Raw genomic sequence first — 288,358 nt, forward strand, 5'->3', positions numbered from 1 at the left:
CTAAATGGAATCGGATGTTAATTTGGCGTTTTATTAGCTTCATGGGTATTCAAAATTTCGACACTTTGTGGGGGAGGTACCAGAAGGAGTGTGCCGATACATTCCATTTTCGCACCAGACCTTGGACTTAAAAAATGATTGAGATGTGTGAAATTTAAAGACTATCGGACTCTTACTTCACATTTTATAAGAGTTTTAATTATTCAAAATTTTGACCCTTTGTGGGGGAGGTCCCTGATGGAGTGAACCGATATTGTCCATTTTCGCACATGACCTAACACTGATGAAAATATTAGGATTCGCAAAGTTCCAGCAAAATCGGATTATCCTTTCTCTTTTTGTGCAAAAAATATTTTTTGAAAAGTTCGACCTTTTGTGGGGGAGGTACAAGATGGAGTGGGCCGATACATTCAATTTTCGCACCAGACCTTGGACTAATAAAGTTATTGGGATGTGTGAAAATTGAAGACTATCGGACTCTTACATCACATTTTATAAGAGCTTTAATTATTCAAAATTTTGACCCTTTGTGGGGGAGGTCCCTGATGGAGTGGACCGATATTGTTCATTTTCGCACATGACCTAGCACTGATGCAAATATTAGGATTTGCAAAGTTGGAGCAAAATTGGATTATCGTTTCTCTTTCTGTGCAACAAATGAATTTTTTGAAAATTTCGACCTTTTGTGGGGGAGGTACCAGAAGGAGTGGACCGATATTGCCCATCTCCGAACTCGATCTAAGTTTGACAAAAATATCACGATGTACCAAGTTTGAACCAAATCGGACACTTCCTTCGAGAGTTATCGTGCGCACCAGCCAGCCAGACAGACAGACAGAGGGACGGACGGACATCGCTAGATCGACTCCAAATGTTCTGAAATGGATTTGGTCCAAAGAGACCTAGGGTCTAAAACCGTTATTTCGACGTTTTGACCGTATCGAATTGTATATACCCTCTGTAGCCATATGGCTGAGGGTATAATGACAAGGAAGAAGTCTAACATTTTGGATGACCAAGGGATTATATTTAGCGCATAAAATGGACCACAACTTTTATGTGAATTTTTTGTATAACAATCAGCACGCCAGAAAGGTAATATTGTGCAGAACTGTATGGCATGGACCCAAGCAGGTTTTTCAATATATATGTTGAGTTTTCGGCGTTTTTAGCTATTATTTGTGATCACTTTTCTAAGCATTAATTATTAAATATTTTAAAATGGACATAACTCCTTAAATATTGAGTTTTCGGCCTTCTTAGCTATTATTTGTGATCACTTTTTTAAGCATGAATTATTAAATATTTAAAATGGCCATAACTCCTTAAATATTGAGTTTGCGGCGTTTTTAGCTATTATTTGTGATCACAAACCTACGTCCGAATTATTAAATATTTAAAATGGCCATAACTCCTTAAATATTGAGTTTTCGGCGTTTTTAGCTATTATTTGTGATCACTAATCTATAAAATATTTATTATTTATAATTTAAAATGGCCATAACTCCTTAAATATTGAGTTTTCGGCGTTTTTAGCTATTATTTGTGATCACTAATCTACGTACGAATTATTAAATATTTTAAAATGGCCATAACTCCTTAAATATTGAGTTTTCGGCGCTTTTGGCTATTATTTGTGATCACTTTTTTAAGCATCAATTATTAAATGATTTTATGGCCATAACTTCTTGAATATTGAGTTTTCGGCGTTTTAGCTATTACTTGTGATCACTTTTTTAAACATGAATTATTAAATATTTTAAAATGGCCATAACTCCTTAAATATTGCGTTTTCGGCGTTTTTAGCTATTATTTGTGATCACTAATCTACGTATGAATTATTAAATATTTTAAAATGGCCATAACTCCTTAAATATTGAGTTTTCGCGCTCTTAGCTATTATTTGTGATCACTAATCTACGTACGAATTATTAAATATTTTAAAATGGCCATAACTCCTTAAATATTGAGTTTTCGCGCTCTTAGCTATTATTTGTGATCACTAATCTACGTACGAATTATTAAATATTTTAAAATGGCCATAATTCCTTACATATTGAGTTTTCGGCATTTTTAGCTATTATTTGTGATCACTAATCTACGTACGAATTATTAAATATTTTAAAATGGCCATAACTCTACGTACGAATTATTAAATATAATTTAAAATGGCCATAACTCCTTAAATATTGAGTTTTCGGCGTTTTTAGCTATTATTTGTGATCACTAATCTACGTATGAATTATTAAATATTTTAAAATGGCCATAACTCCTTAAATATTGAGTTTTCGCGCTCTTAGCTATTATTTGTGATCACTAATCTACGTACGAATTATTAAATATTTTAAAATGGCCATAACTCCTTAAATATTGAGTTTTCGCGCTCTTAGCTATTATTTGTGATCACTAATCTACGTACGAATTATTAAATATTTTAAAATGGCCATAATTCCTTACATATTGAGTTTTCGGCATTTTTAGCTATTATTTGTGATCACTAATCTACGTACGAATTATTAAATATTTTAAAATGGCCATAACTCTACGTACGAATTATTAAATATAATTTAAAATGGCCATAACTCCTTAAATATTGAGTTTTCGGCGTTTTTAGCTATTATTTGTGATCACTAATCTACGTATGAATTATTAAATATTTTAAAATGGCCATAACTCCTTAAATATTGAGTTTTCGCGCTCTTAGCTATTATTTGTGATCACTAATCTACGTACGAATTATTAAATATTTTAAAATGGCCATAACTCCTTAAATATTGAGTTTTCGCGCTCTTAGCTATTATTTGTGATCACTAATCTACGTACGAATTATTAAATATTTTAAAATGGCCATAATTCCTTACATATTGAGTTTTCGGCATTTTTAGCTATTATTTGTGATCACTAATCTACGTACGAATTATTAAATATTTTAAAATGGCCATAACTCTACGTACGAATTATTAAATATAATTTAAAATGGCCATAACTCCTTAAATATTGAGTTTTCGGCGTTTTTAGCTATTATTTGTGATCACTAATCTACGTATGAATTATTAAATATTTTAAAATGGCCATAACTCCTTAAATATTGAGTTTTCGGCGATTTTAGCTATTATTTGTGATCACTAATCTACGTACGAATTATTAAATATTTTAAAATGGCCATAACTCCTTAAATATTAAGTTTTCGGCATTTTTAGCTATTATTTGTCATCACTTCTTTAAGCATGAATTATTAAATATTTTAAAATGGCCATAACTCCTTAAATATTGAGTTTTCGGCGTTTTTAGCTATTATTTGTCATCACTTTTTTAAGCATGAATTATTAAATATTTTAAAATGGCCATAACTCCTTAAATATTGAGTTTTCGGCGTTTTTAGCTGTTATTTGTGATTACTTTTTTAAACATGAATTATTAAATATTTTAAAATGGCCATAACTCCTTAAATATTGAGTTTTCGGCGTTTTTAGCTATTATTTGTGATCACTAATCTACGTATGAATTATTAAATATTTTAAAATGGTCATAACTCCTTAAATATTGAGTTTTCGCGCTCTTAGCTATTATTTGTGATCACTTTTTTAAACATGAATTATTAAATATTTTAAAATGGCCATAACTCCTTAAATATTGCGTTTTCGCGTTTTTAGCTATTATTTGTGATCACTAATCTACGTATGAATTATTAAATATTTTAAAATGGCCATAATTCTTTAAATATTCAGTTTTCACTTTTTTAAGCATGAATTATTAAATATTTAAAAATGGCCATAACTCCTTAAATATTCAGTTTTCGGTATTTTTAGCTATTATTTGTGATCACTAATCTACGTACGAATTATTAAATATTTTAAAATGGCCATAACTCCTTAAATATTGAGTTTTCGGCGTATTTAGCTATTATTTGTAATCATTATTTTAAGCATGAATTATTAAATGTTTTAAAATGGCCATAACTCCTTAAATATCGAGTTTTCGGCGTTTTTAGCTATTATTTGTGATCACTAATCTACGTATGAATTATTAAATATTTTAAAATGGCCATAACTCCTTAAATATTGACTTTTCGCACTCTTAGCTATTATTTGTGATCACTTTTTTAAGCATGAATTGTTAAATATTTTAAAATTCCAGGCCGTAACTCCTTAAATATTGAGTTTTCGGCATTTTTAGCTATTATTTGTGATCACTAATCTACGTACGAATTATTAAATATTTTAAAATGGCCATAACTCCTTAAATATTGAGTTTTCGGCGTTTTTAGCTATTATTTGTGATCACTAATCGACGTACGAATTATTAAATATTTTAAAATAGCCATAACTCCTTAAACATTGAGTTTTCGGCGTTTTTAGCTATTATTTGTGATCACTAATCGACGTACGAATTATTAAATATTTTAAAATGGCCATAACTCCTTAAATATAGAGTTTTCGCGCTCTTAGCTATTATTTGTGATCACTTTTTTAAACATGAATTATTAAATATTTTAAAATGGCCATATCTCATTAAATATTGAGTTTTCGTCGTTTTTAGCTATTATTTGTGATCACTTTTTTAAACATGAATTATTAAATATTTAAAAATGGCCATAACTCCTTAAATATTGAGTTTTCGGCGTTTTTAGCTATTATTTGTGATCACTTTTTTAAACATGAATTATTAAATATTTTAAAATGGCCATAACTCCTTAAATATTGAGTTTTCGCGCATTTAGCTTTTATTTGTGATCACTTGTTTAAGCATGAATTATTAAATATTTTAAAATGGCCATAACTTCTTAAATATTGAGTTTTCGGCATTTTTAGCTATTATTTGTGATCACTAATCTACGTACGAATCTATATCTATAAAAGAGGAAAATGTTTGTACGTTTGTTTGTTTGTTTGTTTGTAATTTATGGACTCGAAAACTGCTGAATAGATTTTTCTGAAAATTTCCATATATACTGCAACATCGCCTGAAAGTAACATAGGCTATATACATTTTTGAATTTCCACTTGGAACTGGAGATATAGCATCAGAATCGGAGGTACCTCGCAAAAATTTAGATTTTATATGCACATATCTATTGATCGGTTAAAGATACAGTCTCCAAATTTGGAATGTGTAACGGAATTTGGAACAAAAATAAGTTTGCTAAATTATATTGTAATCGGTTCAGATTTGGATATAGCTCCCATATATATTTTCGACCGATTTCGTTCATTTGATGCCTCAAACACAATATGAATGTTCGATTCCAATGAAATTTGGAATATGTGACGGGATTTGATCCGAAAATAAATTTGTCAAATTATATTGAAATCGGTTCAGATTTGGATATAGCTCCCATATATATTTTCGGCCGATTTCAAGCATTTGATGCACCAAACACGCTATGTATCCCCAATTTCAATGAAATTTGAAACGTGTGATAGATTTTATCTAAAAAAATTTATTTCCCAAATTATATTGAAATCGGTTCAGATTTGGATATAGCTCCCATATATATTTTCGACCGATTTCATGTACTTGATGCACCAAACACGCTATGTATCTCTAATTTCAATGAAATTTGGAATCTGTAGGGGAAATTAAAACGAATATACATTTGTCAAATTATAGTAAAATCGGTTCAGATTTGGATATAGCTCTCATATATATTTCGACCGATTTCATGTATTTTATGCACCATGCACGATATGTATGTTCGATTCCAAAGAAATTTGGAATATGTAACGGGATTTTGATTAGAAAATAAATTAGTCAAATTATATTAAAATCGGTTCAGATTTGGATATAGCTCCCATATATATTTTCCGCCGATTTCACATATTTGATGCACAAAACACGATACGTATTTCCGATTCCAATGAAATTCGGCATGAGTGGCTAAATTTGGTACAAAAATAAATTTGATAAATTATATTCAAATACGCTCAGATTTAATTATAGCTCCCATATATATACTCAGCCGATTTCACATATTTGATGCACCCAAAGCGAGAAAGACGAAATCTGGCACCAGAAAAAATTACCAAATTTTATTGAAATCAGTTGAGGTTTGGGTATAGCTAACATATGTGTGGTTACAATAATAAATGTGACAAATTAATTGGAAAATAGTTAAGATTTGGATATAGCTCCCATATATATATTCTCGGCCGATTTCACGTATTTGACGCACCAATTTCAATGAAATATGAAAGGTGTGGCGGAATTTGGTGTAAAAGTAATTTTTTTAAAATTATATTTAAATCGGATCAGATTGGGATATGATTTTAATAAGAACCATTGACCCACAACGCCTTAGGCTAACACTGAAAAACAACACAACAATTAATTTGAAATACGCTTATTACGGCGAAGAATGTTGCTATCTCGAATTCATTAATTGCAACAGAAATGCCACTCAACTTCAAAAGATTGCAGTTTACTGCACGCTTGGTATTTGCTATGAAATAAATAAATCCGAAGGACAAACCCTTCGTGTATATATGTCATGTTACTGTTTTTCTAATGGTTTTGTATATTTACGCATTAAAGTAGTGCAATAATTTTTTTTTTTAATTATAAAATTTGTTTTTTTTTTTAACCAACATGTATTCGTAAATAAAATTTTGAATGCATATAAAATCAAAAGGGGTAGCGAAGCGCACCGGGTTCAGCTAGTTATTAAATATTTTAAAATGGCCATAACTTCTTAAATATTGAGTTTTCGGCATTTTTAGCTATTATTTGTGATCACTAATCTACGTACGAATTATTAAATATTTTAAAATAGCCATAACTCCTTAAACATTGAGTTTTCGGCGTTTTTAGCTATTATTTGTGATCACTAATCGACGTACGAATTATTAAATATTTTAAAATGGCCATAACTCCTTAAATATAGAGTTTTCGCGCTCTTAGCTATTATTTGTGATCACTTTTTTAAACATGAATTATTAAATATTTTAAAATGGCCATATCTCATTAAATATTGAGTTTTCGGCATTTTTAGCTATTATTTGTCATCACTAATCTACGTACGAATTATTAAATATTTTAAAATGGCCATAACTCCTTAAATATTGAGTTTTCGGCGTTTTTAGCTATTATTTGTGATCACTAGTCTATGTACGAATTATTAAATATTTTAAAATAGCCATAACTTCTTAAATATTGAGTTTTCGGCATTTTTAGCTATTATTTGTGATCACTTTTTATACCCTCCACCATACTATGGAGGGTATATTAATTTTGTCATTCCGTTTGTAACTCCTCGAAATATTCATGTCAGACCCAACAAAGTATATATATTCTTGATCAGCGTAAAATTCTAAGACGATTTAGCCATGTCCGTCTGTCTGTCTGTGTGTCTGTCTGTCCGTCTGTCTGTCTGTCTGTCTGTCTGTCTGTTGTAATCACGCTATCTTTCGAACAAATTGAGATAGAAGGCTAAAATTTTGCACACATGTATTTTTTCCCAGTAGGCAGGTTAAGTTCGTAAATGGGCCATGTAGGTCCAAGTTATCATATAGCCCCCATATAACGGTACCTCCCGATATTCGGTATTTTGATGATTTTAGCGACATTATTCACCGGAATTATTTCAAATTTGGCATTTGAAGTTTGTAATGGATGCTACAGCCTAAGACAGAAAATTATGTGTGCAGGTCCACGTCTTCCTGTAGCCCCCATATAACGGTACCCCCCGATATTCGGTTTTTTGATGATTTTAGCGACATTGTTTACCGGAATCGTTTCAAATTTGGTATTTGAAGTTCGTAATGGATACTTCATCCAAAGTCAAAGAATGAGCCATGTAGGTCCACGTCTTCATATAGCCCCCATATAACGGTACCCCCCGATATTCGGTATTTTAATGATTTTAGCGACGTTATTTACAGGGATTGTTTCAAATTTCGTATGTGAAGTTCGTAATGGATACTTCAGCCCATGCCAGAAAATTGTCTGCGCAGGTCCACGTCTTCGTATAGCCCCCATATAACGGTACCCCCCATATTCGGTATTTTGACGATTTTAGCTACATTATAAACAGATTTTTCTTCAAGTTTCGCAATTAAATATTGTAATAATTTATGACAAAAGTTGCCTATGCAGGCCCACGTCGTCGTATAAGCATTCGGTATTTTTAAGATTTTAACAGAATTTTTAACGGGTTTTATTTTTTGGAAATTGCCAAATTTGTACCAAATGGTGGAGGGTATTAAAAGTTCGGCCCGGCCGAACTTACAGCTTTTTTACTTGTTTAAACATGAATTATTAAATATTTTAAAATGGCCATAACTCCTTAAATATTGAGTTTTCGGCGTTTTTAGCTATTATTTGTGATCACTTGTTTAAGCATGAATTATTAAATACTAGCTGGCCCGGTCCGCGTTGCCGGCCCGTACTTTTTGTCTATTATGCATATTTGTCAAAGCATAATTATTCAAAGATATGAATGATATAAGTGTTCGCGTACTGGTCGATTAAAAGGCTTTTTAAATACCTGTACCCATATTTAAGCCGTGGGCTTCAATATTTAAACCGTGGACTTCAAAGGTGTGGATGTGCTATACAAATCTATTAAAATGTATATCAATCTTATCCCCATGTAAGGGATCAAATTAATTTTTAGTATGGTAAAAATCGTAGCATAATTTTCCATTGAAATGAGCAGTAATTTGGAATTTACTGTATTTTGTACACCTCTTAATTGAGGGTTGAATGAATTAAGAATAGCCAAAGTAAATTACTTTTTTAAAGCCATTAGCACCTCAGATTGTCCATTAGAGTTCTTATAAGTCCCTCTAACCTTGTCGGTCTGTTTGTCCGCCAAAAAGTGGACTTGAGGGGGTACTATTATAGGGAAAAAATTCTAAAATTTGTAGATATGTTCAAATTTTTGTGTAAGATTTTCACCCCCAAATACACATTTTTAGCCAAATCCTTTGAAATATGGTAAAATCAGGAGGTACTTTTATATGGGCATTACTCCGAGACATCGACCTATATTGAAAACATTCTTCTAGCCCTTATAATCCAATATGACAAATAGAGACCAAATCAAAAATATAGCAGAACAACAACAACTGAAAAAAAATTTCGCGTGATTTAAATGAGTAAAAATAGTTTTATCCACCATATTTTTCATCATAGTATAATTCAATGACGATTCAACAAATATTCGGTCCCGTGCTAATTTCATATATTTGTAATTTGTTCATGTTTCCACAATTTATTTCATATAGATGTATATTCCAAATATACGTTTCCAACCAATATTGTCTTGGGGGTTACAAATCCAATAGAATACAAAATTTTCTTTTCTGACCACACATTAGATGTGAAAGTGGACTTGGGGATACTCCAATGTGGGGACTTTACTTAAATAAATTCCTATGTGGCAATTATCTGTATGATGGTTCCCTACCCCAGGGTGGCATAAATAAAATTTTTTAGCCAAATCAATTGATGAATGTGTGTCAATACCAATATGGGCCCTACTCTGAAAATTTCAAATTTTATGCGAAGAGGTTATCTACCCCCTTAGAAACAAAAATGTCAAATAAGGGCCAAAAAATGAAAAAAGTGGCCGGCCAAGACCCCAAAAATAACTTAAATCATAGATGGTTATATAAATATGAAATCGGGTTGTTCCCTTATCCGTGAGTTATGATCGATATAAAGACCTGCAAAAGTGATTTTAGGTATTTTGAATGTTTGGGAAGAATTTCTGGAAGGATATAAAACCTTTTCTTACTAAAAGTCCCATTCGCTCTACTATTTTGCACCTTTTATTTCAATATTGGTATATTACTTATTATAGATTATGCAAAGAATTTTGCATTTTGAGCTCTCATTGGACGGATCATTGTCACGCTTTGAAATGAGCCCCATTAAGCTTTTTCGGTCATTTTTGTTTGTTTAAATGTGTTCGCATCTTCCAGCTAACCCACGATGTAGGCCCTGGAGTTGAAAGGTAGATGTCAGTTAACATCCTATTTCGCACTTATTTAATTTTTTAGTGAAAAATTTTTCTTTATTTTGTTCACAAAAAATCCACTGAATTCAATATGATAATACAAATTGAAAAAAAAAATTGACAAAAAAAAAATAATAACAAATTGAAAAAGTCTTCAACTTTTTCGCTGATTTTTTACAGCAAATGTTTTAAGATCCTTCCTTACAAAGTTTGTCAATAGAATGTACTATTACTTTAAAATTCGATTCCATTGAAAATGGTTTTTTGATTTTTGCAATGAGATCTCTTTTTCATGATTTTTCGGCGATTTAGAAAAAGTAATTATCTTTTAACTTTGGTGTGACCGCGTTAAATTATTTCGATATCATCTATTCCGTTTCGCCACCACATAATTCGCTACTACACTTCCATGTAACCCGCCATCAATTTCAGTTCTCAAGAAATCAAGTCAATTAAATAAATTGGTATAAATATTCGAATTCAAAAATAAAATATAAAAAAACCCAATAAATGTACATTAGAAAAAAGTAAGTCAAAATGGAAAAAAATCATGCAAAATGAAACATTACTATTGTACATTTGAAAAGTCAAAATGAAAATGTTAATATATCACATTTTTACGCGATTTTTTTGGATATTATCCTTTTCGGAGAGTAGACAACTCCGAATTTGTGTGAATCGTTAAAATTAATCCAGCGGTTCTTAAGTTATAAGCGTAGTAACTAACACAACTTACATTTATATATATATATATATATATATATATATATATATATATATATATATAAGTTATAAGCGTAGTAACTAACACAACTTACATTTATATATATATATATATATATATATATATATATATATATATATATATATATATATATATATATATATATATATATATATATATATATATATATATAGATAGATAGATATATAGATTTTAAAATGGCCATAACTCCTTAAATATTGAGTTTTCGGCGTTTTTAGCTATTATTTGTGATCACTAATCGACGTACGAATTATTAAATATTTTAAAATGGCCATAACTCCTTAAATATTGAGTTTTCGGCGTTTTTAGCTATTATTTCTGATCACTTTATTAAGCATCAATTATTAAATATTTTAAAATGGCCATAACTCCTTAAACATTGACTTTTCGACGTTTCTAGCTATTATTTGTGATCACTAATCTACGTAAGAATTATTAAATATTTTAAAATGTGATCACTTTTTTAAGCATCAATTATTAAATATTTTAAAATTTTATTTGTGATCACTTGTTTAAGCATGAATTATTAAATATTTTAAAATGGCCATAACTCCTTAAATATTGAGTTTTAAGCGCTTTTGGCTATTATTTATGATCACTTGTTTAAGCATGAATTATTAAATATTTTAAAATGGCCATAACTCCTTAAATATTGAGTTTTCGGCGTTTTTAGCTATTATTTGTGATCACTTTTTAAGCATCAATTATTAAATATTTTAAAATGGCCATAACTCCTTAAATATTGAGTTTTCGGCGTTTTTAGCTATTATTTTGTGATCACTTGTTTAAGCATGAACTATTAAATATTTTAAAATGGCCATAACTTCTTAAATATTGAGTTTTCGGCGTTTTTAGCTATTATTTGTGATCACTAATCTACGTACGAATTATTAAATATTTTAAAATGGCCATAACTCCTTAAATATTGAGTTTTCGCACTCTTAGCTATTATTTTGTGATCACTTGTTTAAGCATGAATTATTAAATATTTTAAAATGGCCATAACTTCTTAAATATTGAGTTTCGGCGTTTTTAGCTATTATTTGTGATCACTAATCTACGTATGAATTATTAAATATTTTAAAATGGCCATAACTACTTAAATATTGAGTTTTCGGTGTTTTTAGCTATTATTTGTGATCACTAATCTACTTACGAATTATTAAATATTTTAAAATGGCCATAACTCCTTAAATATTGAGTTTTCGGCGTTTTTAGCTATTATTTGTGATCATTTTTTTAAGCATGAATTATTAAATATTTTAAAATGGCCATAACTCCTTAAATATTGAATTTTCGGCGTTTTTAGCTATTATTTGTGATCACTAATCTACGTACGAATTATTAAATGTTTTAAAATGGCCATAACTCCTTAAATATTGAGTTTTCGGCGTTTTTAGCTATTATTTGTGATCACTAATCTACGTACGAATTATTAAATATTTTAAAATGGCCATAACTGCTTAAATATTGAGTTTTCGGCATTTTTAGCTATTATTTGTGATCACTAATCTACGTAAATATTGAGTTTTCGGCGTTGTTTAGCTATTATTTGTGGTCCATATTCTATGCACCAATTATTAAATATTTTAAAATGACCATGACTCCTTAAATATTGTTCAACATTTCTGATTTCTGGAGCAATAAACAGACTCACAGAGCCATGAATACAATTCAAACCCTACCAAAAATCTTTTGGTTAACATGAGATGGCAATAAAACCTTTTTATCGGGCAATGGTATACAATATTAATTCTTTACCGAATATTTTAAACCCCAATCCTATTCAGAGCTTAAACAGTTTAAGTTTAAGAAAACGACGCTAGAGCTTTAAACTTCACCTTTTTAAATTAATTACAAACATTATAGTTTCATTAAAAATATTTATATGATTTGTTGCCCATTTTATTAAAAAAACTAAGAACTAACTTAAAATTTAAAAATAAAACATTTTTAGAAAAACAATTTATTAAATATTTATCATTATATAGTTTATTGAATAATTACAGGCAAGGGAAATATACAAAAAAAACAAAGACTTGTATATAAATATTATTGTGTATTGAAAAGTACGCATCATCTACTAATTTGCATATACAAATATTTTTGAGATTACATCAAAATTTTATTTTTTCAAGATTCGTTTCAACTTGTAGTTATGTTCTTCCCTGAACTATGTAGTACGTGTTTACATTTTGTAAGAAAACCACACAAACACACGCAAGTACAAAAATGCTTTTCTTATAAAATTTGGTGGATAATTGGTTTACATAAAATTAACGTTGCTACAAAAAGTGGCATATATAAATAATGGAATACTTCTATATTTGACATTGATTGTGCAAAACTCTAGATAAATCTACAATATACAAATATATGTATTAAGGCTTGCAAATGTCGATTTACATTATTTGTTTATTTTTTGTAAAGAAAACAGGATATCGATGACACTTTTTTCCGTTACGTTAGCACATTGTTCGCTGTTGATGGCGTCGTCATCTAATTTATTAAATCTCTCAATTTACGGAACATACATATTCGATCATTTATTGTTTGTTTTTGCTAGAGTTTAGTTTTTATCACTACATTTCAGATAGTTTCTTATATTTATTGATTTGTTTGTTACATAACTTTACTGCTACTCTGTGCATCCATTAACGATGATATGGGTGTTAAACCGAATAGACTTCCTGTTACGGACAGTAGGACCGAATAGTTGAAGTACCAGAAGAGGATGAAGAGAATTGCAAAAATGATGTCTGCAAGATGTAGTTTTAGATCCGGAAAAGAAAGAAATTTTATTATTTAAGATTTATTTTTAAAAAGGTATATTTAGTAAGGTGCAGATAAATGTATATTGATAATAACAAATATGTCGACATAAGAATATCATGTTTAGAGCTGAGTTAACCTTCAAGATTTTCAAATATAATCCGAATTATAAACTCCTATTCGCACAGTCGATCTACGTTATGTCTGCAGATAACATGTGGTTTCAGATTAAGTACAGTGACTTCTACGATTAACCGGACAGTGGCAACATTTAGTTTGCTTAATTCATACCTTTGTTTTGCAGCCTTAACAGATTTGGTAAATTCGCTTGTACGGCTTAATTAAAATAATACGCAAGGTCCATATTTTCAAGCCAATCAAATAAAAGCAAGGGCATTTTTTAAAAATATTAAATTCTTCCAAACGTCGGCTTTCCATTCCCAAACGTTCACATTTTTTTTTTTTCTTTCTTTCGATTCCTTTAGCATACAAAAACACAAAATGATGAATTGTTCATCTTTGAAATATGTGCGTTCGTCGTATTTCGGTATCATTCATTTACTGAAAAAGAGTCATAACTCTAAATAGTTTTCTAAGAATCTTACTTAATTTTTCTATAAATTTTTCTTGTTTATATTTGCGGAACTCATTCAGTTAAAAACTTTTTACTTGTAGTTTTAGCGTTCATCGGGTATAAACTAGACTTATTATAAAATTCCATTGGGTTTCTCAAAACTATTTAATTTAGAAAAGTTTCGTATTGGACGGAATTAATGGGAATGTGCATAACACTGTCCATTTTGCTATACAGAACCACAACCTATGCTGCATCTTAACTATTACACTGCCAAACCTACCAAAATCACTTCCAAGTATCTTTGGCTAAAGGCTATTAAAGTTGTGAAATTTTTAAAACTGATGTTAGAAGAAATACTGATTAGCATAATTTATTTACAAAATAACGACATAGATCGGAAGTACCCTTACTGCCTAATCTTAGTTACTTTTGTTCAAATATCTTAGAATATATGTAGCAGTAATCAAATAAACCATCCCATTGGAATTTTATTAAATTTCCGTTTTTTATACCCTCCACCATGGTATAGAGGGTATATTAAGTTTGTCCTTCCGTTTGTAACACGCCGAAATATACATTTCAGACCCCACAAAGTATATATATATATTTTCTTGATCAGCATAAAATTCTATGTTGATTTAGCGATCACTCTGTCCGTCCGTGGAAATCTCTCTAGCTTCAGAACGAAATGAAGTAGCTTGACAAAATTTTACTCAAATGTTTATTATGTCTGCAGGATTTTTGGTATTGAAAATGGGTAATGTAGGTCCACGTTTTGGTATAGCCCTCATATAATGGTACCTCCCTTTTTTCGGTATTTTAGTGATTTAAGCGACATTATTCACCTAAAATATTTTAAAATTGGTATTTGAAGTTCGTAGTGGGTACTACAGCCTATGACAGAAACAGAATTTTTAACGGATTTTGCTTTTTTTGAAAATTGCCAAAATCGTTCCAAATGGAGGAGGGTATTCAAAAATCGGCCCGCTAAAACTTACAGCTTTTTTATTTGTTTTTTTTTTATATTACCGAAACGAATTTTATTAAATATGTCCAGTTCTTCGTGTGAGTCACTGTATATCGATACACTTAAGTATTTTGTCCAAAGACATATTTAAAATTACGTTTCTAACTACGTAATATCGATAAGAACAGGTGTTTGTTTAATAATACAAAAATATTAGCTTATCAAATTCCTTTTAAACGTATTAAACAGCACTTATAATTTTAAAAATAACGTTTTAAATAAAGTATACAAACCGCTGGATACGAAGGAAAACTAATTAAATCAAATTTTAATTGCAATAGATTACTATATGTACGCATAATAAAACTGAAAATACCACATATTTCAGATAAGGTATGTTGTTTAGAAACAATGGAGCAATAAAGTGATGAACCAAAGGTCTGTCTGGTAACACAAAAAATTTTAACAATTGTTGCGTGTGTTACTTATGACCTAAAAAAAAAAGAGAATAATTCAAGAGAGAAATTCTAGCAGTTCTTTTACAGAGAGTTTGCATGTTCTTCCCGGTAAAATTTCGTCTTACAATCAATAGCAACTCTTCTTTATCCGGTGTTTTATTTTTGTGCAAAGAAATGGTTTGTTTTGTTCTTGAAAAAGAGAATAAATTTACCACACACATTCAAAAGAAGTTGCTGGACAAGTCTTGCTGGAAAAGTAACCAGACATACCTTATGTCAAGTACCCAGAATAATAAATCCAGTAAAAGGGAGCGAGAAATTTTGGCAACTGGATTACTGAGAGTTTGAAAAATCTTGCTGAAAAAATTTACTCAGTTAGAATTATCCAATAACCTCCGCTCACGAAACAACTCGCGGACGAGGCCAAAATGTATACAAATTTCAGGCAACAACTTAATTATTTTTCAGATAATAAACATTGAACGTTGTATTACACCATTAAAAAACCAATTTTGCACTGGTATCGTACATACCTTAGTTCTTACACTATTGATCTGTTGCAGATCCTGCAAGAATGAAAAAATGTTACTATGATAACAGATTTTCCTTTATCATATCGAAACAAAATTGCAAAACTAGCTAGTAGATACTTGTAGGTACTGGAACAGAGCATACATATATTTGCCTACATAGCAATTTTGAAATGAAAACGCGGTTTCTCCATAGTTAGTGAAATGACTTTTCAAAAGAATCCTAGCAGAACCCTTGTATAAGCCATAATGTGGTGCCGAATCAACTGTTTATTTGGCAACAAATATGCAGCGTAGGTACTTGACAATATTTGAAAAATACCAATATGAAGATTACCTACAATCGCACGACCAACGTATTACTGTTGCCCACACAAAAAGGCAATTTTAAATCGAAATGAAATTTTGATAGCGCAGTCTTTGTCAAATAATGCACATCAAAGAAATCCACTCATAATTAAACAATAAAAAATGAAAGGAATTCTTGCGAAACATTTAAATGTTTCACAAGATCACAGAACTAGCACAACCTTTATACAGCTAATTTACTTTCCAGGCACGAAACGTATCGGAAATGATGTCTCTTCCATGACCAAAATACGATGGGGAGCAAGTTGAGTTTAGGGGCTATGCTCGGATCATTTTGAAATTTTTACCGCAGGTAGGTATTTGTAACCTGATTACGGCAATGTCATTTTTTTGTGGGGGAAATACCCGGTTACCCGGTTATTCGACCCAAAAGTTCGAATACAACATCCGGTTTGTATCCGGTTCTACGTAACCGATATCAATAAAATCATTTGAAAGCTTATGAAAATACCTATCCAACAAGTGGTCATATGACGGGGTTGCTGGAACCGGTTTCGGAGAAATTTAGAAAAATTTGCATTTTTGTATGAGTACTTTTTGAAAAACCCATAAAAACTCGAAAATGGACCCATTATAGGGTCTTAAAATCTATACACTATATTATAGCTAACACTATTGCCTTTCCAAAATGGTGTCATATGTGTTGATATCTTTTGTGGTTCCGAAGATATAAGAGATAGAATTCATTAAATTATATTTTTCTCCAGTCTAGATGCATTTGACTTTGACCTTTATAGCTTTTTTAAGCAACCGGCCTTTGGCTTAAGATTTTCTCCTCTAGGGTATGTCCAACACCGGCTACGCGATCAATAGTTTCCTAAAAACTGTAGTTTTCGAAAGTAGCCGGCCTTCGGCCGGGGCTTAAGATTTTCTCCTCTGGGGTATGTCCAACACCGGCTACGCGATCCATAGTTTTTCTAAAAATTGTAATTTTTGTAAGTAGCCGGCCTTCGGCCGCGGCTTAAGATTTTCTCCTCTGGGATATGTCCAACACCGACTACGCGATCCATAATATTCTAACAACACCAAATTAAAAACAAAGCAGATTAACAAGAACGTTAAACCCGACACAAAACTTGGCTTCACTCAAACTGCTTTCATAAGTAACGAATTTAAAAGTCAATATCTTCGGAACTACAAAAGATATCAACACATATGACACCATTTTGGAAAGGCAATAGTGTTAGCTATAATATAGTGTATAGATTTTAAGACCCTATAATGGGTCCATTTTCGAGTTTTTATGGGTTTTTCAAAAATTACTCATACAAAAATGCACATTTATATCGGTTACGTAGAACCGGATATAAACCGGATGTTGTATCCGAACTTTTGGGTCGAATAACCGGGTAACCGGGTATTTCCCCCACAAAAAAATTATATTGCCGTAATCAGGTTACAAATACCTACCTGCGGTAAAAATTTCAGGTCAATCCAAGCATAGCCCCTAAACTCAACTTATGCCTACGATGGAAATCAAAATAGGCACACCCACCCACACTTAAGCTTTTAAGATGTATATATTCAAGACATAATTTAAATACTTACGTATCGTGACCCTTTCCCATTTCTCGACCATGTACAGCTCCGTAACCATCAAATAACGAAACCACCAATAATTGCAGAAATCGATTATATTTTGCAGCATTTTTATGTACGGCTTTTTGGGTCTTCCCCTTCCTCTCTATGGTATTTATTGACAAAGATTTATTGCCTGTCACTTCAATGGGTTTGTCAGCAATGTTTTCACGAATTTGGCAGGTATTGTTTTAAATCGCTATCTGTCTGTCGTAGCCAACGAACGCCACTTAGGTAGGCTTATCAATTAATTGCTAACTTTAAGTTTGATAAGAAATGTACAATAATTTAATGAATAATCGCAATCAAATGTACTCCAGATAAATGTAAAGGTGTTAATAGCAGAGTCCAAAGTTGAACGTAAATTATCAGCGGCGTTATTTTATGCCCATTTGTACTTTTATCGGAATATTTAATAGGGCTGTTTGTACAAGTTGCCGTTTATTGTTCAATGAGTGATACATAAAATAGCTCTCTTCATTTACGTGCAGGAATCTTCAACTTTAGCAACGTTTTGGATGAAACGTATTCCTTTACACATATATCAATTTTACTACTTTTGCAAGTTTAGCTAGTTTTATCAATTTGGAAAGAAAGGAGCAAAAAAAATGTTTGATTTTTTGACCAAAATGAATAAAGCTCAAAACTTAAGCACAGCTTGACTGTTGCTTTGTGTGACATGTTCAAGCCGTAACACATATCTACGTCCAACTTTGTTGTCATTTTTGCCCTATTGATGTAACGCAACACAAAAACCAGGATCTTCTTTTTTCTTTTGTCAATGATGACAAACCGATTTTTCCTTGGTGATATCGAAACAATTTTCATCGTTCTCCGAACATCGTTCTTATAAACAAATGTTGTTTTTATAAAAACAACAACAAAGGGATAAAGCCTGACCATTTTGCAACAACAAAATACTACGGTATCCTGAACAAACAAGCCAACAATTTTCAATTTCAAAAATAGTAGATTCTTGCAGGTTCTGAGACAAAGCATACGCTTGCATTTTACTGGATTAAGAATTTCATTTCTGTCCTCCAAAGGGCATGCTTAAACGACCACATATGCTCTGTTTCAGAAACTGCAAGAACCTACTATTTTTGCAATTTTTTTCGATATCATAAAGGGAAAATCGGTTATCATAGTAAAAACTTTTAAATTCTTGCAGTTCTGGAACACGGCACTAGTGGATTAATCTTCAGTACGGGCTGTTCTTCCATGGCATATCTATGGTAAAATTAAGAAGGTAAAGTCATTTCAAATAAGCATACCCATCTCTGCATTTTCTGTAACTTACCTTGTCAAATTTCACTGTATTTGTGCGTACACAATGGTTTAGTAAATACATATTTTGACAATGAGATGTTGTCAAATGAATAATTTTTAAAAAATTTTAAACATATGATGGCATGACCTTACCTTCTTAATTTTAGTAAAATTGTATAGATTCTTGCAGATCTGGAAAAGACCAATTGTGTAAAAAGTTGTTTTCAACTGAAATCATGTTAGTTTTTCCAGAACCTGCAAGAATCTACTATAAGGGGATAATTGGTTATCTTAGTAACAATTTTCACATTCTTGTAGTTTCGGGACCCATCAATACTTGCGGTTCTGAAACAGAGTGAGAGTTTGTTGACACATTGAATGTTCGACAATTGTTTCACTGGGTAATTCTCATGGCAGAAGAATACAGGTAGATGCATCAACGCTTGGGAGCATTCATGGTAGAAGTAATAGGTAGACGCATCGACACAGCTGTTGGGACAATGAACTGTCAAACCAATTTTGGAATTGAAAATATTGAATGAAAATTTATTTAAATTTGTAAAAGTTGTTGAAAAACGCGAATTATAATAGCCTCCGAATGACGTAGTATATGAAAACATATGAAGATCTACTTATATTTGAAAAAACATTTAAATTTTTTTGACATATCAATGCTCCCAAGCGTTGATGCATCTACCTGTATTCTTCTGCCATGGGAGCATTGATATGTCAAAAAATTTTAAATGTTTTTTTTTTCAAATATGAGTAGATTTTTAAATGTTTTCTTATACGACGTCATTATAATTCGAGTTTTTTTTAACAATTTTTGCAAATTTAAATAATTTTTTATTCAACATTTTCAATTCGAAAATTGGTTTGACAGTTCATTGTCCCAGCAGCTGTGTCGATGCAATATTCTTCTACCATGGTAATTCTGATGGCGAACATTTTTTTCATAAAATTGCCGTGTAAACTACCCATAACTGTTATCGAAAAAATCGATATTTCAGCAATCAAATCTTATTCTTATTGAATAATCGAGTTTATAATCGAATTTTTATAAATCCTATTCAGTCCAGTCTGGTTCCCAAGTTTTGCCCATCTGTTACTAATATTTGGAAATACAATGAGCGGCGAGCAAGTAAAGGATTCCAAAATGAACGAAAAGATTATTGCTGAGTTCCAACAACTCCGCAATGAACAGAGGAACTTGGTAAACAATCTAAACACACTGGAAATGGATCTTAAAGAGCACAAGTAAGTTGTTGTAAACATAACCTCAATTCTTTTTTTTAATGAATCCTTCCGACATTACTCACATTAGGACTGTGATAGATACCCTCAAAACAGTGGATCCAGATCGCAAATGTTTCCGTCTCATCGGCGGCGTTTTGTGTGAGAGAACTGTCAAAGAAGTTCTACCTCAACTTGTAGAAAACAAAGATTTCATTGAAAAAACCATAACATTAGTCACCGATGATTTGACCAAGAAGGGACAGCAAATCAATAAATTTAAGGAAGAACACAACATCAGAATACGTGGCGAACAAATGGCCGGTGAAGCACAAAAGTCACAATCAGAAGAAAACAAATCGGAGAACCGTAACGTCTTGGTATCCAACTGAAGATCCCACTCATTGTGTGTGCGCTTGGTTGATATTACAATTCTAATACAATTGAAGACAAAAGAAGGCCTGGATGTCTTCGTCCTTTCTTGAGTAACACTTAATAGCTTGTGTTGTATATTGCATCTGTCTATATATGGGTATCATAGCTGTAGGTTTAACCAAATTCGTTAAACATTCAATTCTGCTAGCTAACTAAAAATGCAGAATATAGAGTATACATCGGTTTTACCTATATATAGTATTGCAATTTGAGCAAAAATATTAAGACACTAACACTATTATAATTTCATTTGTAATATTTCCCTTCTGGCCTTTTGACAGTCTACATAAATATATAAATATGAACAAACTAATGTGTTAACGTATTATTAGTGGAAATAAAAACCAAAAACATCCTCATGTCTCACCAGTAATATAAAACTATACACAATATTCTTTTGTTCGTCGTATTTCTAGTGATTTAAGTTTTGCCAATTTAAAGGCTTTATTTAATAAAGAAATAAATCTGTAAATTGAAATGATTAAAAATCAATATATTAGAATGCAATGCAACGCCATTGGACATTTTCAGCTAAATAAAAAAACTAAAATTTTAGGGGATATGGTTAAAAACAACACTATTAATAATATACAACATAAAGTAACCATTTTATATCAGTGAACCTCAGTGCTTTGATCGATTTTGTCAAAACAATTACTGTTTTCAGATACCGAAAGCGTCTTTTACTCACTGTAATGCTTTTTTAGAATCATACTTGAATTTAATTAATAAAAAAGTGTTGTGCTCTTAAAACTTCAACCTCTGGTTTGGAACCTATGGGCTATTTCGAATCATACTGAGAGACCAAGAAAAAACATTGTTAATACCCACTTGCCGAGAATTTCTCACGTTCAATAATAGTTAATGTAAAATAAAGTAAGCGATTTGAAGAGAGACGATTTTAAATGGTAGAAATAAAAATGTAGGCAAGTTTTTTTTACGATTTTCCATTTTTATATCATTCACCATATTATGGAGGGTATATTAACTTTGTTATTCCCTTTCTAACTCCTCGAAATACTCATGCCAGACCCAACAAAAATAATTCGTAAAATTCTAAGTCGATTTTGCAATGTCCGTCTGTGTAATCACGCTCTCTTTCGAACAAATTGAGAAATAAATAGGTCATGTAGGTCCACGTTTTCATATAGCCCCCATATAACGGTACCTCCCAATATTCGGTATTTTGATTATTTTAGCGACATTATTAACCTAAATTGTTTCAAATTACGTATTTAGAGCTCGTAATGGGTACTAAAGCCTATGATAAAAAATTACTTATTGTGGAACTCGTCTTCGTATAGCCCCCTATAAGGGCTATCATCTGAGAGTACTTTTTCTACGGATTTTTTTTTTTTTTGAAAATTGGCGGAGGGTATTAAAAGTTCAACCCGGCAGAACTTAGTTGCTTTTTTACTTGTTTAAGTTAATTTGAATTGTGTTAGTTACGTGCAAAATGACCAGGTTCTTCTATTTTTCTCAGCTCTGATCTCAATTTAAACCTTAAACAATTTTGTGTCCCGGTGCGGCATATATATTAAAGACCAGCTATTGTACTATTGCAGGGAGAATATTTTATTTACAAAATATTTAATATTTTGCAAAGAAGTTTTTATATGTTATTAGATTTTTTATTTTAAAGAAAAATATCATTGACCTTTAAAAGGTTTTTATTGCCGCAATGTCAACAATTTTAAAGATAATTATAAAAACCAAGAAATCTTGGCAGTGTGTATAACTATAGCTACCATATATATTCCAATCTACACACAGATATTTCTTTCTATCTAATATTTACAAATTATTCAATTACAATCGTTGAAAATCACCCCTTTGACCGCCAGATTTCGAAACCAAATGTATGTCCTTTATTATCATGTCATGGGTAACAGCTTTGCACATATCGTAGACAGTAAGGGCAGCTACTGAGACCGCAGTTAAAGCTTCCATTTCCACGCCTGTTTGACCGGTACAACGTACACTGGCTTCCAGTGTTACCATTTCATTATCTAAATCTAAGACAGCATTAACTTTTACGGATGAAATTGTGATATTGTGGCACAAAGGAATTAGATCTGATGTTTTCTTAGCCGCCATTATTCCGGCCAATTGAGACACACTAAGGACATCGCCCTTCTTTAAATTATTAGAATGTATCAGTTGAGCTACTTCAGATCCAACGTATATATTTGCTCTGGCAATAGCCGTTCGTGTTGTGTTGGGTTTTTCCGAAACATCTACCATCGATGCTTTACCGGTTTTATCGATATGGGTCAATTGTTTGCCATTTGAACTATAGAAACGAATTTGTTGAGGTTTTGCAAAATATCTGCTTAAAACATATGCAGGTGTAATAAAATTGTTCAATTTTTGGAATTTGAATATATCTGTTGGTGGTTTGTTAAAAATTTGATGACGACCTAATCAATGAGAAAGAAAATATATACATTTTTTATGAGAGCAAAATAACTTTGTTTAGTACCCACCTTTTGGGAAGGGCTATCCGCCAATCAAAATCATTGGACGATTTTCCATTTGTGATAAATTCAACATGCCTACAATGTCAGTAATAATAATCATTTCAATGCATTATACAAATTCCAAAATCTTCCAATGAATGATTGTGATAATTACTTTTTAGAATAACACGATGCTACAAAATTTAACAATTGACAGCGAAAGTTATTAACTCTTGTAGGACCAATTTATGTAACATAATTATGAAACAAATTTGTAAAATTGTTAATTTTTATATTGACTAGGATACCGAAATGTATTAACAATGAAATGTTGTGGTTCTATAAACAAATAAATTCGAAAATTGCCAATACAATTTCACCAGTATTTACCAATCATATTCTTTGCCCAAAAAACGGTAAATTTTAATCAAAATATTGGAAACGAAATCGGTGAAATGTGTTTTAAAAAATTCCTTTTATTTCGAAATTCTCACGGCTCAAATATTCCATGGGATTTTTACGAGAACGATAAAAACTATAGCACGAAAGCTCTCCTAGACTATATCTGGACCAAGTTGCAAAATCGCAGGTGACTTAAAATGAAAAAGGATCACAGATAGACTGCAATGACATTTAATTAATTGCTCGTAATTAAGGTAAATAGAACTCGTATTATTTTTTCAATTTTTTAATTGCCGATCGTGGAAAAGGTTCGGTTTCATTATTGAAAAAAAAAAAAATTGTAGCACCGTGTTTTATGTGATGGCTTTAAAAATCCATATAGTGCTTACCTGCATGTTGTTTCTTCTTCCTCTTTACAGCTGCCGAAATTAGGGCCACCAAATCATCTTCGGAACATTTACTTCTTAAAGCATCGCGCAGGGAAATTTCTTTGTTACCAAACAGGCATACTTTTAAATTGCCATCGGCTGTCAAACGCAAACGATTGCATGATCCACAAAAATGTTCTGTCATTGATGTTATAAAGCCAACTTGCCCCTTATAACCTGGAACTTTGTAGGCTTTCGACGTGTCGTTCGGTCCATTTGGTAAAGCTTCAAACTCGGGCCATTTTTCACGAATTATTTTCAGTGTTTCATTAAACGATAATAATTTATCCGTTTGCCATTTATTACCCATAAATGGCATATACTCTATAAAACGAACGTCCACATTTCGATCTCGAGTGAATTCAATAAAATCACAAATTTCATCTTCATTGAAATTCTTCATGAGAACACAATTGACTTTGGGTTTATAACCCAGTTGTATGGCCAAATCTATGCCAGCAATAACTCTTTCCCAACCTTTACGACGTGTTATTTCTTCAAAACGTTGCGGTCTTAATGTGTCCAAGCTGATGTTGAGGGCATCCAAACCAGCTCTTTGTAATGGAACTAGTAGTCGTGTCAATACCAAGCCATTTGTTGTAATTCCAACATTTTCCAATTTTGGTAACTCCTTTAGTTTTGCTGCAAATGGTATAGATAGGTAGGTATGTTACTTCTTTTTGTAGGAGGTTATTTATTAACTTACCTATGATGTCAACAATATCTCTGCGTACCGTAGGTTCGCCTCCTGTTAGACGTATTTTTCTGACACCTTGTTCTACGAAAATACGTGCCAGATAGTAAATCTCATCATTTGTCAATAGGTTGTTTTTGGGCTGCAGGGTAACACCCTCGGCGGGCATACAGTATTTGCCTATAACATATACAGATATTGAGATTAATAACATTTTTGTTTCGCTTTCGAAAAAATTATTATTGATTTGATTAAGAAATGCAATGGGAGCTTTGCCACGAAGTGATCTTTAAGAACCCGATTTTTTTATAAATATAAATTGTTAATCGAATATTTTTTCTCTTTTAACTTATTTCCTTTACGTGTTAAGATTTCATTATACCCTACAACACTATGTGTTGGGGGTATTATAAGTTTGATTGGGCCAGAATTTATGTAACACCTCGAAATATTGGTTTCCCACATAGGAAAGTATATATGGATCTTCCTAGCTCGCCGAGCTGAGTCGATCTAGCTATGTATGTCCGTCCGTCCGTCTGTCCGTCTGTCCATGTTAATTTGTAATCACTCTACAGGTCGCAATTATGGCCCGATCTTCACGAAATTTAGAATGGAGGTGGGGCTTAGGTCAGAATAGAACCCTATTTCTTTTGGAGATGATCGCATAATATTTAGGGGTTCAAATGGACCAAATACTGAAAAAATGTCGGATTTTGCAGTAGCTATACAGGTCGCAATTATAGACCAATCGACGCGGAGTTTCGCATGTAGCTAGAGTTTAGGGCGGGGAAGAAGCCTACCAATTTGGGTGGTCATCGGATAATATTTAGCGGGTAAAATAGACCATATCTTTTGTGTTGAAAAAATTCAAAATTTTTCATTAAACCGCCAATATTTTAAATACCAGCGAAATCACAAAGCCATGACAAGGTTACTTCTGACCTTTAAATTGATGTTAACATCCAACAAATCGGATATATAGCGAAATATGTGCGATATATATGTCTATCAAAGAAGATATGCTTGAAAGATCTATTATATGTCGAGAACGGCTGAACTGATTTCGACAGTTCTCATTAATTCAGAATGGCCTCTTGGCAGGAAACATAAAACGTCTAAAAAAATCGCATAAAAATACCTCTCTAAAGATGAAAATATTGATTTTGTAAAATTTTCCCATATTTTTTCAATTTTGTCATATTTTCATTTTGAATTAAACATTTGGTAATATTTCTACAGCTAACAAAACTAAGTAGTTAGGATATCAGGATATCATATACAGATCGCATTTATGGCCCGATCCTTACGAAATTTTGCATGGGGATCAGATGAGGGTCAGAATAGAAGCCTACTCTTTTTGGAGATGATCGCCGTATATTTAGGGGTTGAAATGGACCAAAAAACTGTAAAATTGTCAGCAGGTCGTAATTATCAACCGATCCTCATGCACATTTGAATGGGGGTTACCGGACATTGTAAAAGCCAGTTTTGGATGGCCATCCAAAATTATTCAATGTGGGAAATAGTTTGCCAACTTTTGTAGACAAAATACGAAAATGTCTATTCCAGTGACTTTTTGGAGAATTCACAAATACAGGAAAGACGCACTCCTGACTATTTCGTTAACGCTGATTTCGTTGAAGAATATAGTCAAATGTCTGTATCTCATATAGATGCGTTTCAGTCAAAAACCAATAATAAATGTTAATCATTTGCCACTTCTAAGAGACTATGGGTCTTTGGGAAATATTGGTTCCAGATCTAGGAAGACCATTTAAATTAGTTTAAGTTGCTATTATTCGAAAATTAGAGAACGAAACCTGATGGTTTCCTTTATTATTTGTCACAATATCTTGTGGAATTCTTTCGAGTATCTCGCCTATATAAACTGTATCGTTTATTATAGTGTTGTAGGGTATTCAACGGTCGGCCCCGCTCGACTGTAGCCTTTGCTTACTTGTTTCTAAAATAATTTTAAAGTTTCGAACTGTTTAATTATCGTTTTAATAATGTCAATGGAAATTTTTAAATTTTTTTACGGTTTTGCGATTAGTAGATTAGATACAGGTCTAAGTTTAAGAAAATCTTTGCAACCGGTTTTTGGAAATCTACAGTAAAGCACAAAATTATTAAAAATAATGTCTCACAAATAATTATATAAAATCTCAAAAAAAAATTTAAAAAAAAAAAATAGAACACATTTTTATAGTGCATACTTACATCTCAAATTACAACGTTCGCTTAGGGAAATACGTAAATATGTGTGATATCGCCCAAATGTATCTGTCAGGGCTGAGGCAGGAGAAACATTGGCCGCTATCTAAAGTATGCGTTAGCTTTACTAATGAATTTCACAAAATAAGCTTTAATTAAATATACAATTACCTGTTGTTGTTTTCTATTGTTTCCAGTGGAATCTGTAGATGTTTCGAAAGCAGGAACAGGTTGGGCACTTGTTGTTGATTTATAACGTACAAATATATTTTCCGATTTTACAATATGAGTTAAGGCATTGCATTTACCGGCTGTAATGGTGGCTGTTTGAAGAGCCTTCTGTAGTAGGGAAGACATCCTATTTATTGTGTGTTTGTTCAGTTTGATGGTCAGTGCCTCTCTGAACGCTATCTAAATAAAAATACAATCAAATTTCAATTTTTTGCAATAAATAAATGTCATCCACTTACACGTTGACAGAAACACACACAGAAAATATACCATTAACTGATATTTAGATATGAAAAAAATCCTACACGCAATTTGTTACTTCATAAGCTATCTACCGTCTAATCATCTTCAAAATACATGCCGATTTTTTTTGTTTTGATGATAAGATGTCGTTATTGTTGTTTTGTTGATTTACGTTTTATTATTTGCCTCTATATTGTGGGGGGTGTCTTTATTGTATGTGACATGCCCGCCGTCTATTTACTGTTTGACGACTGCTCCCGAAAGAGCTTAGTTTGTAGACTGAGAACAAAACTTGTTGGAGCACAGTAAGTTATGCCCCCAAAACATATGATTGTCTAATGTGAACGAATTGCTGTCAGAGGCCGTGAATGCTGAAAGTGGTATAAGTCATTTGTTATAAAAAATGAATACTTATGGTTAGTTTTGATTTTTTTAATGCAAGAAAAGAAAAAATAGTTTGTTTCTTCTCTGACTGTTTAGCTTTAGGTCATTATAAAGGTTTGTTGATTTGGACCAGGTGAATTAGGGTATACTGTCTTACTAAGCCAAATGTAATGTAATAGGTAGTAGTAATAGCGCAGTTAACCAAACATGAGCTGTCAAAATATGGTCTTGTCATTCAAAACAAAATCAATGGTTTTCAAAACATCTCATTATAAAAATGCATTTTCATATGTTCATAAATAAAGATGGGAACCGGTTTTCAAAAGTTAAATGCATGTTTTTCAAAGAACGTCAATTAAATACGAATTCAGTATTAAAACATAAAGTTGAAAATTTTCAACTTTTAGTGGTTGTTTGAAAAAAAGTATCCAATTTAGAAACTAACAAGTAAGCAAAGGCTATAGTCGTGCGGGGCCGATTATGTGATACCCTACAATACTGCAACATGTTGGAAGGTCCCTTATGTTAAAATACATTTGAAAGATTTCGTTGTTAAAATGATGCGATAGAGCCCTGCCCAGATTTTCCCAATGTTGTTCGCCATTCAACATGTTAGCATTCAAATAATAGGATTTAGTTCTGACCCTGGCCCTACCTCCATACACATTTTTTCGTGAGGATCGGACGATAAATGCGACCTGTATACAATACTCGCAAAACTATGTGTTGGTGTAGAAAAACTCTAGAAAATGTACAATTCAAAATTGTAAGTTTAATTGAAACAAGTAAGCAAATGTTACAGTCGTGCGGGCCGACCATATCATACCCTACAACACTGTAATATATTGGAAGCCCCCTTAGGTCCAAATATTTTGTCAAATTTCGTTTTGGTAATAATGCCTTTCAGCCCCACACAAAAGTTACGTTTGTTTTTTGACCAGAGGAACTTTCCCTATATATACGTGCAAGATCAGGAAATTTTAATTTTTTGGTCCATTTTAACCCTACCCTGTGCAAAATTTTGTGGGGATCGGACGATAATTGCGACCTGTACATAATACTCTCAACACATAGTGTTGGAGAGTGTAAAAAAATAACTTTACAAAATGTACAATTCAAAATTGTAAGTCAAATTAAAAAATTGCATGCCATAAAATATATGAAAAAAATTGAAAAAATATAAAAAATATTAACTTTTTTCTTGGAATATTTTTCGGTGATTTTCTTAAATTTTATATTTTTCTGGCACGATGTCATTTTGTTTTGGTGAGAATTGTCAACATCAGCCCAGCGGCTCTTGAATTATAAGCGAAATAACTAAGATCAAATTCTTTTACATATATGGGGTGAGATAAAAAAACTGCAACAAAGTCAAACGCCATAAATTTTAAATTTTTTTAAATATTATTGAATGAAATCAAAAAATGTCGGAATAGCATTAACTTTTAGAATAAATTTAGATTTGTTTGAATTGGTCAGCTTTGGCACGAGATATGGCTTTTAAACGGCCAATGAAACCGTCACGCACTGCACGAATGTTGCACTGCGGTATTTTGGCCCATTCCCGGCGAAGCACTTGCTGAGGTGATCGACACTTTGGTATTTTTTAGTGCCAATCTTGCTTTCCAAGATACTCCAGACACAATAGTCCAACGAATTGGTATCCGGAGATTTTGGTGGCCATTGTGCAGTGGAAATGAAGCGAGGAACCTCATTTTGTACCCATTCTTGGGTGGCGCGTACTGAGTCCTGTTTAAATGTCCAAGGTCTGCGGCCAAAATGTTTGCGTGCCTAAGGCTTTAATACACCCTCCAGAATATTCGGCATTTATTCTGATAGCACGGTCGATTAATACGAGCGGAGAGCGACGATCGGCTGTTATGGCGGCCCACACCATTACCATGGCCGGCGCTTGTGGCCAACCGAAGGTGCACATTTTCAACTGACCTTTTTGGCAAGTAAACACGATCATTTTGTTTGTTTACAAACTGCTGGACAGTTCACACTTTCGGCCAAGCGAAGCAACTCTTTAGCTATTTTGAGTCTATTTTCTTTCTATTGCGGTGTAAGTTCTTGCACTATTCTGACTCTAGCCCCACCTCCATTTTAAATTTCGTGAAGATCGGACCATAATTGCGACCTGTAGAGTGATTACAAATTAACATGGACAGACGGACAGACGGACGGACGGACATACATAGCTATATCGACTAAGCTCGGCGAGATAGGAAGATCCATATATACTTTCCTATGTGGGAAATCAATATTTCGTGGTGTTACATAATTTTTGGGCCAATCAAACTTATAATACCCCCAACACATGGTGTTGTAGGGTATAAAAATAACAAAATTTGTGCTAAGTCAGATTTATCCTTGGAAAAACCTGCTTAAATCTGAAGACAAAAAGACTACACATTTTCATGAAAAAGGAATAATAAACAAGTTAAAAAGCAGTAAGTTCGGCCGGGCCGAACTTTGAATACCCTCCACCATTTGGAACGAACTTGGAAATTTTCAAAAAATCAAATTCTTAAAAAATGCTGTTAAAATTTTAAAAATACCGAATATAGCCGTTATATTGGGGTCTATACGACGTGGACCTACATAGGCATTGTTTGTCATAAGCCATTACCATATTCAAATTCGAAACTTGAAATAAACAGTGAATAATATAGCTAAAATCATCATAATATCGTATATAGGGAGGTACCGTTATATCGGAGCTGTACGAAGACCTGGACCTGCATAGACAATTTTCTGTCACAGACTGTAGTTTTCATAACGAACTCCAAATACGTAATTTGAAACAATTCTGGTCAATAATGACGCTAAAATCAGCAAAATACCGAATATCGGGAGGTACCGTTATATGGGGGCTATACGAAGACGTGGACTTGAACAGACAATTTTCCGTCTCAGGCTGTAGTATCCATTTCGAACTTCAAATGCCAAATTTGAAACAATTCCGGTGAATAATGTCGCTAAAATCAGTAAAATACCGAATATCGGGAGGTACCGTTATATGGGGGCTATATGAAAACGTGGACCTGCATGGCCCATTTACGAACTTAACCTGCCTACTGGAAAAATAAACATGTGTGCAAAATTTTAGCCTTCTATCTCATTTCGTTCGAAAGCGTGATTACAACAGACAGACAGACGGACATGGCTAAATCGTCTTAGAATTTTACGCTGATCAAGAATATATATACTTTGTTGGGTCTAAGATCATTATTTCGAACTTAATGACAAAATGAATGATGATTATTTCGAACTTAATGACAAAACTTAATGACAAAATGAATATACCCTCCATAGTTTGGTGGAGAGTATAAAAATCATTATATTATCATATTTTTTTGTATTTCCTATTAATAATAGGATAAAAACGCGTTTAAAAAGAACAGCAAAAATAAAACAAGTAAAAAAGCAGTAAGTTCGGCCGGGTCGAACTTTGAATACCCTCCACCATTTGAAACGAATTAGAAAATATTCAAAAAAATAAAATCCATTGAAAATTCTGTTAAAATCTTTAAAATACCTAATATCGGAAGGTGCCGATATATGGGGGATATACGCTATTGTGGATCTATATAGTCAAATCTATGTCTGGGGGTAAAGTACTCACAAGGAACTCCTTGTGTGGATTTTTAGATAATTCCATTGGGAATTGTGGCTAAAATCATCAAAATCCCGAATATCGGGGGTACCGTTATATGGGGGATATACGATATTGTGGACCTATATAGACAAATACCTTTTAGGGGTTAAAGTGCTCACAAAGAAATCCTTGTGTGGATTTTCAGAGAATACCATTGGAATATATAGCTAAAATCATCAAAATACCGAATAACGGGGGTACCGTTATTTGGGGGCTATACGATATGGTTAACCTATATAGAGAACTCTATGTCAGGGGGTAAAGTGCTCACAAAGAACCCCTTGTCTGGAATTTCAGACAATTCCGTTGAAAAATGTGGCTGAAATCATCAAAATACCGAATATCAGAGCGTACCGTTATATGGGGGATATACGATATCGTGGACCTATGCAGACAACTCTCTTTCAGGGAGTAAAGTACTCACAAAGAACTCCATGTGTGGATTATCAGACAATTCTGTTGAAAAATGTGGGTAAAATCATCAAAATACCGAATATAGGGGAGTACCCTTATATGGGGGATATACGATATCGTGGACCTATATAGACAATTCTTTTTGAGGGGGTAAAATGCCCACAAGGGACTCCTTTTTCAGACAATCCTATTGAAAAATGTGGATAAAATAATCAAAATACCAAATATCGGAGGTACCGTTATATGGGGGCTATACGATATCGTGGACCTATATAGATAATTCTCTGCCGAGGTATAAAGTACCCACAAGGAACTCCTTTTGTGGATTTTCAGACAATTCCGATAAAAAATGTGGGTAAAATCATGAAAATACCGAATATCGGGGGTACCGTTATATGGGGGCTATACGATATCGTGGACCTATATAGATAATTCTCTGCCGAGGTATAAAGTACCCACAAGGAACTGCTTGTGTAGATTTTCAGACAATTCCCTTGAAAAATGTGGGTAAAATCATCAAAATACCGAATCTCGGGGGGTACCGTTATATGGGGGATATACGATATCGTGGACCTGTATAGACAATTCTCTCTCAGGGGGTAAAGTACTCATAAGGAACTACTTGTGTGGATTTTAAGACAATTCCGTTGAAAAATGTGGCTAACATTATCAAATTACCGAATATCGGGGGGTACAGTTATATGGGGGATATACGATATCGTGGACCTATATAGACAATTCTTTTTGAGGGGGTAAAATGCCCAGAAGGGACTCCTTTTATGGAATTTCAGACAATTCCATTAAAAAATGTGGATAAAATCATCAAAATACCAAATATCGGGGGTACCGTTATATGGGGGCTATACGATATCGTGGACCTATATACCCCATCTTCGAACTTGACCTGCCTGCAGACAAAAGAGAGATCTGTGCAAAATTTTAGCTTCCTATCTTAATTCGTTTAGACTGTAGCGTGATTACAACAGACGGACAGACGGACGGACAGGGCTAAATCGTCTTAGAATTTTACGCTGATCAAGAATATATATACTTTGTTGGGTCTAAAATGATTATTTCGATGAGTTACAAACGGAATGACGAACTTTATATACCCTCCATACTTTTTTTGGTGGAGGGTATAAAAACAAACTAAACAGAACTAGATCAAAGTACATTCGCCGCAAAATCAGTTCACAATCTTCACCATTTTTCAAATTAAACAAAAACGGCACTGACTTTTTTGTTGATTATGAAAGATGACTAAAATACAAAAATAAAATTTTAGGACCTTCTCGATATTAATTATTTAAACTCCATATAATTTTCAAATATGGTGATATTTTGAATTAATTTTTAAAACATTTTTCATCACTTTTTTTAATCTTCTTAATTCTAAAACAGTGATAACTGCTAGTTTTCTATGTTTGAACTTTAAAATTACCATCTTTGATTTGGCCGGGCCGAACTTTGTATACCCTCCACCATTTGGAACGAATTTGAAAATAAAGTCCCCAAAAAATTCTGTTGAAATTTTAAAAATACCGAATATAGTCGTTATATTGGGGTCTATACGACGTGGACCTACAAAGGCATTGTTTGTCATAAGCCATTACCATATTCAAATTCGATAACTTGTAATAGGGTAAGTGTACCAGTAGTCGGCACTTTTAGGATTTTCGCGTTTGTAATCGCTCACCATTCTGAGTGGAACTTTTCAATCATTACAAAGTTAATTTATTCAGATTTGAAATTTTGTATAGTTTTTGCAATAATAAATAAAGTTTTAATAACCTTTTATTAAATTTCATAAATTTGTAGTTTTATTAAAACAATGCTTTTTTGCCAGTAGTCGGCACCACTTGCCAATTGTCTGTATGGCATGTTGCAACAGTCGGCATACCAATTTTTTTGTAAGAATAATTAATGATAATAATAAATTAATTCATAAAAATATAATATTTTTGTTTAGTTAAACTGATTCGACGTCTTTACTGTACTTCTCTTAAGAATATGGATTGTTGAGGACTTTCACATACAGAAATTTAATTTTTATTAGAATAAATCATCTTTTCTTAGCGAAATTGTACACAAAGATAGCTGACAATATATTTGAAGTAAACAAAATATATTTAGTTATAAAAGTTTCATTTATTTGGGCTTAAAAATAAAAAGTGCCGACTACTGGGACATGCCGAACTTAGGCACACTTACCCTATACGGTGAATAATTTAGCTAAAATGGCTATATTCGGTATTTTTAAAATTTAAACAGAATTTTTTAAGGATTTTATTTTTTGAAAATTTCCAAATTCATTCCAAATGGTGGAGGGTATTCAAAGTTCGGCCCGGCCGAACTTACTGTTTTTTAACTTGTTATACCCTCCGTCTTGGAATGGCCCCATATTGAATGAAAGCAAAAAATGTCGGAAATAGCATCAAATTTTAGAATAAGTTTAAATTTGTTACAATTGGTCACCTTTGGCACGAATTATGTCCTTTAAACGGTCAATGAAACCGTCACACGCTGCCGAATGTTGTTCTGCGGTATTTTGGCCCGTTCCCGGTGAAGCGCTTGCTTGAGGTGATCGAAACTTTTGTATTTTTTAGTGCCAACCTTGCTTTCCAAAATACTCCAGATACAATAGTCCAACGGATTGCTATCCGGAGAGGAACCTCATTTTGTGACCAATCTGGGGTGGTGCGTGCTGAGTCCTGTTGGAATGTCCAAGGTCTGCGGCCAAAGTGTTTGCGTTCCTAAGGCTTTAATACACCCTCCAGAATATTTTCGCGATAATATTCGGCATTTATTCTGATGTCACGGTCGATTAATACGAGCGGAGAGCGACCATCGGTTGTTATGGCGGCCATCAGCATGGCCGGCGCTTGAGTTCTGGTGGCCAACCGAAGGTGCACATTTTCAGCTGACCTCTTTGGCAAGTGAACACGATAATTTTGTTTGTTTACAAATTGCTGGACAACGAATGTTTTCTCATCGGAAAAACCAAATTCGGTAGTTCGCCACTTTCGGCCAAGCGAAGTAACTCTTTAACTCTTTTGAGTCTATTTTCTTTCTATAGCGGTGTAATATTTTGCACTTTTTGGAATTTCAATGCCTTTACCCCGAGCTCATTTTTCAATATTTGCCGAATGGTTCAGCTCACAAGCCATTTTTTAGCCACAGCGACGCGGGTTTCGATCAAGTCGCTTCTTTACTTTTCGAATCATTTCTGCTGAAGTTGTTGTTTTTTTCGTCCACTTCCTTGACGTCGGGCTACGCTGCCAGTATCACGGTAACAAGCGATGGTACGAGACACAAAAGATTTATTCATATTTAAATGCTGGAGTGTTCTAACGATAGGCACTTGTGTTTTTCCGGCCAAATATAAAGAAATCACACTATCACGCTTGTATTCGATCACGAATAGCCGTTTTTCTGGAAAATTCTCTCCAAAATGCTTTTGTACGCTTGTAAACAATATAATGAGCTTTCACTGGAATAATTTTAACATCTGTCGGACGAGTGGCTTAGAAATGACAGCAGCCTAAAGTTGGTTGCAGTTTTTTATCTCACCCTGTATATGTAATATAAGTCCAAATTTAATAGATTTTTTCATATTCAACCGACTTCTTCATATAAATTCGAAATATAATTTTTATACCCTACAACACTATGTGTTGGGGGTATTACAAGTTTGATTGGGCCAAAAATTATGTAACACCACGAAATATTGGTTTCCCACATAGGAAAGTATATATGGATCTTCCTAGCTCGCCGAGCTGAGTCGATCTAGCTATGTATGTCCGTCCGTCCGTCTGTCCGTCTGTCCATGTTAATTTGTAATCACTCTACAGGTCGCAATTATGGTCCGATCTTCACGAAATTTAGTATGGAGGTGGGGTTAATGTCAGAATAGAACCCTATTTCTTTTGGAGATGATCGCCAAATGTTTAGGGGTTGAAATGGACCAAATACTGAAAAAATGTCGGATTTTGCAGTAGCTATACAGGTCGCATTTATAGACCAATCGACGCGGAATTTCGCATGTAGCTAGAGTTTAGGGCGGGGAAGAAGCTTACCAATTTGGGTGGTCATCGGATAATATTTAGCGGGTAAAATAGACCATATCTTTTGTGTTGAAAAAATTCAAAATTTTTCATTAAACCGCGAATATTTTAAATCCCGGCGAAATAACAAAGCCATGACAAGGTTTCTTCTGATCTTTACATTGATGTTAACATCCAACAAAACGGATATATAGCAAAATATGTGCGATATATATGTTTATCAAAGATGATATGCTTGAGAAATCTCTTATATGTCGAGAACAGCTGAACTGATTTCGACAGTTCTCATTAATTCAGAATGGCCTCTTGGCAGGAAAGAAAAAACGTCTAAAAAAATCGCATAAAAATATCTCTCTAAGGATGAAAATATTGATTTTGTAATATTTTCTCATATTTTTTCAATTTTGTTATATTTTTGACATATTTTCATTTTGAATTAAACATTTGGTAATATTTCTACAGCTAACAAAACTAAGTAGTTAGGATATCAGGATATCGTATACAGATCGCATTTATGGCCCGATCCTTACGAAATTTTGCATGGGGATAAGATGAGGGTCAGAATAGAAGCCTACTCTTTTTGGAGATGATCGCCATATATTTAGGGGTTGAAATGGACCAAAAAACTGCAAAATTTGTCAGCAGGTCTTAATTATTGCCCGATCCTCACGCACATTTGAATGTGGGTTACCGGACATTGCAAAAGCCAAGCAGTTTTGGATGGCCATCCAAAAATATTCAATGTGCGAAATAGTTTGCCAACTTTTGTAGACAAAATACGAAAATCTCCATTCCAGTGACTTTATGGAGAATTCACAAATACAGGAAAGACGCACTTCTGACTATTTCGTTAACGCTGATTTCGTGGAAGAATATAGTCAAATGTCTGTATCTCAAAAAAATATAATGCCAATAATAAATGTTAATCTTTTGCCACTTCTAAGAGACTATGGGTCTTTGGGAAATATTGGTTCCAGATCTAGGAAGACCATTTACCGATAAATTGGGAATGAGAAAATTAGTTTAAGTTGCTATTATTCGAAAATTAGAGAACGAAACCTGATGGTTTTCTTTTATTATTTGTCACAATATCTTGTGGAATTCTTTCGAGTATCTCGCCTATATGAACTGTATCGTTTATTATAGTGTTGTAGGGTATTCAACGGTCGGCCCCGCTCGACCGTAGCCTTTGCTTACTTGTTTTGTTGTTATGTGAGCTCTACTAAGTACGCATAGTGGTGTAGAGTATCATATAGTCGGCCCCGCCCGACTTTTGACTTTTCCTTACTGGTTATTACTTTTCGTGCCGTTCTAGTGCGAATTTCCAAAAAAAAAAATAGCCTTATCTGATACCTTCGGGCCAAGAGTGACCCTCATCCAAAATTCCAAGATTCTAACTTCAATGACTTCCTGTCAAGTATGTAAATGTGCCTATTTTAAATTTTCACTTGACTTATTAACCTACCTCGTATTTCCACCAAGATATTGTTCTACGAATTATCTTTGAAAGGCCTTAGAGCTACTATCTTTGATTGATTTCTATGTGTTTCCAGCATTTTCTTGTCCTTTCCGGTCTTATCTCTTATTTAATTGTTTTGCGGACAATAGCAACAGTTCACGATATACCTGCATACATACATACATACGCACAGCTTAGCCATGTCCAAGATAAAAAATAAAGAGTACTTGTGTGTGCGTTTTGTAAAGGGATAAACAAACAAGTGCAAATTGTTTTGTATTTGCCTGTGGAAATGTTCGAATACATTCAAATCCACAAAAGAACCGAAACGATAGATGCCGACGACCGCCAGGCCAGTATCGGCATGATTTGTGTAATCGTGCATTGTGGGCGGTATCGCAGTGAAATTGCGGCAACCATAGACTTTTTGTTTATTTAGTTCTTTGTATGTATGCAAGATCGTCTGTCTGGTTTCTATGCAGACTTCTCCCATGGACACATTGAGATGAATTGTTTAGTTCTATATTGACTCTAGTCGCATTCACATTCAGTTGAACTTTCTCGGATACAGAGAACATTCCATAAACAAGCGAATTGAATCAAATTCCAAAACATTTCTCCGGTTTAAAAAAAAACGCAATGAAACGTCATCGTTTGAACATCAAGAATATTTCAGTGGCCGTTGTAATACTTCTGGCCATATATTTGGTATTTTCAAGTGGTTATCACGACTACAAATCGGATGGCATTATCAAAAATACCAGACCGGAAGATGTTTGGAATTATGTGGCCGATTTCAGTAAAATGAGACTTTTGAATCCATCCATGTATGTATTTGCCAAGTGTGAACAAACAGTACAACAAAAAAAAAATAATCATAAAACACAAGTGACCAGCATCAAAGCTGCAAGTTAATGGATTCTGAAATGAGTTTTCTTGTATTTTTTTGTTTTTTTCATGTTTCACTACATCCGCTCTCTGTCGACTGCTGACTGACATGTGTGCCTAGTTTGAATTTCAAAATATTATCGGATGGCGGCAATACACATGATTTTCGTTATACCGTTGAGTACACTGAACGTCTGAACCACTGGCCATATTGGCTGAATACTGCAAGAGCCAATTTCAAAGTTGTGAAATCGATGCCGAATATTGAACCACAAATTTATTCGATTGAATCTCAACACGAGACGTGTTTTTTCAAAGGCCTTTATTGCCGTAAGTATCTATCATAAGTAATTACAACAAGTAAAAAACAGCTAAGTACCAACCACCATTTGAAAGAAACTTGAAAAATTTAAAATAAACTCCGTCGGAAAATAGCGCTCAAATGAAAACCGTTGTATGCGAAGACGTGGTCCTACATAAGTAATTTGTGTCATAGGCTGTAGTAACTGTTCCGAACTTTATATACGAAATTTGAAACAATTCCAGTGAATGATGTCGCAAAAATCATGAAAATGCCGAATATATGGGGGTACCGTTATATGGGCGCTATACTAAAACTATTTAGATAATTCTCTTCTAGGGAGTAAAGTACTCAGAAGGGACCGCTTGTGTGGATTTTAAGATAATTTAATTGAAAAACTTGGCTGAAATCATCAAAATACCGAATATATGATATCGTGGACCTATATTGACAATTCTCTTCCAGGGGGTAATGTACTCACAAGGAACTTCTTTTGAGATAATTCCATTGAAAAATTTGGCTGAAATCACCAAAATACCGAATATCGGGGGGTACCGTTATATGGGTTCCGTTGAAAAATGTGGCTAAAATCACCAAAATACCGAATATCAGGGGTACCGTTATATGGGGATATACGACATCGTGGACCTATATAGACAATTCTCTTTCAGGGGGTGAAGTACTCACAAAGAACTCCTTGTGTAGTATTTCAGACAATTACAATAAAAATGTGGCTAAAATCATCAAAATTCCGAATATAGGGAGGCTATACAATATCGTGGACCGATATAGTCCATATGACCTGCCTGCAGACAAAAGACAGATCATGATTTTAACTACATCAATCACCGATTTTTTCAAGTTTCGCATTTGAATATTGTAATGGCTTTTGACAAAAATTGCCTATGCAGGTCCACGTCTTCTTATAGCCCCCATATAACGTATCTACCGATATTCGGTATTTTGACGATTTTAGAGACATGATTCACCCGAATTGTTTCAAATTTCGCACCCGATGTTATGACTAAAAATTTTGTATACAGGTCCACGTCTTCGTATAGACCTCATATAACGGTACCTCCCGATATTCGGTATTTTGATTAGTTTAGCGGCATTGTTCGATTATTTTAGCAGCAACTTCGTATTTGAAGATCTTAACTACAGTCTATAACAAAAAACTACTTATGCAGGTCAACGTCATCATATAGCCCCGGATTTTTTTTTTTAATTTTTCAAGTTCCTTTCAAATGGTGAGGGTAGTAAAAATTCGGCCCGGCCGAACTTGGCTTCTTTTTTACCTCTTTTTTTTTTTTGAAAAAGTTAAACTTTTTTCTGTGGCTACTAGAAGCGGTGAGCGATAGAACAGCCATTTCATATTCCCTGCAACATTATGTGTTGGGAGTATTATAAGTTTGATTGGGCCAAAAAGTTTGTAACACCTCAAAATATTGGTGTTAGATTCGATGTTTCTATCACGCCGGGCTGAGTCGAGATGATCGCAAAATATTAAGGGTATGACGAAAATATAATGCTTTGAAAAGTATTTTAATTTTAAACTAAGGGAACCCTTCGCCAGAGCCAATTACGGTGATGCATCTACTTCGTGAAATACCGATTCTCAATTTTTGTAGTTTTTTAGAGGTCGTAGGTGTTTAAATAAACTTTACCGTAAATTGTAGTGTTGTAGGGTATCACGCGCTCGACTGTAGCCTTTGCTTACATATTTTCATGCAGTACGGATAAAAATAAGTTTAAAGAAAATCGATCACAATTTTATGCTAATAATTGCCATTAAACATTTTAACCTTGTGTGGGGGTGGTATCAGAAAGAGTGGACCGACATATCCCCTATTTACGTTAGATCTATGGTTGATAGAAATGCTGAGATACACGATGTTTGAAGAAAATCGCTGCCTTTTTCACGTGAATAATGGTTGTAATTACTTAAAATCCTGATCACTTGTGGTGGAGGCATCAGCAGGAGTAGGCTTATGAATTCCATATTTAAATTAAAATTCTGGTTAATAAAGATATATGAAATTTGAAGACAATATCGAATACTAGAAAGTTAAAATTATTCAAAATGTTGACCCTTTGTGAGGGTGGTACATAAAGGAGTGGCCCGAAACATACCATCTCCAAACTAGATCATGTGTTGGTAAAAATCTTAGGATGTTCCTATTTTGAAAAGAATGGTATGCTCATTTCGAATTTTATTATCAACAATTTGATCCCTTGTGGGGGAGGTACCTGAAGGAATGGTCCGTTCTATCCGGTGTAGAGTTAATAGAAATATTGGGATGTGCGAAATTAAAAGACAATGGGTCTATTATTTTACATTTTATAAGAGTTATGATTATTCAAAATTGTAACCCTTGTGGGGTAGTTACTAGACGGAGTAGGTCGATATTGTCAATTTTCCCACAAATATTAGGATTTGAAAAAATTTGACAAAATCGAATAATACTTTCTCTTTCTATAAGGTAAATTGTTTTCTTTGAAAAAGGGACCGATATTGACCGAAATCAATCTGAGTTTCATAATAACGTTACGAAGTACCAAATTGGACGATATCGGACATTCCGAGAGTTATCGTGGTCAAACATAAGTGAACAGGAAATAGGTTTCCATCTCTGGTTTATGGGAATAGGTTCCCATCTCACCATGCAACAGAGAAACCGACCAGGGCCGTAGGTCAAACGCAGAATATATGATTTAAAAGTCGAGGACACCACCGAAGAAGATGATAGATAATTTCTATCTCATTCTCCCAGAGACTACTCTATTAAATATCTGTGTTATCGAGAGTGTCTTTCCTGACTAGAATAAATTTTTTAGAAACCAAAAAAGAAATTGCCCTTTTACATCAAACTACCTGCAAACTTGGTTTTTGGTTTTAAAAAATAAGCCATGTAAGAATTGCCACAAATACATGTGTAAAAAGTTGTATTGAGTTACTTTACAAAATAATAAATAAGTAAAAAAGAACTTTGAATACCCTACACCAATTGGAAGAAATTTGCAAATTTTCCAAAAAAAAAATCCATTGAAAAATACTGTTAAAATCGTAAAAATACCGAATATGAGGATTAACCGTTACATAGGGTGTGATAGCCATTTAGACCTTCAAATAATAAATTTTAAACAATTCCGGCGAATAATGTGGCAAAATACCGAATAAATTGAGGTACCGTTATATATGGGCTATATGAAGACTTGAACTTGCATAGAATATTTTCTGTCATAGGTTGTACTACACATTACGAACTTCAAATACGAAATTTGAAACAATTTCGGTGAATAATGTCGCTAAAATCATCAAAATGCCGAATATAGAAAGTTACCGTTATATGGGGGCTATTCGATGTGAATGTGAATTTTACGCTGATCCAGAATATATATACTTTGTAGGGTCTAACATGATTATTTCGAAGAGTTACAAACGGAATGACAAAGTAAATATACCTTCCATAGAATGTTGGAGGGTATAAAAATAGGTAGGTCGCTGATGATGTCCGTCTGTATGGTCATAGTACCATGGTCAAACATATGTTGCTATCATGCAAATGTAGTCTACACAGATAGAAGCGTATAAATAGTCACACGTAATCCAACAAAGTCAACAATTTCTTAGAATTCTAGATAAATCAAACATAACTAAATATAGCCAATAAAGAAAGTCTGATACCCTACACCACTTTGCATATTTAGTAGAGCTTCACATAAAAAATAAAAGTTTTTATGGGGAATTTGTGAGAATTAAATTATACCAACTATGACTATAGTTATAATTTAAAATCCAAAGGACTAAATTTGCCAAGGCATTTGTGTCTTTTCAATTCGGACTTGCATTACCTATTTGGTGCACAATTAACTTGAAATCAGATAAATATATATACAGGATGAGATGAAAAACTGCAACCATCTTCAGACTGCTGTCATTTCTAAGCCACTCGTCCGACAGCTGTTAAAATTATCCCAGTGACAAGCGTACAAAAAAGCATTTTGGTGAGAAGTTTCCAGAAAACAAGTTATTCGTGTTGGAATTCTCGAGTGATAGTGTGATTTCTTTATATTTGGCTGGAAAACCACAAGTGGCTATCGTTAGAGCACTCCAGCATTTAGATGTGAATAAATCTTTTGTGGCTTGTACCATCGCTCGTTACCGTGATGCTGGTAGCGTAGCCCGACATCATGGAAGTGGACGGAAGAAAACAGCAACATCAGCAGAAATGGTTTCAAATGTAAAGAAGCAACTTGATCGAAACCCGCGTTGCAGTGGCCGAAAATTGGCTCTTGAGCTGATCATATCACAATATTCCATTCGGCAAATATTGAAAAGCCATTGAAATAGATAGATAGAAAATAGACTCAAAAGAGCTAAAGAGTTGCTTCGCTTGGCCGAAAGTGGTGAACTGCCGAATTTAGTTTTATCCGATGAGAAAACATTCGTAGTCCAGCACTTTGCAAACAAACAAAATGATCGTATTTACTTGCCAAAGAGGTCAGCTGAAAATGTGCATCATCGGTTGGCCACCAGAACTCAAGCGCCGGCCATGGTGATGGTGTGGGCCGCCATAACAGCCAATGGTCGTTCTCCGCTTGTATTAATCGACCGTGGCATCAGAATAAATGCCGAATATTATCGCGAAAATATTCTTGAGGGTGTAAAAAAAGTAACTATGGGTCTATCTCATTTCTTTTTGCCTGTTACAAACAAATGCACAAAGACATAATACCCTGACCACCTTGTGCTGTAGGGTATAAAACGCGTTTTTGGTGGTCGATGAAATTTGCTGATACGTATCCAACACCACCATGATTTCCAAAATATGAAATTACTTCATCCTCATATTCATTAATGTTTCGTTCATTCACAATCTGCAAGTATCTGGAGTAGCCTGTATGAGAAAATTCAAAGAGCTAAAAATGTTGCATATTTTTAGGCGTTCCTATTAAAATATATAACTTTGAGAAAATATAACAGAATAGAGTCCATGCAAAATTGTCATACACATTGTCAGAAACTTAGGAATATATGTGAAATTTCAATTTTCTTTTTCATTCAGGACAACAACAATTAATGTCACATGGGTTAAGAATCATGTTCTGGTTTCAAATGTGTTCGCGTTCACAAAATTGGATGCTTATACTTGTATAAAGAATTTGAGTACTCGATATTTCATAAATTGTTGCCAGCATCTCTCATCTATCAAAAAAAAAGTCTCACACTGTATATGTGAGTTAAAAAAAACTGCAACAAAGTCAAAAGCCATAATTTTTACATTTTTATACCCATGTGTTCGGGGTATTGAAAGTTTGATTGGGCCAAAAATTATGTAACTCCTCGAAATATTGGTTTCCCACATAGGAAAGTATATATGGATCTTCCTATCTCGCCGAGCCGAGTCGATCAAGCTATGTATGTATGTCCGTCCGACCGTTTGTCCATGTTAATTTGTAATCAAGCAACAGGTCGCAATTATGGCCCGATCCTCACGAAATTGAAAATGAAGTTGGGGTTAGTGTCAGGATAGAACCCTATCCTTTATTTGCAGTTGCTCTATAAGCCACAATTATGAACCAATCGAAGCGGAAATTTACATGGAGTTAGAGTTTACGACTGGCCAGAAGCTTTTCAATTTGGAATCAGAAAATTTCCACTAAACCGTGAATATTTTTAATCCGATCCAAATCACAAATACATTCAAAAGTCACTTCTGACCATTAAGTGATGCTGATAAGCAAGAAATCAGATATATAGCAAAATAGGTACAATATATATGTAAAAGAATATATCGTATTTTTTTCTGCTGGACCGATTTTCACAATTCCCATCAATTCGGAATAGTATCTTGCCAGAAACGGATAACATCTAAGAAAATCACGGAAAATATACCAATAAAAAATTAAATATCTTTTGTTCCAATTTTTGCCATTTTTGTCATATTTTTTATCGCATGGGTTTGGACATATGGGGACTTCGACCAAATTGTACGACTATAGCCTCTGCTTACTTGTTTTTTTTTTTTTCAAATGTTATTGAATGAAGCAAAAAAATGTCGGAAATAGCATCAAATTTTAGAAAAGGTTTAGATTTGTTCCAATCGGTCACCTTTGGCACGAATTATGGCCTTCAAACGGTCAATGCAACAGTCATACGCTGCCCGAATGTTGATCAGCTGTATTTTGGTCCATTCCCTGCGAGGCGCTTGCTCGAGGTGATCGACACTTTGGTATTTTTTAGTGCCAACCTTGCTTTCCAAAATACTCCAGACACAATAGTCCGACGGATTGGTATCCGGAGATTTTGGTGGGCATTGTGCGCTGGCAATGAAGCGAGGAAGCACATTTTGTAACCATACTTGGGTGGCGCGTGCTGAGTGCAATGGTGCTGAGTACTGTTGGAATGTCCAAGGTCTGCGGCCAAAATGATTGCGTGCCCGCCCAAGGCTTAAATACAACCTCCAGAATATTTTCGCGATTATTCTGATGCCACGGTTGATTAATACGAGCGGAGAGCGACCATCGGCTCTTATGGCGGCCCATACACACAAATGCTGGAGTGCTCTAACGATAACCACTTGTGGTTTTCCAGCCAAATATAAAGAAGTCACACTATCACACACACGCTTGAATTCCATCACGAATAACTTTTTTTCTGGAAAATTCTTATCAAAATGCTTTAGTACATTGGTAAACAATATAATAAGCTGTCACTGGAATAATTTTAACAGCTGTCGGACGAGTGGCTTAGAAATGACAGCAGTCTGTAGTTGTTTGCAGTTTTCTCATCACACCCTGTATTTAGCTTTAAAATGGACCACAACTTTCGTGTGAAATAGTTTTGAATACCTAACAACAAGACGAAATGCCCCCGATCAAAAACCTATGGCTAATATCTGGGCAGTGCTCTATGACATTATTTCAAAAACAAAATCTTCCAAAATGTATTTGGACAAAAGAGGGCTTCCAACATATTGTAGTGTTGTAGGGTATCACATGGCCGGCCCCGCACGACTATAGCCTTTGCTTACTTGTTTTTCTTGTCGCCTTGTCCTCTTGGTTGCCGAAAAATGCATATCATAAGGCCAATCTTCATAATTTTATATTCATATTTTTCTTGACGTTGTCTAGATTTCGTACCATATTTTAATATATTTTTGGAGGTGGATATAAGAGCCACAATACTTTTGGAAGTTATATCATGGCACGATACAACCCCATGCATGTGGTGTAATATTTTTTTTTTTTTTTTTTTTTTGTTTGAACTTGTTTTAATATATAAACCTCATCTCATTAATTGCCTTTATAAATAATTATAACCCCCTTTTCTTTCACAGTTCATGCGGATAGTGAAGCCAGTTTCGTGGCACGTGATAACGATACTTACTGCACGGAAAAAATACGTTACGAATGTCCGCCTTTCTTAGGAGCAGCCTGCAAACGAGAACTGGAATTTCAACGGAAGGCAGTTATTCATAATTTGACAGTTATATTCAACCGAAAACATTAAAGTCGCTTGGTATTTTTTTTTTTTTTTTGATATTTTTATAGATTTATTTAAATTCAACCAAATAGTAACTCTAAAACATTCTAAAAACTAGGTTTGTTGTATTAATTTCAAAAGTGAACGAACTTAATAGTTAGATATGTATTAGAATAGAATTATATACTACAATATAGTATTAAAAGAAAGAAAAAAAGAATAAAAACAGCGACATATATAACAACATTTTGCTTTTGGAAATGTAGTCACATTGTGTTTGTTTAAATTATATACTTAATATGTAATAATAAAATTTGTATATGTTTTGTTAATAAATTTATGAAATTTGTGTTTTCTTTTTAACTCTAATAAAATGAAAGAACGAAAAAGTAATGCGAAGACATGTGTGATTGTTTTAATAAAATGCAAATTTTGCTAAAAACAATTAATTTAAGAATAAAAACAAATTGCTAAAAATATAATTAATTTATTTTAAAGCATTCCAATTGAGCAAATTATTTGCTTTTCAAAATATATTTAACTTTTTATACATTCAACAATTTGTGGACTATTTTACAATTTATTTATTTTTATTTCAAATTTTTGTATGTTTCAAACACGTTCTTTTCGACTTATATTACAAATACAGTAGAATATCTCTGATCTGAACAAAACCCTAAAGAAATGTATATTCTGAAATATATATCCTTTGGTCTGTTCCAGAACTGCAAGAATGTTAACGTTTTTACTATGATTTTCCGATTTTTCCTTTTTGATATCGAAGAAAATTGCAAAACTAGTAAATTCTTGCATGTTCTGGAACAAAGCACTTTCCAGCTGCTCAATTCTCGTTCTATAAAGATGTGAAATGAAATCTTGTATTAAGAAAAGAAATGTCAAATGAACAATTTTATAAAGGAAATAATTTTCATTTCTTTTGTTTATAGAGCAAGAATCCAGAAACCGGAACACATTTAAATTAATAGTTACCCATATTTTTATGTGAACATTTTATTGGATTGCTTGAATCCGTAATAATTCACGCATCATTGCCTATATTCATTTAATAACAAAAAATTCAGCCCCAGACTTTACAACGTTCCACAAATCAAGTTAAACATTTCTACTGTTCGTTCAATACGATTTTTTTCAAAAAAATACGGAGTTAAAAACGAAAAATAACATTCATACAGTAATGATGTAAAACAGGAATTTGATGCAATACAAATAAAAATTTAATTAAAATCTTTAAAATCACTTCTATCCATTTTAATATGAATGGTACTTGATTCGATGTAAATAATTGCGTTGAAGTTCATAAAGTTCTCTTGGTATAGAATTTGTAATAAAACACTTTTATAGGACATAGGCCTTAGTCGGTCCCTTCGAATTCATGACAATATATAGGAGTTAGGAGTTTGGTGTATTAATAATTCAAATTTTCCTACTCTGTTTTAGGAATATTTATAGCCGAAAACTAGAAGAGAACAAACGTGGGAGGAACCAGTGCGAAATGACACTTCATGTCGGTCTAATATATCAGTGATGTGTATGCTTTAGGTAAATTGCCAAATGGAAACCCTTTTGGAAATATTTGATTATCAATGCAGGATGCAGTCATTGTCATTGAGTTATTTGTCATCTTCAAATAATCAAATGATTCTGATTGATGCTATGCTAAAAAATGGCAAATATTAATAGTGTTCCTTGTATACTTTTTCTGAAAGTATTAAAACAAACTTAAATCTCTGCAATAAATATTTAATATTTTCCGACCTCACAGACTCATCCATTTGAAGATTTCCAAAAAATATTTTTTTATCGATATTAATTTTAATTGTATTTTTCCCAAATTGTTTTTTGAAGTATACTCCATTTATTTAATTTATTGTTAAATTTCGTAATTGTATTTATTTATCCATGTTGGAATTTGTACTTGAATTCATTTTGGTGTTTTTTTTTTTTTTTTTTTTTTTTGATTGGTTATGAAGAAATGAAATTAAAAGAAAGATGTAAATGATTTGCATTTAATTTGTACTAGGATTGAATTCTCTCTCAAATATATATGATTTCTAGAGCTAAAATTAAAAGACTGATAAAGCATTTAATTGAATTAAAATAACTAAAATGCATTACTTTCGAAAAAGTAATAGAAACACATATATTAAAAAAATTAATAATTATAATTGCTTCTCAGTCACTGTCATTTGTTACCTGGGTCAAGTCTAAACGACGTCTTCTTTTACTCGATTGCTTTGTAACTGCGGACGAAGTTAGACTTTTAGAAACCTGCGTTTGTATTTCTCTGTCTTGATTGGCATTTGTGGTAAACCATTTCGTTAATTTTGTTGCTTGGGTCGTGGTGGGACATCTTTGCTTGGGTGATTTCTTTAAATTCGCATATTGTGTGTTGGTCAATTGTTGTGCATTGGGTTGTTGTTGTTGTTGGGGTTTTTTACTCGGAGTACCAGCCTCTGAGTTATTGCCACTATCCTCCTGAGAACTTGTAACATTTTGTGTTAGACCTCCCTGAAAATATTTGGTGATTTTATTATGCTGGGGTTGTGGTTTTTGTGTGTGATGCACTGGCGAGATTTCTCCATTTGAATGTAGACGCAAAACACTACCGAATGTACCATTGTTTGTTATTTCAAATATCTCATCTTCATTTACAGAAGATGGCGCCAGGGAACGTATACGCTTTTCCTGTTGGGCCTTGGCTTCGGCAATAGCTTCTATCGGATGATGCGGTACTATGGGCACTTGTACTCTTGTTTTTTGTGCGTTATTTCTCAATGGCTGTGTATTGCTACTCTTTGCAGTCTTGGCCGTGGCAGACAAATCGCCGGCTTCCTTATCGCTGACTTTTGTTTTTTGCTTTTTATTCGGAGGCTCAAACATATTTTCCAAGATGTCCAAACAACTTCGATCTCTCTGTGACTTCTTCCCCTTGCTGGCATTTTGTGTCTTTGATGTAGCATAATGTTGTTGTAACTGCTTGACTTCAGACCCAAAGATTTTGAAACCTTCGAAGGGTGCGCTAGGCTCTTCATTAATATTGGCATTTTGGGAACATGGCATTGGAGTCAAATCTGAACAATTACTAAAGAGATCAGGAGATTTGGCACTTGCACGTGTGTTTTGTTGTCCCAATAGTTGTGAAAATGTGGGCACTTGACTAGCCACCTCCTCGGGTTTATTTCGTGTTTTCCTTGGCTTGAGGGCTCTTGTGCGACGACTGGTAGCAGTTGATTGCAGCGAAGAGAGCTGTTCGTTTTCTTCGGATTCCGACAGAACAATAACGTCGCTCTTATTGGCCTTGGTTGTACTTGATGTTGAAGTTGGTGGAACAAATACAACCTCTGAATCGCCAAAGAAACTATTAATTGATGAAGGAATTAGAGAATTTCTTGCAGGAACTGGCGGTACAAGAAAAGATGTAGATGTGGATTTCCTTTGGCTATTACTTTCTGAAGCACCAACACTACTTAGACGCTGAGCACATTGCAAAGGATCAAAGTCTTGTGAGCACGTCATCGAAATAATGGGCGCTTGTGTATCGACAATATCATTTTCATTGGACTTGGTGCTCTTCGCCTGGGCATTTGATTTTTGCCCATTAGTCTTATTTTCCTGCTTATCGTGGGATGTCTTTTTAGCTTTGGGTTTTTCATTGTGAAACAATGCATTTTTTGCAGAAAGTCTGCTGGGACAACCAGCCGACCTTGTTGAACGTTTTGCACTGCGTGTATCTCTGGTGTAGATAACGACCCGATCAATATCAAGTTCTCTTTTTATACGTTCCAAAGTTGCTGTCATCTCCTTTGTTGTCGGTCGTTTTATAGACGACGTCGATGATGTTGTTTTTGGTGGATTATCTTCTGGTTCAGTTTTAATAACGACATTGGGATCAATTGTGGTGGATTTTTTAGTTGATTCAGTAGAACTACTGTTTCGCGTGGTGAGACTTTTCTTGGCTTTGTTCGTGGCAGGAGAGGTTGCTGTTTCTGATGTAAGATCAATTTTTCTTATCGATCTGGATGTGCGTGGTGTCAAATCATTCGATTTTTTATTACTTTCAGACGAATTGTCAGGACATTTATCCTTATCATTTGTTCCGCGCTCTATCGAAGAAGTTTCATTTCTTTTGTTTTCTTTATCTGTGCTTGTCTTTGAAGAACTGTCTCTTTTCTTTTCATTTGACGTATCTCTTGGTGATGATTTTTTGTTTGTTTCACTAGAACTTCTAGACCCTTGTTTGGGAGTAGTCACCTCCTCCACTTCATTTTTACGCCTTCTACTACTATTTATGCAACGATTATCATCGGCATGACGAGTCCTCCGCTTCGGTGTAGTTTCGTTTTGAAATTTCAGATTTGTTGCAACATCTGCTTTCAATCTGTCGATTTCATTGCGCACACATTTATACTTTCTTGTCGTTTTATTTGATGTTTTATCACTCGATGTCTTTTCTTTTTCGTTGTTCTCGTTACTTGCGTTAGACGTTTCATTATTTTTCCCGTTTTCATCGTCGTCTGTGGATAGGTCAACAATATTCGCTTCATCGCCAGGATCATTGCAAATTTCTGGAACATCTTCAGTATCCTCAGAGTCAGAGACCAGCAGCAAAGGTGACATCAAAACTGCCTCATCAGAATTTTCTCTTGTTGTAGGTGGTTTATCGTGCACTACAGGCGGTGGAGGTGAGTAATTAATGAAAGCCACTTCGTCATCAACATCACAAACTGATTCCAATTCCTTTTCTTTCAGCTGATTTTGTTGTTCTTGCAATTTTGCTTGCTCTTTCTTTTTTTGCTCTAATTTTTGCTTTTGAATTTCCTGTTGTTTTCGCCTCTGTCGACAATACTCCTCGAATAATTCCTGGGTATCCCGTACTCTATCATCTTGACGATTTTGAGACGATATCTCTACACTACTGTTTTCAGAATTCGTGGCAGTTTGTTTTTCACGAAATACATCCAAATTAATTTTATAACGATCCGGTGTGACCAAAGGCAAATGTTGCTCATATTGGTGGCAGTAGCGGCGTAGACGAAAGTTTCTAAAATAAAATACAATTAAAAACGTGTCATGAGAAGAAAAATATTCATAGAAAATACTGTGGACTTTTAATTTATATTAAATTAAAAACAAAACTAATATATTACATGCATATATTTTGCCTCATATCTTGACATACTTGCAATAATCAGCTAAACGTTCTCTCTTAAGGAAATATTCTTCAAGATCCACTTTTTTGTATGTTAGCTCCTTCGCATCGGGAAGTTTGAATTTGTCTTCGAATTGTTTAAAATTTGCATAACGTGGTTCCAAACGTCCACCAAGTTTGAGAATATTATGGAGAAGTTTAAGATCGCTCTAAAAAAGATGAACAAGAACTTAAAGGTTTATATGCGTAGGTCATTTATTAGTCATTACTTACTGTTATATCTACACTTGAGATCAATATATTGATTTTCCGTTCATAGTGTTTTAACAGCATTGACATGCAGAAAGTGTTGTTTAGCATTTGCCCTCGATTGTCCAAAATAATGTAGTCAAAGTCGAATTTACTCAAATCGTCGATTGTCCTCAGCGTACTCCATTTGGCCAGATATATGTTATGTGGGGAGTCCGTAGTATCTTAAATTAAAGCAAACAAAACAGATGTGTGAGTATTATATCTTAATAAGTAAAAAGCGTCAAGTTATCGATAAAATATTAATAGTGTGATTCAAGGAAATTATATTTAAAACTTTAATTGCTAGAAAAATGTTTTCTATAGCTACCAAAAGATTACAATTTTTTCTGAGTGTACCGAGCTTCTGCAAAATTTGCGATTGTGTGTATTGTTTCGAAAAAAAAATACAAAACAAAAAATTTCAAAATCAATGATTAAAAGAAATTCACATTGTGGGCGCGCATTAAATATTTAAAAAGTTTCGCCAGGGAATCGCGTCTAATAGCTTCTGTGCTGCATCACAGTAGTTATTCACACCTGCTTTACCTCCCGGTTCTTTACATAAAATTCTTCCAGACCCAAAGAATAACAAGTAAAAAAGCTGTAAGTTTGGCCGGGCTTCGAATACGACTTTGAATACCCACCACCATATGGAACAAATTTGGCAATTTTCAAAAAAAAAAAAAAAATAAATAAATAAAAAAATAAAATCCATTTAAATTTCGGTAAAAATCTTAAAAATACCGAATGTGGCCGTTATATTAGGGTCTATTCGACGACGGGGACCTGCATAAGCAACTTTTGTCATAAGCCATTACAATATTCAAAACTTGAATAATTATTCGGTGAATAATGTAGCTAAAATCCTCAAAATACCGAATATAGAAAGGTACTATTGTATGGTGGCTATACCAAAACCTGGACCTGCACAGATAATTTTCTGTCATAGGCTGTAGTATCCATTAGGAATTTCAAACAGCAAATATGAAACAATGGCGTTGAATAATGTCGCTAAAATCATCAAAATAACGAATATAGGGAGGAACCGTTATATGGGGGCTATACGAAGACATGGACCCACATGGCCCATTTTCAATACCAAAAGTCCTGCAGACATAATATAGTTTTGAGTAAAATTTCATCAATCTACTTCATTTCATTCGGAAGCTAAAGTGATTTCCACAGACGGAAAGACGGACGGACATCGCTAAATCGACATAGAATTCTATGCTGATCAAGAATGTACTTTGTGGGGTCTAAAATGTATATTTTGAGGTGTTACAAATTGAATGACAAACTTGGAGGGTATGAAAACGAAAACTGGACACAACATGCAAATGATATGTGACACTCGCTTTTGTCGAAAATGGACCAATCGACCCATTACCCATAATTACCGAAGCAAAAGTCGTATCTTACACTGACGATGTGGTACTGCTGATTGCGGGAAAATACCTGCAATCTATCTCATATCTAATGTAAGTAGCTCTTGGCAAACTATTAAGGTGGGCAAAGATGGAGAGTGGAACGATGCGGAGGACTTCTGCACGAAATCCTAAAGTTACGAAAGTTAAGTTAATGATTAAGCAGATGAATTGGCAAAACGTAGACTGTAACACAAGGGCCGTGACTTCTAAGTGGAGTAACAACGACTCTGAGTATTGCAGGCTTTGTCAAGACGAGTAAGAAACTAAACTACTTTGTTACTGTCCAACTCTTTTCGGTGTTAGACATGGGCTCATAGGGAAGAAAATTCTTCACGATTTGTTTTCATACTCCAAAACTGACCCAGAAGTTATTCTTCATTTCATTCGTGGATTTGAAATTATTTCGTTATATTTTCTATTGAATTTTAGGTTGAACACAATGGACCAGCAGCCTCCGAGTGGAATGGTTGTTATAAGGCAACCGCGCATCCTTTAATCTAAACTATTACCATGTTTAACAGTTTAATTATAATATGAAACTGCTCGAAAGTTATGCGAAATGTTATGCGAAAGCTGTTTCCTTATCTTGAGTAAGATTTTGGTATCCGTTCTGCTCTAAAAAATACTATCAAGTAAAACCATCTTAAAACAACAGTGGGTCGTTAGAACAACTACCACAATTCACAAACAAATCAACTTTTTAAAAAATAAACAATGAATAAAGTTGTTACAAAGTTACAGAATAGTACTACTGAAATCGGACGGTGCTTACTTCTCATTATATGCACACCCATATATACATATATAATATACAAGAATACTAACGCCAATATCCAATTGACCAATTTCGTTGAAAAATGAGGTCAAAACCTGGGAAATATCTAAAACAAGGCGGTCACACTATATGGCGTTATAACAAAAGCAGAGACCGATGATTTTTTCATTTAAATGTGACATGTTCGACACTCCTGTTGGAAATTTTCTCAAAAAAATAATTTTGGTTTGAGGTTTTCACATATATGTTTGGGAACTTCTGTTTAATCTCTGATTGTGAATTGCAAACCACACATTCATTTTAGAGCAAAAAAGCCATACGATAAGACCTAAATATGTATTTAAATATTTATAGTGTTTATATTAATGGCTATCTACACTTTATACTTTGTAATTTAGTTTTTTTTTTTATGATTAAGCAGAGGGTTTTCCATACGTTTTCCACAATCTACGAATTCCAATTGGATATAATAGTTATTCTAATAAGATTCAAAATTGTTTACAGTACTAATTAATGCCTATACCTAACTAAGTATTACAATTTATAGTTGTTTATTTTTTCATTCAGATGAATCAACACAAACGTTCATGAATACGAACATTTTGTTTGAATTTCACAACAACTACCTAATATTAAAATAAAAGCCACACTTTCATTTATGTAAATCTGAATAGCGTTTGACAATGAATAATACATGTATATTATTATGGTGGTAGAATGTGAAATAAATTACGAAACTATACACTACTACAAAAAAAAAATCAAACGTTTTTTATACTCTTACCCTTGTTGTCCTTAATGACTGTAACACTGCAATTGGTCAAAACGCTGAAATGGAACTCCCATCCATGAATATAAAGATCATCATTTTGCACGACTATCAGTGATTTCTTATTGCCACAAGCAGAATCCAACAGCACAGCTACCGCGGCTTGTTTACCCAATCCACTTTCGTCGTTGTAAACACAAAATTCTCCCTTTGCCAGAAAATTATGCATGAATTGGATGGCATCGACCTGGAACTGCTTAAGATATTGCCGTACATGCCCCAGAATTTGGGCGCGGAATGATAAGCGCACCGGAACCGGCGGATGATCGGCCACAAAATGAAACATTTTGTTATTTCTACCTCCCGGGGTTGTGAGCTAGTTGCAGGTTGTGCGTATGGGGTCAATTCCTTTGCTATTCCTGTTGCTGCTATTGTATGTAGTGTAGCGAGAGATAAATGGCCACCAATATGTAAAGTAATTTTAAATAGAAAAATATCACAAACATGGAAAAAGAACCGATAAGCAAGGACGAAGGAGTGTCTAAATTTTCCTGATTAATTCGATAGGTCGTAAAAAACGGCATATGTAATTTTATTTCTTGTTTCTTCGAGGTCGTCGATGTTCCACAAGTTTCTATTTTTCTATCTTTTTGCAATTTGTCTCTTTTTGCGTTTTCTTTTTGTAATCGTATTTACAAAATTTAGTTGCTTCGGAATTTCAGTTTTTCTTGCTCACAAAATTTCGGAAGTTTTAAGCACAAGTTTTAATTTGCCGTTGATTTGCTTAATTATTATTTCGATAAAGTTTATTTAGGTCAGTCATTTGAAGCGGAGAGAAATTGAAAAATGAAAAATTAAACGTAGACGTAGCTCTTCTTTGTTACGTGTGGGTTGTTTTTGTTTTGTAGCGCTGCGTCTTTTCTCTGCTGGCGTCGCTGCTTTATTTTCTTGGTGTGACTGTTTGATTTTCTTTTTGTTCTTTTGTTGTTGTAACCGTATTTTTGGAGCTATGGTTGGTTTTTTATATTACAACGTGATAGCACATAGTTGTTGTTGTTTTTCTTTGTGGGTAGGTAGGAGGTTTCCCGCCATTTTTATTTTCTCACTGCACCCACAGTGAAATAATTACTTCACTTCTATTTCGATGCTCTTTTCAATGAATTTTGAAGGCCGTAAATTACAACAATAAATTGAATTTGCTTAATAAAATTTATTTTAATTCATTAATTTCTATATTTAATAAATAATTTAATAAAATAATATATTTTCTTAAGGCACAAAGGAGAAAAACAAAATATCAACTTTCTTCTTCTAGGGATAAAGGAGTATAAAGTCGAGACGGCTGGAATAACGGCGTTAACTACAAAAGACAATGTCTGCGCCAAGTCATCTACATGGCAGCTGTGAAAATAAATTGTGACATTTCCTACAATAGCTCTATTCCTGTACTGCAAAGGGGGCTACTGTAAAAACAATTTTGACAGTATGAACGATGGTATATTAAGGAGGTAGAACAGCTTCGTAAAACTACAGAAATACAGCCTTGAGGCTATGTCCGCTTCCTGTCAAATTTGCATGCAACAAGTAATTTTCATTTATTCAATATTTTTCCTCATTTTTAAAATCAGCTAAACAATATAAAAAATCAATGAAACGCCTTTGGAAAGTAAATGAAAAAGGCAATTTCGAAATTGTTTGGTTCAATGACATGATAGGAAACTGTTTATGATTTTGATAATGAGAAGTTGTCAAATGCATGGTAAAATTAAGAAGGAAAAATCATTTCAAAGAAAGCATATCCATTTCTGCATTTTCTGTAATTTACCTTGTCAAATTTTCCTGCATAGGAAATAGGTTCGCATAATTGATTTCTATATATACAATAGATTTGTAAATAAAAATATTGATTATGAGATGTTGTCAAATGAATAATTGTAAAAAAAAATTGTAAACATATGATTACATGGCTTTACTCATGGTACAATGAAGAGAAGGTAGGTCAACTTTGAAAAAATTGCAAGTATAGAAGTCTAACTGTTTGGCTTGTAATGTCAGAAATAGTATCAAAACAATAACAAAATCAAACAACTTGTTGCATTTATTTTGAATAAATAATTGAAAACCGCGAAAACTGAATGAAAGGTCAACACTTCTTTTCAAAACCAGGTTCTATATATCTCTAAAGGATTATTTCTCTACAAAAACTATAGATTTTGTCGATGCATACGATGAAATAAACATTTTGAAAACATCCGAATTTGAATGTTTTCTGAACAATTTTTTTTTGTTACTGAAAAGAAAACACATACATAAACAAATAAAGATGACATATTAAGCCAAGAAAATAAAAAAATTGAAATCATATGGTATCATAGCCCTACCTTGATATCATTGTACCATGGCTTTCCTTTCTTAATTTTACCAAGGGTATAGTTTAAAAAAAATTAAGCATATGGTTGCACAAGTTTACTTTGTTAATCTACCATTGCTATTATACATCATGGCATGGCACAATTTCAGAAGGTGGAACCGAGCTACAATATACATTTTTTATTTGGTACCCTTATTCTGTCAACACATATAAACATTTTGAAATTATTTATTAATTAAAAAAATAAGCATATGGTTGCACAAGTTTACCTTGTTAATCTACCATTGCTATTATACATCATGGCATGGCACAATTACAGAAGGTGGAACCAAGCTACAATATACATTTTTTATTTGGTACCCTTATTCTGTCAACACATATAAACATTTTGAAATTATTTCAAATTTGGTTGCAAAATAAATTGACACTTTCAATTTACAATTTTGGGATAAATCTGTATTTTTGATTTTAGATCTTTTATCTTTTAGATCTTGTGGAATAACTAACGTGACCATACGTCCCGCTTTGAGGTTATCTGTCCCGCTGTCCCCAGCGAGAGCAAAAATGTCCCGCTTTCGAAAATACTGGATATTAATATTGATGAAAAATACATGAGTTTTTTTTTCCCGTGAACATATAATTTATTTGCATAGTTTTTTTCAAGCAACATTAACATTAAAATTAACTCGAAAGATTTTGTAATGTGGCGTTTCCACTGCACTTGATTCGCTCTCTATTCGTTGTTTGACCCTTAACTATGAAAAAACTACCTAAACATTTTGAAATTATTTCAAATTTGGTTGCAAAATAAATTGACACTTTCAATTTACAATTTTGGGATAAATCTGTATTTTTGATTTTAGATCTTTTATCTTTTAGATCTTGTGGAATAACTAACGTGACCATACGTCCCGCTTTGAGGTTATCTGTCCCGCTGTCCCCAGCGAGAGCAAAAATGTCCCGCTTTCGAAAATACTGGATATTGATATTGATGAAAAATACATGAGTTTTTTTTTCCCGTGAACATATAATTTATTTGCATAGTTTTTTTCAAGCAACATTAACATTAAAATTAACTCGAAAGATTTTGTAATGTGGCGTTTCCACTGCACTTGATTCGCTCTCTATTCGTTGTTTGACCCTTAACTATGAAAAAACTAACTAATTCTTCACACAAAATTTCCTGAGCGAACACTCATATTTGTACGTTGTTCAAATCAAATCACTCTCAGAACAACGAAAAAATATGTCCCATCCCTAACAAATGAGAGCATTTATCGAAAAAATAAATTATGACATTTAAAAATTAAAAATAGAAAAATTTGATGAAATTTTAAAAATTTTTGGGAAGACTGAAAATTATGAATGAAAACTACAATGTTGAATGGCGTATATACATTCAAACGAAAGTAAATTTTGTTTTCTCTCTCAATCGAGGTACGCATTTTGTCCACGAGTTAAAATTTCCACAGAAAACGCAAACAAAAGAGGCAACATTTTCAAAATGTTTCTATCGGCAGAAAAAATGTTTGACAAGTGTCTCTCCAGCAGAATTTAAAAATGGAAAAACACAAAAATGTGTTCAAAATGTCAACATTTACACAAAAAGTTGAAATCGTGAATGAAAATTGTAAAATTAATGATATAATAAATCTTTGGGAGGAAAACAATAATTTCTTCTATTCATATTAGTGAGAATTTCATGTATTTTCGTATAAATTAAACAAACAAAATTTTTGAAAAAAAGGAATTATTTTACTATGAATTACGAATCGTGCCGTATGAACGGGTTAATTCGTGTACCTAATTCTGAGAGCGAACAACGTTGTTCGGTTTCCAATGGAAACATGCTATAATGCTAATGCTGGAGTTAATGTCGACGTCGTCGACGGCGTCAAATGTCAAAAAAATTGAATCGTATGAAATTTTATGAGAGCAGTTAATCTTAACGCCGTAAGCAATTCGACGCCGAAAAAGTTCAATCTGTTTAAACTTTTTCGGCGTCGTCGACGGCGTTGACATTAACTCCAGCATAACAAGGGAAATCACCAAATTAAAAATGCTTATAAAAACAGAAATAGTTTCTGTCACTCTGTCAGTACCCTAAGCATAGACGCTCTAAATTGTTCTGGTATCTTTTCATCGCGGAGTCGGAGAAGGCGAGCAAAGTCAAACAATTTATTTTCAATGTTAGTGATTGTAACATTACAATAATGCCTAAACGCAAGTGTACTTTTAACATTTCTTTGCAAAATAAGTATCCATTTATAAAACAAAGAAGTGGCGAATCAGACGTTACGTGTGAAAAATGTCGTACTGATTTTAGTGTTGGACATGGTGGTGCCAGTGATATTGAAAAGCATTTAAAATCGGAAAAACACAAGCTTTCTGATCAAGCTGCTGCTTCAAGCTCGTCAATGCTTTCTTTTTTTAAAAGAACAAATTTGGCGACTTCCAAAGACTTGGATATAGCTGCAGCGGAGGGTGCGTGGGCGTACCACACTGTGGAAGAAAACCATAGTTTTCGTTCGAATGACTGTGCTTCAAATCTAATACAAACATGTTTTGAGCAAAAATTTAGATGTGCCCGTACAAAATCACAAGCTATAGTTGTAAATGTGCTGGCACCTATGGCGATGGACGAATTGAAAGAACACCTTCACGAAGCCCACTGCATATCTTTATTAACCGATGCTTCCAATCATAGCTCAATAAAATTATTCCCTGTTTTAGTTCGCTATTTTGTACCATACGAAGGCGTGAGAGTCAGGATTTTAGAGTTTCAAAAGCAGCCAGGCGAATCATCTGATATAATTGTGGATTATTTGAAAGAAGTATTATCTTGCAATGATTTGAATAAGAAAATTGTGGCATTTTGTGCAGACAATACAAACTGCAATTTCGGAGGAAAGAATAGAAAAGGGATAAATAATGTTTACGCGAAATTGAACCTATCCGTCGGAAGGCAGCTCATTGGGATTGGGTGTGGAGCCCATATAATTCATAATGCTATCAAAACAGCCGCGGATTGTCTCCCTGTTGACTTCGAATGCATCATTGCGAAAATTTATTCATTCTTCTACATCTACAGCATTCGGGTAGAAGTTCTGAAAGAGTTCTGTGATTCCACCGACACAGAGTATCAGAAACTGCTGGGCTACAGTAAAACAAGGTGGCTTGCTTAATGCCTGCGCTTGAGAGAATTTTAAAAATGTTTCAGCCTTTGAAAACCTATTTTCTGAGCATAGATAAATGCCCTACTATTTTAAAAACGTTTTTCGAAAATCCCAGCTCTGAATTGTGGTTATATTTTTTTCACGCACAGACAGCGATTTTTCATCAAGCCGTGTTGAAAATCGAGGGACAAAACGTGTCCGCAATAGAGTCTGCGAATGAAATTAATCGTCTCCGAGATAGATTAGAACTTAAAGAGAATTCGATTTTCCTTCCTCATTCCGTCCGCAATCTACTGGTAAAATTACAAAAAACTGACGTTGCTGTTGATGAGCAGAATGTGAAAACTGCGGCAGCGGATTTTTATAAGACAAGTAAAGAATACTTGGAACAGTGGTGCCAGTTCAATGCACAACTAGCAGTATTTGAATGGTCAAATTTGCGAAAAGTCCCTACTTGGGAAGACGTACAGAATGTGACGGATTTGCTGATCACACAAAGATTTCTTAGCAGTACCAAGATACGGAGGTGTTCGATGAGTTTTCGCTTATTTCCAGTTACGTCACAGTTGAAAAAATCAAAAGCTGGAACGATGAGAATGTTGCTACTGAAGACCGTTGGGTGGAGCTGTTTAAACACTTCCGTGCTAATAATCTCAACTGCACAAACTTTCGCACAATTATTGAGTATGTTTTATGTATGCCTGGAAGTAACGCACCTGTCGAAAGATTTTTTTCCCTAATGAATAAAATATGGACAAGTGAAAAAACGCAGTTAAGTGTGACAGTTTTAAAAGCTATTTTAATTACTAAGACTAACATCAACAAACAATGTAATCAGCTCCATTTCTACTTGAAAACTAGACCCGATATTTTAAAACTAATTTGCTCTGCTGACAAATATAAAACAAATACTTAGACATAAGATTAATTTCATAAATTAGATTTATACGTATTCTCTCCGTTTTTGAATAAAATTTGTTTTTAAATGCATAATTTTTTTTTTACAAAATTCCGCATGCGTCCCGCTCTGACGAAAAATATAAATGGTCACATTAGGAATAACCACAAAATTCCATCCTAGTTTCGCGGGTTCTCCCCAATATAAGAATTAAAAAAAATAAAAATAAACAAAACCAACTGTTGCATATTTAAAAGACTATTTGACACTATAAGACTACGTTACAGAGTTGCATTTTTATAGTTTCTTTGAAGTTGAGCAACCCTTCTAATTGAACCCTGGGCGTACCCATGCAATGAAGATAGGGTATGCCATGGTACAATGAAGAGAAGGTAGGTCAACTTTGAAAAGATTGCAAGTATAGAGGTCTACCTGTTTGGCTTGTAATGTCAAAATTAGTATCAAAACAATAAAAAATCAAACAACTTGTTGCATTTATTTTAAATAAATAATTGAAAACCGCGATAACTGAATGAAAGGTCAACACTTATTTTCAAAATCATGTACTATATATCTCTAAAGGATTATTTCGCTACAAAAACTCTAGATTTTGTCGATGCATACGTTGAAATAAACATTTTGAAAACATCCGAATTTGAATATTTTCTGAACAATTTTTTTGTTATTGAAAAGAAAACGCATACATAAACAAATAAAGATGACACATTAAGCCAAGAAAATAAAAAATTTGAAATCATATGGTATCATAGCCCTACCTTGATATCATTGTACCATGGGGTAGGCTAACTTTGAAAAAAATGCAAGTATAGAGGTCTGTCTGTTTGGCTTGTAATGTCAGAATTACTATCAAAACCATGGTACAATGATATAAAGGTAGGGCTATGATACCATATGATTTCATTTTTTTTATTTTCTTGGCTTAATATGTCATCTATATTTGTTTATGTATGTGTTTTCTTTTCAATAACAAAAAATTGTTCAGAAAACATTCATATGCATCGACAAAATCTAGAGTTTTTGTAGCGAAATAATCCTTTAGAGATATGTAGTACATGATTTTGAAAAGAAGTGTTGACCTTTCATTCAGTTATCGCGGTTTTCAATTATTTATTCAAAATAAATGCAACAAGTTGTTTGATTGTTTTATTGTTTTGATACTAATTCTGACATTACAAGCCAAACAGGTAGACCTCTATACTTGCAATTTTTTCAAAGTTGACCTACCTTCTCTTCATTGTACCATGATCAAAACTATCAAAAAACCAAACAACTTGCTGCATCGAATTTGAATAAATAATTAAAAAGCATTTTGAAAACACCTGAATTTTATTATTTATTATAAAATCATATGGTATCATAGCCCTACCTGGATTTTATTGTAACATGGGCGTACCGGCAATTGCAAAAACAATTTAAAATGGATAAAAAATCCAATTTTCGTTTCATGTCAATAATGTTCAATTGTTGTTCTTCTGCATTTGTCAGATGTGTCAAAAATTGTCAAATTAGCATTCACTGTTCGTGAAATATACCTGGTAGTGACAAAAATAATCAAGGTAGTGTAAATGTGGTAATAAAATACAACTCTGTTTACCTTTCCTATAAACTAAAAATTGCCGCAAGTAAATGTGTATGTTGTAGATGTTAGAACATAATGTGATTACTCTATACAAGTAACCACGTTCTAGATCCCTTAAATGTCATTTTTAAAATGCAGCAGTTGATTATTTCAAAGGGCCAAGGCATCAGCACAATACAAACTAATGCAGATTGAAAGGAAGCGTTCATTCTAAACTTCAATAAAATTAGATTTTTTCTTATTATACTTTATGTGTAATCTCCAATAATACAATGTATACGCCAATTAAAAGACAATGCAGCAATGCCATTAATGAAATGGCTTCACCGAGAACTCCAGAAACTCCTTTGAGTTTTAGCCGCGAACTGCGACAGGTGTTGCAAGAACGTAATCTACTGACAGCAAAGACCAGGAACAAAGGTATGCTCGTCATGACATGTGTACTCTATGCCAAAAAAGCTAAATTTCTTTATTTTAAGTTTGCTCAATGTTGGCCGGAGGATCGGGACGTTCACCCATTAATTCGCCCAATACGGAAATGGACAAAAGAAAAACATTTCGTTTGCAGGCCATACATGAAATAGTAACATCCGAGAAAACATACTTACAACAACTACAATTACTTATGGACTATTTTGTAAAGCCTCTAAAGGAGCGAAAGATCATCGACGAAGCCAGCCACACCACTCTGTTCGGCCAAATAGAAATGATACACAATTTAAATGGAGAATTTCTTAGGGAACTCGAATCAGATATGGATAATGTGGCCAAAGCCTTTCTCAAAATGGCACCATTTTTCAAACTGTATTCCGTGTATGCTTTCGATTATCGTCACGCCTTACTTGTACTGCAGGAGCTAACATCGAAAAATGCGGCATTTCGTAAGTTCCTGGAAACCACAGAATTCTGCCCAGAAGTCCAACGAAAACTAAATTCATTAATGATTGCCCCAATACAGAGAGTTCCGAGGTATAAACTGCTCTTGGAGCAGGTGCTACTCTACACAAGTCCTGCAGATGCCGATTTTAAGCTACTTAAAGAATCGGTAAAGCAAATTGAAAATACCGTTTCGCATATTAATACCTGTGTGGAGGACCAAGAGGTGACCCAAATGCTAATCAATATACAAAATTCTTTGGTCAATCGAACACCAAATATTGTCAAACCATCACGCAAAGTAATTAAAGAAGGAATTCTGAACAAAGTTACACGGAATGGAAACGAAATTAAGCGTTACTGTGTCCTAACATCAGACATCTTTATGTATTGTAAAATTCTCAAGGAGCGTGCCCCAAACACTGTTGTTGAGAATTCCCTAGAATGCTGTTGCATATTTCCGCTGAAGAAATGCAAGGTCTATGAGTTGTTGCCAGGATCTTTTAAAATAACATGCCAAAGTGACGGCATTATATTTTCTTCGAATGACTTGCAACTAAGTCGAATTTGGGTAGGTTTTATACGTGATGCCATTGATTTGCACATACAATGCCGGAAGACATTGAGAAAGGAGAGTAGTAAGCGAACTCCCTTGCGAAAGAAGGATGTGAAAAGTTTTGGCGAAGATTATATGCTGAGTCCGAAACAAAAGAAATCGGTATGCATTTGTCACAAATAATTCTTAATTTAAGTTATTTATTGCAATAATTTCGTTTTCAGGAATTCGATACCATTTTTAGGAACAAAAATCTTGACTCTGAAGATGAAATGGAAAATTCGTTTACAGCTACCAATTGCTTTGGTGGCAGCAATAAACGTAAAACTGAATCGTCACATAGCTCTAAGGAGACCTCAAATTTGCCTAACAACCAATCATCCGTGGCAAAAGCAACAAAACGCAAATCATCCGAGGATCCTGACGAAGAAAATAATTCGATATTGCGAAATAAGAATGAGCATCTAATACACGCTACGAGTCCGGAAAAGAGATTATCAAAATTATATAAATTTATATCAAACGATAAAATGCGTGCCACGACGCGTGGTATATTAAAGAAAACACAATCGCGTACAGCCATTGCTCATTCTAACAACGAAACATCGTCAGGACTTAACACCCAGGAGCAGCAAGGAAATCGCCTTTCCGATAATGACCCTACCTATGGCTTTGCCAGTCGCTATTCAGATTCAAAGTCATATTTTAAAGCCCACAATGTTGATACCACTATACCAAATGCAATGGTAAAACGTGAAGATCTTCTCGGTGACGAAATTCCTATTGAGGGCGGAGGAAATTTTCGCGATATTCTTTTTCCGCTAAGAGCTAGTAATGGCAGCAATAAAAGCCATTGTGGATCACCAACAAATCTTAGAAACAATTTTACAAATATTCAAATTTCATCACCACCTCAGAAGAAACGTGTCAAATTTGATGATTCTTTGGATGCTTTATACGAACAACCAACGTTCGAATTTCAAAGGGATATGGCCCAGGGAAATTGTAAGACATCAACTTCACTTCGTGAAAAAATTTATGATTTTTTTGCTAATTTATTCTAAAAGAAAGATGATGAGGAGAGATTAATTTTATTCTTAAGAATCTCGTTTACCATTAGCTATTATTTTGTATGCAGTACTTAAATAGGGGTACACATTTTTATTAAACTGCTTATTATGTTTGCATCATATTTACAACTTAAGTATTCAAACCTTGGACATTAAGAGGATACAAATAAAAGAATTATACATGATATAAAAATAAATAATTATAAGAGAGAAAAATACGGAAATGTTTTGTGGCAACATTGGATTCGTTTATTATGAAGCACAATTAAACACTTTCTTAAAGCAGTATTAAGGGGCTATCATTGCACAATTGGGGCATATTAAAATAACTCCGGATATCTAATCTGGATAATAACTCCGATGTATGTGTGTATAATAACCCACAAACAATTATTTTTTTGTTTATTTCTATTCAGAAAATATTTTTGCGATGGAAATTGAAAAAAAAATGCATAAGAATAAAAGTAAGTTTATATGCTCAATGTTTTTCATACATGGTTTATTTATTTCATTATCTTAAATCACATGTTCACAATAAAATAAAATTCTCAATAAAGATTAAACGTGTGCAACGATTATTGTTTCAATTCTAAAACTTTTGACATAAATGCTTCTATCGTTTTCTCACAAAGATCATTTGACCATAGTCCATGCCTTTTGAAATGTGAACCTATAATAGCGGCATTAATATACTCAAAGTAATCGTTGATATTATTGACAGTCACACCAGAGCCCACTAATAGGGGAACATTAACTTTTCCTTGCAGATCTTTGAAATCTTGGGGCTTGGCTGCATCTCCGGTAGAATTGCCTAAAGGTAAAAATGCAACTGTTAGAATTAGGGAAAAAAATAATTGTATTGTTACAACACACCTGTTATTACAATTCCATCGGTTAAAAAGAATTCAGCAGCTTTGGCGGTTTCCAATAGCGTAACATCTTGAGTTATTGCATGCGAACTGTGCTTTTTCTTTAGATCAGTGAATATCAGTACATTCTCAGCGTCAATATGTTTCCTGTATCTTAAGATTTCTCCGGCACAAGCATCTGTATATCCTTCGTCTGCGACATGACCAAAAACGTAACCTTCAGCGCGTATATATTGAAGATCACATGCCTTGGCTATTGCTAATGCCTGTTTATTGCCACAGGCTAAAACCTGAACACCAAGAGGAATTTTTGATTTGTGCGAAATAACATTTCGAACTTCTTGGCATACTCTTGTCATACATGATGTTGTCTCTGGCCCAAGCTGCTGATGTTGGACATAGGGAATATCATGCATGTTTTCTATTAAAATGGAATCCTAGAAATAAAACCATTTATCAGACACACATTATATCTAAAAAGATTTCTTTCGAAACTAACAGCTAACCCAGCTAACATAGCCTGGGGGTTTCAAGCATTGGACACAAAAGAATGTATAGCATATTAGGAAATATTTGCTGTTACTACCATTTTATATTTTTGATAAATATAGGCTTCATGCTTAGCTTTGTCAATAATCTCCGACCAGTTGCCTTTGTACAGTGGAGTTCCTAAAGCAATACATGAGGGTAAATATATTATTAAAATGAATTTATTTATATTATTCACTACCGATACCTGGCAGTGGATCCACATGTATCATTCCAATTATGTTACATTTGGGGTTCTTAAATATCCGTGCGAATCGCATTGTTTTGGAGCTTGGGTGGGAAACCAAAATGAAAGACGTCCACAACGAAACGAATATAAAGGCTAAACTGGAATACCTGATAAAAAATAAGTACAAAGCAAAATCCCGCAGTATTCTGTTGTTTACGAATGAGACATAAGGAAAACGCAGTCACACTGAACACATTTTTTAAATGAGCTGCGGGACTGCTTATAGAATACAATCCACGCCGAAATGAAATGATGACTCGATTTTTAAACTAATTGTAAAGTATTACCAAAATGCCCAGGTCCATACCTAAAATTCTACCAAATGAACCTATGTTATTTATTTTAACCGTATAAGCTTTATAGTAGTTGAGAAACCACTACGAAAGCCATGCTGATGTCAGTAAGGATTGAATTTTGCGGGAAATTATCGTAGTAATTAATTATACCCTACACCATGTTACAATGATATCAAGGTAGGGCTATGATACCATATGATTTCAATTTTTTTATTTTCTTGGCTTAATATCCCAACATACCAAAAATACAATACAGCTTGAGAACAATATTATAAAAATATAATTTTCAACAATGCTTGAGAAACACTTATGTTCCACAAACATTTCTCAAGCCTGTCCCTTGTTGACAAATTAGTTTTGATTTTTTGTGAAAATTGTCAGCAAGAAATTATTTTCTTTGGCAAAAAACAAAATCACGCGAATTTAGGACCCATTTGTGGACCGAACCCTTAAGGTATGGATGAATAATAAATCCGGGAATCTTTCACATAAATTATTCCAATCCCATTTCAGATTGGAAGCATCAAAAAAGTTGCAGGAATTCAATAAATGTGTAGTCTTAGTGGAAGAGATGCAGAAGTTCAAATAAGGGAGAAGAAAGCGTCAGGGTATCAAGGCCACATGCGGCAGTGACTACTGGGATGTCCATCAAGAAAAAACGTTAAAAATGATTAAAAACTAAAAAAAAATAATATTTTATACTATTACAAAAATAAGCTTATTATAATATTATTTTTGTAAGCTTGTTCTACAATTTCAAGTATAAGCTTATAAATAAGGGTTCCGTTTCGATTATTCTATACTTGTTATACAAACATTTTTCAATGTTTTCTCAAGATTTTCTCAAGCTTAAGGCTTATGTTCATAAGCTTATTGTAATATTATTCTCAAGCCATTTTGGTATGTTGGGATGTCATCTTTATTTGTTTATGTATGTGTTTACTTTTCAATAACAAAAAAATTGTTCAGAAAATATTCAAATTCGGATGTTTTCAAAATGTTTATTTCAACGTATGCATCGACAAAATCTAGAGTTTTTGTAGCGAAATAATCCTTTAGAGATATATAGTACATAATTTTAGAAAGAAGTGTTGACCTTTCATTCAATTATTTATTCAAAATAAATGCAACAAGTTGTGTAATTTTTTATGTTTTGATACTAATTTTGACATTACAAGCCAAACAGGTAGACCTCTATACTTGCAATTTTTTCAAAGTTGACCTACCTTCTCTTCATTGTACCATGGGTATACCCTTTTTTGATATAAAATTTCACTGCAGGGCAATTTGAACATATTTTTTGCCTAATAATAGAAAAAAATTGCCGCTGTACTTAACAAAACGCCAAGGGCAATGGTTTGGAAACTTTTTTTTGCGGTTAAGGAACAGCGACACCATCTTACATAATATATTCGTATATTTCATGTTTCCTAAAATTGCAAAATGTAGTATAATTTATGTATGTATGCTGTTTGGTTTCAACTTGAAAGGGATGTTGCCTTTTTCAAGATTTTCTATAGATTGCTTGAAGTTTTGAAAGATTAGGACCAACAACTAACAACTATACATTCAGGGGAATGATGTGAAAGCATTAAAATTAAATATTCTAAGAACTATTCTTCTGCATTTTGAATTTAAAAATCAAAATTCCAAAAATGTATATTTTTTAAATTAAAATAATTTATTGAAAAATTATTATTTTGTTTACATCTATGGACATATAACTCTGATACTTGTATTATGTACAAAAAAAGTTTGTATGTGGTTGTTTTTACGATTGTTGTACAACAGCACTTGCTGTTACCTGTATTATTCTACCATGATCGTCTGATAGCAGATTTACTTTAACTGAGTAAAATTTACAAGAAATGTATAAAGACATACCTATTATTTCCCACCGGGTGACGCCGATAACACGGCTCGGCTGTGAGCTCCCGATTTTTTCTTTTTATTCTTCTCTTTCATGAACACCGGCTCTTTGTTTTCTCCCCGTATTCGTAAACAAAACCAACCGGCAAAAATATACAAAAACACAGAAAATATTTAATAATTTTTCAAATATTTTCGGTATTTGATAAAAAATGTCTTCTTTAAAATGTCCAGGTGAGTTTTTGTTTCCATTCACTTTTAGAATTGTAAGAGTGGCTTTAGAATTGAATTATATTATCAGATCAATTCTTGTAAATCGTGATGAATTATATTGATGGCGGCAATTTATTTTAATTCATCATTTAATTCATTCCATTCTGCTATTCTGTTTTTCGGCGATTTTTAACCAAAATGATTTATCCTTCATAACATTCCTATCACTTGTAGGAATGCTTTGAAGGATAAATCATTTTGGTTAAAAAATCGCCGCAAAACAACTGAAATACAACCCCCTTCCTGTCAGAACTATTCATTATTTTTTTTTTTCGAAAAAAAAGTGTCAAAAAGTTTTCAAGAATTATCTTCAGTGATACATTTTAAAAGAAAATAGTGCCGGAAAACCGAAATATTGTCACATATTTCAGCAAATGTTCTTTTCCTTTTGTAAATTCTCTGACATTTATTGTTTCAAATTAAGTTTTTTTATTTTTTATCAAATTTGTTGAACACTGCCTTTTCAATATACCTTGGATCATAGTTTTAAAAGAAAATCTAGGCCTGAGAAATAAATGAAAACAACTTGTTGCTTCTAATTTTAAATAATTCTGATAAGAAACAGTTGTAGACTAAGGTCTGTATTTCAGTTATTTTTCGAAACTGTTTTACCTCCTCCTAGTTACATGGATGCAACAAGGGAAGGTTGTTTTTCTTTCGAGTTCGCTTTCGAATCTTTATAAAAAAACAGTCTATTAATCTCATGGTTGCTATCTTTGTACCCTCCACCATAGTATGGAGGGTCAATTAAGTTTGTCATTCCGTTTGTAACACCTCGAAATATACATTTTAGACCCCACAAAGTATATATATTCTTGATCAGCATAAAATTCTCTGTCGATTTAGCGATGCCAGTTCGTCTATCCGTCTGTGGAAATCACTCTAGCTTCCGAACGAAATGAAGTAGGTTGATAAAATTTTACTCAAATGTATATTACGTCTTCAGGACTTTTGGTATTGAAAGTGTGCCATATAGGTCCACGTTTTGGTATAGCCCCCATATACGGGTACCTCCCAATATTCGGTATTTTGATGATTTTAGCTACATTATTCACCGATTTTTTTAAGTTTCGCATTTGACAATGACAAAAATAACCTATTCAGGTCCATGTCGTCTTATTGACCCTAATATAACAGCTACATTCGGCATTTTAAGGATTTTAACAGAATTTTTGACGGATTTTATTGTTTTTGAGAATTGCCAACTTCGTTCCAAATGGTGGAGGGTACTCAAAGCTCGGCCCGGCCGAACTTACACTTAGGAAAGATTTTTTGGAAGTCACAAGTTTGAGTAGGTATTTATTTTCTTTAATTTGCAGATGAAGTTATTCATTTTCCCAATCATATGAGCATTGAAATTTCATATGCCAATGCATTATCGTATTCCAAGTGCAAAAGCTATGATGCAAAACTTATGAGCCAAGGCTTTGTTTGGCATCAAATCGTTGTCCAGCACAATTCCAGATCGTTGAGCATGGAGGATAAAAATGAACTGTTAAAAGCCTTATATGAAGCAGTTGAGGGTGAAGAATTTTACCCAGTGGTTTACAGAGTGAGATCTCATAACATATCACAAAGACTAACAATTTCCCTACAAATATTTGCATTTTGTTAAATAGCGTTGCCAATATGAAGATCGTTTCCTGGTGCGTCAATGTCAACCGGCATTGGATAAGCTTTTCGAAAAAAACCTACGACTTTTAATGCCAAATGGAGACACGGTGCAACTACAAGTACAGCTCAATGTTGCCGAATTTAAATATGGACAAATATCACCCATCAATCAAATCACAAAGACTTTAAACAAACTGTACGATCACATGGATAGTTTGGATGGGGAAAAGGGAATATTGGATTTAACTCGTTTCGGACAGAATAGTGAACTATTCGATGTCATTGTGAATTTGGGCAATAGAAGTGTGCTGGAACGCATTTTCGATTTGATATATCGCAACGATGAACGTTTTCGTAATGTGACGGGTATAATATTACGTGACAATGGCATTACAACAATGTCTCCGGTTAAATTATTTGCTGGTATTGAATTTAGCGTTTTGGACTTAAGAGATAATCTGGTGAGTTATTTTTGTCAGATAATCGAGAGATACTACCTAGTTTTATGAAACTTTTAAACACTTGATTTTTACAGATTGAGTCATATATTCGTCTAAATCGTGATTTGGAAAAGATAAAAGCCAATGAAATAAAGTTAATGGGAAATCCATTGACCCAATCGCCAAATTACCCAGAATGTTTAAGGCCAATTTTGAAGAATTTTAAAATTCTTGTAAGTGATACAAGCGGTTTGCTGGTGTTGTAATATTTAATATAATAATTCGCATCTCTCTGTAGGATGGTATTCCCACGGAAAATCTCTCAAAAGATTACAGACCCATCAATACAAATGTGGATGGCCAGGCAGAAGGTTATCGCATTGATTGGTCCAACAAATCGGATGTAAACCAATTTGAAAATAGTTCTGATTGGCATGCAATAATGGTAAGAGAATCGGCGGAAAAATGAAATTTGAAATTTAAAACCATTTTATTGCAGATACCCGATCCCGAACAAACCTACACCAAAGAAGAAATATTGGATTATTTCTTTTTAACCATCTCAACTGAGTTAAGTGATATATATCCATGCTATTATAAGGTATATGTTGTTATACATCAAGTTATATAGCATTAGAACTGTTCAGAGTCTAGATAATCCCATTCTAATTCCATTCCATATGACCTATAAAAATTCGCTTAGTTGATTCTTCTGTCACTGGAGAAGTTTGTATATCAGGACTATAACTATAATAAGTCCAATTACCAAGCCAGTACGATGTGTGGAATTCTGTTTTGATAACCAAACCCTTTCAATATCATTATTCGAATTGCTTCGAATAATGGTATCTTGCGGGCAATGGTTAAGGCACTCTCCAAATCTTGATAGAATGGCTAACATATATAATGACGTTAGTTTTGAATCATATTGGCGGTCACACGTGGGTGTCAAGTTTAACCTTACACAGTCTACTTTTCATCCGGAAGTAAGGGGTCTCCAATTAAAGAAATACACAAAAATAATTTGCATCACCACGAACCGAAAAATTGTCAATCAGAAAAAGCTTTCAAATTTAAGACCAACAAGTAATATAGTATCATCAGTCGCTTTTGCCGACAGATGTATACCCCAGCCTTGAGTTATGATTATACAAATTGTTGACCCTTTATGGGGGAGGTTCCGAAGCAATTGGACAATATTGACCAATTCGTATCTGACCTTTGACTGAAAAAAATATTACAACGTGCCAGATTTGGACTATACCGACTACTTCCTATACTTTATATGAGATATGTGCAAAGTTTTGGAAAATATGCGTGAGGTAACAGATATAGCGGACCGAAGCATTTCATTTTCATAATTCATCCAATACAGTTAAAAATATATTGATATGTGGAAAATCGGACACATAAATCCAATTTTATCAGAAATCATAAATTGCTTTAAACCACACATTCTTATCAGATTTCTGGTTAAGAGAAATGTTTAAATAAAGCAAGTTGTAAAGAATCGCCGACTTGTTTCGCAAATTATTACAGATATAAGTATTGGAAATTGTGACCCTTTGTGGGTGAGGTACCAGAAGGAGTTGGCAGATATATATCATCTTCACATCTGATCTTGCGTTATCAAAAATATTTGGATGTGTGAAATTTGAAGAGAGTTGGATGCTTATTTCGCATTCGTTGAGGGTTTTGATTTTCAAAAATCTTGAACCCTATGTGGGGGAGGTACGAGAAGAAATGGTCCGATCAGTACCATTTTTATAACAGATCTTGAGTTGATGGGAATATGGAGATGTACCAAGACAGAGATGAATGGAATCGGATGTTAAGTTTGAGTTTTATGAGCTTCATGGATACTCAAAATGTTGACCAGGTACCAGAAGGAGTGGACAGATATATCCCATTTTCACACTAAACCTTGGGTTAAAAAAAATATTGAGACGCATGTAATTTTAACAAAACCAGCTTATTTCGGATCCGTTTTGGTCATTCAAAACTTCTACCTTTTGTGGGCGAGGTAACAGAAGGAATGGTCCGATCTCTACCATCTTTACAACAGAGTTTGTGTTTATAGAAATATTGAGATGTGCCAAGTCTGAAGGGAATCGGATATAAATTTCGTGTTTTATGAGCTTCATGGATATTCAAAATTTTGACCCTTTTGAGGGGGAGGTATCAGAAGGAGTGGAACGATATATTCCATCTTCACACTAGACCTTGGGTTAATAAAAAACATTGTTATGTGTCTAATTTGAAGATAATCGGACGCTTACATCACCTTTTGTAAGAGTTATAATTAATCAAAATTTTTACCCTTTGTGGGGGAGGTACTTGATGGAGTAGACTGATATTGTTCACCTGACCTAGTACTGATGCAAATATTAGGATTCGCAAAGTTGGGGCACAATCGAATTATCCTTTCTCTTTCTGTGCAGTAAATTATTTTCTTTGAAAATATTGACATTTTGTGTGGGAGGTACCAGAGGGAGTGGACCGATATTGCCCATCTATGAACTCGATCTAAGTTTGACAACAATATTACGATGGCCAAGTTTTGATCAACTCAGATACTCCCTTCCAAAATTATCGTGCGCACCAGCCAACCAGCCAGACAGACAGCCGGACGGACGGACATCGCTAGATCGACTCCAAATGTTCTGAAACATCTAAAACCGTTATTTCGATGAGGCGCGTTTTGGCCGTATTAAATGATATATACCCTCTCTAGCCATGTGGATGAGGGTCGATTAACTAAAGTCAAACGCCATAATTTTTACATTTTTTAAATTTTATTGAATGAAATGAAATTTCAGAAATAGCATCAAATTTTAGAATAAGTTTAGATTTGTTCGAATTGGTCACCTTTGGCACTAATTACGGTCTTCAAACCGCCAATGAAACCGTCATACGCTGCCCGGATGTTTCTCTGCGGTATTTTGGCTCATTCCCGGCGAAGCGCTTGCTTGAGGTGATCGAAAATGTGGTATTTTTTAGAGCCAACGAATTGGTATCCGGAGATTTTGGTGGTCATTGTGCGCTGGGAATGAAGCGAGGGACCTCATTTTGTAACCATTTTTGGGTCGCGCGTGCTGAGTCCTGTTGGTATGTCAAAACGCCAAAATGTTTGTGTGCCCAAGGCTTTAATACACCCTCCAGAATATGTTCGCGATAATATTCGGCATTTATTCTGATGCCACGGTCGATTAATACGAGTGGAAAGCGGCTATCGATCACAATGGCCGTTGCTTGAGTTCTTGTGGCCAACCGAAAGCGCACATTTTCAGCAAGTAAACACGATCATTTTGTTTGTTTACAAACCGCTGGACAACGAATGTTTTCTCATCGGAGAAAACCAAATTCGGTATTTCACCACTTTCGGCCAAGGGAGGCAACTGTTTAGCTCCTTTGAGTCTATTTTCTTTCTGTAGCGGCGTAAGTTCTTGCACATTTTAGAATTTCAATGGTTTTACCCCGAGCTCATTTTTCAATATTTGCCGAATGGAATATTGCGATATGTTCAGTTCACTAGCCATTTTTTTCGGCCACTGCGACGCGGGTTTCGATCAAGTCGCTTTTTTACTTTTCGAACCATTTCAGCTATTGTTTCAGTTTTCTTCCGTCTACTTCCTTGATGTCGGGCTACGCTACAGTATCACGGAAACGAGCGATGATACGAGACACAAAAGATTCATTCACATTTAAATGCTGGAGTGCTCTAACTATAGCCACCTGGTTTTCCAGCCAAATATAAAGAAATCACATTATCACGCTTGAATTCCATCACGAATAACTTTTTTTCTGTAAAATTCTCAACAAAATGCTTTTGTACACTTGTAAGCAATATAATGAGCTGTCAATGGAATAATTTTAACAACTGTCGGATAAGTGGCTTTGAAATGACAGCAGTCTGAAGTTGGTTGTAATTTTTTCAGCTCACCCTTTCAGACTTGTTTGACTCCCTGATCACTAAATGTAATGCCTTACATGTCGCAGATCTTGTACCCCGTGTCTTTTCACTAAATTTAACTTTCCAAATATGTAAAAGCACAGAGCATATATACTCTTTGATGAGCTGGTGTTTAAGATAATGCTATACTAGAACAATGAGCTGTTCAAAATACCGAATTTCTATTTTGGCTAGGACGTTTGCCTCTTAAATACAATTTTTGCCTCTGTTAAATACAATTTTAGAGCAAAGTTTACAAATCTTTTTGGATAATAATTAACATTTATCCTTTTACACTGATCGTTTAGTACACAGCAGGCGAGCATCAGTTTCTGGTACGTCAGTGCTTCGATCAAATCAAATATTTGGTAGAAAACTGTAATCTTGAAATAAAAATACCACGTTTTGTGGCGCCACCACCTCCAACCGAATCCACTACAGATTACTCGCCGCAATTGGTTATGGACACAACGATTGTCTATTATGTACGCATGAATATAAGTCCATTCCGTAAGGGGCAAATCGAACCAATGGAGTGCATCGAAAAGGCTCTTAATCGTTGTTTTAGTGCCATGGATAAAATGTTAAATTTGAATAATTTTCAAAACACAGAAGGTTAGAATCCCCAATTTGTTATTTATTTTAAAATAATGTAATATTTGCTTTCAATTTTTGTACAAGGTTTGGAAAATATCGTGATAAATTTAAGCTCCACAAAGATTTTATCGCGCGTATTGATGCAAGCATCGCGGAAATTCCTATCCGCATGCCATGAAATACGTTTGGCCCACAACAAAATCGTCAACATGAATTTTCCTAAAATTCTTGCACTGATGGGTAATTTAAAGGCCCTGGATTTGGGCAATAATTGGATACATTCTTTGGATGATGTCAAGGGACTTGCTGTATTGGGAATAACGTCATTGCGTTTGGATGGAAATCCCTTGTGTAACGAATATTCTTTCGCTGGTGAATATATAAAGGCTGTTAAGAAACATTTTACTGATCTGACAAAGTTGGTAAGTCCCTAAAGTGCTTAGGAATGATCATCTGACAACAATTTCCATAATTTAGGATGGCATTGGCATAACTGGCAAAGACAATTTAACATCTCCGAAAAATTTCTTATGTGATGTGGCTGGCTATGATTTTGTTGAAGAATTCGTAACACGTTACTTTAGCACATTTGAAAGTGACAGAGCTGGACTCCAAGGTCTGTGCGCAGAAATTTACTTTAAAAGTTAAAAGTTAAAATTTACATATTTTCTGTTTTCAGATTTATATCATAGAAAGGCAATATTATCATTATCGTGTAATTTTAATTTACCAAAAGCTACTCCCCAAACTGTGAAACGGATTTCCCAGTATACTCAATTTTCTCGAAATCTCTCAGTCCGTGTCGAGACGGATCAAATATGTTCCTCGACTTATGTGGGCCCCAAAGAAATAATCCGAGTATTTATGAATCTACCTCTCGTTACCTACGATATGCTGAGTTTTTGTACGGACTGTACGGTGTTTGAGGTATGTAACCAACATTCATTTTTATACCCATACCCACACCATAGTATGTAGGGTATATTAAGTTTGTCATTCCGTTTGTAACAACTCGAAATATACATTTTAGAACCAACAAGGTGTATATATACTTGATCAGCATAAAATTCTATGTTAATTTAACGATGACCGTTTGTCAGTCCATCTGTGGAAACAACTAGATTCCAAACGAATTGATGTAAATTGATAAAATTTTACTCAAATGTGTATCAGGTCTGGTATAAAAAATGGGCTATATAGGTCCACGTTTAGGTATAGCTCCCATATAACTGTACCTCCCGATATTCGGTATTTTGATGATTTTAGCGACATTATTGAATTGTTTCAAATTTGGTATTTGAAGTTCGTAATGGACAAAAAATTGTCTGTGAAGATGAAAAATTGTCTGTGCAGATGCACGTACAGTCCCATATAATAGTACCTCCCTATATGCGGTATTTTGAAGATTTTGATGATGCAGGTCGACGTCGTCGTATAGACCCTACTATAAAGGCTACATTCGATATTTTAAAGATTCTAACAGAATTTTTAACGGATTTAATTTTTTTGAATGTTGCCAAATACGTTCCAAGTGGTGGAGGGTATATAGCGTTTTTAATTTTTCGTTTATAAAGTGTCCTTTCTGCTTCTTTATAAAGACTCCGTTCTGTCTGCCTTTAAACACTGCAAACAACTCATTATACAATGTCAGACCCACCATTGAATGATAATTTAATAGAAAAAGGAAAACTAGTAAATTAACGAACAACTAAGAAGCCGAGTCTTGGAGGGGCCGACTATATGGTACCCTACACCACAATGCATATTTAATAGAAGTAGATCATACCACCTATCAACAGTTGGCTTTAGAGCAGTTATAGTTGGGTTTCAGAGGCAATTAATATATGGGAGGCATATCCAATTCTGAATCGATTTTCACTAAATTTGACAGAGACATTTTAATCTTTAATACCAAATAACATTGCTATAGAGTGCATGATATCACTTCGAGAAGGTTTATATATAAAAATATGTATCGTAGCCGAGTTCTAACAAATGGAAACGTACCTCCCGAAATTCACTCCATTTGGGCTGACATTTGCCATTATTTGCACAATAAACCTGAATATTTCAGAGCTGTATCTGATATCTGGTACCAAAGATCATTATTGTGGAATGCATATTACGCGTGTGAGGGACTTTAAACTCTAAATCAGATAAAACATATATATGGGAGCTATAGATATATCTAAACCGATTTACACCAAAGTACTGGTTTCTAGGATGAATTCAGTAATAATTGCCAAAATTCAGTCCATTTGGGGTGATATTAGCCATTTGGTGCACAATAAGTCTGATATCGGATAAAGATATATATGGGAGCTATATCCAAATCTGAAGCGATATCGATAGACTTTGACGGAGGTATTTTCAAGCAGTATCTGATGTCCAGTACTAAATATGATTCTTGTGGAGTGCATATTACGCATGAGAGGGACTTAAAACCCGAAATCGGATTAAACATATATTTGGGAGTTATAGCTTAATCTGAACAATTAACCCGAAATCGGTTGAAGATATATGGGAGCTATAACTAAATCTGATCCGATTATCACCAATTTTAATAGGGTTCGCCCTTGGGCCAAACAAGTATTGTTTGGAAAAATTTATCTCAATATAACAATAAATGCGACCTGCATTTTGTCCACAAGAATACATGAACAGACGGACGGACATAAAGTGTTTCTATGAAGATCCTCAAAAGTAACTATGTGTTTATCTCCCTTCCTTCTCCCTGTTATAAACAAATGCACAAAGACATAATACCCTTACCACCATAAATTCTAATTAATAACCAAATACATTAATTTAAACTTCTTCTTTAACATCCTGCGGCTGATAATATCACGTAAGAATCAGTGATCCCAGCTGATACCGACCAGTTCTCAAGTAGAATATGTCTTCACCAAAATATACTTAATGGCCGCTTTATTTGTTCTTTAATGGCCGCTTATATTTTGTATATTAATGTATATGTACATTAATTTAAAACTTTCTGCTCGTCAACAAATACCTCCTTTTGCCCGCCTATAAAAACTCTACCTTTTTCTAGATTTTTTTTTTATGAAGAGTACGTGTTTTTGTCGTGACCTTTTGTGGTCCAATGTTACCGAAGTTAATAAATTATTATTTGACGACATGAATGCGTGCAGTACATGATCGTTTTATTTTTGTACAGATTTTATGAAATTAAACACATTTTTTTGCTCCTTAGGAAAAAAGGGTTGTAATAACAATCAGCGGGGTATTTTTGGATCAGGCCCCTAGCATTGTGGAAACAGATATTTTAATGGCGTTTTCAAGGACATTTGTTTTAAAGCCGACAAAACGCAAAACAGTAAGTATATTCAATTAAACAGTAAGCCCTCTAAGAAAATTGTTTTTTTTACCACTTTAGGGATCTCTTAAATGTGCCACCTTATACAAGATTATCAATGATATATATAGTATAACAAATCCAACACCAAATCAAACGAAAATCGCGTTTAAATATTTTAAAAATATTCAATCGGCAAAAAAAGATGAGATAACCGTTGCCGATAAAGAAGCCCTTTTGGTAATGTTTCAAGAGGCCACTGCTCTTAAGTCCATATGGTGTACAAGGTAATCAAAACACAATTGATAATGATTACAACAATTGCCTTCACTGTCAATTACTGATAGTTAATATCGTGTTTTTATAACCTTGGTATATATATTTTTATGTTTTATCTATCTTTACTCTACAGATGTTTGGAAGAAGCTAATTGGAACTTTACCCAAGCCTTGGAGGTATTTGTTAAATTATGTGAAAAGAAAGAAGTACCAGATGCTGCATTTAAGTAAATTTACGGTTACAAAACCAAAATAATGCCGATAGAGTTGTTAAAAACAATAAAATTTGTTATAAAACGCCGAAGTAATTTTCAGATATTTTCTACATTTTACAATAAAATAACATCTTTCTAAAACAAGGAGAAACGCATAAAATTGTACTTCTTTATAGTGCAGTAACTTTGAAAACTAACACAAAATGTGCGATAACTTGATACAAACATCACATTGTTTTTCCTAATAACGTCATAATTAGTTGAATTATCTGGAATATTGCCTTATCTTTTTATACCCTCCACCATACTAAGGAGGGTATATTAATTTTGTCATTCCGTTTGTAACTCCTCGAAATACTCATGTCAGACCCAACAAAGTATATATATTCTTGATCAGCGTAAAATTCTAAGACGATTTAGCCATGTCCGTCTGTCTGTCTGTGTGTCTGTCTGTCTGTCTGTCTGTCCGTCTGTCTGTCTGTCTGTTGTAATCACGCTATCTTTCGAACAAATTGAGATAGAAGGCTAAAATTTTGCACACATGTATATTTTGCCTGTAGGCAGGTTAAGTTCGTAAATGGGCCATGTAGGTCCAAGTTATCATATAGCCCCCATATAACTGTACCTCCCGATATTCAGTATTTTTATGATTTTAGCGACATTATTCGCCGGAATTGTTTCAAATTTGGCATTTGAAGTTCGTAATGAATACTACAGCCTAAAACAGAAAATTATCTGTGCAGGTCCATGTCTTCGTGTAGCCCCCATATAACGGTACCCCCCGATATTCGGTATTTTTATGATTTTTGCGACATTGTTTACCGGAATCGTTTCAAATTTGGTATTTGAACTTCGTAATGGATACTACATCCTAAGTCAAAAAATGAGCCATGTAGGTCCACTTCTTCATATAGCCCCCATATACCGTACCCCCCGATGTTCGGTATTTTGATGATTTTAGCGACATTATTTACCGGGATTGTTTCAAATTTCGCATGTGAATTTCGGAATAGATACTTCAGCCCATGCCAGAAAATTGTCTGTGCAGGTCCATGTCTTCGTATAGCCCCCATATAACGGTACCCCCCATATTGCGTATTTTAATGATATTAGCTAGATTATAAACAGATTTTTCTTCAAGTTTCGCATTTAAATAGTGTAATAACTTATGACAAAAGTTGCCTATGCTGGCCCACGTCGTCGTATAAGCATTCGGTATTCTTAAGATTTTAACAGAATTTTTAACGGATTTTATTTATTCGAAAATGCCAAATTTGTACCAAATGGTGGAGGGTATTAAAAGTTCGGCCCGGCCGAACTTACAGCTTTTTTACTTGTTTTGTCATATTATTTTAAAAGTGACAGTTCCAGGAATTTGTTTTGATTAAGTTAAATACAAAGAGATTGCCCCGAACTGATTGAATGTCAATTCAGTACTATCTTAACTGATTGAAGTCTCAATAAATCATTTCCACCAGTTTTACTTTTTGGTGTCGACTTGTGTTCCTTGATCGACGACATTTTCAATTAATTATGTAATGAGTAAAGACAGACAGAAGTATAAAAGACAGGGTTGTGTGTTGTTATGAAATCATAACAACATACATGCCATTGTTAAGGGATTTTGACAGTAAATTCAATATTCAGTTAATAAATGAAATGGATTGAATATTTTACTATTAATACTGCCCTCCACCATAGTACGCAGGGTATATTAAGATTGTCAAAATTCGAAATATCCATTTTGGACCATACAAAGAATATATATATCAGCAGCATAAAATTCTATTTCGATTTACCTATGTCTGAATTTGGAATTCACTATAACTTCTGAGCAAAATGAAGTATGCGAATAACATTTTGCTCAAATGTATATTAGGTCCGTTGATTTTTCATGTTGGAAATATGATATTTTTCCATAATTTTCTCTCTTCTTTACTCTTTTAAAATATTGGCCTCTTGAGGGTCCGTCTATGGCAATAGACACTCAGTCCAATTCTAGTGACTTGGGTGTTAATAAAATCAGGGGATATGAGGCTGAAGGTGCACATTTTCAGCTGACCTCTTTGGCAAGTGAACACGATCATTTTGTTTCTTTACAAACTGCTGGTCAACGAATGTTTTCTCATCGGAGAAAACCAAATTCGGCAGTTCACCACTTTCGGCCAAGCGAAGCGACTCTTTAGCTCTTTTGAGTCTATTTTCTTTCTGTTGCGGTGTAAGTTCTTGCACATTTTGGAATTTCAATGGTTTTACCCTCAGCTCATATTTCAATATTTGTCGAATGGAATATTGCGATATGTTCTGCTCACGAGCCATTTTTCGGCCACTGCGACGCGGGTTTCGATCAAGTCGCTTTTTTACTTTTCGAACCATTTCTGCTGATGTTGCTATTTTCTTCCGTCCACTTCCTTGACGTCAGGCTACGCTACCAGTATCACGGCAACGAGCGATGGTATGAGACACAAAAGATTTATTCACATTTAATGCTGGAGTGCTTTAACGATAGCCACTTGTGGTTTTCCAGCCAAATATAAAGAAATCACACTACCACGCTTGAATTCCATGACGAATAACTTTTTTTATGGAACATTCTCACCAAAATGCTTTTGTACGCTTGTAAACAAGCTGTGGCTGGAATAATTTTAATATCCGCCGGCGGAGTGGCTTGGAAATGACAGCAGTCTAAAGTTGGTTGCAGTTTTTTCATCTCACCCTGTATGTCTTTGTCCGATTTGCATTTATTGTGTATCAATATGTTAGTCCGAATTGGTACATACGACCAAATTGAACCTAGTATCCTCCACAGCTTGGCTCGCTTGAGGATTAAAATATTCCTCGTACTTTTATCTGCAATATTACCGAATATACTTTATACCTAAAATGCACCGGTTTCGAGGAATCTTAATTCGAAATTTCCAAAAGTGTAGAAAAGAGGGAAATTTTAGGGAATCCTGGACAACCCACCCGATTACAAGCGTCATCAAGCGTCATCGTTAAAGGTGTCACGTGGCATGTCAGGAGAAAACAAAAGTTTAATTTATCGTTGAATGGAGATTGGATAATGTGAAAATGACGAGAGCCCCACAAACTGCGATTTGAGAGCAAATGTCGCATTGGTTATTCCATCGGTAAACCTGCTAGTGCCAACACCATCCTCCCATTCAAGTGAAGAAGAGCAATGTAAGCAAATATTTCTACGCTTAACAGCTCAGCGATACCTTTTTTCCGAATACTTAGTACTTAGATGGATAACAGTGCAGAAACAACGAACAAAGGAAGCATAACTAAATAGGCTCTTCAATGAAGCTTGTAACATCCCCAAAGATGTTGTCCAATAAAGCAGCAACGATTTTCCAGCAATTTTCCGCTAAAGGGAACCGCCCGTATTAAAAACTACTTAAACGCGCTTTATTTGTAAAAGTGAGCCATGTTCATTTACGGCAAGTATCAGACCATAGTCCTCAGCAACTTATAAATAAATGGAGTTGACTGGGCTCAAATTGAAGGATAAGATAGTTCAAATAATCGCAGAAGTACTCCACAATGTGTTCGATGAATTGTAACTCTGGCGATCCAACGAGGTAATTGTAGTCCTTCTGCGATTATTTGAACTTTCTTAACCTTCAATTTGTGCCCAGTCAACTCCATTTTTTTATTCGTTGCTGAGGACGATGGACTGACGTTGTAGTTCGACTGCAACAATGTTCGAAGATCCCGAAAATTACAAAAGCATGCCCAAACTATTGTGCCATATGGAGATTTTTTTGGAAGTCATAAAAATGTTAAAAAGTAATAAAATTAATAAATAAATAAAAAATAAGAAAATAAATAAATAACAAGTAAAAAAGCAGCAAAAGCAGTCGGGCCGAACTTTGAATACCCTCCACCACGTGGAACGAATTAGGAAATTTTCAAAAAAAAAAACGAAATACAATCCATTAAAAATTCTGTTAAAATTATAAATATACCGAATATCGGAAGGTGCCGATATATAGGGAATATACGATATTGTAGACCTATATAGACAAATTTATTTCTGAGGGTAAAGTACTCACAAAAAACTACTTGTGCAGAATTTCAGACAATTCCGTTGAAAAATACCGAATATCGGAAGGTGCCGTTATATGGAGGATATACGATATTGTGGACCTATATAGACAATTCTCATTCAGGGGGTAAAGTGCTCACAAAGAAATCCTTGTGTAGAATTTCAGACAATTCCGTTGAAAAATGTGACTAAAATCATGAAAATAATGAATATCGGAGGTACCGTTATAGGGGAGCTATACGATATCGTGGACCTATATTGACAATTCTCTTGCAGGGGGAACTCCTTGGGAGGAATTTCAGACAATTCCTTTGAAAAATGTGGCTAAAATCATCAAAATACCGAATAATGGGAGGAGGGTACCGTTATATGGGGGCTATACGATATCGTGGACCGATATAGCCCATCTTCGAACTTGACCTGCCTGCAGACAAAAGACAGATCTGTGCAAAATTTTAGATTCCTATCTTAATTTGTTTTGACTGTAGCGTGATTTCAATGAGTTACAAACGGAATGACGAACTTAATTTACCCTCCATACTATGTATGGTGGAGGGTATACAAATAAATTAATAGCTCAAAAAAATCTGTAAATGCATGAACTCTTTATTTGCTGTTTTAACATTATCCCATGCAAATGTTGACCGCGACTATGTCTCAAATAGTCCACAATTTAAAGCCAGATCGTCTGTATAAACATGAGCTTTTATATAGCCCTGCAAAAAAATAGGACAAAGGCGTTAAATCGGACGATCTAAACAGCCAATTACCGAACTTGCCTCTATATAGCTCCATTGTACAGGCCACATTATTTGACGAAGAGCGTCAAAATTTAGCAGAATAATTTGAATTGTGTCTAGGATGGTTGGTATTGAAAATGAGATATATCGGTCCACGTTTTGGTATAAACCCCATATGACGGTACCTCCCGATATTCGGATTTTAATTATTTTTGCCACATTTTATCATGGATTTGTCTAAAAATTGGTATTTGTTGATCATAGTGGGTTCTAGCTCCGGTGGCGAAACATTGCATGTATAGGTCCACGTTTTGGTGTAGCCCCTATATAGCGGTACCTTCCGATATTCGGTATTTTGATGATTTTTGACACATTTTCCCACGAATATGTCTAAAATTTGGTAGTAGTGGGTCAAATTGGTTCTAATGTTTCCATTACCCTTAGGTGGAGGGTATTTAAAGTTCGGCCCAACCAAACTTAATCACCCCGATTCTTAATGACAATTCCCTGGGAATTTTTTCCCTATTCCCTGTTCCCCTATTCTAAATAAAATCTCCCGGGGAATTTTTTCCCTTTTCCCTTCTCCCTTATTCTAAATGAACTTCGAAAATGGGAAACTCTTCCCCGGGAAAAATGTAGGTATTATGAATGTCAATAAAAGGGCGAATGTGATAACGAATTTTGGGAATAATTCCGCCAAAAAATTGCAAGCGAGTTGTGCCAAAAAATGTAAGTATTTAAAATTTTTCATGAAAAATGAAAAAAAAAACATTTATTTTTACTTTCAGGTCAAAAACAACAAACAAAAAGCAGTTAGACATTCTGCTTACCTCTATGCAATTACATAGCGATATTGCGCGAGGTTGGTTTAAGGGAGGAAAAGAGGAGCTAAACCGGGTATGGCGCAATTTGGAGGCGGAATTAAATGCTGCCGGGCCACCATCAAAAAGTGTTGCCGAGTGGAAGAAGGTATGTACCACAAAATTTGATTTGTACAATGCACAAATGACAAAAATGCAAAACCTTTTTCAGGTATGGGCCGATCAAAAAAAGTATGTACGGCAGAAGGCGGCACAAAACCTCAAATACTCCAGAGGAACTGGTGGAGGCCCCAACATGGAGCAGAAGTTTTCTGCAAACGAAGAGGCCATATACGATTTGGTTGGCATGAAGGAGTCAGTGGAAGGTGTGGCCATCAAGTATGGGTTAGGATCTTCCACTTCTACAATACAGAACCCAGAACGCCTTCCAAATGAAATTCTGGAGTTGCTAGAGCCAGACGGAGAGGAGGCTGAATGTCCTGCGGTGCACAGCAATGAAGACACTCCGCAAAAGCCGCCGGCGAAAAAAATTAAAATAAGTGGCCAGCATTTCAATACACAGGCATCCGCTCGCGACGTTCTATCAGAAGAGATAGACATTCAGAAACGTATGTTGGATGCAATGATTGAGCAGCAACAAATTTCAAAAAAGGTGTATCGTTCTATTGACCGCCTTTATGAAGTCAAAAAGGAAGAACTAAAAGAGCAGAAAAGGCACAATTTAATTATGGAAAAATTGCGGCTAAGAGAAGTGGAGGATAAAATTGAAAAGAACCGCCGACTCTTAGAACTGGAAGAACTGAAAAATAATCTAGAAAGTACCTGAATATATATATATACACATACACACAGACTGAAAACGTGCATATGAACGTACCTGTAAATAGTATTAGTTTTGTTTTTAGTTTTAGAATATGAATTTATGTGTTTTCTTTTTGTTTGTTTTTGAACATGAATTTTATTGAGTTTTTTTTTGGTTGTTTTTGAATTGTTTTTTAGTTTGTTTAAAATAAAATGTGATGCTATTCCTATGTGATAACTAATCCTATGTTTTATTATTTTAATTTACAAATATACATTAGGCTGTCGCAATATATATAAGTGATTGATTGCCGTTTATTAGTGTCTGAGTCTAAATTTAGGGGAATATCTACTACAGATTATGTCCAATATTATTTCTAATATTTTGGGCAACCGACAAATACTGCTGCGTGGCCAAGGATACTACATCACTATCACTATATTGTATGCTAATACTATCAACATGTTCAACATCGTTGACGTCAGTATTGCATTTGAAATGAATGCATATATTATGCAAGGCACAGCAAACATTTGTGATTTTTGCGGCTTTTTCAGGAGAATAGTGCAACTCCCTAGCACCAAGAATGCACCTCCATCTATTTTTCAAAACGCCATTGGTGCGTTCAACTACATTGCGGCACTTTGAATGGATTTCATTGAATTTAATTTCAACTGATTCATCCTGTGGACATCTATGAGGGGTCAAAAGCCACGGTTCTAGAGAATACCCTGCATCTCCTAGTAAAAAATAAAATATTAATTTGTGAATACTTTCTGTTGTCATTCAAAACCTTACCAAGGAGCCAATATTTACTACCGCCTGTTCGATAGACTTCCTCAAGGTGGGCTCGCAACTCGCTGGTATTCCAAATGAATGAATCGTGGCACGCCCCAGGATGCGATGCATCCACGTACTGAATCCTCAACTCATGATCACACACCTGTAATTTTTGTTGTTGTTAAAAATCAATTATTGATCATTCCGATGAATATCTTGAACACAAACAATCAGCGAAACTACTTACCAGCATAACATTCAAACTATAGTAGCCCTTCCTGTTGTAATATAAGTGCTTATTGGCGGAGGGAGCAATAATGCGGACATGTGTTCCGTCAACGCATCCTATAACGCTCGGAATGCCATGCTTTATATAAAGCGCTAAAGCAATTTTACGTTTCTCCTCTTCCGTTCTGCAGAACCTTATCCATTTTGGGCAGAGATGTTTCTCAAATATATTTATGACTTCCGTGAGAACTTTGCTAAGACTACACTGGGCCACAGACACGTCGCAATCTTTTCCTATGCCTGTTTGGTACCCGCCTTCCGCAAAGAAGCGTAGAGCCGCACTTAGTTTCACAACAGGAGAAACTGCAAATGACTTACGTTTAGGTTGAATGTTGGAAGTTAACACGCCCAACAGATACTTGAATGCCGGTTTGTTTACCCTATAATATTTTTCAAATCTTTGAAAAGTAAGATTCTTGTTAATAAATAAAATTTAATAATAGTTTATTCATGTATGTACTTACAAAGATTGAGGCAACTCAAGTGGGTTGATGGCATCGCGTAACCTTCTCCTTTCTATCCTTTGCATATTTTTCTCCTGCTGCTGCACTTCAGCGTTTTCTGCATCAGCTAGCATCACAAACGCAACACTAAACATTTTTAAATTGTTTTTTTATAGTTCTTTTTTTATTTTTAATCACTTTATGCTTTTGAAGTCATAAAAATATTTGCAAATTGTTAGCCAAACAAAACAGCTGACGCAAAACAGCTGACTTCGAATAATCGAAATTCTCTCTCCCTTATTACCATTCTCCCCGTTTGTTTAGAATAGGAGGATTTTATTCCCGGGAAAAATAATCTCCCCGGGAATAATCTCCCGGGGAGTATTCAGAATCGGGCTGAATGTTTTTTATTTGTTGCGTTTATTCTGATGCCTGAAACCCGGAACAGTTGGCGAAGGATCTGTGTATAAATTTCTTACTCAGAAATTGATCATTGGTTCAGTAGTTCATCTGCAGCTCTGAATGATTACCTAAATGATCTCAGATGCCTGTATATTCACTGAAAAGAAATTGAATCTTCAACAAACATTGATCGGAGCAACTAGTGTTGTGAAAGAAAAACCGAAAACATGCAGGTCATACACAACTTTAGCCGTAATCAGGACAACCAGCCACTAAATTTCCATATCCTGCAAAAAAAAATCAATATATAACTAACTTGTGCGTTTGACGATACTATGTAATATACATATAAACAAGTAAAAAAGTATCGGTCGGTTTTGCCGACAGATGTATACCTTCAGCCCTCTTGACCCTCTGTGGGGTGGGTTTTTAAAGAATGGGTCAATATTGTCCATTTCGTATCGGACCAAAATAATTAGACTTAGATATAGCAAGTTGTAAAGAATAGCTGAGTTGTTTCACAGTTTATGACAGATAAAAGTATTGAAAATTGTGTCCCTTTGTGGTGAGGTACCAGAAGGGGTTTCGCAGATATATAGCATCTTCACAACAGATCATGTGTTAACAAAAATGTTTGTGTATGTGAAATTTGAAGAGAGTTGGATGCTTATCTCACTTTTTTTAGCGTTATGTTATGAGCAGGCAGCAAAATAAATGGTCCTATCTCCACTATCTTTATAACAGATTTTGTGTTGAAGGAAATATTGAGATGTACCATGTCTGGAATGGAATCGGATGTTGATTTCGTTTTTTATGAACTTCATGGACATTTAAAATTTTGAGAGGCACTTGACGGAGTGGAGCAAAATCGGATTATTCTTTCTGTGGAAAAAATATTTTTATTTGACAGGAGTTTGAGAAGGAGTGGACCGATATTGTCCATCTTAACACCAAACCTTGGGTTGATATAAATATTGGGATGTGTGAAATTTGAAGACAATCAGACTCCTACATCACATTTTATGAGAGTGTAATTATTCAAAATTTTGACCATTAGTGGGGGAGGTACTTGATGGAGTGGACCGACAGGTCTATTTTTACACCTGACCTAGTACTGATGCAAATATTAGGATTTGCAAAGTTGGAGCAAAATCGGATTATCCTTTCTCTTTCTGTGCAAAAAATATATTTTTTGAAAATTTCGATCTTTTGTGGGGGAGGTACCAGAAGGAGTGGACCGATATTGCCCATCTCTGAACTCGAACTAAGTTTGACAAAAATATTACGATGCTCCAAGTTTGGACCAAATCGGATACTCCCTTCGAGAGTTATCGTGCGCACCAGCCAGACAGACAGACGGATGGACGGACATCGCTAGGTCGACTCCAAATGTTCTGAAACGGATTTGGTCCAAATACACCTAGGGTCTAAAACCGTTATTTCGACTAGGCACGTTTTGACAGTATCAAATGATATATATACGATATATAAAATCTTTACATCAGATCGTGCGTTGGATGAATCTTGATGCTGATATGAGCTGCTCGAAGCTTGAAGACAATCGGTCCCTTATTTCGCATTTTATAAGAGTTATAATAATTATTCAAAATTTCGATCCTTTGTGTGGGAGGTACATGATGCAGTAGCTCCATGCCATTTTCGCACCTGACATAGCACATATACAAATATTGGGATTTGCAAAGTTTGCACAAAGTTGGATGATCTTTCTGTGTTCTATAAGGTTAATTATTTCTTGTGAAAATTTTGACTTTTTGTGGGGGATGTACCTGAAAGAGTGGACCAATATTGCCCATCTCCGAACTCTATCTAACTTTGACAATAATATTACGATGTATCAAGTTTGGACCAAATAGAGATACTCCCTTCGAGAGTTATCGTGCATCAGCTAGCCAGTCCGACCCCTAGATCGATTCGATCTATGTCCTGAAACGGACTTCGCCCAAAGAGTCCTAGGTTCTAAAACCGTTATTTCGATAAAGCACGTTTTATCGTATTAAAAGAAATTTACCCTCTGTAACCATATGGCTGAGGGTATAATAATGTTGCACTGTGTAGCCATGATCAATAGAAAATGCTGGTAAAGAGAATTGAAAACCCCATTAAAATGCTTGGAAATTCTGTTTCGATGAAGCAGGTAGTTTTTCCTTTGTCCACCTTTCATCTGTAGTCTTTTCATGTATGCATGAGAGTGCGTGAGTTAGGATTCCGTTTACAGTGCACACTATTAAGTCTAAAGCAAACTGCTTTAGATAATTAGCTAGGCTAGCTATTAGCTATCTCGCACAAAAACACACACGAATACGCACGCTAGAGAGTGAGAGTATCTCATAGATACTTACGAGAACCATGAAAAACTCATCTAATGTTTGCTTGATGTTGGCTCGGTCAGTCAGCCAGTCAGTGTAGTGGCTAGCGTATTGGCCCCAACAAAACAGTTTGCATTTAAACGTCAGAGCCAACGGTTCGTTGATTTTTTGAATCGGTGAAACGCGCGGTTGAATTTGAACAAAAGAAATAAAGTGGAAAAATAAAAAAGAAGAGTAAAAACACAAATAGTTTTTGTTTGTTTCAATATTTGCATAGCCAAATATTAACAATAAACTAATATTAAAATTGTTTTCAAATAACAAAGTAGGTGTTAAAATTTTTGAAATATTTTATTCTTCCTAACTTGTTTTATTTTTTTTATATAAATTTAAATACATAATGTGTGAGATTTTGTTATGGAAATATTCTCAAGTTGTGAGATGTTGTTTTGGCATAAAAGTGTTAAGCAGTGGTAGATAAACTTTTGTTGTTGAAACTGTTGGTTATAAGTGTCGTGAATATCTCATCAAATTTCACGGTTTGATTAATAAATTATTAAAATGAGTTTTTTGTTATATTTCTTAAAAAACACTTTCAAGCGAATCGGTACCGTGGTATAAATGGAAAACACAATTTAGTTGAAATAATTTTCAGTTTTACATGAAACTAAAATATCAGGTTTTACGCCTATGAGCGAAAAAAAACAGCAAGTTCGACCGGGCCGAACTTTAAATACCCTTTACCATTTGGAAACTTTCAAAAAACTTAAAAAAAATCGTTAAAAAAATACAGCTAAAATCGTAAAATACCGAATATAGGGTGTACCGTTATATAGCGGCTACACGAATACGTGGACCTGAATATGCAATTTTCTGTAACAGATGGTGGTACCAATTAGGAACTTCAAGTATCAATACACCGAGTATGGAGGTACAGTTATATGGGCTATACCAAAAACAAATCCAAATTCGGCAGACCGAATACACATCTGAGTAAAATTTTATCAACCTACGTAATTTCCACCGACGGACAGTATAAAATTCTATATCGATTTAGCGACGATATAGAATTTTATGCTGATCAGGAACATATATACTTTATGGGATCTAAAATGTATATTTCGAGGTTTTACAAACGGCATGACAAACTTAATATAACCTCCATATTATGGAGGTTTGGCCCATCTTGGCCCATTTGGCGCATCCTCCACCATGAGGAAAAAAAATCATCGAGAAATATGTCCTAAATTTTTTTGCAAGACATTAAACAATATTTATAACTTATCTTTAAGTTCTAAGAATATCTAATATCTAGTGCTACCGTATTATGATGACTATATCGGAACATGGACCTGTATCCAACCCATTGTGCTACAATTTAAAAAATATCTATTAACAACTTTAAGTGCAAATTGCAAGTAAAAATGGTTTAAAATAAGGCGATACCCTTAGAAATACGTAAAAATTATACAATATCTAAGACCGGGCCGAAAATAATGGGGGCTGTATCAAAACGTAAATTTATTTAGATTTGTATACCCTCAGCCAGCATAAGGCTACTGAGGGTATATATCTTTTGATACGGCCAAAACGTGCCTAGTCGAAATAAGACCCTATGACCAAATCCGTTTCAGGCCATTTGGAGTCGATCTAGAGATGTCCGTCCGTTCGTCTATCTGTCTGGCTGGCTGGTTGGTGCGCACGATAACTCTCGAAGGAAGTATCCGATTTGATCCAAACTTGTGTACATCGTAATATTATTGTCAAACTTAGATCGAGTTCTGAGGTGGGCAATATCGGTCCACTCCTTCCGGTACCTCCCCCACAAAATGTCAACATTTTCAAAGAAAATAATTTACTGCACAGAAAAAGAAAGAATAATCCGATTTTCGTACCTCTCCCACAAAGGGTCAAAATTTTAAATAATTATAACTCCTATAAAATGTGATGTAAGTATCGAATTGCCTTCAGCTTGCACACAACACAATATTTTTAATAACCCAAGGTCTGGTGTGAAGATGGAATATATCGGTCCACTCCTTCTGGTACCTCCTTCACAAAATTTTGAATATTCATGAAGCGCATCAAAAGCGGAATTAACATCCGATTCCATTCAGACTTGGTACATCTCAATATTTCCATTAACACAATATCTGTTATAAAGATGGTCGAGATCCCCACAAATGTTTCATAATTTTGAAAAACAAAACGCGAAATAAGCCTCTAATCCATAGCAAATCGGAAATCTCTATAGACAATTTTATACTTCCAGGATTGTCATCTACCAAATTTTCTTAAATATCAAATTTGAAACAATTTCGTCGGTAAATGTGACTAGGATTATCAAAATACCAAATATCGGTAGATATCGTTATATGTGCGCAATAGGAAAACGTTGACCTAAATATTTAATGTTCTGTTGGACAAAACCATGGAACAATATTATAAAAATCATTAAAATACTGAATATACGGAGGTATCATCATGTGGGGGCAATACAAAAACGTGGACCTATATATACTATGTTCCGCCACCGGAGCTAGAATCCATTGCGATCCACAAATACCAATTTTTAGACAAATCCGTGGAAAATCCGTGGAAATCAAAATACAGAATTTCAGCTGATACCGTTATATCGCGGCTATACCAAAACATGGACTGATATATCTCATTTTCCATACCAACCATCCTAGACACAATACAAATTGTTCTGCAAAATTTTGAAGTTCTACGTCAAATAATGTGGGATGTATCGTGATTTCAACAGAGAGAGACAGACGGACATCGTTAAATCGACTTGATCATGAATATATATACTTTATGGGTCCTACGCCGACCCGGAATGATAATGCTAATATACCCTCCTTTTCAAGGTGGAGGGTATAAAAATCCTGTATCCAAACACTGTGCGCATCACCAACAACATCATCGTCTTATTGTGTATTCTTTCATTCTGTCATGAATTATTCTTTCGAACTGACAAATTTTCATCTATTTCGGATGCCAACACGCAGAACTATGATTACAAATGACTTTTCATCTCGAATGGCATGGTTTTTGACTTGACTGGTGGCAGGCAACTTATTTTGCATTTAAGTTTTTGAAATTTTGTATACGTATATTTAAAGTATCATTTGTTTACACGGCGAGAACGGCAGCGAAGTGAAAGTACTCAGTCGAAAATGTTTGCAAATTAAACAAAATTATTATTATTGTTTCAATATTTTGTTTTGGTGGTGAGAAAGAGAAAAACAAAACTTGATAATAGATTAGAAGAAAATTTTGTTTTAATTATTATTTTTTTTAAATAATTACGAAGGGGATAATGACGGTTGCAATTGAATTACTTCTCCAATTGGTAAGAAGATGCAAAATTCACTTCGAGTTTTAACAATTATATTTTTATTTTCTTAAAATGGCAAAGTGAGAAGCTAATCTCTGTTTTTTTGTTGACTAATTATGGCAAATTTGACGTATTTTTAACAGAGCACAGATTTACTCATTTTCACACGGGTGTGGAACTTGATCGAAGTTTTATTCGGAATTTATTCTTACTCTTTTGTTTAAAGCGGGAGCGCTCCCGAGTCACTAATGTTTGAAAAAATGAGGGTAGAAGTCGAATCGCTCGAAATAGAGTGAGTGTGTACTCTAAGAGTGAAATTGTGTGTACATGCTTGTATAAAATCAAACCGGTTTTGATGTAGCTGTGCTTTGGGAGAGGAGTGACAGTGTATAGAATCAAAAAAAAAAAAAAAAAAAAAAAAAAAAAACAAGTAAAAAGCTGTAATTACGGCCGGGTCGAACTTTGAATACACTCCACCATTTGAAACAAATTTGGTAATTTTCAAAAAAATAAATCCGTTAAAAATTCTGTTAAAATCTTAAAAATACTGAATGTAGCATATTAGGGTCTATTCGAGGACGTTGACCTTCATAGGCAACTTTTGTCATAAGCTATTACAATATTCAAATGCGAAACTTTAAAAAAATATGTTTATAATGTCGCTAAAATCATCAAAATACCGAATATCGGGAGGTACCGTTATATGGGGGCTATACGAAGACGTGGACCTGCACAGACAATTTTCTGTGATAGGATGTAGTATCCATTACGAACTTCATATGCGAAATTTAAAACATTCCGGTAAATAATGTCGCTAAAATCATCAAAATACCGAATATCGGGAGGTACCGCTATATGGGGGCTATACGAAGACGTGAACCTACATGGCCCATTTTCTGTCTTAGGATGTAGCATCGATTACGAATTTCAAATACCAAATTTGAAACAATTCCGGTAATGTCGCTAAAATCATCAAAATACCGAATATCGGGAGGTACCGTTATATGGGGGCTATACCAAAAACCTGGACCTACATGGCTCATTTTCAATACCAAAAGTCCTGCAGATATAATACACATTTGAGTAAATTTTCTTCAACTTACTTCATTTTGTTCGGAAGCTAGAGTGAATTTCCGCAGACGGACGGACATCGCTAAATCGCCATAGAATTTTATGCTGATCAAGAATATATATACTTTGTGGGGTCTAAAATGTATATTTTGTGGTGTTACAAACGAAATGACAAACTTAATATACCCTCCAAACTATGGTGGAGGGTATAAAAATGGCAAAGTGAGAAGCTAATCTAATATTTTTATTGACTAATTATACAAAGGTGACCTGCCTGCAGACAAAAGAAAGATCTGTGAAATTTTTTTGCTTCCTATCCTAATTTGTTTTGACTGTAGCGTGATTACAACAGACGGGCAGAAGGACGGTCAGGGCTAAATCGTATTAGAATTTTACGCTGATTAAGAATATATATTCTTAGTTGGGTCTAAAATGATTATTTCGATGAGTTACAAACGGAATGACGAACTTAATATACCCTCCATACTATGTATGGTGGAGGGTATAAAAACAAAACAGCAGAAGGAAGATTTTGTGTACTAAAGCAACAAAAACAACAAGACGTCATATTTTTTGTTGGTACAGATTGGTGACAATGCCCTTCCCTCTCAAATTCGAGTGAGTTGCACTCTTTACTCAAGTTTGAGCGAGTTGTTCGGAAGTCTGCAAGCAAATACAATTTTAATTTTTTATACCCTACACCACACTCCACACTGGTCAGGGTATTATGTCTTTGTGCATTTGTTTGTAACATTGAGAAGGAAGCGAGTTAGAATCATAGTTCCTTTTGATGGTTGCATAGAATTACATTCTGAGTCGATTTATGCATGTTCGTCCGTCCGACCATGTATTTCTGTAAACAAAGTACAGGTCGCATTTATTTTTCGATACAGATGAAATTTTGCACAAGTCATTTGTTTGACCTAAGGACAAACCCTATTGCAATTAGAGAAAATCGGTTAAAATTTAGATGTAGCTCTCATATATATCTTCATCCGATTTGCCATTTATTGTGCAACCAATGCAAAACGTAGGTCCAAATAGGAAGAATGTTGGCACATATAACCAAATTGAGCCTAGAAACAAGTGTGTTAAATTTGGTGGAGATCAGTTCAGATATACCTAAAGCTCCCATATATATTCTTGGTCGGATTTGTTATGTTTCTCCTCCACAGCCGTAATATGCACTCCGTAACAACGATATTCAGATAAATATATATGATACAGCTCAGAAATACATTTGCCAAATTTTATCGAGATCGTCTCCGATTTGGATATAGCTTCCATATAGGGTGAGATAAAAAAACTGCGACAAAGTCAATCGCCATTATTTTTACATTTTTTTTAATTTTATTGAATAAAAGCAAAAAATGTCGAAAATATCATCAAATTTTAGAATAGTTTAGATTTGTTCGAATTTGTCACCTTTGGTACGAATTATGGGCTTCAAACGGCCAATGAAACAGTCACACGCTGCCCGAATGTTGCTCTGCGGCCATCAGCATGACCTGTGCTTGAGTTCTGGTGGCCAATCGAAGGTGCACATTTCCAGCTGACCTCTTTGGCAAGTAAACACGATCATTTTGTTTGTTTACAAACTGCTGGACAACGAATGTTTTCTCATCGGAGAAAACCAAATTCGGCAGTTCACCACTTTTGGTCAAGCTAAGCAACTCTTTAGATCTTTTGAGTCTATTTTCTTTCTGTTGCGGCGTAAGTTCTTGCACTTTTGGAATATCAATGGCTTTACCCCGAGCTCATTTTTCAATATTTGCCGAATGGAATATTGCGATATGTTCTGCTCACGAGCCATTTTTCGGCCACTGCGAGTCGCTTCTTAACTTTTTCAACCATTTCTGCTGATTTTGCTGTAGCCAAATATAAATAAATCACATTATGACGCTTGAATTCCATCACGAATAACTTTTTTTCTGGAAAATTCTCAACAAAATGCTTTTATGCGCTTGTAAACAATATAATGAGCTGTCACTGGAATAATTTTAACAGCTGTCGGACGATTGGCTTAGAAATGACAGCAGTCTGAAGTTAGTTGCAGTTTTTTCATCTCACCCTGTATTCTCCTAGTCATCGACGTTGAGATAAATGTATTCGAATAAGAAGATACAATTAATACTCAACACACACACACGAATATTCTCCCAGCCCAGCTAATAAATAATTGTTAAAATTATTAATAAAATACACACAGCGATCGTGACAGTGAATAGCCAATTTATTATTTAATAGTACGGCAAATGATTACAACAAAACTGAAAAACAAAAAAAATATTGACAAGATAATCTTATGTAACATACCTACACCGACTCATAGTAACTGACATCAGCTGAAAAACAAAAAACAACTGGAATTTCGAAGACAATATCAATTTAATGAAATCATCCCATTCCTTGCGTTTTGTTTATAAACAAAATAAACCGGTTTTCAACAACTCATCATTAGAACAGAATTGTTTTTTTTGCTTGGAATTCCAAAACTATTCTACTCAAGTTGCGACCCACTATTTATTCGGTCTCCGCTCTGTCTCCGGAGCAACATGTGCAGAAAGCCAATTAAAAGCACCTTTGAAATATTTTTGCTTTCCTCGCCACAGCCACAGCGATAATTACTACGAAACGCTGAAACATGACCAAATAAACAAATAAATATTAAACCGATAACAAATGTTTTGAGTTGTGTTTTGTATTTGGTTTGTTCGTCGCTGAGGTAGCACTGGGATTACAGGTTGTTTTTTTTTTTGCACACTGGCATGCCGGTAAATTATGGAAGCTATAAATAAAACTCTGGTGGGGTGTAATCTATAATTGTTGAAGATTAACAATTTCGAGCTATAAGAATGAGGTCCAATGATATTTCAAAAGGAGATAAAAAGATCAATATTAACAAGACGAAAAGTCGTTAAGTTCTTCTGCGCAGAAATGTTGTTTTAAATTTGGAACAAATTTGGCAGTTTTCAAAAAAATATAAAAAATAAACAAATAATAAATAAATAAATATAAAATCCGTTAAAATTTTAAAAATACCGAATGTAGCCGTTATATTAGGGTCTATACGAGATGTGGACCTGCATATGCAACTTTTGTCATAATCCATTACAATATTCAAATGCGAAACTTGGAACAAATTCTCTGAATAATGTAGCTAAAATCATAAAAATACCGAATATAGGGAGGTACTATTATATGGGGCTATACCAAAACGTGGCCCTGCACAGACAATTTTCTGTCATAGGTTGTAGCATCCATTACGAATCACTACGAATACCAAAGTTGAAACTATTCCGGTGAATAATGTCGCTAAAATCATCAAAATACCGAATATCGGGGAGCACCGTTATATGGGGGCTATACGAGCACGTGAACCTGCCATTGGCGGTAGTATTCATTACGAACTTCGAATACCAAATTTGATACAATTCCGGTGAATAATGCCGTTAAAATTATCAAAATACCGAATACTCGGCATAGATTTTTATTCTGATCAAAAATACACAGGGTGAGTTAAAAAAACTGCAACAAAGTCAAACGCCATAATTTTAACTTTTTTTAAAATTTTATTGAATGAAAGCAAAAAATGTCGGCAATAGCATTAAATTTTAGAATAAGTTTAGATTTGTTCGAATTGGTCACCTTTGGCACGAATTATGGCCTTCAAACGGCCAATGAAACCATCACCGTCACACGCTGGCCGAATGTTGCTCTGCGGCCTTTTGGCTCATTCCCGGCGAAGCGCTTGCTTAAGGTGATCGACACTTTGGTATTTTTTTAAGGGCCAACCTTGCTTTCCAAAATATTCCAGACACATTAGTCCAACGGACTGGTATCCGGAGACTTTGGTGGCAATTGTGCACTGGAAATGAAACGAGGAACCTAATTTTGTAACCATTCTTGGGTGGCGCGTGCTGAGTGCGATGATATTGAGTCCTGTTGGAATGTCCAAGGTCAAAATGTTTGCTTGTCCAAGGCTTTAATACACCCTCCAGAATATTTTCGCCATAATATTCGGCATTTATTCTGATGCCACGGTCGATTAATACGAGCAGAGAGCAAGCATCGGCTGTTATGGCGGCCCACACCATCACCATGACCGGCGCTTGAGTTCTTGTGGCCAACCGAAGGTGCACATTTTCAGCTGACCTCTTTGGCAAGTAAACACGATCATTTTGTTTGTTTAAAAACTGCTGGACAACAAAATGTTTTCTCATCAGAGAAAACCAAATTCGGCAGTTCACCACTTTCGGCCAAGTGAAGTAACTCTTTAGCTCTTTTAAGTCTATTTTCTTTCTGGTGCGGTGTAAGTTCTTGCACTTTTTGGAATTTCAATGGCTTTACCCCGAGCTCATTTTTCAATATTTGCCGAATGGAATATCGCGATATGTTCAGCTCACGAGCCATTTTCGACCACTGCGACGCAGATTTCGATTAAATCGCTTCTTTACTTTTCGAACCATTTCTGCTGATGTAGCTGTTGCCTTCCGTCCACTTCCTTGACGTCGGGCTATGCTACCAGTATCACGGTAACGAGCGATGACACGAGACACAGATGATTTATTCACATATAAATGCTGAAGTGCTCTAACGATAGGCACTTGTGGTTTTCCAGCCAAATATAAATAAATCACACTATCACGCTTGAATTCCATCAGGAATAACTTTTTTTCAGGACAATGCCCTTCAAAATGCGTTTGTACGCTTGTAAACAATATAATGAGCTGTCACTGGAATAATTTTAACAGCTGTCGGACGAGTGCCTTAGAAATGACAGCACTCTGAAGTTGGTTACAGTTTTTTCATCTCACCCTGTACTTCAAATAAATTCTTTTTTTTTCTTACGGGAGCTTTTGACTTTTCCTTACTGATTTAATATAAAAATTCATTTGAATTTGTCTGAACCTTTTGCGAACCACAGTGCAGTTTCGGAAAAATGGGTGTCAGGTTAATGAACGACAACCAAACATAACATTGTCCAGTTGCCCATAAAAAGAGAAATTCAAATGCTGTTTGTCTTGAGGCTACATCGAAACTGGAATGCATTGCCCATTGAAATCGAGCAGAAAACACAAACAAACAAAAAATAGTTTCGCATGAATGACGGTGACCAAGAACATGGTATTTTTAGAGTTTGCGTTTATTTTTTCAAGTCTTGTTTAATGGGTGTCATTTGCCATATGTGGACCTTGTAAATTATGTACGTAAAATTGTATATACAAACAAATGTCTATGTCTTCGAGGGCTCCAATGACAAGGAAATTATAAAGAATTCTATGTATTTACCCTATGGAGACTCAAACAATTCGTGTGAGGCCCCTATATACCGGGGTTATTACGGAACCGGGTTCCTTAAATTGGTACATATTTTGATATTCTGAGTACGACAATGTATAAAACAAATTTGAGAGCGAATCCCGTTATTTAAATTACAATGAGAACATAGTATTACTGAGAGTACTTCACATGGTTGAAGAATACATGTGGTCGCATGGACACAGCTGCTGGTACAATAAACTGTCAAATCAATTTTGGAAATAAACATTTTTAAAGAAAAATTATTGAAATTTGTGAAAAATTTTGAAAACTTCGTATCACAACAACCTCAGATTGGTAAAACAGTATCAGTCGGTTTTGCCGACAGATGTATACCCCCAGACTTGAGTTATGATTATTCAAACTGTTGACCCTTCCGAAGCAGTTGGCCAATATTGACCAATTCGTATCTGACCTAAGACTGATATAAAAATTACAACGTGCCAGATTTGGACTATATCGACTACTTCCTATACTTTATGTGAAAAATGTGCCATTTTTTGGAAAATCTGGAAATATGTGTAAGGTAACAGATTTAGCGGACCGAAGTATTCATTATTTGTATGTAAATATTTTGAAGGAAATCGAACATTTTTATCAATCATAAATTTCGATAAATTGCATATTCATATCAGATTTCTGGTTGAGAGAAATATTTCGATATAGTAAGTTGTAAAGAATCGCTGACTGGTTTTGCAAGTTATGACAGATATAAATATTGGAAATTGTGATCCTTTATGGGTGAGGTACCAGAAGGGGTTCGCAGTTAGATATCGCCTTCACAACAGATCTTGTGTTAGGAAAAATGTTTACATGTGTGAAATTTGAAGAGAGTTGGATGCTTATTTCACTTTCTTTAAGCGTTTTGTTTTCAAAATCTTGAACCCTATTAGGGCAGGTACCAGAAGAAATGGTCCGATCTCTACCATTTTTATAACAGATCTTGTTTTGATAGAAATATTGAGATGTGCCAAGTCTGAATGGAATCGGATGTTAATTTTGAGTTATATAAGCTTTATAGATATTCAAAATTTTGGCTCTTTGTGGGGGAGGTATCAGAAAGAGTGCCCCGATATATTCTATCTTCACAGCAGATCTTGTGTTAGTAGAAATAATGGTATGTGTGGAATATGAAGAGAGCCGAATGCTTATTTCGGATTTTATAATAGTTTAGGTTTTTCGAAACTTTAACCCTTTGTGGGGGAGGTACAAGAAGGAATGGTCCGATCTCTACCATCTTTATAACAGATCTTGTGTTGATGGAAATATTGAGATGTGCCAAGGCTTCATGGATATTCAAAAATGGAGCCCTATGTGGGGGAGGTACCGGAAAGATTGAGCCGATATATTATATCTTCACACTAGACCTCGGGTTAATAAAAGTATTGCGATGTGTGTAATTTGAAGACAATCTGACTCTTACATCACATTTTAGAAGAGTCGTAATTATTAAACATTTTGACCCTTTGTGGGGGAGATATTTCATGGAATAGACCGATATTGCCCATTTTCACACCTGACCTAACACTGATGCAAATATTGGGATTTGCAAAGTTGGAGCATAATCGAATGATCCTTTCTCTTTCTGTGCAGTAAAATATTTTTTTTTTTTTGAAAATGTCGAACCTTTGTGGGGGAGGTACCAGAAGGTGTGGGCCGATATTGCCCATTTCCGCGGTCGATGTAAGTTTTATAATAATATTACGATGTATCAAGTCTGGACTAAATCGGATACTCCCTTCGAGAGTTATCGTGCGCACCAGCCAGCAGACAGACAAACAGACGGACGGACATCGCTTGATGTCCTGAAACGGATTTGGTCCAAAGAGACCTAGGGTCTAAAAGTTTAATTTCGATGAGGCACGTTTTCGCCGTATCAAATGATATATACCCTCTGTAGCCATATGGCTGACGGTACAAAATATTGAATTAAAATTTTTTGAAATGTTTAAAATTTTTGAAAATTGCATACCATAACAATCTCCAATTAGCATCGTATTAGAAAACATATTAAACTCGTATTAAAAACAAAATAATAAAAAATTTGGCATATCAATGTTCCGAAGCATTGATGCATCTACCTGTATTCTTCTACCCTGGTAGTTCTGAAACCTTTTGCAATGTTTGTACGTGGGAGAAAAAATGCTCTCAGTACAAGTTACTTACAATTCTTAACTCGCAAAGTTATCCTACGAACCTAATTAAAAACTCATTTGTTGATTATATCATGTTCACAGAACTCAACCAAATACGTTTTATACATTTGCGACACTTTGTTACATTACACATCATTGCGGAACAAATAAAACTGAATAAATTATTTCAATAATTTACATGCATCGATACTCGCTTCTGCAATCAATTTTCTTGGGAGGGAACTAAACGTTTTGTCACTGATGTGACAGACACCTCGCACACAACAAAAATATTAAACACATTAATTTTACATTTTTATCGTAACTACTACACATGTTCGTATTATTTTCCATGACAATTCAGAGGCTCAACAATTAATTATTTACGTCGAAATGAATTTTTCTTCCATTTGGCAAACAATAGATTTTGCCACGTTTGTGAACTGGGCTCGACGTATGAGTGACAAACTGCGTGGACTTGCCATTCATTCTTTTGTTAGTTTGGTGTTGCTGTTGCTCTTGTGTTCTGTGGCAAGTGGGAGGTTAATAGACTTTAAATGGGCCGTGGGGGTTAACAAATGAGCAATTCCATCACGTGTTTAATTTTAGGAGAGAAATTTTAATGTTTTTCGTTTTTTTACTTCAGTCTTAGAATGTTAACTGTGGTGCAAACATTTTCGCAGAACAAAACTCCACAAAGTAAGGTTCAGTGACATGACATGATAATCGCCATAACAACTAGATTATTTGATAAATGCTTTGCTCGTGGGAAAACAAAAAAAAAAAGTACAATTTGACATTTGCAAATTTTGGGAAGATTTCCTACAGTGGAACAATGTTAGATGAAGAGCTTTCAAACGCATTGAATAAATGATGGCAGGCGCATTAGGAGAAAAAGTCCACTTATGAATGGCAATTCTGTGCAATATTTCCTATTTTTCCTTTTTTTCTGCTACCAGAAATCAAAATTCATGCCGGAAAATAATTCCGAAAAAGAAACCAGTAAGGAAAAGTCCACAGGGCGGGGTCCGGGTACGACGGTATGATACCCTATACATATTTAGTAGAGCTCCGTAACAAAAGGATTGATTTAAAGTAGATCATACCACCTATCACCTATTTGGCTTTAGAGCAGTTATAGTTTGGTTTCACAGGGAACTAATATATGGAAGGCATATCCAATTCTGAAACGATTTTCACTAAATTTGACGGAGACATTTTAATCTTTTATACCAAATAACATTGGTATAGAGTGCATGATATCACTTCGAGAAGAATTATATTAAAACCAGTAAAGAAAGTCCTAAAGTCTAATTGCTAATTTAGTAGAGCTCCACGTAACAATTAAAAGTTTTTATGGGAGAATTCAACCATACATGCTATGATTATGATTATAATTTAAAGTTCAAAGTTCAAATCTTTTAAATTCGGACTTGTATTGCCCATTTGGTGCAAAATTAATTTGAAATCTGATAAAGATGTATATGTGAGCTATATCCAAATCTGAACCGATTTGGCAAAAATATTTCTGAGCTGTATTTGATATATTTCCCTAAATATCGTTGTTATGGAGTGCATATTCCGGCTGTGGGTAACAAATACTAGAAAACGGATGAACAATATACATGTGAGCTATAGCTATATCTGAACCGATCTTCACCAAATTTGGCATACCAACTTCTGGACTCAATTTGGTCCAAAGTGCCAAATTTCATCCCATTTGGGCAAATATTAGACGTTTGGTGCACAATAAAAGGTAAATCGGACGAAGTTATATATGGGAGATATATCCAAATCTGAACCGATCTCGATAAAATTTAGCAACGGTATTTCTGAGCTGCATTTGATATATTTGCCCAAATATTGTTGTTACAGAGTGCATATTACGGCTGGGGAGGACAAAAATAAATAAATCGGAGGAAACATATATATGGGAGCTATAGCTATACCTGAACCGATTTCGATCAAATTTGGCATACTTATTTTCAGGCCCAATTTGGTTGTATGTGCAAAATTCCGTACTATTCGGGCTGATATTACACGTTTGGTGCGCAATAAAAGGCAAATCGGACGAAGATATATATGGGAGCTATATCTTAATTATGACCGATCTTTTCCAATTTCGATAGGGTTCGTCCTTGGGCCAAACAAATGATTTGTGAAAAATTTCAACTCGTTCGGGCAGTAAATGCGAACTGTACTTTGTTTACAAAAATACATGGACAGACGGACGGACATGCATAAATCGACTCAGAATGTGATTCTATGCAGATCATCGAAAGGAACTATTAGTCTATCTCGTTTACTTTTGCCTGTTACAAACAAATGCACAAAGACATAATACCCTAACAAATGGAAACAAGTTCTAACAAATGGAAACATACGTCCCGAAATTCACTCCATTTGGGCTGATATTAGCCATTATTTGCACAATAAACCTGAAATCGGATTAAGAATATATATATGGGAGCTATATTTATATCTGAACCGATTTTGATGTACTTGCTTCTAGACTGAATTCGGTTGGATGGACTTGTATTGGCCATTTGGTGCACAATTAACCCGAAATCGATTGATGGTGTATAGGAGCTATATCTAAATCTGATCCGATTATCACCAATTTCAGTAGGGTTCGTCCTTGGGTCAAACAAATATTGTTGGAAAATTTCATCTCAATCGACCTGCATTTTTATCACAAAACTACATAGACAGACGGACGGACAAACAGACGAACTGACTATCTCGCTTCAAACAAATACACATCTTTCAAACAAATACACAAAGATATAATACCCTTACCACTATGTAGTGTAGGGTATAAAAATTAGGCATCACCAAGGAACAACCAGAAAGGTACTTTGTCTTCGAAGGAAAAAAGTATTGAATAGACTTTTAAAGTATGTAACAGTTGTGTTTTTATACCATCCACCAATTTCTGGAGGGTATATTAGATTTGTCATTCCGTTTGTAACTCCTTGACTCCTCTCATGATAGACCCTACAAAATATATATTTTCTGGATCAGCGTAAAATTCTAAGACGATTTAGCCATGTCGGTCCACGTCTTCGTATATCCCCCATATAACGGTACCCCTACCGATATTCGGTATTTCGATGATTTTGACGGCATTATTTACCGGAATTGTTTCGTATTTGAAGATGTTAATAGGTACTATAGCCTGTGATAAAAAATTACTTATGAAGGTCCGCGTCTTCGTATAGAACCCGTATAAAGCTTATCATTTAAACAGTATTTTTTTTTCAAAATTTGTTGAAATTTTTCAAGTTCTTTCCAAATGGTGTAGGGTATTAAAAGTTCGGATCGGCCGAACATAGCTGCTTTTTTATTTTTTTTTTTATTTTACACTCAGCCCAATCATAAATAACAATTCTGTGCGGAATTTTACTCTTTTCCATTTTTTAAATAAAATTCGAAAAATAGTTGCGAAAAAAATTAGTATCACGACTGCTCTCAGCCATTTCATTCAACTGGAAAATTTGCTAATTTGGTACTTCTCTTCTTCTGAAATCTGTACGCCTACACACAACCATATTCTTTCAGCGGAAGGATAACAGAAATTATATTTCAACTCAGACCTGAGCTACGTGTTACGATTCACAAAATCAGCACTGGTTGAAAAAAAACGTATGATTTCGAACCCTATGTAAAAAGTAAAGAAAAAAACATTGAGTTTGGTCGGGTCGAACTTTAAATACCCTCCACCACCAGCTAAAGAGAACATTTTTATATCCATTTTTATTAAAATCCATTCTATTTAAACTTATATTACGCTTTTTAGGCAGAATAAAACTGATATCCGATGAAGATATATATGGGACCTATATCCAAATCTGAATAGATCTCTATAGAATATAGCAGAAGCATTTTACACTGTATCTGATACCAATCTGAATCGATTTTCACCAAATTCGACACACTTTCTTCCATTTCTGTTGAATTCGGTCGTATGTGCCGAAATTCATTCAACTCGGACCTATACAAACCATTTGGTGCACAATAATCTTGAATTCGGATAAAGATATATTTATATGGGAGCTATATCCAAATCTGAACCCATCTAGATGAAATTTCGCAATGGTTTGATATATTTCCCCGGAAATGGTTGTTACGAAGTGCATATTACGGCTGTGGAAGACAAAAATAAAAAATCAGATGGACAATATATATGGGAGCTATAACTATATCTCAACCGATTTTCACCAAATTTTCCTACTTGTTTCTAGGGTCAATTTGATCGTATGTGTATTTGACATCGATGGACGATGATATAAATAGGAGCTATATCTTATTTTTGACTGATTATCTCCGAGTTCAATAGGGTTCTTCCTCAGGTAAAACAAATGATTTGTGAAAAATTTCATCTCGTTCGGGCAATAAATGCGACCTGTACTTTGTTTACAAAAATACATGGACAGACGGACGGACGGACATGCATTAATTGTTTCACAATTTGATTCTGTACAGATTATCAAAAGGAACTGTGGGTTTATTTCGCTTCCTACTCTATGTTACAAACAAATGCACAAAGACATAATACCCTGACCTCATGTGGTGTAGGGTATAAAAATCAATAAAATGGGTGGAGCTGGAAACCTATAAAGACAATTTTATACTGCAAGGATTTTTATCTATTGCATAAAAATCAGGGTACACAAGGTACGAAAGTGGCTTATTAGCGTTCTTGCATTCATAGAACACTATTTATTAACCGTTCCTGCCTCTTCTCACTACAATAAAAGAGGTTACGCTCTAATCACGAACACTCTGTGCCACGTAATTGACATTAATTTTTAATTAAGAAAATCAACTACTCCATAACGACCCACATTGCATTGAATTGGTTCATTTAATTGTGCGTGGAGATACAAATCGAATACCGAGACGATAATTGATTCTAAATGGATTTCTAGAAATGGTGTCTGAGTCCATTACTGACATAAAAGTAACAAATAAATATTTGAAAAAATCCCAACAAAAAGCTAAGGGTTATTGACACAAACAAGTGTATCACAAAAACAAAAAAGCGAACACAACATTACCTGCAACTGAAACTGTCATCCTTAGCGATGGCAATGTCAATGTCATTTACATTCACAACAACAATATGAATTGTCAATAGATTTCATGTTGATGTGAGTCTTTCCGTGCGTGTCATCACCTGCATTCCATGTTAATTTATGTGACATTCCCATTCTGATGGTGTTCTCCTACGTCATTGTGGAGAAGATAGTGTTACAAATCTTAACCATTGTTGTTTGGCTTTTTCTATTTTTGGTTATAGGAATTCCAATGATTTTTTTTGCTCAAGATATTCTCTTTAACTATATTAAGGTATTAAGATTCACCCACGTGCAGTGACATTAATATTACGTGACGTTAACGTGTTTAGAATTTTAAATTCATAATGAAATCTCTGGTGAGAATCTGTGATATTCCAATTCTATTTGGAATGAAAGAGCATCTGAACAGACATTTCAAACATTTGAACTACAGACAGTGCGTTCCCCATAAATGAAATTTATTAAAAAGGTGAGAACACAAAAGACGTTTTTTTGACTGGCTTAAGTCATAGGCTGACTTGTTCGTAGAGGAACATAGGAGTTTTAGGTTGACTTTGTTCGATTTTGGACCACCGCTCTTTTGTTCTTTTTCGAAGAAGCCAGCCCATGCCTTAAGGCAGTCAAAGTATCGTTTTATGTATACTCAACTACAGTTTTTTCTAAGAGAATGTCTAACCCTGCATATACAGAAGACAAGACAACTAGGAACCAAAACTTGAACGTCCACAGAAAATTTTATACTTCAAGAATTGTCATCTACTAAATCTTAAATACCAATTGTGAAACAATTTCGTGTGACTAGGATTATCAAAATAACGAATATCGGTGGGTATCGTTATATACGCGCTATAGAAAAACGCGGACCAAAATTTTCATTGTTCTGCCGCCGTAGCTAGAACCCATTATGAACCAAATACCAATTTTCAGACAAATCCGTAGAAAAATGTGGCGAAAATCATTAAAATACCGAATATCGAATATTTTTTTCAATACCCAGCATCCTAGACACAATACAAATTGTTCTGCCAAATTTTGAAGTTCTACGTCAAATAATGTGGGCTAAATCGTGATTTCAACAGACAGACGGGCATCGTTAAATCAACAATATGGGACGATGGATATTTAGAGATGTTAGAAACGAAATGACAAATTTAGTATACCCTCCTTTCCACGATGTAGGGTATAATAATAAAACATCAGGACCTCAAACTCGGAAAACACTTTTGTTTGATTTAACTAAAAAATCTCAATCATTTAACTAAATTGCATTTATTCGGAATCACCTGTTGATATTATTCTTGTAATACAAATACATTTGCAGGATGCCACAAACGATGGGTCTTTGTAGGTGGTCGGCAAATAAATTATTTAAAATACTAACCACCCCCTTGCTGGGTGTGGTAAATTGGAAACAGCTATCGACTGTGTTCGGAATGCCAATGGAACGCAAATAGAGCACTTCCTTTTAAAACGACAATAGAAAAAATGATCAATTTATATTAAAAAGCCCAGAATTATGGAGGAAGGTTCTGTCAATCCAATGCTACGTATTCTAAGAAAAATATACTTAAACCAAAGATTTCAGGACAATTGCGAAAAATGAGAGTGATAGGTAGATCACCTTTAGAGCACCAAGAAACGTGATGCTACTCTACACATACAGGGTGAGATGAAAAAACTGCAACCAACTTCAGACTGCTGTCATTTCTAAGCCACTTGTCCGACAGCTGTTAAAATTATTCCAGTGACAGCTCATTATATTGTTTAGAATCGTACGAAAGCTTTATGTGAGAATTTTCCAGAAAAAAAAAAAGTTATTCGTGATGGAATTCAAGCGTGATAGTGTGATTTCTTTATTTTTGGCTGGAAAATCACAAGTGGCCATTGTTAGAGCACTCCAGCATTTAAATGTGAATAAATCATTTGTGTCTCGTACCATCGCTCGTTACCGTGGTACTGGTAGCGTAGCCTGACGTCAAGGAAGTGAACGAAAAACAACAGCAACATCAGCAGAAATTGTTCGAAAAGTAAAGAAGCAACTTGATCGAAACCCGCGTCGCAGTAGCCGAAAATGGCTCGTGAGCTGAACATATCGCAATATTCCATTCGGGAAATATTGAAAAATGAGCTCGGGGTATAGCCATTGAAATTCCAAAAAGTGCAAGAACTTACACCGCAACAGAAAGAAAATAGACTAAAAAAAGCTAAAGTGTTGCTTAGCTCGGCCGAAAGTTGTGAACTGCCGAATTTGGTTTTCTCCGACGAGAAAACATTCGTTGTCCAGCAGTTTGTAAACAAACAAAATGAAAATGTGTACCTTCGGTTGGCCACCAAAACACAAGCGCCGGCCATGGTGATGGTGTGGGCCGCCATAGCAGCCGATGGTTGCTCTCCGCTCGTATTAATCGCCATCAACATAAATGCCGAATATTATTGCGAAAATGTTCTGGAGGGTATATTAAAGCCTTGGGCACGCAAACATTTTGGCCACAGACCTTGGATATTCCAACAGGACTCAGCACCATCGCACTCAGCATGCGCCACCCAAAAATTGTTACAAAATGAGGTTCCTCGCTTCATTTCCAGCGCACAATGGCCATCATAATCTCCGGATATCAATCCGTTGGACTATTGTGTCTGGAGTATTTTAGAAAGCAAGGTTGGCACTGAATAATACCAAAGTGTCGATCACCTCAGTCAAGCGCTTCGTCGGGAATGGTCCAAAATTCCGCAGAGCAACATTTGGGCAGCGTGTGACGGTTTCATTGGCCGTTTGAAGGCCATAATTCGTGTCAAAGGTGTCCAATTGGAACAAATCTAAACTTATTCTAAAATTTGATGCTATTTCCGAATTTTTTTTTATTCAATAAAATTAAAAAAAAAAAAAAAAATTAAAAATTATGACGTTTGACTTTGTTGCAGTTTTTTTTAATCCCACCCTGTATACAAGATCCCGCTCCAGATCACAATACAATTTAAAACCTTCCACTTTCTTCTATCAAAATATTTAACTAAATCGTGATTCTTAAACCCTATTCGAATACCATTCTAATCTGGGATCAAAATGCGTGACACTTAACATTACAGCAATAAGACACACATAGTCTTTAGAAAATTTATGAATATAACATTAATAATTAAATAATTCAGGAGAAAACATTATCTTAAAATCTCCACTATGTGAGACTTATCTTTAATTATGGGCAGCCATAAAGAAACATCTTTGTGGTTTGGGTGAATATTACGTTTTTTTTTTAAAGTTCTCAAATCACGCAATAGCGTAATTTGTATAGATTTTGAAGATGGGTTTGAAGGACATTCCGTCATTATGATGGCTAAACAAACAAAGAACCCAGATAGGCTAACAAGCTCACCGGGTGATAACTCAAACCCTCGATATTCAAACAAATAACTTATTTTAAGTTGATTACAACATACGTTGGGTTACGTTTCCAAAATCTCCTTATGAAAAACAGGCCGGCTAGCGTGTTGAAGTCGCATAACATTTAAATAGAAATTAAAATGTGCAAATAGTCGGCGTGACAGTAGTTTCTGATATATTTTAAAAATATGAATGATGTTGGTCAACTGACCAACCCACTGGAGATTCCTGGTGTGGGTGATGGGTGATGGCGCCCAATGTGGTGAATCAGTGGCAAGGCAACGAACATGACAATAATATTTCGTACTTAAGTTAATTGTCATTGTTTTCCAGTACTCCTGGGTAACATGTCACGATTTTATTTAAACCAAAAACAAAAGGAACAACGATCTGCTGGCTGTCTATTTGTGTGTCGGAGTGTCACACGCATCGTAAACAGTGTTTAATCAAACAAACACACATGTATTGTGTTGTATGTACATACTGTTCATGTTGTCTATGTTTAAAGATGAATGAAAAAATTTGTAATTGAGTCCTTGGTGGTGGTCTTTAAGCAGTCTGCTTAAACATATGCCACTTTGCCGTAAGACGATGGTAAAGTTCCAGACTCCTCTGCTACTTTCCGCATTTAAATTGTTTGTGATTTCTGTACGAAATTTCCATATTCGAGCTCACTTTGTTGTCCACAACCAAAGGAATGCATTTCTTTAGACTTAACTTGGTTTTCTGTGTTCAGGAGATCTGATCTCCTTCGTCGCAATCGAGGAAGTGGAAGAAATGTTCGGATTATTTATCCATTGGCAGTGTGTTTGTATTAATACCTCTCAACCCAGCTTACAATTTTTATCGAGTGTTCTGAAATTCGATTTTTATACTCGCAGCCATATGGCTACAAAGGGTATATATAATGTGACCATTTATATTTTTCGTCAGAGCGGGTCGCCTGCGGAATTTTGTAAAAAAAAATATGCATTTAAAAACAAATTTTATTCAAAAACGGAGAGAATACGTATAAATCTAATTTATGAAATTAATCTTATGTCTAAGTATTTGTTTTATATTTGTCAGCAGAGCAAATTAGTTTTTCGGGTCTAGTTTTCAAGATGTTAGTCTTAGTAATTAAAATAGCTTTTAAAACTGTCACACTTAACTGCGTTTTTTCACTTGTCCATATTTTATTCATTAGGGAAAAAACTCTTTCGACAGGTGCGTTACTTCCAGGCATACATAAAACATACTCAATAATTGTGCGAAAGTTTGTGCAGTTGAGATTATTAGCACGGAAGTGTCTAAACAGCTCCACCCAACGGTCTTCAGTAGCAACATTCTCATCGTTCCAGCTTTTAATTTTTTCAACTGTGACGTAACTGGAAATAAGCGAAAACTCATCGAACACCTCCGTATCTTGGCTACTGCTAAGAAATCTTTGTGTGATCAGCAAATCCGTCACATTCTGTACGTCTTCCCAAGTAGGGACTTTTCTCAAATTTGACCATTCAAATACTGCTAGTTGTGCATTGAACTGGCACCACTGTTCCAAGTATTCTTTACTTGTCTTATAAAAATCCGCTGCCGCAGTTTTCACATTCTGCTCATCAACAGCAACGTCAGTTTTTTGTAATTTTACCAGTAGATTGCGGACGGAATGAGGAAGGAAAATCGAATTCTCTTTAAGTTCTAAGTTATCTCGGAGACGATTAATTTCATTCGCACAGATAACCTCAAAGCGGGACTGTCCCGCCCAAAGCGGGACGTATGGTCACGTTAGGTATATATCATTGGATACGGCCACAAACGTGCCTCATCGAAATAACGGTTTCCGACCCTAGGTTTCTTTAGACCAAGTCCGTTTTAGGACATTTGGAGACGATCTATTGGTGTCCGCAGTCAGCAACGGTCGGACGGATGTCCGTCTGGATGGTGCGCACAATAACTCTCGAAAGTAGTATTCGATTTGGAAACGTGCCTCATCGAAATAACGGTTTCAGACCCTAGGTTTCTTTAGACCGTTTTAGGACATTTGGAGGCGATTTATCGATGTCCGCAGCCGGACGGATGTCCGTCTGGCTGTTGCGCACAATAACTCTTGAAGGGAGTATTCGATTTGGACCATATTTTGTACATTGTAATATCGGTCCACTCCTTCTGGTATCTCCCCAACAAACGGTCAAAATTTTCACAAAAAATAAATTACCTCATAGTACAAGAATAAATCGTCCAATTTTGTTTAAACGTAGCAAATCCTAATATATGTGTCTGTTCTAAGTCAGGTGCGCAAATGGATAATACAGACCCACTCCTTCTAGTACTTGCCTCACAAAGGGTCAAAATTTTGAATAATCTTAACGCTTATGAAATGTAAAAAAAGAGACGAATTGCCTTAACATTTACGATATCCCAATATTTTTAACAACTATAGGTCTGGTATGAAGATGGAATAGGTCGGACCACTCATTTTGGTACCTCCCCGACATTTTGAAAAGTCGTGGGGCTCATAAAACGAAAAACGAAAGAAATGAGCATCTGATTTGTTTCGAACTCGGCACGCCCCAATAATCCTATCAACACAAGATGATGTAATATATCCGACCACTCCTTCTGGCACCTTCCCCACATTGGATAAACATTTTGAATACTTACTTATCTCATAAAACGCGAAATAATTCTCCGATTCTCTTCAAATTTCACATATCGCAATATTTTTATTTGCCAACCACTTTTGGTACCTCACCCACAAAGGCTCACAATTTCCAATATGTATATCAGTCATAACTTGCAAAATAAGTCGGCGATTCTATACAAATTGATATACCTTAATATTTCTCTTTACCAAAATTATGAACCCTTTGTGGGGAGGTACCAGAAGGAGTGAACCAATACATCCCGTCTTCACAGCAGATCTTGTGTTAGTAAGAATATGTGTAAAATTTGAAGTGAACAGGATCCTTATTTAGGATATTATGATCGTTTTGGTTTTTCAAAATTTTGACCCTTTGTGGGTGAAGTAACAGAAGAAATTGTCCAATCTCTATCATCTTTAGATGTACCAAGTCTGAATGGAATCGGATGTTAATTTCGCGTATTATGAGCTTCAATGATTTTCAAAGTTTTGACTCCTTGTTGGGGGAGGTACCAGTAGGAGGGGACCGATATATCCCATATTCACACCAGGTCCTGATTTAAAAAAATATTGTGATGTATGTAATTTGAGGAGAATCGGATGTTTATTTCGAATTTTATTATCGTTTTGGTTATCCAAAAATTTGACCCTTTATGGGGGAGGTACCAGGTAACAGATGTTGCGTTGATGGAAATATTGAGATGTACACAGTCTGAATGGAATCGGATGTTAATTTCGTATTTTATGAGCTTCATGAATATTCAAACTTTTGACCCTTTGTTATGGAGGTACCAGAAGGAGTGGACCGATATATTCGATCTCCCCACCAGAACTTGGATTAATAAAAATAATCTGATGTGTATAATTTGAAAATAATCGGACTCTCACATTACATTTTATACGTGTTATAAATATTCAAAATTTTGACCTTTTATCTGGGAGGTACTTGATGTGAATGTGAGTGAACCAATATTGTCCATTTTCGCACCTGACACTGATGCAAATATTTGGATTTGTAAAGTTGGAGCAAAATCGGATTATCTTTTCTCTTTCTGTGCAGTAAAATATTTCTTTTTGAAAATTTTAACGTTTTGTGGGGGAGGTACAAAGGAGTGGACATATATTTCCCATCTCCGAACTCGATCCAAGTTTGATAATAATACTACGATGTACCAAGTTTAAATCGAATCGGATACGCCCTTCGAGAGTTATCGTGCGCACTAGCTAGCCACACAGACAGACGGACGGACATCCCTAGATCGACTCTAAATGTCCTGAAGCGGATTTGGTGTAAAGAGACTCTAAGGTCCGTATCAAATTATATATACCCTCTCTAGCCATATGGCTGAGGGCATTCAAATAAAATTGGAAATAAATCTTCTACTCTCTTTAAATTTTGCACATACCAATATCTGTAACAGTATTAGATGAATTTAAATAATTCGGTCCACTTTATCCGGTTCCTCACTCAAATATTCATATTTTCCAAAAATTATGAGATATCTCATATAAAGAGAAGGAAGTAGTTAATATAGTCCAAATCTAAATCAATATAGTCCAATTAGAGTTATGCCAGACACGTAATGGATAACATTGACCAACTCCTTCGGAACCTCCCCCATAAAAGGTCAACGGTTGGCAAAATAATAATGTAAGTGATATAAAAAAACTGCAACAAAGCAAACGCCATAATTTTAACATTTTTTTTTTAATTTTATTGAATGAAAGCAAAAAATGTCGGAAATAGAATTAAATTTTAGAATAAGTTTAGATTTGTTCGAATTGGTCAACTTTGGCAGGAATATGACCTTCAAATTGCCAATGAAATGTCAGTATTGCAATGCTCACAACATATGCATTGATAGTGTTAAGAGACTCTCTCGCCACGATAAATGAATGGTAAATGGAAATCAAGAGGGAATACGTGTGCTTTGTTTATACTTTTTTGTTCGTGGCGGCTCATGTCTGCTCTCAACCTGACATAGGCTAAGAGTATACAACTGTCGGAAAAACCATCTGATACTTTTTAACTCGTTTTACGAGGATTCATAATTTTCTACATCGATTTCTAAAAAAAATTTTAGAAATTCGAAATATTTTCTACAGGTTTCATTTTAAAGAATTAATACACATTTTCCAGTGCTTTTACCCAAGAACTTGCACAAAATCTGAAAAATATCCCAAACATTGCTGTCATCTGATATACTGTTTTCAAATCCGGTATTAGAATCGGAAACCCATGCAAACTCGAGTTTCAAAAATACTGATAAATATGTTTGTTGAGTACATATACCGACGTATCCACATTTTAGAAGAAGAAACCTGACGACCGCTGGATAACGACGGAGAGTGATTCACTGATAGATTAACTAACCAGAGACCATTAAAATATTACATTAATTACTTTTTCATATTTTCATAACTCATTTGTCTGGAATATTCCTCCAGAATTTAGACATTCACTTACTATTTCAAATGTTTTTTTTTAATATTTTTATTGAAGAATGAATCAAAACCCATTGCATTAATAATGCATTTTGATTAGCAGTAAAACTCCCGACTTCCCGGCGATTGTCAACGGAAAACAAAAGAAGACACATTTTTACAAAAAAAAAAATCCCAACTAAATTTAGAAGACACCATGGCTAGAGTCAAAATTAAATATTTTAAGGCACTCTTAAAAACAACAACAACTGGAAGTCGAGGATAAATGTGCCTGGAATTGCCGATGAGCTGCAGTTTGGGGAACCATAGCATTTACAGAGCATGGTCATAAAATTTACCCACCATCATCCAGCGAAAGGGTGAACACATCTTGTGTGTCGTCTGCCAGCCACTTGTTTGTTTGCTGTCTGTTAGGGTGTCTGTTCACATCGACAGCATTTTGAAGGCCTTCATGTAAACTTCTGGGTATATTTAGTTTTTAAATAAAAAAAAAAAAAAAAACAGAAAAACAATAAACAAAACGATGACTATTCGGTAGCCAATAATAATGACGGCATTGTTTAGACAAATTAAGATTCGAGTGAAGAACATATATTTATCTTCCATGCCGTTGTGGTTCGTTGGACAGATAAATGGACAACCTTTACTGCTGTCGTCCGACCATAAATAAGAAAATAAATTTTCCCATGTATTTTTTTCTGTTTGCGTTTTTTCTATTTTTTTTTGTTTTTTTTTTTTTTTTTTGAAAACATGTAAAGACATTCTACAAAATTTGGACTATTTTAAAAAGAATCTAATAAATAACCTTCATGTCTGACTATGTCTAATGGTTTTTTTGTGTGATTATGTATTTAGGTCAATGCCACCATATAGGCTTCCAGATGCTGTGTAGGAAAATTATAAATTTCGATAGTTTCCGAAAATGTTGGACACGTTTTTATATCTTTGTCATACCAGGGATTCTATGCCAAAACAAAAGTCGGAATTTCGATTTTTTGCCTTCAATAAAAAATTCGAATTTTTTAACATTCGATTTTGTTCAAACTTTTGAAACCAAAATCGATTGCTTGATTTATTGGAGGGCTACTACAAAAATGTAGAAATAAAAAAATCTTCTTAATCGTTGTATATTGTTTAACTCGTATGAAAACTAATTAAAAAGTCTCAGCCGGTTTTGCCAACAGATGTATACCCTCAGCCAATGTTTGATTATTTAAATATATTTTGACTTCTGTTATGATTTTTCAAATTGTTGACCCTGTATGGAGTAGGCTCCGAGGGAATGGGCCAATATTGTCCATTTCGTATAGGATCTACATAAATAATATATAAATATTGCGAAGAGCCAGGTTTGGACTATATTGGTTACTTCTTTCACTTTACAGGGTGACATAAAAAACTGCAACAAAGTCAAATTATATAATTTTAAATTTTATTGAATGAAATCAAAAAATGTCGGAAATAGCATCAAATTTTAGATTTGTTCAAATTTGTCAGCTTTGGCACGAATTATGGCCTTCAAACGGCCAATGAAACCGTCACACGCTGCCCGAATGTTGTTCTGTGGAATTTTGGCCCATTCCCGGCGAAGCGCTTGCTTGAGGTCATCGACACTTTGGTATTTTTTAGTGCCAACCTTGCTTTCCAAAATACCCCAGACACAATAGTCCAACGGATTGGTATCCGGAGATTTTGGTGACCATTTTGCGCTGGAAATGAAGCGAGGGACCTCATTTTGTAACCATTCTTGGGTGGCACGTGCTGAGTCCGATGGTGCTGAGTCCTGTTGGAATGTCCAAGGTCTGCGGCCAAAATGTTTGCGTGTTCAAGGCTTGTATACACCCTCCAGCATATTTTCGCGATAATATTCGGCATTGATTCTGATTCCACCGTCGATTAATACGAGCAAAGTGCGACCACCGGCTGTTGTGGCTGCCCACGCCATCACCATGGGCGGCGCTTGAGTTCTGGTGGCCAACTGAAGGTGCACATTTTCAGCTGACCTCTTTGGCAAGTAAACTCGATCATTTTGTTTGTTTACAAACGGCTGGGCAACGAATGTTTTCTCATCGAAAAAAACCAAATTCGGCAGTTCACCACTTTCGGCCAAGTGAAGCAACTCTTTATCTCTTTTGAGTCTATTTATACCTTACACCACAAGGTGGTCAGGGTATTATGTCTTTGTGCATTTGTTTGTAACAGGCAGAAGGAAACGAGATAGATCCATAGTTCCTTTTGATGATCTGCATAGAATCACATTCTGAGTCGATTTATGCATGTCCGTCTGTCCGTCTGTCCATGTATTTTTGTAAACAAAGTACAGATCGCATTTATTGCCCGATCCAGATGAAATTTTGCAAAGATCTTTTGTTTGTCCCAAGGACGAACCCTATTGAAATTGGAGATAATCGGTCAAAATATAGCTCCCATATATATCTTCGTCCGATTTGCCTTTTATTGTGCACCAAACGTGTAATATCAGCCCGACTTGTATGGAATTTTGCATATACACCCAAATTAGGCCTGAAAATATGTATGCCAAATTTGATCGAAATCGGTTTAGATATAGCTATAGCTCCCATATATATTGTTCATCCGATTTGTTATTTTTGTCCACCGCCGCCGTAGTATGCACGATACAACAACAATATTTGGGGAAATATATCAAATACAGCTCAGAAATACATTTGCTAAATTTTATCGAGATCGGTTCAGATTTGGATATAGCTCCCATATATAACTTCGTCCGATTTACCTTTTATTGTGCACCAAACGTCTAATATTTGTCCAAATGAGATGGAATTTGGCACTTACGACCGAATTGAGTCTAGAAGCTAGTATGTCAAATTTGGTGAAGATTGGTTCAGATATAGCTATAGCTTCCATATATATTATTCATCCGATTTGTTATATTTGTTACCCACAACCGTAATGTGCACTCCGTAACAACGATATTCAGGGAAATATATCAAATACAACTCAGAAATATCTTTGCGAAATTTTATGGAGATCGGTTCCGATTTGGATATATCTCCCATATATATCTTTATCCGATTTCAAATTAATTGTTCACCAAATGGGCAATACAAGTCCGAATTTAAAAGATACAAATGCTTTGGCATATTTAGTCCTTTGAACTTTAAATTATAATCATAGTGTGTTTGATTGAATTCTCCCATAAAATCTTTTAATTTTTATGCGGAGCTCTACTAAATTAGCAAAGTGGTGTAGGGTATCATAAAGTCGGCCCCGCCCGACTTTAAGATTTTCTTTACTGGTTTCTTTCTGTTGCCGTGTAAGTTCTTGCAATTTTTGGAATTTCAATGGTTTTACCCCGAGCTCAGTTTTCAATATTTGCCGAATGGAATATTGCGATATGTTCAGCTCACGAGCCATTTTTCGGCCACTGCGACGTGGGTTTCGATCAAGTCGCTTCTTTACTTTTTCAACCATTTCTGCTGATGTTGCTGTTTTCTTCCGTCCACTTCCTTGACGTCGGGCTATGCTACCAGTATCACGGTAACGAGCGAAAGATTTATTCACATTTAAATGCTGGAGTGCTCTAACGATAGCCACTTGTGGTTTTTCAGCCAAATATGAAGAAATCACACTATCACGCTTGAATTCCATCACGAATAACTTTTTTTTCTGGAAAATTCTCAGCAAAATGCTTTTGTACGCTTGTAAACAATATAATGAGCTGTGACTGGAATAATTTTAACAGCTGTCGGACAAGTGGCTTAGAAATGGCAGCAGTCTGAAATTGGTTGCGGTTTTTTTTTATCTCACCCTGTATATTAATTACAATTTTATTGCGGGCAATTGCTTGAGACATGTAAACAACTGCACAACATTTTCTCTGAAGCCATATTTTTCAGAGGAATAAAAACATATTTTTCGCATTTTCAGATGAAAAAGATCGGTTGAATGAAAAAAAATAATAATTGTTTGTTCTTTTTTCAATTCAAGGTTAAGGTTAATGTTTTCTCCAATATCCTTAAATATAATTTTCATAATTATTTTCTACTTATTTTTTATTTTATTTTTTTATTTGTTGAAATAACAAAAATATAATCTCTCAAACAAATATAAACAATGAATGCCGTTCTTAGTTTAAATCTAGAAAATATCAAAATCGATTTTAGTGATTTATTGGATTTCCCTGCCAAAAAATTTTACTTGAAATTGTCTAAACATTTGAGATTTTTTAAATAAACATTGAATATTAATAAGACGTCTTCACTCAATGGGTTGCCAGCCACTCTGTTTGGCGTGTTCTTCTTGTTCGCAAAATGAGAATAGTTTGGACCTTCTTTCTGCCGAAGCACACAAGCTCTAAAAATATAATTTGCAATGAGAACATTTTTTTTATGGTCGGTGAACAGCAAATAAAAAACAAATTTCGATTGTTTTTTTTCGAAAAGATTTTCAATTTTCATTATGAATGTTAAGGTTAAGTGGTGGCCAGGAAACGAACGTAAGGGAAACATATGATAGCCATTTAGAGGTTGAATTTGTTTTTGGCAAACAAATGAAAAGTGTTTTTCCTTTGAAGAATTAATAGATTGAGGAACTAAATGTTTGGTGGATCATTTAAAGATGATTTGAAATATTGTACATCTCAAAACGGATACGGGGCATTCCATGGCAAGTTGAAATAAATATCAATGCGCCTCTTTGTAGGATACTAGGGTCGGTTATTACATCTTGTCTATAGATAAAAAATAGATGGACATTTTCACTTCCGACTCTTTTTGCAAAAGTAATTGCAGATTTAATGAAATTAATTACATTTTTTATAAATTAAATTAAAACAATTTTTTTTAAATAAAATGAAGATGCCATTGGGAAAAAATGCAGTGACTACCAGTTACAATTACAAAAAGTAATCATTTTATTGCCATATCTCTTAAAAAAATGCATTTTTGTTTTCCTAAAGTAAGGATAACAAAACTGTATTATTAAAACAAGTAAAAAAACTGTAAGTTCGACCGGGCCGAACTTTGAATACTCTCCACCATTTGGAAAGAATTTGGCAATTTTCAAAAAAAAAATCCGTTAAAAAAAATCTGTTAAAATCTTAAAAATACCGAATGCAGCCGTATATTAGGGTCTATACGACGACATAGACCTGCATAGGCAACTTTTGTCACAAGCTATTACAATATTCAAATGCGAAACTTGAAAAAATCTATTTATAATTTAGCTATAATCATCAAAATACCGAATATAGGGAAGTACCATGGAGGTTATAAAACGTGGACTTGCACAAATAATTTTCTGGCATAGGCTGTAGTATCCATTATGAACTTCAAATACGAAACAATTCCGGTAAATAATTTCGCTAAAATCATCAAAATACCGCATATCGGGAGGTACCGTTATATGGAGGCTATACGAAGACGTGGACCTACATGGTCCATTTTCGGTCTTAGGCTGTAGTATCTATTACGAACTTCAAATACCAAATTTGAAACAATTACGATAAATAATGTCGCTAAAATTATAAAAATACCGAATATCGGGAGGTACCGTTATATGGGGGCTATACGAAGACATGTACCTGCACAGACAATTTTCTGGCAGAGGCTGTAGTATTCATTACGAACTTCAAATACGAAATTTGAAACAATTCCGGTAAATAATGTCGATAAAATCATCAAAATACCGAATAATGGAGGGTACCGTAAATGTGGACCTACATGGCCCATTTTCAATACTAAAGGTCCTGCAGACACAATACACATTTGAGTATATTTTTATCAACTTACTTAATTACGTTCGGAAGCTAGAGTGATTCCCGCAGACTGATAGACGGACGGACATCGCTAAATAGACATAGAATTTTATGCTGATCAGTAAAATATATACTTTGTGGGGTCTAAAATGTATGCTTCGAGGTGTTACTGTTCTCCTCTGAGACAAGAGATTGTCCTCTCGCTCGGCGTGGGAAAATTTGAAAAACGTCGATAACACTTCTTTTTTTGTACAAATCTATAGGGAATGACTCGTATGCGCACAATTCCAAGGCAAACAAAAGCCATTAACCTCAGCGATATCAAACACTTGTAAAATTTAGAAAAAATAATTTAATAATTTATGTTTTCTTCCAAATACTAGAAAATATTTTTAAATAATATATAATAAACTGTTTCTGTTTTTATTTCATTTTCAGATATTCAACTCTTTGTAGATTGGAGAATTTCAAATTGCATGTAAGTAGAAAACTATAGAAGATATGATTGTATTGAGAACAAAAATCAATAGAAAAGAAGATACAACTATTGTGAGAATGCCACAAAATCTTATGGTCGAATGGAGGGTACATCAAGTTTGTCATTCCGTTTGTAACACCTCGAAATATACATTCTAGACCCCACAAAGTATCAGCATAAAATTCTATGTCGATTTAGCTATGTCCGTCCGTCTGTGGAAATCACTATTTCACAAGAACGAAATGAAGTAGGTTGATAAAATTGTACTTAAATGTATATTATGCCTACAGGACTTTTGGTATTGAAAATGGGCAATGTAGGTCCATGTTTTGGTATAGCCCCCATATAATGGTACCTTCCTCTTTTTGGTATTTTGGTGATTTAAGCGACATTATTCACCGGAAATGCTTCAAATTTGGTATTTGAAGTTTGTGATGGGTACTACAGACTATGGCAGAAAATTGTCCGTGCAGGTCCACGCCTTCGTATAGCCCCCATGTAACGGCAGCTCCCGAAATTTGGTATTTTGATGATTTTAGCGATATTTTTCACCGGAATTGTTTCAAATTTGGTATTTGAAGTTCGTAATGGGTACTACAGCCTAGGACAGAAAATTATCTGTGCAGGTCCACGTCTTCGTATGGCCCCCATATAACGATACCTCCCTATTTTTGGTATTTTGGTGATTTAAGCGACATTTCTCCCTGGAAATGCTTCAAATTTGGCATTTGAAGATCGTAATGGATACTACAGTTTATGACAGAAAATTGTCTGTGCAGGTCCACATTTTGATATAGCCCTACATAACGGTACCTCCCTATATTCGGTATTTTGATGATTTTAGCTACATTATTCATCCTTTCTTTTAAGTTTCGCCTTTGAATATTGTAATGGCTTATGTCAAAAGTTGTCTATATAAGATTTTAACAGTTGTTTTTTTTTTTTTTTGAAAATTGCCAAATTCGTTCCAAATGGTGGAGGGTGTTCAAAGTTAACAAGTTTCTTGTTAAGAGAAATATTTAGATAAGGCAAGTTGTGAAGAATCGTCGACTTGTTGCGCAAGTTATGACAGATATAAGTATTCGAAATTGTGACCCTTTATGTGTAAGGTACCAAAAGGGGTTGACAGCTATATATCATCTTCAAAACAGATCTTGCGTTAGCAAAATATTTGGATGTGTGAAATTTGAAGAGAGGTGGATGCTTATTTCCCGTTCTTTGAGCGTTTTGTTTTACAAAAATCTTGAACCCTATGTGGGGGAGGTACCGGAAGAAATAGTCCGATCTCTACCATCTTTATAACAGATCTTGTATTTATAGAAATATTGAGATGTGCCAAGTCTGAATAGAATCGAATGTTATTTTCGTGTTTTGTGAGCTTCATGAATATTCAAAATGTTCACCCCATGTGAGGGAGGAACCAGAAGTATTGGACTAATATATTCCATCTTCACACTAGACCTTGGGTTAATAAAAATCTTGTTATGCGTGTAATTTAAAAAAAAAAATTGGACACTTATATCACATTTTATAAGAGTTACAATTATTCAAAATTTTGACCCTTTGTGGGGGAGGTACTAAATGGAGTGGACCGACATTTTCCATTTTCTCACCTGACCCAGCACTGATGCAAATATTAGGATTTGCAAAGTTTGAGGAAAAATCGGGTTATCCTTTCTCTTTCTGTGCAGTAAATTATTTTCTTTGAAAATATTGACATTTTGTGGGGGAGGTACCGATACTGCCCATCTCCAAACTCGATCTAAGTTTGACAATAATATTATGATGTACAGAGTTTGGATCAAATCGGATACTCCCTTCGATAGTTATCGTGTACACCAGCCAGACGGACGGGCGGACGGACGGACATCGCTAGATCGACTCCAAATGTCCTGAAACGGATTTGGTGCAAAGAGACCTAGGGTCTAAAACCCTTATGATATATACGCTCTCTAGCCATATGGCTGAGGGTATAAAATGCGTGCCCTGTTAACAAAGTTTATCACCCGCTTCTTCCATTTTATTTTCGGTTCATTTCTTTTGCAGAATTTTCAATTTTAAAGTGAAGATCAACCAGTCCATACATGTATGCATGGATTTTTATTGTCCATCCCTCATTTATATCTACCTCATTGGCAACGGAAATTATGGCACACGCATAATTTCAGTGACCCAACATAATCGCCAGCAACATTGTCATCGTCTCATCACAAATTCAATGATAAATTTACGCCATCAAAGATTGACTGCCTGACCGACTGGCTGGGTGGTTCGTTGGCTAGCTGGCTGGAAAATGGACAGACAAGTTTGATTGCGTGAGGGCGAGTGTGTGTGTGTGGGCCACTGAAGTGACTAAACTATTCATAGAATTGACATTAATTTTGTTGACCCCTCAAGTCCAATCATTTATATCAACTTGTCGCAGATGGGTTATTTTTGCATCATTTGTTTTTAGATTTTTGTCTCAATTTACGGAAAGGAGGGGATCGGAAGAGTAGTGTTGATATGTTACTGAAAATCATTGATAAAATATGCTATGACACTCAAATTATATTGATAAATGAAATTGTTTTAAAATACTTAAAAATGCTCTATACTTTGCAAAATTTAAGATTTTTCTTTAAATAGTCTCACATAACGGTATCACCCACGTCGAATCGTATTAGATTAATATGGTGCTGAGAGGTACTATTATTTGGGACTACACAATAAAAATTTGCAGGAGAATTCAAAGCCTATATACATAATTACCCAATACCTCCATTTTGAATTTCTCATCTCTCCAGGTACTATTGATTAGGTACGTGGACCTGGGAGGTACCGTTATATGGCGACTACACCATTATATATACCCATGTAGAAATGTTTCTGTAAGATAATTTTCTATTCCCAAAGTAGCCTAAAAACAAATTTTTAGCCAAATCGAAATCGGTAAATTTAGGAGGTTATATGGGCACTTCTCTAAATCATTCTGCGAGGAGGTTTTATACCCTCTTAGAAACCAAGATGCAAAATAAGGGACAAATCAATTAAAAAATGTGTCCAAGACCACAGAAATAGCTGAATTCAGGGGATATCTTCACGTTTTTGTACGTGGACCGAAATTGATATTTTTTGTCGGAAGGATGAGTTTTTCTTACTAAGAACTCAAATTACCAAAATTTACCGAAAATAGTATAAACAAGTTCAAAAGTATCTGTCGGTTTTGCCGGCAGATGTATACCCTCAGCCAATGTTCGATTATTTAAATATATTTTGACTTCTGTTATGATTATTCAAATGTTTAACCCGTTATGGAGTAGGTTCCGAAGGAATGGACCAGTATTGGCCATTTCGTATCGGACCTAAATAAATATGACATAAATATTGCGAAGTGCCAGATTCCGACTATATTGGTTACTTCCTTCAGTTTATATGAGGTTTTGCCGACAGATGTATACCCTCAGCCTATGTTCGATTACTTAAATATACAGGGTGAGATGAAAAAACTGCAACAAAGTCCAACGCCATAATTTATACATATTTTTAAATGTTATTGAGTGAAAGAAAAAGAATGTCGGAAATAGCATCAAATTTTAGAATAAGTTTAGATTTGTTCGAATTGGTCACCTTTGGCACGAATTAAGGCCTTCAAACAGTCAATGAAACCGTCACACGCTGCCCGAATGTTGCTCTGCAGTATTTTGGCCCATTACCGGCGAAGCGCTAGCCTTAGGTGATCGATGCATTGGTATTTTTTAGTGCCAACCTGGCTTTCCAAAATACTCCAGACACAATAGTCCAACGGATTGATATCCGGAGTTTTTGGTGGCCATTGTGAAAATGAAGCGAGGAACCTCATTTTGTGACCATTCTTGGGTGTTTCGCGTGCTGAGTGCGATGGTGCTGAGTCCTGTTGGAATGTCCAAGGTCTGCGGCCAAAATGTTTGCGTGCCCAAGGCTTTAATACACCCTCCAGAATATTTTCGCGATAATATTCAGCATATATATACCATATCAATATATACCTCTCCAATAATAAACAAACGTTGTTTTTATAAAAACAATAATGAAGGGATTAAGCCTGACTATTTTGCAACAACAAAATTCGGCATTTATTCTGATGCCACGGTCGATTAATACGAACGGAGAGCGAGCATCGGCTGTTATGGCGGCCCACACCATCACCTTGGCCGGCGCTTGGGTTCTGGTGGCCAACCGAAGGTGCACATTTTCAGCTGACCTCTTTGGCAAGTAAACACGATCATTTTGTTTGTTTACAAACTGCTGGACAACTAATAATTTCTCATCGGAGAAAACCAAATTCGGCAGTTCACCATTTTCGGCCAAGCGAAGCAACTCTTTTACTCTTCTAAGTCTATTTTCTTTCTGTTGCGGTGTAAGTTATTGCACTTTTTGGAATTTCAATGGCTTTACCCCGAGCTCATTTTTCAATATTTGCCGAATGGAATATTGCGATATGTTCAGCTCATTTCGAGCCACTGCGACACGGGTTTCGATCAAGTCGCTTCTTTACTTTTCGAACCATTTCTGCTGATGTTGCTGTTTTCTCCCTTCCACTTCCTTGACGTAGGGCTACGCTACCAGTACCACGGTAACGAGCGATGGTACGAGACACAAAAGATTTATTCACATTTAAATGCTGGAGGGCTCTAATAATGGCCACTTGTGATTTTCCAGCCAAATATAAAGAAATCACACTATCACGCTTGAATTCCATCACAAATAACTTTTTATCTGGAAAATTCTCACCAAAATGCTTTTGTACGCTTGTAAACAATATAATGAGCTGTGACTGGAATAATTTTAACAGCTGTCGGACAAGTGGCTTAGAAATGACAGCAGTCTGAAGTTGGTTGCAGTTTTTTCATCTTACCCTGTATATTATAGTCGCGATATTATAAAGGTAGATTCTTGCAGTTCTGGAGAGCAACTACAAATTATTGGGTTATCGTACACATCTTCTGAGTGGCACATTGATTTTTAGGGTAGTCTCGGAATTTGTAGTCTTTAAATTCTATTTTTTTGGGAAAGCTAAAATGTATATATGTATAGAACGAAAATTTTCAAGACTGTTTGACAAATAATATATTGATATTGGATTGTCCAAATTTTGGGTTCGAAACAAAGGTCTCGCCATAACCAATCCTTCTTCGATTTGATTTCTTCCCCCTCTCTTTTCGGATGAATCAATTACCACCGAACAATGCGATCATTTATTCTAATAATATATTAAAAATAGCGCCCTCTTCCATTTAATATTGCAACAATTTATTCGGCTAGTGTGTCGAAACACCAGGCCAAAATAAATTTGAAAAAAAAATTCTTCCGTCAACGAAATGAACAATTTAATTCGTGCAGAAATTTTGGTCAATTCCTATGTTCCGCACAGCAAATCTCGAATAGACTTTTAAGTAAAGATGCCGTTTATTTTTTGCTATTCCTCAAACGGTCATTCAGATGATGACGTTCATTGTGGTCTTCGTGGGGTTGATGGCGACCTAGAACTATCAAAAATAGTTTTTCAGAACGCTTTTTTTGGTATGCTGTTGTTGTTGTTTTTGTTGCGGATTTTGCCAATGTAAGAAAAACACACAACATTTGTTGGCAATTATTTTTATGATTTCATATTTCGTCATTTTCATTTCGATCGATTCGAATGTGAAAATACAATGATTTTTTTTTCTCTCTCATGGAAATCGAAATGGCAAGTTGAAGAGGGGAGGGGCGGGCAGCACGGGCGAACGACACTAAACGATTGATTGAGATTTTGCAAGAAATAATGGAATTTTAATTTGTTGCATGAAACGATCAGTTGTGTGCAGCGGTACTGGATGACTGCGTGGAAGTTAGGTACGTCATTTTAATTTGATTTGTTGGTTTAGATGTTTAACTTATTCGGGGATGGCTCGCTGACCTCATCTTTATTTTCTCGTTTTGTTAATTTTTCTTAAAAAAATAGTTTCCGCTTAAAACTTGTGTGGAGGAAATTTTATTTGTCGATTTTTTTTTTTTGGAAAACAAAGTTACAAATTAGGAAATTCTTCCTATTTTATATCCCCCACCATAGTATGGAGGGTATATTTAGTTTGTCATTCCGATTGTAACACCTCGAAATATAAATTTATACCCCACAAAGTATATATATTCTTGATCAGCATAAAATTCTATGTCGATTTAACGATGTCCGTCTATACGTCTGTCCGTCTGTGGAAATTACTCTAGCTTCCGAACAAATTGAAGTAGATTGATAAAATTTTACTGAAATGTATATTATGTCTGCAGGACTTTTGGTATTGAAAATGGACTGTAGACCCCCGTTTTGGTATATCCCCCCATATAAAGGTACCTCCCGATATTCGGTATGTTGATGATTTTAGCGACATTATTCACCGGAATTGTTTCAAATTTGGTATTTGAAGTTCGCAATGGATACTACAGCCTATGACAGAAAATTGTCTGTTCAGCTCCACGTCTTCGTATAGCACCCATATAACGGTACCTCCCGATATTCGGTATTTTGATGATTTTAGCGACTTTATTCACCGGAATTTTTTCAAATTTGGTATTTGAAGTTCGCAATGGATACTATAGCCTATGAGAGAAAGTTGTCTATGCAGGTCCAGGTCTTCGTATAGGCCCTATATATCAGTACCTTCCTATAATCGGTATAAAATTGTCTATAGAGGTTCCCGTTCTGGTATGGCCCCAAATATAAGGTCCTCACCAACTTTATAGTTTTTTGAAAAGTTTAACAGCATTATCCAAACGAGTCTACTGGCATCTGTAGTTTAAAGTGGAACACGCTTGAATTCAGATACTTTTATATAAAATGTTTTCTTTACCTAATGGTGGAGGGTATTAAGAGTTCGGTCCGGCAGAACTTAATGTTTTTTTAATTGTTTTAATTTTAAACTAAACAAATATTTTCAAATTCCTTCAAGGTCTTACCGGCCCCAAAAAAATGTGCTATTTATATTTGGTTAGCTTTAACAAATCACGAATAATCAATTGATTCAAAAAATGCGATTAGAACATAAACAAACAATAAATTGCAATAATTTCCCAAACTACGTTTGCATTTCCAATCCCAATTGAGGATTACTAACTAAATGTCGATATGTTTCCTATTTCATGACAACTTTAATAAAATGGCCATTAAATAACAATTGACAAAACACACAGGTTGCTATCATTTTCACATCCATTATTCAAATCAAATGGGCAAAATTGCTTTGCATTGATTGTTTGGAAATAATTTAACGAATAAGGCCTCGTCTTCCACACGCCAATCAATTAATAGATAGGCGGGTGACAGAAAATGGCTCAATTTGACGCTATTAACAATTCATAAATTGTTTACTCCATTTTGAGCCTTAATTCATTTGAAATAGGTAATGTAAACAATAACAAAATGTATGTCGGCTTTAGTGACATTAACAACAAATAATGATAGCTTCATTGCATAAATTGAATTACGGTTATGATTGATTAATCAAAGAGTTGGGGGGAAAAAGGAGAATGTTGCTCCCTATAAAGGGTGAGATAAAAAAAACTGCAACAAAGTCAAATGCCATAATTTTTAAATTTTTATACCCTACCAGCGAACGAAAACAAACGAAACGAATAACGTACTGCTCACACGAAGTCACAAACTTTAAAATTATTTTCAATCGTTTTGTACTTCAAACAAAACAATACCACAAACATTTCAATGCCCGAAGTACACAAACAATACGATTGCCTTAATGTACTTCGGCTTTGGTTTGCCGAGGTGTATCGTTTGCGAACCAATCGCCGGGAAACGTTTTCAAACGTTTGCTTTGCGAAATGATGACTGCTACATTTTGAGTAATCATTCTGTTCCCATTGTATATTGGACGTAATAAACAAATAAAAAGGCATGAATTTAAATTAATATTAGTTTTTAATATATTTGTAATGAGTTAATATACAGAGAAACGTTTGCAAACGTTTGCAATGAGTTTTGTACTGTTTCGTTTCCAATGTTGCGTCATTCAGCAGAGAACATTTCAGTTTTGTTTTTGTTTCCACTCATCTACGCAAACAGTACAAAATACAAAGCAAGTCCCGTTACCTTAATATCGGTTTTGTTTCGTTTCGTACTTCAAGAAAATACGGAACAAAACGATTGCAAACGTTTGGTAAAGTTTATTTTCTTTCGCTGTACCTTACACCACAAGGTGGTCAGGGTATTATGTCTTTGAGCATTTGTTTGTAACAGGCAAAAGGAAACGAGTTAGTCGATTTATACATGCCCGTCCGTCCGTCCGTCTGTCCATGTATTTTTGTAAACAAAGTACAGTTCGCATTTATTGCCCTATCCAGATGAAATTTTGCACAGATCATTTGTTTGGCCCAAGGACGAACACTATTGAAATTGGAGAAAATCGGTCAAAATTTAGATATGAAAATGAAAATAAGTATACCAAATTTTATCGAAATCGATTCAGATTTGGGTATATATATATATATATATATATATATATATATATATATATATATATATATATATATATATATATCTTTATCCGACTTCAAATTAATTGTGCACCAAATGGGCAATACAATTCCGAATTTAAAAGATACAAATGCTTCGGCATATATAGTCCTTTGAACTTTAAATTATAATTAAAATTATAGCGTGTATTTTGAATTCTCCCATTAACACATTTAATTGTTATGCGAAGCTCTACTAAATTAGCAAAGTGGTGTAGGGTATCATAAAGTCGGCCCCGCCCGACTTAAAGACTTTCTTTACTGTTATTTTTGCATTTTATTGATTGAAAGCAAAAAATGTCGGAAATTTAGAATAAGTTCAGATTTGTTTAAATTGGTCACCTTTGGCACGAATTATGGTCTTCAAACGGATAATGAAACCGTCACACGATGCCCGAATGTTGCTCTGCGGTATTTTGGTCCATTCCCGGCGAAGCGTTTGCTTGAGGTGATCGACACTTTGGTATTTTTTAGTGCCAACCTTGATTTCCAAAATACTCGAGACACAATAGCCCAACGGATTGGTATCAGGAGATTCTGGTGGCCATTGTGCGCTAGAAATGAAGCGGGGAACCTCATTTTGTAACCATTAGTGGGTGTTTCGCGTGATGGGTCCTGTTGAAATGTTCAAGGTCTGTGGCTAAAATGTTTGCGTGCCCAAGGCTTTAATGCACCCTCCGGAATATTTTCGCGATAATATTCGGCATTTATTCTGATGCCACGGTCGATTAATACGAGCGGAGAGCAACCATCGGCTGTTAGGCCTGCCCACACCATCACCATGACCGGCGCTTGAGTTCTGGTGGTCAACCGAACGTAAACATTTTCAGCTGACCTCTTTGGCAAGTAAACTCGATCATTTTGTTTGTTTAAAAACTGCTGGACAACGAATGCTTTCTCATTGGAGAAAACCGAATTCGGCAGTTCACCACTTTCGGCCATTCGGCAAATATAGACAAATGAGCTCGGGGTAAATCCATTGATATTCCAAAAAGTGCAAGAACCTACACCGCAACAAAAAGAAAAAAAGAGCTAAAGAGAAAAGAGCTCGTTTGAGTCTAAATTCTTTCTGTTACGGTGTAAGTTATTGCACTTTTTGGAATTTCAATGGATTTACCCCGAGCTCATTTTTCAATATTTGCCGAATGGAATATTGCGATATGTTTAGCTCATTTCGAGCCATTTCCATTTTTCGGCCATTGCGACGCGGGTTTCGATCATGTTGCTTCTTAACTTTTCGAACCATTTCTGCTGATGTCCACTTCCTTGACGTTGGGCTACACTACCAGTATCACGGTAACGAGCGATGGTACGAGACACAAAAGAATTATTCACATTTAAATGCTGGAGTGCTCTAACGATAGCCACTTGTGGTTTTCCAGCCAAATATTAAGAAAACACCGCTATCACGCTGGAATTCCATTACGAATAATTTTTTTCTGGAAAATTCTCACCAAAATGCTTTTGTACGCTTGTAAACAGTATAATGAGCTGTCAGTGGAATAATTTTAACAGCTGTCGGACGAATGGCTTGGAAATGACAGCTGTCTGAGACTGGTTGCAGTTTTTTCATCTCACCCTGTATATAAATTAAATTCCAGGTTATGTTTCTTATTTTTAATTTTTGACACACACATCCCTTTATTGAGGCCCAATTAGTTCTTCATATTAGTGCACGAGAAAAGTTATAGCTTATGGGCAGGGAAGCTTTTACTCACTACGAGTACACTCATCATTTAACCACCACGAGTCAAGTACATCAGTGGCATTCTAATATCTTTCCTCGAAATCTTTCCCATGCCTTACTTGCTTGAATGTCATCTAACAGATAAGCATTTCGATGCTCAGCCATTGGCATAAAATACTCACAAATATGACCCAATATCTCTGCATCAATAAGTTTTCGTTTGTTTCTTATGAATGAAGGCCATTGTTTGTTTGCAATCGAATATCAGCCAGCCATTTCCATAATGTGGATATTAATTAAAGAGGTCTATTAAGTAATGCGCAATATTAGAAATATTTCCACTTAATATTATATTCATATGTACATATTGCTATTTAATCAAATGTGTTGTCGGACCGAAGGGTCGGATAAAAGTCTGAAGTTTTAGCCGTCTTTCGAATCGAAGTCGGACCGAATATCTATGGGAAGGGGAATTAGAGCTGTTGGAGCGATTTCGCACAGAACTTGCCGACTTTTGAAAAGTTTTCGGTCCGAATCCGGAAGAAAGGTCTTATGAAATTCTGTGGTACATAGAAAAATTAATATTTTTGCCACCGTCAACTTTCAACGATCTTTGAAAACTAATTTTAAAAAGAGTTTTTTCCACAATGTATAAGCACAAAAAACCTCTCAAAGAGCAAGAGATAGTGCGGGAGAAACGCACTTCAACTCAACAACAAGAAAAACCAGTAAGGAAAACTCAAAAGTCGGGCGGGGCCTACTATATGATAACCTACACCACTATGCATGTTTAGTAGAGTGGAAATCGGATTAAGGATATATATGGAAGCTAAATTCAAATCTTAGCCGAACTCGATTAAATTTGGCAAAGGTATTTCTGAGCTCTTTAGGATATCTGGTACCGAATATCATTGTTGTCAAATCCATATTACAAGTGTGAGCGACTGAAACACCAAATCGGATGAAACATAGATATATCCGATATAACCGATTTTTTCCAAATTTGGTGTACTTGCTTCTAGACTGAATTCGGTTGGATGTACCAAAATAAAGGTAATTTGGACTAATATTGTCCGTTTGGCGAACAATTAACCCGAAATCGGTCGATCTTGATGCAATTTGGCAGAAGTATTTCTGGGCTGTATCTGATATCTGATACCAAACATCATTCTTTTGGAGTGCATATTACGAATGTGGGGGATGGATGAAACGATATATGGGATGAATTGGATGAAACCTATATATGGGCTATATCTGAACCGATTTCTTCCGAATTCTATGTACTGCCTCTAGACTGAATTCAGTCGGATGTGCCAAGACTCAGGTCATTTGGGCTGATATTAGCCATTTGGTGCACAATTAACCCGAAATCGGACGAAGGTATTTATTGGAGCTATATCAAAATTTGAACCGATTCTCACCAATTTCAATAGGGTTAATCCTTGCAAAACAACCATCGTTTGGAAAATTTAATGTCAATCGGATAATAAACGAACAGACAGATGGACTGACATGCATTAATCGACTCAAAAAGTGATTCTATGAAGATCCTCAAAAGTAGCTATGACTCTATCTCGGTTCCTTCTCCATGTTACAAACAAATGCACAAAGACATGTTACCACTATGTGGTGTAGGGTATAAAAACTTCAGACAAATTGCTCTGAATTCGGACCTACGCCGTTTAGACGCGTCGAGGAAAAACTGCAGACTTTAAGCGGACGTCCGACATTTGGCTCACCAGATATCAGGATGTTTAATCAAACTTGGTATGAATTATGGGTCCAAATTGAACTAAGACAACCTAAAATGTGTTTGTTCTTTTACGAAGTAGCCAGCCGATGACTACGCCAGTCAAAAAAGCCTTCTATGTATTCTCATCTGAAATGCTAAAATATACTGTTCTGTCGAAAAAAACTGAATAACTGACTCAAAACCAAGTCGAGAGGAAACGACTGAAGCTAGAATCTTGAAATTTAGTCAAGGTGACAATATAGCAACCCTGTGAAGATACCTTTGTGGTTATGGTATCATAACATTGAAACCGCTTAAGCAATATGCAAATTTTTGTAAAGATCTATGGAATAGAATTTTGAAACCACATTTTTGGATTTTTCAAACTTTTATTTGTCATATTAACACTTTTCATCTTTCTCCACTTGTTATGCTTTCGTTCAACCTGAACGAAGTAGCATAACAATGTAAGTTGGTTTTGTCTGTTACAACAAAAAACCCTCCGTCGACCGTGCCTTGTCTATAAATAGAACAGTGTGGCTTGTTTGTTCGGGATACCGTAGTATTTTGTTGTTGCAAAATGGTCAGGCTTATCCCTTTATTGTTGTTTTTATAAAAACAACTTTTGTTTATGAGTGGAGAACGATGGTAATGTTTACCAGGGGGTAAAGGCAGGGAATACCTAGGTTTCGGAAAGAGCCACCAATCCTCATCAGTTCCCTTGTTTTTTGTCTGGGATATTCTCCCCAGAAGTTATTTTATAAGTGCGGTTGTAAGATTTAGAAGACTTTCCAAAAGAATTTTAGTTTTATTTAATTCTTTGGTTCCTCTTCTATTGAGCTTACGATCTCGTCACTTGGGTAAAAAAATGTTTTTTGTCATAGAAGTTATTTTTAATTTTTTATTTTTTTTATCCGTGACGTCATTTTGACTGGTTGCCCCCTAAACGTGCCAAAATTAAATCTAATTTTATAATTTTCCAAAGAAAATATAATTCCAAAATTTCACCCCAAAAATATGACCTCACTTGTCAAATAATTGTAAATTATGGTTATTTTTTTATTAGATAAATAATTAAGAAAATGCCTATATTTTTATGATAAAAAAGAAAACAAATCGAAAGATGTATTTTTAATACCAAAAACAAGGTATATTAACAAGGCGAATTTATGACGTGATATGCCTTGAGTGCAAACATGTAAACACAAGTAAAAAAATTTAATTGATGATGTGTCAAATTTTAGACATTTTTTACAAAATTTTTTTAATTTTCAATTTCGTTTCAAACCTCTACAATTTTTCAATAAATAAAAAAATAATAAATGAATTGTGTTTTTACATCTGTCGGAAACACATTATAAATATATTTTATATTGTCTAATTTTAATTTTTTTTTGTTTACAAACAAACGTTTTGTTTTTTTTTTTTTTTTGGTATTTAGATAATGTTTATTTGTTAATTGGCAGTCAGTCTTCTTTTATTTTGGCATCACTTTTACTTTTCACATCATCGACTCGTCAGTCAGTCCATCAAAATTCGATTCATTAGAATTCGCTTTTATTGGTCTCCTTTTTCTTCATCTTCTTTGTTATGTTATTTGTTTATATCTTTGTTTAAAAATACATTTTACAACAGGTTTCCTTATTTTCTTTTGTATCATTGGGTCAAATGCATTTCGTTTTGAGACGAAGACAGATGTTTTGAATATACAACATTAGGGTGGAAATTTTATTTCAATTATTTTACTTAAAGTAGATGATCGCAATATTTACGATATAAATGTAAAAACCAGTAAGGAAAAGTCAAAAGTAGGGCGGGCCGACTATATGATACCCTACACCACTATGTATATCTAGTAGAGCTCCCGTAACAAAATAATTTATTTGAAATAGATCATACCACCTATCAATATTTGGCTTTAGAGCAGTTACAGTTTGGTTTAAGAGGGAACTAATATATGACAGACATATCCAATTCTGAATCGGGTTTCCCTAAATTTGACGGAGAAATTTTAATCTTTTATACGAAATAACATGATATGACTTCGAGAAGCTTTGTATTAAAAATATATATGTCGGAGCCGAGTTGCACAAAATGGAAACGTACATCCCGAAATTCACTCTATTTGGGCTAGTATTAGCCATTATTTGCACAATGAACCTGAAATCGGATTAAGGATATATATGGGAGCTACATGCAAATCTTAGCCATAGTCGATAAAATTTGGCAAAGGTATTTTCGAGCTCTATAAGATATCTGTACCAAGAAGAAGTTTAGATTTATTCGAATTGATCACCTTTGCCACGAATTACGGCCTTAAAACGGCCAATGAAACCGCCACACGCTGCCCGAATGTTGCTCTGTGGTATTTTGGCCCATTCATGGCGAAGCGTTTGCTTGAGGTGATCGACGCATTGGTATTTTTTAATGCCCACCTTGCTTTCCAAAATACTCTAGACACAATAGTCCAACGAATTGGTATCCGGAGATTTTGGTGGCCATTGTGAGCTGGAAATGAAGCGTGTGTGGCGCGATGGTGCTTAGTCCTGTTGGAAATTTTCGCGATAATATTCGGCATTTATTCTGATGCCACGATCGATTAATACGAGCGGAGAGCGACCATCGGCTGTTATGGGGACCCACACCATCACCATAGCCGGCGCTTGAGTTCTGGTGGCCAAACGAAGGTGCACATTTTCAGCTGACCTCTTTGGCAAGTAAACACGATCATTTTGTTTGTTTACAAACTGCTGGACAACGACAGTTCACCATTTTCGGCCAAGCAAAGCAACTCTTTAGCTCTTTTGAGTCTATTTTCTTTCTGTTGCGGTGTAAGTTCTTGCACTTTTTGAAATGTCAATGGCTTTACTCCGAGCTCATTGTTCAATATTTGCCGATATGTTCAGCTCACGAGCGACGCGGGTTTCGATCTAGTCGCTTCTATACTTTTCGAACCATCGATAGCCACTTGTGATTTTAGAGCCAAATATAAAGAAATCACACTATCACGCTTGAATTCCATCACGAATAACTTTTTTTGTGGACGCTTGTAAACAATATAATGAGCTGTCACTGGAATAATTTTAACAGCTGTCGGACGAGTGGCTAAGAAATGACAGCGGTCTGAATTTGGTTGCAGTTTTTTCATCTCATCCTGTATATATGGAAGCTAAAGCTATCTGAACCGATTTTCACCAAATTTGATCTAGTTGCTCTTGACTGAATTCGGGATGTGCCAAAATTCAGGTCATTCGAACTGATATTGGCCATTTGGTGCACAATTAACCCAAAATTGATTGAAGATATATATGGGAGCTATATCTAAATTTGAACTGATTCTCACCAGTTTCAATAGGGTTCGTCCTTGGGCCAAACAAATATAGTTTGGAAAATTTCATCTCAATCGGATTATAAATGCTGCCTGCATTTTGTTCACAGAAATGCATGGATGGACGGACGGACTGACATGCTGAGAAAGTGATTCTATGAAGATCCTCAAAAGTAACTATGAATCCTTCTCCATGTTACAAACAAATGCCCAAAGACATAATACCCTTACCATTATATGGTGTAGGGTGTAATGACACCATTTGATTTGTTAGTGTAAAAGAGGGTCTGTTGATAATCGTCGATCTATTTGCAGGCCTCATTTATAATCCGTTCTCGTTTTAGTTAATTCCACCCTATTGTAGAAAAGAATTTCTCGCTGCACTCCCTTTCAATAGCATTCAAACATGATTATTCAAAGGCACATATGGTCGCTTACATATTTCATGTTCATAGTCTTCTACATTGTCCGATGATGACGATGATCTACGATATGTTATATTTGTTTGCAAAACACAACAAAAAAATGATAAACGTTTTATTTGCTTAGAAGCTAATAAATTTCTATTTCCAATTATTGGTATTTATGTAATTTTAAATGATTGCCCCTACAGCATTGTTGAGCACGAGAGTACAGGGTGGTTCACATGGTGGTACTCTTAGTGAACGTTATTTGTTTCATTATACCTTCATAATATTCTACCAAACTTAGATCGTGTTCGTAGATGGAAGATATCGACATTTACAAAGCAAATAGAAATAAAATTTTAAACTGAGAGGGTACGAAAATTATTAAAATATACAAAAACTTAAATACTTTGTATTGGACAAACGGAATGAGCTAGAATTTGGAATGAGAGTCACTGATGGGGTGCAGTATAGATTTAGCAAAGGTTTTTTTGGAAATTGGAACTTAAAGGTTAAGAAAAGTTCTATAATGGTACTAAACTTCTAAAATGGTACTAAATTTGGAACTCTTTGGTTTAGGGTGAACGGATGAAGCTGGAATTTTGATATTTTGTGTTGGGGTCCCTGTTGGTGGCAGGTTTGCGATAAGTATTACAAGTGCACGAAAAGTACTAAATAGTACTACTATATTTGGTACAATTTGGTTTTGGTATCATAAATAGTACTAAACTTCTAAAATAGTTCCATTTGATATTATGTAAACGGATAAAGCTAAAGACTTGAAATTTGGTATGGGAATCACGATTGGAAAGTATGTTTGATGGTTTTGGAAATATGTACTAATTGTGCGAACTGAACAAAATAGTACTAAATTTGGAACTCTTTGGTTTACGGTGAACGTATGAAGCTGGAATTTTGAAATTTTGTATTGGGATCCCTATTGGTGGCAGGTTTGCGATAAAGTGGCCTTGACATAAGCGTCGCGACTTCTGGCAATTTTGGGTATGTATTTATTGTTTTGAAAAATAATAACAAAATATTTTCGAGCTTTACGTTTGTGTCTGTGTCTATGATATGGAGGTAGTTTTGGAAATGTGTACTATAATTGTTCAAAAAGTACTAAGTGGACCAAAATTTGGAATAGTGTGGTTTGGGGTGAAGTGATGAAGCTGGAATTTTGAAATTTTTTATTGGGTGGTTGTTTTGAGAATATGTACTATAATTGTACGAAAAGTACTATATTTGGTACAATTGGTATTGAGCGAATAGATACTGCTTGAAATCTAAAATTTGCTACTAGAGTTGCTATTCAAGTCCGGCTTGCACATATGGAGTTGGTTTCGGAAATGTGTTCTATTATTTTACGAAAAGTATTGAAAGGTACTATATTTGGTATTGGGTGAAAGAAAAGAGATTAAATTTTTTGAAATGTGATATTTAGATTACTGATGGTGTTTGTGTTTGGGATTTGGCGGAGGTTTGAAACTGTACGGTACTATGTTTGTTCTTCGTTAAAGGTATGTAGATAAAAGTCTGCAATATTGATATTCAGATAACTGTTTGTATCTGAGGTTGAAATTTGGAGGTGGGTTTGGAAATGCGTCCTACATTTGTACGAAAAGTACTAAATGGTACTAAATTTGATATTGGGTGAAGCGATAAGGCTGAAATCATAAAATTCATACTGAGGTCTCCGTTGGTATTTGGAATTGAGATATGGAGGTAGTTTTGGAAATGTGTACTTTAATTGTACGAAAAATATTAAATAGTACTAAATTTGGTATTGGGTGAAGGACTAGAGCTGATATCCTGAAATTTGATATGGATGACACTGTTGGTAAATGAGGTTGATATATGGAGCTGGTTTTGGATATGCGTACTATAATTGCACAAAATTGTAACGGGGGAATTAAAAGAGCTGAAATCCTGAAATTTAATATTAAGGTCATTATTGGTATCAGAGCCTAAGAGATCTGGAGATTGTTTTGAAAATGTGTGCTAAATTCGAAGATTACTAAATTTGATACTGAGTGAATGTAAAGAGTGGGAATCACGAAAATTGATGTTGAGGTTTCTGTTGCTACCTGATGGTGCGTATGAAAATGCGTACAATAATTGTTCGAAAAATTCTAAATGGTATTAGTTTGGGATCACTGTTGGTGTCTAGGTTAGAAAGATGCAGATTGTTTTGGATATATTTACTAAATGTTACCAGATTTGATATTGGTTGAAAGTATAGAGCTAGTACTGAGAGTCACTGTTGGTATGGTGACGTTCAAATAGGAACATTTTAAAAGGGAAAATAACCATCAATCGAGTAGCAGCATTTAGTATGGAGCCTTGAAAATTTATGGAGATCTTTGAATTATTTCATTTTGAGTTGTTATTTGCACAAATACATATAACCTTTTATTATGATACTTCCTGATTTTTGTGATTTCTAGGATCCTGGTAATATTTTCCAAATAATTTGCCTGAAAATGTGGATTTTGTTTTTTTTTTTTTTTTGGGATTGATTACTTACGGCCGTCGTTATCTACCCACTTAGAAAAGTTTAAAACTTTTCAAAAAAAAAAAAAAAAAAAAAAAACTAGCTCCTCGTCATATTTATGTCAGCCTTAAGTCAGGTTCGAAAATGGACTAAATTGTCCCATCGCTTCGGTACCTCCCACATAAAGGATAGACATTTTGAAGAATCGTAACTCAACTCAGAATATGTTTGAATAAACGGACATGGGCTGGGGGTATACATCTGCCCATAAAATGCATAATATCTGACCAAATCGAGTCGACCCCGCCAGTCTTTTATTATTTCCATATTTTCATAGATATGGATGGGTCAACTTAAGATTTTTTAAGAATCTGTTGTAGTATCCAGGAATTTCCTTCGTTATTTATTAAAACCTCGAAAAATCATATCGTTAATATTTAATCTTAATAACCTTGAACTAAAAATGAGCAAAAAAACATAAATAATTTAAGACGAAAATTATGGCCTCGATTCCACACCTTTAATGGTTTATAGAATTTTAATTACTTTGTATGGCCTATGCCTACTACCCATCGCCAATCAAAAGCCAGGCTAACAAGGAAATAAATTCCCATAGCTAACAAAGAATATCGGATAGACATAAAGCACGTGTTGGCAATCACCCTCCATTTGATTAACTCTTTAAAGGCGTTCGTGTTCTATTTTCCTATCAGAATGTACAAGACCAGGTGGGTGTATGGATGGAGTGTTTTTTTTTTTTTTTTGAATCTGAAGGGAGTGCCATCTAGTCACCAGGGAATTGGAAATTGTCTTTGACTTGAATATTTTCCACATGCAAACTATGTTGGAAATTGCCTGTGATGGGTGCTCAATACACACATGCACGTGGAAATAAAATCGTTAAGGATTTTCGAAACTGGGAGCAGCACTTCGTCAATCAAATGGAGAATGTGTTAATCACACATTTTTGCTGGGCCATCGAATCCATTTAAATCACACAGCAATTTGGGGAAAACAAACGAAAGATTTACACCCACAAAACGAGGAAAATGGGACAGAGAGAAAGGGAGAAGACAAAAAAAAAGACATTAGGAAGCTATTTATTCAAATAACAAAAAGAAAAACTATGAACGATGATTGGCCGACATTATAACCTAACATTGGGCTAATGAGATTTTTGACCTCTTTGCAGAGAATGTAAAGCTATTTATTTGTTAGGAATATTAAATAATTTGATTTGGTTTATTTATGCTTCCACTTCTTCTATCTTCCCTTTTAGCCATGAAATCCCCACTCATCACCGCCTGCCTTTTGGCCTTGGCCATTGTACAAATCGGTGCTCAGGATGACTATTGCTTCGGCAAGGATAACTCGAGACCGCAGACACGCCATTTCACCTCAAAGACTGCCTATCAAATTGCCAAGAGCTCAAATATTGAGAAACAATATTTGGTACCCGGTTGCACGGCCCAGAAAATGTGGATCTTCCACAGACACGGAACTAGACTACCCTCGAAGAGTACCATCCAGAAGGCTCCACGTTTGGAACAGTTGCGCGATTTAATTGCTGGCAACTATGGCAAAAGATCGGATCTGCCCGCAAATACGAGTACCTTGTGCATGGAAGATTTGATTGCTCTGAAAATGTGGAAATGGAATACCAGTATTACCGATGACATGGAAAACTATTTGACCAGTCAAGTGAGTATGGATGGGGGGAACACTTTCTTTTCGTAAAATTTCAAGGGCAACAAAAAAATTTGGGGATTTGGAATAAATATTTCTAGGATATGTGCATTATATATTATATATCTGTTGATTCTACAGGGAACATTTAGAAGGTCTCAAGAGCTGTAATCGAGGATTCTATAGGAATGTTTTTGATGCAATCTTTAGAATCGTGGGTTCTACAGGAAAAGCTTTGAAGGTCCATAGAATTGAAATCGTGGATTTTATATGAAGGAGCTTTGAAGGATTCTAGAGTTGAAAACTTGGAATCTATGGGCAAAGCTTTAAAGGCCATTAGAGTCGTAACCAGGGATTCTTCACGAAAGGCTTTAAATACCAATTGAGTTGTAATCATGGATACTATTGGAATTCATATAACTATATTCGTAGATTCTATAGAAAAAGCGTTGGGACCTCATAGAGTGGAAATAAAAAAAAAGTTGGGAAAATTTGGAAAAGCTTTGGTACTCCATAGAGTAAAATACTATATAGTTGTAATCGCTGATTCTATGAGAGGGGTTCCGATGGATTGTAAAGTTGAATGGGAAAGCATTAAGGCCCATAGACTTGAAATCGTGGATTCTGTAGGAAAAGCTTTGAAGGCCAACAAAGTTGTAATGGTGGATTCTCTAAGAGAAGTCTATGAGGTTCTAAAGATTTAAGCCCGGATTCTATGAGAGGAAGTTTGGAACGATTCTAAATCGGTATTCATGAAATTTTTAGAAAGGACTAAAATTATGTTACCGGAAATTTATGTAGGATTTTAAATATGGACCTGAATATTTAATTAGAGACAGTTCCCATTATATTTTGGAAGGACTTTTAGAGTAAAGTTCTAATTTTGTAGAGATATTTTAAAAGGACTCTATATGTTTTTAAGAACTCTTATCACTCTAATTCTGTAGAACTCTTGATTTAATTGTGTTATTTTTAGAAAAAGCTCCGACGGAGTCTAGAGGTTTAATAGGGGAATCTTTAGGAACAGCTTTGTTGGATCCTAGAACTTTAATAATGAAATCGCTATAAATAGCTTTACAGGACTCAAGATCTGTAACTGTATACTCTTTTGGAATAGCTTTGGAAGACTATCGAGTATTAATAGTGGAATCTTTATTTGTGGTGTCTTTAGGAAAAGCTTGGAAGGACTCCAGAGCTTTAATTTTGAAATCTTTAGTAATTGCTTTGTGGGATCCCAGAGCTTTAGTTGTGGAATATTTAGAACAAATTTTTCATTTAATTTTTAGAAATAGCTTTGTAGGACCCTTTAATTGTGATAATTTTAGGAAAAGCTTCGAAGGGCTCTAGAGCTTTAACCATGGAATCTTTAGAAATTGGAATTTTAATTGTGGAATTTTTAGGAATAGCTTCAAGAAACTCTAGAGCTTTTATTTGGAAATTTTAAGAAACATTTTGAAGGTCTCTAGAGCTATAATCGAGGGATAGTGATGCCATCGTGGATTCATTAGGTATAGTTTTAAGATACTCCAGAGCTTTAATTTTGGAATCTTTAGAAATAGCTTTGTAGGATCCTGAATGTTAATTGTGAAATTTTCAGGAAAAAATCGAAGGAATCTAGAGCTTTTATCATGGAATCTTTAGAAATAGCTTTATAGGACCTTGGAATTTTAATTGTGAATTCTTTTGGAATAGCTTGGAGAAACTCCAGAGCTTTTATTTTGAAATCTTAAGAAACATTTTGAAGGTCTCTAGAGCTTAAATCGAGACGCAGTACTGCCATCGTGGATTCATTAGGTATAGTTTTAAGAAACTCTGGAGCTTTAATTGCGGAATCTTTAGGAATAGCTTTGAAGGATCCTAGAGCTTTAACTTTTAGGAAAAACTTCGAAGGACTCTAGAGCTATAATCGTGAATTTTGTTTGAAAAGACTTCGAAGGACTCTGGGGCTTTAATCGTGGATTTTGAATATAGCCATTATATGGGAACTTCAAATTCGAAATGTTGATGAATGTTGTCCCCAAAATCGTCAAAATACCGAATATAGGGAGGTACCGAAATATGGGCATATACGAAGACCTGAACCCGCATAGACAATTTTCTGTCACGGTCTGTTGGATAGGACTAAATCGTTTTGGAAATATATACACTTTGTTGGATCTAAAATTATTATTTCGATGAGTTACAAACAGAATGATGAACTCAGTATACCCTCCATACTATGCATGGTGGAGGGTATAAAAAAAATAAACAACTCTCATCACATTTTGTGTAACTTAATATTGCTGCTGATTTCATACAAATTGCGATATATCGGCCCACTCCTATCGAACCATATGCTGGGGGTATTTATCTGTCGCTAAGCCGACTGATACGATCTAAATAGTTTTCTATATTTTTTACAAGAGATTTACTATTCAAGTTGTTGATTCACGTGGTATTTGAATGTTCCTGATAAAAAGGTCTATCAACTCGCGTAATTATTTCGAAATTCTATAGACGTATCACTTGTTGACATGTGAAGTATAACGTTGACATAAACAACTTTTGAAGAGTTCTTAATTTAATGGTCATTAAAGGGGGGTTCCTTCTAAGAGCTCCAAAAGTAGTGATAGACAAGTATTTGATTATTTATTTTGAAGAGATAAGATTTTAGTCACCGCAAATGATATGATAAAATACAATGTGAATCTAATAAATATTGGCAAAACAAATTACTTTCAACAAAATCTAATCACAAAGGACAATAATAAATAATTTCCGGTATACTCCAGAACTCGCAAGAATGAACTAGATTTTTTTCGTTAAATTTGGCTGAGATTGACTCAGAGGTGGTTAAAGTTCCCCTTAAATTTTTTATGCGCCTGCAAAGTGCTCTGTACCAATAAAGCACAGTTCTTAGGTTTACATAGGTTATATGTCATTTGTTAGGACCAAAAGGGCGACTTCTCCGAATAACGACTTTAGACCTTAGGTCTCTGTGAACGAAATCCGTTTCAGGAGATTTGAAGTTGATCTAGCGATGTCCGTCAGTCCGTCTGTCTCTCTTTATATTTGGCTGGAAACCCACAAGTGGCTATCGTTAGAGCACTCCAGCATTTAAATGTGAATAAATCTTTTGTGTGTCGTACGCTCGTTGCCGTGATACTGGTAACGTAGTCCGACGTTAAAAAAGACGTCAGCTGAAATGGTTCGAAAAGTCAAGAAGCGACTTGATCGAAACCCGCGTCGCAGTGGCCGAAAAATGGCTCGTGAGCTGAGCTATTGCAATATTCCATTCGGCAAATATTGAAAAATGAGCTCGGGGTAAAGCCATTGGAATTCAAAAAAGTGCAAGAACTTACACCGCAACGGAAAGAAAATAGACTCAAAAGAGCTAAAGAGTTGCTTCGTTAGGCTGAAAGTGGTGAACTGCCGAATTTGGTTTTCTCCGATAAAAGAATTCGTTGTCCAGCAGGACTTTTGGCATTGAAAATGGGCCTACCTATTTTCGGTATTCTGGTGATTTAAGCGACATTATTCACCGGAACTGTTTCAAATTTGGTATTTGAAGTTCGTAACGGATACTACAGCCTATGACAGAAAATTGTCTGTGCGGGTCCACGTTTTGGTATAGTCCCCATATAATAGTACCTCCCTATATTAGGTATTTGATGATTTTAGCTACATTATTCACCGAATTTTTTTCAAGTTTCGCATTTGAATATGTAATGGCTTATGACATAAGTTGCCTATGCAGGTCCACATCGTCGTATAGACCCTAATATAACGGCTACATTCGGTATTTTTAAGATTTTAACAGAATTTTTAACGGATTTTATTTTTTTTGGAAAATTGCCAAATTCGCCAAATGGTGGAGGGTATTCAAAGTTTGGCCTGGTCGAATTCACGGCTTTTTTTACTTGTTATTAACTTTTTAACCGCTTTCATGATCGCAAAGATCTCTGCTGTAGAAGTACGTCATTTCCAGTTACTCACAGAAGAGTCTAGCTCCCGTGACATTATCAATCTTTGATCCGCTAATATATATATATAGGAAGATCGATTAGAGGTAGGTTGGATCTGTTCCATTCATCCCTGCTTGGAATCAGTATATCAATGCTGTTAAACCTCATGGTTATGTAATCGATGTTCCGTCTACGAGGGTTGAAGATTACTTCAGCCCTTAAAAAGTCCAACAAGCTGAGCCTGCCGTGTAGTATGCAGAAAATTCTGCTCTGATAGCCTTTTTATACACTCAGTAATATGGCTACAGAGGGTATATACAATTTGATACGGCAAAAGCGTGCCTCATCGAAATAACTGTTTTGGGCCCTAGGTCCCGTTTCAGGACATTTGAAGTCCATCTAGCGATGTTCGTCCGTCTGAGTGTCTGGCTGGCTGGTGTGCACGATAGCTCTCGAAGGGAGTATCCAAAATGATCCAAACATGGTATATCACAATATTATTGTCAAACTTAGATCAAGTTCGCAAATGGGCAATATCGCTCCACTCCTTCTGGTACCTCCCCCAAAAAAGGTCAAAATTTTCACAGAAAATAATTTAATTTATAATTTAATTTAATAATATTACACGAAGGGATCATAAAATTTTGTGCAAACTACGCAAATCCCAATATTTGTATCAGTGCTATGTTTGGGCCGAAAATGGACAATATAGGTTACATGTCCCTCCCACACTAAGGGTCAAAATTTGGAATAATTATAACTCTTATAAAATGCGAAATAATCATCCGATTCTTTTCAAATTCCGCAGATTCCAACATTTTTATCAAACCAAGATCTGATGTGAAGATGGGATATATCGGTCCATTCCTTCTTGTACCTCCGCCACAAAGGGATCAAGATTTTGAATAACAAAATGATCATAAAATGCGAAATGAACATCCGATTCTTTTCAAATTTTACACATATCAATTTCATTTCCTTTAACGCAGGATATGGTGTGAGGAGATAAAAGATATCGCAGGCAGATTATACGTAGTTTGGCTCAGTTCCATTTATCCTCGCTTGGAATCTGCATATCAAGCACGTCCACGTTTTCGTATAGCGTCCACGTTTTCGTATGTAACGGTACCTCCAAAATTCGCTATTTTTATGGCATTAGAGATATTTTAGTCCGGAATTGTTTCAAAATTAGATTTATAGTTCGTAATGGGGACTACAACATATGACTAAAAATTGCAAATGCAGACCCACGTCTTCATATAGCCACCATATAACGATACCTCCCGATATTCGGTATTTTGATGATTTTAACTACATTATTCACCGGAATTGTTTCAAATTTGGTATTTGAAGTTCGTAATGGAGATTACAACATATGACTAAAAATTGCAAATGCAGGACCACGTATTCATATAGCCACCATATAATGAGTCCCTCCGATATTCGGCATTTTTATGATTTTAGCGACGTTATTCACCGGAATTGTTCCATATTTCGTATCTGAAGTTCATAATGGATACTTTAACTTATGACAGAAAATTACCTATGCTGGTCTACATCTTCGTATACCCCACATATAACGGTACCTCTTTTTTTGTCGGTATTTTGATGATATTAGCTACATTATTCGACCGACGAATCTCGTATTTGAAGGTCTGTGGCCATTCCATTTAAATTCCAATTAAACCGCAGTTTTCGACGAAATGTTTTTAACGTTTTTAAATTCCTTCTAAATGGAAGTGGAGGGTATTAAAATTTTGGCCTGGCCGAACTTATGTGCTTTATACTTGTTACACTTTAAATATTCAAACTTGCTTTTTATATTTTTTTAGGGCTATGAAGATTTGCGTGGCACAGCCAAAACATATCAGAAATATTTCCCCGAAGTTTTGATCAAGGAATATGACCACGAACATTTTATGGTAAGTTGACAAGTGCCATACTTTGGACTGCCACTAAAGTACGTATTTTTATCCACCTTTGCCTCCAGTTCCGACACACCGACACCCAACGCACAACGGAAAGTTTCAAGGCTTTCACCGAAGGTTTGTTTGGTGCCAATAGCGGAGCAGTTGCCGAAGATATTCCTGAAAAAGATTTGTTGTTGCGCCCCTATGACTATTGCACATCGTGGAGTTCTCAGAATTATAAAAATGCAGGTTCCGAATCGGATAAGTTCCGCAACATGGCTCTGTGGAATAAAACATTGGCTGATGTATCAGCACGTTTGGGGTACGTTGGAGAATGCTAATTTTTATTTATTTTTTTTTAATTTAATATTGAACGTTTACAGCTTCAAATACACTTTGGATGCTTCCGATATTGAACTGATGTACGACATGTGCCGTTATGAACAGGCCTGGCAGGTGGATCGTACCAGTGTTTGGTGTGCTGTAAGTATTATTTATTAGAAGCATTTATGGCTACAGAAGGTATATATCATTTGAAACGGCCAAAACGTGTCTCATCGAAATAACGGATTTAGATCCTAGGTATATATGGGCCAAATCCGTTTCAGGACATTTGGAGTCAATCTAGAGGTGTCCGTCCGTTCGTCCGTCGGTCTGCCTGGCTGGGCACATCGAAATATTTTTGTCGAACTTCGAAAATCCCAATATTTTTATAAGTGTTTGGTCAGATGCGAAAATGGGTAATATCGGCCCACTCTATCATGTACCTCCCCAAAAAGGGGTCAAAATTTTGAATAATTATAATTTTTATAATATGCGAAATAATCATCCGATTCTCTTTAAATTTCACTCATCTCAATATTTCTACCAACACAAGATCTCGTATGGAGAACGGATAGAACGGTGCACTATTTCTGGTACTTTCCCCACAAAGGATCCAAATTTTGAAAAAAAAAAAAAACATGAAGCTCGTATATCGCGAAATGAGCGTCAGGTTCCTTTCAAACTCGGCACATTCCAATATTTCTATCAACACAAGATTTGGTGTTAAGATGGGATATATCGGTTCACTCGTTCTAGTACCTCCCCCACACAAGGCCCAACATTTTTATTAACAAATATTCGCATAAAATTGGAAATAAATGCTGGACCTTCATTAAATTTTGCATCAAATATTTTTATACCCTCAGCCATATGGCTAGAGAGGGTATATATCGAAATAACAGTTTTAGACCCTAGGTTTGGAGCCGATCTAGCGATATCCGTCTGTCCGTCTTTCTGTCTGGCAGGTGCGCACGATAACTCTCGAAAGGAGTATCCGATTTGATCCAAACTCTGTACATCATAATATTATTGTCAAACTTAGATCGAGTCCGGAGATGGGCACTATCGGTGTACTCCTTCTGGTACCTCCCACACAAATTTTCAATATTTTCAAAGAAGATAATTTACTGCACAGAAAGAGAAAGGATAATCCGATTGTGCTCCAACTTTGCGAATCTTAATATTTGCATCAGTTCTAGGTCAGGTGTGAAAATGGACAATATCGGTCCACTCTATCAAGTATCTCCCCCACAAAGGGTCAGAATTTTGAATAGCTAAAACTTTTATAAAATGTAATGTAAATGTCCGATTGTCTTCAAATTACATTATTAACCCAAGATCTGATGTAAAGATGGAATATATCGGCCCACTCCTTCCGGTACTTCCCCCACAAAGGGTCCACATTTTGAATGTTCATGAAACTCATAAAACGCGAAATCAACATCCGATTCCATTCAGACGTGGTCCATCTCAATATTCCCATCAACACAAGATCTGTTATATAAATGGTAAAGATCGGACCATTTTTTCTGGTACCTCCCCCGCATAGGGCTCGAGATTTTTGAAAAACAAAACACCCAAAGAAAGCGAAATAAGCATCTAACTCTCTTCAAATTTCACACATTCAAATATTTTTGTGGCTAACTCAAGATCTGTTGTAAAGATGATATATATCTGCCGACCCCTTCTGGTACCTAACCCACAAAAGGTCACAATTTCCAAAACTTATATCTGCATTTTGTATTTTTTTCTCCCACAGGCCTTCCTCCCAGAACAGGTGACCGTTTTCGAATATGAAGACGATTTAAGATATTTCTACAAATCTGGTTATGGCAATGCCGCCAATTCCCGCCTCAACTGCCGTGCCGCCCAAGATATGCTCAAACACTTGAGCAGCAAAACGGCTCCCAATGTTGTCAGCTACTTTGGACATTCCACCGGTGTACAAACTCTGATTAATGCCCTTGGCATTAACAAGGATGAAGTGCCACTTTTGGCCAGTAACTATGACCAGCAAGGCAATCGTAAATGGGCCACCTCTAAAATTGATCCCTTCGCCGCCAACTTTGTGGCTGTCAAATATGAATGTGAAGCCGATACTGAAAACAAGGAAAAGGCCATATTCTTCCTGAATCAAGATGCTGTTGATTTGAGTTGGTGCAAGGTCGGACTCTGCAACTGGAACGAGGTGCTGGATCGTTATAGCCATCTCTTGAATGCCGATTGTGAGAGCTACTACTGTGGAGACGGTGCTAATGCCATTGGCATTTCGTTGGGCGCTCTCCTGATGACTGCCGTTGTTTACTTAATTAATTTAATGTAGAGTTACCCCTTTTCTATCTGAAGCGACAAGCCTTACACCCTCTAAGTTTGCCTCTCTCTTTGTTAATTTCGTTAGTTCCATGCTAAAGTAACGAAGTCTCTTAACAACAATTAATGATTGTCTTTAGTATAATTTAATTTAAATTATGAATCACAATTCTATGTAAAAGTGTACAAATATTTAATTATTTTTCTTTGATTTCTTTTCTCTTTCGCTTCTAATTTCTTTTGAATTATTTCGACTCTGTAATTAATTTTATTTTCAAATGTTTTTTTTTTCGTTTTAAATCAATGTTTTGTTTTTTCCTTATTTCTGTTCGTTTTCTTTTAACTTTATATTGCGTAGTATTTTTTAACGAAACTATGAAACAAAAGCTTTATTATTTTAATAAAAGAATCATTAAAAACGGCTATTTTCTTTATGGGGCAAAATAAAGACCAAACGGGGGGAAGGGGCATAAGAACTTTTTTCATCATTAGCAGGTTATGCGCGTCCAACTAAAAAAACAATTGAAAAACCGTAAGTTCGACCAGGCCGAACTTTTAATATTTGGATTCACTATTTGGAAGAAATTTGGAAATTAAAAAAAAATAAAAAGCAAGTAAGCAAAGGCTATAGTCGTGCGGGGCCGACCATGTGATACCCTACAACACTACAATATGTTCGAAGTCCCCTTATATCCATGTCAAAGGGGGTTACCCCCCGCCCAGGGGTTACCCTTAGTTTTTTTTGGCCCGGAGAATTTGGCCAATATTTACACAGTCCGTAGTTTTGTAATTATTCAAAACAATTTCAAACGAAAGTTGTAGTCCATTTTACTCTCTTCCGATGCGAAATTCCATGTCGATTAGTTTTCAATTGTGGCCTATAGAGCGACTACCAAATTAGCACCTCAAAATGTACATCTTAAGAACAATAGGCTTTAATTCTGAAATTAACCCTACCCCCATGCAAAATTTCGTGAGGATAGGACGATTGTTGCGACATGCATATAATATCCTCAAAACGTAGTGTTGAAGGGTGTACAAATTTAGAAAATTTACGATTCAAAATTGTGAGTCAAATTGAAAAAATCGCATGCGATAAAAAATATGACAAAAATTGAAAAAATTCGACAAAAGATATTCACTTTTTTATTGGTATATTTTTTCGCGATTTTCTTAGATATTATCATTTTCTGGCAAGAGGCCATTCCGAATTGATGGGGATTGTGAAAATCGGCCCAGCGGTTCTTGATTTATAAGCAGAATAAATAAGATCAATTCTTTTACATATATATTGTTCCTATTTTGCTATACATTCGATTTCTTGGCTATTAGCATCTCTGTAATGGTCAGAAGAGATCTTTTAAAGTATTTGTCACTTGGCTGGGATTGAAAATATTCGCGGTTTAGTGGACATTTTCCTATTTTCTTATATAAAAGTTAGGGTCTTTTTTACCCGCTAATTATTGTCCGATGGCCGCCCAAATTGGTAGGTTTCTGCCCACTCCCAAACTCTAACTCCATGTAAAATTTTGCGTCGATTTGTCCATAATTTACCTGTAGAGCAACTGCAAAATCAGGAAATTTTTCAGTTTTTGGTCCATTTCGACACCTAGATATTATGCGATCACCTCCAAAAGAAATAGGGTTCTATTCTGGCATTAACCCTACCTCCATTCTAAATTTCGTGAAGATCGGGCCATAATTGCGACCTGTAGAGTGATTACAAATTAACATGGACAGACGGACAGACGGACGGACGGACATACATGGCTAGATCGACTCAGCTCGGCGAAATAGGAAGATCCATATATACTTTCTTATGTGGGAAATCAATATTTCGAGGTGTTACATAATTTTTGGCCCAATCAAACTTATAATACCCCCAACACATAGTGTTGTAGGGTATAATAAAACTGTAAGCAAAAGTCGGGCAGTGCCGACTATATGATCCCTTTGGCTTTAGAACAGTTACAATTTGGTTCCAGAGGGAACGAATATATGGGAGGCATATCCAATTCTGAATCGACTTTCACTAAATTAGACGGGGACTTTTTAATATTTTGTACCAAATAATATTGTTATAGAGTGCATTATATCACTTCGAGAAGGATTATATTGAAACCAGTAAAGAAAGTCCTAAAGTCGGGCGGGACCGACTTTAAGATACCCTACACCACTTTGATAACTTAGTAAAGCTCCACATAACAATTAAAAGTTTTTATGGGAGAATTCAATCATACACGCTATGATTATAATTATAATTTAAAGTTCAAAGGACTAAATATGCCGAAGCATTTGTATTCTGTACTACCCATTTGGTGCAAAATTAATTTGAAATCAGGTAAATATATATATGGGAGCTATATCCAAATCTGAACCGATCTCGATAAAATATGGCAAATATATTTCTGAGCTATATTTCATATATTTCCCTGAATATCGTTGTTACGGAGTGCATATTACGGCTGTGGGTAACAAATACAACAAATCGGATGAACAATATATATGGGAGCTAAAGCTACATCTGAACCGATCTTCACCAAATTTGACATACTAGCTTCTAGACTCGATTCCATCCCATTTAGGCAAATATTAGACGTTTGGTGCACAATAAAAAGCAAATCGGATGAAGTTATATATGGGAGCTATATCCAAATCTGAACCGATCTCGATAAAATTTAGTAAAGGTATTTCTGAGCTGTATTTGATATATTTCCCCAATTATTGTTGTTACAGAATGCATATTACGGCTGCGGAGGACAAAAATAACAAATCGGATGAACAATATATATGGGAGCTATAGCTATATCTGAACCGATTTCGATCAAATTTGGCATACTTATTTTCAGGCCTTTTTTTGGTTGTATGTGCAAAATTCCATACTATTCGGACTGATATTACATGTTGGTGCATAATAATAGGCAAATCGGACGAAGATATATATGGAAGCTATATCTAAATTTTAATCGATTATCCCCAATTTCAATAGAGTTCGTCCTTGAGCCATACAAATGATTTGTGCAGAATTTCATCTGGATAGGGCAGTAAATGCGAACTGTACTTTGTTTACAAAAATACATGGACAGACGGACAGACGGACGGACATGTATAAATCGACTCAGAAAGTGATCCTATGCAGATCACTAAGAGGAACTATGGGTCTATCGCGTTTCCTTTTGCCTGTTACAAACAAATGCACAAAGACATAATACCCTGACCACCTTGAGGTGTAGGGTATAAAAAGCCAGAAGTTCGCCTTTTGTGTATTTTGGTCTTTTTTCACACAAAAAGAGTTGTCCATTCTACCCGCTATTCTAAACTTTTACTTCATGCGTGATTTCGTGTCTTTCGCTTTTTGTTTGTGAGTTTTATAACGGCTGTAAGATCAGGAGCATTTTTAGTTGTTGGTCCATTTCAACCCCTAAATATATTGCAGACATTTTTCTAAACAATAGGCCTAGCCCTTCTGAACCTAACCCTACCCTTGTAAAAAATTTCGTGAGGATCGGACGATATATTTACCATCGGCATCTACGTAACGGTCAGAATTGACCTGTTCATCTATTAGCGGTTTAATGGAAAATTTGACTTTTCTTTAACACAAATGTTATGTTCTATTTCACCCACTAAATATTACCCGATGGCCATAAAAATTGGAAGGCTTCTGAAAAGCCCTAAGCTCTAGCGTCATGCTAACTTCCGCGTCGATTGGTCTATAATTGCGGCCTGTAGAGCAACAGCAAAATCAGGAAATTTTTTTAGTTTTTCGTCCATTTCAACCCCTAAATATTATGCGATCATTTCGAAAAACAATAGGGTTCTATTCGTATCCTAACCCCACGCCCGTTTCCAATTTCGTGAGGATCTGACCATATAGAGTAATTGCGACCTGTAGAGTGATTACAAATTAACATGGTCAGACGGACGGACGGACATACTTAGCTAGATCGACTCAGCTCGGCGAGATGGGAAGATCCATATATACTTTCCTATGTGGGAAACCAATATTTCGAGGTGTTACATAATTTTTGGCCCAATCGAACTTATAATACCCCCAACACATAGTGTAAGCAAACGTTGGGCAGTGCCGACTATATGATCCCGTAACAAATGAATTTATTTCAAGCAGATCATACCTCCTATTAACCGTTGGCTTTAGGGCAGTTACAATTTGGTTTCAGAAAAAATTATTCGTGATGGAATTCGAGCGTGATAGCGTGATTTCTTTATATTTGACTGGAAAACCACAAGTGGCTATCGTTAGAGCACTCCAATATTTAAATGTGAATAGATCTTTTGTGTCTCGTACCATCGCTCGTTACGGTTATACTGGTAGTGTAGCCCGACGTCAAGGAAGTGGACAGAAGAAAACAGCAACATCAGCAGAAATAGTTCGAAAAGTAAAGAAGCGACTTGATCGAAACCCGCGTCGCAGTGGCCGAAAAATGGCTCGTGAGCTGAACATATCGCAATATTCCATTCGGAAAATATTGAAAAATGATCTCGGGGTAAAGCCAGACCTTGGACATTCCAACAGGACTCAGCACCATCACCCTCGGCACGCGCCACCCAAGAATGGTTAAAAATGAGGTTCCTCGCTTCATTTCCAATGCACAATGGCCACCAAAAATTACCGGATACCAATCCGTTGGACTATTGTGTCTGGAGTATTGTGGAAAGAAAGGTTGGCACTAAAAAATACCAAATTGTCGATCACATCAAGCAAGCGCTACGCCGGGAATGGGCCAAAATACTGCAGAGCAACATTCGGGCGTGTGGCCGTTTGAAGGCCATAATTCGTGCCAAAGGTGACCAATTCGAACAAATCTAAACTTATTCTAAAATGTTATGCTATTTCCGACATTTTCTGCTTTCATTCAAAAAAAAAAAATGATAAAAAATGTAAAAATTATGGCGTTTGGCTTTGTTGCGGCTTTTTTTTATCTCACGCTGTATATGTGAGGGACTTAAACACCAAATCGGTTGAAACATATATATGGGAGCTATTGCGATACTTGAGACAATTTTTCCAAATTTGATGTGCTTGCTTCTAGACTGAATTCGGTCGGATATACCGAAATTCAGAACTTTAGGACTGATATTGCCCATTTGGTGAACAATTAACCCGAAATCGGTTGAAGATATATATGGGATCTATATCCAAATCTGAACCGATCTTGATAAAATTTGTCAGAGGTATATCTAGCCTGTATCTCATATCAGGTACCAAATATCATTGTTGTAGCCTGTATCTCATATCAGGTACCAAATATCATGCATATTACGAATTTGAGGGACTTAAACACCAAATCGGATGAAATATACACTGGTGGCCAAAACTAAAGCAACTAAAATCGCAAAGACAATAAATGTCCTTTAACTTTTACAAAAAGAAACAAAACGTAATTATTTTTCCAGTTTTAAATGAGGTATTTAATTCACTTTTAAGGAACTAAAAATAAAAATACAAAAATAATTTTGAACGAAAAATAATATATGGAAAACTAAAAAGACCTAATTTTTGCTTGGTCAATACTAAAGCAACTTTTTAATTTTTTATTTTAAAATAATTAAATTTTGCCTAGTAGTCGATAGCATCCATTATTTTTGATAGCAGCTGCGACACATTGAATCTATAACACGCTCAATTTGATCCTTGGGTATGCTTTCCCAGGCACCCCGAATTCTTTGGAAAATGTTGTGCTAATTTGTTTCCGAATCTCGCTTGATCTTCCTGTCTACGATAATCCATAGGTTTTCTATGGAGTTTAGGTCAGGTGATTGTGCCGGCCATGACAAAACATCGATTTTTGACTCCCACAACCAATATTTGACAAGTTTTGGTGCAAGTTTGGGATCATTGTCATGCTGAAACACCCAAACGAGCCGAATATTTTACTCAGCATAAGGGAACAACGTGGTGTCCAACACATCTTTGTAAACAAACCGATCCATAACTTCCTTTATTTCATGGATAGGCCCCAGTCCATAGAAAGAAAAACAGCGCCACCCTATTTTTGACCCTCCCTCATGCTTCACTGTACTTTTGCAACACTGCGGCTTGAGTCTTTAATTTTTTTGTCTTCTCACCGTAACATTTTTCACGTCTGAGCTTTTAATATTAAACGTAGACTCATCCCAGAAATAATGTTTTTTTTCCATTGAGCTGGATTCGACTTAATATTATCGTTTCCGAAAGCCTTTCAGATTTTTTCAGATATAAATGGCTTTTTGATGGCTTACGGGCATGCAGACCAGCTACCACTAATAGTCTACGCACTGATCTCGAGCTTATATACAATGCCTGCTCTCTCACCAATCCAGTTGAACTCTTAAATCGTTGTTTTTTTATTTCTCTCACAATTTGTTGATCAGTACGGGCTGAAGTTTTCCACGGCCTTCATCCGTTATAGACTGTTACTACTGATCCAGTTTCATAAAACCGACTTAGAATACAGAAATATTTATGAAATATTTCTCGGAAATCATTTTCTGTGATATGTTGTTTTGATAGTCACTGATAATTTGCTGTTTTATTCAGGTACTGTATTTGCATTTAGCCATTTTTAAATTTTTTTTGGGCAGTACTTAAAAAACGAAAAGAAAAACACATACTGTTGTAAAAAACTTCTCAAAAAGGATTTATGACAAGCGAAATTGTCGAAGGAAGCAAAAAGCGATAAATATCACAGTAAAAACAACTGAAATTGCAGCGGTTAAATGAATGTACAACAGAGTTGCTTTTGTTTTGTCCAAGCCAAAATCGGGTTAATTGACTTTACCAAACATTATTTTTTATATAAAAATGAACTTTGGATTTTTGTTTTAGGTTTTTAAAAAGTGAATAAAATACCTAATTTAAAACAAGAAAAACTTTCTCATTTTCTTAATTTTTAAAAAAGTTACAGGGCATTCATTCTTCTTGTAATTTCAGTTGCTTTAGTTTTGGCCACCAGTGTATATATGGGAGCTATAGCTATATATGAACCGATTTGAATGTACTTTCTTCTAGACTGATTTCGATCGGATGTGCCGAAATTCAGTCCATTTGGGCCGATATTAGCCATTTGGTGCACAATTAACCCGAAATCGGTTAAGGTAATATATGAACCGATCTTGATCAAAATTTGATAAATTTATTTTAGAGCTGCATTTGATATCTGGTACCAAAGATCATTGGTATGGAATGCATATTACGCATGTGGGGGACTTACAATCCCAAATCGGATGAAACATATATATGGGAGCTATAGCTATATCTGAACCGATTTTCTCCAAATTTGATTAACTTGCTGCTAGAATGAATTCGGTGGGATGTACCGAAATTCAGGTCATTTGGACTTATATTGGCCATTTGGTGCGGAATTAACCCGAATTCGTTGAAGATATGTGCGAGCTATATTATCGTCAATTTCAATGGGGTTCGTCCTTAAGCCAAACAAATATTGTTTGCAAAATTTCGTCTCAGTCGGAAAATAAATGCGACCTGCATTCTGTAAATTCACTAAGACGTAATACCCTCATCACTATGTGGTGTAGTGTATGAAAACCGTTGAAAAATACTGCTAAATCATAGGGAGCAAACGTTATATTAGGGCAAGAAAATTGCGTAGGCAATTTTCTGTCACAGACGTTAGTACCCATTTGGAACTTCAAATACGAAATTTGTTCGGAAGCTAGAGTGATTTCTACAGGCGCACAGCTTTTTGAGTTGACGAGTGAAAGTAACGTAAAATTTCGTTCTAGTCAGAAAATGTCTGAAGAAAAAATATTCTATACACCATATACCAAGGTACAAAGGTTTTAAATATGTGTCCCATGTTAAAATTAAGAAGGTAAAGTCATATCAAATAAGTGTTCCCATATTTGCATTTTCTGTAATTTACCTTGTCATATTTCACTGCATAGAAAGCAAGTTTCCATCTGATTTGTGTATGTACAATGGATTTATACATGGTAGAAAAATACAGGTAACAGCAAGTGTTGTTGTACAACAATCGTAACAACAACCTCAAACAAATTTGTTGCTGTAAGTAATACAAGTCTCAGAGTTATGTGTCCAAAAATTTAAACAAAATAATTAAGTTTCAATAAATTATTTTAATTTCAAAACTATAAATTTTTGGAATTCGGATTATTAAATTGAAAATGCAAAAGAATACTTCTTAAAATATTTAATTTTTATGCTCTCACATAATTCGCTTAAATGTATAGTTGTTAGACGTTGGTCCTAATATCTCCTAATCACTAGAAAATCGCGGAAAAGGCAACATCTATTTCAAGTTGAAACCAAATAGTATACATACATAAAGTATTGTATATTTTGCAATTTTAGGAATCATGAAATATACGAATATATTATCTAACGTGGTGTCGCTGTTCCCTAACCGCAAAAAAGTTTCCGAGCCATCGCCTTTAACGTTTTGTTAAGTACAACGGCGATTTTTTTTATTATTAGGCAAAAAATATGTTCACATTGCGCTGCACTGAAATTTTATACCAAACAAGTAAAAAAGCTGTAAGTTCGGCCGGGGTGACTTTGAATACCCTCCACCATTTGGTACAAATTTTTTAATTTTCAAAACAATAAAATCCGTTAAAAATGCTGTTAAAATCTTAGAAATACCGAATGTAGCCGTATATATGGGTCTGTACGACGTCGTGGACCTGCATAGGCAACTTTTGTCATAAGCTATTGTAATATTCAAATGTTACACTTGAAAAATATTTGTTATAATGTAACAAAAATCATCAGAATACCGAATAAAGGGAGGTACCATGGGGGTTATGAAACGTGGACCCGCATAGACAATTTTTTGGCATAGGCTGTAGTATCCACTACAAACATCAAATACCAAATTTGAAAGAATTCCAGTAAATAATGTCGCTAAAATCATCAAAATACCGCATATCGGGAGGTGCCGTTATATGGGGGCTAAACGAAGACGTGAACCTGCACAGTATTCATTACGAACTACAAATACGAAATTTGAAATAGTTCCGGTAAATAATGTCTCTACAATCATCAAAATACCGAATATCGGGAGATACCGTTATATGGGTGCTAACGAAGACGTGGTCCTGCACAGACAATCTTCTGTAATAGGTTGTAGTGTTCATTACGAACTTCAAATGTCAAATTTGAAACAATCCCGGTGAATAATGTCGCTAAAATCATCAAAATACCGAATATCGGGAGGTACCGTTCGATGGGGGCTATATGAAGACGTGGACCTGCACAGACAATCTCCTGTAATATGTCCTGTCCTGTCGTAGTATCCATTACAAACTTCAAATACCAAATATGAAACACCTCCGGTGAATAATGTCTCTAAAATCATCATGGGGGCTATACGAAGACGTGGATCTACATGGCTCATTTTCTGTCTGAGGCTGTAGTATACATTACGAACTTCAAAACTAAATTTGAAACATTTTCGGCAAATAATGTCGCAAAATCATCAAAATACCGAACATCGGGGGTACAGTTATATGGGGGCTATACGAAGACGTGGATAGCCCATTTTCAATACCAAAAGTCCTGCAGACATAATACACATTTGAGTAAATTTTTATCAACTTACTTCATTTCGTTCGGAAGCTAGAGTGATTTCCACAGACGAACGGACATTGATAAATCGATATAGAATTTTATGCTGATCAAGAATATATATACTTTGTGGGGTATAAATTTATATTTCGAGGTGTTACAAACGGAATGACACACTTAATACACCCTCCATACTATGGTGGAGGGTATAAAAAGGGTATACCTATTGCATATCAAGAAATAGAATTAAATCACAAAACGTCATATCGAGTTTGACACTAGTATTACTATAGAGTCAAATTGGCTGGGACTTGCTGTTACCTGTAATAATTATACCATGGGATTGATAAATAAATATTTTGACAATGAGATGTTGTCAAATGAATAATTTTGAAAAAAAAAAAAAACTGAAACATTTGATTGCATGACTTTACCTTCTTAATTCTACCATGATGTATCCGTTCGGATTCAACATCTTCCTTTATACTTATTTTTTTGGGGAAACTGTCAAAGTTAGTATTATTTTAGATCAAATTTCATTGTGAGTCTTTAAGAAAAAGTTCTATACTTAATAAGTACCGTAAAAAGATAGCATACAATTTTGCACTTTCCTACAAGTCGCTGCAAATTTTCTTATAATTTCACTGTATAGTACTAGTTTTTAGATCAGGGTTCTTAAACCAAATGTTGTTAAGGCCCTTATATAGTTTTCAAAAGGACCCCCATAGTTATACCCTCAGCCATATATTATTTGATACGACAAAAACGTGACTTATTGAAATAACGATTTTAGACCCTAGATCTCTCTGAAACAAATCCGTTTCAGGACATTTGAAGTCGATCTAGCGATGCCAGGCCTGTTACAAACAAATGCACAAAGACATAATACCCTGACCACCTTGTGGTGTAGGGTATAATTACAGGAAGAGAGAGGATAATCAAATTTTGCTCTAACTTTGCAAATCCTAATATTTGCAGCAGTGCTAGGTCAAGTGCGAAAATGGACAATATCGGTCCCCTCCATCAAGTACCTCCCCCACAAAGGTTCAACTTTTTGAATAATTATATCTCTTATAAAATCGAATAGTCCGATTGTCTTCAAATTACACACACGAAGTATGGAAACGGAATACTTCGCTCGACTAAAAATCTCTACTAAAAAGTTTAAAAATGATCACATCTTCTACGTTGGTTTGTACTGCTGAACAGATTTTTATGAAAATTTCCGAATATACTACAGCATAGCCTAAAAGTAACATTGATACAAAAATAAATTTTACAAATTTTCTTGAAATCGGTTGAGGTTTGGATATATATTTTTGATGCATTAAATACGCTACGTATCTCCAATTTCGATAAAATATGGAAGGTGTAACGGAATTGGGTCCAAAAATGATTTTTTTCAAATTATATTGAAATCGGTTCATACTGGTTTACGGTTTTATTAAGAAGCATTGAGGATACGATTATTACGGGAAAGTGTGTTGCTACCTCGAATTATCTAATAGCAAAAGAAATGCCACTCAACTTCAAAAAATTTCAATTTCCCGCACGCTTGGCATTTGCTATGAAATTAATAAATCCGAAGGACAAACCCTTCGTGTATTCATTGCATATTCCTACTTTTCTCATGGTCACCTGTTCCTGTCATGTTCATGCATTGGTAGACCTTGAAATATACATTTTAGTCCCCTAAAGGTATATATATATATTGTCTTGATCATCATAAAATTCTATGTCGATTTATCGATGTCCGTCCGTCTGTCCGTCTGTGGAAATCACTCTAACTTCCGAACGAAATGAAGTAGATTGATAAAATTTTACTCAAATGTATATTATGTCTGCAGGATTTTTGGTATTGAAAATTGGCCACGTAGGTCCACGTTTTTCGGTATTTTGGTGATTCAAACAAATTATTCACCGGAAATGTTTCAAATTTGGTATTTAAAGTTCGCAATAGATACTACAGCATACGACAGAAAATTGTCTGTGCAGGTCCACGCCTTCGTATATCCCCCATATAACGGTACCTCTCTATATTTGTTTCGTAAAAAATGGTTACTATCATGTATTTCAATTTATTTAATGGACTTGTTTTGATTTCTAATAAATCATTAGCCCGTTACCAATCAAATAATTCACACAAATTTATTTTGAAATTCTTAAGAAATAGTTATCTGATCAAAACCTACCCTTGGCATTGCGTCACTGCCAGGTAGTGTCAAAAAATGGTGATAAATTTGACAGTTCAGGAACATAAATTGATAAACAAAAATCTGCTTAGGAGAAGTCTCCAAGAATTAGTAATATTAAATAGTGGGACCTTAACATGTTATGATTTCATTTTCTTTTTTCATAAATTACAAATATTTTGGGGACTTTACACTCATCTTAATCTATATTTAATGTTGTTTTGAAAAAAAAAAAACACACGCCTAGTTTCGAATGAGTACATGCGATCAAAAATCTGATAATAAAAACACTTATAGACACTTCAAAATGGATTAAATCCAGTTGAGTTATTTATTTCACTTTTGGGGGCTCCAAACAACAATTATCTGGCCAAGTATTGCGACGTATCAAATGAAACATGTGGGCCAGTGATTTTGAATATATCTGGTCGAAAAATACGAGCAAGCAACGATTGTGAGCAGGTGTATTAGTTTAGTGCTCGGCATAGCTCACAAAATGGTTTTCGGATTTAAGTCCGTCAATAAGGTCGGGCATAATTTGTTTGGGAAACTTATTACATTTATGCGATAGCTACGGTTTAAATTTAGCTATAGATTTTAAGCCATTTGACTTTTAAGCTGTACATTCTGCGGATTCCAATGATATTTGGTACGATCCATGTACACATCCTGAAATAAGTTATCAATGCCAAAGTCTGGCGGTCCCGGACTTGTGATATCCTTCACCATTATATTCTAAGGTTAAGCATTTCTGTATCTGAAACCGTTTTGTTTGGGATACAAAATTCGATTATTTTAAAAAATCTTTCCAAACATCAGGTTCCATAATTTTCGATTGAAAGGAGTTATAATTAATATATTAATTTCCAATATATAGAGAGAGTATTGTTAGATCTGGAACTGGGATTTTCCAGAAACCTTCGTTCGTTTTTTAATAATGGCCCATTTTATAAATACAGCGTGAGATTAAAAAGAAACTGCAACAAAGTCAAACGCCATAATTTTAACTTGCCAAAGAGTCAGCTGAAAATGTGCACCTTCGGTTGGCCACCATAACTCAAGCGCCGGCCATGGTGATGGTGTGGGCCGCCATAACAGCCGATGGTCGCTCTCCACTCGTATTAATCGACCGTGGCATCAGATTAAATCCGAATATTATCGCGAAAATATTCTGGAGGGTGTATTAAAGTCTTGGCCACGCAAACATTTTGGACATTCCAGCAGGACTCAGCACGCGTCACACATGAATGATTACAAAATGAGGTTCCTCGAGGTTCATTTGCAGAGCACAATGGCCACTCCGTTACCAATCCGTTGGACTATTGTGTCTGGAGTATTTTGGAAAGCAAGGTTGGCACTAAAAAAATTGAAAATATTGAAAAAAAAATTAAAAAAAAAATATGTCGTTTGTTTGTTGCAGTTTTTTATCTCCATCCGTATTCCATCTTCACACAAGATATTTCTTTAAGCAGAAATATAGTGATGTGTGAGATTTGAGGAGAATTTGATACTCAATTCGCATTTTATGATCGTTTTGGTTATTCAAAATGTTGACCATTTGTGTGGGAGGTGCATGAAGGAGTCGGAGTCCAATATTTTAATGAAGCACATTTTGGCCTTATCAAATGATGTATGGCTGCAGAGCATATGACTGAGAGTATAAAAACACAAAAAAATTTCCCTATTTTTTCGATAAATTATTCTTCGGATTTTTTTTGGAGATTATGATTGAAAAAATATAAAATTTCATTTAAGACGAAATGTGTCAAAAGAAGAAATATTCTACAAAACATTTCACCGTAAATTTCATAGTATATTATTCATCCAGAGACAATAGTTTTTATGAAAATTACATATACTCCTAATATATCCAGTCCGAGTCAAAATCTCCCTTTTGGATTTTCTCGCATGGTGTAATGTTAGAGTAGAAAATATTCCAACCACCTTCATTTATATTTAAAATCCCGAACTCATCTATGTTCTTAGCGATCGATAACAATGTTGTACCAACTCTCCACATAAAGAGTGTGCCTCATAAAAAAAGTTGAATGTTCTACCTCATATCTATAGCTCAACTGTCCGTTTGTAACACCTCGAAATATACATTTTAGACCCCACAAAGTATATATATTCTTGATCAACATAAAATTCTATGTCGATTTAGCGATATCCGTCCGTCAGTGCAAATCATTTTAGCTTCCTAACGAACTGATTGACTGATAGATTGATAAAATTTTACTCAAATATATATTATGTCTGCTGGACTTTTGGTGTTGAAAATGGGCCATGTAGGTCCACGTTTTGGTATAGCCCCCATATAACGGTTCCTCGCGATATTCGGTATTTTTATTTTTTTTTCGACATTATTCACCGGAATTGTTTCAAATTTGGTATTTGAAGTTCGTAACGGATGCTACAGGCTATAACAGAAAATTGTCTGTGCAGGTCCACGTCTTCGTATAGCCCCCATATAACGGTACCTCCCGATATTCGGTACTTTGTTGATTTTAGCGACATTATTCACCGGAATTGTTTCAAAATTGGTATTTGAAGTTCGTAACGGATGCTACAGGCTATAACAGAAAATTGTCTGTGCAAGTCCACGTTTAGGTATAGCCAACACATAATGGTATTTCCCTGTATTCTGCAGTTTGATTATAACTACATTATTCACCGATTTTTTTTTTCAAGTTTCGCATTTGAATATTGTAATGCCTTATGACAAAAGTTACCTATGCAGGTACATGTCGTCATATAGACTCTAATATATCAGCCACATTTGGTATATTTAAGATTTTAACAGAATTTTTAACCAAATGGTGGAGGGTATACAAAGTTCGACCCGTCCGAATTTACAGCTTTTTTACTTGTTTGGACTCATGTGCTAACTCACGGTTTTGAGCAGTGCTGGTCTAAATGTCTCATCATAAATACAATCAACGCTTGGGAACATTGATATGTCAAAATTTTTTAAATGTTCTTTCAAATATAAGTAGATTTTTATATATTTTCGTATACAATGTCATTCGGAGGTTATTATAATTCGCGTTTTTCAACAATTTTTACAAATTTAAATAATTTTTCATTCAACATTTTCAATTCCAAAATTGATTTGATAGTTCATTGTCCCAGCAGTTGTGTCGATGCGACTACCTGTATTCTTCTACCATGATAAATACCATTAATCAATGTACTCTGACAGAAAAGGAGAAGCAGCTGGCCTCGCTGTGACACCTTGTTAACACATTAATGTTGAAATTCGCCTTTAAAGTTCAATTTCACCATTAATTTTATTCCACCATACTATCGTTAACATCGAATTAGCCTCAATGTTCTATCGTGGTTTAGGGCTTAGCTATATTAAACGATTCATACACACACACAAGGAGGTGTAACTACACCATTTCCACTTTGGACAAATTAGTTAATATTTTATGTTCAATAATACTAACTTTTTATCAACTACACCTGTTTAAAAACTTATTTTTATGGACAAATCGACTGTCCTCAAAATTCAAAAGTGTGGAAGTGGGACTACAGGTATTTTGAATATTTTCGGGAGAAGTTGCACCTCCAAAAATATTTTTGGTATAACCACCACGCAGCGGTACATCCAAATTTTTGGAATTTTTAGGCTTTCGAATTCATATGTAATCAAATCTGCTGTTATTTGGTGTTCCAGATTTTCAGTGGATAGTTCTTCCTATCCCATGAAAACCTGTAACGCCAAATAACAGCAGATTTGATTACATTTGAATTCGAAAGCTTTAGAATTCCAAAACTTTAAAATACATCTGATTTTGAAAGCTTCTAAATTCCGAAAATCAGGATGTACCGTTGCATGGTAGTTATACCGAAAATTGGACCTAAATTAAATATTTTTGGAGGTGTAAAACTTCCCACTAAGAATTCGAAAATTACTGAAAGTTCGATTAGATTGGGGCGGATTTTCAACTTTTGTAAAAATGTTTACAAAAATTCTGCATTATTAATAAGCGAATGTGAAAAATATCTTTTCTATTGGCTGAACTTATATAAATAGAATACAAAATTTTGTTATTACTTTCAGCGCCGAAGTGCATTGTATTAGAGTCCAAAACGTTTTATTATACGTTGATGCGGCCAAAAAGTGCCTAATCGAAATAACGGTTTCAGGCCCTATGTCTCTTTGGATCAAATCCGTTTCCGAGCATTTGAGTTCAATCTAGCGATGTCCGTCCAAACGTCCTCTTGGTGCTCGCGATAACTCTCGAAGGGAGTATCGGATTTGGTCCAAGCTTGGTACATCGTAATATTATTATCAAACTTAGATGGAGTTCGGAGATGGGCAATATCGGTCCACTCCTTCTGGTACCTCCCTCACAAAAGGTCAACATTTTCAAAGAAAATATTTCGCTTCACAGAAAGAGAAAGGATAATTCGATTTTGCTTCACCTTTCAAATCCTAATATTTGCATCAGTGCTAGGTCAGGAGCGAAAATGGACAATATCGGTCCACTCCATCAAGTGCCTCCCCCAAAAAGCGTCGAAATTTTGAATTAACTTTTATAAAATGTAATGTAAGAGTCCGATTGTCTTCAGATTACACATATAGCAATATATTTTTTTAACCCAAGATCTGGTGTGAAGATAATTAAGCTCATAAAACGCGAAATTAACATGCGATCCCACATAGACTTGATACATTTCAATATTTCCATCAACAGTTGTTGTTTTTGCTATTAGCGCCATCTGTGGTAAGGAAAAGGAAATGGTTTGGCGTTATTTAATAACCGCAATTCTGGCCTACAACCAATTTAAGAATAACGTTTTTCGTTTAGATGGCGCTGTTAATAACGATGGAATACAAAGCTAATATAAATCATAGATGTCTCTCTAAATCTATGAAAAGTTAATAGTCTAATAGGAACATTCAAATAAGATTTAAGCATTTTTGTGTTTGCAATTTTCATACCAGTAGCACAATATATAATATTTTTTTGATGTTTCTTATCTATTTTGATGAATTACACTCACTCAGAAATACTCTTGACTATGGCTTGAATTCGGCCCATGTGCGACAAGTGTAACTGTTTTACTCCTTTGAAATGTTAAAATTTCTTCTGAAGCGATTAATATCTCGCCTTTGTTTATCTTTTTGCAGCGCAATTGTAAACATCCCTGTAGGAAACGTCAATGGCGAATAACTACAGACTTGCCTTATATAATCATATAATCACTTTCTTACTTTTGCTTTTGCTCTTCTTACTTCACTTTTTGCTGTGAATATTTATTTCTATTTAGAAATTATTATGGAGTCATTACTTATAATAAAAATTGTGTCACTTACATAGGTCAGATCTGCGATTTATTACACCCAGAGAAAAAATGACAACATCCGTGTATGAAATGACCACATCCGTGTATGATAGTGTATCAACCACGTTTGGTGTCAAAATGAGCACGCTGTTGTCATTTTGACACCGAGATTTTGGCAACGATTTCAACAACAGATGTGCATGAAATGAGCACATACGTGGTCATTTCGAGCACGCCCCGTTGTCAGATTGTCAACGCTTCGTTGTCAGATCGTCAACGCTTCGTTGTCAGATTGTCAACGCTCCGTTGTCGGATTGTCAACGCCCGTTGTCAGATTGAAATCAATGGTGGTCATTTTTTGATATCCGTTCCTTTTCCATTTTATACCCTTAGTAGAAGAAACGACATTTTTTGAAAAGTATTTTATTGAACGAAACCAATTACATAAATTCAATATAAATACATATTTGATTTAACAAAACAATTCGAATTACATATATTCAATGTATAGAAACAAATTAAATTAACTTAAATCTGAAATAAACTTTTCCATTATTCATAGGATATAAGTGAAATGGGTAAGTAATAAAATCTAAAATTGGTATTAAAAAAATTGTATCCTCATTCAGAGAACCAACTTCATACGATTGTAAATGGTAATCAAAGTTTTTAACTTTTACTTGGTTACATAAAATGTAAACATTTTCATTTTCAATTATTAAATGTTTAATTTTGAAAAGTTCAATTGCGGCATTATTTGTTGCTAAATAATAGTTTTTTTTATACCTAGTTCCCTTAAAAAAAATGTCATCAGACACTTTGCAATTTTGGTAATTTAAAACTGGCTTACTTTTTTTGTAACAATATTCCTCTTTTGCCAAATCTTCGATGGTATGCGTATTAATGATAACATTTGGTTCTAAGTTATCTTCGTGTTTTAATAAAAAATTGGAAAATTTCAATCCAGACTTAATAGATAATGAACGACAGGGATTTACTCTTGATGTAGTATTTCCTAAATAGGCTTTTGCTTCCTTGTGTTTAGCTTCGAATCTCATGCTCCAGAGATATTTAAGGGGACCACATTTTCGGATAGCTGTGGGATAGTGGACAAGAAAGTGGTGTTTCGGTTTTAACGAACCGTATAATGTTATATAAAGTGAATGGTGATCTCTAATTAATTCTTCCAATTTTATTAAATCGTCTTCTATATAACTTGGTCTTAAAAGTAAATCGATTATTTGTAATAATATTATAAAAACTTTCCAGTGATCGTTGGAGAAAGGAATTAAATCGCCTACCATTAAAGGTAAAAAATTAGTAAAACACATAGTTTCACTAGCTGTCATTTTTAAGTTATAGTTTTTCAATCTACATAAATCTAGTGGTCCAGATTTATTTCCCACTTCAATTTCTCCAAATTGGAATAAAGATTTTCTGCTGTTAATACAATCTAACGTAACAATATTTTCTTGAATCAGCCCGAGAATTACATTAGACATATCGTAGACACATATGCCCTCGAAAATGTCATGCATAATATCAAAACAAAAATTTTCAGTGACGTTAAAATTTGGTAAAGATTCGAAGATACACTTGTTTTTAATACCTGTTTCTTGAAAATTATTTTCCAATACATTTGAGTTGTAATTCTCTTGGTTTCTTAAACTATCTAAATGCTGAATTGCGTCGAATTGCATTTGGGACTTTTTTCTTCTACATACCCGGCAAAATCTTTTAGAGTTAAATGATTGCACGTAGCCTAAAATACTATTAACTGCTAAATTATCTCCAATAATTACACCTAAAATAAAATGCACCTTCTGAACACTTTGTTGAACACAAATTTCAACCCCTTCTTCTAGAATTTTTAACTCTTCTACAAGATTGTGAAATGAAACTTCATTTCCACGTTCTTTTAAATCCTTTGATGGTATAAACGCAGCAGTTAATATATAATCAAGTTTTGACAACAAGTGCTGTGGCATTGAAGGAAAGCTAATATAACAACCACATATGGAAAATGTATGGGTTCCAAGAGGATTATTAATTTGAAAATCATCCATGTAAAGGACATAGGGAATAACTAAATTGTACTGATATTTTAATAATTTAGTTTTATATAACTCACCGTTTGTAAAATTTTGTAAAACAGGTGAATTTAGGAATTTTTTGGAGTTTTCTAATGTCAAATCTAAGAGATTTGGAATTTTAAAAAGGGCACTTATCATGAATTTCAGTGGCATTATATAAATATTGGATAACTTTGGACCTAAACTGGGATTTCCGCTGATAACAATTTCCGAGACTTGATTGCTAATTACATAAACCTTTGGATCATCATAAAAGTTTAGTTCTTTTAAAATTTTTAAAAGTCTATATTCCGTTCTAGTTTCTTCGAAAGGATTTTTACAAAAGTTTAGTAAGTACCTTAAGTCTTCATAATTTGGATGATCAGTTATATATTTTTCAATTGTACATGAAATGGATGAAAGCAGAATTGAAACAGAATGTTGTATTTCTATAACATGATTTCTAGGCATATAGCTTTGACCATGTAATTGTAAAGACAGATATAAGGTTTTCTTTTTCAAAACATTTAAATCCTTTTCTATTGTATTGTTGTTAATAACAGTTTCACTGTTTGTATAATCATTTTCTTTTGATGATGACATTTCAACTGGCACATTAATGGCTTTAACCATTGGTGGAGCTTTTGTGTGATTCTTGTGAAGTTTTTCTAAATGAATTCTGAATGACGTAAATTTTGTAAATGTTTGCTTACAGTTGTCCTGAACGCATTGTACTTTTAAAAATTTAGTGGACATTAAATGGTCTGTTTTCAAATGAGCTATTAAAAGATTTGCCTTATCAAAATGCTTACGGCAACGAAAGCAAATATACATTTTGAATTGTACTTTAATTATTGTTGCAGAAATTAATAAGTGAAGTCAAATTAACTGATTTTATATCATATACAGTATTAATTTCATAAAAATATTTTTGGATAAAAATCCATGGAATTTGGCAGGCATTTGGATATTTTAAAGAAAGTGCATGAAAAATTTTAAAACATGTATCTAAACATTCGAGGAACGATTGAAATTTTAACAAATTGTGGTTAAAAAAAACATAAAAACCTTTTATATTGAAATCGGACAAACCCTCCACAATTATAAATGGCTGTATAGTTAATCCAGCATTGTAATACTTTTCAGTGACTGTATCAATTTGCCTTTTATAATCGTTAATTGTCGGTAGTCGCAGTACGAAACTTTCCTGCGAATCAGCTATTGTTACTTTTTTTCGTAATTTACCGTTTCCACATTTAAACCTAGCAGGTGATGGTAAAACTGAATTCAACAGTATTGCGTATATATAATCTTGAGCATCTGCAACCGAAATATAAAATAAATATTACTTTTAATGTTTATGATAAATCAGGAATTAAAATTTACCTATGCTGCTTGCCGTCAAAACATTTGCGAAGAGTTGTTTGCAATGTTCGTTATGAATATTTTTCCCATAATAATTGTAAATTTTTTTCTTAAATTGGTCCCATTTAGAAAGTAGAAGATTGCCTTTCTGTGGATACATAATATCGAAATCAATGTTGACCTAAAACGAAACATTAGTATCCATATACAAATAAATAGCTCATGGCTACTTACCAATTCTGAAGCTCTTGCATCGGACAACTTCGTCCATTCAAGGAGAAATGTATGGCTACTTAAATTTTTTATATCTCTTTGCCGTATGTTAAAAGATCTTTTCCATTTTTCGCAGATCGATCCCCAATCATTACATTCTCTTAGTAAGGAAGCTTTCAATGAATTTTCAACTGATTCATCAATTTCGGGAACATCTTTGTTACAAAAATTAGGAGATGTGTGAGTTGCTGCTTTGCTTGTGCTAGGCTCGGAAATCAAAAGCTTTATTCTTTTGGACTTCTTGTTTCTATACTTGGCATAAAGTTTTCCGCTTGCGTTGTTCTTTCCTTTTCTTGAAATGTAATAATAATCCTAAAAATAAAGACATATTATAAGTTAAGAAACTACATAATCAGATACGTTGTTTATATTGTTAATCTTACCCTCATTTCGTTTTCAAGAGGAAAAACGGAACAAATTTCATCCAATATGCGCATATAGTCTTGAGTGTAAAGAGTAACATTGTTGGTTAAAATATCTTCAATAATTATATTAATTATATCATCTCTTTGCTCGTCACTTAATTTCTTATTAACGCTACTACATTCAAGCGCTAGTTTCCCCTTCGAGGTATGTGTTAACAATTCCGTTAGATCCTATATTAAATAAAAAAACTACATTAACTATGCTTACACAAATATTACTCTTACCTTACCTCTGACAAAATTCCTTTGGCTTTTGAGCAGTTCGAACCTGTAGTGTCGGGAGTACCAGGAGTACTTGCAGGTGTCTCGTTGCGTTTCCACCATTCACCTATTTTAGATGGAACTGACATAGTTTCGTCATCAATCCCGAGCTATTGTTATGACAATATTAATACTGAGTTCAACTCTGTAAAACAAATAATACGTACCTTTCGTTTTTTCCAAGCAAAGAGCTTTTCTCTGAATTCAACACGCAGTCCCAATGGTGGCACTGCTTCCTTTAAATCTTCTTTTTTCAAGTACTGCAAGCTGCGAAATGTTACATGTGATGCTAAAAGAACAAAAAAGAAAATTCTTTGTTAATTACACTGATTAACTGAAAAATTCATTTTTATTTACTTACCTTTTAATTGTTCAAAAAGCGACTCCATATTTATTCCTTTTAAGAACTCCCTTAACATATAATCGTCCTCATTGTTTTCCGCATCTTGACTGCTGCAATGGTTTGTATCGCGAACCACAACAATATTGCCATCGATTTCTAACAACTCACCAATGATATTTTGAGGATCTTGCGAATTATTATTCATTTTCAATAAATTTTTTGCACAATGCGTCCTTTCTCTTTCAATAACACGGAAAAAATGGTAAATATGCAGCCGATTGCACACGAGTAAAAAAAATGACAACGGTGGTGCATGATTCATACACGGTAGTTGCTAAAATGGCAACGATCGTGTACGATTCATGCACGTCGGTGTACAAAGTAACAACGGTGGTGCATCATTATGCAGGTGGTGGTGCATAATTCATACACGACCGGTGTCATATTGACAACGACCGTGTGTGAATCATGCACCACCGTTGTCATTTTTTACTCGTGTGTAATCGGCTGCAATTACCAATATTACAAATGGACAAATTAAGCACGGCTGTTGTTGGTACCGAAAGTTGACCACGTCTCGGTGTCAATTTGAGCACGTTCGTGCACAATTCACCAACAGCCGTTGTTGAAAAATATAACAACGGGTCGTTGCGAAAATGACAACATACGTGCTTGATTTCGCAACGGGATTTTTCCCTCAGTGTACGCTTTAAAAAATATGCACTAAAGACTAACTGTACGGGCCGGCAACGGGGACCGACCAGCTAGTTTCAAATATATAAGTCGAGCAAAAATACAATAAATTCTTATTTATATTTTAAATAATCTAACCAAAAAAGTCCGATAAAACTTGTAAAAAATAATTAAGATAGGTCCAAACTATGATGAAGAATAATTTTGTGCTTGACGGCTTAAACCCTAAAATATGTTTTTAATATATAAGATTTACATTTATGATGTCATATGTAAAAAAGCGACTGACCCGAACTTTTAATACCCCCCACCATTTGGAAGGAACTTGAAAATTTTCAAAAAAAAAAAACTTCCGGAAAGTATCACTTAAATAAGTAGTAGTACCCATTACGAACTTCAAATATCAAATTTGAAATAATTCCGCTGAAAAATGTCGCTAAAATCATGAAATTACCGAATATCGGGATGTACCGTTATATGGGGGATATACGAGAACCTACATACGACTTTCTATTTGTCATAGGGTGTAGTACCCATTACGAACTTTAAATACGAAATTTGTTACAATTCCGGTGAATAATGTCGCATAAGTCATAAGAATGCCGAGTATTGGGAGCTATATGAAGACGTGGACCTGCATATAAAATTTTTTGTCATAGGCTGTCACTGAAATCATGAAAATACCGAATATCGGGAGGTACAGTTATATGGGGGCCATATAAAGACCTGCATACAAAAATTTTTGTCATGGGCTGTAGTACCCATTACGAACTTTAAATATGCAATTTGAGATAATTCCGGTAAATACTGTCGCTAAAATCATGAAAATACCGAATATCGGAAAGTACCGTTATATGGGTGCTATACTAAAACGTGGACCGACATAACCCATTTACGAACTTAGCCCGCCTACTGGTAAACTATGCATATATGCAAAATTTTAGCCTTCTATCTCATTTCGTTCAAAAGATAGCGTTATTACAACAGACAGACGGACGGACATCGCTAGATCGCCTTAGAATTTTACGCTAATCCAGAATATATATATATACTTTGTAGTGTCTATTATAAATATTTCGAGGAGTTACAAACGGAATGACAAAGTTAGCAAAGCAAATAATAAAATATTTACCTTGAGCGATGAGATGTATGTTATGAAAAGGATTTGGGAAAAGTATGTTGCCCTTAGACAATAAGAAATATACTGCATACGTCGAATTACAATGGAAGAAGAGCTAATCGAGAAGTTAGATTGCCATTTGCCAAGGAGCACATATCAAAATATTTTCATACCCTACACCACAAGGTGGTCAGGGTATTATGTCTTTGTGCATTTGTTTGTAACAGAGAAAAGGAAACGAGATAGACCCATAGTTCCTTTTGATGATCTGCATAGAATCACATTCTGAGTCGATTTATGCCTGTCCGTCCGTCCGCCGGCTGTCCAGTATTTTTGTAAACAAAGTACAGGTCGCATTTATTTCCCGATCCAGATGAAATTTTCCACAAATCATTTGTTTGGCCCAAGGACGAACCCTATTGAAATTGCTAAGCGGTCAAAATTTAGATATAGCTCCCATAAATATCTCCGTCCGATTTGTCTTTAATTGTGCACCAAACATGTAATATCAGCCCAAATAGTATGACATTTTACACAGTCGACCAAATTAGGCTTGAAAATAAGTATGCTCTATTTGATTTGATCGAAATCGGTTCAGATATGGCTACAGCCATGTTCATCCGATTTTTTGTTTTTGTCCTCCGCAGTGGTAATATGCACTCTGTAACAACAATATTTAAAATACTTTTGCAAAATATATCGAGATCGGTTCAGATTTGGACAAAGTTCCCATATATAACTTTGTCCGATTTGCCTTTTATTGTGCACCAAACGTGTAATATTTGTCCAAATGGGATAAAATTTGGTACTTACGACCGAATTGAAGTCTAGAAGCTAGTATGTTAAATTTGGTGAAGATCAGTTCAGATTTAGCTATCGCTGCCATATATATTGTTATATTTGTTCCCCACAGCCGTAAAATGCACTCCGTAAGAACAATATTCACGGAAATGTAAATACAGCTCACAAATATCTTTGCCAAATTTTATCGAGATTGGTTCAAATTTTGGGTATAGCTCCCATATATATCTTTATCCGATTTCAAGTTAATTGCTCACCAAATGGGCAATACAAGCCCGAATTGAAAATATAGAAATGCATCTTGAACTTTAAATTATAATTATAATCATAGCTTGTATGATTTAATTCTCCCATAAAAACTTTTAACTGTTATGTGAAGCTCTACTAAATATGTAAAGTGGTGTAGTGTATCATAAAGTCAGAACCGCCCGACTTTAAGACTTTATTTACTGGTTCACGGTCGAGAGCAAATTTAACCTTTTTGGTACAGATGATAGACCATATGTATGGAGAAAGGCCAATATGAAGCCACTGTGAAGAACGCTGATGTGTCAGTAATGGTGTGGGGTCCATTTTCAGCCTCTTGACCTGGTATTTTGCATTTTATTGAGGATATTATGGATCAGACTATGTTCCTTAAAATTTTGAAAGAGAGTTTGCCACTCTGCAAGGAAAAGATCGGCCTTGGCAAAGATTATTTTTTTATCAAGTGCCGTCATGGCTGCTATATATAATTCTCCCTACGTCATGGATACACCAGCCCAGAGTCCAAACATAAACCCCATGGAGAATCTATGAAGCTACATCGATGGAAAAATCCGCCAGCATACTATATCCTGCAAAGAAGATGTGAAGAAAGCTTTGTGGGAAGAATGGCAAAAAATTGAGCCTTAAATTGAGAAATACTTTAAATTATGCGAAGTGTACGAGTTTGGCTTTGGCATTGAAATATGATCTCTTTCAATATTTATTTATTTTTATACCCTCTACCATAGTACGGAGGGTATATTAAGTTTGTCATTCCGTTTGTAACACCTCGAAATATACATTTAAGACCCCACAAAGTAAAGTGTGCGTCTATCAGTCTGTCCGTCTATGGAAATCACTCTAGCTTCCGAACAAAATGAAGAAGGTTGATAAAATTTTACTTAAGTGTACATTATTTCTGCAAGACTTTTGGTATTGAAAATGGGCCATGAAAGTCAACGTTTTGGTATAGCCCCCATATAATGGTACCTCCCGATATTCGATATTTTGATGATTTTAGCGACATTATTCACCGGAATTGTTTCAAATTTGGTATTTAAAGTTCGTAATGGAACTACAGCCTATGACAGAAAATTGTCTGCAGGTCCACGTCTTCGTATAGCCCCCCTATAACGGTACCTCCCCATGTTCGGTATTTTGATGATTTTAGCGACATTATTCGACGGAATTGTTTCAAATTACGTATTTAGAGTTCGCAATGGGAACTACAGTCTGTGTCATAAAATTGTTTATGCAGGTGCAGGTCTTCGTATAGGCCCCATATATCAGTACCTTCCACATATTCGGTATTTTGACGATTTTAGGTACAATACGCACCGAAATTGTTTGAGATGTCGTATTTGAAGTTCGTAATGGATGCTACAGCCTGTGACAGAAAATTGTCTATGCTGGTCCAGGTCTTCGTATAGCTCTGATATAACGTTATCTCCCGATATTCGGTATTTTGATGATTTTAGCTACATTATTCACCGAATTTTATTTTTTTGAGTTTCGCATTTGAATATTGTAATGGCTTATGACAAAAGTCTATGTCTATGCAGGTCTACGTCGTCGTATAAACCCTAATATAACGGTTATATTCGGTATTTTTGAGATTTTTACAGCATTTTTAACGGATTTTATTTTATTGCAAGTTGCTAAATTCGTCGCAAATGTTGGAGATTATTCAAAGTTCGGCCCGGTCGAACTTACAGATTTTTTATTTGTTTTAAATCACTGACATAGTGTACTAACAAAATGTAAAAGAAAAACATTTTTTTGTAAATTTTGATTTTTGGAAGTTTTAAGAAAAACTTAGCTTGGAGCTACTGTGGGTCCAAGTGCTGATATTGTCCTGATTCAAGATCTTTTGAAAATTCCTTGCCATTCTTGCGCACCAATTTGACTGAAATTGACATTTGCTGTTTTCCAAATCTTCTTGAAATCAATATGTTCTATATATTGGTATTGCCTGATTTAAGGTCATTAAGCCACACCCAAAAATATACCACATCAAATTTCAAACACAATTTACCACAAATTATCCAAATACCTTAATAATGTCGACGTCACACAACAACCGGATACGAATATAACAAGATTCGTTAACCCTTAAAACTTTAAATTTACGAAGAAAAAAAAAACTGGAACAAATTAAAATAAGCAACTTATTATTCAACGGCTTATAATTAAAACGGCGATTTAATATTTTAATATTTATAATCATTGCTATTAAAAATATCATAACTTATTTCAACTCCATTAGGCGAAAAACCAAAAACCAATGATCTGTCGCTGGGTTAGACGATTGATTCCGATTAAATCATATTGAAATGAGGAAAAATGCAAATAAATATTGGCATGTTGTTTTTTTCTCTCTCCTCTGCCCCTTGCCTTGCGACTTTTACTCGATTTCACACCATCTGCAGCATGTATGTCACCCCAAATGACTACTGCTTTTATGCCACCTCAAAATGTTTGAAAAAAAAAAACGCTGCATAACTTTGAAGTTCAGATACATATTGAGCAAGAAACTGCGCATGATTTTTGGAATTTAGTGGGTTAATCGAATAGTTTAGTTAAGACGAGAAAAAAAGTTAAAAAATAAATAAATAAATGTTAATTTAACTTAAAGCGTTTTTTGTGGTCTCGTAAAATTATTTACGGAGACCAACCCAAAACGGAGACACCACGAAACCACCTAATAAAACTGGTAGGTGAAACGTAACACAAGTATACAAGTAGGGGCCACCGAGGCGACGAATGAAGGAGGGAGAGTGGGGCAAAGAAAATGCCGCCGAAAGACAAATACCGTTTTAATTAAGTAATTAACATAAAATTGCAGTATTTTTCATACCTATAACATAAACATCAATTAGCTATTCATTTATTGGAACGTTTATTGGAATGATCTACAATCCACAGTGGGCGCAGTGGTGAGTGAGAGAACAGGCTCTGATTGGAGGAAATACATAAACTACGATTACTCCTCCAGTACCGTTAATAGAAAAAAGTTACGCTCCCGTTGCCAAATTTTGTCATAACGTCGAAGGTATGAGGCATTCAGCATCAAATATAGTACGATGGTGGGCTTATTGTCGGGTTTAAGGGTCATAAGGTCGTTGGCATTTAAATAATCTGAAGGAGTTTGGCCCTTTTAATAGTTGGTAGTACAACTAATTGGCCATTATCTGTTTGCTTCGTTTTGCTTAAAAGCCGCTGAATTCGTTTTGTTTCCATTCCCTTGTTTTAAGACCATTCTGAACGACGAGAAAAGACATTAGTTTTTGTGACATATAAAACAGGTCCTTGGATCCTATATTGGCATAAAAGAGTTGGTAATTTACGTAGTTGAAGCTTGTTACTATGTCAGTCCAAGGTTCATTTTATACCCTCAGCCATATGGCTAGAGGTTAGGGTGAGAAAAAAAAACTGCAACAAAGTCAAACGCCATAATTTTTACATTTTTTTTTTAAATTTTATTGAAAGCAAGAAATGTCGGAAATAGCAGCAAATTTTAGAAAGAGTTCGAATTGGTCACCTTTGGCTCGAATTATGGCCTTCAAACGGCCAGTGAAACCGTCACACGCCCCAATGTTGCTCTGCGGTATTTTGGCATATTCCCGGCGAAGCGCTTGCTTGAGGTAATCGACACTTTGGTATTTTTATACCCTACACCAAAGTATGCATGGTATATTAAGTTTATCATTCCGTTTGTAACAGCACGAAATATGACAGGAGATTGTCAGTGCAGGTCCAAGTCTTCGTATAGCTCCCATATAACGGTACCTCCCGATAATCGGTATTTTGATGATTTTAGCGACATTATTCACCGGAATTGTTTCAAATTTGGTATTTGATGTTCGCAATGAGGAAGAATTGTCTGTGCAGGTCCACGTCTTCGTATAGCCCCCATATAAAGGTACTTCCCGATATTCGGTATTTTGACGACTATAGCGACATTATTCACCGATTTTTTTCTAAGTTTCGCATTTGAATATTGTAATGGCTTATGACAAAAGTTACCTATGCAGGTCCATGTCGTCGTATTGACCCTAATATAACAGCTACATTCGTTATTTCTAAGATTCTAACAGAATTTTTAACGAATTTTATTGTTTTTGAGAATTGCCACATACGTTCCAAAATGGTGGAGGGTATTCAAAGTTCCAGGCCGAACTTACAGTTTTTTTACTCCAGACACAATGGTCCAACGGATTGGTATCCGGAAATTTTGGTGGCTATTGTGCGCTGGAAATGAAGCGAAGAACCTAATTTTGTAACCATTCTTGGGTAGCGCGTGCTGAGTGCGATGGTGCTGAGTCCTGTTGGAATGTTCAAGGTATGCGGCCAAAATGTTTGCGTGCCCAAGGCTTTAATACACCCTCCAGAATATTTTCGCGATAATATTCGGCATTCTGATTGTCACGGTCGATTAATACGAGCGGATAGCGACCATCAGCTGTTATGGCGGCCCACACCATCACTATGGCTGGCGCTTGAGTTCTGGTGGCCAAGCGAAGGTGCACATTTTCAGCTGACCTCTTTGGCAAGTACACACGATCATTTTGTTTGTTTACAAACTGCTGGACAACGAATGTTTTCCCCTCGAAGAAAACCAAATTCGGCAGTTCACCACTTTCGGCCAAGCGAAGCAACTCTTTAGCTCTTTTGAGTCTATTTTCTTTCTGTTGCGGTGCAAGTTCGTGCACTTTTTGGAATTTCAATGGCTTTACCCCGAGCTTATTTTTCAATATTTGCCGAATGGAATATTGCGATATGATCAGATCACGAGCCATTTTTCGGCCACTGCGACGCGTGTTCTCGACCAAGTCGGTTCGTTACTTTTCGAACCCTTTCTGTTGATGTTGCTGTTTTCTTCCGTCCACTTCCTTAAGGTCGTGCTACGCTACCAGTATCACGGTAACGGGCGATGGTACGAGACTCAAAATATTTATTCACATTTAAATGCTGGAGTGCTTTAACGATAGCCACTTGTGGGTTTCCAGCCAATTATTAAGAAATCACACTATCACGCTTGAATTCCATCACGAATAATTTTTTTCTGGAAAATTCTCACCAAACAGCCATTGTACGCCTGTAAAAAGTATAATGAGCTGTGACTGGAATAATTTTAACAGCTTTCGGACGAGTAGCTTAGAAATGACAGCAGTCTGAAGTTGGTTGCAGTTTTTGCATCTCACTCTGTATAAGACTGACTTAGGTCAGATGTGTGACACTTTTTCATCTGTTTTGGTGCAATTATTTTAACGACTATGCCCACTGTGCGATTTTTGTTTTTGTCAACAGATCAGTGTATCGACATATTGCTTGTTGATTATCAGATTTTTATCACCATAATCAACAACTTCTGTTTGATGTTTTTTCTCACATTTCGTTACGAGACAAGGCAATGAAAGGAAAAAACCGGCAGCAGCAGCAACGCAAATCAAGCCAAAACAAGACAAAAACTGATCAACACCATGTGCCAGTAATCTTCAAAAGGTGATTTTGCCGATCGCTGAAATTAACACTCAACTTATGGCCGAAGGGCCATAGATATGCTAATGATGCAGCCAACATAACAGCATTTGTTGTTGTTGTTGTCAGTTGGTGCTTATTTTCGTGGCTAGTCGGATAATCGATACTTGGCCGCTTTCGGCTGATATTCATAATTTTTGGTATTGCCACCGCTCTTTTCTGTGACGTCCAAAAATACTTTATTGTCCATCTGTCCATTTCTAATTTAATCAGTATCTAGTTCATGAGATCGCCTCCGTTTCACCACCTCAACACCTAGCCAATAATCGAATACGCGTCAAACTAATAATCATAAAATACGCATTTGTTAAAAATTCGTTTTGATATTTTTTTCTGATTTGAATATAATTTTGTATCTCAGCTAATCGAAACAACAACAAATGCAGTACTCCAGATGGCAAAATGATGTAGGAAATTCTTGTTTCTTAATTACAAAGCGAGAGCTAAAATTTGAAAATAGGTTTTCTGTTTGTGACGCAAAATCAAAATTTGCATACAACTTAACGGTGGAAAGGAGATATTTTTGGAATATGTTCGAATCAAAAGCTTTATGAGGTTGTTGAATTGTCATCAAAAATTTGGTAGCTACATGAGCCATTATCCGCAATGCAAATAATGAAAACATAATGTTGTCTACATTACCAGTAGGACAAAGAAGAGAAATAAAACAAGTTAAATAGTATCAGTCGATATTGCCGACAGATGTATACCCTCAGCCAATGTTCGATTATTTAAATATATTTTCACTTCTGTTAGGATTATTCAAATTGTCGATCCTCTATGGAGTATGTTTCGAAGGAATGGGTCAATAATGACCATTTCATATCGGACCTAAATAAATATGATATAAATATTACGATATGCCAGGTTTGGACTATACTGGTTACTTCTTTAATTTTATATCAGATATGTGATAATTTGTAGAAAATGTTAACATTTGCGTGAGGTACCAGATATAGTCGGCCGAAGTATTTAATTTTCAAAAAAAAAAAATAAATAAATAAATAAATAAAATAAAAAATGAAAATAGACAAAAATATTGGTATTGGAAAAATTACAAGAAAATCGAAATCATAAATTCAATATCCATCTCAGGTTGCTGGTGGAGAGAAATATTGGGATAAAGCAAGTTGTAAAAATCGCTGACTTGTTTCGCAAGCTATGGCAGATAAAAGTATTGCAAATTGTGACCCTTTGTGGGTGAGGTACCAGAAGGGGTGCGCAGATATATATCATCTTCACAACAGATCTTGTGTTAGTAAAAAATTTTTTGTGTGTGAAATTTGAAGAGAATTGGGTGCTTATTTCGCTCTTTTTGATCGTTTTGTTTTTCCAAATCTTGAACCCTAGTTGGGGGAGGTATCAAAAGAAAAGGTTCCATATCTAGCATCTTATAACTGATCTTGTATTGATGGAAATATTGAGATGTACCATATCTGAAAGGAATCGGATGTTAATTTCGCGTCTTATGAGCTTCATGGATTTTTAAAATTTTGACTCTTTGTGGGCGAGGTACCAGAAAGAGTGGACCGATATATACCATCTTAACACCAGATCTAGGCATTATAAAAATATTGTGATATGCGAAATTTTAAGAAAATCAGATTCCTACATCACATTTTGTAAAAGTTATAATTATTCAAAAAATTTCCCTTTGTGGGGGAGGCACTCGCTGGAGTGGACTGATATTATCCATCCACCTGGTCTAGAATTGACGCAGATATTATATTAATTTCGACCTTTTGTGGGGGAGGTACCAGAAGGAGCTCACCGATTTATACCACTTTAACACCAAATCTTGGGTTTATAAAATTATTGGGAAATGTAAAATTTGAAGACAATCGGATTTTTACATCACATTTTATTAGAGTTGTTATTATTCAAAGTTTTGACCCTTTGTGTGGTAGGTACTTTATGGAGTGGACCGATATTGTCCATTTTCGCACCTGACGTAGTGCTGATTTGCAAAGTTGGAGGAAAATCGAATTATCTTTTCTCATTCTTTGCAGAAAATATATTTTTTGAAAATTTCGACTTTTTGTGGGGGAGGTGCCTAAAGGAGTGGACCGATATTGCTCATCTCCGAACTCGATCTAAGTTTGACAAAAAGATTACGATGTACCAAGTTTGGATCCTGAAATTTGATATCGGACGGACGAACATCGCTAGATCGAATCCAAATGTCCTGAAACGGATTTGGTCCAAAGAGACCTAGGGTATAAAAACCGTTATTTCGACTAGGAACGTTTTGACCGTATCAAATGATATATACCCTAGCCATATGGCTGAGGGTATAAAAATCAGCTAAGTTCAACCGACGGACTTTTAATATCCTACATCATTTGGAAGAAACTTGCAAATTTAAAAAAAAAACCGTCGAAAATGAGAACCTTTAGTTAATCAATTATCGTCCAATGCTGTAGTACTCAATTTGAAACAATTCCGGTGAATAGTGTAGCTAAAATCAGCAAAGTGCCAAAAACCGTTATAAGTGAGCTATATGAAGACGAGGACCTGCATAGACAATTTTCCGACATAGTTTGTAGTACCCATTACGAAATTTTAAACAATCCCGGTGATTAATGTCGCTAAAAGCATTAAAATACCGAATATCGGTAGGTACCTTTACATGGGGGCTATACGAAAACGTGAACCGACATGCCACATTTACGAAATGTAGTAGGTTGATAAAGTTTCACTCAGATGTGTGTTTGTTTGGCATTACTTTTGTTATTGAATATGGGCTAGGTATAGTCAATTCTCTGCCATAGGAGGTAGTACCCACTACGAACTCCAAATACTAAACACAATCATAAAATCACCGAATAATGGGAGGTACAGTTATAAATAGGTGGTTTAGAAACAGGTACTACAAGTGCACGAAAAGTACTAAATAGTACTATATTTGGTACAATTTGTTATTGGTGAACATATATCGCTTGAAAGCTGGCATTTTTACTTAGAGTCGCTGTTCATGTGTAGTCTGGAAAAATGGAGGTGGTCTCGGTATTGTGTACTATAATTGTACGAAAAATACTGAATGGTGCTATTATATTTGATATTGAGTGATGGGATAGAGATAAAATTCTGAAATTTGATATTTAGTTTACTGATGGTATCTGTGTTTGAGATTTGGTAGTTCTCTGTTAGTATTTGAGGTTGATATATGCAGATTGTTATGAAAGTACTTACTTTAAACTAAATGCTACTAAGTTGAGAATTGGTTGAAAGGATTGTTATTGATGTCACTGTTGGTGTCTAGGGTTTACATACGAGGACGTTGAAAGAGTTTGGAAAAGAAAAATTGGATGTGGGTCCATGTGCAATTTTTATACTTAAATTCTCCCCGGTAAAATTCAAAATCAAAGATTTTGAAGACTTTTTGGTGTTAAAGGCAAATATTTTCTAATTTTTATTTCCGGAAAAAAGAAAATATTTGAATAATATAAAAAACCTTGAAAGTCTGAAAGTTTAGATCGATGCATGAAGTTTTGACTTTTGCCTTTACCTTACTTGTTGTTGAAGTTGCAATGAAGGTCACGTTCGAAGAATTGGCACCTTAATCAAAAAACTCAATTAGAGATAGGAAAGTGTGGGCGAGTTCTTTTATTTTTAGAAATCTCATCTATTCGAGACCAGACCCAACTAATTTTCAATTTAAACGTCTTTCGCTTCCGTTGTCAAATAGAAACTCCTAAATTTTATTAATTTTTAATTAACTGCCACTAATGAATGGGGAATAGTTAATGGCCATAGATTCCAATATCTTCAAAATTGTATGGCGACTTTTCCATTTGATTCACCTATGACAACAACGTCCTACACATTTCTCCTTCCGCTATGCTAATCATTGTAAAATGATGTTGCATTTCTGCCGGACTCAGCAGCATCGGCGGTGGCGACTGTTGTTGCTTTTTTTTGGGGGTTACTGTTTTTTCTTAATTGAAAATTGGTTTTCGTTTCATTTCATTTCATTTCGTTTTTTTTTTTTGGAAATCATATCAAAAATACTAAAATGCTCAAATCATGGCGCCACCGAAAAAGATTCCACGCCACCAAAACTGACTCAAGCGACCGGACGATCGACCGCACACCAAGATTCGAAAGCGTAAAGATTTTTATGGTCTTATCACACAATGAGCGCCGTAGAGCAGCCAAAAAGCCGATGAAGTAGTCATCGGAGCAAAGTGGAATGGAATTGGTGCACCGCATGCAACCTTCCAGCATTCGCTGGTGATGGTGGTTGTTGCTGCTGTTGCCAGCTAATATTCGAACATGTTATTTCTACACCTTGGCCAGAGCCAAGACTTGGAGTTGGAAAAAAGTGGAATTTATTCAAATAGAAGAACCTTCAGTTCGAAATGCATTTCCTCTTATCAATGAAAAGCGACAAATGTGTCTCCCTGCGGCTGTGTAATCTTTAAAAGGCGGTCGAGCTGGGGGAATGGTGGGGGATATACAATTTCTTGGTGGCTTTCGATATTTGTCGCTGCTACTTGGCTTAGAGAATTTGCCCTCACAACTCAATCTTAATTTATTTCACTGGTTGGCTAGCCGGTGTTGTTGTTGTTAGTGTTGCTGCTATACAGAGGCTGTAAAGAGACACTAATGAAACTGAGGACAAAAAATCGAAAACGTCAACCAGCCACCACCGCCGCCGCCGCCAATGGGCGGCAAAGTTAAAAGTCTTCTAAAAGCCGTCAAACTGCTGTTCATAATGGATGTCTTATCACCAGAAATTGTTTTAACTACTGGACTTTGTTAAGACGGCTTAAAAGCCAAAATACCGCTTTTGTTATTTTTCACTTTGGCTCTAAACGGTCTTGGCCTGTAACGAGAACTCTCTCGCTCCTCTCACCCCTCTGGACTAACGTCCTCTAGAGTACGCATGCGCTGCCTTCCTTCTTTTTGCTTTCGTGAATAGAATCGTAACAAACCTCTGTCTAAGCTAAATGTTAAAATTTGGCCATAGTTAACTCGTCTTTTGTCTATGGCAGTGCCGAGGAGACAATTTTGTGCAAATGGCTTTTAATCGCTTCCATTGTTGTAATCTATGGAACCACTGGAATTTTGGTTCTATTCAGGCTGATGTTTAACGCCTCATTCCAAACACATTGTGTCGAAGACATAATCACACATGAATAGGTTTGAGGTTTTGTTGAATGTCGTCCATGTAACAAACATGGCTGAGAGATACACTCAAAGAAAAATGTATGATGAAACTTTGATTTACCTGCATTTTATCTTTATTTCGTTGCAAGTTTTAGAGTTAGCTGCACAAAAAGCGTTAATCGGCAAAAAGTAAAAACTAGTCTTGCTGCAAATGGAAAAAGATGCGGAATAACATCATATGGAAAGGCGGAGGTCAAACATGTTGGTACGGCTTTTCAGAAACCTTTCAACCCAAAAGCGAAGTGGGATCATCAAACTACTCAAAGGATGGCAGCGAAGGATCTAAGAATAATAGTCATTAATCAGGTTGACACCCATGGATCAATGGCTGACTCTTCAGCATACGGGTAACCGTGGGAAGATTCGCTACATGAACCTGTCGGATGAGTTAGGTCATAGTACCTGGTGGATTTGCGGAGCTGCTATCTTACAACATGCGACTATAAGGAATCCGTAATTGCCGCAGTTAATGACCTTGAATCTCTTTGGGAAGGCAGCAAAGTTACAGCACTGTCTCAAATGTCCCATGCCGAATGCTGCCTTCAGTGTGGATTCCACCTCCTAAAATTTAGTTAAAAGAGATCCTGAAGTTCGTTGCAAAGCATAACGTCTATTTTAGTACTGGAAACTAGCTCACCCTGAATTTCTTCTATAAAAAAACGGCATGGTTTCAAAAGTAGCTACTGATAAGGTCGGGGATATCTTTCTAAGAAGTCGGATAGCGCAATTCATCGCTGTTTTCTTTTGGACACTAAATGATATGAAACTTGCAAGTGTTAACTACTTCGTCAGCAAAAAGTCCACATTAATATTATAGATTCGTTTTAACTTATTAACTGATTGGCATGGTACAATAAGGAGCGCCGTACAGCATACAAAATACAGCCCTGGGGCTATGCCCGCTTTTTGTCAGACTAATTTCAAATTATATGCAAAAATTTGTTTTTATATTTTTCCTCATTTTTAAATGAGTTAAGTTGAGTTGAGACACAATTGACCAACGGATTGGTATCCGGAGATTTTGGTGACCATTGTGCGATGGAAATTAAGCGAGGAAACTCATTTCGTAACCATTCTTGGGTGGGGCGTGCTGATTGCGATGGTGCTGAGTCCTGTTGGAATGTCCAAGGTCTGCGACCAAAATGTTTGGGTGCCCAAGGCTTTAATACACCCCCTGCATTTATTCTGATGCCACGGTCGATGCCATCGGCTGTTATGGCGACCCACACCACCAAAAACCACCTCCATCTCTCAACCACAGATACCAACAGAGACATCAAATTTCGGGATTCCAGCTCTATCCCTTCACCCAAAACCAAATTTAGTACTATTTAGTACTTTTTGTCCAATTATAGCACACAATTCCAAACCGCATCTACATTTCAGTCCCAGATACCACCAGAGATCTCAATATCAAATTTCGGAATTCCAGCTCTATAAATTCACTCAATACCAAATTTAGTAACGTTTAGTACTTTTCGTATAATTTTAGTACTCATTTGCAAAATCGTTCAATGTTTCAATACTAGACACCAACAGTTATCGCATCATAAAAATCCACGGTTTCAGCCCTATTCCTTCCCAAAATACCCAAATTAGTTCAATTTAGGACTTTTCTAACAACTATAATACACATTTCCAAAAATCATATCCATATCTCTAACCCCAACAAAGACCTCAATATCGCGATTCCAGTTCTATACCTTCACCCAATACAAATTTGGTACTTTTCATACGATTACGGTACACATTTCCACAACAAATTACATATCTCAATTCTAGATACCAACAGAGACGTCAATATCAAATTTGAGGATTCTTCACTAATACCAAGTTTAGTAACATTTAGTACTTTTCGTACGAATTTTCCCATTTTCATTTCCATTTGCATTTACAAACCACTGCCAAATCTCAAACACAGATACCATCAGTAAACTAAATATCATATTTCAGAATTTTATATCCCAATACCATACATTCAGTACTTTTTGTACAATTATAGTACACATTTCCGAAACCACCTCCATATGTCCAGACTACACATGAACAGCGACCCTAAGACTAAATTTCAAATTTCAAGCGCTATCTGTTCACCCAATACCAAATTGTACCAAAAATAGTACTTTTCGTGCACTTTATGTAAACATTTCCCAAAGCACCTCCTTATCACAAACCTACACATCAACAGGGACCCTAATACAAAATTTCAAAATTCCATCTTCATCCGTTCACCCTTAACCAAACTCATTCAAATGTAGTACCATTTGGTACAGTTCGTACATTTCCAAAAGCACCTTCACGTATCATATTCCTTTCAAATCTTGGTTTTCATACCAAATATCAAGTTTCCGTTCACATATTACTAAATGGTACGATTTTAGAAGATTAGTACCATTTTGGAACTTTTCGTAACCATAAAGTTCGAATTTCGAATTTAAGTCTCATTCCAAATTTCCGACTCATTCTTGTTTAGCTCATTCCGTTTAACCGAAACAATGTTTTAATTTTAGTATATTTTAGTATGTTTAGTACGAAGTTCCAAAACTTAGCCTTATCACATGACAAGACTGACTCTCGTGTGAATTTCAAGATTCTAACTTCAAACGGTTCTTCATCTCAATAAGTCAGACAGCAGTTTCACTGAAATTCTAAGTCGATTTAGCAAGGCCCTTTTGAACGAATTGAGTTAGAATGCACACATGCGTATTTTACCGGTAGGCAGGTAAAGTTAGTAAATGGCCCATGTCGGTCCACGTTTTCGTTTAGCCCCCAAATATAACTGTACCTCCCAATATTCGGTATTTAGATGATTTTAGAGACATTATTAACCGGAATTGTTTTAAATTTCGTATTTAAATTTGGTGGTGGGTATTAAACGCCCGGCAGAACATGCTTCTTTTGCTTGTTCTTTGCATTTGGCTCTCCAAATTTTTCATTTTTTCTAGCAAGTCAATTTTAGAGTCGAAAAAATGCTGCCGAGAATCATCGGCAAACTCCATAATACTTTCTATGTGCTCCACAAAATTAGAATCTCGACTACCTCCCATGATTTTTATTTTCATTAGGGTTGTCGCGAAATAGAAATAAACCTAGTTGATTCTATTAATCTTTTCCCCACTAAGAAATTACAGCTTTTCTCCAATGTGAGTTATTATTTTTCATCGAGTGTACCCTGAACACCTTTCCTTCATTCCGTATGTATTAAGGTTTATGATAGAAAAACCACCAAAACACACACACACACACACACACAGCAACCAAACAGCCAACTAGCCGCAATAGATGGATGGATGGGTGGCAATGGCAGTAGCCGTGTGGTGTCTAATGAATTGTCAAAACCGATACCAATTTGCATATGAAAGCCTTTGTTGTCTGTTCAGCACCTTAGATTCCTTAACTTTATCACCAAATTTTATAGTTTATATTAAACAGTAGAAGAAGACGAAGAAGAAACGAATGTCAAATGATTATTATATAAAATATCACATCTTTTTATCATTGCCGCACGTATTATTTCGTAAGTTTGTTTGATTGTTTATTTGTTTGTTTGTTTGTATGAAATGTGGAAATTTGGACCAGTTCTGTTCTCACCTAAGTTTTATGGAAATATTAATGGTATGCTTGACCAGATCAATACAGTGGACTACTGATGAGGTTATTAAACTCGTTAAATATAAATGGAACATTAAAAAAGGTACGGTGCCCGGTCTTAAAATGTAGACGTAGAATTTTTACGACCTGGCCTAACAGTGTCACCAAAAATATTATTTGAATATTATTGAAATTTCTTAAGGCTTAACACCTTTCGATACAACTGTTAAAAAAGCTGTAAGTTCGTCCAGGCCGAACTTTGAATACCTTCCACCATTTGGTACATATTTGGCAATTTTCAAAAAATTAAAATCCATTAAAAATTCTGTTAAAATCTTAAAAATCCGAAGACGTGGACCTACATACGCAACTTTTGTCATAAGCCTGCATAGACAATTTCTGGCATAGGCTGTAGAATCCATTACGAACTTCAAATACAAAATTTGAAATAATTCCGATAAATAATGTCGCTAAAATCATCAAAATACCGAATATCAGGGGATACCGTTATATGGGGGCTATACGAAGACGTGGACCTGCACAGACATTTTTCTGTCATAGGCTGTAGAATTCATTACGAACTTCGAATACAAAATTTGAAATAGTTTAAGTAAATAATGTCGCTAAAATCATCAAAATACAGAATATCGGGGGGGTACCATAATATGGGGGCTACACGAAGACGTGGACCTGCAGAGACAATTATCAGCCATAGAATACTGTCAATGAATACTACAGCATTCATTAATAACTTCAAATACTAAATTTTAAATAATTCCGGTAAATAATGTCGCTAAAATCACCAAAATACCAAATATCGGGAAGTACTGTTATATGGGGGCTATACGAAGACGCGGACCTACGTGGCCTATTTTCCGTCACAGGCTATAGTATCCATTACGAACTTCAAACACTAAATTTGAAACAATTCCGGTAAATAATGTCGCTAAAATCATCAAAATACCGAATATCGGGAGGTACCGTTAGAAGACGTGGACCTACATGGCCCATTTTCAATACAAAAAGTCCTGCAAATATAAAACACATTTGAGTAAATTTCTATCAACTTACTTCATTTCGTTCGGAAGCTAGAGTGATGTCCACAGACGGTCAGACGGATAGATGGACAGACGGACGGACATTGATAAATCGACATAGAATTTTATGCTGATCAATAATATATATACTTTGTGGGGTCTAAAATGCATATTTCGAGGTGTTACAAACGGAATGACAAACTTAATATACCCTCCATACTATGGTGGAGGGTATAACAAGTGAAAAAGCAGTAAGTTCCACCATTTGAAAGGAATTGGCAAAAAACGTTAAAAAATACTGAAAATAGGGATTTACCGTTATATTGGGCCTATACGAAGGCGTGAGCATGTACAGGCAATTTTCTGCCACATCTGCAGAACCCATTAAAAATACGTAATTTGAAACAATTCCGAACATCGGTAGGTATCGTTATATGGGCGCTATATTTCCCGCCATAGGATGTAGTACCGATAAGGAGCTTCAAATTCAAAATTTGAAACATTTCCGTAGAAAAGTGTGACAAAAATCATCAAAATATCGAATATCTGGAGGTACAGTTATATTGAGGCATTACCAAAACGTAGACCTATATTGACAGTTCTATACAAGGATGTTTCTTCCAGAATGGCAGCACATGCCGTCAATTTAGAGCAAAGCCTATATCTGGCGGTACAGGTATAATGGGGCTATACCCAAGCGCCCATTTTGAATACAAAAAGTCCTTCAGACAGAAAATACAACTGAGTAAAATTTGATCAACCTACTTCATTCCGTTCGGAAGCTAGAGTGATTTCCACAGACGGGCGGACATCGCTAAATCGACATAGATTTTTGTGGGGTCAAAAATTTATATTTCGAATCGTTTTAAAGGAATGACAAACTATTATAACTATGGTGAAGGGTATAAAAATACGAGTATTTCCATGAAACCGATAATATTTTTATTTCCAGCGAAAACACAAACACCCGAAAAGGTCACTTCTGACCGTGACATTGATATCTTGGATATCAGCCAAGATATCTCATATATAGCAAAATATATGTACAATATTAGAGGGTGAGATGAAAAAACTGCAACCAACTTCAGACTGCTGTCATTTCTAAGCCACTCGTCCGACAGCGGTTAAAATTATTCCAGTGACAGCTCATTATATTGCTTACAGCGTACAAAGGCATTTTGGTAAGAATTTTCCAGAAAAAAAGTTATTCGTGATGGAATTCAAGCGTGACAGTGTCATTTCTTTAAATTTGGCTGGAAAACCACAAGTGGCTATCGTTAGAGCACTCCAGCATTTAAATGTGAATAAATCTTTTGTGTCTCGTACCATCGCTCGTTACCGTGATACAGGTACTGGTAGCGTAGCAAGACGTCAAGGAAGTGGACGGAAGAAAACAACAACATCAGCAGAAATGGTTCGTAAAGTAAAGGTGCAACTTGATCGAAACCCGCGTCGCAGTGGCCGAAAAATGGCTCGCGAGCTGAACATATCGCAATATTCCATTCGGTAAATATTGAAAAATGAGCTCGGGGTAAAACGATTATAATTCCAAAAAGTGCAAGAACTTACACCGCAACAGTAGGAAAATAGACTCAAAAGAGCTAAATAGTTGCTTCGCTTGGCCGAAAGTGTTGAACTGCCGAATTTGGTTTTCTCAGATGACAAAACATTCGTTGTCCTGCAGTTTGTAAACAAACAAAATAATTGTGTTTACTTGCCAAAGAGGTCAGCTGAAAATGTGCACCTTCGGTTTGCCACCAGAACAGAACTCAAGCGCCGGCCATAGTGATGGTGTGGGCCGCCATAACAGCCGATGGTCGCTCTCCGCTCGTATTAATCGACCGTGGCATCAGAATAAATACAGAATATTAGTCTGGGGGTGTATTTAAGCCTTGGGCACGCAAACATTTTGGCCGCAGACCTTGGACATTCCAACAGGACTCAGCACCTCGCACTCAGCACGCGCCACCCAAGAATCCTCACTGAGGTTTCTAGCTTCTTTTCCAGCGCACAATAGCCACCAAAATCCCCGGATACCAATCCGTTGGACTATTGTGTCTGGAGTATTTTGGAAAGCAAGGTTGGCACAAAAAATACTAAAGGTTTCGATCACCTCAAGCAAGTGCTTTGCCGGGAATGGGCAAAAATACCGCAGAGCAGCATTCGGACAGCGTGTGACGGTTCCATTGGCCGTTTGAATGCCATAATTCGTGCCAAAGGTGGCTAATTCGAACAAATCTAAATTTATTCTAAAATTTGATGCTATTTTCGATATTTTTAGCTTTCATGAAATAAAATAAAAAAAAATGTAAAAATTATGGCGTTTGACTTTGTTGCAGTTTTTTTATCTCACCCTGTATAAGCTCCCGTTTTGGTATGGCCTCATATAACGGTTCCAGCCAGTATATAGTTTTTTGAAAACTCTAACTGCATTCTCCTACCGCTCTTACGGGAGTTGGCAATTTAAAGTGGAACACGTTTGAATCCAGATACTTTTCTATAAAATTGCTTTCTTTACCTAATGGTGGAGGACATTAGAAGTTCGAACTGGCTGAACTTAATTTTGGTTATGTGGCGTTTCCACTGCACTTGATTCGCTCTCTATTCGTTGTTTGACCCTTAACTATGAAAAAACTACTTAATTCTTCACACAAAATTTCCTGAGCGAACACTCATATTTTTACATAGTTCAAATCAAATCACTCTCAGAACAACGAAAAAATGTGTCCCATCCCTAACAAATGAGAGCATTTATCGAAAAAATAAATTATGACATTTAAAAATTGAAAATAGAAAAATTTAATGAAATTTTGATAATTTTTTGGGAAGACTGAAAATTATGAATTAAAACTACAATGTTGAATAGCGTATGTACATTCAAACGAAAGTAAATTTTGTTTTCTCTCTCATCCGAGGTACGCATTTTGTCCACGAGTTGAAATTTCCACAGAAAACTGGAAACAAAAGAGGCAATATTTTCAAAATGATTGTATCGGCAGAAAAAAATGTTTGACAAGTGTCTCTCCAGCAGAATTAAAAAGCAGAAAAATACAAAAATATGTTAAAAATGTCAACATTTATACAAAAAGTTGAAAACATGAATGAAAATTATAAAATAATTGGTATAATAAATCTTTGGGAGAAAAACAATAATTTCTTCTACTCATATTAGTGAGAATTTAACGTATTTTAGTATAAATTCCCATTAAAATCAACAAACAAAATTTTTGAAAAAATGAATTATTTTACTATGAATTATGAATTACGTGTGAACGGGTTAATTCGTGTACCTAATTCTGAGAGCGAACAACGTTGTTCGGTTTTCAATGGAAACATGCTATTACTTGTTCCTTTATGATATCGAAGAAAATTGGAAAAATAGTAGATTCCTGCAGGTTGTGGAATAGAGCATATATGAAATAAATGAAAACGATTTGTATATATATTTCGAATATTTCTGACATATGGCATAACCTCATGCCTGTATTTCTGTAGTTTTACGAACCTGCTCTACCTACCCATTGTACCATGAATATACGTGTCACATATTTATGTCCACATTGTAATCGAAAAAATGCTTTCCCCAAAATCGAGTAAGTTTTGCCAATTCCACATAAATTGCTCGGCTCCAACTCTGACATCGCAAGGGTTACAACCCCAATAATAAAATATCCCAATAAAATTAATATCCCACTTGGATACCAATGCTCTCTCACTGTGGAGGGGTTTTACACCCTCCGACCGTAATTTCATTCATTCATTCAATTTAATTGTTTTTATTCTTTATTTATTTATAATTATTTCTTTCTTAAAACTAAAAGGTTTACAAAAAGTCTTAATAAAATAAAAATCTTAAAACTAAATTAACAACATTTGTTCTCTACTGCTTAACAATTTTAATTCGCTTAAAGGTAAATATTCACGACAAGGGTTCAGGGGTAGAGGAGGGGGAGTAAAGATGCACAGCATTACCACAGAACAGAATTGAATTCAAATCTCAAAACAAAAGAGGCAAAAGTTTTTATTTGACCTTAAAATGCCAAAATAGCCGAAATGCTGAAATTGTTTCTCTTCTGTGCGGTTGAGTTTGATTGAGTGGCGGGAGGTGTGGGAGATGTTGTTGAAGTCGATTCTGTACTTGCGTTGTCCGATGCTGGAGGAGAATTTACGGTTGCAGGCAATGCAATGTGTGGCTGTGGAGGATCTCTTAGCAAGGTTTGCAAAGGATGTTGCATTAGCGAGGTGGCTGCCATTAAATGTTGTTGTGGATGATAGAATGAGGAGGTGGGTGAGGAAGAGTAGGCCAAATGATGGGCATAATGTTGTTGGTGTTGTTGCTGACGGTGATGTTGTGTTGCATAGTCCTCAAATCGTGGCGATATGGAGCGTGAAGAACGTGATGAACTGTAGCCAGATTCTTCATCGGAATTTTCCGAGGGCCTTAAACGTTTCTGCTGTGGTGACTCATAGCTGGTGGTGCTGGAACGATCATCATCGGCCTTGGAGAGGCAATCATCACTTTCTTCGCCATGTGTTGACGACGACGAAGAGGAAGAGGAAGAGGACATTAGTTTCCTTTTGCATTTAGATTGTCCCGTTTCACGAAAGCCTTTGGCAAAGGGATTGTTGTCAATCTTGAGTTTGGTGATGCGATCATTCTAAAAATAGAAAGAAAAAAACGAATTCATTAATAGATTATTTAAAAATAAGGATATTTTTTTAAAGTGTCTCTTCTGGGCTCTTGGGTATGTCGTGAGGGGTGTCACAAAACACTTGAAATTGTCAAAATTGCCGCCAGTAATTAGCCAAGTTGTTAATGTTATGTCCTCACTACTGCTAGTGCGCCCTTAAGTGGTTGCTGACGCGTCATACTAAGTGGCCTGTCACTGCTTTGGCTCTTTGTCTGAGTGTATAAAAATGTCATTAGAACAACCCTGCTGTGGGCGACCTTCAAGGCCTTTGAAAAGGCGTGAAATTTTTATTTAAATAATTGTCCTCAACCTAAAAATGTGAATGGTAAATTCGGTATCACTTTACAGAGCGGGAGAGTGAGAGACCACTGTGGCGTCATTGTCAGCTAAATAGAGTCAGAGTCTAGACACTTAAAGTACTTGTCGTGGGAGAGTTTCATTAGACTACTAACCTGATAGGCTGTTACAGCTATGAATTCAGTTTCCGGGAACACGAAATTTTGTTGGGGAGACCAGGGTAATTGGGTCAAATCGGATGTCTTGATAATGTGCAGACGAGGTTGGTATTTGTGCATGCTGGCCAATACGATCTGTAAAGAGAACGAGAAAGGGTTCTAATTAGTAAATTATAAAAAAGACAGTAAAGTTAGGTTATCCTACCTGGCCACTGTTATCCAGGGTATTGTTGGTCAATTTAACCTTGTTGAAGAGTATGGCCTGGGACTGCCAGTGGGAACCATTGGCAGGGCTGTCGGGATGCAAAAACATTCTCTGGGGTGATTGTGGCTCAGCACCGCCAGCTGGAACCCATTGTGAGCCGGAAAACTTGTAACGACAATCTCCAATGGGTACCATTTCCAAGAGCACACAATATTGGGTGTCTTCCTCAAGGCCCGTCACAGATACACGCATGGAGGGGAACATACGTCTAAAGAGAAAAAGGAAGAAAAAAAAATAAAAATATTAATAAAAAACAATCATTATCATCATCTTCGCTATCTTCATTATCATCATAAATCATGTTCTACAAATAAAATGGGTGTTAACCTGGTATTGATTTGTGGCTTTGCATTCAAAACAAACAAACAAACAAAGAAATTCTCTATTCCTTGGCCAAAGCAAACAAGTGAAATGACTTGGCAGTATATAATTATCAAGATCAGCATCATGATGTTGATGATGATGATGGAGATGATGATGATGGTGATCTTGATCAAGGGAGGGTGTTTTATTATAACAGCAGGAGTTATTGAAGAAAAGAAGAGTACTGGCGCCTTTTGACAGATTTGTGTATTCTTAACCAGCCAGCCAGCCGGCTAGCCAGACAGACAAATCTCAATCCAAATCCCAAGCCACGTTAGCCTAAACAAGTTAACAACACATTTCGAAATGTGGGTAGTACCTGTGGAATTTGGCTTGTGGTTTTCAAGGAGTTAAAACGATACAAATCTTGTTAAGAACATGATTAATTATGTTGTGCCGGAAAGAAAGGGAAGGGAAGAGCAGTGAAATAAAATTGGAATTTGGCAAATTTCCATATTCAGGGTGGCATACTTTTAGGGGAACATCATATGGTATTTATACCCTACACCACATCGTGGTAAGGGCATCATGTCTTTGTGCATTTTGTTGTGCAAACAACAATTGTTTGGCCCAAGGACAAACCCTATTGAAATTGGTGAGAATCGGTTCAAATTTAGATATAGCTCCCATATATATCTTTAACCGATTTCAGGTTAATTGTGCGCCAAATGGTCAATATCAGTCTATCAAGTACATCAAATTTGGTGAAAATCGGTTCAGATGTAGCAATAGTTCTCATATATAGGTGTCACCCGATTTGGGTGTTTAAGTCCCTCACATGCGTAATATGCAATTGATATGATATGAACAATGATATTTGATACCGGTCATTAGATACAGCTCGAAAATACCTCTGCCAAATTCTGTGGAAATCGACTCAGATTTGGAGATATAGTGTTATAGTATCAACTACTAATTCCCCTCAACGATAGTGTCTCCCGTTATTCCCTTAATGAGAATCGTTCCACATTTTATTATTCCAAAGAATTGTTTACCAAAATATTAATATGCAAATCCAGCATTTTTATAAAATAAATTTCCAAAGAATAAATATTCATTAATACTTTATTTGTAAGAATTGTTTATTAAAATATTGATATGCAATTCAACATTTTATTCCAGACAAATTTCCAAAGAATTGTTTACTTAAATATTAATATTAGCCTAAAACTGTATTTTCTTTTCTGCTGCATTTCCGACAACGAAAATGCAGCAATAAACAGAATTTTAGTATATAAGCCAGTGAAAAATAAAGAAAGCAAGTTATAATTCCAAACCACACCAAACGTCTTTTTTTTTAGTCAAAGTTTTTTCCGCAAATAAAAGTGGCGCAGTCGGTAGGATACCGCAAAGTCCTATCCAACGTATAAAAATAATAAAACAGATTTTATTGTGCGCGATAGAACTAGGATTTTAATCCTTAGTGCGGTATTCGAAATATCCTTTATAAGATTAAAGGATACACAAATTTTATGAAGGAAAAAAAATAAAAAGGATATTAAGAAATATCCCTGTGACTAAAAAAATATTAGTGGAACCAGAAAGGATATAAAGATCTATCCTTTTGGTGAACATCCTTGTGTCAGAAGGAAACCTAGTGAAAAAAAAAAAAAAAAAAAGGATATTAAGAAATATCCCTGTGACTAAAAAAATATTAGTGGAACCAGAAAGGATATAAAGATCTATCCTTTTGGTGAACATCCTTGTGTCAGAAGGAAACCTAGTGAAAAAAAAAAAAAAAGGGATATTCCTTCAGTGGATTATAAACTTCAAAAAAAACAACAACCATAATATAAAGACTGATTAAAACTATATTAAACAAAAAACAAGAAAAAATAACCAATACAACAACAAAACAAAATAAAATTTAAAATACGGGTCTAATACAAGCAAACAACAACAAGGAGAAGTAATAAAACAACAGCAACTATTGGAGCAATATTGTAAAGAAATAACATTACCAACAAACCAATAAGGAACAGTTCATGCCGAGAACTGCACCGTGGAAGACCCTACTACTAAGAAGAAAGTAAACCTGCAATCCTTAGCACCAACAACCAAATTACAAAGTAAGACTATCTCTAGAAATCTATAATTAAGAATAACTTGTATATTTTATAAGAAAATATTTAACATACCTTTGTGAAAAATCGTGTAGGAAAATAATTCCCTACAAGCAATTGTTGAAAATTTTTTTTTTCTCCTCTCCTCCCTCTTTCCCATTTCAATGAGCGATAGTGACTCATTATCAGAGTACCCATCAGACTTTGAATACATACCAAGAAACTCTAATAACGGGTCGACAGCATTAGAACTTGACTCAGGGATTGAATCGAATGATGGATACCTGACTGACGAAAGAACAGAACATTACATTCGTGACATAAGAAGTAGCAGAAACAGACGCATTTTTAGAAAGAAACTCAGACAATATTTTAGACGTAGATAAACAAAAAAAAAAAAAAAGAAAAAAACTAAACAAGACTATAACCCAAAATATAAAGGAAAATAAATAACTAAAATGGCAGAACAGGCCGAAAATCAGATTAATAGACTAATCATAGACCCGCTAAAATACTTAAACAACTTACCGGAGTTCTATGGGGATTCACAAAACTTACAGACTTTTACTACCCTCGTTGACCGAATTTACCCACACTTACGCACATACGACGAATTGTCCCAATTACTTTTCTCCGACATTATAAAGTCCAAACTCAAAGGAAAAGCTAGGCAGGCAATTGAGATAAACTGCCACGCGATTTCATGGACTGACATAAAAAACATGTTGCAAAACAATTTTGGGGACAGACGTTCTAGTGAAGAACTTTTCGACGAACTAAGGAGTGTGACTTTCAGGACGAACACACTAGACTTCTATAATGACGTAAAGGACAAATTGCACAGACTAAACAACAAACTGGTAGTTATACTAGGAGAAGGTGAAGCAACTAGGCAAAGTGCGATTAATAATAAACGCACCGCTTTAAACATTTTTAAAAGCAAAATTCCAGAGCCTATGAAATCCATCCTGCTCTGTAGGAACCCAGGAGACTTGGAACAGGCCATGGACATATTATTTCAAGCCGGCTACGCATACACCGGAAACAATGAAAATAGAGCACAGACCAATGCACAATCTAGTAAACGAAGAAATTACCAACAACCATTCGTAAACCAAGGAAGAAATTACCAACAACCATTCCCAAACCAAGGAAGAAATTACCAACAACCATTCCCAAACCAAGGAAGAAATCACCAACCACCATTCGCAAATCAAGGAAGAAATCACCAACCACAATTCATAAACCAAGGAAGAAATTACCAACAACCATTCCCAAACCACGAAGGAAATTTCCAAAACCCTTTCCATGCAAACAGACAAAACACTAGAAATCAGCCTGAACCCATGGAAATAGGCACAGCCGAAAATTTTCGGGACAGAGCCTCGACAGGCAATTACCATATATAATGGTAAAAACCAAGTTAGGTCATTTGAGACTGATAGTGGATACTGGAGCCACTAATTCAATTATTAATCCAGGAATTTGTCATCCGAAATGGATACACCAAATAAAACCTCTTGTTATTAAAACTCTCCAACACCAAGTTACCATAACAGAAAAGGCAGTAATTCCAGCATTTCAAGAATTTAATATAACTAATAATGCGTTAGAGTTTTATGTTTTAAAATTTCACAATCACTATGATGGATTACTAGGCAACGATATACTTAAAACATACAATACTTGCATAAATTATAAAAACAATTCCATACAAATAAACGGACAGGACATGCCAATACTTTTTGACAATAAAAATAGCGAAAATAGAGAAGAAACAAATGACAAACCAATATTTTTTGAAGAACAATATAACAAAAATTTAAGTAAAATCATGCCCACGCAGAAGGTAGGCGATGATACCAAGGATATGAAGCAATATCATAGCTTGGAACAACAAATTAGGACACAACACCTTAATTCTGAAGAGAAAAGATGTCTCTTACAGCTAATAAAAAAATACTCTTCAATCTTCTTCCAAGAAAATACTCGATTGAGTTTTACCAACGTTATAAAGCATAAAATTCGGACAACAAACAATGTTCCAATAATTAGTAAATCCTATAGATATCCTTACATACATAAAAGAGAAGTCGAAGGACAGATACAAGAAATGTTGCAAAATAATATAATAAGGCATAGCAATTCGCCTTATTCTGCCCCTATTTGGATTGTGCCAAAAAAGGCCGATGCAAGTGGGAAGAACAAATGGAGACTTGTCATTGATTACCGTAAATTAAATGAAGTTACAATCGATGATAAGTACCCCATACCTAACATTGACGAAATACTCGACAAACTGGGAAGATGCCAGTATTTTACAACACTTGACCTCGCAAAAGGATTTCATCAGATTGAAATCGAAGAGGAGGACATCCATAAAACTGCCTTCAGTGTAGAAGGAGGCCATTACGAGTTTTTACGAATGCCGTTTGGGCTAAAGACAGCCCCAGCGACATTCCAAAGGTTGATGAACTACGTCCTTAGAGACTATATCAACAAAATCTGTCTGGTTTATCTAGACGATGTGATAATATTTTCCACCTCACTGCAGGAACACATAAATTCATTAAAACTTGTTTTTAACCGTTTGCAAGAAGCCAACCTCAAGGTCCAATTGGACAAGTCGGAATTTTTAAAAAAGGAAACTGAATTCCTTGGCCATGTCGTGACATTAGAAGGTATAAAACCTAACCCAAAAAAAATCGAGTGCATAGTTAACTTCCCCATCCCCAAATCGCCCAAACAAATTAAACAGTTCCTAGGGTTAACTGGTTATTATCGAAAATTCATAAAAGATTATTCGCTAATAGCTAAACCCATGACAAAGTGTCTTAAAAAGGATGCCAAAATAAACATATCCAATCCAGAATATCAGGAAAGCTTTAATACGCTAAGAAACTTACTAATACACGACCCAATCCTCGCTTACCCCGACTTTACTAAGAAATTCACCCTAACAACAGACGCTAGTAATTTTGCCCTTGGAGCGATACTATCTCAAGATAACCACCCGATTTGCTATGCTAGTCGTACCCTAAATGATCACGAGATCAATTACAGTACGATAGAAAAAGAACTTCTAGCAATTATTTGGGCCACAAAATACTTTCGCCCATACCTTTTCGGACGCAAGTTCATAATCGAGACAGATCACAAACCGCTAACATGGCTCTTTTCGATTAAAGAACCCAACTCAAAACTAGTCAGATGGAGGCTCAGGTTGTCAGAATTCGATTATGAGATTAAATACAAAAAGGGAACAAAAAACAGTAATGCAGATGCATTATCAAGGATCGAAAATAAAATTGTTGAGATCAATTCATTAGAAAACATCCAACCCATTCTTAAAGAGAGCGATTCACCTATAAATTTATTTAAAAACCAACTCATCGTAAAAAAAAATTCATTCCGGATCAGCAAGGATAAAAACCGAAAACATCTTTCAGAATATTAGAAAAACTGTAACAATAAAAGAACTAGATAAAGAGTATGCAATTATGATTTTAAAAACCCACTGTCACCCAACACAAATAAATGCAGTTCTGATAGACAATGAATTTTACGACACTTTCAGAGACACTTGTAGGGAATTCTTTTCAAATAATAACGGATTCAAATTAATCAGGACTTTTAAGAAACTAGACGATATAGAAGACGAACTCCAACTAACAAACATAATTGAGGAAGAACATCTAAGCAAAAATCACAGAGGAATTCAGGTAGTGTTCGAGGAACTAAAAACAAAAATTTATAACCCCAAACTTAAATTAAGGATAACCCAGTTCATTAACAATTGCGAAATATGCACATTGGAAAAGTATGACAGAAGACCACCTAGACTACCTTACAAACTAACGGAAACACCCACAAAACCCAGGGAAATATTACACTTAGACGTTTTCTATACACTAGAGAAACAACTTTACTTAACTATAATTGACAAATTTTCAAAACACGCCACAGCATACAAAATTAATGGAAGATCATGGATAGAGTTTAAATCAAAATTAATGCAATATACCAGCACATTTGGAAGAATAGAAAAAATTGTTGTTGACAATGAGTTAGGATTTAAAGCCATTCCGATTCAAGAATATTTAAGGAAAGAGAACATTAATATACACTACACATCAAACAGTAACCATACATCCAACGCAGATATCGAACGACTTCACAATACATTGAACGAACACTTAAGATTACTACGACATGACGAACAATCCAAAGACGAAACGACAGAGGAAAAAATATCACGTATCATTGGATTTTATAATAATACTATTCATAGCACCACACAAATCAAACCTATAGACTTTATAAATGGCAAAGTACATGAGGATAAATATCCCGAAATACATGATCTAATATTAAAGAAGAAAAATAACTATATTAATAAACTTAACAAAAATAGAACCGATATAGTGATAGAGGAAGGTACAAACTATATAAGAGAAATTCGAGGGGGTAAAAATCATAGGAGGTACAGAAAGATAGAATCTGAGAAAGTCGATGAAGATCATATTGAAAACACAAAAACAGGGCATAAATATTACAAAGCACATATAAGACCTCAAAAGAAATATCAAGACAAGAATAACCCAAAAATTAAAGCAAAATCTAGATAATTACCATCCCCTTTCAGATGATTAACTGGATCATAATAATGGTTGCATTTACTACAGCAACCAAGGCCCAAACCCTTGACATACAAGACTTATCGAACAATAATGGTTACATACCGATAAAAACAGGAGAGACCAATACCGTAGAACACTACATAAAAGTACTGCACATAATAAACACTACAGAATTCGAACGAACTATGGAGATAATTAAAACCAACATTGACACCCTAAAGACATCCAGTAGCGAATCAAAAACATTAATCAGTACAATAAACAAGAACTTTATGCTACTAAAAGCGAAAATAGAAAATCTTAACCCACATTTTAGAAAGAAACGGGCACTCTTAAACATTATAGGAAAAGGCTTAAAAATGATTGCAGGTACAATGGACAGCGATGATGAAGAACAAATAACTGAAGCTCTCAAATCTCTACATTCGAACGAAGAAAACCTAACTAACAAAATGAACAAACTAACTTATATAAACAATGTCATGAACTCCCAAATCCAGAACATAACTAACCATATAAACTATCAGCAAAACATTATCGGGGACTACTTAGTCAAATTCAAGAATATTATAGGGAATAAAATTTCAACCATAGAGGACGAGATAACATTTATAGAACACATATACCAGATTAACAACGACATCTCACTCCTACGGCATCACGTAGACGACATAGGACAGATTATTTTCTCCGGGAAACTGGGAATAATTCCCACAGATATTCTCACCCAAACAGAACTCGATTTAATCACAAGCTTTGACAGCTATACCAATATAAAAGTAGCCATAGCACGTAATGAAGGGAACGTTATAATAATTCTCTCTATACCACAATATTCCCAAGATTCACTATCCAAGGTAACATTCGTACCCATTCCTGACAAAAATAATAAATCCATAATGGTTAATCATTCTGATGTTCTTATAGATTTAGAAAGAAATATTTATAGCACGTATATTAAAGATAACCTAAAAAGAAATCTTATAAAAATTAATGATAATTGTTTGAACAATATACTAAACTTTGAAGAAGCTAATTGCAAAACGCAAACATTAAATACACAAGAAATTAGCGAAATAATTCCAGGAGTATTAATCCTTAAACACTTTAACAGTACGATATCACATAATTGTAACAAAGATAAATTAAAAATTTCAGGAAATTACTTAATCAAATTCGAAAATTGTGAAGTAAACACGTTAAACAAAACCTTTACGAATTTTAAAATAAAAATACAAGACAAGTTTATCCTACCTAACCTTATAACAAAAATTAAAGATACCAGTAACACAACACTTGCAGACATAAAACTTGAAAATTTATATCTAAAACAAATAGAATACGAGGAAACACTGAAACAAGTACTATATACAGATAAAAACTCAAAAATAATTGGCTATAGTATAGATATTTTAATCGGTACATCAATATGTATCTTAATTATATTTATATATCTCTTTAAGAATAAACAAACCTATGTTCCAAATGTACAATTAAAAAACCAAACTATTATAAACAATCCGGCAAAGATAATATAATTTCGTCGGAGCCTCAAACTAAGGGTGGGGGTGTTATAGTATCAACTACTAATTCCCCTCAACGATAGTGTCTCCCGTTATTCCCTTAATGAGAATCGTTCCACATTTTATTATTCCAAAGAATTGTTTACCAAAATATTAATATGCAAATCCAGCATTTTTATAAAATAAATTTCCAAAGAATAAATATTCATTAATACTTTATTTGTAAGAATTGTTTATTAAAATATTGATATGCAATTCAACATTTTATTCCAGACAAATTTCCAAAGAATTGTTTACTTAAATATTAATATTAGCCTAAAACTGTATTTTCTTTTCTGCTGCATTTCCGACAACGAAAATGCAGCAATAAACAGAATTTTAGTATATAAGCCAGTGAAAAATAAAGAAAGCAAGTTATAATTCCAAACCACACCAAACGTCTTTTTTTTTAGTCAAAGTTTTTTCCGCAAATAAAAGTATATAGCTCCCATATATTTTCTAAATCCGATTTCGGGGTTATTATGCAAATAATGGCTAAGATCAGCCAAAATGGTATGAATTTCGGGACGTACATTTCCATTTGGTGTAATTCGGCTCCGATATATATTATTTTAATATAACTAATACTCGAAGTGATATCATGCACTTTATAGCTATGTTATTGGGTATAAGAGATAAAAATATCTCCGTCAAATTTGGTGAAAATCGATTCAGAATTGAATAAGCCTCTCATATATTAATTTCAAACCAAATCTAAAACCAAAGGTTGATAGAAATGTTTCCTTTGAAAACAAAATATTTGCCTTATCCTTCCAATTTATTTCATGTTACCATTTCCCCTCTACTTCTTCCTCAATTCCCTTTTCGCACAATTTCCAAGGTATTATCCTTAACTTATTTCCCAAGAATACCTGTTGGATGGTAGTACCTTACCGTTTTTGGCTAATTTGATTTTTATGTATTTTTAATGAGTAACTAATGAAGCACTAGCTAAAATTGGAAAACGGATGCCAGCCAAAAAGGTAGGCCGCTTCCCACAAGACACCAACGCAACGAACACACATTTGTCGGACCATAGGAGAAAATGAAATATTAAATGAAAAACACACATAATTATGTTAATTTTTTCTCAAACAACATAAATAATGTCGCCTGTCGCTATTTGGTGGGTTGCTGGTAGCTACCTGCTTTGCGGAACATTCTTGCTGCTGATCAAAAACAATGGGCCTAATGAATTATTAAAGGAAGCCGACAAAGCATCACAATCTCGATCGGCTTTATAACAACAACAACAAAAGCATTTTCATATTCATTTCATTGTTGCTCTAGACACGGCAACAACAAAAATGTGTGAAATCTCAGGTAGTCGATCACCTGGCGGCAGCGGCAGTCTCAGCCTTTGTTTGACCCTTTCTTTTATATTTCTCATCATATTTGTCAATAATAAAAAAAGAAATAATACCCAGTGCTGCCTCCGACCAAAATGCTCTTAACAAAAAAACTCAATATTATTGTCAACACAAAAAAAAACAATAACTCGCTTGCCGTTCACCTATCACTTCTTCGTCTTCTTCGCCTTCATTCGATGTTTATGAACAAGTGTTTTGTGTTGTCTTTTGAAGTTATTGTTGTTTTATTTTATAGAGAAACAAAAAAAAAATGGAAAAAATGATGAAGGGCCCACAAAGCGACCTAATGCTGGTTTTATGGCCCTACTGGCGCCAGTAAGCGTTTCTTTAAATGTTTTCTTTCTGCCACAACAAAGCGGGCTAAATGTTCATAGAAAAAAAAAGAACACACTGCTCATTCCATGACATGACAACTGTTGAAAGGTATTTTTGAAGAATTAATGAAATATTTTCCAAAAAATTGTTAGAAAAATCGATCGGATTTTAATATTTAATTAAAAATAATTTTCGAGTCATTTCAATAAATTATATTTTTGTAGGAGATCTGAAACAATGTTTCCTTCTTAGTATACTGAGTGTTCCACAACTTGAAAATTAGTACTAGTTCGATAACTCAAATGAATAATCGGTTATCGTAGTAAAGTTGTTAGATTGTTGCCTGTAGAATCTTCACATAAGACTTAAATACTTCGATATACAGGGAGAGATGAAAAAACTGCAACCTACTTCAGACTGCTATCATTTCAAAGCCACTCATCCGACAGCTGTTAAAATTATTATGCTACTGAAGGAAACTGCAACATCAGCAGAAATGGTTCGAAAAGTTAAGAAGCGGCTTGATCGAAACCCGCGTCGCAATGGCCGTGAGCTGAACGTATTGCAATATTCCATTCGCCAAATATTAAAAAATGAGCTCGGGGTAAAGCCATTGAAATTCCAAAAAGTGCAAGAACTTGCACCGCAACAGAAAGAAAATAGACTCAAAAGAGCTAAAGAGTTGCTTCGCTTGGCCGAAAGTGGTGACCGGACGAATTTGGTTTTCTCCGATGAGAAAACATTCGTTGTCCAGCAGTTTGTAAACAAACAAAATGATCGTGTTTGTTTGCCAAAGAGGTCAGCTGAAAATGTGCACCTTCTGTTGGCCACCAGAACTCAAGCGCCTAAAATTTGATGCTATCTCCGACATTTTTTGCTTTCATTCAATAAAATTAAAAAAAAAAAAAATAAAAAAATTTGGCTTTTGACTTTGTTGAAGTTTTTTTTTTTATCTCACCCTGTATATGGCGCGTTTCGTCGAAAATTTGCGGTGACAAAAATTTGATTTTTTAAAAAGCATTTTCGATAACTTTTTATCGTTAAATAAAAAAAAGGATTTTTGATCAAATTTTCGATTTAATTTTTTTGTGACAACTTCATATCTAACCTGTTGTTGATATTTTCCAAATAGTCACCAATACTTGGCGCCATTTATCTAATATTTGCTCTGAAAACTATATTTTGCTTAAGATATTTATCGAAAATTGTTTGTTATCGCAAGGAGTATTTGTTTAGGATATTTGTTTTTTGTTTGTGGCCAATGCAAACACTGGTAGTTTCTCAGGAGATTTTTTTAGTAGATTTCGAAAATAGGATTTCTTTTAATTCACTGGCGCCACCTTAATGTTTGTTTGTTTGTTTTCATTTTTTTTTCTTTCAATACTATACTTCAAATATGTATGTCCATATATTTGCTTAGGATCTTAAATCTTCATTTATGGGCATAAAACGATGTGTTCGAATCACTTACCTTCCACTTTTGGTTATTATCATTTCAGTGCCAATTTTATGAAATTGTTGCCATAAATCATTATTTTCCAATTTAGCCTCAACATTGCCGGGTAGTTTGGGACGTGGTGGGGCGGCCATTAAATGATGCGGCATCGGCACATGCATGGGGATCATGGGTGGGAAGGGATCTAAAAAGGGGAAAGGATAAATAAAATAGAATTAAAAAAAAATCTTAATAAATATTAATTAATTACGAATCGATGAGTTTTTTATTTCATTTTTTTCAAAACTTATTGAAATTAGGTTTGTTTGCAGTTTGCTAGAAATTAAATGAAAATCATAACCCAGAACTTGCAAGAATCTACTAGTTTTGCAATTGTTTTCGATATCATAAAATAAAAATCGGTTATCGTAGTAAAAACTTTTACATTCTTGCAGTTCTGAAACAGAGTCATAATATATAAAATATCATAATATACCAATGTAATATTATGGGAAACATATCTTTTGCTAACAAAACAAATTTTTCAAATTAAAAAAAAAACTTTTTCATATAAATATTTCTATTTTTTCCAAAATATACGGGCAGAACCATTTTTACCTATTATTTATTAAGACCTTTGATGTTATGAAAATAAATTGTCAGACGAAAAAATGCCATAATAGGATCTTTCAAAGAAATAAATGTAGATTTTAAGAATAACATCATAATTCAGTTTCTATGCGAATGGTCAAATTCAGGAATTTTAACATTTTACAAAATCATCCAAGATTTAAAAAAAAAACTGGGACAACTCCTACTGAATTTAGGCAAACTAATTTTCAAAAATTAGAGAAGCAGCTGATTGTCTCTTATACCTTGCTAATAATAATACCTGGTTACAATGTTGAAGGTAGGCTTTAAATTTCGTTAAAAAAAATAATATAAATTTAAAAAAAATTGTTTTTACAGCTAAAGAATGTGTCACCTTGTAAATATACCTTGGTTTTAACTATGTTTTTCTTTTAGTTTAAAAATGAATTTGATTTAAAAATCATAACTTTTGAAATATTTCCAAATTCTAGTTTAGCTTGAGAAAATTTTAAAAATTGCCGCCGGCATTTGTTTCGTAATTTTTGTCTCCATTCCAACTTACCCGGTATACGCTGCATGATCTGTTGTCGATAAATCTCTTGGGCAAGCTGCTGTTGCATGCGATATTCCATTAAATCGTGTACGTTAAACATTTCGTTGTTTTATTTTCTTGTTAAATATTTTTTTCTTGTAAAATGATTCAGTTTTCTTTCATTTATTTAAAAAGCAGACACTTTTGCGTTTATTTTTCTCAATTAATTAAAATAATTTTTAGTTCAATTCTTTAAATTTATTGTTTTTTTCCTTTATAACACACTCAAAAAAACCTCCACTTGAACACAACGACGATCTTAAGCGCTCAACGTCTCTTAACAAACTGATCTTCTTTAAAGATGAGTGAGTTCTTAACACTGATCAAACAAAATCCAGTTTGACAAGATCTCTCTTTTTTGGTTACGGAGGAATCCATTAATAACAACAGGAACGACTCTCTCTTACAATAACAAATATCCATTACAGTGTGTCTCTTTCGCACACACACAAAAACAGAGGAAGTGATAAACAAAAACAACTAACTGGTTGAACAAGTCTGTTTTCTGATTGGTCGGCAAACAAACTCTATTTTAAGAGACTACCTGAAAGAGGGAGATAGCCAATGCCACAACAATTGGGAGTGAGCTGAGCTCTCTCTTTGTTCTTCACACCGGGAGGCCTGTTAATGAATGTCTACTGCATTTGGGAAACTCCATTTTTCTCGTCATTCACTTCATTGCAAAGTGTAATTGTTAACGCTTGGCTTTAATGAATTTTCTCACTCTCATCCAGTTGGCTGTTGTGTACATCACACCATGGACGGTCTCTCCACCACCACAAAAACAAAAAAATGAGGGTTACAATGTTATTCTTTATGGATGGATGCTCGGACAACAAATCGTTGTGTTGTGCCGTGAACAGTGTTTCCGTTTGAAATTTTTATTTCCGCCCAACTGTAAAAAGTTGAATAATTTATATGTAGTTTGTATTCAAGTAATTTTTTTGAAAATCTTACACTATACATAAAAAAGGTACTCAAGTTTTATTACATTCAATGTATTAAATACATTAGAGAAAATAAAATTTGTGTTGGGGGTATTATAACTTTCATTGGGCCAAAAATTATGTAACACCACGAAATATTGGTTTCCCACATAGGAAAGTATATATGGATCTTCCTATCTCGCCGAGCTGAGTCCATCTAGCTATGTATGTCCGTCTGTCCGTCTGTAGCTGGGGTTAAGGTCAGAATAGAACCCTACTTCTTTTGGAGATGATCGCATAATATTTAGGGGTTAAAATGGACCAAAAACTGAAAAATTTCCTGATTTTGCAGTTGCTCTACAGGTCACAATCATAGACCAATCGAAATTTAGCATGGGGCTAGAGCTTTTGAGTGGGCAGAAGCCTTCCAATTTTGATGGTCATCGGGTAATATTTAGTGGTTTAGTAGACCATAGCATTTGCGATGAATACAAGTCAATTTTTTCCATTAATCCGCGAATATGTTTACTGCCGGCGAAATCACAAATATACGAACAGGTCAATTCTGACCGTTACGTAGATGCCGATAGTAAAAATATCGGATATATATGTAGAGAAATATATACAATGTATATATACAAAGGAAGGGGATGTCAACTAGAATGCTTATATCTTCAGAATGGCTTGAGCGATTTTGACAAATTTTGTCAATTTAGAATGCCCTTGGGGCATTAAAGTATAAATACTAAAAAATCACATAAAAAGATACCAATAATGATGTTCATATAGATTTTGTAGTATTTTGTGACATTTTATTTATTTTTTCATATTTTTGTCGCATGCTATTTTTTTTTTTTTTTTGTTAAATTGACTTATAATATTGAAGTATTTGTTTTGTAATATTTTTTTTCACTTTACGACACAGGTTATGGTTATTATTTATATACAGATTGCAATTATCGTTCCATCCTCATGAAATTTTTCACAAAGGTAGGGTTAGGCTCAGAAGGGCTTAGCCTATTGTTTTCAAAGATGTCCGCAATATATTTAGGGGTTGAAATGGACCAGCAATTCAAAATGTTCTTGATTTTGCAGCCGTTATAAAGGTCCCAAATATAAACCTAAGGACACGAAATTTCGCATGAAGTTAGAGCTTAGGACAGCGGGTAGAATGGACCACTACTTTTGTGTAAAAAAATACCAATATTACTTGCAGGCGATACACAATGCTGATTTCGTTGACGAATATTTCGTTGACCAAATATCGTAGACACGGATATCGGAGACACAGAGGGGCCTCTTGCTTTTAGAGATGATCGGAAAATATCTAGGGGTTTACATGAACCAAAAACAGAAAAAAAATTCCTGATCACACAATTGAAGACAATCGACACGCCTGAGAAGATCGGTAAGCACAGGGAAGAATTCTGGCATTTTGGATGACCATTGGAATATATTTAGCCGTAAAATGGACCACAAAAACTAACAGCACGACGGAGAGCATAATTATTGGGAGAATGTCCCTGGTCAAAATGCTAAGGGTAATATCTGGTCAGTGCTCCGTGACAATTTCAAAAGCGAAATCTTCCAAAATAGATTTGGACATGAGGGGGCTTCTAACATATTGTAGTGTTGTAGGGTATCACATGGTCGGCCCCGCACGACTACAGCCTAATGTATTATATATATTATTAAAAAAAACTTAACAAAAATCTATAAAATAAAAAACGATTCATCTCAATAAAAAAAAGTATAAAATTCAGTTAGTAATAAAAAAATTAAATTACCTAAAAATAAACAATGAAAAATAAATTTGTACTCAATATGGAAAAAATCCGCCCAAAATCCGCCCAAACCACAAAATTAATCTTTTTTCCGCCCAAATTTGGACGGAAACGCCCAAAACGGCAACACTGGCCGTGAACCGATGTTTGTTTCTAGGGTTCTCTTTAACTCCTCCCTCTCTCACAATGCAGTTGCCCATTGTTTTTGTTGTTGTTTTTATGTTGCTACACCTTCAAAGCTTTTGTCAATAATTAAAAAGTGCGATTTTCTTCAACAATTCAAACATGGTTTGGTTGGTCTTTGCATCCGGGGCATAGAATGTTGACTGTTTGTTGAACACCGAGTTTGAGCGTTAAAAAGTAATTAGGACTGTAGAGGATTTACTTTTTGTATCCAGAACATCTGCCCAACCACGGAGCGCATGCGGGGCGTTCTATGTTGGCAGCATGTTATCATCAATTTATTTTTTCTTCTTTCGGTGTGTTGATTTTTTATGAAGTTTTGTTTTTCTATGGGGTTTTGTAATCGATGTTTGTTGTTTCCTTTTTTGGTTACTTATCGGCGGATGTGTTTAAAACCTACCCAGCACTTACAGAACACATAGGTATGTATGTTTATGTCTCGCTATGTACAGAGTTGGTACATATTTGAATTATTTCTAGCATCTGTTTTAGGCCATTGTTAGAAGAGTTTTTTAGATTGCATTGCCCCTTATTCCATTGTGGGCTTATCGTGGCGGCTGCATTGCACATACACTCACCGATCTAATGGTGGATTGCCTTGTTGCCTCAATGGTGTCGTTATCAGCAAGAATAGCAGCCTCCTGGAGCAGAACAAACATTCGGCAATCATCATTCGTTTGAATTTTATGCGCGCAGGTGTAACATAAATTGTTCTTCTCGATGTTCATTGCCATTAAAAATGACATGCTGTTGTTGTTGCTGTCGTTATGTAGCTATGGTGCTAAGCATCTGCGTGCGGTTTGCCATGTGATCCTATCATTTGATAATCATTTGTTTTGTGGTTGGCTGTTTGCTAGCTTTTCCTCCTTGTTCCTATGTGAGAAGAACATGACACCAAGCATCGGGTGTGGTCTCCCAGTTTTTGTTAAAACAAAAACAATTTACTGCATACCATGTAATTTTGGGAAATTTACTTTAATAAGTAAATCAAAAAACATTTGTAAGTAAATTAAATGTTATAATTTATCTGAATTAGAGCATGGTATAATAAGGAGGTAGAACAGCTTCGCAAAACTACAAAAATACAGCCCTGAGGCTATGCCCGCTTCCTGTCAGACTCATTCAAAATTATATACAAGTTTTTTTTCATATTTTCACATTTTCCCTCATTTTTTAAATGAGTTAAATGGCGCAAAAAAAAGAATGAATTGCCTGAATTTTCTCTCAAAAGTACGATCTAAACAGTTCTATCTTCCAACACCATGGCAAGACTGGCGAATGGCTTTAATGCGCGTATCGCAATTTATTTTTATTTTGAAAATATTCTGTTTTTATTTTTCAAAACAAAAAATACATACACTAAATTGGCAGAAGTCGGGCACACTAAAAAAATTGTAATCAGCTGGTAGCTCTATCTTACCTTTTTATTGTACTATGAATTAGAGTAGTGAGGCTTCTCAAATATCAATGTTGGTTATGTATTATCAAAGTCAGAGTATAACTCTAGTCGCGAAATAACTCGATTGCGACTCCAAATATTTTCCAATTTTTAAATAAAAGTTAAAAAGGCATCTGTCGGTTTTGCTGACAGATGTATACCCTCAGCCAATGTTCAATTATTTAAATATATTTTGACTTATGTTATGATTATTCAAATTGTTGACCCTCTATGGCGTAGGTTCCGAAGGAATAGGACAATATTGACCATTTCGTATCGGACCTAAATAAATATGATATAAATATTGCGATGTGCCAGGTTTGGACTTTATTGGTTAATTCCTTCACTTTATATGAGATAATTTGTGAGATGTGATAATTTTTAGGAAATGTTAAAATGTGCGTGAGGTACCAGATGTAGTCGACTGTAGTATTCCATTTTCTTGCTTCATCTAATACAGATAAAAATATTGGTATGGGCAAAATATAATGAAAATCAAACAGATGTATCCAATTATATATTATAATAAATACCATATTCATATCAGGTGTCTGGCTGAAAAAAATATTTAGATATAGGAAGATTTAAAGAATCGCTGACTTGTTTCGCAAGTTATGACAGATAAAAGTATTGAAGATTGTGACCCTTGGTGGGTGAAGTACCAGAAGGGGTTTGAAGATGTATATCATCTTCACAACTGATCTTTTTCAAAACCTTCAAACTTTGACCCTTTGTGTACCAGAAGGAATTGTCTGATTTCTACCATCTTTGTGACAGATTTTGTGTTGATAGAGATATTGAAAGTGTAAATGGAATCGGATGTTAATTTCGCATTTTATGAGCTTCGTGAGTATTCAAAATTGTAACCCTTTGTGGGGGAGTTACCAGAAGGAGTGGACCAATATATCCAGAAGGAGTGAACCGATATATACCAACATTAATGTTGAATAAGTGTTAAATTCCGAGCTCTAGTATCTAATTTGATGACGTATTACGCTTTTTAATGTTATGCTGTGAAATCAGAGGAAGTTATCTGAGTCTAAGAACATTTAATAGATATTCACCTACTTCGGTTTTAGATATTTTGAATAGCCTTATCTTACTTATCAGCTATAGGCTTTAATTTGAGTGTCAATTTTTGGTATTGTAAAGGGGCTATAGTTCCAATGAATTTTGCAGTTTGAGTTCTCATTGAACGGATTATCGTCATATGAAAGAAGTAGGCCCACGTTTTGAAATGAGACCCATAACGCTTTGTCGGTCATTTTTGTTGGTTGAAATGTGTTCGCATCTTCCATTACTTCAATGTAGTATATCAAATAAAAAAAATCTCGCCAAAAAGACTTTTTTCATTCATATTTCTACTGGCATATTTTTAGCCGATTTTTTTGCCAAATGCCATTCCAAAATTGTATGAATTGTCAAAATCCGCCAAGCCGTTCTTGAGTTATAATCATAGTAACTTTTTTGTTCACAAAAGAACGATTGAATTGAATATAATAAGCCAAATTAAAAAAAATCGTATATTATTTAAAATTGTCAAAAATAAAAAACAAATTGAAAAACAAGTAAAAAAGCCGGGACGAACTTTGAATACCCTCCGCCAATTGGTACAAACTTAACCGTTAAACCGTTAAAAATTCTGTTAGAATCTTGAAAATGCTAAATGTAGCCGTATATTAGAGTCTATACGACGACGTGGCAAATTTGAAACAATTCCGGTAAATAATGTCGCTAAAATCATCAAAATACCGAATATGGGGGGGTACCGTTATATGGGGGCTATACGACGACGTGGACCTACACAGAAAATGTTCTGCCATTGGCTGTAGCATTCATTACGAACTTCAAATGCGAAATTTTAAACAATTCCGGTAAATAATGTCGCTAAAATCATCAAAATACCGAATATCGGCGGTAACGTTATATAGGGGCTATACGAAGGCGTGGACCTGCACAGACAATTTTCTGTCATATGCTGTAGCATCCATTACGAACTTCAAATACAAAATTTAAAACGATTCCGGTGAATAATGTCGCTAAAATCATCAAAATACCGAATATCGGGAGGTACCGTTATATGGGGGCTATACGAAGACGTGGACTTGCACAGACAATTGTCTGTTATAGGCTATAGTATTCATTACGAACTTCAAATGCGAAATTTGAAACAATTCTGGTAAATAATGTTGCTAGAGTCATCAAAATACCGAAAATGGGGGGGGGGGGGAGCTATACGAAGACGTGGACCTACATGGCCCATTTTCTGTTTTATGCTGTAGTAATTTTGAAACAATTCCGATAAAAAATGTCGCTAGAATCATCAAAATACTGCATATCGGGAGGTACCGTTGTATGGGGGCTATACGAAAACGTGGACCTACACAGAAAATAATGTCGCTAAAATCATCAAAATACCGAATATGGGGGTACCGTTATATGGGGGCTATACGAAGACGTGGAGCTACATGGCCCATTTTCAATACCAAAAGTCTTGCAGACATAATACACATTTGAGAAAATTTTTAATAACCTACTTCATTTTGTTCGGAAGCTAGAGTGATTTCCACAGACGGACGGACATTGATAAATCGACCATTATATGGGCGCCATAACAAAATGGTATGGCCTCTATGCACAAGGATTGTAATCTACCAAATTTTCTTAAATATCAAATTTGAAACAATTTCGTGGGTAAATGTGGCTAGGGTTATCAAAATACCGAATATCGGTGGGTATCGTTATATGTGTGCTATAGGAAAACGTGGACCTAAATATGCAATGTTTCGTCACCGGAGCTAAACCCATTATTACTTAAAAATTCCAATTTTTATACAAATCCGAGGATAAATATGACAAAAATCATCAAAATACCGAATATCGGGAGGTACTGTTATATGGGGGCTATACCATAACGTGGATCGGTATATCTCATTTTCAATACCAACCATCCTAGACACAATACAAATTGTTCAGCCAAATTTTGAAGCTCTACGTCAAATAATGTGGGCAGTATCGTGATTTCAACAGACAGACGGACATCGTTAAATCGAATTAAAATTTTATGCTGATCAGGAATATACATACTTTGTGGGGTCTACGACGAATACAAATGGAATGACAAAGTTAATATACCCTCTTTTTCTAGGTGGAGGGTATAATAATCTGACAAAAAAAAAACGATAAAAAAAGTAAGGAAAATTTTTACTTTTTATACCAGAAAGTCTTCAAAATCTTTCATTTGGAAGTTTACCGATGAGAATATAAGTAAAATCATTGCAAAATGGACCCACATCCAATTATTCAGTCCACAATTATTTCGACGTCTCCGTGTGATTTCATGGGAGAAGGCTCCCATGGTAGAATTAAGAAGGTGAAGTCATGCAATCATATGTTTGCAATTTTTTCAAAATTATTTATTTAAAAACATCTCATTGTCAACATTTTTATTTTATAGTTTCCATTGTATTAATTTTACCATGCCTTCACCCAATGGCAGAGATATAATAATATCCAATGAATTTAAATGCCTTGGAGTAACATTCACTCCAAAAATGAAGTTTCTTAAACATTTCCAATACTACATTAAGGAAGCTAAAAGCGTACTTAATTCAACATGGAACAAATTGATAAGAAATTTGGATATAAATATGAATTCAGAATTCAAATTGTATCAAAATGGAGTACCCAACTTGACACCAAACTATGTATTGATGATTGAAGTGGAAGACACCAAGATATACACATTGTGACTTTACCTCAAAGTAGTATATAATAACATGCTTGACACACCACCACCTTGATATTTGATTACTTTTTAAGGTGTATATAACGTTTCCTTTCAATTATGATTGAATCAGAAGCATTTTATGACTTACTTGTAGCTTAACAGTCAAATCGCTTGAAACCTATACATGGGCGCTAAAACGACTTTTTTTAAATTTGAGACTATAAAAAACCGGGCTTAACTCTATTTTAGTAAAACTCTTTTTTTAAAAGTTTATCCAGAGGTAGGTATTTGTACTCCGATTCCAGGGTATGCCTGGTTATTTGACCTGAAAGTCCATGTCAACGACCAAGGATAGACCCGGCTTACTAAACCGATATGGACAATATAGCTAATGAAAATACCAATCCAAATTATTATTTAACTCGGGAGCAGGATCATAATTATTATTTTTTTGGGACCCGTGTTTTTTAAAATATCTAAATATCAAAATATCTCACCTATATATTGAAGATATTTTTTTTAAGTTTACCAGTGATTGTGTGATCCGAATTCAACATTTGTTTAAAAAACAATAAAAAAGCTGTAAAATTCTGTTAAAATCTTAAAAATACCGAATGTAGCCGTATATTAGGGTCTATACGACGACGTGGACCTGCATATGCAATCTTTGTCATAAGCCTGCACAGACAAATTTTTGGCATAGGCTGTAGTATCCATTACGAACTTCAAATACAAAATTTGAAATAATTCCGGTAAATAATGTCGCTAAAATCATCAAAATTCCGAATATCAGGGAGTACCGATATATGGGGGCTATACGAAGACGTGGACGGGCACAGACAATTTTTTGTCATAGGCTGTAGTATCACTTACGAACTTCGAATACTAAATTTGAAACAATTCCGGTAAATATTGTCGCTAAAATCATACCCCAAATACCCCATATCGGGAGGTATCTTTATATGGGGGCTATACGAAGATGACCCATTTTCAATATCAAAAGTCCTGCAGACATAATACACATTTGAGTAAATTTTTATCAACTTACTTCATTTCGTTCGGAAGCTAGAGTGATTTACACAGACGGATAAACGGACGGACATTGTTAAATCGACATAGAATTTTATGCTGATCAAAAATATATGTAACTTGCGGTGTCTAAAATGTATATTTCGAGGTGTTACAAAAGGAATGTCAAACTTAGTATACCCTCCATACTATGGTGGAGGGTATAAAAACATGTTAGGCTCTTTAAGAGCTAAAGACTAATACTGAAATCGCATGAAACACTGCTTAGAGGACCATTCAGTTGTTCTTAAGACCCTCGTACTTTCCAGTAAGTACAACAGATATTACCCACAAGTATTTGGGTAACGAATTCGACTCTCAGCCGAAGTGTCATTATGTTGAATTTGGCGACGTCGCTTCGTGGTCTCAACAACAAATTCCAAAAGAATACAACAAAACACATCCATTGCCATGTGACAGGTACTCTTGAGGCAAATTGTTTTAAGTGTCACCGCCTTCCGCTGTGTTCTGATGACATGACCGCAACAACAACAACGTATCGAAACATGAAATGTCGCATCAGACTAAATCCAAAGTCCTCCTGATGTAATTGCCCATAATTGTTGTCGCCTGCCGCATGTCCTGTAATGCAATGTTTTGTTTTAAATTATCGACGGGCGGTACTTGAGTTAGTCTGTGTCTAGTCACTCCCACGCCAACATTTTGTCACAGTAATTACCGACTGACAGACTTCTCCTGCCACGATGCGGACGCTTCGAAAGTGTGTCATCTAAATCAACTTAGTTTTCTTCTCTTATTAGCAATGCTTCTTTTGGAATGTGCACCTGATTTTCATAAAAAATGTTGTATTTGACCTGCTATCTTCATGGAGGTGGGTGTAACTGGGACGCTTTATGAAATTACAAATTTTTTGAGATGGACGTTGACATCATAAACCAAATTCGTTTTCCTACCTCTGGATTCGCTTTGTGTCGTAATGTTCTGCCACAAATATTATGGCTTTAATTTGTTGCAACAAGTTCAAGGTTATCAAAAAAGACAGAAAAAAAAAACTGTGGAAAAAATCTAATTTCATGCAGGCGTGTGGCGTAACAAATGTCCATGGCAGACGTTCAAAATTGTATCTCCGTGTATTCTTTTATTTCACAACTACAATCGCAATTTCTCATTTTTAACAAAAAAAATATAGTTCTTTAAGTCAGAGAACGTGTCTTGTCTAATTCATGACGACATGACAGACAAAAAGCGGAATAAAAAACATCATGTGTTTATTTTCATTGAATGAGTTTCTTCAAATTGCGAACAGAAACAACACCCCAATCTGTCTTTATTCATTCGTAGAAATGCAATCTCTTTGCATCATAAACAGTGGAAGTTAAGCCTGAAATTGATAACACGCCACGAAATTTGGTGTTGACATTGAAATTAGCTTCAGTCATAATGAAAACTACAATTCGAGGTAAAGCTCATGAAATCACATATGGATAATGAAATGAAAACGAAGCAGTAGAAGATTTAATATTTTTATACCCTCAGCCTTATTGCCGATTTTTAATATTTCACTTAAAGGAATGTAATTTATAACAGATCTTGTGTTGATGAAAATACTGAGCTGCACCAAGTCTGAAAGGAATAGCATGTTAATTTCGCGTTTATGAACTTCATGGATGTGTTGACCCATTGAGGGGGAGGTACCAGAAGTAGTGGACCGATATATCCCATCTTCACAGCAGATCTTGTGTTAGTAAAAATAATGGGATTTGAGAAATATGAAGAGAACCAGACGCTTATTTCGAATTTTATTATCGATTTGGTTATTCAACATTTTGACCCTTTGTGGGGGTGATACCAGAAGGAGTGCAACGGATGTATCTTCACACCGAACCTTGGGTTAATAAAAATATTGCGATGTGTGTAATTTGAAGATAATCAGACGTTTATAAGAATTATAATTATTAAAAACTAGCGGGCTCGGTCCGCGTTGCCGGCCCGTACTTTTAGTCTTTATCGCATTATTTTTAAAGCCTATTAGAACACAGATCTGAATTATGAAATCGGCACAATTTTTATTATAAGTAAAATAACTTCATAGTAATTTCTAGATAGAAATAAACATTTATGACAAAAATCATAATAGATAATCACCTACCGTCGGCTTTATATATTTTGAATAACCTCATCTTATTTTTTCAGCCATAAGCTTTAATTGAACGTTGAAAACCTATATGATATAGAACTTCTATAATAGCCCCCTGTGAAAACTCAGCTCAATTTTTGGCATTATAAAGAGCTTAGCATTCAAATGTGCTGCAATTTGGAATTTGTGTTTCCAACGATTAGACATTTAGTTTGTCCACCTCATAATTGAGGGCAGAATGATATCAGAATAGTCAAAGATAATTATTCTTTTACAAAATTACCGTAAGATGGGAATTAGTTTTATTGTCTTTTAATATTCCATCATATTATAATTCAATGGCGATTAGACAAATGTTCGGCCCCGTGCTACTTTCAAATATAGAGTATTTTTGTTCATGTTTCTGCCACAATTTGCGACTGATTGAATCACATTTTGATATTTCGGAGTTTATTTCATATAGATGTACATCCCAAATCTACGTTCTCAATCAATAATCTCTTGGGGGTTACAAATGCAATAGAACGTAAAATTGTCTTTTCTGGCCACGGATTAGTTGGGAAAGTGAACTTACGGGTACACTAATGTGGGGACTGTACTTAAATAAATGCCTATGTGGACAATTATCTGCAAGGGTAGCCTAAATACAATTTTTTATCCAAATCAATTGACGAATGTGGTCAAGACCAAGATGTACCCTACTCCGAAAACTGAAAATTTTATGAGAAGAGGTTGTCTATCCCCTTAGAAACAAAGATGTCAAATAAGGGCAACAAAATGAAAAAAGTGGCCAAGCTTATATCATATGACGATTATATCAAAAAGGGATCATTTCAGGATGGTTCCTTTTCAAATTACCAACATTTGCCGAATTTAGTATGAAAACAAGTAAGCAAAGGCTATAGTCGTGCGGACCACGGGACCGACCACGTGATACCCTACAACACTGCAATATGATAGAAGCCCCCTTATGTCCAAATCCATTTTGGAAAATTTTTTACTTTTGAAATTATGTTAAGATATTACCCTTAACTTTTTGATCAGGGACATTTGCCCAATTTTTACGCACTCTGTCGTGCTTTTAATTGTTGTGGTCCATTTTACGGCTAAATATAAACCAATGGCCATCTAAAATGCTAGACTTCTTCCCTGTCCTTAGCTCTCTTCTCATGCAAAATTACGTGTCGATTGGTTTCAATTATGTGATCAGGAAAATTGGTTTGTTTTTGATTCATTTGAAGTAAGCAAAGGCTATATTTTGAGATCATCTCCAAATGCAAGAAGTCCCTCTGTATCTCCGAATGACTCTATATGACTCTTCTGTACAATATTTGGCTATACGAAATCAGCATAGAAAAGCCAGAACTTCGCCATTTTTGTATTTTGGATTTCGCCTGTAAGTTATTTTCAGCGTTTCTGTGGAAAGGAAATGTTGGTATTTTTTCATACAAAAGTAGTGGTCCATTCTAATCGCTGTCCTTAAATGTAACTTCATGCGAGATTTCTATTTGTGACCTTTTTAGTTGTTGGCCCATTTAACCCCTAAATATATTACGGATATCTTTAAAAACAATAGGCCTAGCCCTTCTGAGCCTAACCTACCCTAGTGAAAATTTTCGTGAGGATCAGATGATAATTGCAATCTGTATACAATAATCCCAACCTGTGTTGTAACTGAAAAAATATTACAAAATATACACTTCAATATTATAAGTCAAATTGAAAAAATCGCGTGCGATAAAATATACGAAAAAATAAAAAAATAACACAAAATACAACAAAATCTGTATTTCCATCATTATAGGCATTTTGTTATGCAATTTCATTAGATTTTATTCTTTTAGGCAAAGAGGGCGTTCTGAATTGACAAAATTTGTCAAAATAGGTCCAACCATTCTTGAGATATAAGCATTCTAGCTGAAATCCAATTCTTATGTATATATACATTGTATATATTTCGCTATATATATCCGATATATTTACTATCGTCATCTACGTAACGGTCAGAATTGACCTGTTCGTCTATTTGTAATTTCGCCGGGACTAAAAATATTCGCGGTTTAATGGAAAATTTGACTTTTATTTAACACAAATGTTATAGTATATTTCAAACACTAAATATTACCCGATGACCATACAAATTGGAAGGCTTCTGCCCAGTCCAGCCCTCTAGCCCCATGCTAGCTTCCTCGTCAATTGGTCTATAATTGCGACCTGTAGTTGCTCTGCAAAATCAGGAAATTGTTTAGTTGTTGGTCCATTTCAACTAAATATCAACCCTAAATATTATGCGATCATCTCCAAATGCTTTATCCAATATGTTTCTATTTTGGCTCTAGCCCCACCTCCGTTCTAAATTTCGTGAAGATCGGAACATAATTGCGACCTGTAGAGTGAATACAAATTAACATGGACAGACGGACGGACGGACATACATAGCTAGATCGACTTAGCTCGGCGAGATAGGAAGATCCATATATACTTTCCTATGTGGGAAACCAATATTTCGAGGTGTTACATAATTTTTGGCCCAATCAAACATATATATATGGTTAAAGTGTAAAATATACTTGAAATCGGGTTCTACCTTTACACGTGAGTTATGACCCATGTCATGACTTGCAAAGCGAATGCCCTGAAACGGATTTGGTTCAAAGAGACCTAGCGTCTTAAACCGTTATCAAATGATATATACCCTCTCTAGCCATATGGCTGAAGGTATAAAAATTACAGCGTGCCAGCTTATATAGACTACTCCCTTCGTTGTGTATGAAATAAGTGATAATTTCTTAAAAAATTTGAAATGTTCGAAAGGTACCAGATATAGGGGATCAAAATATCCCACTTCATCTAATATTGATAGAAGTATTGGGATGGGGAAATTTTAAAAATCTTACCTTAATTTCCAATTTTGTGCGAATAACTATTTAAAGCTTTAAGCTTGTGTAGGGGAGGGGAGCAAATAAATTCCATATTCACATAAAATCTCTGGCTGAGAGAAATATTAACATGTACTAAGTTGGAAAAGAATCGCTGACTTGTTTCACAGCCGATATCTATCATCTTCATACCAGTTTTTGTATTAGAAGAAATATTTGAATGTGTGAAGTTTAGAAAGAAAGAGGTGCTTGGTTCGCATTTTATGAGAATTATGGTTATTCAAGTTAGAAACCTTTGGGGAAGAGGTACCAGAGGAGATGTATTCCACATTTATCCCTGTGTTGTAGAAATATTGGAGTGTACTCAGTTTGAAACTAATCGGATGCTAATTTCTGGCAATTCAAAATTTAGACCCGTTGAGGGGGAGGTACCAGAAGAAGTGGTCCGTTCTTCATAGCAGATCTTGTGTTAATACAAGTATTAGGATGTGTGAAATTTGAAGAGAATCGGGTGTTTATTTTGCATTTTATAAGCATCAAGATTATTCAAAATGTTGACTCTTTGTGGGAGGTTACCGAAAGGAGTGGGCTGATATATTTATCCTACACACCACATCTTGTATTATCAGAAATATTGGGATGTGTAAAGTTTGAAGATAATTGAATGTATATTTCTCATTTTAAGAGAGTTTTAGTTATTCAAAATTTCGACCCGTTGTAAAGGAGGTACCAGAAGGAGTGGTCCTTTCTGTTCGTTCTTCATATCTGATCTAGACTTGAATTATTGAAGTGTGCGAAATTTCAATACAATCGGACTTTTATTTCACATTTTATATGAAGTATAATTATTCAAAAATGTGTTTCTTTGTGGTGGAAGTACTTGATGGAGAGGACCGACTTTGTTTATTTTCGCACCTAACTTAGCGCTGATAAAAGTATTACGACTTTGAAAGATTGCACAAAATTGCATGATCCTGTCAGTACCTGGAAGTACCGAACTCGATCTAAGTTTGATAATAATATAATGATGTACTAAGTTTGGACGAAATTGGATGCTCCCCTCCAGAGTAATGATGCACACCAACCTGCTAGACAGACAGAGGGACGGACGGACTGATATCGCTAGATCGACTCCAAATGTCCTTGAATAATTATAACTCTTATAACATATGAAGTAATAGTCCGATTGTATTCAAATTACACACATCACAATATTTTTATTAACCCTGGTTAACATTTTATTAACTGGTGTGAAAATTTCCACTCCACTACTCCACTACTTCTGGTCCTCCCCCACAAAGTCTCAAAATTTTGAATATCTATTAAACCGATAAAACGAGAAATTAAAATCCAATTCCATTCTTCTATTAACGCAAGATATGTTATAAAGGTGGTAGAGATCAGACTATTTCTACTGGCACTTATCCCCAACGGGTCAAAGTTGTATATAACCAAAACGATTAAAAAATCTAAAAAAAAACATCAGGTTCTCTTCATATTTTACTCATCCCATTATTTCTACCAACTCAAGATCTGCTCTGAAGATGGGATATATCGTCCACCCCTTCTGGCACCTCCCCCACAAAGGGTCAACATTTTGAATATCCATGAAACTCATAAAACGCGAAGTTAACATCTGATTTCATTCAGATTAGGTACATCTCAATATTTCCATCAACACAAGATTTGTTTTAAAGATGGTAGATATCAGACCATTTCATTTGGCACCTCCCCACGTAGGGTTCAAGATTTTGAAAAACAAAACGCTCAAAGAAGGCGAAATAAGCATTCAACTCTCTTCAAATTTCACACATACAAACAATTTTGCTAACACAAGATCTGTTGTGAGGATGATATATATCCTTCCTTCAAATTTTGAACATGCCAATATTTTTATTTGTATTAGATGAAGTATGAAAATTAAATACTTCGGTCCGCTATATCTGTGACTTCCCGCATATTTCCACATTTTCTAAAAATTTGGACATAGGAAAAATGTGTATAGAAGAAAGTCGATCAGATAGATTAGATCAGATATTGCTCAACTTCTTCGGAAGGGGCAACAGTTTAAAAAATCATAACTCAAGGCTGGGGGTATACATCTGTCTGCAAAACTGACTAATATTATTTTACTTGCTGTATTTATTTTATCCATTCTGCCAAGAGACCATTCCGAAAAGCATTAAATACGGTTTCGAAGCTTTTTCAGAGAATATTTTTCTTGCAGAGGTATTTGATTTCCGATATTAATCTTCCATCGTCCTGGATAATATTGCAACGACATACTTGTGTTCTCTACTCTTTCATAAGACATGAGAATTTTGATTGCATTTTTTGGCGCCACCACAAACTTTCATGTCAACGAGGAAATGCAGAGAGACAAGACATTTTATTCAGGTTCTCGTTTTTGTTGGAAACTGTAACGCAAAACAAATAAAGGGCAAGAAATCGATTATTTTTATGTTGTCGCATATGTTCCGGTAGATGATGTTGTGGTGTGTATGAGTGTACCCTCGTCGGTCTTGTAACCCAGATTTCGTTGCAACAGTATCAGCAGCCCACAAAGAATTATCTTCGCTGTTGCATTGTGTCATTCCCAGCAGTTGGAACAGATTTTGTTGCTACCGTAAATTCTCCTTTTACTCATTACTCTGTTGTTCGTCTATTGTGGGTTGGTTGGTTGCCTTGTTATCTCTATTGGCGGATCTTATTGTCAACGGCAATCTGAGTTGAGTTGAAGAGAGTGGAGTGAGTTGTGTGGGGTTATATTTCGGCATTTTCATTCTTTGGCATTGTTGTTGTTGCTGTGTTGCTTTTCAGTGTCGCCACTCCAGATAAGCATAATTTTCCTGCTGCATGTAATCTCTCCTCTTTATTGTTCTAGTAATTTGTTTAACAGCTTCCGTTTTTTCTGTTCTTTTTGGAGAGCATGTTTGTGGGCTTGTAGAAGGGAAGGGTTTATTTATTTGTCATTTTGTTTTTTTTTAATTTTTTGTGTTATTGCTGTTGGGTTACAAAAGAATGAAAAAATTGTCGACTTACCCGGTGTGTGGTTTTGTGAAAACATTAGTTTATGTTTATGTTTATTTTTATGTGTTTTTTTTTTGTTTTTCTCCCGCATTCAGGGCGGTGGTGCTGTTTTGGTTGCGGGAGACAGACGTCAAGACCTAAGCATTCATTGCAGTTGTGGTTATTTATGCGGCTGTGGCTGCAGATGGAAAATTAGCTGTACAGCAGATGCTGATTTTTTTTACAATGGCACCATGCCATATCATCTATTTTTAAAATATTGTTTTTGTAGAGCTATTAAATAGTTTTTGTTAAAAAAAATGAAATGTCAAGCATTCTTGATGTTGTTTTTTTTTTTTTTTTAATTTTTAAATTTAATTATTTTTATCACTTGTGGCTAATTATTGTTTCGAGTGCCGTTGTTTATTCAAACAAGAGGTCATAACCATAATTTCCTATTAAAATAATCATCAGAGGGATTAATGTCGTATCATAATGGGTTAATGGGCAATAGAGTTTTTCGTAGTGGAAAAATTAAAAGTTCCTAGAAAAAGCCACGTGCCATCATAAACAATGACAAGTGGTTTGTTTTAATGTTCCGCTTCGGATTTTGGTGGTGGCCTATGGAAGATTTGTTGTGGGCGCAGATTATTATGGTCACCATTCATGATTCCCTTATTTTGAGGAGTAATTTATTGGACAACTGAAACGACGCTATTATTTCTTAAGTCTATATATAACAACAATTCTTACATGATTAAATATATACCTATATTTAATAATAGCAAGTGCCCGCTACTACGTCAACGAAAAATGCACCATACATTTTTTTTATTCATTTCAACAATTTGTGTTAGAGTATTGAGGGTATATTAAGTTTGTCATTCCGTTTGTAACACCTCGAAATATACATTTTAGACCCCACAAAATTTAGCGATGTCCGTTCGTCTGTAGAAATTACTCTAGCTTTTGAACGAAATGAAGTAGGTTGATAACATTTTATTCAAATGTATATTATGTCTGCAGGACTTTTGGTATTGAAAATGGACCATGTAGGTCCACGTTTTGGTATAGCCCCCATATAACGGTACCCCCCGATATTCGGTATTTTGATGATTTTAGCGACATTATTCAACGGAATTTAGTTTTGAAGTTCGTAATGGATACTACAGCCTCTGACAGAAAATTGTCCGTACAGGTCCATGTTTTGTTATAGCCAAAGCTACATTATTTACCGATTTTTTTGAAGTTTCGCATTTGAATATTGTAATGGCTTATGACAAAACTTGCCTATGCGGGTCCTCGTCGCCCTATAGACCTAATATAATGGCTATATTCGGTATTTTTAAGATTTTAACAGATTTTTTAACGGATTTTATTTTTTTAAATTCGTTCGAAATAGTGGTGGGTATTCAATGTTCGGTCCGGCCGAACTTACAGCTTTTTATACCCTACAACACTATGTGTTGGGGGTATTATAAGTTTGATTGGACCAAAAATTATGTAACACCTCGAAACGTTGGTTTCCTACATAGGAAAGTATGTATGGATTTTCCTATCTCGCCGAGCTGAGTCGATCTAGCTATGCATGTCCGTCCGTCCGTCTTTAGGTGGGGCTAGAATAGAAGCCTATTGCTTTTGGAGATGATCGCATAATATTTAGGGGTTGAAATGTACCAAAAACTGAAAAAATTTCTGATTTTGCAGTTGCTCTGCAGGTCGCAATTATGGACCATTCGAAGCGGAAGTTAGCATGGGGCTAGAGCTTAGGGATGGGCAGAAGTCTTATTGAAGTGTATATTTGGTAATATTTTTTCACCTTACAACACAGTTTGGGGGTATTATTAGATACAGATTGCAATTATCGTCCGATCTTTTCGAAATGTTTCACTAGGGTAGGTTTAGACTCAGAAGGGCTAGGCCTATTGCAGCCGTTATAAAGGTCACAAATAGAAACCAAAGGACACGAAATCTCGCATGAAGTTAGAGTTTCAGACAGCGGGAAGAATGGACCATAAGAGCGTTTTTTGTGTTGATTTCGTTGGCGAATATAGTCAAATATCGTAGACAAGCAAATCATATAGATGTGTCTAAATTTTGGAGATACGGAGGGGCCTCTTTTTTGGAGATGATCGCAAAATATTTAGGGATACAAATGAACCAAAAATAGAAAAAAATTCCTGATCTCACAATTGAAGCCAATTGACACGCCCGTGAGGAGAGTTAAGGACAAGGAAGAATTCTAGCATTTTGGATGACCTTTGGATTATATTTAGCTGTAAAATACTAAGGGTAAAATATCTGGACAGTGCTCCGTGACATAATTTCAAAATAGAAATCTTCCAAAATGGATTTGTACATAAAGGGTCTTCTAACATATTGTTGTGTTGTAGGGTATCACATGGTCGGCTCCGCACGGCTATAGCCTTTGCTTACTTGTTTACTTCTATATTTTGAAGTTTACCGAGGAGGATATTAGTAAACCCACTGCAGAATGGACCCACATTTTCTATCCAAAATCTTTTCAACATGTCATAGTTTTTCTTTTTCCTTCCGGAATATGTAATCCCTAGAAATCAACAGTTATCTCAATATCAAATTTCGGCTCTGTAATTTCCCCATTACCAAATTTAGTACCATTTAGTACGTATATCCCAAAAAATCTATATTTCTTTATTTTGACACCAACAGGGTATCCATAATTACTACCATTTAGGACTTTTCGAACAATTCTAGTACGGATTTTCAAATCAATCTCTATATTTCAACATCAGATACCAACAATGACCTTAATATAACATTTCAGGATTTCAATTCTTTGAATTTCTCTATTACCAAAATTAGTACCATTTAGTGCAATTATAATACGCATATCCAAAATCATATCCTTTTCTCAACTAATGACACCAACAGTGACATTGGTATCAAATTTCAGGATTCCAATTCTAACCCTTCACCCAATTTGGTACCATTTAATACTTTTCGAACAATTATAGTACACATTTCCAAAACGACCTCCATATCTTAACCGCAGACACTAACAGATTCAGGATTTCAGCGCTATTCCCAAATTAAGTAACATTTAGTATTTTACGTACAACTTTAATACAACTCCAACTCCAAACCTTAATCTCAGATACCAACAGAATTTCATATCTATTCCTTAAGTCAATACCAGCTTAACACTTTTCGTACAATTATAATATACTCTTCCAAAATCACCTCCATATCTTAATCCCCGAAATAGTTTCCTCAATATTCCCCCAATACGTAATTAAGTACAATTTAGTACTTTTCGAACAGTTATAGTAAACATTTCCAAAACTACCTCCATGTTTTAACCCCAGTGACATCCGTTTTTAATTTCAGTATTTCAGCTTTATTCCATCTCCCAAGACCAAGACTTTTCGAACAAACATAGGACGCATTTCCAAACCACCGCAAAATCACAGACACAGATACCATCGGTAATCTAAAGATCAAATTTCAGAATTTTATCTCTATCCCTTCAACCAATACCAAGTATAGTAGCATACAGTACTTTTCGTACAATTTTAGAACACATTTTCGAAACCACCTCCATATTTCCAGGCTACACATGAACAGCGACCCAAAGACACCAAATTTCAGATTTCAAACACTATTTGTTCACCCAGTACCAAATTGTACCAAATATAGTACTATTTTGTACTTTTCGTGCACTTGTAGTACACATTTCCAACATCACTTCATTATCACCTTCATCCGTTCACCCTTAACCAAACTGTTACAAATTTGGTACCATTTACTACGGTTCCCTCACAATTAGTACTTACTTTCCGAACCTTGATTCTAATATTAAATTTCAAGTTTTTAGCTCTTTCCGTTTACATATCACCAAATTGTACTATTTTTCAAGTTTATTACCATTTCAGAGCTGTTCGTAACCTCAAAGGTCAATTTTCAAAAAACCATTTGTACACTTGTCCTGCACTCCATCAATGATTCTCATTTCAAATTTTAGAATTCGAGCTCATATCGTTTGCCCAGTACAAAGTATTAAAATTTTGGTACATTTTAGTACTTTTCGGAACATTTTAGTACGAATTTCCAAAAAGCCGCATCAAGACTGACCATAATACAAAATTTCAAGATCTGGAGTTTAAAGTCGGGAAATTAAATCATTAAAAATCTAAAATATTCAAAGTTAGGGGGTAACATTAAAACTCCTTCTAACTCGATTTTTCAATATCGAAATATTCTACAACAATTTAAAAAGTATCAGTCGGTTTTGCCGATAGATGTATATCCTCAACCAATGTTCGATTATTTAAAAATATTTTGACTTCTGCTATGATTATTGAAATTGTTGACCCTCTATGGAGTATAGTCCACTTCGTATCTGACCTAAATAAATATGCTATAAATATTGAGACGTGCCAGGTTTGTGATAATTTTTATAAAATGCTAAAAAGTATGTGAGCGGGAGAGAGTATAGTGGACCGAAGTATTCCACTTTCATACTTCATCTACTTCATAGTTATTCAAAATTGTGACTCGTTGTGGGGGAGGTACCAACAGGAGTGGCCTGATATATTTCGTCTTCACACCAGATTATGTATTGATAGAAATATTGTGGTGTGTGAAATTTGAAGAGAACCGGATGCTTATTTCGCATTTTACGAGAGTTTTAATTATTCTGAAGTGGGCCGATATTGTGCATTTTCGCACTTGACCTAGAAAAGATACAAATATTGGAATTTGCAAAGTTTGTACAAAATGGATGATCCTTTCATGTTCTATGCTGTAAATTATTTTCTGTGAAAATTTTGACCTTTTCGTGCGTACCAGACAGACGGACGGACGGACAGACCTAGGGTCTAAAACCGTTATTTCGATGAGGCACGTTTTGGCTGTATAAAATTATATTTACCCTCTCTAGCCATATGGTTGAGGGTATAAAAATGTTGTTCATAAAAGTTTAACTACTGTTCTGTTGTATTTTGTTATAGCATTTTAAGCCAAGGGCCTGAAAAATTAATTTAAATTACGTGGCTAGAAAATAATTATGACACCAAACATCGTAATTTTGAATGTTTGTATTAGTATCATCAAAAATGTTAAATGACCGCTCTTCTCAGTTTCTATCTAAATTTTTGCAATGAAAAAATTCTCAATTTTCAAATTCAGGAAAAATGAATTTGTCATTCTCATCAAATTCTTTGGTATTTTTCCTATTACATTCCCATACTCATACATATCACACACACTCATACACGTAGCAACTTGAAATAATTCTTTGAATTATTTAATGCCAATCGCTGATTTAGGTCCAGTCCCAACATATGTTTGCTCTTCCTACTACCACACTCACTCCTAGCTATTATTAGTTTTGAGTATTAATTTATTAAATAATTCATGAATTCCAAATGCTGACGATGCCAACTACTGGAATTGAGAAGAGTTTAAAATGTTTATTTTAGCTGCTTGTGACTCGACTGTGAAAACGTTTTTCAAATAAACAAATTTAATAATTCATAAGTAGTGAAGAAGAAGAAGCAGCAGTTTGAGAGGATAAAGAGAACAACAAAACCAAATAGGCAGTAGAACTTAACGAACCACCAACACTGTGAATCAGGTGGAGAGGCTCGAAGTGAAGACGACGAGACTAAAATAGAAACAGGCGTCAACAGTAATGCCAACAGAAATGACAATAGACAACAAACAATGGAACGAACAGCAACAACAACAACAGCAATTGTCATGCCCCATGTAAAGATTAACTTTTGGTCGGACAACAATAAATTTCACAGCTTAACGCAATTGTATAATAAGCGCTGTCTCTCAATGATGCATGCGATGGATGGATGGATGGATTATCGCCATGAGGGCAATGCAATGATCAAAAGGGGTATCCGCCATTTGGAGGGCCTTCTTGTCTACCTTGGTCTACTTTGTGTTGGTTTTGGTTTAGCAGTTTGTAACTTTTCAAAATAATAGCCCTAGATCCCTACAACCTATTTTCGGATCTTAAGACGACTGGTCCATGACTGTTTGTCCTTCACAAAATGACAAGTTTTTGGCTCAACCAAACATAAACCTTTGAAATAGCGTCCAAATCAGCAAACTAAATACGTTTGGTTGGAATTGGTGCAGATTGTCACAATTTGTAACCTATAGCTTACAAATTAGAAATTGCTCCTTCGCGTTATGACACTATGTCAAAACGTGAATATATAATGAAACATTTTTACAGGGGTGTTCAGATTGACAGAAAATCTAACAGCTACCATTGTGGATGAAATAAAAAATCCGAAAATGTAGAGGTATATTATTTTCTTCAAGTACCAGAAATAGTTCGCTACTTCGTCAGCGAAAATTCAACCCAAACTTTTAGATTCGTTCCAACAGTTTGTGTTAGGCCTTTTTATACCCTCCACCATTTTATGGAGTATATTAGCTTTGTCACTCTGCAACTCCTCGAAATATTCATAATAGACCCTACAAGGTATATATATTCTGGATCAGCGTAAAATTCTAAGACGAATTAGCGATTTCGAACGAATTGAGATAGAAGGCAAATTTTGCATACATGAATAGTTTACCAGTTGGCAGGCTAAGTTCGTAAATAGGCCATGTCGTTCCAAGTTTTCACATAGCCCCATATAACGGTACCTCCCGATATTCGGCATTTTCATAATTTTAGCGACATTACTTATAGGAACTGTACTAATGGGTACTACAGCTTATGATAAAAAATTTCGTATGGTCCACGTCTTTGTATAGCCTCCATATAACAGTACCTCCTGATATTCGATATTTTCATGATTTTAGTGACATCATTCACTGGAACTGTTTAAAATTTCGTACTTGAAGTTCGTAATGGGTACTTCAACCTATGACAAAAAATTTCGTATGCAGGTCCACGTCTTCGTATAGTCCCCATATAACGGTTTTTTATTTAAGCGGAATTTTTTTTTGAAATTTTTCAAGTTCCTTTAAAATGGTGGAGTGGTTGAGTTAGGCGCCCGGCCTAACTTAGCTTCTTTTTACTTGTTTTATCAAAACTTCATACATCAAAATTGTCAAAATTTTAAAGTTTTATATTTTGTCAAGTTTTTCTTTATTCGAATAGAATAAAAGAACAATGTTTACCTTTTGCACCGAAAATGTACACATATGTAATTACGAATTTCAAAATTTCCTATATACCCCAATAGTTCACTACCGGTTCACCCAAATCCGTAGTACTAACACAGCAATCCCAATTCCAATTCTCAGAATAATATCATTAATCCGAATATAGGCTGGGACCGTTATATGTGGGCTATATGAAGACCTGGACCTGCATATGAAATTTCTGTCATAGGCCATTTGGAACTTCAAATACGAAATTTATTATTTCCGGTAAAAACTGTAATAAAAGTCATCAACATGCCGAATATCAACAGCTACAAAAATATGGGATCTATATTAAAGCCTCGACCTACAGTTCTAGGATACTTCTCATATCATGGAAACACATGCTGCCAAATGACTAAAACACCCAAAAACCTTAATTTTTTTAACTTATGGGGGCTATACCAATATTTGGATCTATATAATCTATCACCACTTCATTTGTATATACTTGGTGGTTCCAAACGGAATGACAAACTTAATGTACTCTCCATAATATGGTGGAGAGAAAAAGACTTTATATCCCGAAGTCAAAAAAAAAAAAAAAAAATAGTAAGGAAAAGTCAAAAGTCGGGCGAGGCCGGCTGTATGATACCCTACACCACTATGCATATTTAGTAACGCTCCCATAACAAAAGAATTTGTTTGAAGTAGATCATACCACCTATCAACATTTGGCTTTAGAGCAGCCATAGTTTGGTTTCAGAGGGAACTAATATAGGGGGGGCATATCCAACTCTGAATCGGTTGGATATGCCGAAATCGGTTGAAGATATTTATGGGAGCTATATCCAAATCTGATCCGATTGTCGCCAATTTCAATAAGGTTCGTCCTTGGACCAAAACTAAAATGGAAACAAGTAAAAAAGCGGCAAGGCCTAACCATTTTTAAAGAACTTGAAAAATTTCCAAAAAAAAAAAAAAAAATCCGTCGCCAGGTGGTCCAGAATATTCAATTTTTGGTCTGGTAAAAAATGCATCTAATATCATCAAAATGGATACAATTCCGGTTAATAATACTGCTTATAACCTCAAAATACCAAATAAAGAGCGGTGCAGTTATATGTGGGTTACATGAAGACGTGGACCTACATAGACAATTTTCCTTCATAGGCTTTAGTACCCATTACGAACTTTAAATACGAAAGTACGATTTGAAACAATTCCGGTAAAAATGTCGCTGAAATCATCAAAATAGCGGGATACCGTTGTATGGGGGTTATTCGATTCGATGCTTTTTTTGATAACTTGGCATTATAGGCTTCTAAGTATTACTCCAGGTACTCTTATCGACTTTTTGTTTCACAAAAAGGCCCCATGTCTTACCAAGTTTCTCAATGCAACGCTCATTTGACACCGCAGTAGTGGTGCTCAAGCTACACACACACAGTTTTCACGTCCCCTCTACACATGAGCGAATGCATTCTCCTATCTCTCCCTCTCATTAATGCACAGTTAGAGCCATTCTGGGAGACTGACTCTGTAAATATTTGCACATGAGCTAAGATGGTTAAAATTTCATGGAATTTTATCAACAATTCAATTGAATTGAATTAATTTACGCCTCACGAATCCTAAACGAAGACTTGTCTGTCTGTCTGTCTGTCAGTTTGTTCACAACAATGGATGGGAGTCGTCGTCGTCGTCGACGTCATATTTACATACGACACAATATTTACACAGACAGTAAATTCATGTGCCGTTGTTGTTGTTGTTGTTGGTCTTACAAGTAGTAGGTAGGACTACTTAACGCTTTAGCAGAGTGCTGGAGAAGCGATGGGGCCTAGCTTCGTTTGCATCCACACACACTCGGTAACTATTACTGGAAACCCTTTCTGGACAACGGTGTCGTTTTCCAGCGTTGGTCAATAATGAGAAAAGGTGTTAAATTCACTTTGCCTTTGTCATCTGTTTGTCATACATCCACACCTCTTTGCTTGCATGCCTGCTTTGTTGGCCTGTGTGCTGTTCACAGATACTCCGTCCAAGTCGGATGATTACCCCGTTCGAATGAATGTTGGTTCGTTCGTTCGTTCGTTCGCTCCATCGTTACTATTCACAGCTAATTTACCGAAACAGAATTTGTCAAAACAACTAACACTTTCGTGTTTTTATTTGTATTTGCACTATGAGGCCAGCTAGCCATCCATCCAGTCAGCTCGATTACGTGTTTCTTGTTCCGCCACCGAAGCTGATGATGCTGGGGACTGGCTATTTTTCGGAGGTGTTAAAATATATTAACATAACAATGAATATTTCAAATCATTCGAACACACATGACTTCCAGCATAGTGTTTGTGATGCGGATGAGTGAAACTCTCTATTAATTTGTGTGATCATCGTTTAGCGGAATTAGTGGCATTGTTGTAGATCGCTTACTCCGTGCAATTTTGGTGAAAAATAATTCTATTAGATATGGGTATCTACTTTGAATATGGAAATGATGCTGATGAAGCGATTTTGGAGAATTATGTATTAGGTACCTCTTGCTACATGATCTCGATAAAAATCTGCCGTAGTGGAATTTTACCAACGGACCATTGAAAACAAGTAAGTTGATGATACCATTATAATTAGTACTTTCTGTGATCCCCAACAAGATAAAGTACCTCAAAGTACCTTATTTCGCTTTCTTTGGTTTTTTTGGTTTTTCAAAATCTTGAATCTTGTGTGGGGGAGATATCAGAAAAAATTATCCGATCCCTCCCATCTTTATAACAGATCTTGTGTTGACGGAAATATTGAGATGTGCCAAGTTTGAAAGGAATCGGTTTTATGAGCTTCATTGGTACTCAACATTTTCACCCTTTGTGGGGCAAGTACCGGAGGGTATGGACCGATATATTCCATCTTCATAGAAGACCGTGTGTTAGTAGAAATAATGGGTTGTGTGGAATATGAAGAGAACCGGATGTTTATTTCAGATTTTATGATCGTTTTTGTTATTCAAAATTTTGACCCCTTGTGAGGGATTGGACCGATAATTGGATGCTCATTTCGCGTTTTATGACCTTAATGGTCCAAATTTTAACCTGTTGTGCGGGACATACCAGAAGGAGTTGTCCGATTAATAAAAATATTGGAATGTGTTAAATTGACAAAGAATCGGATGCATATTTCGAATCTTATTAGAAATACAGTTATTCACTCGTTGTGGGGGAGGTACCAAAAGGAGTGGTCCTATATTTTCCTTTTTACATCAGATCTTGTATTGATAGAAATAAAATTAAAATATTAAATTAAATTAAATTGGTAGAAATATTAGTAAAGGAATCAAAGGCTAATTCTAAGTTTTATGAGCTTCATAGCTATTTAAAATTTGGACCCTCTGTGGGTAATGTACCAGACGGTGTGGACCGATATAACCCATTTTCACCCTGGTAGAAATATTAAAATGCGTGTAATTGGAAGACAATCGGATTCATATTTCACATTTTATACGAGTTATAATTATTCCCAATTTTAACCCTTTGTGGCGGAGGTACTTGATAGAGTGGGCCGATATTGTGCATTTTCGCACCGAACCTAAAACTGATAAAAATATTGGGATTTGCTAAGTAATCGACTAATGCTTACTCTTTCTAAGAAGCAAGGTATTTTTTTTAGAAAATGTCGACTTTTTGTGAGTGAGCTGCCAGAAGGAGTGGTCCAAAATTGCCTATATCCGAACACAATCTATGTTTGATAATAATATTACGATGTACCAAGTTTGAAACAAATCAGATACCCCCTCGAGAGAAATCGTGCGCACCAGCAGGACAGACGGACGGATACCCTTAAATCGACTCCAAATGTCCTGAAACGTCCACAGAGACCTACTGCCTAAAACCGTTATTTCAACAAACATAGCATATATATTATTGATCATCGTTAAATTCTAAGACGATTTGGCTCTGTCCGTTCTTCCGTCTGTCCGTCCGTCCGTCTGTTGTACTCACGCTAGAGTCAAAAAGCATTAAGATAGGTCAGACTTTTGTGTGCAGGCAGGTCAAGCTCGATCAGTCCTCGATATCGAATGGCCCCCATATAATGGTACACCCGATATTCGGTATTCTGTAGATTTTAGGCACATTTTTCAATGGAATAGTCTGAAATTCTACACAAGGGGTTCTTTGTGGGTACTCTACTCAATGGTAGAGAATTGTCTAAATAGGTTTACGATATCGTATATCCCCCATATAACCGTACCCCCTCCTCGATATTCGCCATTTTGATTATTTTACGCACATTTTTCAACGGAATTCCATTGAAATTCTCCGTGAGTGCTTTATCCCTTGAAAGAGAATTGTCAATATATGTCTACGATTTCATATATCCCCCATATAACTATACCTCTCGATATTCGGTACTTTGATGATTGCAGCCACATTTTTAAATTGAATTGTCTGAAATTCTACACCAGAAGTTCTCTGTGAGTACTTTATTCCTTGAAAGAGATTTGTCTGTATAGGTCCACGATATCGTATGTCCCACACACAATTGTACCTCCCGACATTCGGTATTTGATGATTTTAGTCACTTTTTCAATGACATTGTCTCAAAGTTCATTGTCAAGAAGTTCTCTATGAGTATTTTACCCCCTGAAAGGGAATTTTCTAAATAGGTCCACGATATCCTATAGCCCCCATACAATGATGCCCCCCGATATTCGGTATTTTGATGATTTTAGTCACATTTTTCAATGGAATAGTCTGAAAATCCATACGAGAAGTTCTCTCTGAGTACTTTACCCCCTGTCTATATAGGTCTACGTTATAGTATATATACCCCGAGATATTCGGTGTTTCTAGGATATTCGCAAAAAATTTCGTATTTGAAGTTCGTAATGGGTACTGCAACCTATGACGGAAAATTCTCTATGCAGGTCCATGTCTTAGTATAGCCCCCATACGACATGACCTTCCTTAATTCGGTATTTTGATGATATTAGACGCATTATTCGCCGGAATTGTTTCAAATTTCGTATTTGAAATTAGGCTGTATAGGCTGAAAGTAGATACATTATGCTAAAACTCAAAAGTTGGGCTCAAGGCGAGTCAATCCTTCGGGATTTTAATATATTCACTAAGGGCTTTCTATCCAACTTTCCAACAATTGAGCTTCAAATCATTGCAGTCTAATCGAAATGGGTTTATGTGAATTGTTTTTCAAAATACATAACTTTGTAATTGTGGATGTAATTGATAAAATATAAAACAGCATAAAAAATATTTACAACAACTAAACCAGCAATGAAACAAATTACTTTCCCCACAATGGACACAATCGCGATCTCAACAAAAGGCGTTTTAAAGCCCAGTATCCATTCATTTCGAGTAGAAAAGTTTCTCTGTTTTGGATTGGTTTTGTTCTATGTATGTGTGTGTGTGTAGATATGTGCCATGGGAGCATTAAAGAATGAATCAACCTGTCAAAAGGCTCGTTAACGCCAACAGCATTTTTACGGTTGCAACCTTAAAAATCGAAAATGATCGGCCCCCCGACATATTTAACGTTTTCGGATTTCGATTTTGGGGCAACAACATCAGTGGAATATCACTAAAAGGCTGACTGACTGATTAACTGCCTGACTCTCTGTGGTAACCACACACACACACTCTCTATCCGGCGAAAAGACAGACAAATGGACGGACAGAAATACATATGAGTACAAATTAAACTTAAGTTATGCCCATGGATAAGATGGACAGACCAAGTTGTAAACAGACAGACCGATAGGCAGACAAATATAAGTTTTTTTGGGAAAACATCTTCGAATGGAAATGCCAGAGGGCCAGCAGCAGCCAAAAACAAAACGGAAAGAACGAAAGTTAAGAAACAGAAAAAAATTGTAGAGAGAACAGAAGGAGTCGTATGACCATGTCAAGACCACATACATACAAACATGCATATGCAAGCGAACGAAATGTACAAGTTGGAGTAGCCAAGTCCGCAAGGCATCCAAACCCTAACAACACCAACAAACAGACTACAAAACAAAACAACATGTTAACAAATTTAAACGTACGAAATTTTCATTAAATATTATTAAATTGTTGTTGTTGTTTGGCTGATGATGCTGATCACCAGCTTCACCATCATCATTGCTTTTGAGTAGTGGTGGCCGTTTTGAGCTGGCGCCAGCTACGGATTTAAATTGTTTTTTTTCTTCGCTTCGCATCAAGAAATTGTTTCCTTTATGTTGTTTGTATATTTGTTATTTCCGAGCATGTTGAGATGTTTGTAATATGTGTAGAAACATATGAATCTAACGTAGGAATGCGTTGTCCGAAATTGCAGTAGGAAATGCAGAACGATCTAACTCGTTATTTTTATATCCTCTGACATACGGCTATTGAGGTTATATACTATTTGATATAGCCGAAACGTGCCTCATCGAAATAATGGTTTTAGACCCTAGGCCCTTGGACCAAATCCGTTTCAGGACATTTGGAGTCGATCTAGCGATGTCCGTTCGTCCCTCTGTTTGTCTATCTGGATGGTGTGAAGTGCACCTGATTTTGTCCAAACTTGGTACATCGTAATATTATTGTCAAACTTAGATCGAGTTCGGAGATGGACAATATCGGTCCACTCCTTCTGGTCAAAATTTTCAAAGAAGATAATTTATCTCATAGAAAGAGAAAGGATCATTCGATTTACTGAAAACTTTGCAAATCTCAGATACGAAAATGGAAAACATCGGCCAACTCAATTAACTACCCCTCCCACAAAGGGTCAACATTTTGAATAATTATAACTCTTATAAAATGTGAAATAATAGTCCTATAGTCTTCAAATTTCATACATCTCGACCTTTATATTAACACAAAATCTCGTGTAAAGATATAGATCGATTCTCTCCTTCTGGTACCTCTCCCACAAGGGGTCAAAATTTGGAATAGCCATGAAGCTCGTAAAAATCTAATTTAGTATCCGATTTCTTTGAAACTCGCCACATGTCTATATTTCTGTCAACACAAGATCTGTTGTGAAGATGGTAGTTATCGGTCCACTGCTTCTGGTATCTCCCCTACAACGGGTCAAAATTTGGAATAACTCAAACTCTCATAAAATACGAAATAAGCATCCGATTCATTCTAAGCTTCACACATTTCAATATTTCCATTAACACAAGATCTGGTGTGAAGGAGGAATATATAGATTTACTTATTCTGGTAACTTCCCGACAAAGGGTCAACATTTGGAATAATTATATCTCTCACAAAATGTGAAACAAGTCAGCAATTTTCATAAAGCTTCCTGTATCTCAATATTTCTGTTATCCATCTAAAAAATATTTCGGTCCACTACTTATGGTTAAAATGTGGAAATAAGTGTTCGATTTTCTTTAAAATTTGGATATCCCAACATTACTAGATGATATTCCGTTCACTGTATCTCTAAACTGGCGCACATTTGGTCATTTTCAAAAAATATTACATATCTTATATTAAGTATAGGAAGTAGTCAATAAATGCCCAATATGGCACCTTCTAATATTTATGACAGATTACGGTCAGATACGAAATGGACAATACTGACCAACCTAAAATTAAATTAAAACTAGTAAAGAGAAGACAAACGTAGGTTTGAACGACCACTTTGGTTATGTGCAAAATTGAAATGATCTGTACCGATAATATATCCTGTACCATATTAATATGTAAACAGGGTGAGATGAAAAAACTGCAACCAACTTCAGACTGCTGTCATTTCTAAGCCACTCGTATGACAACTGTTAAAATTATTCCAGTGACAGCTTATTATATTGTTTACAAGTGTACAAAAGCATTTTGGTGAGAATTTTCCAGTTATTCGTGATGGAATTCAAGCGTGATAGTGTGATTTATTTATATTTGGCTGGAAAACCACAAGTGGCTATCGTTTGAGCACTCCAGCATTTAAATGTGAATAAATCTTTTGTGTCTCGTACCATCGCTCGTTACCGACGTCAAGAAAGTGGACGGAAGAAAACAGCAACATCAGCAGAAATGGTTCGAAAAGTAAGCTGAACATATTGCAATATTCCATTCGGCAACTATTGAAAAATGAGCTCGGGGTAAAGCCAATGGAATTCCAAAAATTGCAAGAACTTACACAGCAACAGAAAGAAAATAGACTCTAAAGAGCTAAAGAGTTGCTTCGCTTGGCCGAAAGGGGTGAACTGCCTAATTTGGTTTTCTCTGATGAGAAAACATTCGTTGTCCAGCAGTTTGTAAAAAAACAAAATGATCGCCTTTACTTGCCAAAGAGGTCAGCTGGGAATGTGCACCTTAGGTTGGCCACCAGAATTCAAGCGCCTGCCATGGTGATGGTGTGGGCCGCCATAACAGCCGATGGTCGCTCTCCGCTCGTATTAATCGACCATGGCAACAGAATAAATGCCGAATATTATCGCGAAAATATTCTGAATAGTCTGGAGGGTGTATTAAAGCCTTGGGCATCCAAACATTTTGGTCGCAGACCTTGGACATTCCAAAAGATTCCAACAGAACTCAGCAACATCGCACTCAGCACGCGCTATCCAAGAATGGTTACAAAATGAGGTACCCCGCTTCATTTCCAGCGCACAATGGTTACCAAAATCTCCGGATACCAATCCGTTGGGCTATTGTGACTGGAGTATTTTGAAAGCCAAGAGTGGCACTACAAAATACCAAAATGTCGATTACCAAAAGCAAGCGTTTCGCCGGGAGTGGGCCAAAATACCGCCGAGAAACATTCGGGCAGCGTGTGACGGTTTCATTGGCCGTTTGAAGGCCATAATTTGTGCTAAAAGTGACCAATTCGAACAAATCTATACTTATTCTAAAATTTGATGCTATATATTACAAAAAACAAGTAAAACAGCTGTAAGTTTGGCCGTCCGAACTTTGAATACCCTCCACCATCTAGATCGAATTTTCCAAAAAATTAAATCCGTTAAAATTCTGTTAAAATCTTAAAAATACCGAATGTAGCCGTTATTTTAGGGTCTGTACGACGACGTGGACCTGCATAGACAACTTTTGTCATAAGCCATTACAATATTCAAATGCGAAACTTAAAAAAAAAAATCGGTGAATAGTGTCGCTAAAATCAACAATCAATATTGGGAGGTACAGTTATATGGGGGGCTATGCGAAGACGTGAACCTGTACATACAATTTTCTGTCATAGGCTGTAGTATCCATAACGAACATCAAATACCAAATTTGAAAAAATTCCAGTGAATAATATACATTTGAGTAAAATTTTATCAATCTACTTCAATTCGTTCGGAAGCTAGACGGACAGACGGATAGACGGACAGACGAATCGACATAAAATTTTATGCTGATCAAGAAAATATATACTTTGTGGGGTCTAAAATGTATAGTTCAAAGTGTTACAAATGTAATGACTAACTTAATATACCCTCCATACTATGGTGGAGGGTATAATAATTTCACATTATCTGCTTTCGGTTGCCAAATGCGGTTTGAATGGTAAAAAATATTATGGGAACATTAAAATTTGATATGTTAAGAGAATATTTGCAGCGCTAATGTTAACATTTGTTGTATTCAGGTTTTTACAATTTTTGTGAAGGTTTGGGACCACTGAGCAATCTTGTCAAAAAGAAATGTACCAAAATAAAAACCCTTCATAAATATGCCATGCATTTTGTAAAAATAAATGAAAAAAAGCATGCCATGTAGTTTATGTGTCAAAAAAATCTATTCAGAAAAAATCATAAATACATTTAACTCATTTTCAATTTTTTCCATTTGGCAAAAGCATTGCAAATTTTGTCAATTTCTAGAAAATACTGATTATTCAATAAAAAAAAACTCGTACTGTTTGCGACATTATATTGATAAATACGGAATATTAATAGTTTTCATAAAAGTTATGTGCAGCGGTGAACTAAATAGCCTTAATCTACCGAAAAAAAATCCCGGGGTAAGAATAACACAGATGTCTGCAATGTCCAGTTTAGAATGTCTATTCATGAAATTTGGAAGAAGCAATACTCTCTTTTTCATAAAAATGACAATTTTTTGCATTGTCCTGAATTTACTCAAACTTTTATGGCGTTAAATGCTACACCGAGCTTGAACAAAAAAATCTGGAATAAAGTATGTAAGTATTATAAACTTTTAGAAGTTGCACTCATTTGCATTTCACCATAACGCATGACCAGTCATTTAATTTGTATTTGTTATTTTTGTGGCTTTGTTGAAAGTCCACATTGCCATGACCAAAAGAAGTCTATGTTATCTTTTATTTCACTTCGTAGGGTTTATATACCCTCCACCATAGTATGGAGGGTATATTAAGTTTGTCATTCCGTTTTTTAACACCTCGAAATACACATTTTAGACCCCACAAAGTATATATATTTTTGATCAGCATAAAATTCTATGTCGATTTAGCGATGTCCGTCCGTCTGTGGAAATCACTATAGCTTCCGAACGAATTGAAGTAGATTGATAAAATTTTGCTCAAATGTATGTTATGTCTGCAGGACTTTTGGTATTGAAAATGGGACATGTAGGTCCATGTTTTGGTATAGCTCCCATATAACTGTACCTCCCGATATTCGGTATTTTGATGATTTTAGCGAATTTCTTCACCAGAATTGTTTCAAATTTGGTATTTGAAGTTCATAATGGATACTACAGCCTAAGACAGAAATTTGTCTGTGCATGTCCACGTCTTCGTAGAGCCCCCATATAACGGTACCTGTCGATATTCGGTATTTTGATTTTATCGACATTATAACCGATTTTTTTAAGTTTCACATTTGAGTATTGTAATGGCTTATGACAAATGTTACCTACGCAGGTTCATGTCGTCGTATAGACCCTAATATGATAGCTACATTCGGTCTATTTAAAATTTTAACAGAAGTTTTAACGTATTTTATTGTATTTGAGAATTATCAAATTCGTCCCAAATGGTGGAGGATATTCAACGGGCACGGCCGAACTTACAGCTTTTTTACTTGTTTTGAATTACTTTTTCAATAGTACCATAGATAGATAGAATAGATGACGCAACACACAACATTAACCGGCGCGGTCGTCCTTTCGATGCGAAAAATATCGGTAAACAATTTGGAAATTGTTGCAATTTTTTTTTTATTTTTTGTATTTATAGGTCTGACAGCCTAGCAAAATAAGCGTAAATACATAGGGCTAACGGACATATTAAACAATTTATTAACGAATTTATAGGCAATAATCTACTTTTTGAAGGGACAGTTTTTCAGAGGAGTGCAACCAGAAAATCCGTCAGTTTAACAACGTGCCGTCATGGTCAAAAATGGACCGAAAAACATTAGGGCTCTCGCGTTGCCTTAGCAAGACCCATTGCGCAGCAACAAAAAAACAAATGCTAACGGATCAACTTTACTTAGGAGCATCGAAATTGAGAATGAGACATTCAGGTATTTCGACTGACCTCCGTCCACAACGATTTCAAAGAAGTTTAATTTCTATAGCTAGGTATTTTTGGTTGATAATTGATTAATTGCATAAATATTTCGAAGCGTTAAACATTTTTAGAACAAGTATCAGTCGGTTTGCGCTATAATTTATCAAACTGTTAACACTTTCGGAGGAGGTTCTGAAGCTGTGGGCCAATATTGTCCTTTTCGTATTTGAATTAAGTCTGATATAAATATTACAATGTGCCAAATTTTGACTTTATATGAGATATGTGATAATTTTGGGAAAATTGTTGAAATGTGCGTGAGGTGCCACATATTAAAATATTGGGGTGTGCATAATTTAGTGACAATCGAATATTTATATCCAATTTTATACAAATAATTGTTAGTCAACATATATGGCAAAGTGGGGCGATAAATGACATATTCACATCAGATTTCTGGTTAAGAGGAATATTCAGATGTACCAAGTTGAAAAGAATTTGTTTCGCAAGTTATGAGAGATTGATTATGGGTGTATTGAAAAATGTGCCCCTTTGTATGAGAAGGGGTAGGCTGTTAGTAAAAGGATTGAGATTTGTGAAATTTGAAGAGATTCCGATGCTTATTTCTCGAGAATTACACCCTCAATCATATGGCTGTATATCATTTGATACGCCAAAAATGTGCCTCATCGAAATAATGATTTTAGACCCTAGGTCTCTTTGGACCAAATCCGTTTCAGAACATTTGGAGTCTATCTAGCGATATCCGTCCGTCCGTCTGTCTAGCTGGCTGGTGTGCACGATAACTCTTAAATGAAGTATCCGATTTGGTGTAAACTTGGTACTTCCCACACAAAAAGGTCGAAATTTTCAAAGAAAATATTTTACTGCACAGAAAGAGAAAGGATCATCCGAATTTTGCTCCAACTTTCCAAATTCTAATATTTCCATCAGTGTTAGGTCGGGTGCGAAAATGGACAATATCGGTCAACTCCATCAAGTACCTTCCCCACAAAGGTTCTAAATTTTGAACCATAAAATTTAGCAGTGAGAAAATCTGTCAGCTCTGAATTCAAAATATCAAATTACTCATGCTTCGGTTTAAAATTGCGATCCAAACCTACAAAATACCGAAAAGTAACATTAAATACTGGAGCAATCTTGAAATACATTTAAAATTGTGGTCAAAACTTTCAAAATACCGAAAATCAGGAAGTAACGCTATATGGGGGTCATACCGAAACGTGGATCGATATGTCCCATTTTTAATATCAGACATCTAAGGGGTAATATAATTGTCTGAGTAAAAAACGATAGAATCCTTTTCTGAATAAATCTCCGTTTTTGAGGATCTCACCGCACTGTGCGACGTGGGTATAATTTTTGCAAGGGGTTTATTGTCTCAGTTTGGCATGCTTATAGTATTATCTTCGCCTTAAATTTTTAGCAAAATCTTTTGAAAACCATGATGACCTTTAAGGACGCGGACTAAATGAAGTTGTCCTAATGAGTTGAATTTCACTATAATCAATAATTGAACAAACTAATTAACGATGCTCTCCATCCGACCAAAAGTGCAATTTTCAAACAAAATTTCCAAAAAAAAGAAACATTTCCGACTTGGCTAAGTCCGCGGTCATAATTTTTTATTAAATAATATCAAAATTACCTAATTCAGTTCCCGCCGAAAATACTTTGTTTACTTTACCTTCTAATGGGTTATTCGGCTCATAGAACTCCTATGTTTTTTTTTTGCGTGGGATGAGATAGCATCTCAACCTCTTAGTAATTCGTGAGACAAAAGAAAAACCATTGCAAATTGGTTTATCATACCATTTTTCATTTTATTTATTTATTTTTATACCCTACACCACAAGGTGGTCAGGCTATTATGTATTTGTGCATTTGTTTGTAACAGGCGAAAGGAAACGAGATAGACCCATAGTTCCTTTTGATGATCTGCATAGAATCACATTCTGAGTCGATTTATGCATGTCCGTCCGTCCGTCTGTCCATGTATTTTTGTAAACAAAGTGCAGTTCGTATTATTGCCCTATCCGGATGAAATTTTGCACAAATCATTTGTTTGGCCGAAGGACGAACCCTATTGAAATTGGAGATAATCGGTCACAATTTAGATGTAGCTCCCATACATATCTTCGTCCGATTTGCCTTTTATTGTGCACCAAACGTGTAATATCAGCCCGAATAGTATGGAATTTTACACATACAACCAAATTAGGCCTGAAAATAAGTGTGCCAAATTAGATTGAAATCGGTTCAGATATAGCTATAGCTCCCATATATATTGTTCATCCGATTTGTTATTTTTGTCCTCCGCAGGCGTAATATGCGCTCTGTAACAACGTTATTTGGGGAAATATATCAAGTACAGCTCAGAAATACATTTGCTAAATTTTATCGAGATCGGTTCAGATTTGGATATGGCTCCCATATATATCTTTATCCGATTTCAAATTAATTGTGCACCAAATGGACAATACAAGTCTTCGGCATATTTAGTCCTTTGAACTTTAATTATAATTATTATCATAGCGTGTATGATTGAATTCTCCCATAAAAACTTTTAATTGTCATTCGGAGCTCTACTAAATTAGCAAAGTGGTGTAGGGCATCATAAAGTCGGCCCGCCCGATTTTAAGACTCTCTTTACTGTTTTTTATACCCTCCACCAAAAAAGGTATGGAGGGTATATTAAGTTCGTCATTCCGTTTGTAACTCATCGAAATAATCATTTTAGACCCAACAAAGTATATATACTCTTGATCAGCGTAAAATTCTAAGACTATTTAGCCCTGTCCGTCCGCCTGTCCGCCTGTTGTAATCACGCTACAGTCTAAACGAATTAAGATAGGAAGCTAAAATTTTGCACAGATCTCTCTTTTGTCTGCAGGCAGGTCAAGTTCGAAGATGGGGTATATCGGTCCACGATATCGTATAGCCCCCATATAACGGTACCCCCGATATTCGGTATTTTGATGACGTTAGCCACATTTTTCAATGGAATTGTCTAAGAAACCACACAAAGAGTTCCTTGTGGGTACTTTATACCTCCACAGAGAATTATCTATATAGGTCCACGATATCGTATATCCCCCATATAACTGTACCCCCGATATTCGGTATTTTGATGATGTTAGCCACATTTGTCAATGGAATTGTCTTAAAATCCACACAAGTAGTTCCTTGTGAGTACTTTACCCCCTGAGAGAGAATTGTCTATACAGGTCCACGATATCGTATATCCCCAATATAACGGTACCCCCCGATATTCGGTATTTTTATGATTTTACCCACATTTTTCAATGGAATAGTCTGAAAATCCACACAAGGAGTTCCTTGTGGGTACTTTATACCTCGGCAGAGAATTATCTATATAGGTCCACGATATCGTATAGCCTCCATATAACGGTACCCCCGATATTGGGTATTTTGATGATTTTATCCACATTTTTCAATGGAATTGTCTGAAATTCCACAAAAGGAGTTCTTTGTGAGCACTTTACCCCTGAAACGGAATCGTCTATATAGGTCCACAATATCTATATCCCCCATATAACGGTACTCCCCTATATTCGGTATTTTGAGGATTTTACCCACATTTTTCAACGGAATTTTCTGATAATCCACACAAGGAGTTCCTTGTGAGTACTTACCCCCAGACATAGATTTGTCTATATAGGTCCACAATAGCGTATATCCATCCATATATCGGCACCTTCCGATATTAGGTATTTTAAAGATTATAACAGAATTTTCAATGGAATTTATTTTTTTGAATATTTTCTAATTCGTTCCAAAAGGTGGAGGATATTCAAAGTTCGGCCCGGCCGAACTTACTGCTTTTTTACTTGTTTAATTACAGTTTTTTACAATTGCCATGAGCAACACAATATCTACTAAGAAGCATTACAAAATTTTACAAAATAATGGTTATTAAAATACTGAAAAATAAAATTTAAAACGAATACTTTGGCTTGTTATAATATATTTTTTTACTGGGCTGTACTGGCACCTGATGAAATTATTCAGCATTCATTCATTCATCATCATCATGACACACTTACAATCCGATGAGCTAGAAATTTTGTAACACATACGTATTGTTGAAAGCACCGTATGCTTTTTGGAAAAAATGGAGCAACTCTAAATATATATCAATTAATCTCTGGATATAACCTAGTTAATCTTAATTAAGCTTTGGTTTTAACTTATTAAAATCTTTCACCATCTGCATCCCAGAGACAAGAAAAAAAATGGAAAAGAAAAATGAAGTAAGCTCTAGAGAATCATCAAGATATTGATTGCCGTTGTTGTTGTAGTAGTACTCATTCCAATTCTCACACACTCGTCGATAGTGTTTCACTAACTAACGGGAGACAGGGGCGTATTCGATGATTTAACAACGTCGCGCCAGACGACGACTGTCTGCCCGGAAAATTAACGTTTTTAGGCGTTTTAAGCGCTTGTAGGTAAATTATGTCTTCGTAGCTGTTTAAGATTTTATGGATAAGGCATTAAAAAAGAAAAGAAAAATAGTATTTCAAATACACATTTAACCGTATTTAAAATAGATAATGGCTCATCATAGCTACAAACGGTTTTGCTACTTTTTAATGGCTGATGGCTTCGGTGTAGCACGAGGTAATAAAGTAGGGGAGAACGATAAAAAATCATTTGGTGAGAATATTATCTGTTATCAAAGTGCCAGAAATCAATGGCAATCGTTGTAGCTCTTAAGAAATGTTCATTAATAAATTTGCAAGACATATCATTCTAGTTATGACATACTAGTCTTGAATTTGGAGCGATTAAAATCTCCTGAATTTTGTTACCAGTTCGAGAAGCTGAGGCGATATATATAATTCCTTTACAGGTCGCTATTATAAGCCGATTTCATGACATTTTCAATGGAGTCAAGGCTCAGGGATTCAAATCTCATATATTGCTTTGAACTCATATATAGGACAATTGCCACGAAATTTTATGTGGTCTCGTGGCGCCGGACAAATCCATGATGCCCCTTTGGCATGGCTACATGTAATTATTTCTATAATAAAATGGACAGGAACATGAAAATATAGGTTTCATACTTAGGAGCACAATAATGACAATACCCAACCTTGAAATTGGAAATTAATACATTCTTCGTTATTGTGCTCATTCCAATATTTATACTAACATAAGATCTTGTGTATCTGCCTATCCCTTTTGGTACATATAAAAAACAAGTTAAAAAGCACCCAAGTTCGGTCGGGCCGAACTTTTAATATCCTCCACCATTTGGAAGGTGCTTGAAATTTTTCAAAAAAAAAAATTCTGAAAACTACCACTTACTTGGAAACCGTTATATGGAGACAATACGAAGACATCAACCTTTTTGTTATATGCTGTAGTACCCATTACGATCTTCAAATACGAAACTTGAAACAGTTCTAGGGAATAATGTCCTTTAATTACTGAAATATCGAATATCTGAAGGTAACGTTATATGAGTGATATACGAAAACGTGAACCTGCATACGATATTTTTTGTCTTAGGCTGTAGTACCCATTGCGAACTTTAAATACGAAATTTTTTACAATTCCGATGAATAATGTCGCAAAATCAGGAAAATGCCTAGTATCGGGAGGTACCAACATATTGGGGGCTATACGAAGACGTGGACCTGCATACGAAATTTTTTGGTTGTAGTACCCATTAAGATCTTCTAATAAGAAATTTGAAACGATTCTGGTGAATAATGTTGTTGAAATCATCAAAATACCGATTATGATGATTTCAACCGTTATATGGGACCTGTACGAAGACGTGGACCTCAAAAATTTTTGTCATAGGCTGTACTGGTATATAATGTCGCTAAAATCATGAAAATACTGAATATCGGGATTTACTTTTATATGGGGGCTAAACGAAAACGTGGACCGACATGACCCATTTACGAACTTAATCTGCCTACTGGTAAACTATGCATGTATACAAAATTTTAGCCTTCTATCTCAATTCGATTGAATGCGTGATTACAACAGACGGACGAACAGACGGACATCGCTAGATCCTCTTAGACTCTAATGGGTACTACAGCCTATTACAAAAAAAATGTAAGCGGTATTTTTAAAAGTTTTTAAGTTCCTTCCAAATGGTGGAGGGTATTAAAAAGTTCGGGCAGACCAAACATAGCTGTCCAGGCACATCGAAGAAAGTAACCCTAGTTCACGACGGGAAATAAGTTGATATAATTGTATTAAAAAGGGTTCGAAGTATTTGGAGTATTGGATATCCGTTTTGTGTGTCTACGTTTAGGGTTAGTACCACCCGATTTAGGGTATTTTGTGTGACATAATTACCGACTTTGCTATAAATTTTCTGAGCAAGTTAACAAAACTTACAAAAATCTGTCTATATAGTTCCAAGCTTGGTATAGACCCCATAAAACGAAACGATTTAAGCTAAATTTTTCAACGGAATCGCTTACAATTTTGTATTATTGGCCTCTAATAGATACTGCCTCTTAAAAGAGAAAATTGTCATGTCCAGGTGTCCGTATATCTTTATACAATAATACGTCATGATATTTGTTTTTTTTTTTCTTTTTTTGTAATTTGGTGTTACTTATTATAGACACTGCTTGATCTCAACACTATTAGTCACGTTTTCCATATGGTGGTTCGAACTTCCTAGCATTTTTACTCGTTTTCAATAAAAAAAATTAAACTCTGGCTTGCAAACATTTCGAAAAATCTACTCGCAATGTCAGAGTTTTACAGAAGGATCGATATTATCGATCGATTGTAGAACCTATCAATTGATTTTTATTCATAGAAACTATGTAGACAAAGTTCAAATACAGAGTCTTTACATATCCCCAACTAATGAAGTTCCTACTCATGAGGTAGTAGCTGTTTAAAATAACATTGCATCTCTTTGTGTGGTCTTCAAATTGCCTCGTCTCGTCTATCAGTAAGATTGTCTCACTGTTTTCAGTTATTAATTAAAAAAAGAACAACCACCAGTTTATGTTTCAGTTGGTCATTCATTTCGTTGCACCTTTATTTCCAAAAATGTACCCAAATTGTAATCGAGGGAATACAAAACCGGCCATAAATAATCACTTCGGCGACAATCAACAATTTTAGTCACATCTCGTAGAGAGGTTAATTAAAATAAATGCCAGCGAAGCGGCCAGCTACATTAATATATCAGTTTTCCAGCCAACCAACTATTGTTGCTCGAAATGTTATTTGTATTCATTTGGGATGTGGACAAATCGTCCATACGAGGGAGATCGGAAAAAATAAAAACAATAAAAAAAAACGTTTATAAATGCGAGAAAAATGTCAATAAATGCAACAGTTTCATAACAGTGGCAAAAAATCAATGCGCTATCCACTAAATTCGTTCAATCATTTTCTGTTTGGTCTATTTTTGCCATCAATATTTGCGAAATTGATACTTTTGATTTAGGTGACCAGTTCGGAGTTATTTATTCTTCTTAAAAGATGGAAACACACAAGGTTGGTTGTTGTTGTAGCTTTCATATACAACCCACATTATTTTTAATTTGAAACTTCTCAGCAAAATCAAAACAGGTAATGTAAACAAACTATCCACAGAATTACCAAGTAATGGGTTATACCTTACAAAATTACAAAACAAAATAGCATAATTTTTCTCATTCCCAAGTAATAGCTAAGGTCGGCACTGCGTTGACGTGGCGGACCACAAAACCAGCTCGGCGTCGGCAAACGAAGTGAAAATAAAATACGATGAGTTGTCGAAGTAAGGCAAAGTAGAAGAAGAGGAAAGTAGTAAGAGGATTGAGGTATAATGAAACACTCATGCTAACAACACATATCTGTATAACTTCCATTATACTATGGCGGGTATATTAAGCTTGTCATTTCGTAAAGGCTCCTCGAAAAAATCAATTTTAACCCCACAAAGTTTATACATTTTCATCAGCATAATATTTTATTTGATTTAGTTATGTTTGTCCGTCCGTCTGTCTATCCTTGGGATAATGGGATTTTTTATACCCTCAGTCATATGGCTACCGGGGGTATATATCACTTGATACGGCCAAAACGTGCCTCATCAAAATAACGGTCTTAAACCCTAGGTCTCTTTGGACCAAATTAATTTCAGATCATTTGGAGACGAGCTAGGTATGTCCGTCTGTCTGTCTGGTGTGCACGATAACTCTCGAAGGCAATATCCGATTTGATCCAAACTTGGACATCGTAATATTATTGTCAAACTTAGATTGAGTGCGGAGTTGGGCAATATTGGTCCACTCCTTCTGGTACATCCACATAGGAAATAAGTATAGAACACGAAAGGATCATTCAATTTTGTACAAACATAGCAAATGCCAATATTTGTTTTATGTCTACGACAGGTGCGAAAATGGGCAACATAGGTCCACTCCAATATGTATCAACACAAAGGGTCCAAATTTGGAATAATTGTAACTCTTATAAAATGTGAAATAAACATGCGATTCTCTTCAATTTTCACACATCACAGTATTTCTATTAACAAAAAAACTGGTGTGGAGATGAAATATATCTTTCCGGTACTTCCCACACAATGGTTCAATATTTTAAATAACCAAAACGCTTATAAATGCAAAGTAAGCCGATTCCCTTCAAATTTCACACATCCCAATATTTCTATTAAAACAAGATTTACTGTCATCTCCCCCACAAAGTGTCACACATTCCAATATTCATATCGACTGCAATTTGTCAGCGATTTTTTAAAACTTTGTAACCTGAGATCTGCTGTGAATATAGAATTCATCGGCTCACTTCTTCTGGTACCTAACCACAAAATGTTTAAAATTTGATTAATTATTCGCACAAAGTTGGAAATAAATATTAGATGCCGATCACAATCTTTGTTTTCAGTATTAAATGAAATGGATTACTTCGGTCTACATTATCTCTCACGCACATTTCTTAATTTTTCCAAAACTATTACATTTCTCATGAAAAGGTTATTGATGTAGTCGATTTAGCCCAAGTATGGTACATGTTAGATCGGATACGAAATGGACAGTATTGACCCACTCCTTTGGAATCCCCTGTGAAGGATCAACCGTTTTAATAATAATAACACAAGTCAAAATATAGTTATATAAACAACCAGTAAAGAAAGTCTTCAAGTCGGGCGGGGCCGACTTTATGATACCCTACACCACTTTGCTAATTAAGTAGAGCTCCACATAACAATTAAAAGTTTTTATGGGAGAATTCAATCATACACGCTATGATTATAATTATAATTTAAAGTTCAAAGAACTAAATGTGCCGTAGCATTTGTATCTTTTAAATTCGGACTTGTATTGCCCATTTCGTGCACAATTAACTTGAAATTGGATAAAGATATATATGGGAGCTATATCCAAATCTGAACCGGTCTCGATAAAATTTGGCAAAGATATTTCTGAGCTGTATTTGATATATTTGACCGAATATCGTTGTTACGGAGTGCATATTACGGATGTGGGTAACAAATATAACAAATCGGATGAATAATATATATGGAAGCTATAGCTATATCTGAACCGATCTTCACCAAATTTGAAATACTAGCTTCTAGACTCAATTCGGTCGTAAGTGCCAAATTCCATCCCATTTGGACAATTATTAGACGTTTGGTGCACAATAAAAGGTAAATCGGTTATATATGGGAGCTATATCCAAATCTGAACCGATCTCGATAAAATTTAGCAAATGTATTTCTGAGCTGTATTTGATATATTTCCCCAAATATTGTTATTGCATAGTGCATATTACGGCGGCGGTGGACAAAAATAACAAATCGGATGAACAATATATATGGGAGCTATAGCTATATCTGAACCGATTTCGATCAAATTTGGCATACATATTTTCAGGCCTAATTTGGGTGTATATGCAAAATTCCATACAATTCGGACTGATATTACACGTTTGGTGCACAATAAAAGTCAAATCGGATGAAGATATATATGGGAGCTATATCTAAATTTTGACCGATTATCTCCAATTTCAATAGGGTTCGTCCTTGGGCCAAACAAAAGATCTTTCCAAAATTTCATCTGGATCGGGCAATAAATGCGACCTGTACTTTGTTTACAAAAATACATGGACAGACGGACAGACGGACGGACAGACGGACGGACAGACGGACGGACGGACAGACGGACGGACGGACATGCATAAATCAACTCAGAATGTGATTCCATGCAGATCATCAAAAGGAACTATGGGTCTATCTCGTTTTCTTCTGCCTGTTACAAACAAATGCACAAAGACATAATACCCTGACCACCTTGTGGTGTAGGGTATAAAAAGTGACTGAAGTGGCCGACAGATACTTTTTTACTTGCTTTCTGCTAAATTTAAAACGCTTCCATTCCAAATCAATTTGTACTCGGTTTGTAGATTCAAATCCCAAAAGAGTTTCGCTTCTCAGGTCTTACTTTTTAAGGTCTTGGCTTTATTTTGCTAATTTTGGTATTTTGAGTTCTTATTATGTAGAAATGCTATTAGCTAAAAATTTTGACTTGAGACTCATTAGGTTACTTCGCGATAAACATTTTTAAATGCCGATTAGCCTGTCTTCTATTTTTACCTCTTCTGTCATAATCTACTTGATTTTCCTACAATTAAGGAAAAATGCCGCACATTGTCGCACAGTGTAATTATTACAAAAAAAAAAAAAAAAAAAACTTTGAATACCCTCCACCATTTGGAACGAATTAGGAAATGTTCAAAAAAATGAAATCCATTAAAAATTCAGTTAAAATTTTTAAAATATCGGAAAGTATATGAAGGTATATACAATATTGTGTACCTATGTAGACAAATCTATGTCTGGGTTAAAGTACTCACAATAAACTCCTTGTGCAGAATTTCTGACTATTCCGTTGAAAAATGTTGCTAAAATCATCTAAATACCGAATATGGGGGGGGGGGGGGGGGGAGATACCGTTACATGGGGGCTATACGATATCGTGGACCTATAAAGATAATTATCTTCCAAGGGATAAAGTGCTCACAAGGAACTCCTTGTATTAAATTTCAGACAATTCCGTTGAAAAATGTTGCTAAGTAATCAAAACACCCAATATCGGGGGTACCGATATATAGGGGCTATATGATATCGTGGACCGATATAGCCCATCTTCGAATTTGACCTGCCTGTAGACAAAAGAGAGATCTGTGCAAAATTTTAGCTTTCTATCTTAATTCGTTTTCACTGTAGCGTGATTACAAAAGACGGACGGCTGTACAGGTCTTAATCGTCTTAGAATTTTAGGCTGGTCAAGAATATATATACTTTGTTGGGTCTAAAATGATTATTTCGGTGAGTTACAAACGGAATGACGAACTTAATATAAAACAAGTAAGCAAAGGCTACAGTCGAGCGGGGCCGACCGTTGAATACCCTACAACACTATAATAAATGATACAGTTTATATAGGCGAGATATTCGAAAGAATTCCACAAGATATTGTGACAAATAATAAAAGAAAACCATCAGGTTTCGTTCTCTAATTTTCGAATAATAGCAACATAAACTAATTTGCTCATTTCCAATTTATTGGTAGATGTTGCACTTAAATGGTCTTCCTAGATCTGGAACCAATATTTCTTAAAGACCTATAATCTCTCAGAAGTGGAAAAAGATTAACATTTATTATTGGTTTTTGACTAAAACGCATCTATATGAGATACAGACATTTGACTATATTCTTCAACGAAATCAGCCTTAACGAAATAGTCAGAAGTGCGTCTTTCCTGTATTTGTGAATTCTCCAAAAAGTCTCTGGAATGGACATTTTCGTATTTTGTCTACAAAAGTTGGCAAACTATTTCACACATTGAATATTTTTGGATGGCCATCCAAAACTGCTTGGCTTTTGTAATGTCCGGTAACCCCCATTCAAATGTGCGTGAGAATCGGGCGATAATTACGACCTGCAGACAATTTTGCATTTTTTTGGTCCATTTAACCCCTAAATATATGGCGATCATCTCCAAAAAGAGTAGGCCTCTATTCTGACCCTCATCTTATCTCCATGCAAAATTTCGTAAGGATCGGGCCATAAATGCGATCTGTATATGATATCCTGATATCCTAACTACTTAGTTTTGTTAGCTGTAGAAATATTACCAAATGTTTAATTCAAAATGAAAATATGCCAAAAATATGACAAAATGGAAAAAATATGAGAAAATTTTACAAAATCAATATTTTCATCTTTAGAGAGATATTTGTATGCAATTTTTTTAGATGTTTTTTCTTCCCTGCCAAGAGGCCATTTTGAATTAATGAGAAATGTCGAAATCAGTTCAGCCGTTCTCGACATATAAGAGATCTTTCAAGCATATCTTCTTTGATAGACATATATATCCCACATATTTTGCTATATATCCGATTTGTTGGATAATAACATCAATGTAAAGATCAGAAGTAACCTTGTCATGGCTTTGTGGTTTAGCCGGGATTTGAAATATTCGCGGTTTAATGACAAATTTTGAATTTTTTCAACACAAAAGATATGGTCTATTTTACCCGCTAAATATTATGCGATGACCACCCAAATTGGTAGGCTTCTTCCCTGCCCTAAACTCTAGCTATATGCGAAATTCCGCGTCGATTGGTCTATAATTGCGACCTGTATAGCTACTGCAAAATCCGACATTTTTTCAGTATTTGGTCCATTTCAACCCCTAAACATTTGGTGATCATCTCCAAAAGAAATAGGGTTCTATTCTGACATTAACCCCACCTACATTTTAAATTTCGTGAAGATCGGGCCATAATTGCGACCTGTAGAGTGATTACAAATTAACATGGACAGACGGACAGAAGGACAGACGGACGGACGGACATACATAGCTAGATCGACTCAGCTCGGCGAGCAAGGAAGATCCATATATACTTTCCTATATGGGAAACCAATATTTCGAGGTGTTACATAAATTCTGGCCCAATCAAACTTATAATACCCCCAACACATAGTGTTGTAGGGTATAAAAACATTAAGTTGGGCCGTGCCAAACTTTTAATACCCTCCACCTTAGGGTAAAATAAACATTAGAAGAAATGTGGCAAAAACCATTAAAATGCCGAATATCGGGAGGTACCGTTATATGGGGGCTATACCAAAACGTGGACCTATAATTACAATGTTTCGCCACACGCTCAGGGGCCCGTTATGACCTACAAATACCAATTTCCAGACAAATCCGTGAAAAAATGTGGCATAAATCATCAAAATACCGAATATCGGGAGGTACCGTTATATGGGGACTATTCCAGAACGTGGACCGATATGTCTCATTTTCAATACCAACCATCCTAGACAAAATGCAAATAGCTCTGCTAAATTTTGGCGCTCTACGTCTGAATATATATACTTTATGGGATCTAAGACGAATATTTAAGGATGTTACAAACGGTATGACAAAGTTAATATATCCTCCTTTCCAAGGTGGAGGGTATAAAAATCCAGTAGATTATAAGAGTAGAGCTAAAAATAGAAGACAGGTGAGTCGGAGTTTTGAAAGTTTACATCGCAAACTTATCCAAACAAGTTAAAAAATATCAGTCGGTTCTGCCGACAGATGCATACCCTCAGCCTTCGTTTATTAAAAATATATTTTGGTATCATTCAAAATGTTGACCCTTTACAGGGTCAGATCTAAGTTTATAAAAGACTTTCGACGTATCAGGTTTGAACTGTATCGATTACTTCCTTCACTTGATGTGAGATATGAGAAAATGTTGAACTTTTGTTTGGGGAGTCACTAGAAAGATTGGACCGACATATCCTATGTTTACATCAGCTCTTTTGTTGATACCCAAAAAAAAAATGGTTGATAAAATCCTTTTTAGACAAATTTAACATTTTTCCGAATTCACTGCCCATTTTTATACCCTCCACCATACTATGGAGGGTATATTAACATGTTTATTTTTCCAGTAGGCAGGTTAAGTTCGTAAATGGGCCATGTAAGTCCACGTTTTCATATAGCCCCCATATAACGATACCTCCCGATATTTGGTATTATGATGATGTTAGTGACATTATTCACCGGAATTGTTTCAAATTTGGTATTTGAAGTTCGAAATGGACACTACACCCTAAGACAGAAAATTGTCTGTGCAAGTCTACGTCTTCGTATAGTCCCCATATAACGGTACCTCCCAATATTCGGTATTTTGATGATTTTAGCGTCTTTATTCACCAAAATTGTTTCAAAAAAACGTATTTAGAGTTCGTTATGGGAACTACTGTCAGTGACAGAAATTTGTCTATGGAGGTCCAGATCTTCGTATAGGCCCCATATATCAGTACCTCCCTATATTCGGTATTTTGACGATTTTAGGTACAATACCCACCGAAATTATTTGAGGTGTGGTATTTGAAGTTCGTAATGGATGCTATAACCTGTGACAGAAAATTGTCTATGCTATTCCAGGTCTTCGCACAGCTCCGATATAACGGTACCTTCCTATATACGATATTTTGATGATTTTAGCTACATTATTCGCCGTTTATTTCAAGTTTCTAATATGAATATGTCAATGGCTTATAACAAACAATGCCTATGTAGGTCCACGTCGTATAGACCCAAATATAACGGCTATATTAAGTGTTTTTAAAATTTTAACAGCATTTTTAAGGATTTTATTTTTTGAACATTTTCAAATTCGTTCCAAATGGTGGAGGGTATTCAACTGCTTTTTAACTTGTTATAATTTCACTGTCCAATATCCAATCTGGGGTGTTGGAAATTTGGATTTGGATTACTTATATCCGTAAACTGAATTTTAAGTAATTTCGTTAGAAAACGTGATCAAAATATCGAATATCGGGAAGTGCCATTATATGGGGCTATAGAAAATGTGGATATATAATGACAAACTTAATATACCCTCCATGCTATGTATGTGGAGGGTACAACAAATGTATGGGCTAAAATAAAGCATTTTTATGCCGATCTCCGAAATACTCGCTCGAATTTCAGTAAATAGTGACTCGGGAGCGCTCCTACATAAAACAAATAAGCGAAGAGTAAACATCATATAAAACTTGCACTCTTCGAGACTCTTGATCGTAAGCAAATATTGTTCTCGAGTTAAAACGAGCAAATCTGTGCTCTGTTTACATTTTTTTTGAATATCCCTATAAGCCACATCTGTTGAGAGGTTCTTTAGAAAATTTCAATATTTTGGAAAATTATAAATAAATAAAACTTAAGTCTTCTTCGAAAAAAAATAGAGTTTAACAAGAATGTTGCAAGGATTAAGCAAGTTTATATGTACGTTTCAAATGAACCCAACTTCATAAAATATGGCCACCCCACTCGCACTCGATCTCGCGCAAACTTCCAGCTACCAACATTTTTTTGATTTCTTTGTTTTGGGCAAAATCGTTCAGCTCCTTCTGTTTCGTATGGTGACTTCGTGGGTTTTCGCAATTAAAAATGTACATTATTAATTAGTTGTTATAATTACATTTAGAAACTGCATTAATATTTATAGAATTCATAATAAATAATGAGACGCCGTTCGACGATGTTTTGGTGGTGGGCATTGCATTTGTATCGTCTGTTGGTCTGTTTGTTTGTCAGTTTGTTGAGCGTTGGAGCCACCACTCAGAAACAGCAAAACTGTCATGCCAACACATACAACATCATTCAGATGCCACCGGACTGAGCTTTGTAAGCAACATAAAGTCGTCTCAAGAAGTCATGTGTGCCACCCGGTTAAATGCTGGCCATGCACTCCTCCCGCTCCATACCCTCCCTCTCTCCCTCTCACTAACGCATGCAACCTGTGCTACCCACTAACCAACTATTTTCGATAATTTACTTTCGACCACTCCGGCCATAATGACCATATCGAGAGCGTGTGTGTGGCATATTTGAAATTCCGATACGGTATGGCTATGTTTGACAAATTCTTTAAAATTTGCGAATTTGTTAAAATGCAGTCGGGATTTTTTGCTTGTTTTTCGTTTTCATTTGAGTCTGTCTTTGGGTTTGGTTCGTGATTGAATATTTTCTTTGTTGTGTGTTTTCTTGTCGCTTGGACGACAACGATTTGAAATGTGTGACTGACATTTGTTCATCCCAAAAATGCTGAGATGTTTTTGCCTTAGCTTTTTACGGATAATTTATGGTATTTCAGCATTTTGGGTGATTTATTTAATTATATTTAATTATTGAGAGTTATGCGCCAATATTAATATTAATATTATTTATTTGATAGTACCAGCCGTCTATGGAGACGTAAGATTCAAGATAAAAAAGCGCCACCATGTTGGAATAAAAAAAAAATGATTAATTAAATAACTGAAAACTATATTTGGCGGTTCAAAGGAAACAACACCACATTTTGTTCAATTGATGTAATGTTTTTGGCCGTTTAAAGGATTCGTGTTACATATGCTGATTATTTGGTACAAAGAGTTCCTTTTGGTGGTACGCGCCATATAGAAAACTGGTCAAAAACGAAAAAAATCAGCAATAGGAGTCTAAACCTGAACTGCGGAGTTGGGACATTTCACATGTAAATTTGGGTTCATTTTACACCCTTTATACTATCGGAATAGTGTGCCAAATTGTGAGCTCCTTATCCGAACCGAAACAATCGGTTCAAAATTGTGACCTTAAAAGTAACTTCAAAATCAGTAAAAAATTTGGTTTTTATACCCTCCACCATACATTGTATCGAAATAATAATTTAAGATATAAAAAAGTATATATATTCTTCATCAGCGTAAACTTCTAAGACGATTTAGCCCTGTTGTAATCACGCTAGGCAGGTCAAGTTCTGAGATGGGCTATATCGGTCCACAATATCATATAGCCCCCATTTAACGGTACACCCCGATGTTCTTACCCCCTGTAAGAGAAATTTCTATATAGGTCCACGATTTCGTATAGCCCACTTACAACGGTACCACCCGATATTCGATATTTTGACGATTTTACGGACATTATTCATCGGAGCTGTTTCAAATTTCATATTTAGAGTTCGTAGTGGGAACTACAATCTATGCCAGAAAATTGTCTATGCAGGTCCAGGTCTTTGTAAAGAGCCCATATATCAGTACCTCCCCATATTCGGTATTTTGAAGATTTTCGGTACAATATTCACCTATTCATTTGGTATGAGAATCAAATTTTGGAAAGTGCATTTGATATAAGAAGATGATTTTAGGAATGTGTGCTAACTGTGCGAAACGTACCAAATGGTGCTAAATTTGAAAGAGTTTGATTTAAGTGTTTGTTTTCTCTTTCGAGACGAGCTTAATGATCTGAAATTTGCAGTGAAAAGGAAAGCCAGATAGACACTATCACACACTCACCACTATGCGACGCGTTTCGCCGTTGGTTAAGCGGCTCATCAGGCATATTTGATGTGGATGATGGCTTACAAGGGCCGTTCTCTGGAAAGTTGTATATATTTCGAACTTATTACAAATTAGCATTTGCGAATTATACACTAGAAACTCTCCAGGTTCGACTCAAGTTCTATTGGCAGATCTTTTTCACAGCAACGTTTTGTTTTTGTAGTGATGGATTTTTTGTCCACAACAACTACATTGCTTCCAATGCATACACTTGTTTTAGTGCTGCTTTAGGAAGACGGGTTAATGGCTCTGAACGTAGAGACGGCAACTTCTAGTTGGCTGCACACAGATTTCCGCGGTTCAAATCCCACAGCCAGGCTCGGTTGAATTTTTGAGTTTTGCCTTGTTAAGGCGAAGATCATATGTTTTATGATTTAAGTGTTTGTTTTCTCTTTCGAGATGAGCTTAATGATCTGAAATTTGCAGTGAAAAGGAAAGCCAGATAGACACTATCACACACTCACCACTATGAGACGCGTTTCGCCGTTGGTTAAGCGGCTCATCAGGCATATTTGATGTGGATGATGGCTTACAAGGGCCGTTCTCTGGAAAGTCCAGGTCTTGTCTATGCAGGTCCAGGTCTTTGTATAGAGCCCATATATCAGTACCTCCCCATATTCGGTATTTTGAAGATTTTCGGTACAATATTCACCTATTCATTTGGTATGAGAATCAAATTTTGGAAAGTGCATATAAGAAGATGATTTTAGGAATGTGTGCTAACTGTGCGAAACGTACCAAATGGTGCTAAATTTGAAAGAGTTTGGTTTAAGGTGAATCTTGATATTTTGTATTGGGGTTCCTATAGGTGGTAGGTTTGTCATAACGAGATGGTTTTAAAAATGTGTACAACAAGTGCTCGAAAAGTACAAAATAGTACTATATTTGATACTATTTGGTATTGGGTGAACAAATAGTGCCTGAAGTCTGACTTTTGATTTTGTTATCTCGGTTGGTATCTGGAATTGAGATATGGTGGTGGTTTCGAATATGTGTACTATAATTGTACGAAAGCATTAATTAGTACTAAATTTAATATTCGGTGAAGGGATAGGGCTGAAATCCTGAAATTTGATATTGAAGTCTCTACTGGTATCTGGAAAAAAGTAAATCGGAAATGTGTACTTTAATTGTACGAAAAGTACTTAATGGTACTAAATTTGGTATTTGGTGAAATTTCTGTTCTAAATCCTGAAATTTGATATAGAAGTCACTGTTGGTGTCTGTGGTTAACATTTGAAAGTGGTTTCGGAAATTGACATTATAATAGTTCGAAAACTACTGAAAAATTCTAATTTGGTGTTGGGTGAAAGGAAAGAACTGAAGTTCTTGGTGCTGGGCTTGCATATGGAGACAATGAAATAGATTTGGACAGAAGAATTGAATTCTAGCCCATTATTCAATGGTCTTACTAATATCTTCCTCATTGCAGTATATCTCGCATATAACTAACCATGTTATATTCAATATAAAGTTTCTAATGAAGTATAAAAATTCAAATTCAAATTAAAACATACTACTTTTTTGAAGTTGCACTGCAGCATTGTCCCAAATCTCTTCCGACAAAGTTTATGAAAATGTGGTTGCATTTGTGGTTTTTGTACACAAAATCCACAGGTCCCTTTGCTGCTGTTTTATTTATTTTTCCACTCAATTTCACTCTCAGTGTAAGCGCTTACTCTATTTCGAATATTTAGACTCCCATTATTATTTTTTCAAACAGTAATACTGCGAGTGCCCCGCACAAGCAAAAGGATTGATAAAAACTTTTTGTAAAACATACTATTCGGATGCACCCACTCTCGATTATTTTTTTACTCGTGACAAAAATCGAGAAAATCGTAGCTCAGACTGGTCCGGGCATGCCACCAGAAGATTACCATCTTCCTGGTCTTCCTAGTGGAAAACGTTTTATTTTGGTGACCAAATATGGGAAGTAAAGGAAAGTTACTGTTACAATTCGAACCATCTTCTTAAAATGGGCTGATCAAATTATTTCTTGTTGATCGAGTTTGTTGAGGTATTCGTAACATTTATACCTGCTTTGCAGAGTTCACCCGCACTGCGCTTCTTAGCTGACACTAACAATGGCATTCGAAATTCACAATTTCCGATGCAAGTCGTAATTTCGAAATCTAACTGTCCTTCTCTTTTGATAGAAAAATTCAAAAGTATCACTCCCACCGACACAATAAACTAATATCCCAATAAAAGATTAACCAACGTCGTAAACATAAGGATTTTTTCCTAAACAAAAGAAAACTCTATCAAAGAAAAAATAATAAATAATTGCCAAAAATAGACAAAAATAGACATTCTCCGAAAGAAAAAATCTGAAGTGACAATTGTTGTGGCCAAACCAAATCCCATTGCTTAGGATGTGGAATACAAAGGAACCACAATGCGTCATTGTAATGCACAATGCTCCGGCCCCTCGACGTAATGCCCAAGATAAACAAATTGTAATTGTGCGGCATGTGATAACATGCAGATTATGTATGTATGTACTTGTTAGAGGAGAAAAATATTCTTCTTCTTCTTAGAACATGTGTGTGCGGCTTTAGAAAGAATCCTTTTTTTGATTCAGAGACAAAAAATCTATTGTCGCCAAGACAAAGGGTCCAGAGCAAACAATTAACTACTTAGATACCCACACATGAGTGGCAGGTTCAGTAAGGAGCCATGAGATAAGAAGTGCTCTGGTTTTAATGTCAAATAATTTACCAACAATAATGTCTATAGATTGAAATCTTAGACTAATTATTCGTCCTTGTTTTCTGTCACATTTTTGTGAGAAAATTGGATAGTAATTTTGGTACTGTTAATCTGTTTACAAGTATGCACATGTACAACTATTTCAAAATCCTTCGAGTCTGATAGTACTGTGGGAAATTTTCGGTTGCCTTTGTTAGATATGTGCGTAACTTCATTTTCAAAGGCAACATTTGCGTATGTGATTTTCTGGGAAGATGTGACCCAAACCGCAGTATCGAAGTAAAAAATAATATAAATAATAAATATTGTTGAAATCGCAATATTTAAGATAAATAATTTATAAGGACTATTCGTATTTGAATCTGGATATATCAGTCGAGGTTTTGATATATCTGCCATGTAGTGGTTGTAGACAGTTTTTGAGTAGAATGCACACAAGCAGAAATAATTATATATAGATGCTGGACGAACAGGCTAACAATAAATTTACCTGAGTTATTCGATAATTTGAAAACTAAACAAGTAAAAACGCAGTTAGTTTAGCCGGACTGAATTTTGATTTTTTTTTTTTTCAAAAAAAAAAAAAATTAATAAATAAATAATAAAATTAATAAATAATAAATAAATAAAATAAAATAAAATGAAAATAAATAAATAAATAAAACAAGTAAGCAAAGGCTACAGTCGAGCGGGGCCGACAGTTGAATACCCTACAACACTATAATAAACCATACAGTTTATATAGGCGAAATACTCGACAGAATTCCACAAGATATTGTGACAAATAATAAAAGAAAACCATCAGGTTTCGTTGCTCATTTCCAATTTATTGGTAGATGTTGCACCTAAATGGTCTTCCTAGATCTGGAACCAATATTTCCCAAAGACCTATAATCCCTCAGAAGTGGCAAAATATTAACATTTATTATTGGTTTTTGACTGAAACGCATCTATATGAGATACAGCCATTTGATTATATTCTTCAACGAAATCAGCGTTAAGGAAATAGTCAGAAGTGCGTCTTTCCTGCATTTGTGAATTCTCCAAAAAGTCGCTGGAATGGACATTTTCGTATTTAGTGTACAAAAGTTGGCAAACTATTTCACACATTGAATATTTTTGGATGGCCATCCGAAACTGCTTGGCTTTTGCAATGTGCGTTAACCCCCATTCAAATGTGCGTGAGGATCGGGCGATAATTACGACCTGCCGACAATTTTGCAGTTTTTTGGTCCATTTCAACCCCTAAATATATGGCGATCATCTCCAAAAAGAGTAGGCTTCTATTCTGACCCTCATCTTATCCCCATGCAAAATTTTGTAAGGATCGGGCCTTGAATGCGATCTATACATGATATCCTGATATCCTAACTACTTAGTTTTGTTAGCTGTAGAAATATTACCAAATGTTTAATTCAAAATGAAATATGCCAAAAATATGACAAAATTGAAAAAATATGAGAAAATATTACAAAATCAATATTTTAATCTTTAGAGAGATATTTTATGCGATTTTTTAAACGTTTTTTCTTTCCTGCCATTTTAAATTAATGAGAACTGTCGAAATCAGTTCAGCCGTTCTTGACATATAAGAGATCTTTCAATCATATCTCATATATATATCGCACATATTTTGCTATATATCCGATTTGTTGGATAATAACATCAATGTAAAGGTCAGAAGTAACCTTGTGATGGCTTTGCGATTTCGCCGGGATTTAAAATATTCACGGTTTAATGAAAAATTTTTATTTTTTTCAACACAAAATATATGGTCTATTTTACCCGCTAAATATTATCCGATGACCACCCAAATTAGTAGGCTTCTTCCCCGCCCTAAACTCTATCTACATGCAAAATTTCGACCTGTATTTGCGACCTGTATAGCTACTACAAAATCCGACATTTTTTCAGTATTTGGTCCATTTCAACCCCTAAACATTTGGCGATCATCTCCAAAAGCAATAGAGTTCTATTCTGGTCCAAGCCCCACCTGCATTCTAAATATCGTGAAGATCGGGCCGTAATTGCGACCTGTAGAGTGATTATAAATTAACATGGACAGACGGACGGACGGACATACATAGCTAGATCGACTCAGCTCGGCGAGCTAGGAAGATCCATATATACTTTCCTATGTGGGAAACCAATATTTCGAGGTGTTACATAATTTTTGGCCCAATCAAACTTATAATACCCCCAACACATAGTGTTGTAGGGTATAATAAAAAATAAAATTAACATTTGCCAAGAATTCTATTAAAATCTTAAAAATACCGGATATAGCCGTTATATTGGGGTCTACAGGGTGATATAAAAAACTGCAACAAAGTCAAAAACCATAATTATAACTTTTTTAAATTTTTTTGAATGAAAGAAAAAAATGTCGGAAATAGCATCAAAATTTTAGAATAAGTCTAGATTTGTTCAAATTGGTCACCTTTGGCACGAATTATGGCCTTCAAACGGCCAATGAAACCGTCACACGCTGCCCGAATGTTGCTCTGTGGTATTTTGGCCTATTCCCGGCGAAGCGCTTGCTTGAGGTGATCGACACTTTGGTATTTTTTATTGCCAACCTTGCTTTCCAAAATACTCCAGACACTCAGAAGGAAATCCTTTTGTAGATTTTAAGACAAGTTTATTGAAAAATTTGGCTGCAATCATCAAAATACCGAATATCGCGGGGTACCGTTTTAAGAGGGCTATACGATATCGTAAACTATTGCAGATAATTCGGTTTTTGTTTTCGGTTTTATAAAAAATCCATGTCCATGTTTGTTATAAATACCGAACCCGAAAGTTAGAATCAAATATTCGGGTACATGAATTCGTACCACAAGAAAAAAAAAATCTCGAGGTAAAAATATCGACCTCCGAAAAAAATATTGAAGATTTTTTTAAAAGCCCGGACCACCGACAAATAATTTTCTGATTGTTTTTGTATAAAACGCTAGAAAAACTCATAGACCCATATGTTCTAACTAAAGCGACGCTTTACAGATTCGATCGTATTCAAAAATATGTTTGGGTTGCATTATGATTATTCAAACCTCCATATTCATGTCAGGTCTTTTTTTGAAAGAAATATTTAAAAAAATATTTAAATATTTATTTTGAAGAGAACCTCTGAATTGTGTCGCAAGTTATGAGAGATATAAGTATTGAAAATTATGACCTTTTTTGTGGGGAATGCGATATCTAACATCTTCACATCAGGTCTTGCGGATTTTTGAAATTTGAAGGGAATTAGTTGCTTATTTCGCTTTTTATGGGCTCTCCAAACTCGATCTAAGTTTGACAAAAATACTACGATGTAGTTTAGATCAAATCGGATACTCCCTTCGAGAGTTATCGTGACCAGACGGACGGACACCCCTAGATCGACTCCAAATGTCCTAAAATGGATTTGGTCCAAAGAGACCTAAGTTCTAAACCCGTTATTTCGTTTAGTCACTTTTCTTCCATACCAAACTTTGAAATTGCGTTGTACAGTTATATTGGACGAAGAGATATTGGGGGTTCCATCAAAAAAGAAATGCTTTAAGAACATCAACAAATATTTTCATCTTTAACCTGAACAATACTATTTAGGTATATTTGTAACTCCAGATTTTGTACCATTCAAAATTTCTATCAACACAAGATGTGGTGAGAAGAACGGATAGAACGGACTACTTCCTCTGGTACCTCCTCACAACGGGTCAAAATTTTGAAGCTCATAAAAAACGAAACCCAGGACAACCCTATATTTTTATACCCTCCGCCATAGTATGGAGGGTATATTATGTTTGTCATTCCGTTTGTAACACCTCGAAATATACATTTTAGATCACACAAAGTATATATATTCTTGATCAGCATAAAATTCTATGTCGACTTAGCGATGTCCTTCCGTATGTTGAAACCACTCTAGCTTCCGAACAAAATTTACTAAGTTGATAAAATGTTACTCAAATGTAAATTATGTCTGCAGCACTCTTGGTATTGAAAATGGGCCATGTAGGTCCACGTTTTGGTACAATGGTACCTCCCTATTTTCGGTATTTTGGTTATGTAAGCGGCATTATTCACCGGACATAATTCAAATTTGGTATTTAAAGTTTGTAATGGATTCTACAGCCTAAGAGTCCACAAATAACGGTACCGGCACAGTCCACATATAACGGTACCTCCCCATATTCAGTATTTTGATGATTTTAGCGATATTACTCACCGGAATTGTTTCAATTTTTATTTATTTATTTTTTTTAATTGCAAAATTCGTTTCAAATGGTGGAGGGTATTAAAAGTTCGGCCCGGCCTTTTTTACTTGTTACCCACTGGATCTGGTGTGAAGATGGGATATATCGGACCACTCCTTCTGGTACCTCCACCACAAAAGGTCACAACTTTGAATATTTATATCTCTCATAACTTGTTAAACAATTCAGCGATTTCTAAAAATTTTGGTATGGGAAAATTTGCTTTACGACAGATTGGTATCTCCGTAACAAATGGTACAAAAATTGAATAACCCAAACGCTTATAAAAAGTGAATGAATTGTGTGATTGTCTTCAAATGTTACATTATTTCTAACAACTCTTTGTCTAATATTAATAGATCAGACCACTACTTCGGGTATATCGCCCACAAAAGCTTCAAACGTTCGAAAGTCGATCACTTAAAAAAATGCAAAATTAGCTTCGGATTCTTTTCGAACTTGGCATACCCAAATATTTCTACCAACACAAGATCTGATGTGAATATGGGATTTATCGACCCACTCCTTTTGTTACCTCCTCCACAAAGGCTCAACATTTCAATTATAAGTATCATTACATTCGAAACAAGTCACCGATTTTGTTTCGGTTATTTCGGACCACTCTTTCTGATACCTTCCGCTCAAACGTTCAACATTTTCCAAAATAAAAACCAGTAAAGAAAGTCCTAAATTCTGGCGGGGCCGATTTTATGATATCCTACACCACTTTGCTAATTTAGTTGAGCTCCACTTAATAATTAAAAGTTTTTTATGGGAGAATTCAATCATACACGCTATGATTATAATCATAATTTAAAATTCAAAGGACTAAATATGCCGAAGCATTTGTATCTTTTAAATTCGGACTTGTATTGCCCATTTGGTGCGAAATTAATTTGAAATCGGATAAAAATATATATGGGAACTATATCCAAATCTGAACCGATCTCGATAAAATTTGGCAAAGATATTTCTGAGCTGTATTTGATATATTTCCCTGAATATCGTTGTTACGGAGTGCATATTACGGCTGTGGGTAACAAATACAATAAATCGGATGAACAATATATATGGGAGCTATAAGTATATCTGAACCGATCTTCACCAAATTTGGCATACTACCTTCTAGACTGAATTCGGTCGTATGTGCCAAATCCCATCCCATTTGGACAAATATTAGACGTTTGGTGCACAATAAATGGTAAATCGGACGAAGTTATATATGGGAGCTATATCCAAATCTGAACCGATCTCGATAAAATTTAGCAAAGGTATTTGTGCGCTGCATTTGATATATTTCCCCAAATATTGTTGTTACAAAGTGCATATTACGGCTGCGGAGGACAAAAATAACAAATCGGATGAACAATATATATGGGAGCTATAGCTATATCTGAATATTAAACGTTTGGTGCACAATAAAAGGCAAATCGGACGAAGATATATATGGGAGCTATATCTAAATTTTTACCGATTATCTCCAATTTCAATAGGGTTCGTCCTTGGGCCAAACAAATGTTGTTTGTAAAATTTCATCTCAATCGGATAATAAATGCGACCTGCATTTTGTTCACAAGAATACATGGACAGACGGACTGACATGCATAAATCAACTCAGAAAGTGATTCTATGCAGATCATCAAAAGGAACTATGGGTCTATCTCGTTTCCTTTTGCCTGTTACAAACAAATTCACAAAGACATAATACCCTGACCACCTTGTGGTGTAGGGTATAAAAAAACATGTAAAAAAACATTTATTTGGTCCGGGCCGAACTTTTAATATCCTCCACCTTAGGGCAAAGAAAACATAAAAAACCATTGTGACCCACAAATACCAATTTTAGACGTGGAAAAATGTCGCAAATATCGTCAAAATATCGAATATCGGGAGGTACCGCTTTATGGGGCTATACAAAAACGTGAACCTATACATACATTGTTTCGGAAACGGAGGTAGAACCCATTAGGACACACAAATACCAATTTTTAGACAAATCCGCGAAGAAATGTGGCAAAAATTATCAAAATGCCGAATATCTGGAGGTACCGTTATATAGGAGCCATACCAAAAAGTGGATCTATACATGCAATGTTTCGCCACCGCAGTCAGAAGCCATTATGACCTACAAATACAAATGTGGCAAAATCATCCTCAAAATCAAACCCTCCTTTCCAAGGTGGAGTGTATAAAAACTCATATAAAGTGGAGGAAGAATAGCTCATGCCTGCCACGTCGTAATATTCATATTAGAGTTAAGTCCGATGTGAAGTGGATAATATTGGTTCACTCTTTCGTTTTTATACGCTGCACCATAGTATGGAGGGTATATTAAGTTTGTCATTCCGTTTGTAACACCTCGAAATATACATTTTAGACCCCACAAAGTATATATATTTTTGATCAGCATAAAATTCTATGTCGATTTATCCATCTGTCCATCTGTGGAAATCACTCTAGCTTGCGAACGAAATGAAGTAAGTTGATAAAAATTTACTCAAATGTGTATTATGTCTGCAGGACTTTTGTTGTTGGGCTATGTAGGTCCACTTCTTCGTATAGCCCCCATATAACTTTACCCTTCGATTTTCGGTATTTTGATGATTTTAGCGACAATATTTAGCGGAATTTATTCAAAATTGGTATTTGAAGTTCTTAATGGATACTATAGCCTCAAACAGGAAATATGCCATGCATATTCACGTCTTCGTATAGCCCTATATAGCGGTACCCCCGATATTCGGTATTTTGATGATTTTAGCGACATTATTTAATCGAAAATCGGTCATGTCTTCGTATAGCCACCATATAACGGTACCCCGATATTCGGTATTTGGATGATTTTAGCGACATTATTTACCTGAACTATTTCAAATTTTGTATTTGAAGTTTGTAATGGATGCTACAGCCTATGCCAGAAAATTGTCTGTGCGGTATTATTCGGTATTTTATTTATTTTAGCACATTATAAACATATTTTTTCAAGTTAAGCATTTGAATATTGTAATAGCTTGTTACAAAAGTTGCCAATGCAGGTCCACGTAGTCGCATAGACCCTAATATACGGCTACATTCGGTATTTATAAGATTTTAACAGAATTTTTAATGGATTTTATTTTTTTGAAAATTGCCAAATTTTTACCAAATGGTGGAGGGTATTAAAATTTCGGCCCGGCCGAACTTACAACTTTTTTACTTGTTCCTCCTTAAAAGGATCAACATTTTGAATAATCATACAGGGTGTCAAAATATATTTTATTAACTTTCATAGGCTGGGGAATATACATCTGTCGGCAAAACCGCTTGACACTTTTTAAATTGTTTTTTTTTTAACATTTAATAAATGTAATAATTCATACAAATCCTCATTACGTCTTGTGATTTAGATTAGCAAAGTCGTGGTTTCTTCTATCTCTGCTCTTGTTTTCTTTTAACCATAAAACACTTGACAAAATTTTCACCTAGTTTTTCATTATTCCATCCTCCTGAGAAATTATTTTAAAGTAAACAATTACATTTTGCAACAAACGCCTCATTTCTCAAGCACGCACGCTTTTGTTGAGCCATTTTCTTAGAGGTAGTTTTTAAATCCTTTTGTTCCCGGGGTTCTATATAAAAGGGACATAATACCTAATACACCTTACTTTGACAAAAGGGTACTACGGTGGCAGGGGTAATTCCCGTTTACGCGTTGAATGAAGAAATCTTTGGAATTTCTTAAATTTCGTTAATTCTTTAAATTCACATTCGCCAAAGGATGAGTTAAGTGTTGCGCCTGCGCCAGCGCCTGCCAACGCACATTTCTCGTGGACTATTTCCCCGTGTGTTTTGTGGTGGCGATAATGACAACGAGGGATTTTTTACCTGTTCCACGACGGCCTCTTTTCTCGTAATTATAACAGCTAATAAAAACATTAATCGCCGCTAAACGAGCGTAATTAAATGCTCTTTTACCAGGAACTATCACCAGCTTAGGTGGTTGTGTCAGGCCCCTTTCTTTATGGGCAAGTTTATAGCCCTTTTCTTCATTAGTGGCTGTGTATGTGTGTGCGTGCATTGGATTTACAGTCGTACCAGCACAAGTGGCTGTTGGCTGGCAGACAGTCTCTGACAGGTTATGGTGCTGCTGGCTGGCTGACTAGTTGGATGACGTGGTAATGTTGATGACGATGAATAGTTTTTGATACCCGCCTCAAATATTGTCTGTAGCATGATTAATTGTTGTTGCAAGCCCAAATATAAGAATGCACTGCGACCGCGTGGATTTAATTTAGTTCAAGTGCTGGGCCGTTTGGCGTTAAATCGCTGCTGTTGATCCCCCCGATAAACGGGTACAGGTAGTCGTTGTTATTGTCTTGTGTTTTCTTTTCGAGCAGACAATCGTGAAGGTGTGGCATTAACACAATGAATTAATATTTTCGGGGAAAATCCGAACATTTTTGTCTATGAGTGTTCATAACTGGTAATTAAATTCTGCCGCAGCGGTTACAAATAATTTTGAGTTCTGAAATCGATGCGTGGTAAAGGCAAAGAGAGAACTGCTCTCGTCGAGCCCGCATTAATCACAGGTAATGTAAAACACGTTAAATGGTGTAAATTTACATGTTAACAAACAATTCCTGGAATATGACAGAGGTGGGCTCTTCGGCGCCCAATGTTGCTTCCTTTTCTTTAGCCAGTAATTGGTGCACTGGCAATAAGAAGAAAAGGGGAGAAAATTTTCTCTTTTTTATTTTTAAGTAATGGAGTCAGTCGTTATTGCTATTGAAACTGGCAACCTATAATTTAGATTATAAGCTGATAAGTGTGGATAATTGGTGTTGAGATTGTAAGTGCATGCTACGTGAATATGGGTTTGTTAAAATTTTAGCTGAAACACATCCTCAAGCCTTCTGTGAGCTAAATCGCTGAGTTTTACAAATATTTTATGAAAGTTTCAATTATTGAAAATTTAAATCCTCGAACTGGACAAATAAGTTCCATATTCCCTTTAGATCTAATGTGGGTGGAACTGTAGCATTGTGCGAAGTTAAAGTATTATCGGTTAATTATTTTGCATTTTATAAGAGTTATTCACATAATACAATATATAGCAAACGCCCGCGACTTCGTCAACGAAATGTCCAACCTAAAATTTTAGATTCGTTTCAAATGCACAATTTCTTCAGTTCGACAGCATTTTGCAATCAAAACATCATATATCGTACTAAATTTGCATGTTTTATATTTTATTTAAGATTCTCTTTTTCGGAAAGAATAAGAGCAAAATATTTCCGTTTTACACCAAAAAGTTTTCAAAAATTTTCATTTTTTTGCTTATCGAGGAGGATATTAGTTAAACCATTTGAGAAGGGACCCACATTTTTCTGTCCAAAACTATTTCAGCATCCCTAAGAAAGAAACATTGACCTCAATATCAAATTTCAGGATTTCAGATCCGCCATTTTCACCATTACAAAATTTAGTGCAATTATGGCACGCACATCCAAAACTAGTTCCTTCTACCAAGCCCAGGCACCAACAGTGACATCCATATCAAAGATGAGAATTTCAGCTCGATTCCTACACCCGATACCAAATTTAGTACTATTTAGTGGTTTTCATAAAATTAAAGTGCGTATATCCGAAACAACCTCGATATCCGAACTCTAGATACCAACAGAGACCTCAACATCAAATTCCAGGGATGCCAGATCCATTCTTTCACGCAATACCAAATTTAGTACCATTTAGTACTTTTCGTATAAATATAAGCCGCATATCCAAACCACCTCTATATCTTAACCACAGACAACAAGAGTGACATCTTTACAAATTTCAGGACTTCAGCTAGACTCCCTCACCCAATATCAATTTACCCAATTTTCGTACAATTATAGTACACATTTCCAAAAGTACCGCAAGACAACAACAGAGACCTCAATATCAAATTTGGGGATTTCAGGTCTATCCTCTTACCCAATACCGAATATAGTAACATTCACTTATCATATCTAAATTCCAGATATGTACAGAGACCTCAATATCAAATTTCGGGAATCCAGCTCTATCCCTTCACCCAAAACCAAATTAAGTACCATTTATACTTTTCGTATACATATGGGACGCATTTCCAAATCACCGTAAAATCTCAAACACAGATATCATTACTAGTCTTAAAATAAAACTTTAGAATTTTTATCTCTTTTCCTTCTCCCAATACTAAATATAGTACCATTCAGTACTTTTCGTACAATTATAGAACACATTTCCGAAACCACCTACCTTCATGTGTCCACCTACACACAAACAGCGACCATAATACAAAACATTACTAAATGTTGTACCATTTAGTACTTTTCGTACAAATATGGGACTTATTCAAAGCCAGCGCCAAATCTCAAATACCATATAGAAATCCATCCAGAATACCATCAGAAGTCTAAATATCAAATTTTAGAATTTTTATCTCTATTCCTTCACCCAATACCAAATATAATACCACTCAGTATTTATCGTACAATTTTTGTACACATTCCGAAAACTTTTCCATATCTCAATTTCAGATACCACCAGTGACCACAAATAAATTTCGGGAATGCACCTATGCACAATTCCAAATTTAGTACCAAACCATTTCCAAACCACGACCAAGTCTCAAACAAATCTCAAATACCGAGAGCACCAGAAATCTAAATATAAAATTTCAAAATTTTTATCTCTATTCCTTTACAAAATACCAAATATAGTACCACTCAGTACTTTTCGCATAATTACAGCTTACATTTCCGAAACCAGCTCCATGTGTCCAGGCTATACATGAACATCGACCATAATAGAAAATTTCTGATTTCAAGCACTATCTTTTCACCCAATACCAAATTGTACTAAATTTAGTACCTTTCGGGCTCTTGTAGTACATATTTACAAAACCACTTCCATATCTCAAAGCCTCCATATCAAAGCTCAATATCAAATTTTTGGATTGTAGCTCTATCACTATGTCCAATACCAAATTTAGTACTTTCCGTACAAATGTGGGACGCATTTGCAAATCACCACCATAGCATAGCAATAGCAAACTGTACCAACTATAGTACTATTTAGAACTTTTCTTTCTAAAGCCACCTCTTTATCACAAACCAACCACAACAAGGACAATATTTCAAATGTCTAGCTTCATCCGTTCATCCTTAACCAAACTGTTCTAAATTTACTTTCCAACATTGATTGTCATACCAAATTTCAAGTTTTTAGCTGTATTCGTTCCCATAATATCAAATGCTACCGTAGCCTTAAAGTTCGAATTTCCATAAACCCTTTGTAACATCTATTCTTCATTCCATCAGTGACTCTTATTCAAAATTTCAAATCTAACTAAATCCGTTTGTCCAATACAAATTATTACATTTTTAGTACTCTTCGTACAGTACGATGTAGCAAATTTGGATGAAATCAGATACCCCTTTCGCTCCAAGACAGTTGGACGGACAGACATCGCTAGATCGACCAAAAATCTCCTGAAACGGGTTTCGTCAAATTATTTCGATGAGTAAGATTTTGGTCATATCAAATGATATATTCTCACTGAAGACACTTAACATTATTCTATATAGAGTCTCTATATCAAACTTCCGAATCGATTTAGTCAAAATGCATTCTTATTTAGACATTTGTAAACAGATGCGTTCCCTCTGTAATGCCCGCTTTGTAGGATATTTTTCGAAATCAGATGTTGAAAATATATTGGAAATCCTAAGTCAATACAATGGAAGGAGAATAATAGAAGAAAATATTTATCAGGGAAATTGTTCGTATCATCTCTTTCAAACAATAAAAGTAGATCGTGAGTGCAAAAAAATATCAGGATGTACAAATTTTTGCAAATTTAGACGATTGAAGTGGTGGGAATTGCGATCGCAATAACCGACTAGTAAACCAACAATTTGTTTCATCGAAGCGGGAAAAATACCTTTCCTCCATAGTACGAAAAAGAAACAATGACTGGGCATTATGCTCCCGTATCGGTTTCAAATTGACTTCTGTTTCGATGATCTTTTCAAAGTCAGTTTTAGATTGTAAGCGATAGTACGATTATGTGTGTGTGTGTGTGATTTTAACTAAATTTGAGAATATTCACAGAGTTTATGAACGTCAATTGATTCTGTCCTCTTGTTTTTTGTTTTGTTTTGGATATCTGTATCGTCATTTTGTTGTATCTGTGCATGTTTATTACGATCTTACCCCTCCATGGGACGGGTCTCGTTTGTAATCGATATGCAGTGTTAACTTTAAGAGATTCTGAAAGATATGATCGACAAAAGAGAGATACAAAAAAGGGACTACTGCTGGTTTTCAGTTGCTGTTATTGTTGTCGTTGTTGATCTTGTATTTGGCAGTTATGGAGTCAGAAAATTTAAATGCAGTGCTGGACTATCGAAGATGAATGAAAAAGATGCCGTTTGGTCGATAACGAAGTCGAAATGAACAATCCAGTAATCAATACTAACGGTTAGATTAAGATTAAAATAAAATACAGACTGATTTGGGCGCCAATGTGTGTTTTTTGTTTCTCGTTTTGTTCGCCAGTGGGCAGTTCAGAAGAGGGCAGCGTTAAATCTGTGATGTATATGTGAGAGCCATTTTGAACAATTAGTAAAACAAATATTGCGAAAAACCTGGGTAACTTTAAGATCTTTCCAAAACGGAAGCTGAACAGGAAACTTTCATGTGTTTGATTCGTAATATTTAAGATGAATTGAGGGTGTGTGAGTAAGTGATTCCTGGCTCGTTTTTTTCAATTTTGAAGTCATGAACATAATCTTACCTTGCAGGGCTAGTGTTTATCTTTCTTGGATAAGTCTGATATTTTACACAAACGAACCTAAATGCTAATCAACAAGTGCAGCGGTTCTCCAGCCAAAATTTAAGCCCCCAGGAAGGCAACAAAGTAGATATATAACCTTTGTATCGACGATCAATTCACGGTCTAAACGCCGATTTGCTATTATGCCAGCAAACTTCATAAGCCATATTTGGAGGCTATATTACGGTATTTGGAGGCTATATGCCCGAGACAGTTGGACCGGTTATCCTGAGAAAATTGACGCATTCCATTATTTTTCTTAACAAATATGCGACTAAAAAAATACAGATATAAATGGTGTTTTCTGGATCATACTTCTCACACTTATATAGATTATTATCCCCTTTAGCGCCCCGCCTTTAAATTAAGGAGGAAGAAAGAACTTTTGAACACGTTTTAACTTAGTGCGTAAAAAATAATTATAGGAAAAACTCAATACATTATGAGAGTAGATTTAAGAAAGAAGAAAGCAAAGGGCCTTTGTCTATAACCTTTTAAATCGACTTTGTTTTTTGAAAAAAATACCATGCAGTCCCGGCTTCGTCTTTGGGTTTTGACCGGTGGCATTTGCCCTATATTTACGCCCTCTGTCGTGCTGATAGTTATTCAAAACAATTTCACACAAAAGTTTTGGTCCATTTTACCCGCTAAATATCATCCGAAGGCCATCCAAAATGCTTGCCTCCTACCCTGTCCTAAACACTAATTTCATTTGAGATTTCGTGTCGATTGGTCTTTAATTGTGATCTGAAGAGCGACTGCAATATCAAGAAAATGTTCAATACCTTCAAAAACAATAGGCTTATTATCTGACCGGAAATCACATCTCATGAAAAATTCCGTGAGGATTGGAGGATAGTTGCGACCTGTATATAATATTCCCTATACATAGTATTGTAGGGTGTAAAAATATAATAAAATATACAATTAAATAATTGAAGTCAAAATGAAAAAAATTACATGCAATAAAAATATTACAAAAACAAGTAAGCAAAGGCTATAGTCTTGCGTGCCGACCATGTGATACCCTATAACACTACAATATGTTTGAATCCATTTTGGAAGATTTCGCTTTTGAAATGATGTCATGGAGCACTGTCCAGGTATTACCCTTAGCACTTTGACCAGAGACATTGCCCAATATTTACGCACTCCGTCGTGCTGTTAGTTGTTGTGGTCCATTTCACAACTAAATATAATCCAATGGTCATCTAAAATCCTTCTTCCCTCTCCCTAATCCTCATCTCATGCAAAATGTTTTTTTATTTAGTTGATGTGAACCTCTAAATATTTTGCGATAATCTCCAAATGCAATAAGCTTCTATTCTGACCCTATCCCAACCTCCATTTTCAATTTTGTAAGGTTCGGCCCATAATTGCGACCTGTAGAGTGATTACAAATTAACATGGACAGACGGACGGACGGACGGACATACATAGCTAGATCGACTCAGCTCGTCGAGATAGGAAGATCCATATATACTTTCCTATGTATTAATCAAACTTATAATACCCTAACACATAGTATTGTAGAGTATAATAAATAAGTAAGCAAAGGCTATAGGCGTGCGAGGCCGACTATGTAATACCCTACAACACTACAATATGTTAGAAGCCCCCTTATTTCCAAATCCATATTGGAAGATTTCGCTTTTGAAATTAGGGTTTTGACTAGGGACATTTGCCCAATATTTATGCGACGGAGTGCTTTAAGTTGTTGTAGTCCATTTTACAGCTAAATATAATCCAATGGTCATCCAAAAGGCTAGACTTCTTCCCTGTCCTTAACTCTCTTCACAGGCGTGTCGATTGGCTTCAATTGTGTGATCGGAAAAACATTTCTGTTTTTGGTTAATTTGAACCCCTAAATATTATATATCATATATGATCTCCAAAAGCAAGAAGCCGCTCTGTATCTCCAAATTTAGACTCATTTATATGATTTGCTTGTCTACGATATTTGGCTATATTCGTCAACGAAATCAGCATAAAAAAGCCAGAAGTTTGCCTTTTGTGTATTTCGGATAACGCCTATAAGTAATATTGGTATTTTTCACACAAAATTAGTGGTCCATTTATATTTGTGACCTTTATAACGGCTGCAAAATCAGGAAAATTTGTTGTTGGTCCATTTCAACCCCTAATATATTGCGGACATCTTTAAAAACAATAGGCCTAGTCCTTATGAGCCTAAACCTACCCTTGTGAAAATTTTCGTGAGGATCGCACGATATTTGCAATCCTTATATAATAACCCCAACCTGTGTTGTAAGGTGAAAAAATATTGAAAAGTCAAATTGAAAATATCGCATGCGATAAAAAATATGAAAAAATAAAAAAATGTCACAAAATACTACAAAATCTATATTAACATAATTATTGGCGTATTTTTCCGCGATTTTTTTAGATTTTTTACTTTTATGTCAAGATGGCATTCTGAATAGACAAAATTTGTCTAAATCGGTCCAGCCATTCTTGAGATATAAACATTCTAGCTATCATCCCCTTCCTTCGTATATACACATTGTGTATATTTCGCTATATATATCCCATATATTTACTATCGGCATCTACGTAACGGTCAGAATTGACCTGTTCGTCTATTTGTGATTTCGCCGAGATTAAAAATATTCGCGGTTTAATAGAAAATTTGACTTCTATTAACACAAATGTTTTGGCCTATTTCACCCACTAAATATTGCCCGATGACCATCAAAATTTGAAGGCTTCTGCCCAGCCTAAGCTCTAGCCTCATGCTTATTTCCACGTCGATTGGTCCATAATTGCGACCTGTAGAGCAACTGCAAAATCAGGATTTTTTCAGTTTTTGGTCCATTTTGACCCTTAAATATGGGATCATCTCCAAAAGAAATAGGGTTCTATTCTGACCTTAACCCCACCTTCATTCAAAATTTCGTGAAGATCGGGCGATAATTGCGACCTATAGAGTGATTACAAATTAACATGGACAGACGGACGGACGGACATACATAGCTAGATCGACTCAGCTCGGTGAGATAGGAAGATACATAAATACTTTCCTATGTGGGAAACCAATATTTGGAGGTGTTACATAATTTTTGGCCCAACCAAACTTATATTAACCCAACACATAGTGTTGTGTGGCATATTATAAAAAATACAAAATGTTACAAGAAATGTTAACATCTTTATTGTCACATTTTTATGCGATTTGTTTAAATTTTATACTTTTCTGTCAAGATCCCATTATGATTTGATGAGAATTGTTTAAATTAGTCCAGCTGTTTTGAGTTATAAGCATGAAAAATAACATAAATTTATTTTATATATACCAGCGTTGTCTTACATTTGTTATTTCACCTGGATTAAAAATATTCGTAGTTTAATGGAAATTTTAATATTTTTTGCACAAAAGTTACGATCCATTATTGAATAAATATTATCCGATGACTAGGTTTTTTGACATTTTTTGATTAAGATTCCTTGCAATCCTCCTTTTAGGGTACAAATGTCGGGCGGGCCGACTCTATGATACCCTACACAAAATAGATCATACCAACAAATCGAGAGGAACTAATACATGGGAGGTAAATCCTACTTGAATCGACTTCCACTAAATTTGACAGAGTCATTTGAACCTCATGTTATAGCATTGCTATAGAGTGCAAGATATGAAATAAAAAATATATAGGAGCTTTGGCTCTACTGAAATATATTTTGTCTAAAATATCGTTGTATGGAGAGCATATTACGGCTTTGGGGGACTTAAATGTCGAATCGAATAAAATATACAGGGTGAGATAAAAAACTGCAACAAAGTTAAAGGCCATTATTTTTAATGTTTTTTTAAATTTTTATTAAATGAAAGCAAAAAATTTCGGAAATAGCATCAAATTCTAGAATAATATAGATTTGTTCGAATTGGTTGCCTTTGGCACGAATTATGGCCTTCAAACGGCCAATGAAACCGTCACACGCTGCTCGAATGTTGTTCTGCGGTATTTTGATCCGTTCCCGGCTAACCGCTTGCTTGGGGTGAAAGACATTTTGGTATTTTTTAGTGCAAGCCTTGCTTTCAAAATTCTCCAGACACAATAGTCCAACGGATTGGTATCCGTAGATTTTGGTGGCCATTGTGTATGTTCTTGCACTTTTTGAAATTTCAAGCTCATTTCGAGCTCATTTTTCAATATTTTCCGAATGGAATATTGCGATATGTTAAGCTCACGAGCCATTTTTGGGTCACTGCGACGCGGGTTTCGATCAAGTCGCTTCTTTACTTTTCGAACCATTTCCTTCTCTCGAAGGAAGAATTCGATTTGGTCCAAACTTGATAGGTCGTAATATTATTTTCAAACTTAGATTAAGTTCGGAGATGGGCAATATCGGTCCATTCCTTCTGGTGCCTCCCATACAAAAGATCAAAACTTTCACAGAAAATAATTTACTGTGAATAGGATCATTCAATTTTGTGAGAACTTTGAAAATCCTAGTCTTTTTTATCAGTGCTGTGAAAATGGACAATATCGACCCAGTTCATCAATTTAAAAGCACAATATCTTGTGAGAAGTGGGATATATCGGTCCACTCCTTTTGGTACCTGCCCCACAAAGGGTTACAATTTGCAATAATTATATTTCTCATAATTTGTGAAACAAGTAAGCGATTCCTGGTATATTGAAATATATCTCTGAACCAGAGATCTGATGTGAATATGGAAGTTATTGCCCACTCTTTTGGGTTCCTTCCCCCACAAATGGCTACAATTTTGATTAACAATTATGCGCAGAAAATTAAAAATAGATGCTCGATTTTCTTTAAATTTTGCAGATCCCAATATTTTTATTACTATTAAAAAAGTGGACAACTCTGTGTTGGAACCATACGCACATTTAAACATTTTCCAAAAATTATCACATACCTCTTACGACGAACAGATATTCAGAAAGCGAAGGAAGTGGTCAATACAGTCCATATATGGCCATTGTAATATTTATATCTGACTTAGTTCAGATACGAAATAGAAAACATTGGCCCATTCCTTCTGTATCATCCCAATAAGAGATCAACATTATACAGATTTATCGGCAAAACTGACGGATATTTCCTAACCTGTTTTTGATTGTTATTGGTTATAATTAATTTATATACTTAAGGGTCCAGATATTACTATTTCGTTCCTCCGTTCGGATATTCTTGACAAATATTTTCCAGTAACCTACGTTCCCATAACATTGGTTCTATATTTTGAGGTAAAGTTTTGATAGATCTGTGATATAGTCATGCAAAAAGGTTTTCTCGATTTTCGGTTAAAATTTCGTAAGTTTGGGTTTCGTATAGGAAAATCGCATACTGGACAACTGTTCGTCGTAAACATGCCACGAACCATTGTATTTCCTTTCTAAATTAAAATGTAGTGTGTTAGTAGATGGATTATCGTACAGGTTGACAGGAGTAATACACTCTTTATTCTATGACAATGGATATAATCATTAAACAAGTGGTTTATACTCTTGTTTTCGTGAAGAATTATATTTTCTTCCAGCATCTCAAAAAAAAAAAAAAAAAAAAAAAAAAACTATAAATAAATTGTTCATTGATATAAACATTTTTCCACAAAAAAGAAACACAGACACACACTAAACTTAATTACATGAATGAAAGATAGATGAACCTGCAGACAGCTATACAATCAAATATTTCCCCCCAAAAAAACGTAAAGTGATAAATGCTGATTAAGGGTTTTCAGACAATCCCCTCAAAGCAGAACACGAAGAGGCTGAAACTTTAAAATAATATTTATTTGAAACTCGATAAAATGCCATCAATAACAACATCGACTAACACCAAAAACACGACTTAGAAAGTAAGGCCACTACTAGCCATCAAAGAGTAGCACAGTAGACGACGATAATCACGGTTAAAATCGTGAGAAATCTTTTGTGTGGAAGCTGTGCCTCCGTGTGTGGTGTCTGGCTGGCTGGCTGACTGGCCGTCCCGTCAGATGGCTCCGTGAAATTACATCCATCCATTCATCTATCTAGACATTTATCGAAACAAGATGCATAGATAAGCACCAATTAAAGATTTGAAAATACATATCTCTGTAACTAACCGAAAGTTGATGGAACGTTTTCGGTTACCACTTTAGCAGCCACGGGACGATAGGTAGATAGACAGCCAGCTATTGAATGAAAAACTCAAATTCCAACAGAAGCTACTACATGGTAATTTCCATAATTTCTTTTCGAAATCATTTGGGAAAATTATAGGTTTTTATTCGACAACTGCTTAATCGAATAATCAACACTCGGCGACCAGATAGCCACTTGACCACATCAGCCATTCATTGTTGGTTAGGGGGATAATCGAATGAAAAGTTTCAAAAAAAAAATCATTTTACAAAGTTGACCTTTACTGATCGGGTTTGTTTCTAGACAACATGTGGCACAGTGGGTCAGACTAGGTCAAAAAGAAGTGATAGTGGACCTAAAGGTCACTAAAAGGACCCCCAAGGGGAAGTTAGCAATAATAGAAAAACAAGTTAAAAAGTATCAGTCGGTTTTGCCGACAGATGTGTGCCCTCATCCAATGTCTTTTTGTTTTGACACTTTATGGGGGAGGTTCCGAAAGGGTTGGCCAATATTGTACATTTCATATCTGACCCAAGTCTGATCTAAATATTACAAGGTGCCAGATGTGGCCCATATCGACTACTTCCCATAGTTTATATGAGATATCTGATAATGTTCAAATGCAAACGCGATGTACCAGAAAAAGCGGACCGAAGTATACCACTTCATTGAATACTGATTAAAATATTGGGATGTGCAACATTTAAAGAAAATCTATCAATTCTCTAGGAATAATTGTTAATCAAATATTTAATCAGAACGAGTGGACCCAAATGTCCCTTAGATCCGTGGTTAAAAAAAAATATAGACACATGAAGTTTGATGAAAATCGCTGACTTGTTTGGCATGTTATAAGGGTTATAATTATTCAAAATGTTGATCACTGGTGAGGGAGGAGTGGACCGATAAATTACATATTCACATCAAATTTCTGCTTTAGAGAAATATTTAGAAACCTAGTCTGAAAGGAAAGCTTCACCCGTTGTGGGGGTGGTACCAGAAAGAGTCATCCTATATTTTCCATCTTCCCCCCAGATATTTCTTTTATTTGAAATATAGGGATGTGTGAAATTTGAAAGGAATTGGAATTTAATTCGCATTTTATGATCGTTTGGGTTATTCAAAATGTTGACCACTTGTGGGGGAGGTGCCTGAAGGAGTCGGCCGATATCTACCAACTTCACAACAGATGTTGTGTTGACAGAAATTTTGAGATATGCCGAGTTTGAAAGAAATCGAATGCTCAATTCGTGTTTTACGAGCTTTAAGTTTATACAAAATGTTGACATGTTGTGAGGAAGGTACCAGAAAGAATGGAAGGATATATCCATTCATTGACAAAAAGGCACTGACAAAAATATTGGGATTTACCAAGTTTGCACAAAATCGAATGATCCTTTCTTCCACCATAGTATGGAGGGTATATTAAGTTTGCCATTCCGTTTGTAAGACCTCGAAATATACAGTGTAGACCCCACAAAGTATATATATTCTTGATTAGCATAAAATTCTATGTCCATTTAGCGATGTTCGCCCGTCTGTCCGTCTGTAAAAATCACTCTAACTTCCGAGCGAAAAAAAGTAGGTTGATAAAATTTTACTCAAATGTGTGTTATGTTTGCAGGACTTTTGGTATTGAATATGGGTTATGTGGGTCCACATTTTGGTATAGCCCCCATATAATGGCACCTCCCTTTTTTCGGTATTTTCATGATTTAAGCGACATTATTCATCAAAATGTTTCAAATTTGGTACTTGAAGTTCGTAATAGATAGTACAGCCAAGTCAGAAAATTGTCTGTGCAGGTCCACGCCCCCATATAACGGTACCTCCCGATATTCGGTATTTCGATGAATATAGCGACATTATTCACCGGAATTTTTTCAAATTTGGTTTTTAAAATTCGTAATGGATACTACAGCCTATAATAGAAAATTGTTCTGATTTTTTTTCAAGTTTCGCATTTGAATATTGTAATGGCTTATGACAAAAGTTGCCTATGCAGATCCACGTCGTATAGCCCCTAATGTAACGGTTTCATTCGGTATTTTTGAGATTTTAACAGAATTTTTAAGATTTTTTTTTGAAAATTGCCAAAATCGTTCCAAATGGTAGAGGGTATTCGTAGATCGGCCCGGCCGAACTTACAGCTTTTTCCTTGTTCCATAAGTAAAATTATTTTGTTTGAAAATGTAGACCTTTTGTTTGGGAAGAAGTGGATCGATATTGTTCATATCTGAATTCGATCTAAGTTTGACAATAATATTAAGCTGTACAAAGTTTGGGCCAAATTGGATACTCTCTTTGAGAGTTATCGTGCGCACCAGCCATAGATCGGCTCCAAATCTGAAACGGATTTGGCCCAAGAGACCTAGGATCTACAACCATTACTTCGATGAGGCACATTTTGGAATTATCAAATGATATAAAGACATAAAGAAATGTCCCTATTTTTTCGATAAATTTTTCATCTTACTTTTTTGGTGTTTATTACGGAAAATAATTTAAAATTTCAATTTTAGACGGAAGGTGTCAAAAGGATATTCTACACAAAATTTCAGAATAAAGTTCATATCCAGATACAATAGTTTTTATGAAAATTACATCCAAAATTTATGTAATAAATATGAAAATTACTCTTAATATATCCAGTCCGAGTCAAAATCTTCCTTTTAAATTTTCTCGCACGTTGTAATGTTACCGTAGAACATATCCCAACCACATTTCCAAAATGAGACCAAGAAAAATGTAATATTTTAAATCCCGAACTCATCCATGTTCTTATCGATCGATAACAATATTGTACCAACATTCTGCATAAGGAGTTTGCCTCATAAAAAATTGAATGTTTTAGCTCCTATGCATTCCTCTATCACAGTTTTGAATTATTTTGCAACTTTTAGAGCTTTTCGGTCCCTTTAAAGTTATATCCTGATCGCTCTCTATTAATGCTATTCAAACCCTTAAATTGCAATTTTCTTGCATTTGAGCGACCCTCTTCAGTGTTTTAGCGATCACCTATAGCAACAAATCATTTTTTCTAACATTTTTTTTCATTGCCTCAGTAGTTTGAAGTTGTAGCATTTATCCAGCGCTAAATGGCACTGTTATGGCATTCTGTGACTCATCGAACTTTTCTGGATGTGTGATGGAATTTGGTCTGAAACCCAAGTTCAGTCATTTCTAAGCCACTCGTCCGACAGCTGTTAAAACTATTCCAGTGACAAGAGTACAAAAGCATTTTGGTGAGAATTTTCTAGAAAAAAAAAAATATTCGCGATGGAATTTAAGGGATTTATTAATATTTGGCTGGAAAAGCACGAGTGGCTATCGTAAGAGCACTCCAGCATTTAAATGTGATATGGACGGAAGAAAACAGCAGCATCAGCAGAAATGGTTCGAAAAGTAAAGAAGTGTCTTGGTCGAAGCCCGCATCGCAGTGGCCGAAAAATGGCTCGTAAGCTGAACATATCGCAATATACCATTCGGCAAATATTGAAAAATGAGCTCGGGGTAAAGCCATTGAAATTCCAAAAAGCGCAAGAACTTACACACCAACAGAAAGAAAATAGACTCAAAAGAGCTTCACTTGTCTGAAAGTGGTGAACTGCCGAATTTGGTTTTCTCCGATGAGAAAACATTACTTGTCCTGCAGTTCGTAAACAAACAAAATGATTGTGTTTACTTGCCAAAGGGGTCAGCAGAAAATGTGCATCTTCGGTTGGCCACTAGAACTCAAGGGCCGGCAATGGTGATGGTGTGGACCGCCTAACACATTCACCATATCATTATAAATTTCTTGTCCCGATAAACATTTTTTATGTCAATATTATGTAACAGCACGCATTTCTAACTTTTCCATTGTGAAAAATAGCGGATGCGTCTTTTTTGAACACCTGTTTCTATATGAAGGAGTTGCCAGGTCGAAAAAACATTTTACATGTGTTCATAAAGGAGGTAGAAGTTTTGAAAATACTTAACTTTTTTCTGTTAATACCTCGCTTTTTGTGCTAGGCTAAGAAGTTTCCGAACTGCCCTCGTATACACAATTTGAATGCATATAAGTGGTAGCAAAGCGTACAGGGTTCGGTAATATAGAATTACTCCCTGTTATTTAGTCTGATTAAAAACACTGATGGTCACTTGCTAGTTTTGTTTTGCTAGTTAATATACAACGTTCTGTTTCTCAAAAGAATTCTGAAATAAACTTCATAGGAAAGAGGATCAAATCTCCCATTAGGTAAGAGCCTCGGAAACCAGTTTTCAGTAATAACCATCATAAGTGGAATGATGTTCACTGGTCAACTTGGTCTATTATAGTTTCGTTATCCATGCGACTTACCCACTCCCTATTGTCCTGGTATACCCTAAAAATATATATCGTATATTTCTTGCAGACTACTCTGCTAAATATGCGTCATGTAGTCACCCCGGCCAGATTTTAATATTTCTTAAGATTTTTTTTAGTTTTAGCTGATATATTTACTTGAGATCCCAACAGTCAACAAAAACTGAACTCCAACAATGTAGTCCCATCACATCACACATGCTTATGGTCATTGTGGGCAAACGATTTCTATCGGAGTTTTTAACTCGTTTTCGTATTTAGTTTTGTAGGCGCCTAAATCACATTGTTATCGCATCACGAAATCTTTGAGGGGTTCCATTTGTTCATAAGTTTATTGGTAACA

The 288,358-nt window shown here is 35.1% G+C and overlaps 14 protein-coding genes across 17 annotated transcripts; 7 read left to right on the forward strand and 7 right to left on the reverse strand.

Moving 5' to 3' along the window:
- Nucleotides 1-12,653: 12,653 nt before the first annotated feature.
- LOC101892694 (uncharacterized) lies at nucleotides 12,654-18,337 on the reverse strand. The gene is made up of 2 exons (XM_005188716.4): nucleotides 17,946-18,337; nucleotides 12,654-13,483 (listed from the first exon to the last, which is right to left on the reverse strand). Exons 1-2 carry the CDS (start codon nucleotides 18,043-18,045, stop codon nucleotides 13,347-13,349), a joined length of 237 nt encoding a protein of 78 aa, XP_005188773.1. The 5' UTR covers nucleotides 18,046-18,337; the 3' UTR covers nucleotides 12,654-13,346.
- A 1,959-nt stretch (nucleotides 18,338-20,296) lies between these two features.
- On the forward strand, nucleotides 20,297-21,384 carry LOC101892871 (probable prefoldin subunit 2). The gene is made up of 2 exons (XM_005188717.4): nucleotides 20,297-20,501; nucleotides 20,569-21,384. The coding sequence occupies exons 1-2, from the start codon at nucleotides 20,371-20,373 to the stop codon at nucleotides 20,867-20,869; spliced, it is 432 nt and encodes a 143-aa protein (XP_005188774.2). The 5' UTR covers nucleotides 20,297-20,370; the 3' UTR covers nucleotides 20,870-21,384.
- Nucleotides 21,385-22,564: 1,180 nt separating this feature from the next.
- On the reverse strand, nucleotides 22,565-27,869 carry LOC101893039 (molybdenum cofactor biosynthesis protein 1). 3 transcript variants are annotated; one of them, XM_059131652.1, is made up of 7 exons: nucleotides 27,580-27,869; nucleotides 27,281-27,516; nucleotides 27,116-27,215; nucleotides 24,908-25,075; nucleotides 24,163-24,843; nucleotides 23,399-23,467; nucleotides 23,287-23,332 (listed from the first exon to the last, which is right to left on the reverse strand). In XM_059131652.1, the coding sequence occupies exons 1-6, from the start codon at nucleotides 27,611-27,613 to the stop codon at nucleotides 23,412-23,414; spliced, it is 1,275 nt and encodes a 424-aa protein (XP_058987635.1). In that variant the 5' UTR covers nucleotides 27,614-27,869; the 3' UTR covers nucleotides 23,287-23,332; nucleotides 23,399-23,411. The 3 variants fall into 3 exon arrangements, with proteins under 3 accessions (XP_011294653.2, XP_011294652.2, XP_058987635.1); XM_011296351.3 differs by lacking the exon at nucleotides 23,399-23,467 and having other exon boundaries at nucleotides 22,565-23,332; nucleotides 27,580-27,868; XM_011296350.3 differs by lacking the exon at nucleotides 23,399-23,467 and having other exon boundaries at nucleotides 22,565-23,332; nucleotides 27,281-27,520; nucleotides 27,580-27,868.
- A 10,194-nt stretch (nucleotides 27,870-38,063) lies between these two features.
- On the forward strand, nucleotides 38,064-46,579 carry LOC101893219 (uncharacterized). Its single transcript, XM_005188719.4, has 3 exons — nucleotides 38,064-38,392; nucleotides 38,575-38,783; nucleotides 46,098-46,579. The coding sequence occupies exons 1-3, from the start codon at nucleotides 38,205-38,207 to the stop codon at nucleotides 46,268-46,270; spliced, it is 570 nt and encodes a 189-aa protein (XP_005188776.2). The 5' UTR covers nucleotides 38,064-38,204; the 3' UTR covers nucleotides 46,271-46,579.
- A 243-nt stretch (nucleotides 46,580-46,822) lies between these two features.
- LOC101893545 (protein suppressor of underreplication) lies at nucleotides 46,823-55,162 on the reverse strand. Its single transcript, XM_011296357.3, has 4 exons — nucleotides 54,691-55,162; nucleotides 51,687-51,886; nucleotides 51,444-51,622; nucleotides 46,823-51,305 (listed from the first exon to the last, which is right to left on the reverse strand). Exons 1-4 carry the CDS (start codon nucleotides 55,019-55,021, stop codon nucleotides 48,437-48,439), a joined length of 3,579 nt encoding a protein of 1,192 aa, XP_011294659.2. The 5' UTR covers nucleotides 55,022-55,162; the 3' UTR covers nucleotides 46,823-48,436.
- Nucleotides 55,163-62,834: 7,672 nt separating this feature from the next.
- LOC105262153 (putative protein tag-52) lies at nucleotides 62,835-65,441 on the forward strand. Its single transcript, XM_011296355.3, has 3 exons — nucleotides 62,835-63,140; nucleotides 63,200-64,314; nucleotides 64,377-65,441. Exons 1-3 carry the CDS (start codon nucleotides 62,993-62,995, stop codon nucleotides 65,214-65,216), a joined length of 2,103 nt encoding a protein of 700 aa, XP_011294657.1. The 5' UTR covers nucleotides 62,835-62,992; the 3' UTR covers nucleotides 65,217-65,441.
- A 246-nt stretch (nucleotides 65,442-65,687) lies between these two features.
- On the reverse strand, nucleotides 65,688-67,065 carry LOC105262152 (uncharacterized protein F13E9.13, mitochondrial). 2 transcript variants are annotated; one of them, XM_011296353.3, is made up of 4 exons: nucleotides 66,828-67,065; nucleotides 66,678-66,760; nucleotides 66,096-66,528; nucleotides 65,688-66,033 (listed from the first exon to the last, which is right to left on the reverse strand). In XM_011296353.3, the coding sequence occupies exons 1-4, from the start codon at nucleotides 66,898-66,900 to the stop codon at nucleotides 65,798-65,800; spliced, it is 825 nt and encodes a 274-aa protein (XP_011294655.2). In that variant the 5' UTR covers nucleotides 66,901-67,065; the 3' UTR covers nucleotides 65,688-65,797. The 2 variants fall into 2 exon arrangements, with proteins under 2 accessions (XP_011294655.2, XP_011294656.2); XM_011296354.3 differs by lacking the exon at nucleotides 66,828-67,065 and having other exon boundaries at nucleotides 66,591-66,728.
- Nucleotides 67,066-69,110: 2,045 nt separating this feature from the next.
- Nucleotides 69,111-79,870, forward strand: LOC101893715 (nuclear RNA export factor 2). Its single transcript, XM_011296356.3, has 13 exons — nucleotides 69,111-69,268; nucleotides 70,627-70,859; nucleotides 70,927-71,382; nucleotides 71,457-71,594; nucleotides 71,660-71,806; nucleotides 71,861-71,962; nucleotides 75,622-75,928; nucleotides 75,995-76,332; nucleotides 76,388-76,526; nucleotides 76,590-76,837; nucleotides 79,125-79,247; nucleotides 79,308-79,513; nucleotides 79,639-79,870. Exons 1-13 carry the CDS (start codon nucleotides 69,247-69,249, stop codon nucleotides 79,733-79,735), a joined length of 2,556 nt encoding a protein of 851 aa, XP_011294658.2. The 5' UTR covers nucleotides 69,111-69,246; the 3' UTR covers nucleotides 79,736-79,870.
- A 5,113-nt stretch (nucleotides 79,871-84,983) lies between these two features.
- Nucleotides 84,984-86,374, forward strand: LOC131806875 (uncharacterized). The gene is made up of 3 exons (XM_059131705.1): nucleotides 84,984-85,239; nucleotides 85,299-85,479; nucleotides 85,543-86,374. Coding segments are annotated over exons 1-3 (798 nt in total). The 5' UTR covers nucleotides 84,984-85,237; the 3' UTR covers nucleotides 86,158-86,374.
- Nucleotides 86,375-86,425: 51 nt separating this feature from the next.
- Nucleotides 86,426-88,030, reverse strand: LOC131806874 (putative nuclease HARBI1). The gene is made up of 4 exons (XM_059131704.1): nucleotides 87,666-88,030; nucleotides 87,161-87,599; nucleotides 86,932-87,076; nucleotides 86,426-86,873 (listed from the first exon to the last, which is right to left on the reverse strand). The coding sequence occupies exons 1-4, from the start codon at nucleotides 87,797-87,799 to the stop codon at nucleotides 86,485-86,487; spliced, it is 1,107 nt and encodes a 368-aa protein (XP_058987687.1). The 5' UTR covers nucleotides 87,800-88,030; the 3' UTR covers nucleotides 86,426-86,484.
- A 2,440-nt stretch (nucleotides 88,031-90,470) lies between these two features.
- On the forward strand, nucleotides 90,471-150,745 carry LOC101897926 (multiple inositol polyphosphate phosphatase 1). Its single transcript, XM_059131591.1, has 7 exons — nucleotides 90,471-90,698; nucleotides 121,948-121,987; nucleotides 141,432-141,853; nucleotides 147,615-147,704; nucleotides 147,773-148,014; nucleotides 148,076-148,175; nucleotides 149,776-150,745. Exons 3-7 carry the CDS (start codon nucleotides 141,434-141,436, stop codon nucleotides 150,337-150,339), a joined length of 1,416 nt encoding a protein of 471 aa, XP_058987574.1. The 5' UTR covers nucleotides 90,471-90,698; nucleotides 121,948-121,987; nucleotides 141,432-141,433; the 3' UTR covers nucleotides 150,340-150,745.
- A 16,022-nt stretch (nucleotides 150,746-166,767) lies between these two features.
- LOC131806845 (uncharacterized) lies at nucleotides 166,768-172,751 on the reverse strand. The gene is made up of 6 exons (XM_059131631.1): nucleotides 171,930-172,751; nucleotides 171,732-171,872; nucleotides 171,460-171,672; nucleotides 171,038-171,388; nucleotides 170,831-170,984; nucleotides 166,768-166,799 (listed from the first exon to the last, which is right to left on the reverse strand). Exons 2-6 carry the CDS (start codon nucleotides 171,849-171,851, stop codon nucleotides 166,768-166,770), a joined length of 870 nt encoding a protein of 289 aa, XP_058987614.1. The 5' UTR covers nucleotides 171,852-171,872; nucleotides 171,930-172,751.
- A 21,320-nt stretch (nucleotides 172,752-194,071) lies between these two features.
- LOC101898094 (T-box-containing protein TBX6L) lies at nucleotides 194,072-208,938 on the reverse strand. Its single transcript, XM_005187358.4, has 5 exons — nucleotides 208,619-208,938; nucleotides 207,502-207,670; nucleotides 195,658-195,925; nucleotides 195,450-195,587; nucleotides 194,072-194,964 (listed from the first exon to the last, which is right to left on the reverse strand). Exons 1-5 carry the CDS (start codon nucleotides 208,707-208,709, stop codon nucleotides 194,338-194,340), a joined length of 1,293 nt encoding a protein of 430 aa, XP_005187415.1. The 5' UTR covers nucleotides 208,710-208,938; the 3' UTR covers nucleotides 194,072-194,337.
- On the forward strand, nucleotides 196,981-204,535 carry LOC131806866 (uncharacterized). The gene is made up of 2 exons (XM_059131670.1): nucleotides 196,981-198,149; nucleotides 202,789-204,535. Exon 2 carries the CDS (start codon nucleotides 202,789-202,791, stop codon nucleotides 204,319-204,321), a length of 1,533 nt encoding a protein of 510 aa, XP_058987653.1. The 5' UTR covers nucleotides 196,981-198,149; the 3' UTR covers nucleotides 204,322-204,535.
- Nucleotides 208,939-288,358: the final 79,420 nt, after the last annotated feature.

The sequence above is a fragment of the Musca domestica genome, unplaced genomic scaffold (genome assembly GCF_030504385.1).
Source record: "Musca domestica strain aabys unplaced genomic scaffold, Musca_domestica.polishedcontigs.V.1.1 9, whole genome shotgun sequence".
Taxonomy (NCBI): Eukaryota; Metazoa; Arthropoda; class Insecta; order Diptera; family Muscidae; genus Musca; species Musca domestica.

What these genes read in the sequence shown, in the direction of transcription:
- LOC101892694 (XM_005188716.4), bottom strand. Translation starts at nt 18,045, where the DNA reads ATGCTGCAAAATATAATCGATTTCTGCAATTATTGGTGGTTTCGTTAT. An exon ending in ATGGGAAAGGGTCACGATAC is followed by an intron (nt 13,484 to 17,945) that starts GTAAGTATTTAA and finishes TACATCTTGCAG; the next exon opens with ACATCATTTTTGCAATTCTC.
- LOC101892871 (XM_005188717.4), top strand. Translation starts at nt 20,371, where the DNA reads ATGAGCGGCGAGCAAGTAAAGGATTCCAAAATGAACGAAAAGATTATT. An exon ending in ATGGATCTTAAAGAGCACAA is followed by an intron (nt 20,502 to 20,568) that starts GTAAGTTGTTGT and finishes TACTCACATTAG; the next exon opens with GACTGTGATAGATACCCTCA.
- LOC101893039 (XM_011296351.3), bottom strand. Translation starts at nt 27,613, where the DNA reads ATGGTATATTTTCTGTGTGTGTTTCTGTCAACGT. An exon ending in ACAATAGAAAACAACAACAG is followed by an intron (nt 27,216 to 27,280) that starts GTAATTGTATAT and finishes CGCATACTTTAG; the next exon opens with ATAGCGGCCAATGTTTCTCC. An exon ending in AGATATTGTTGACATCATAG is followed by an intron (nt 24,844 to 24,907) that starts GTAAGTTAATAA and finishes TACCATTTGCAG; the next exon opens with CAAAACTAAAGGAGTTACCA.
- LOC101893219 (XM_005188719.4), top strand. Translation starts at nt 38,205, where the DNA reads ATGAAACGTCATCGTTTGAACATCAAGAATATTTCAGTGGCCGTTGTA. An exon ending in AGACTTTTGAATCCATCCAT is followed by an intron (nt 38,393 to 38,574) that starts GTATGTATTTGC and finishes ATGTGTGCCTAG; the next exon opens with TTTGAATTTCAAAATATTAT. An exon ending in TTTCAAAGGCCTTTATTGCC is followed by an intron (nt 38,784 to 46,097) that starts GTAAGTATCTAT and finishes TTTCTTTCACAG; the next exon opens with TTCATGCGGATAGTGAAGCC.
- LOC101893545 (XM_011296357.3), bottom strand. Translation starts at nt 55,021, where the DNA reads ATGTTTCATTTTGTGGCCGATCATCCGCCGGTTCCGGTGCGCTTATCA. An exon ending in TCTCAAGTGTAGATATAACA is followed by an intron (nt 51,623 to 51,686) that starts GTAAGTAATGAC and finishes CATCTTTTTTAG; the next exon opens with AGCGATCTTAAACTTCTCCA. An exon ending in CGTTTAGCTGATTATTGCAA is followed by an intron (nt 51,306 to 51,443) that starts GTATGTCAAGAT and finishes ATTTTATTTTAG; the next exon opens with AAACTTTCGTCTACGCCGCT.
- LOC105262153 (XM_011296355.3), top strand. Translation starts at nt 62,993, where the DNA reads ATGTATACGCCAATTAAAAGACAATGCAGCAATGCCATTAATGAAATG. An exon ending in AGCAAAGACCAGGAACAAAG is followed by an intron (nt 63,141 to 63,199) that starts GTATGCTCGTCA and finishes CTTTATTTTAAG; the next exon opens with TTTGCTCAATGTTGGCCGGA. An exon ending in GTCCGAAACAAAAGAAATCG is followed by an intron (nt 64,315 to 64,376) that starts GTATGCATTTGT and finishes TTTCGTTTTCAG; the next exon opens with GAATTCGATACCATTTTTAG.
- LOC105262152 (XM_011296353.3), bottom strand. Translation starts at nt 66,900, where the DNA reads ATGCGATTCGCACGGATATTTAAGAACCCCAAATGTAACATAATTGGA. An exon ending in TTTATCAAAAATATAAAATG is followed by an intron (nt 66,529 to 66,677) that starts GTAGTAACAGCA and finishes TTTTATTTCTAG; the next exon opens with GATTCCATTTTAATAGAAAA. An exon ending in CGATGGAATTGTAATAACAG is followed by an intron (nt 66,034 to 66,095) that starts GTGTGTTGTAAC and finishes TTTTACCTTTAG; the next exon opens with GCAATTCTACCGGAGATGCA.
- LOC101893715 (XM_011296356.3), top strand. Translation starts at nt 69,247, where the DNA reads ATGTCTTCTTTAAAATGTCCAG. An exon ending in TATATCCATGCTATTATAAG is followed by an intron (nt 71,963 to 75,621) that starts GTATATGTTGTT and finishes CTGATCGTTTAG; the next exon opens with TACACAGCAGGCGAGCATCA. An exon ending in TAATTTTCAAAACACAGAAG is followed by an intron (nt 75,929 to 75,994) that starts GTTAGAATCCCC and finishes TTTTTGTACAAG; the next exon opens with GTTTGGAAAATATCGTGATA.
- LOC131806875 (XM_059131705.1), top strand. An exon ending in GTGTTGCCGAGTGGAAGAAG is followed by an intron (nt 85,480 to 85,542) that starts GTATGTACCACA and finishes AACCTTTTTCAG; the next exon opens with GTATGGGCCGATCAAAAAAA.
- LOC131806874 (XM_059131704.1), bottom strand. Translation starts at nt 87,799, where the DNA reads ATGTTTAGTGTTGCGTTTGTGATGCTAGCTGATGCAGAAAACGCTGAA. An exon ending in ATAGTTTGAATGTTATGCTG is followed by an intron (nt 87,077 to 87,160) that starts GTAAGTAGTTTC and finishes CAAAAATTACAG; the next exon opens with GTGTGTGATCATGAGTTGAG. An exon ending in TAGTAAATATTGGCTCCTTG is followed by an intron (nt 86,874 to 86,931) that starts GTAAGGTTTTGA and finishes ATTTTTTACTAG; the next exon opens with GAGATGCAGGGTATTCTCTA.
- LOC101897926 (XM_059131591.1), top strand. Translation starts at nt 141,434, where the DNA reads ATGAAATCCCCACTCATCACCGCCTGCCTTTTGGCCTTGGCCATTGTA. An exon ending in ATGACCACGAACATTTTATG is followed by an intron (nt 147,705 to 147,772) that starts GTAAGTTGACAA and finishes CTTTGCCTCCAG; the next exon opens with TTCCGACACACCGACACCCA. An exon ending in GATGTATCAGCACGTTTGGG is followed by an intron (nt 148,015 to 148,075) that starts GTACGTTGGAGA and finishes GAACGTTTACAG; the next exon opens with CTTCAAATACACTTTGGATG.
- LOC131806845 (XM_059131631.1), bottom strand. Translation starts at nt 171,851, where the DNA reads ATGTCAGTTCCATCTAAAATAGGTGAATGGTGGAAACGCAACGAGACA. An exon ending in CCAAAGGAATTTTGTCAGAG is followed by an intron (nt 171,673 to 171,731) that starts GTAAGGTAAGAG and finishes TATTTAATATAG; the next exon opens with GATCTAACGGAATTGTTAAC. An exon ending in CTCTTGAAAACGAAATGAGG is followed by an intron (nt 171,389 to 171,459) that starts GTAAGATTAACA and finishes CTTTATTTTTAG; the next exon opens with GATTATTATTACATTTCAAG.
- LOC131806866 (XM_059131670.1), top strand. Translation starts at nt 202,789, where the DNA reads ATGATTAACTGGATCATAATAATGGTTGCATTTACTACAGCAACCAAG.
- LOC101898094 (XM_005187358.4), bottom strand. Translation starts at nt 208,709, where the DNA reads ATGTTTAACGTACACGATTTAATGGAATATCGCATGCAACAGCAGCTT. An exon ending in ATAATAACCAAAAGTGGAAG is followed by an intron (nt 195,926 to 207,501) that starts GTAAGTGATTCG and finishes TTTTCTCTTTAG; the next exon opens with ACGTATGTTCCCCTCCATGC. An exon ending in CCCTGGATAACAGTGGCCAG is followed by an intron (nt 195,588 to 195,657) that starts GTAGGATAACCT and finishes TTCTCTTTACAG; the next exon opens with ATCGTATTGGCCAGCATGCA.